The following is a 288,358-nucleotide window of genomic DNA, read 5'->3' as shown; positions in this document are numbered from 1 at the left end:
ATGCTATAGTAATGCGATCCAAACGGCTTCTTCGGAGGATGCACCATTGCCTTAAGCAATAACCCATGACAAATTTCATAAAAATATCTCACCAAAGTAAAAGTGTTCAAGTTCAGTTTGCATGGCAGCTATATGCTATAATGGAAATTATTGATTGCAAGTAAGTTCGCCACCAAGACGACACGGCTATCGGCTATTCATGCTTTTATCGTTCATAAGCACACAATAAGTTGCCCTGGATCGTACCTTCACTTCACTACACATTTATTGTTAAATAAGAAATGTCGCAAGATAGCTCGCTAAGCTAATGACCATAAATTGGGAACAATTGCCAGCACTGATGGAGTATCCACAAATCTCATAACATTTATGGTATGCAATATACGAGAAGTATATGCGCACTGATATGTGGCACTAACAATTCACAACAGAAATTGAAATTCAATCATTTTGCTTTTAATATAGAGTGTTTACAAACAATGCACAGTTTCGCCCACCGGAACTCAACAAACTGGCCCACGGTCAAAGCAACAATGGCAAAACAACACAATAGGCAGAAGCAAACTAAAGGATTAGGCAGACATAAATCGTCATATATATATTGGTATTTGTAGTGGTAGTCGCGCATATATGAGGCGCCTAAAAGTAGGCAGATTTGAAAGTTTGCGTTTTATTGTTGTTGTTATTCACTCGCATATGAAACTTTTTCTGTTGTGTGTATAAAAGGTCAGCTGTATGCTAGTCTACGATAATAAAGAAAAATGGATTGGACATATGGGCCTTTGTTACAACAATAACAGCAGCCAAAGCTGAAGAATTTGTTGGTGAATATTTATTTGCAAAGTTGACGCCCTGGAAACCCGGAACTAATGACATGCAATTTTTTACTAACGAACATCGAAGAGGTCGAACACAACTAACAGCATAACAGCAGTTAATTATTGCGCTATTTAAGAGAGATATTTTAAATGATATGAGGCAGTTAAGTTGTAGTTAAGTTAAGTTATTACAAGAACTGAAGGTTGAAGTTGAAAATATGGCGTATAATCTATCTGCATTTTATGACATGAAATTTCAAGATATGATTAATTCTTCTTAGACCTTATTTATTGATTTTATGGCACGGGCATTTATTTTTTTTTTTTGAAATTATAAGAAAATCTTTTTCGTTAAGAAGATTATTAGATTATATTAGTTTAGTTCAGTTTTAAAATGTAATTATAAGCAATTCAAAGTATATTTTATTGTAACTTTCAAGTAAAGTACAAAAGAGGAGAGAACAACCAGTCGTTATTAAACGGTGAAGTCTTAATTACATAGCAGTAAGAGAATTACTGTATCTTTCAACCCACGTTTTAGTAAAATATTTAGCTCTTGTTATTTAAGCGAAGCACCCACAGTCTCTTAGCAACTAATTTCCATTGCATGTCTACATCTACCAATAAAATCGGCTTCATGAAACAGGCAACATGCAACATACTGATGCTCCAACTCACTCACATATACACGTTTATATACATATTCCATATACGCTCAATACTTAAAGCTTAACAACGTGTGCAATAGATGACGTCACTGAGAATATTCTCGGCGTTCCATCAAATCGTGCAGCAGTTGCAACGGTAACGAAAACATTTTAGTGTGTGCATTCTGGTTGCTTGCATACATAAGTGGCATTTTGTTAGCGTCTGCACGCATGCAAATAAAGCAACAATTTTATGGTCGTCGTTTTGGTTTTATAGCGCAAACTTGCATTCAAATCGACAAGTGCACTGCAATCGACACAGAAGAAAATTTCAAGCGTGTATGTAAGCGTATCTGCGAATAAATGTTTAGTGTGCCGTTTGCGCCCGTGCTCGTATTACAATGTTGCCACAGCCTTTGCCACTTTTAATTATACATTACCACAGCGATTTGCCTGCCCAGAATTCTTTTGTGGTGCGCCGTGTGTGAATAAGCCTTCGCGTAACTTACGTCCGCCTTGTTGGAAAGCTAATTTGCGAGTGCATGCGAGAAGAGGAAGTACTAAACTAAGTGTGTAATGGGAAAAGTATTCATACATAAATTTAACGAATTCATACTTTAGAAAGTTTTTGAAGTTTTAATAAAACTACTAACTTTTTTATAATTTCATTCATGGATTATTAACTCATAATATTATATAATTCTTGTCGTTCAATTTCATTTACATGATCTATTAAGGTATGCATATACACACTATAATATCATATTTTCCTTAAAACCATATTGGGAGAACAATATAGGTGAATTTTTTCGTTCAAATAAGTTTCAATTAAACTTAATAATTCTAAATATCAACACATGTCAACATAATAAAGAAGTACGCCCAATTTCTCAGCGCCTCACGTTAATCGCTTCATATATAATATGCATATACATATATACTCGTGTGTATCAAAATATAAATGGAAAATGACATTATCTGCTCAGCCCACGTCATAAAACTCTTTTAAATTTTTGTCTTATATATTTATTTATATATTTCGGTACGAGTATAGCTCACGGGGCGCAAATTTTTTGTTTCGTGTAATTTAAATATCATTTGATTTCGACATTCGTTCTCGTATTGAGTTTCTGCAAGAATAATTTCTTAGAATTATGCAAATTGCCATCAACAACAACAAATATACCTTATGGCAGCTATTTCTAAAATATTATTGTTGTTGCACGACATGATGCTGAAAACACTCGCGTCACAGCAATTATATAAATATAAATACATATATACAGATTTAAGCCGATACAAATATATACATTGTTGTTTTTTGCTGAAAATCTATTTGTGTTTTGAAAATATTATTTTTTTCTAACAGCCTTAGAAATTCGCAAGCGTAGAATCCAATTAATATCATTTCAGACATATCAAACAACTCGTCAGATAATTATGTGTAGATTTTTTGCGCCCACCATTATACATATGTGGATATATCTACTATATGTAATATGGTATATGTATATATCAGCTTTGTTCGACAACTGAAACTTAGGCAGTATACTGTTAGGCCGCAAATAATTGGTGTGATCTACCCTTTTCCCTAATCAACTCGATTTTCTATATAAAAGCGCTCAATTTATTTGTGACAGAGTAAATGTCATGAAGCTCGACTGCTTTCTGACACTTAGCATCTCTCTTCTAATTTTTGTTCTTTTTCAGGGTGTTGTAGACAGCTTGAACGCCAAATTGATGTTAGCAATCGCTGTGAATTAAATTGGCCATTCTACTGTTAGCGGTGGTCATCAGCTTGCGTGTCGACCGTTAACGAAGTAATTGTCAATTTGCGAAAGGTCAAAATAGATGGTAGTGATCCTGGTGTGCGCATTGTATAATTCAAACAAGAAATGGAAAGCAAACCAATTGCATAAATTGTCGAAAGTCAATTGCTTGCAGAAATCGCATCAATATTTCAGCTTAACTTCGTCTTATTTAGATGTAAGGTACATTGCAGATAATTGACTTTTATTATTTAAACGTTTATGTGTTTCACTAGTTACTTGCATGAGTTTGAAGCTTCGCCTTTATAAATTCCACCTATGTATGTCGACAACGCAAATTATAGTAAAGAGCGTATTAGCTAGACTCCAGTACTAGACCCACGCCTTGTCTTTCTTTAATTTACTTCAGTTAAGTTTTAATTGCATACCTACGCAAAACTCACATCGTCCGCGCCAACACACACATACATATACTTCTTGAGCTGAAATTATGCCTTTCATGAGGAGTCGGTAAAAGTAGCTCAACATTTTTAAGAAAGTGTGGATATGCAATTTGTAGACAAGACCATTAACGTTTTTTACTAAAGAACAATTATGGCAATTTTATTCAGCACTGATACATATACATATTTAATTACACGTGGGCTGCCATCGTCTATGTTTACTCACTCACTTTGCAACGAGCCGAAAAAGCAACAAGTAGAGAATAAAGACGAAATTTAATGAGCTTTGTTTTCAAATTTTTGTACTATCGCAATATTTTATGTTATTTATGCTGCTACGCGGCGATAAGTGTGCTCTTACTGACTCAAAGGTGTCCAAAAATATGCTGAGGAATGATGTTTTTAAATTATGCAGTAATTAGCTCGCGTTAGAGGAATTTTAAATTGTGCTAAGATACCTAAGCTAATGGCAATGCGGCAATTACTAAAAAAAAATTAGCCTAATATAAGTAAGACATTAGGAGCAGCTGCTTACACCATAAAACAACTAGCAACAATTTGTAGCATCAATCTTAAATATATATAGTTATACTTAATTTAACTAAATTTATACATACACATTTATAACACCCTCTGTGGTGAGAAAACGTTGTAAATATTTAATATTAATTATTATCTTGCCACTCTAATTTGCATACCTGTTATAACATTAGTCATTAGTCTAATTCCTCATTTTCCTTTACCCTTCAATATGTTTATAAATACATACATACATGTGAGTACAATTGAGCTTATCCTTGCTTTAGCCTATCATTGAAAATCAAAGCGTTTTTTACCTTCGCTAGCTGCAGACGCATAGTCGCAGCAGTCCACAAACAAACCGCCAGCCACGTAACTTTCCACACGCTGTATTCCATATATATTTTGATAAACTATATTTAAATATTTATAATTGTTTTATTATCGAGCTATTAATGCTGCCAAAAAAGCTTGGTAGCTCAACGCACATATTTGCTCTTAAGTCGGCATTAGCCTCTAGAAAAAGCAAATGTAAATACTTCAAACAAAGAGGCTCCAGACATTTGGTAAAAAGCTAAATAGTTGAGATAAATAATGTCTTAAAAAACTTAAAAGTATATGGTATTATACTATATATATTTAAAATAAAATTACTCAGAAAATAAAAGCGGGTGCCTCTAAACTTAATATAATTTTAATGTTTCGTGAATTAAATTTCGCTCTAAATGTATCTATATATTTATGAATGCTATATATATAATTCACTATATATATTTTTTATGCTGAACTAGCTTTCTACTTAGAGCTTTGTTACTAACTCCTTGGTTACTGAACAGCTACATTCACAAAGCAATTTATTTCGCCAACAAGTCATAAATTTTAAACTTGAATTAAATCCCAATAAATAAAGAAATTAAATTTACTCGCTATAGCCTTACATTGCTTACTCGCACCATCGTCTCTAGTTCGCTCGGCAATATTTTAAGATGCGGTTAGTTAATTACTTATGAATAAGTTTAAACTTTTTTTGCGTTTAGTCACGCATCACGTTTATAAATATATATCTTATAGCCTTAAACGCAAAAAATTTACTTTCCAAGTTAACGGCGAAGTTTTCTTTATTTGGCGTTAAAATGGTATATGTTCATGAACCATTGTTCTTGCAACTTAAATGCAAACTTTACAAGTGTTTGCTACTTCAGTGTGATTAAAAAATAAGTAGAACAAAAGTTTTTCAAATAACATTAACAAAATTTTTAAAAGTATGAGAGCGAAGTGTAAATGGAGTAGAATAAATAAGCCAAAAGGTGTAGCATATTTTGCGTAGCCACAGTTCAAAAGCAATCTTTTTTCTTAAAGGTATGACAGTACTTCTCTGAACAGATTATACCACGAAGTTGTAACATCCAGAAGGAGACGTCGGAGATGCTTTAAAATATATATACAAGTATAAATGATCAGTGTGACGAGCTGAGTCGAATGTCTGTCTGTCAGCGCATCAATTTCTGAACATATTGTTCTGATCGGATAACGATAGCATATAGCCGCCACAAACTAATCAGTCAAATTCAAGTTCTGGTAGGGCTAAATTTTTTATTTGTGAAAGGTATTAGAACTAACGTGTTTTTTCTTGTTGCAGTACGATATTTCACCGAAAGCTGCCGAATAATAGGAGATTTCGCATGTAGATGATGTGCAAGATTTATTTTAAATTATTTAGACTTGCGAATATGTAACAAATTGCTATTTTACACCCCAAACATAATTTTTTGATTTTTTTTTATGCTTAATGCGTACCTTGATATTATATTAAAACTTCTGGTGCATTCTTTTACTGCTTATGTTCTTATAGCACCAGAGTATTGATTAAGTAGACTCAACCTCTGTAACTACCTGAAATTTGGTCGGTAAAGTATATGAGTAAGTATATAAGAGTGCTCGCAGATGCAGCTAGTAGCAGACGTATCATATATGCATGAGTGGCTACCTCTTTGGTAAACCGCAAGTAGTTTATGCAAAGTGCGAGGTTTACCAACGAAGCTTCCCCATTTTCTTTTCGTTCGCCAACAACTGCATATATGCACATACATATCTAACTAATAGTTCTGAGTGCCAATATGACCACAGCTTAAGTTAAGATATTTGCACATAGCTGCTTGCGGTTCGCCAAGAAGTGCACTGATTTCTGCGGCAATTTGTTTTAAGTAACTATAAGGCAGCTTCTGGAATGCGCAGACTAATTTGAAGACACTGCTTTGTACAGGTGTGCAACCCCACTGCATGTAGACGTGTTGCACATGTCAGCTTAAATGGAATTAAATGGTGGATTACGTCTGAGCAGCAGAAGTTGAGTTGTAGTCGTCGCCTTCGTACATTACAAAGAGACTTTGAAAAGTGTATAACCACATTGTTTGCAGAATTTAGAAATTATATTTGCAGCGTGATGCGCTTACAGCACATTATACATTTGTAGTGTGTGATAAACTGAAAAATAAAAATGTTTGTGGGAAAAAATTTATAAAGAACCAAGAAAAGAATGCTTACTGTGATTCTGAAGTACTTTTCAATGACTTGGTGATTTGAAAAGCTTACTTTTATATACGCTCTCACTCACGCACATAATATTCATAAGTCAATAAAGACTAGTGTAATCAAACACAACCTAAAATATTTTATTTTGGAAACATGTATTTTTATAATAAACGCTTCTGTAATCAACAAAACAAAAAAAGCTTTTAAGAGAGTCTAAAAAAATTTTAGTTCAGTTATTACCAATAAATAATATGTATTTAATTTTTATATTAAATACGAGATAATACACAATATAGATACTAAATCATCGGCCGAACAGCCGGCACCATTCAAGAAACTGAACAAAATAAATTTTAAAAATAAAAAAAGAAATTTATGTCTAAATATTTATATATTTTCTTTATCCACTTTAATTTTATTTTGGATCTTAGATAAAGACAACAATAATTTTACTATTCTTCCACGTAGCAACGAAAAAAATATTTATGCATTAGTATGTAAACATTTTATATACCTATGTACTATAAATCTACACAGAACCAAAAACTCTACAATGCAAATTTACAACAGCTTTTTCTTAAAAAGGCTTTTTATCGCAACTAAAATCAATTTGTTTGCCAATTTGATGACAGAAACTTCCATTGATGGAAGTAATTTATGGCGTCAGCATTCCGGAACAAAGCGTAAGCCGGAAGCAAATCCCAAATTTTATGTTTTACTAGTACAAGTATAAATATACATGTGTTATGTGCTTAAAAAGGATTCTCGCTAAAACCGTACGCCTGACTGCCCATCTGAGTTTTATGACCGTACTTAAGCAAAGTTAAGACGAACACAAAGCCGTACAGCGCTCACACGTGCAAGCACATATTTTTATTTATATTTTGTGATCCCTTGACCTTAAATGCAAACTATTGCCTGTTTTGGATATACGAGTGAATAAATTGAAGAGTTTCAATTTGGCGCTAGTAAGACTTTAGACTTTAGGAAGGTAGCTGAGTTAGTATAAAATAAAAAATAAATTAGTTTATTACACCATTGCTTTAACATTAAGTCCAGAAACTGTGTTCATTGTTATGTCATGCTATGTTTCATGGCTACCGACATGGAAATTTTGAGGTGATTTATTTGGAATGACTTTCGTGAGCTTTCATACTTTGATGCTATGTCATGTTCTTGAAGCATAAATATTATTGTTAAAATTTGTTATTGACTTAGCATCAAAATTAGTAATTTTTTCCAGCAACGTGATAATTATAAATTGTATCATAAATTTGATGAAGTGATTACCAATGGTTGTATGAAAAAGAAATACAGCTCAGTTAATATATTTAGACATAGGAGAGATTCCATTATTCATTTCATAAATCAGCTGTGAATGTTATTATAAATTCCCTGGCATTTGAATAGTAATAATCTTACACGGCAGCAATGAGCTGAAAGCCAATTAAACCAAATTATAATTTTCTGCACTTAAGCAGAGTAGTTAGTTCAAGGCCACCTAAACCAATTTAAGGTTTCAGACCAGTCGTTTACTATAATTTTTGTATTTTCAGATAAACCTTAAAAACCATATAAAAACAGTTCACATTTACGTTTATGCGATTGAAAAGAATCATATTACTAAAGTACTGCTATATATTAAATTAAATAACTTTTTGTTAGTATAATATATATATGTATATAATTCGAAATTTATAACACTTATTGAAGCCATAAGACTTATTAAGAGCGCTAATAAATGCGTAAAATTTTACCTTATTTTTAAGTCATAAAATACACAAAAATAATGAATTTAGCTTTCTCAAATATCGCTCATAAATATTGTATTATCAAGTAAATTTCAGAGCTCGGATATGCCGGTATGCGGAACATCAGTGAAACGCGGCAAACGATGTCGTCAATGACCAAATATATTACCATAAAGTTGATGAAGCGTCAACATAAAAAAACCATAACCGAATTACATTAAACTTATGGTAATCGCATTTGCCATGAGCGCAGCGATAACAACAATAAAAAGGCATGACCAGCGCACAAAAAACCCTCAGCTTTATTTAAATGCATAAAAACGCGTTCAAGATAAATATGTCAGTGAAGGAAACGCAAAATGTACAGAATTTTCAAATGGAGTAGCAAACGAAGCCGTGGCATCTACTCATGTGAATTCATGATGTACTTGACAATCTGTGGAATTTGGCATTTCACGATTTCTTCGGTTATCTGCTGAGGAAGACATATAAGTAAGTTGTAGAATATAGATGGAGGATCGCATGTCAAACACAACTCCATAACTGCAAAACAGATGTTGTTTCTTTCTAATTTGACGCCACCTTACTCAAACTGAACTCTAGCAGCAGAAAGGAAACGCATAGGTTTCTCTTATACGCTGAACACGTCCGTTATGTTGTGCTCTGTTACAATCACTCCGAAAACGAACTTGTACTGACTTATACAACCCTTATATTTGACGTCTCAAGATCAAATTTACATACATACCTTGCTTCGTTCATCATATTTCCTAGATGGAAGTCATGTCAACCCTTGACTTTACCCACGGAATCAGCATGTTTATTTACCATCTCAAGTTATTTTCTGCAATGTCAGACAATTTTTGATACTGATATCTTTTGCTCCCACTACCGACATCAAAGAAAACAAAACTAAATACTAAAAAGGCTTCACTTAAACTATCTGCCTCTCAGGCATGAACGAAGTCTCTATACGAGCTTTTTGGTTAAACTCTCTTTTTCAATGGCTGCTAATGTTGCCAGAATGCACGAACGTGAAATGCAAGAATCGCGAATAAATTTATGACGCATTCAATAATCTTTAATAAAGCTTGCTTGTGGAAGGGATAGTAAACAAACGGTAGAAAATGAAAAATGGATGTGTATAAATCTGCAAGTTACAGTGGCACTGTACTTGTTGTGGCATGTTACACATGTTCATGCCTCTTCCGTTCGCGGAATTTTTTAACACAAAGTAGAAGTTGGTTTTTACAAGCTTTTCTCTTCTTCTGCTGGTAGCAAACGCGCATACAACTCCACCAACCAATTTTCATATAAAATATTATATAAAAGTATAAGTTTGTATATTTCAGTCAGAAAATTGTAACGAAGGCACAGAAATGCACAGTTTTTAATTAAACTTCAAAATTTACGACTTTACAACGCTTGCCGCACAAAAAGTGGATTGGCAGCAAACAAAACTTAAATCTCTTCTTATACATATTTACAAACACGGTGTTCGATTTTGTTTGCGTATTGGCCTTAATCTACTCTTTACAATATTAATCCTTTAAGTAACTTTTAGTTTCGTTTTGTAAAATTTAAATTGCTTGCTGTGGCCGCAGGATTGCTTAAAATTAATATATGTCTTTCTGTTGAATAATTTTCACTTAAGCCGTTGTAATACCTTATAAATTTATAGGTAAAACTCGAATTTGCATAAATCTTACATAATCTGACAGAAATTGTATTCTTGAAATGAAAAACAAATATGCTCTTTAATCCTTTTATTGAATTACTAACCTCAAGTGCCCCTAAATCTAAAATCCAATTAGTACAAAATATTTTCTTCAACTACATTCTATTTTTGAAATGGTTAGAGCTTTTTGCACAAAAATCATTTCGCTGCATTTATCATCCAGAAGCAACTATGCAAATTTGTTATCTACTGCTGTGCTCATATAAGGAATTGCTTGTATGCCATCATAGTCTCCTTCTTTAATATTGTTTGAATAATTTGCAGCTACTTCAAGTATAAATTAGCTAAACCAAGACTTTAAGTGAATTTTATAATTTTTGGTTTCCCTTTTAACTACACACATATTATACTTGTATATTCACATGTATAGCACTTACACGTATTCGTATTGCTTGATAAAGCTTTTCTTCTTATTTCACATTTGTATGGTAAAATCAGTGCTTTCCAACACAATTATGAACGCATATATTTTAATCGGACTTTGAAGAGCTAAGTAATTTAATGAAAATGATTTTCATAGTAGAATTATGCCAAAAGTTCTCCCACATCCTTTCGAGTGACTGCAGCCAGCAAGAAATTATATTGGTCGGTCACAGAGTTATTGTTAAAGATTTATTGTATGAAAAATTTATTTTGAAGTAGATATTAATTCTTCCATTTGTTTTCTTTTTACCGTCGGCAAACCTTGAAAAGACGATTTAGTAAATTATTTATTTTAAAGAGAAAATTCTGAACTCAAAATTTCCCAATTGTAAAATAGTCAAGAGTGCGGTAACCTAAAATCTGACGAAGTCTTATCTATTTGTTTTAGGGCAACTATACGAGAATTAATTTTACTAGAAAGCTTTTAACACCCAAAAAAAAGTCGCAGACTCCATAAAGTATATAAAGAAATTAAAGACTGTTCTAGTTTATTTTATTATTGACTACCAAGTCCAGCTCATAATCATAATAGGATTAGGAAGGAAGTATTTTAGAACTAGTTTATGACTGTTTCGGGATATTTACCAAAATCGTCTTTAGTCACTCCTTAGGAACTAGCACACAAACATATATGGAAGCTAAGGAAGTACCATACAAGTTGTTTTACGTTGAGTAATCATCCAAATTACATGTAATCAAATTTTGTCTGCCTTTCATATACAACTAGCATACACATTTAGGAATTTTGGTTCTATTTAGTTCGCGCATTCAAGTTTGTTGCTGAGAATCGTATACGGATACACCGTTTTGAAACTTCCACGTAACTAGAACTAGAGAAAAGGAAGTTTTAGTAACGGTATATTTAGCAGAGGATAGGTAATATGGTGTATTAACGACAAAAATTCAGTAGGTGTGAGCAAATGTTTGCTGTCGTCTAAAGTGATTCCAAAATTGTGTATCATATAGAAAGCTATACGTACTTGTATGTAAGTAATTGGCTCTACGCTGAGTAGGCGTGTGTGCTTATGCTAGTGTGACTAGTGTTGCTGTCAAACTCACGCTTCGGAATTTTAAAGCGTGATTAAATGCGAACACCAAAACAAAGATATTTCCTCGGGTTAACAGTTTAGACACGTACATAATTATGTAAACTGACTTTATTTTTGTTAAGGCTACACTCTTTTTACTTGTATGTATTTAGCATGCACTCACATGCACACATACAACTTTCATCTAGAATCACATGTGGTATGAGCCCAGCAATTATAAGGTGATTGCCGGAAGCATTTTGTTTGCCTTAGTTAGTCTTTGTGCTGGAAAATTAGTTCGTTTTTATAGGAAAGCACGCAGTAGAAGAGACGGTAAAAAGAGTGGACTATTAAAATGTAAAATTGCTTAGGGCAAAACCTGATGCAAGCTAGCGATATATTCTAATTATTTTAAGTTTTAAAATTAAAACAAAAGTACTTTTTACTAAAATCAAAGTTAGGTCATGAAAATAATAAAGTTGCAAATAATATTTACCTTATCATATGCCAGTATATCATGACCCATCACAGCATACCATCTCATGTCTTATCACATCACATGTTAAAAATTCATATGACATCTCAAAATATAACATAACACTCTATCATATCACCTGACTTTAAATCACATCGCGTTATATCACACTATTTTGCATGACTTAACGATGCATCACAACAAATAATGTAAAGTCACATCAAAGTCTCATCATATTATTACACTCATATCATATTGTATTATATCACTTAGTTCAAACACGCCTCATTATCACCTCACACCAATACACATCACAACATATTACACTATATCATCAATAATTATTACATATGATTTACATTCACTTCATATAGTTACACCATATTATATCAAGTGACTTAGAGATACATCACGTCATATCATCTAATGTGACTTAACGGCACATCACATAATGCAAAGTTACATTAAGTTTAATCATATAATCACTTATAACCACATGATGTGATATCATATCTTCCTAAAGTAACATTACGAATATCATATTATATAGCATAATATATATTATATCACATCATTTGACATATCAAACAGTCTCATCACAGGACATAAAGTCTAACTTTTATGTGAGATATTTAGAAAGCTGGAAGTAGTAGTATATAAACCTTTATTTTTGCTCTATTGTTTTTTTTTACCTGTAGAAAATATAGACCGCATTTTATAGAATTGTTTTTATTTATTTGCTAAAATTAAAAATTCAACTTCACATTAAAGAAATTATTATTTTTCATACTAAATATTCATTCCAACTTCCTTCAATGGTGCCTTGACTTTGAAAATATGTATAATGAGTTATGAAAATAAAAATATAATTTGTTCTACAAGTCAGCTGGTTTAACCTTTCAAATCAATTCAAACATACTTTTGAAATACGTTATCGCTTTTAATTTTCCGAAACCCATAAATAATACCCTTAAACTATACGAGCTGCCACCTAACAGGTATAATCAATTAAGTAAGAAGTTGTGTTGGTGTACGACTATCTGCACACAGCGTGCAGACAATCTCACAGCGACTCTAAACGTGTTCGCAATGTTGAGCCTAAAGGAGCTTCCATTTTACTCTAGAGCAAACGAGACAGTAGCAAGAAAATTTATTATTGATTTTTATTGAATTTCAGTGTGCAATTGCTTTGCTTTAATAATGTGTGAATGTGTGTTTGATGCGGAATATGCTTCTTGTATTGAAAATATTCACGCTTATGCCAAATGATATTGGGCGGCCGCTGTATTTCGTTGGCGCTTCGCTGAATAGTAGCAGGCTTATCAGTGTGGAACAAGACAAAGACATGTAATCATGTATTATAGATACATTGTTGTTGCAACACTCCATCCTTTGAAATTGGAAGAGAAATTCACTGTATGTGGAACAAATTGAAATTGCGAACTAATAAATCAAATGAGGAATGGATGTAGGTATAAAGAGAGATAAGTAAACGCAAGTATTAACTAACGTTTTTTATAAGTTATTGGTTACGCATTTTGGTAGAAAAAGTGTTTAAATTAAACAAGTATTAATACAGCTATTTTCAGGTAAGAAAATAAAAAATAATATTTACTTTTGCATTAAGTGTGATATTTTTTTACTCATATCATCGCAAAGCTAGCAGAAGATGATTGCTTCAACAAGCACACATATTATTTGCTTTAAATACAAATTTAGAAAACTTATTACGGCACATTTGCTGCCTTAGCGCCGTGCAATTACTGGGTAAATTGTGTGATTCTTGAAACATGTTCAACATCTTTAGCCGATCCTTTAGAAATTGAGTCGCTAGTGTTGGCGTTTTCTTCCGTTCAGTTGGCGGAAAGAAAAACATTGTTCTGGACTAGTATAACAATCACATTCGCTCCTATTTTCAAATACATATCTACATTCCGCTCATGCAGTATGATAAGCAAATACGAACGACAGCTTTTCGCTTGCAGCAGCACATCCCATCATTTGTAGCCTCGCTTCCTTCGCAAATGTTATCCTTAGCGACAAGAAGCTGAAAATTGTGCGCACACATGGAAAACGCAACGACATCAAGGATATGCAGAAATAAAGAATCTCGTTGCAGCAGCACGACTATCGCGTATATAACGTCTTACACTCAGCAGTTGGAGCATCTTATGAGCCAAAATTGCTTCAAATCCATTTGTTTTGTGAGATATGAAAAGTGATTTCTTATAAGAAAAAATTACCTACTCAGGGTACCAAGGGACATGTGCTCAAATTTAATCAAATGATCTCGCTGGATAAACAAATATTCCTAAACCAATTCAATGAGTCGCTTCATGAGAAAAACTATCTATAAGCTGATGAATTAATCGGTACGTAAACTCTAAGCTTTAGTGACTGGTGAGAGTTATTTTATTAAATTGAAACATGTATTTTATTGGTTGCACTTTTAACTAAATATTCTCTTAAATTTTAAAAATATTTTTTTTTTCCTCTACATCTACATAAATCATAATTTTTATCAGTGTATCGTTAAATTTTCTATTTGCACTTCAAAAATTTCGTCTTGCTTGACAATTTGCAAATAGAAATTCTCAACTTAGTTGAAGCTGAACGCTCGTAAATTTTTATTATCGCTTCTAGCGCTGTATCCCTGTCATTTTGAGAATTTATTTTTCTCAATCTAAAACAATGTTTTTAATAAGGCGACAAATGCAGCGAGAGTTTTGTCGTGATCATAGAGTGAGATGAATTTAAATACACCCATTTATTTTCCTTAAAGTATGTTAAATATACTGTTTCGCTATTTAAAGCTTTAAGTAGAAATATGTGGCAGTCTGACTTTTGTACTGAGAATCTGAAACTCATCCGATAGAAAAAACGCTTAACATCACCAACAACTAAAGAAAATGTTATAATTTGATTTTTATAATTCTTCGATAAAAAATTTGTATGAAAAATTGCACAACATAACCTTCAAACTACCACCATACGACACTCGTCTTGGGTTGTTTATTTTAAGATATAAGACGCAGATAAAATGAGAAAGTTTAGAGATTGAAGTGTCTGTATACCATCTGCTCAAATTTAAACCGGATTGGTCCCTTTAAACTTCGTGCGCAAGCTGTATCGTTGAAATTTGTGTTCCTAAATTTGTCGAAAAATTGTTCCACTTGTTTTAAAATACATGAAAATGTAGTTTTTTTTTTTAGTCCGGGTCAGATTTGATCAGATATTCTAGTATGTTTATAAAGCTGTGAAAGCAAATGAATTTAATTTTCGTTCATTACTTGCGTTCAAATTAAAAACATATATTTTTACTATAATTTTGTCAAATCTCTCTAAGCATTAATATTCGAAATTAATTTAGGACTTTTAAACACAATATTTATTAGATTAATCTATACTACTGGATAAGTTAGAAATTGTTTCATAAAAATAGTAATTTATTATGTGCATTTAATTACTATTTTAATTTAAATTTAATAGCAGCACACGTTGTTTGATTCACATATATTTGCAGTTACTAAAAATAAATATACCGTTTTGTTAATTCACACAAATGAATAACTATGCAATATTGTGAATGGTGCAACCCATGCAGACTTCAGCTCTGAGTAAATATATATTTTGATAGCCCTTTTAAGCCTGCTGTGATTTTTATCTGCTGGGCCATTTACGGGCGCTCTTTAATTGTATTCATTGCAAACACGAGGGCGGCTTTAGTTACATCAAACAAACAACAATTTTCAACATTTACGCTTTTGGTGATTTTCTTTTTTTCCAAATGCTTATGTGTGTGTATATTTGTATGATTGTGTGACAATTTTTTTTCATAAAACTTTATGTCATTAAATTGAGTGCCGGCATTTTAGCCACAAGTTTTACATAAAATATGTATGTATCTCTACAAATGACCAACGGTACTTGGAAAATCTGTTCATCATTTTATTTACTTATGGGTGCGCATGAATGCATACTCTCACATTTTTTCACATATTTACACATTCAAATAAAATATGTGCACTATTATGTAAGCTATCAGTGCCGAAAGGGTTTAACATTTTTGCAATGTATTGTCTGTACTTTTATTTGTTGCAAAGTTGTTTTTGCATTACTCGTTTATTATTCATCAACACATTTTTGTTTTTGCAAATCCTTTTGTTTATATTTCCTACCATGAGTCGTTCTCAACACATTGTTGATTATGACTTTTTTAACACTTAATATAATTTTCACAATTTGCTGGGCTTAAATATAAATATGAGACGCATTTTGTTTATTAATATATTTGCTGTCATATTTGACATCTTTCTCTATCAGCTATCTGAAACCCTCATCCCTATAAATACTGAATTTGTATTTTCAACTAAACCATTCTTCTTCCGATATCACTCACGCACTTAAGAGGCGAAATTTTGCAGAAAATCCTCAAAAGCAACAAGTTGGCAAAAATGATAAAATTTAATGGAATTTTTATGCAAATTTTTATGATCGCTAGAGTCGCATGTGTCTAGCTGTAAGCACATAGATAAGAAAGAACGACCATTTGTAATAATATAAAGACATGCGCGGAGCATAACGCTTACTCTAAGGGAAACGAGCCTTAATTAAATAGTATTATAGCTGACTGAGGGCATTAAACCCACTTTAATGTTACGGTTGGCTGGGTCTTATTTAAACAAATTATGAAAATTTCTTATTTGTGTACAATTGTACGATAAGACAGATTGCAATGGAATCGTATTGTAATGGAATCGTATTGTCACTTTAATTGATACAAGAAACCAGCTACATGTGCTAAAATATTTCGAAAATCCTTCAAGGTATAACTATTCACATATATACATATAAACATGAGTTTACACAATTTTGTGAAAAATAAATATAAAAGCAAATAATTGCCTGCACTTTTTCACTCGCAGCAATTTGGACAAAAAATATTTTAAAATTTACAATTTGTGTACTCAAATTATGCAACATTAAGGAATGTCGTCCGAAGACCAGATGCTGGCTCTTCTACTATTATAATGTGTAAACACACGGTGCAACGTGTACCACATATGTTATACACGTAATTGCTTCATAACTTGCATATACAGAAATATATTTTTGTAAATGGCCTCATTCATCATCCGCCCCGTAGTCCTCACACTCAATGTATGGTAATTCAACGCAGGAGATGGGCTGGATTTTTTTCTCACAGAAAGAAATAAATTTAAAATGAGAGCCATTTAATTTTTTTATTTAAATTAATTTGTCTACACGTAGAAAAATTATATTATGAAATTAAAAATAAACTGAATATATTAGAAATAATATGCACGAACTTACATATATATTAATGATTTTTATTTTCAAAATTTTGAAATTGTTAAGAAAAAGTATTTACCGCAAAATGGTAAAGTTCCTTCTTGGGTAATTTTAGCAGCAGAGTTAATAACTAATTAATCCCCCAACTGCTAGAACAAGTGAAGATACCACGAAGTACTTTTATTATCATTTAAGAACATTATAATTGTAAAATTGAGCTCTTTAAATGTAAATTCGCATATGAAAATTTGTAATGACATAAATATAACTTATAATTTATATTTAAAATAAAATAAACATTCAAAAGGCAGCTCTTCTTCGCAAAATATTATTGCATTTTAGCACGTGCAAAAATATAAGATAATAATGGCTTCACATAAAGGTGCTTTCACGTGCTTCTATGAGTATAAAAAACGCATACACATAAAAATGCTTAAATATATGATAATTGTAATATAGAGAACAATAAAAACTGATACAAAAGATGCAAAGGAATATAACAACATGTTACACAATAAAAAAAACAAGCACAAAGAAATAACAAGCACAATAAAGATAATCGCAATCTAAAACGTTTATGGGTGCCCAGCACGCTAAATCAGACCACTGAATTGAAAGCTCCCTTTACAGCACCACGCTATCTGCCACATTTCTTTCCTAAGCTCCAGCGCCTAAATTCACACATATATGAATGCCTATAGCCCAACCGATAGAGACTTCTGTTTCACACGCTCTCATAATAAACATAAATTCCAAAGAGAACCGTTGGATAAGCAAAACAAAACACTTAGCAAGTCGAAATAAAAGCCACAATGAAATAACTTTTACTTTTTTTCACAAAATAAATACGAAAAGTAGCTCGCAAAATCTACGACTACGCAGGAGTACGTGGTCGCCACGCGTATTTGTATGACAGGATACGTACACGTTGATCAGAGCCAACCAACAATCGGGCCTGCTCAGCTTCCCTGCAGGAAAATGCGAGCCTTTGATGCAGAAGTGATGGGTGACTTCACCTAATTTGTGTCAAGCATACTTAGTCATTATTAATAAAAAAAACATTGAAAAAATTGAGAGTACCCCAGTACGCCCTGTCTCTGGCAACTTTCAAACCATAACCACAAATAATTCATAGCCAAATCTTTAATTTATCGGCAACTGTGCAGTCCTTACAAATTAATTCACTGATTTTCAGTTTCTCTTCTTCAAATGCAGTTGAATTCGGTAGTTTTTTTTTAATGGAAAATGTCGAGTAAACTAATTATAAATGGTGCTCATCTCACTAGAGCTAGACCAAATTTGTATGACTGGGCTTGCCTACAGGGACATATGCACAAACACTCGTAGCTGCCCACAGTTTGCACGAACACGTGTTGGTAGTTGGCATGACCTGTGATTTTTTCTTTTGTCAGCGCATAACAATATATATATTTATATATTTACGATTATTACTTGTATTCATAACTTAATGGACGTGACTAAAATAGGCAGCACAAACAATTTCCAATGGCACTTTTTAACACGAAAAGAGGCTTAGCAAATAACAAGATGAATGCTTGTTAATAAATGGAATTATTATTTTAGAACTCTTGATGTGAAAACTTTGGGCTACAAACCTTAAATTTTGTTAAATATTTAACGCAGAGTTCAACAACAAGGTAACTAGAGAAAGCTTTCAAAGTTTGAATTTCGTTCAGCAGATATTTACACGTTTATTTTGAAGTTTTTTCGTTATCGACATTTCCATTTTTTCACATACTTCTTATCTCCAGAAGGCAATATTATAAAAATTTTTAAGATACGAGTATTGCTACACTAAATTATGGTTTATTTCTAATGCTCGAGATTCACCCACTCATCGAACATTTCCCACTTATCCTTAAAATCTAAGTATGCCTATCATTCATCCGTGTACAATGGCGATGGTTTTTTATATTTTCGGCAACGTTCCAATATCAACCTTTCTTCTCGTGACTCAATGCGTTTTCTCTGAAAATCATTTGTATATGTGCTCATATCACGAGATGACGCCTCGCGCGCACGATCACAGTTCAGCCGTTGTATAATGCCAGTCTTCGTTGGCTGATTGTAATTGCTCAACATTTCTTCAGTTTTTTCGAGCAATTTTTGACCACTGGCAGCCTCGGCGCGCGCCTTAGTCGGTCGTATATTGTACATGACGTCCGATGTGGTTGTCATGTTCTTCAAAAACTCTTCCGAATCTTTCGTTCTGTAGTGAGTGTCCATGCTGTTGAGCCTATTGACGAAGGCTTGTCTTTTATATTCGTGATAATTCCATTTTTCCGGCGCTGGTTGCTGGTAAGTTTCAACATAGAGACTGTGCTCTGCGGGGCAATTGGAGTTTCCATAGATACCCGGTACGATGGCTTTCTTGTCCACCATGCGATCACAACGCTCTTCAAACCAATTTCCGACCAGAACATTCGGATTAAAGTATTTCGGTGTCAGATGATCGAACGCAAATAGCGCCATTATGGTTGTGTGATTAGTCACTTTGAACTAAGCTACATGCATACGTGAAGCTAAGGTCAAGGATCGCAATTTTTACCGTTGCCGAAGTAATTTGCGCTATTAACTACCCCGCTGATCTAAATAATTTTTATTCTAAGTTTTTTGTATACTTTTCTATAAAATTATAAAAATGCTACTGAGAAAGTGAAATTTTTCACTTAAAATATTTTTTATGGAAATAACATAAATCGAAGCATTACTGCGATACAAAATTTTACCAGCTTCCAGCTGAGTTCGAAGTGCATTTGAAAGCAATAGAAAGGTTAGAATTGTGCAATTTGTATTAAGGCTTCACACATTGGCGTTTTTGTATATGAGTTTGCTCTTTTGTGCGCTTGAAAAGAATTTATTTTTTCTTCGAATTCCTTCTCACTGGTGCATGAATGGTGCAATGAATAGCACTTGGCTGCTCATCTCAATTCTTCGCTGCATCACTTGGTTGTTGAATTGCCAATTGAATTTGCCAATATGTTGCGCTCCAATTTCGTCGATTGAATTTAGACACACATATGTACATTTGTTTGTTTATTTACTGATATATTGGTGCATGGCTGCATAAAATTGTGTAACTGATTTGGCGCAAGCTCTCAGAAATGTTAAAGGTTTTTTATTCATTCTCTTTTCTCTATTGCTCTATTCATCTTCATTCTTAATACATGTGCATTTTTATACACATATAAATGTGTATCAACAACATATATTTCTGTTTGAGGAAGAAAGGAAGTAGGTTTTAAGGAATTCCGTTTGTTCGGAGGGGGCTATAGATCTCGAATTTGTCTATTTTCATAGTATAAAGTTGGATTATCATGAAGGTTTTTTTAAGTTGACAGAAATAATTTAAGGTGTTATATCCACTTGTTAATATACAATTTTTTTTACTGCACTTAGCTGTATTGTACAAATTATATATTTGAGAATATTATCAGAAAATTTGAAGTTGATCCGTGTGATAGTTTCGGAGATATGAGGATATTTGCATTAATTCTTCCACTTAGTGTAATCGCACCCAAAATTTTACACGCGCTTTTCTCGAACGCTGTTTTCAGAGTTCTTCTTAGTATACATTTCTTGTAGAAGCCGAGAAATGACCTCAAGTAAACAGAAAAAACAACGATAAATTAAAATATTTTTATTTTATATTCAAAATACTAAAATATTCTACTTTTCCTGCAGACATGATTTTTAGAAAAAGTTACTATATTTCCAGTTATTTAAAAAAATTTTTGAAAATATTTGGTTTTGTGTTTGTAAAAATTACACAATGATAGCAAGCAATAACAATAATGTAAAATAAAAAAATATTTCCCATACTAAATTTGAATTTACATTTTTAATATATTTTTGTAGCTTTCTGGCTCTTATGTTGGGTTGGCATCCCTCCATCCACAACGATGTATTCATCTAACCTTTAATTTGCAACCATATTTCCATTGCGAGGCATTCTCGCAAACAGCACTTAGCATTCTTTGACATTCGGGCTCAATTTCAAATATATTTTTTTTATATTCTAAAACTTTATAGAATTTCCATTCAATCGCAGTGCTTTCAACGCTTTTGAAAATAGAGCATGTCACCAATATTTAATTCCACATTCAACGCGGCAAGCCAAGAGCAATTGAAATTTTTATTCATTTGCATATTGGAAATTCAAAGCGAAATAAAAATATGCAAATAACCACAAATACACATGCATGAAATTTCTGTGTGTACATACATATGTACATAAATAAGAGGTCTTTATCAGGTTTGGCTGCAATTGAATTGAGAAACTTAGTAGGTAAATACACGTTAAAAGGCATTTGCATGGTCGGAATATACGATATTTTTGAACGAAATATATTTAATAAAATATTTTATTTATTTAAGAATATTTTATTTTTGTTTGTAGTAGTGTGCAGCATTCAGTTATTTAACCCAAAGTCCATTGTAGTACATTGATATCGTTAGAATATTTAATAGTTTTAGCAGATGCAAACAATTTTGCCATTATTTTCAGTGAATTTTTAAATATACTTTTCATGGTTTCCTCTTATATTCACTAGTTCATTGAAATATGTTAGCAACTGCCTAGCTTTTTATCCAATATAAAAAAATTCAATTATCTCATAAGCGTATAACCCGGTTTGTAAAAATTATTAAGAACATCGCTTCGTTTTTTTTTTTAACCAGCCATATTGGTTATTATACTCTGGACAGGTTATATTAAGTTTGTCACGAAGTTTTTTAAACCCAAAAATAAACTTTAGCAATTCTATAAAGTATATATATAAACAATTAGTATGGTGAGATGTGACGATTTACCCATGTACGTCTGTATCTACGCGAACTTGTCGTTCTGTTTTTGAGAGATCGATCTAAAATTTGTAGACGTGGTTTTCTCCCCAAGAAGCTGCTTATTTGTCGGAACTGCGGATATTGAATCACTATAGCGTACAGCTACCATATAAACTAACATCTCATCATCATCAAACTCAAGTCCTTCTATGGAAAAGTTTTTAATTATACGAGATACCTTCTGGTAATTTGATATATATTATAACCCAAAGCAGCGCTACAATCTCCAAAGAAATCAGATCACTTTAAGTATAGCAAGCCGACAGATCAAAAACATGTTATTGCATGTATTGTAATTTGTATTTGTGAAAAGTATTAAGTTTCGGTGTAACCGAAAGTAACGTTTTTTATTTATTTTTTTTTTTTTTTTGCTTATTTTATATTATATTTATACCTCAAATAAACTTGAAACTCATTCTCAAACGATTTAAAAATAAATTTTAAAAAATACCAATGGCTTTAGTATTATTATTTTTCAATATAAAATATCAGATTACAAATTAATTGACTCAATTATTCTCAATTTAGTAACGCAAAATCTCAGCTTTGAAATATTCACTAAAACTACTCGCAGTTAAAACAACTCCAACCAATGCTTTTAGTGCTTTAATGTTATGAAACGCCCAGTGAAAGGGTTTAGCAGTGCATTTCAGTTTGAAACTTTTAAACGCTTTGGCAACTAGATGGGCAAGCGAACTCACCATTAGCGGGCAATGGGCCAATGGCGTAAGTGTGATTACCATGCACCGCGGCTATTTTCTGCTAAAAATGCATTACAAATGCGTGAGATTACTGTACGTTAGTGTGCGCGCATGCCGATATATCTGTACATAAGTTGACGCTAATGCTAGTTTGATGCCTTTTAATGTAATTGTTGCCAACACTAATGGAATCGTAACGCTCAATGCGCACGCAGATGTTCAACAACAATAACAATACCACCTACATACTTGTATATCGAAAAATGCACACAGACGTTATGGTACTACCGGAAAATCTGTTTATATGCGATTTTTTTGTATATGATTTTTTCATTTTACTTAAATAATTTTTAACGTTAAGCGAAAATTTGCATAAAATGTTATCAGATAATAATTTAAAGGTATGAAAGACTGAAAAAACTCTAGTACTCTAAAAGGAGTATATAAGTGGCGTTTACTCCGCAAATCGGTCGAAATGCTTGCTATATCATAATAGGCACCACTCGAAAGTTTATAAAACCTTATCATATTTAGTTAAATTACATTTATCTTATAACTGAAAACATTTGTACTCGTTCAATATTTTTCCTGCAGGGTCTGATTATATTTAACTGTATGTGAATGGGTGATTGCCAAGCATGCAAGTAAAACTTGCAATTCGCAAAATGTGTGGCTATTATGCTACTGCAGCAGCTGTCAACTGTGGCGCTAAAGCACATGCCACTTAAGGCCTACATCCATATATGCATTACTGTTACCGTACGCTACCTATAGCCCACCAGCAATGAGTGAATTGCTGATAGTGGTGTTTGTTGTGTTGTACCCCAATTCACTTAATTTTCGCCAAATTCATTTCCAATTTAATTGCTTAATATGGAAATTAGGGCACATACGTGCTGTTATCTACTCTTTTGAGCCACACTCAACATAGAAATATATTAAAGCTGTTCAGTTCAATATGATAATACTGTAAACTAGAGGAGCAGATATCTTTATATTAGTTACATATATGCCCTATTACGGTTATCAACTCAACTGCTTTTTGGTTGCGCAAAATATTTCCTAAAGCTTCTGTTTAAAAAAGCAACACAATTATTTATAATTTTACTAGTATTTTAAAAATATTATTATGAATGAAAAATACGAATTATTGTGTTTTTATTTATGAACAATTAACAACTGACATATAGAACAAATTACATATCTTTTTAAATGTTATACAAAGAATAAATCTAATTCCCACTCAATATTAAAGGGCATACAAAATTGTTGATTTTTGCTTCATAGTTACATGCGTAAACGAACGTTTTGCTCGCTGCGTCAAGGGTGACATGAAGCGAAACTATTAGATTCGATATAGAGAGCTGTCAAAACCCGCAGTTTTTATAACATTTGTCAATCATGCCATTGTAGAAAGAAAATGGATTGGGTATTTTAAAAATAACTTTTGGGCATTTTGCATTTCGATATTATTTTTAGGTGTTCGGTATACGGGTACACCTATTTCACGCATATATGTTCAGCTCTAAATACGTGTATTTATATCAAAAATTTTTAAAAATCATATAACATAATAAAATAATATACATATAAATATAAAAAAAAACTATAACAAAAAATGTTATGATTAACGTTTTTAAATGCAAATATTTCGCATTTAAAACAATAGTAAGAATAGCAAAAAAACTTTAGTTGCACGCTGTTCAAAAGTATTTGTGTCGTTCCTCTAAATTTCGTTTCGCACTGCTTTTGTCAGTTACTTCTTTTACATCTCGCTTTTTTGATATCAGATGTTCAAAATTCCCTAATCTTCATAATCATTAACAGAGAATGAGTGAAAGAATAGGGAAAATGAGATGGTCTCACATCATGTCATCCTTGGTCGCTTGATCCGCAAGTCTGTGTGAAACACACGTTTAATCAAAGCTCGCTCATAGATTGCCCGTGGGCTATGAGCTATTACTGGTTTAATCAATTTTCAAATGACTGATTTCTTGTCACACATATGGCTAATCATATAATACTTACAAGTATTTAGATAAGAAATAAGTCGCACCTTGATTCAATAAGATTATAAGTAGCAAAAGAATATTAGATTATTGTGCAGAATTAAATGTGAACCATGGAATAAGTCGAATGGTAGCCCTGAATCATTATCGTAAACTAACCGAAAGCCTCACGTCGTATGCGCGATTGATTGATTGCTGAAACTTTTACAAGAGATAACATGTAAAATACACATTGTAAACTGACTTGATTGTTAGTGATACAACATATACAAGCATATACATATGTACAATATGATACAAGAGTAAAACAAAGCAATGGAAAGACATTCCAACGACTCTACTAATAAATATGACAGTGAGCAGTATGATAATTCGATCAAAATTTGAAAGCATACTTTTAACAGCAAAACTATGAAAATCAAAAGCAGTTAGGTTCACACATTTATTAAAAATACATATGTAGGTACATAGGGTGCCTCCGGCTTTAAGCAATTGTAGATTTCAAATTACCTAATTAAAACAAAAAACCACAATAATATTATATATCGAAAACTTGTAAATATGGCATTATTTGATTTTATCTAGAATTGATAAATAGCATATGAGTAAAAACACGTCAAGTGGACCCCCCATTTTCCACTTAATCATCGAATTTGAATGTGAGTATTTTTTCATAAAGTAGTCATCATGAGCAAGTAATTCCCCGCTCAGTTTTTTTAAATTTTAATTTAAACAACAATTTTTTTTTAATTGAAAATTTTTACTACTTTTAGTTAAAAAATTAATAATTAGAAAACTATTCGTGATTTTTTAATGAAATTTTCAGGAGTTATAGTTCAAAACTTGTACTTTGAGAAAATAAGTATGAATTTAATTAATTTTTTTTTTCAAATTGTTAATAAACTTTTAAGTTAAGAAATGAAAACTTTAATGACTTCTCCCTCAACAAATTCAATTTTTTTTTTTAGTATTTTGCAATAAACATTAAAGTAACGAAATCCACAAAAAAATTTGACTAATCGCGATTAGATTAAGCAAACCAAAATTTTTATGACGGGCGGTCAGCGCTGCCGGTATAGCGGTTTATATTTGTGCGGTTCGGCAACGCAGTGAATTAGCATGAATGTGGTAGAACAATATGCGTAATACCTACCCGCTTAATAGTTTCAAGGAAATACTTAAGACGGGAATTCCCTAATCCACCAAAACGTATTGAATACCCGCTATTAATATTTCAAGGCCAAATTTTTAACTGGAATTTCCTATTCTTTAAGTATTAAAAATTCATAATTTCTTTAAATTGAATATTTTTGAGTATCTTAGTCATTGACTTATCTTTAGAGTTACTTAATAATTCTAAATAAGGAATAATACTTCATGTTTTAATTAAAAATATGGTTATTTTATTATTAATTTTATTTCAACAAATGAAATATAGTAAATTAAAATTTTTTTTTATAAATAATAAAACAAAGACGTTAAATAATTCTTAAATTAATTCTTATAACTTATACGTATTGCTTTATTTCTTTTTTTTTAACTTTATTCGTAACGATTTTAACATCTTTGTCGAAAACTTTGCAGTCGAGTGATGTATTATTAAGAGCTCTGTAATGATGATATTGGCGTGTATTTTTTATGGTTACACATCGCTCATAACGTAATTTAAGCATCTTCTCATGGGAGTCATGATTTTCTTGAGAGCTTTGGTTAATTTTTTTAAATGCATTCTTACCCCATTGAAATAATGAAGTTGCATTGGCTTATGGCTTTCCCATTTAAGCCTTGCACGAAAAACTTGTCTCTTAAAACTTCCTGCCAAACGATCACATGCTCCTTTCCCATGAGAAGTAGCAAAAAAATTCCATTTCGCGTCCACGTTGAAATCATTTTTATGATTTATTAAATTCACAAAATTATACTTATTTTTGTACTGAGAAGCAGCTCCGTCCGAAAAATAAGAAATATTTTTTATTTTATCCGCTCCAAACTTATTTTTTAGAAATTTTATAAATTTAAAATTAAAAAGGTGAACTGAGCTCGCATCGTGACTAACTTTTTCCGAAATTACAACGTAGTTTATATGATTCATTTCTTCATTTTCTCTATAGTACACAACGTAAGGGTGAATTGAAGCCTGACTGGTATTCCATTGATGAGATTGGATGGCATTTTGAACAGTAAAAGTATAATTTTCAGAAAAATCAAGGCAAACGATAAATTCTATATCCTCAACAGATTCTTTCTTGCCAGTCGCTTGAGATCGTGCAATAAAATCATGTCTCAACAATTCAGGCAATTTTTGTCTTAAATCATTAAGAAAATCTTCTTTTGTTGTTGTTTCTTTAATGATTTCAGTTCAAAAAAATTCAAACTATATTAAATGAATTAAATAATAATAAAAAAATTAATAATCAAAAGAATTAACAATTTAAACATACAAAATCTTATAATTTCATTATTAATATGTAGATTGCGTAACAAAATATAAAAAATATTAATTACTCAGTGGCGTAAGTATAAAAATTATTTAGATATAGAGTTTTTGAAATTTGGATAGTCCAATCTTTTCGTCAGGATAAGCTTCTTTAAATTTTTTGTGTATTTCGTGAACATTATATAATAATAATCGTTTTTGTTTTTGGATTTTTTTCTCATTTTCAATCACCGAAACATAATCTTTCATACCAGGCATTACGCGGCTGACATCATCGGATAGATAGAAAGCTTCAATACGACCGAGGGTTTCAATGTTTAGAGATTTTCCTCTCTTAATCATAGGTTGCGATGCGAATCCTCGTTCTCGTCGTATTTTTTTTTTTTTTTGCAGTTGTCACCATTCGTTTGGAAACATTAAACTCTTTCCTTATCATTTTAATCGACCAATCTGTAGGAAGTGTAGTCAAAACCTGAATTTTATCAGCTCTACTAGTTTTATCATTGAAAGCAGATTTGAAGTTATTAAGTAAAAGCTCTTTTGGATCAATTTCACTATTTACATTGTTAATATTATCCGTAGATTTACTCACAACATTTGTTAAAACGTTTTGACATCCTTTATTACTTGAGACTCTCTTGATTTTGATTGGAAGTTCACCAATTTTCGTTAAAAATTTATTAACCTTATCAATTTTTAATTTGTTATCTACCGGTTTGCAATGAAAAGTAGGATATTTTTCTTCGTCATCTTCGATAACATCATTTGACTTCTCAGGCTTGTTGACTTCAGGACATTTATTCACCGATAATTTACCAAGAATTTCAGGTTTTCGGCCTGAATAAATAGTCCGTTCACATGAATTGCACATATAGTTCCCATAAAAATCTTTAAAATCATGAGCGCGGTTTTTTGTTATAAAAACTAAGTTTTTAATGACTTTTTTATTATCTTTTTTTGTTAAATGGATTGCAGCATTTCTTAACGAGGCTCATGATTAATTATCAACGAAATTACGAATGGCTGGAGATATTCCTTTGTTGTTCACATACTTGTAGATACTAGAACATAAAATATTACGATGCTTTCATATTTATTTCTTTTTACCGCAAAGGGTTTAGTTCGAATATCATTTTATTTAAAACAAGAATTGTAATGTTAATTGAATGTTTTATAATGAATAGAAAAAATATGGGGTAAAAAATTATGGATTTCCAGTTAAAAATTTGGCCTTGAAATATTAATAGCGGGTATTCAATACGTTCTGGTGGATTAGGGAATTCCCGTCTTAAGTATTTCCTTGAAACTATTAAGCGGGTAGGTATTATGCATATTGTTCTACCACATTCATGCTAATTCACTGCGTTGCCGAACCGCACAAACATAAACCGCTATACCGGCAGCGCTGACCGCCCGTCATAAAAAATTTTTGTTTGCTTAATCTAATCGCGATTAGTCAAATTTTTTTGTGGATTTCGTTACTTTAATGTTTATTGCAAAATACTAAAAAAAAAATTTAATTTGTTGAGGGAGAAGTCATTAAAGTTTTCATTTCTTAACCTAAAAGTTTATTAACAATTTGAAAAAAAAAAATTATTTAAATTCATACTTATTTTCTCAAACTACTTTATGAAAACTACTACTAAAAAATTATTTAAATTCATACTTATTTTCTCAAACTACTTTATGAAAAAATACTCACATTCAAATTCGATGATTAAGTGGAAAATGGGGGGTCCACTTGACGTGTTTTTACAACTAATAAAACAGCTGAAAAAAAAACTTGCTTACAAGATTGAATATTTTGTGATAACGAATATGAGAACAGGCGATAATATTGATGCGAATTTGCAAACTACAAAACAGTTATCTATAAATGCAATCTAAATAAGTATAGCGTTTGTGGCATTTCAATTAATAGATTATTGACAATATTGTTAATTAAGTGCACTTCCGGTCCCCACGAAAGGGAAAAGACAATTACGCAAGAGAGACTCTCACGCCGTGCTAAAGCAAAGCGAGTTTAGTTTGCACAAAAAACGGTTGCTTAGATCAGCTGTTGTCATATGTTAACTGAAGTAAAATCACTAGAGCAAGTCGATGATAATGCCGAAATTAAAAAACAGGATTAAGCATATATCGGTACCGATACCGAATTACCATATTATACATATTCACTCACACTAATCACTATGGGACGTCAAATTATTCTGCTGTTGTGAAATATTCAAACGAATCTATAAAATAGACTGACCAGGTGACGCTTGAAAACAATGAGATAAGGCAACGGATAGTGCGAATGCGGCTTGCAGTATCGGCATTAGCCATTGTGGAGCATTGAGCCAACACATTTTCAAATTGAAGCCCTAACCAACAATCGATCAGGAATTATCTATTGAGACGTCACACCGCTGCTGAGAGGGTGGCGGTGTTGGTGACAAGCAAAAGCATCGCATTGGGTCAATTGGACACAACATGTAAATACGAGTGGCAACTGCGATAAAGTTTAAGCGCAAACCAAAATAATAGCAAACGCTTCGGTTAAATTTGGTAGTACAAGTCTGTTGGCCACACGGGTACTGCGTGTGCCGTTTAGTTACAGTTATTGCGCCTCGCTACTTCCATATTGACTAGAAAACGCTACATCACACAACAGCTCACCGATTATTATCAAGTATTGCCTGATAGAACAGCAACCGGGCGAAGTTATGTTAGTATTTCTTCGCTGCTAAATGAGAATCACTCACTCAGAACCACAGCTGGTATCAGCGAGTTCGGACGCGCCGACGAAACACGTTACATCGTAGGCGTGAAGAATTGTGCAGAAACATTTACATTTGATCAATAGTTATTTATCTTAAATATCTACCTCGAAAAGCTTTACTAAGAATTGCTGGAATTTGTGTAAAATGATTCAGTAACGGTGTTGTGAAATAAAACATTTAAAAAGTGTGTATAAAATATGAATATAGATTTGAAATTATTTTAAAATTTATACTAATAAATTTTCCAACGTATGCAAGCTGATAAGTTCGGCTTGTTATACAATACTAACGAACGATACAAAGTACAAAAAGGCTGTTTTCTAAAATCAATATAGGTATATGTACCATGTGCCTAAAAGTGAAACTAGAACAAGACACCACATGATCATAGCGTGAACTTCGCTTAGTTAACTGTGAAGGATTTGACACGACAACAGCAAACCACAAAAAGTCCTAGACTGGTAATAAAAGTGCGCACACTTAGTTCGACATTTGTAAAATTTATGGTATATCTGTATGTATGTCTGTGGCCATATTTATCTGTACGGCCTTGATGTTTTTATCGCATTTAATTGAAATACCCAATAATGTACACTCAAATATACCACACTCTGCAGATCGAGCTATGAATTCCACCATTTCTGTACAAAAAATAATAAAAAACACCCTATAGGAATTCCAATACCTAAATATTTTATAAAAATTTGTTAGTTTTTTGATATGGTGTTGCGATTTTTTAATTAAGACAGCAATGACAAAATCATTTCTTTGCTGGTCTTTAAATCTTTGTACGTAGAACAGAGTTAAAAAAAAAAAAAAACAATTATATGTTGAAGTAACACAGTCATGTTACTGTTTTGCTTTGAATTTTGTTTCTAAAGGTCTACTATATGCAATTTTGTCCAGAATATCTGAAGACATTTATTTTTAAAAGCATTTACCGTAACCGGATTCTGCGAGAAAACACTATATCAAATTTCCAGAAGCTCTGAAAACTTTACATTAAAAACATATTTTGTAGCCTGATTCTTTGAGTAAATTTTTCCTTTTTAATTCCAAATTAATTTTGCCTCTATAGCTGCCCTTAGCATCATAATTTCAATTTTTTATTAAATATTTAAATTTTTTTCAATATCACTCATATTTCATAATTAAATGTAATTAATTTCCCGAGTGCTTTTCGCAATAGTGTCCGTATTTACTTGGGTACTTTTCCGCTACAGGAACTATATTTTTGTAGTGTACATGCATATTTATATATAATATATTTCTAATTACTAAACATTACAATTTATAGATAAATAGTTTACATATATTGTATTCCACTGTAGAGTGACACTTGAAATTGAATTGTTATCAGATGCAACCGGTTTTGATTGCATTTCAAGTGTCAACCTTATGTCTGAAGTGTCAACAGGGTTGTTTACGATTTAAACAATTACAATTTAAAGATATTTTACATGTAACACATATACATATATAACATATATAGGTATATATCGTTCGCAAATTTTTCGGAACACCATCAAAAACTCTTTCCTTACGTTTGACTCTGATTGCGTTCTTAAAGTCAAGTTTTCACTATCTGCAATATTATAGGAATCGGCATTTTCTTCACCTCAAGCACTTGTTTATGTCGCAAATTGTATCAGTGAAATTGATATCATTTTTCAATTTAACATTTATAATTGTTTGTTGATATATGAATTTTATAGGATGTACTTATGTATAATTTTTGTAATTAATAAATTTTTTATTATAAATCTTTTTCATATTTGAAATATTTTTATATATGTGAATTTTGGATTCAAAGAATTTAGTAGTTGAACAGAAACATGATAAAGTCATATTTAAACGTTGTACGTAGGGTCTCGATGCGTTTTCGGAGCGATCAATACAGTTGTTTACGCGAAAGTCGATATTGCGTTCGAAGACTCAAAAAAGTAGTTCTTATTCCACTTCAACTTGAGTGAAGAATTAAGTGAACAAATGTGGCTTCAAATACGCTCTCAGCAAGCTTTAATCAAACGTGTCTAAAATTTTACTCCATTTACAATAGATTCAATTAAATTTTTTTATGCAATTCAAATTTCTACTTTTGCACGTTAAATTGATTCAATTAAGAATAAGCATCTATTACCATCTATTTTTTTAACTTTTTTTTTGTTGCAGCGCACGCTCAAGCCAAGTGTGGAAAGACTATAATAATTACTTATAATTTATTGAAGCCAAAATATTGTTAGTATTAGTAGTATTGTAAGCAGAACACAACTTAGAAAATGAATCCTGAATTATCGAAGATAGATGGCAGTACTCTTGTGCTCTCACCACTCATTACAAAAGCGCTGAAAAAGAAGCCGATAAAACCACTGGGCGAACGCAAGAAAGCGGTGCGACGGCAGGTAATTATCCATCGTCAAATTTGACATGAAACATTGAACTGCTGACCATTACTTTCTATTTCAATTATAGCAACTGATGGTGTTGCTTGGTAATACCTGTGTGGTGGCGGCGGGCATGTCGGTCGCATTGCCTTCCGGTTCATTGAGTCAGCTAACAAGTAAAGATGACATTTATCAACTGACCACCGAGGAAAGTAGTTGGTTTGGTAAGAATATACCAACTTCAAATGAATTAGTGATAAATATACTCGTAGTCACTTTTAATTTTAGTCTGCCCTTACTGTCAGCTTTTTAAAAGAAGGACCTCTCTTAAGCGGTATTTGACAGTCAGGCTAACAAGATAATACAGATATTTTAAGAGAGAGCATTGCATTGCTATTATAATATTTCCCACTTTTTTGAAACAGCAGCTCGTTACAACATTAGTTAAAATAAAATTTATAGAACGTAGCTCTCTAAAATCTTAAGTTCTTTGTAGTTCATATAATATTTTGAGAGAAGAAAAAAGTGCTAGCGTTTAAGGTTTCCACTTCTTCTTGCAGCATCCATCAATAGTATGGCCTGTCCGCTTGGCGGTTTGATTGTTGGTTATCTGATGGATCGGTTTGGGCGCAAGAACACAATGCTGCTTACCAATGTAGTTGGTATAATCGGTTCGGCCTTGTTAGCAACGGCAACCTACCAAACATCCAGAGATGCCCTCTTCGTCCAAATGTTGATTGGTCGTTTTGTGTCAGGTGGACAAAAGTTGCTTAAATACTTATTTACTTACTCAATTTTGCTTCCTATAAACAAGGTCTTATGATGGGCGCAGCGCTGTCGCCCATTGGCTCTTACTCGGCGGAAATCAGTTTGCCGCGCATGCGTGGCCGTCTGATTTTGGGCACGTCCATTGCCATATCTACGGGCATTTTGCTGATGTATGTAATGGGTTTTCTTATACGCGTAAGTGCTTCGATTATCCAACTTGAAGAGTGCTTCTAGGTATTTATAGACGGCGTACGAACTCTATTACAGAACCAATTTCAATTGATCTGCCTCATCTCAGCGATTTATCAATGCATTGCTTTTTGCTGTGTCTTACCAATGCCGGAATCACCCAGCTGGTTGATGCAGAAGGGACTTGCGGAGAAGGCGCGCAAATCGCTAAAGTATTTCCGTGGTCTCTCCGAGAATGGTAAATTGTGAAGTGTAAACTCAAGTAACACGTTTCTGTGAATAACCAATTTCCTCGCGTTACTTAGACAAAACCACCTACGACGAGTTCGAGAAGGAATTGGCAATGATTAAAAAGAATTCCGACCAGAGCCGAGAAGCTACCGAGAGCGAATCACTCGTGCAGGCCATACGTTCGCCTGAAGTATATAAACCACTCATCATGATGATGGGTTTCTTCTTCTTCCAACAATTCTCGGGCATTGACATTGTAATTGTATTCGCCGCACAAATCGCCACCAGCGCCGGTGTCGCCGCAGATCCTATGCTCGTGGCCATCTTCGTCGGTATAGCACGCATCATCACTACCTTCTTCATGGGTACGATTTTCGAGCGTTGGGGTCGTCGACCGGCAGGTGTTTTTTCAGCGACTGGCATGACAGTCTGCATGTTGCTGCTGGCGGCTAACGGCTGGTGGCCTGTCATCGGCGAATACTTGCCACTGCTGCCAATTATTTGTATTGTGCTACATATCATATTCTCCACATTGGGACTGCAGACGCTGCCATTCTTCATGATCTCCGAAGTGTTTCCACAGCGTGTGCGAGGCAGCGCTAACGGTTTCACATTGTTTGTTGGACTCACATTTTCGTTCGCCGTTGTGAAATTGTATCCCAGCGTGGAAGCGCTGATCGGTACACCTAATAGCTTTGCCGGCTTCGGTCTCATCTCACTACTCGGACTTGTGTTCATCATTTTCGTAGTGCCTGAGACGAAGGGCCGTACACTATTGGAAATTGAGAACTATTTTCGCACCGGACGATGTGTAACGAATGCGCAAGTGGCGCGTCGACAGTCGCAGATCGCAATGGAGGTTGCTGAGGTCTGAGTAAACTGCACGAAGACTGTGAAGCAACTGAAGCTGATGACTTAGCTTAAAATATTTTAGATATATTTGTATGTAATGCATTGTAGGTACAAATTTATGATTTTTCGGGTCTAGAGAATAAGTGTACTTAAAGTTAATATTAAATAAATTATTCAACTGTGATGCTTGCTCGAGCTTGCAACTAGACTTTGTATGACAAAAAACACAAGTTTCCTAAGAAGTTAATAAAACAACAATTTAAAAGTATTCCGTTTGTTTCTATATATCATAATAGGTTCAGTTCGTATCACTCATCAAAAGCAATAACTCTAAGCCTGCATACCTCCGAAATTGTAATGAAAATTGGAAGCGATCAACGACTTTCCACCAACTAGAATATTTTTATAATCTTCCAAATATGTTTCTAAAGACAAAAGATATTTTTTCTATATATAATATACTAGCTTTTACCCGCGGCTTCGCTCGCATCGAATCCATCAAATAAATAACTGATATCATTATAGTAGATATGGATCCATATAAAGAATATATTTTATATATATTCCAATTCTTAGTTATGAAATTACGACGACGCGTGGTTCTTACTTCTGCATCATTAATTCTTCTTGCCTGCAATTGTTCTTGCGTTTCCGTTGCTCTTCTAGCTTCCTGCTGCTAAGCTTGGCTTTTCGAACGTACTCGTGCCTGATGAGAAGTTTCAGCTGCTCTCAAAACACGTTGTCGATCTGCTTGCTGTTGCCTTCTCAGCTCTGCTTGAACTTCACATTCTTTATTTCGTGTAACTTTAGCCTTACGCACCGGCGTAGAATTTCTTGACAGCGCCGATTTCCGCTTTCGAGGCATTTTTATATTTAATAAGAGTAACTAATAATATTTGTGTTATTTCTCTGATTTACGTTTTTTATACATTTATGTTTTCTTTCATTTTTAATTTTTTCGACAAACAATCATTTCTGCCAAACTTTTGTTTTTCAATTTCAAAATTTTCAAATTTATTTTCCAAACATATATAATCTTCCAAAATAATTTTTTTAATAATCCGTAAAAAATTTATAAATTTTGTAATAAAAAGTATCCTATGTTCATTCTGACACCTCTAAGAGTATATGTACAAAATTTCATGATGATCTGTTAAGTAGTTTTTGCGTGAAAGCTTAACAAACAAACGGACTTTCGCATTTATAATATTAATATAGATATTTAGACATCTATTGCTAAACATTAGCAATGTGAAGTCTTCATTGGCAATATTGCTAGCAATACAGATTTTTAGTAATCATACCTATATTGTTTATCGAGATACCCCGTTAGAAAAAATATTACTAGAAAATGTAAGCCAGGTGAATTAACCAATTTATATATAATATAATTGTAAACTATTTTAATCAGTTATATTGTAAAAATATGTAGAAAGGTGAAAATTTGTGGAGCTTGTGGAGTAAAATCGCGAAACTGGCCGAGGCAGGGTACAATTTGGAAACATTAAAAATATAATTAAGAAACTGTCTTTCGAATAAAGAATCGAAACTCATATCTATTTTAATAATTATTGACCCTTCCGTGAGTAATAACTGAATTGAATTGTTTTAATTTTTCATTTAAAAAGTTGCAAATGTTTAATTATCTGTCCAAACTTTAGTTTCTAGGTTGGCAAAAACAATGAAACTTTAACTGAAATTAGTTGAAGTTCGCAATACCACAAAAGAGTTTGGTTGAACCGAAGTTGCCTTGCTTTACTTACTTAACTCCAATTCAACTGAGTGGAGTTGTAAGCCACAATAGCAATCAAAAGCAAACAGCATTATGTTAAGTATAAATACTCGCTTACTCCTCCTCTAAACGATGTGTTTGGCTAATTTTAGCAATCTTTAGGATCAACAGACAGAGGATGTTTGTAAGCAAATAACTGCACTGATATTGCGACACTGTTGTTTTTCTGCAGATACTTACTTAGCTGATACTTATACTGCAACAATTTTGCGTCAAATATTGAAATACTATACTGCCACAGTGATTGAGACTCGAATATTTCTAGATTCTCACTTCAACTAAACTGCGTGATTTGAACAGACCTATGGAAGGTCTGCATGGTTACTATCGATTTCAATCAATATCTATTTTCAAACTAATTATAAAACCAATTTATGTGTAAACTTTAAATAGCAATAAACTTTTGAGCCACTGATCAGTATTTCCTTTAATGCTATACATTCATATGGTACATACATACTTGTACATTTGTGTATGTACGCATTCACGCTCATTCACACACTTGTTTCAAACTTCAAACGTTTTATTTTTTGAGAGCGTATGCGTGTGGAGAGCGACTCAACTGTCCCAGTGGTATGTTTTACTTGCCTCCTGCGGTTTTTAATTCATGTGTAATTAGTACCATCACTAGTTTCCTTTAAATCGATTTTGTATGAAAATAGTGTGCAAAATATTTTCTAAAGCTTCTGTTCAAACTAACAACATAATTATTAATAATTTTACTAGTATTGTAAAAAAAAACTATTAATGAAAAATTTAAATGATTGTGTTATTATTTATGAACAATTAATAATAACCCAACGATTACCCTCCTCCCGCCCAACCTTTTTAATTTTGAAAAGTGAGTCAAATAAGTCAAATGTGCTGCAATTAGAATTAAAATCATGACTAATACGACGGAATTAACAGCAAAGGTCTAAACTGTCTCGAAAAGCGAACGGAGATATTAGATTTAATTTCGGACAGAAGAAAAGAACTGCAAGCTGTTACATTCAGGATTTTCACTAAGAATATTATGCCAAGCATTTTCCTACTTACTGACTTACCCTAGAATCCCATCGGAAATGCCCTAAGGCGAAAAGTAAAAATTGTTTTTGAACAGACTCTAACTTGTCAGAATGGATTTGGTAGCTAGGGTTCCATATTTCAACATAGGTCTCACCAAAGTCGTAAAAAGTGTTTTAGTAATGTACGGATTTCTAAATTCTTTAGACCAACGTTTAACAAAACTGAGGACAGCTTTTGCTTTCAAGACCATGGTACCAATATGAAGACTAAAATCAAGCTTAAAGTCCATATTAACTCCCAAATCAACATAGCTAAAAACTTGCTCCAGAATATGTTGTTTTATTACATAAGAAGATTGGTGCACAGATCAACATTTATTAAGATTCAATGCCAAATCATTTCTATCACCCCATGCAACCAAACAGTTAAAGTCCGTTTGCAACAGACACCTTTTATCAGTTAAAGTGTATGATTTAAAAAGTTTTACGTCGTCGGCGTATAATAAAATTTTTGAGAATTCTATTGCAGAAGTGATATCGTTAATGAATAACAATGACATAAAGAGACATCAATTGTGTCTGAAAGATCGTTGTGTTGTATTATAAAGACAAGAAGCTTCCTATTGAAGAGATCTTGGCTGACAGCCCAGAAGATTAAGTTTATGTATGAGAATCGAGATATTAACAAGTGATATATCAAACAAATTACATATATACAATATTTAAATGTTCTACAAAGCAAAAATCGAATTCTTACTCAATACTAAAGGACATACAAAATCCTTGACTTTTCATACATACCTATATGCGTATACCACACATTCCGCGCACGTCTTGCTCGCTGCGTCAAGGATGACGAACGAAACTCTTTGATTCGAGAGAGAGAGAGAAAGCTGTCAAACCCACATATTTTATAACACTTGTTTCGAACTGCTTTTGTCAGATACTTTTCTGGCATTCCGCATTTTTTGATATCAGCTGTTCAAAATAATTGGCTGCATAAACAGAAAGCAACTTGCACTGTCTTAATTTCTATGGTACAAAAATCGCAACTGTGTGAAACACACGTACATATACTCAAAGCTTGCTCATAGAGTGCCCGCGGGCTATATTCCATTATACAAATGACTGATTTCTTGTCACACTTATGGCTAATCATATAATAATACTATATAAGAAAGAAATCGCACATTGATTCAATAAGATTATAAGTATGTAGCTATAGGAATATTCAATTATTGTACAGAATTAAATGTGAATTATGGAATAAGTCGTAGTACTGAACCATTATCGTAAACTAACTGAAAGCCTCACGTCGTATGCGTGATTGATTGGTTGCTGAAACTTGTACAATAGATAACATGTAAAATTTACATTATAAACTAACTTGACTGATAGTGGTACAAACATATACAAGCATATATCTACAAAAAAAGCGATGGAAAGACATTCTATCGACTCTACTAATAAATATGACATAAGCAGTATTATAATTCGATAAAAATTTTAAAGCATACTTTTACCAGTAGAACAATGAAAGTTAATAAATAATTCACAAATATATTAAAAACACATTTGTAGGTGCATAGGGTGCCTTCGGCTCGCAACAGTTGTAGAAATCGAATTATTTAATTAAAAAAAAAACCAAAATAATAAATCGAAAGCTTGTAGATATGACATTATTTGATTTTATCAAAAATTGATTAATATCATATTAATTATGTGTGTATAAGGAGAAAACATGTGGAACCAATAAAACAGCAGAAAAAAAACTTGCTTACAAGATTGGATATTTTGTGATAACGAATATGAAAATAGGCGATAATATTGATGCGAATTTGCAAACCGCAAACCAATTATCTACAAATGCTATCTAAATAAGTATAGCGTTTGTGGAATTTCGATAAATAGATTATTGACAATATTTTGTATTATTACTCTCAAGTGCACTTCCGGCCCGCACGAAAGGGAAAAGACAATTACGCAAGAGAGACTCTCACGCCGTGCTAAAGCAAAGCGAGTTTAGTTTGCACAAAAAACGGTTGCTTAGATCAGCTGTTGTCATATGTTAACTGAAGTAAAATCACTAGAGCAAGTCGATGATAATGCCGAAATTAAAAAACATGATTAAGCACATATCGGTAACGATACCGAATTACCATATTATACATATTTACTCACACTAATCATTATGGGTCGTCAAATTATCAAATAATCTGCTCTTGTGAAATATTCAAGCGAATCTATAAAATAGACTGACCGGGTGACGCTTGCAAACAAATGAGATAAGAGAGCAGGTGATCGTTGTCCGTTCCGAAGGTTATAGGTACATCAATCAGGAATTATCTATTGAGTTACGTCACACCGCAGCTGAGGTAGTGGCGGTGTTGGTGACAAGCCAAAGCATCGCATAGGGTCAGTTGAACACAACATGTAAATACGAGTGTCGGCTGCGATAAAGTTTTAGCGCAAACCAGAAACCAATAGCAAATAGCTTCGGTTAAATTTGGCAGTACAAGTCTGTTGGCCACACGAGTACTGTTACAGTTATTGCGTCTCGCTACTTCAATATTGACTAAAAAACGCTACATCACACAACAGCTCACTGATTAGTATCAAATATCGCCTGATAGAAAAACACGCAGACGAAGCTATGTTAGTATTTCATTGCTGCTAAATGAGAATCACTCACTCAGAACCACAGCTGGTATCAGCGAGTTCGGACGCGCCGACAAAACACTTTCCATCGCAGGCGTGAAGAATTGTGCTGAAACTTTTACACTTGATCAATAGTTATTCATTATAAATATCTACCTTTGCTGAAAACTGCCGGAATTTGTGTAAAATTATTCAGTAACAGTGTTGTGAAAAAAAAATATTTAAAAAGTGTGTATAAAATATAAATATATATTTAAAATAATTTTTAAAATTATACGAATAAATTTCCCAACCTATGCAAGCTGATAAGTATGGCTTGTTATACAATACTAACGAACGATACAAAGTACAAAAAGGCTGTTTTCTAAAATCAATATATGTGTACCATGTGCCTATAAGTGAAACGAGAACAAGACACCAAATGATCATAGCGTGAACTTCGCTTACTTAACTGTGAAGGATTTGACACGACAACAGCAATCCACAAAAATTTATACACTGGCAATAAAAATGCGTACACTTATTTCGACATTTGCAAAATTTATGGTATATCTGTATGTATGTCTGTGGCCATATTTATCTGTACGGCCTTGATGTGTTTATCGCATTTAATTAAAATGCCCAATAATGTACACTCAAATATACCATACTCTGCAGATCGAGCTATGAATTTTACCATTGCTGTCCAAAAACAATATATATACAAGTATAAAACACCCTATAGGCAATATAATGCCTAATTATTTCATAAAAATTTATTAGTTTTTCGATATGGTGCTGTGATTTTTTAATAATTTATTGTTATTTGATTTATAGCTCAAGACAGCGATGACAAACTCATGTGTTTGCTGGGTTGAAAAACAAAAAACAGTTAAAGTTCAAGTAACACAGTTTCATATTACTGTGTTGCTTTGAATTTTGTTTCTAAAGGTCTACTATATATCGCAAGACATATTTTTTTAAAAGCATTTTCCGTAACAGAAGTTCTGAAAACATTACATTTTAAAAGCATTTTCAGTAACAAATAACATATTATTTCTGCTTCTTTATCTGCTATTTAAGTTTTTAATAAATTATTTAAAAATTTGTTTCATAAATAAATGTAAATAATTTCCCGAGTGCTTTTCGCAATAGTGTCCGTATTTACTTGGGTACTTTTCCTCTACAGGAACTAGATTTTAGTAGCGTATATACATATTTATATATATTTATAATTACTAAGCATTACAATTTATAGATAGTTTACAATAACATATATTGTATGCCTCTAAAGAGCCACACTTCAGATTGAATTGTTATCAGATGCAAAAGGCTTTAATTGTATTTCAAGTGTCAACCTTATGCTTGAAGTGCAATTGTTTTCATTGATATAAACAAATACTGCCAACAGGGTTGTTTACGATTTAAACAATTACAATTTGAAAATATTTTACATGTAACATATATACATATATAGGTATATAGGTATATATTGTTCGCAAATTTTTCAGAACACCAGCAAAAACTCTTTCCTTGCGCTTGACACTGATTGGGTTCTTGAAGTCAAGTTTTCACTATCTGCAATATTATCGGAATCGGTATTTTCGTCACCTCAAGCACTTGTGTATGTCACAAAATGTATCAGTAAATTTTATTTAATTTTTCAATTCTACCTTCATAATTGTTTATTTTTAACTCTTCGATTTTTGGCAATGCCGGTTGCTTCGATAACAACTTTATGTCATTTAAATTTTAATTTTGCCATTATCTACCACTTAAAATATGGAATGCAAATTAAAAATTATAAAATTTATTTGCGTCATTCTTTAATCATAATATTGAAGGGAAATTGGCCGTGCGAAATTTATCTGTAATTCTTTAGTTATAATCGACAATCTTGAATTGACAGATAAAAACTATGCGTTTTGTGCAATTGTTTGTTACTGTGCTGAATGGCACCTAAAAGGCAATTTGTTTTTTTTGTTTTTTTATCAGAAGTCTCCTTGGTCACAAGTGCACTCAATACATTTCCAAAGCTACTTAAAAGAAACTGTTTTGAAAAGTGGTCGCTTCGATATTTTATGTAACAAAAATCACACCAAAATCGTTGATTTTAAAACTATACGTCACGCAAAAGAACAATCGAAATCGCGCAGACAAAGATTATGTATTGAAATGAAAAATTATATTGAACTCACATAGCCTGACACTGAAGTCGATTAGAGTTCTCTAAAACGTGTGAAAATAAACACGAACTAAGTGAACTGATAAGAAATTGTTTATGAATTTGATATGATGTACTTATGTATGATTTTTGTAATTATTTTTTAATTTTTTATTATAAAGCTGCTTCATATTTGAAATATTTCTATATTTGTGAATATTTGGATTCAAAGAATTTATTAGTTATACAGAAACATGTCAGAGTCATATTTAAACGCTGTACGTAAGGTCTCGATACGTTTTCGGAGCGATCAATACAGTTATTTACGCGAAAGTCGATATTGAATTCGAAGACTTTATATCAAAGAAGTAGTTCTTATTCCACTTCAACTTTAGTGGAAAATTGAGTGAACAAATGAGTTTTCAAAAACTCTTTCATCAAGCTAAAATTACAATTATTGACAATTATTATTATCATACACATCCTACGCGTATAGTAGCGTATATTTCTATTTGTGTATATGCCTAATAAAATTTTATAAATCACAATTGTCTAAAGTACAACGTTCCACATAATTGCTTATTGAGTCGATTATGTTTTAAATAGCAAAGTCTAACTACGTTTCATGAATATTAATTGAAACAAGTCAAGACAAATGATTGTGCTTGTGTTAATCAAACATGTCTTAAAATATATTTCATTTAGTTTTATTTAAATTTTGTTATACAATTCAAGTTTCTACTTTTGCATGTTAAATTGATTCAATTAACAATAAACATCTAGTACCATCTATTTTTTAACTTTTTTTTTGTTGCAGCGCACGCTCAAGCCAAGTGTGGAAAGACTTTAATAATTACTTATAATTTATTGAAGCCAAAATATTGTTAGTATTAGTAGTATTGTAAGCAGAACACAACTTAGAAAATGAATCCTGAATTATCGAAGATAGATGGCAGTACACTTGTGCTCTCACCACTCATTACAAAAGCGCTGAAAAAGAAGCCGATAAAACCACTGGGCGAACGCAAGAAAGCGGTGCGACGGCAGGTAATTATCCATCGTCAAATTGCACATTGAACTTTTGAACATTACTTTCTATTTCAATTACAGCAACTGATGGTGTTGCTTGGTAATACCTGTGTGGTGGCGTCGGGCATGTCGGTCGCATTGCCCTCCGTTTCATTGAGTCAACTAACAAGTAAAGATGACATTTATCAACTGACCACCGAGGAAAGTAGTTGGTTTGGTAAGAATATATCAACTTCAAATGAATTAGTAGTAAATATACTCGTAGTTACTTCTAATTTTAGTCTGCCCTTACTGTCAGCTTTTTAAAAGAAGGACCTCTCTTAAGCGGTATTTGACAGTCAGGCTAACAAGATAATACAGATATTTTAAGAGAGAGCATTGCATTGCTTTTATAATACTTCCCCCTTTTTTCAAACAGCAGCTCGTTACAACATTAGTTAAAATAAAATTTATAGAACGTAGCTCTCTAAAATTTTAAGAGCTTTGTAGTTCATATAATATTTTGAGAGAAGAAAAAAGTGCTAGCGTTTAAGGTTTCCACTTCTTCTTGCAGCATCCATCAATAGTATGGCCTGTCCGCTTGGCGGTTTGATTGTTGGTTATCTGATGGATCGGTTTGGGCGCAAGAACACAATGCTGCTTACCAATGTAGTTGGTATAATCGGTTCGGCCTTGTTAGCAACGGCAACCTACCAAACATCCAGAGATGCCCTCTTCGTCCAAATGTTGATTGGTCGTTTTGTGTCAGGTGGACAAAAGTTGCTTACATACTTATTTACTTACTCAATTTTGCTTCCTATAAACGAGGTCTTATGATGGGCGCAGCGCTGTCGCCCATTGGCTCTTACTCGGCGGAAATCAGTTTGCCGCGCATGCGTGGCCGTCTTATTTTGGGCTCGTCCATTGCCATAGCTACGGGCATATTGCTGATGTATGTACTGGGTTTTCTTATACGCGTAAGTGCTTCGATTACCCAACTTGGAGAGTGCTTCTAGGTGTTTATAAATGGCTTACAAACTCTATTACAGAACCATTTTCAATTGATTTGCCTCATCTCAGCGATTTATCAATGCATTGCTTTTTGTTGTGTTTTACCAATGCCGGAATCGCCTAGTTGGCTGATGCAGAAGGGACTTGCGGAAAAGGCACGCAAATCGTTAAAGTATTTCCGTGGTCTCTCCGAGAATGGTAAGTTGTGAAGTGTAAACTCAAGTAACACGTTTCTGTGAATAACCAATTTCCTCGCGTTACTTAGACAAAACCACCTATGACGAGTTCGAGAAGGAATTGGCAATGATTAAAAAGAATTCCGACCAGAGCCGAGAAGCTGCCGAGAGCGAATCACTTTTGCAGGCCATACGTTCGCCTGAAGTATATAAACCACTCATCATGATGATGGGTTTCTTCTTCTTCCAACAATTCTCGGGCATTGTCATTGTAATTGTATTCGCAGCACAAATCGCAACCAGCGCCGGTGTCGCCGCAGATCCTATGCTCGTGGCCATCTTCGTCGGTATAGCACGCATCTTCACTACCTTCTTCATGGGCACGATTTTCGAACATTGGGGTCGTCGACCGGCAGGGGTTCTCTCGGCGACTGGCATGACAGTCTGCATGTTACTGCTAGCGGCAAACGGATGGTGGCCTGTCATCGGCGAATACTTGTCACTGCTGCCAATTATTTGTATTGTGCTGCATATCATATTCTCCACATTGGGACTGCTGACGCTGCCATTCTTGATGATCTCCGAAGTGTTTCCACAGCGTGTGCGAGGCAGCGCTAACGGTTTCACGTTGTTTGTTGGACTCACATTCTCATTTGCCGTTGTGAAATTGTATCCCAGCGTGGAAGTGCTGATCGGTACACCTAACAGCTTTGCCGGCTTTGGTCTCATCTCACTGCTCGGACTTGTGTTCATCATTTTCGTAGTGCCTGAGACGAAGGGCCGTACATTATTGGAAATTGAGAACTATTTCCGCACCGGACGACGTGTAACGAATGCGCAAGTGGCACGTCGCCAGTCGCAAATCGCTATGGAGGTTGCTGCGGGGGCCTATAGCTCACAGTATGAGCTGGATGAGGTCATCATGCGTCTGAGTAAACTGCACGAAGACTGTGAATCAAATGAAGCTGATAATTGAGCATAAAATATTTTAGATATATGTAATGTATTGTAGGTACAAATTTATGATTTTTCTGGTCTAGAGAATAGGTGTACTTAATGTTAATATTAAATGAATTATTCAACTGTGATGCTTGCTCGAGCTTGCAATTAGACTTTGTATGACAAAAAACACAAGTTTCCTGAGAAGTTAATAAAACAACAATTTAAAAGTCTACCGTTTGTTCCTATTTATCATAATAGCCGGAGTTGGTATTACTCATCAAAAGCAATAACTCTAAGCCTGGATACCTCCGAAATTGTAATGAAAATAGTAAGCGATGTTCGACTTTCCACCAACGAGAATATTTTTATAATCTAAAATAAATGTTTCTTAAGACAACACATATTTTTTCTATATATATACCGCTGTCTATATACAATAAAATCGGATTGTTAGATATTTTATATTCGTTTGCACAACCAAAGACATACAATTTGAATTCAAATATAATTAATGCTCCCTTATCGCATTGCGACATCTGTGGAAAACCTTTTAAACTGATAGCTTCCAAAACTTTTAATCCGTACAGTCAGATAATGTTAATGAATATGTTGCACAGTACGAAGCAAAACGAATGAATGCATTCCACAAGTGGAATGTGTACCCAAATAGTTTGTGTCTGTGCTAACAAACCCACCACAATTATCGATTGTGGAGAATAAATATGTTGCAATGAGGATATTGTTGATAAGTTTTATGAAAAATATGTTGCTTCGTGCTTTGAATTGTGTTGCTAGGCATATGGGTTGAAATTTCTTGCTAGTGAGAATTTATTAGTATATTATTTTAGTTATTTAATTTATTTTGCAATTTGGCAACAAAATTTAAAAATTTTACGCTCGCGTAGACAAGAATTTTATTATATAATATTTTAGTACTACTACTTGCTGCTACATTTTTGACGACAACTACGCGATATATAAAATCCTGATAAAAAAAATTGTCCGCATTAAGTTTATATACCTAGAACAGGGTGAATGCACTAGGTTTGCCACGAAGTATGCAACACGCACAAGGAAACGTGGGAAACTCTGTATAATATTTATATACATGATCAGCGTGATGGGTTGAGTTGATTCTGTCCGTCAAACTAGTTTGTCGGTTTTTGAGCTATCGATCTTACATTTTGCACACGTCCTTTTCTCTCCAAGAAGCTGATCATTTATCGGAAGCGATAAAGTCCCTGTATATAAATTTTTTTTATTTGACAAAATATCGTCACAAAATTTGGAATAGATTATTACCTTAGGCAACGCTAAAATATCCGAGGAAATTGTACAGATCAGATTACTAAAGCATATGCTGCCATTCAGACTGACCGATCAAAATCAAGATAGAGATATTTTTTATACTCTTTTATGCTTTCAGAAACGCTATAGTGCAAACTTTACAGCTTTTTTTATTTTTTTTCAAATAATTCAAACATGTGTACGGTTGAAATAAAAAAAATTTCTCTCATATCTTAATGTTTTCATAATGATATAAAAGTTACCACACAATGTTAAAATCTCAATGCTCAGAAGCAATAATTTTTACCGGACTGAAAGACCAGTACACAATTATATAATTCAAGTACGTTACACTCTTTAAATAGATCAAATGCTTACCGCCTTCATATACAATTGGTATTTCCTGCTTGGAGAACTTCGGCTCCTCTTTGATTAGGTGGCCTAGAAATAAACGCATCGCCAGTATTAAAATATTTTTTCGATATTGTTCCGAAACGCAAGCCTTGCATAGTAATATTGCGCGACTCCAAGCACGACAGCGTCATCTGCATCTTTAAAAATACAAATATAATACTTTTTAATTATTAAAAAATTCGAAAACAGAAATCGTAACGTTCCTCTGTCATAAGCCTAAAAGCTACATCTCGCGTGAAACCTCACCATATTATATATTATGAAATTTAACGAAAGTGTAAGTGTAGTTATATACTATACTATAACATTTTTATAGTCCATACACATTAGCTTACCACTTTTAAGCACTTACTATATATGTGCCTAGAAAAGCTCCAATAAACCTTCCGAAAGTTTGTTAACATCTGAGCTTTGAAGTTTAGAGCTATTAACTCTTTACGTTAACTTTCTATGTATTTAGGAACGTGAAGCTTTAAACAGTATTGTTGGGGATACGATAAAAGTGGGCAGTGTGTACTATCGATAGCCAAGGATTATAACCTCGGTCGCCAGGAGCTATTCACGTAAAATTTAAAGAAGAACTGCTTGAAAATTGTTGTGTTAGTCTCAGACAAATAGCGGAGTTTCTCAACATTTTTTATAGATCGGCTCAACACATTTTGGTTAATATTTTGGGTATGGAGTGTGTCAATGCTAGACTTATAACAAGAGACCTGAATCTTTTGCAAAAACTACGTCGAGTAGAGATCGCAAAGAAGATGCTTGACAACGTAGCAACCCTACAATCATCAAATAAATTACTACTGGTGACGAGACGTAGTTTTGTGAATATGAACTCGAAACTGTCTAACAATCTAGTGAATGCAAAAAATTAGACGAAACCGAAAAAACCATAATTCTCTGAAAGGACTGAGAGCCATTCCAGTCGAGGCTTATAACAAGTGTAAGAAAAATTGTATAAACTAATAAGCTAAGCTAGTTTTGAAAGCGACAATCAACGTTCTAATTAAAGTACGACAAAATATTTTTTTTTTGTTGCATTCCGGGTAAAATTTGATCAGTTGTTATATGAATTATTCAGTATTCTCCAATTCAAAGTTAGTTCTTTCTAATCCACGTATTTTACAAAATAAATAATTTTTTAGTACGAAGATATTTTGAGACCTTGGGACACCCTAACAACTTAATCATCTCAACGGTTAACAAGGTATAAAAGACTGCATGCCAAATATAATTACTGTACAGTTGTGAAGTGGCTGGCTAAACTGAATGTGCACCCATGCAATCTGGGTGTTCTGGTCATTCGCGAGACCCCTGTGACAAATCTCCAAATGTTACACTCATTCATTGTTTTATGAGCTTCAAAATGTCATCCGAAATGTATTGACTAAATATATTACACAACAAAAACAAACAACAAACACACATATCGATATACGGACAATATGTAAGCATGCTGCAACTTTATTAACACATTTGTGAGTTCATTGGTTTTTTCTCTAATTCTTCCCTTTCCATGAAATATATGTTATGCATTGTTGTTGTTGTTGACGAAGCGGCATAACTTATTCTGTCCAACTTTATTGGCAAACATTTGCGTTTCCTAATATGCTGCGCTTGCGGTTGGTATATTCTGGTTGTTTTTGTTGTTTTTGCTTTAACCATATTCAAGTGGCATAAATATCATACTGTGGCAAAGGCAATCAAACAACAATAATAACAACAGAAAAGTAATATATATGCAGTGGCAACATAATCAAATTGTCATCACACCAAAACTACAACAACAATGACAAGAATAGATTAACGCAATAGCAAAGCAATCAAAACAACCACAAAAAGAGCGAAAAACAATTAACTGACAAAGGATCTGTGTGTTTGCTTGTCGCAAACTCAAGCATTTATGTGGCAATACCAACATTGGTGATTCGATGTGTGTTATGTGTGTGTATGGTTTGTGGAACTGCCTTTCCCTTTGTATTTGCTTGCTGTGTCCTGCATAGGACCTTCGCCCCTCTTGCAGACAGACAGTCACCATTAACACATATGCCACACCGCAAACGCATCATAAATTATCACAGCAACGTCCATGTGCCACAATGTGTGGCATTGTTTGACAATACCTTCGACTCGGCTGCCTACGAGGTTGTTGCACGGTGAAAGGGCAATCGATCGCTCTTCCTTCTTCCTGGTATCGCTTTTTCGTGACTTCTACTCTTCCGATCGTATTGAGCATGCGTGGCATTAAAGCGTTATCTATGCTGTGGTGTGATGCATGAGGCGCAACCGTTGCGTACGCATGAATGATGAGTAAATTTGCGAGTGTGGCACGAATTTAATAGCGATTCAATGAGGTGTAAATTTTTACGCGTTGGTTACTGCTGCAGCGGTTGCAATCGAAACAGGTGTTGCCAATATAAACATGCCACTTTATGTTGCGCAATGATGAAGCAGAAGAGAAATAGAAATGTATGCGAGATATTAACAAATCTGTTGCAAATTTTCATGAAATATGCGTCACCTCGGTCATGTAAGAAGATAAATTGACAATTTGCCACTTCTGATGCAAGCAGTTTGTTCAACCAGCACGCTTTCACGCAGTTACACATTTTTGCCGAAATTTATACAGCCTAATCGCGTAGTGTGCCACGTAGCCACCGGCAGTTGCATGCAACCATAAAGACAAGAGTTGATAAACATATGTACTTGTGAGTAATCATTTTTGTGTACTTTCCGCCGGTAATTACTGCCACACTGCGACGCATTTTAGCGCCTCAACGCATGCAATCACAACAAACACCGCAACAACGCGTGATTTTTACGCGCCGATAAGGACAACGCTCTTGCAGCCATCTCTGCGACCGCTGCGCCACTCGTTCCCTAATAACTGTTATTAATTATATTGGCCAAGTTGAGTCCACCCAAATTGTTGCAGGCTACATACACACACACACACGCATACATATATGGCACATGTTAGTTGCCGTCCACCGTTTGCTTGTGCCTCGCTTTTGGTCGCATGCATTTCTGCGCCCACTGCCCCGCCGCAACCACTCGTACCGGTCATATTAAGCCATAAAATTGATTTCTCATTGCAAGCCATTAAAAATTTCGTTAAAATTCTCTAAGTGATCATTGTCATCACCAATTTAGTATGCCTCCAGAGCAGAGCCACAATGCAGGCACTTGCCGTGTTGCAGGCAAAATTGCAGGCTGCAGCTGCTAAAGAGTCGAAGCCTTCGAGCTGCGTGCCTTTTTATTATCCAAAATCATGGGTTAACAAACAATGAATTTGTGAACATGTTGTGATTAATTTGCTCGTAACCTGCAACCGCTTTGGCATGTAGATAACGGTTTAAATGACCGACAACTAATTATTGGGTGTTTAGTGGCGATGGTGTTGCGAATGGTGCATCATAAAGGTTGGCGTCGTAAACTATAGGGTGTTTGTGGTTCTCATTATAGACTCCATTAAGTAAGGAAAATAAATATTTGCCTAAAGTGCCAGGAAGATTTTGTGATATGTAATAAAACTAAAACAACGTGGGTCTATCTTGGAACAACCGAGCTTTTGAAACACCACTTTCATAGAGCGGACTCAGTAGTGTCTTCAGATATCTAAAGTATCTTGGAAAATGTTCTTCAGCGACCCCAATTTTGTCGATCACTTAAAGGCTCTCCTTAAGATTTAGTCATCTGCTCTAAATAGTTTGCCGGAAGTCTCAAACCTTTAACTAAGCATCTACGATTTGTTAAAAGGAACATCGATGTTAAGCAATGTAAAAACAAGAAAAAACGTTTATTTCGGTTGCACCAAAGCTAGAATACCCTTCACAAATAAAAAAGTTTTCCATACAAAAACTTAAATTTGATTGTCCAGTTTTCATGGCAACTATATGCTGAAGTACTCCAATCTGAACAATTTGTTCGCTTTGAACAATAATCCGTGGCAAATTTCATGAAAATATCTCGTCAAATGAAAAAGTTTTCTATATAAGGATATATTTTTAATCGATCAGTTTGTATGGCAGCTATGGCCTATAGCGATGCGATATCGTAAATAAATTCAGATCGATGTCTCGGAAACTGAGGCAGTGTTCAACAACAATCTTCAGGTGAAGATTCTACGAAATTGTGTATTATCGACCCTAGAGAAATAAGTACTAGATTGATTTTTAAAATACTACACAGTTTATTTATTTTTTTTTTTATAAATATTACTCTTGCTTTTGTATTTATTTGTACACTTATATAATGATTTTGATATATACATTAATGAAGTTGCCAACTCATTTCTACAATATGTCCGTTAGGAAGCTCCCCGCTAAATCAACATGCAACGTAAACATTTCAACCAATTTGTTAATACTTTTAAGTTCCTTGTAATCGCAATTTTTACATCATTAAAGCCAAGATAATTAGAGTTAAGGGGTTACAACAAGTGGACGCGTGCCACGAATGCCAGCGCTTGTAACCCTTTCTGTGAAGGGGAAATCGCTTGATGACTGAAAACCAAAAAACAAAAAACATTTGAGAAAAGTTCGACCAAAACACGCAAAAACACTTGCAACATACCCTCGCATGTTAAGGCAAACATTAACTGATGGCAAAAAATTGATTACACACCTCGGCACCGCCAACACGAACAACAACCACAGCAGCAAAAAACGACTTGCTCAACATATTAACTCAACTTTACATACAATATCCCCCCTGTTACCGCTCCAACTGCGCCACTGAACTTCATCGACATTTTAACGCTTTGCACCAAAGATTGCGATCGCTTAATGTGCAGTTCGCAATGCGTTCGTTGCTGGAAGCAAGTCACTTGTGACTCGCTTGACGAACACAATTTCGGCATTGCGCTACAATGCAAATACTCGCAGACTAATTACAGATCGTCACGTTAATGCATTTGGCAAGTGCGCGCCGTGCATTGGCCGGCGGTGGCGCATTACTCAACGCTATGAGCCGATCGATTGATGCAGCGATCATATGAAGCGTAAATCGTCGAAGGTGTTGGTTGCGTTTTTGGAAAATTAAAGGTTCTGATTGTGTCCGCACACGGCCGAGAAGTGCAACAATCGGCGAAAATAAATTGCACAGTTGCATTTACTGAACGGCAGGTGAGCATAAGTAGCCAACGATTGCCCATACGACAACCCAATCATTATGGTTTCGATTAGCTGTTTCGGCTGCCGTTGCCGGATGGAACAGATTGCTGGTTTGATTGGTGTAAGTGAACTCACACTTTAAGCATACGCGTTCGTGTCATGCCCACTTCATCTGAAACGCGCGCATGTGATAAGAACTCAGTAAATTTGGCAATAAATAAACAAAGAAGCAGCTATTCATTAATTTTGATTTGGCAGTGTTGCTGGAGAAGTGTTCACTGGAAATAAATAAATGGCACCTTTAAGACATAACCGCGTTCCGGAAATTTGGTTTCCAAACTTCTTTGACGCTTACATTTCAACAATATTCCTTTGAATTTGCATTTGAATGAATCCAGCAAACCTCGTCACTTGTTTCCTCATTCTGCAATGCATTCTTTTTTGTACGGGAGATCTTTTATTTCTAGGTGAGAATTTTCGTTAGCTAAATCCGATATCCAAATGCTTTAATTTGATTAGAAAAATTGCAAAAATTTTTACTATTGGCGGCTTAAAATCTTTAATATATATATCTTTATATTAATACTCAACATGCGTTGAGATTTTTAGTCAAGCTCTGCCTTCTATTTATCATACCAATATTGAGCTGACAACAGATTAATATATTAAATCTCTGTACTTTGAAATCCAACAACGCCCGCTAATAACTGCTTACTGAATGATTATATAAAGTAACCTTTACTACCTTGTGACCAGAAAATTTCCGGAAATTGTAAATAAAACGAAAATTTTTTAATCTTTATCAATATTTATTTTGTTGCCTTCAAAATGTGCTCATTCTGGAGCGACCTGTATGCCACCTCTTTTTCTAATCATCGAAACATGCTTTGTAGGCGCTGTCCGTGATCGCGCTCAGTTCCCTCTGCGAATTTACTTTTACGACCTCAATCCAATCGAAACGGGTTCCACGGAGTGGTAACTTAAGTTTTTGAAACAAAAAAAGTCAAATGGGGCCAAATACGGTGGTTGATTGATGGTATTGAACAAGTTGTTGGTCTTAAAATCGTTACATACGATGGTCTTTTTGCAAAAATTTCGCTCTTTTGGAACAAGCCGAGCATTGACGCGTCTCATGTCCAAATTATCAGTCAAAATCGAACGAGCTGCTTCACGGCTGAAGTTTAGCTTACGTGCTAACTCTCTAACACTCGCATAACGATTGCCGAGCAAGGCTTTGTACCAGTCGTACACCTGGGTTTTGATAGTATAGATTCATTATAAGCTTTTTCTAGCATTCAAAACTATTCCGCACACGAAATTTGGTTCGAAACACAAAATTTTATGCAAATTCTTTGTTCAATATTTTTTTCCATTTTTAAAATCGCAAAACACTATTGAGGTCGACTGATCTCAACAGCTGCAATCAAGCAAGTTGACAGATAGCGCTTATTTTTGGCATAGTAACTAAGGACAGTGCTACCAACTTAACAGAATAAAAGTTCTGAAAAATATTCAAATATGAACCTCGTCAATGGATTGATTTCGGACGATTAATAAATATTCTAAGAAGGGATCAACTTCCTTTCGCGTGGTAAATAAAACAAACGCACTATGAGTGACATATGGATCAATATTCACACGAACATAAAAAAGTTGTACCAATCTAGGAGATAAATTGTATCGATTCGGTTTGAGCGCGTAGCTTAAATTTTATGAAAATAGTATGAAACTGCATAACAATAAACAAAATGGTTTGTCTAATCTACTATAGCAACACATGCATACAAGTACATGCATATAACCTGAATTTATTGCGCTTGCAAATCGTTTGAAAAAGGGCTCTGAAAAAACTTTAAGTTTCATTTAAAAATATTCGAGTCAATTTAATGGTTGTCCATCTTCATGCAACTAAAATGGGGCAACAAAAAGGAATAGGCCAATTGAAAGCTGCCATACAACGAGTATATGTATGTAAACACTTCAGCCAAAAAGGGTAGTAGAAGTAACAGCGGTGAAAAAAAAATTTTAAATATTGCATGAGATTCATAGAAATTATTTAAGTTTGTAGTTTTGCGTATAAATTGCCCAAGAGCATGAGCATTGCTTGGAGGCACTTATCTAACAAATAATAATAAAAGTATCTATTAATTTTATTTCATTTATTTTTATATTTAAAAAACTCAAGCAGTCACCGCATAAAATGAAATTTAACAGTTAATATTTTTAGAGGATGCGTGTAGCTTATCTCCTGCATGAAGCTTGCAGCCATTCATGTGCATGCATACGCATACGAATGAATGTAACGAGCTATTAAAATATGCTAAAACCGAGATTTTAACCGTTGACCTGACCGACCATCGCCAACTACACACTAGCGCAAGAGTGATTTTACGAGCTTCGCATTCACCTAAAACAGCCGCCATCACCAGCCGTACGTCAGCAACAAGAAGTGTGAGCGCGCATGCGCATCCGCATTTATGCGTGCATATGACGGCGCAACCTTTTTGGTACTGTAAACATACATACATAACATACGTGCAAGCTTAGAAGGATGTGTAGGATGCAGCAGAGTTGATTGTTTTTGCATAGCTGCCAGCGGAAAAGAATTTATATTCCAAGTTATTTATGGCAAAGTCGGCAGTTAACAAGATTTAATAGACCAGCTAAATACAGTAGCTCTACTAATTGAAAAAAATTGCAATTGGCCGCAGACTACCGATTATTGCGGCTACGTGTTCGTATGTAGTGGAATCACGCCGTCGGCGAAACCAAAGCTTCGAGTGCCCGGTTGCATGCTCAGTTGTGCCTAGACAGTTGAGGTTTCGTCTGCGGTTGAGGTTTTGTTCAATAGCCGAGGTGTCGATGCCGATTGCAGTTGCAGTTGCAGTAGCACATTCCACATTTGTGGCCGTAAATCTTCCGGTTATGCATGTGACGCTCAAATTAGTCAACGGGCCAATTGGGCAATGAATTCGGCTAGTATGTCGAAAGCCGTTGCTGCCGCAATGGCTGGTGCATGCTGGCTAATAACAATTGAACATTTTTAAATTTAACTCGCTTAGGAAGTAATAGAAGGAAAACAAATTTAATTAAAAGCTAGTAAAGTGCCATTGTCTAGAATTAACAGATGCTGGGTTGCCACAATGAGTTACGGAATGCTAAAATATCACATAAAAGATCATATTTTTCGTAACGGTGAATTGATCTGACACGTTCACAAATTTTAATCGAAATCGCATCTACAGAAATTACTGAACAAATATGATGATTGTTGTCTCGAGATCATTAAATGTGTACAGTTACAATGAAAAATCCATCTTCAACTAAGAATTCAATTTTTTTCATTTTTCAGTCAGTTTCAAACAATTTGTAATCAAGAAAAAACTTTAACTTCGGTTGCGCCGAAGTTTTAATACGCTTCAGATATAAAATACAAAATCTTGATATTGTACAATCAGCTTGTATCGCAGCTATATGCTATAGTAGTTCGAACTGAATAATTTGTTCGCTTTGGACAATAATCCGTACCAAATTTCATGAAGATAGCTTGTCGAACAAAAAAGTTTGAGATCGATCAGTTTTTATGATAACTATATGCACATGGGCCGATATCAGCAGTTCCGACAAATGAGCTTTGAATTCTGGTGAGAAAAGGACATTTGCAAAATTTAAGATCGATAGCTTAATAACTGAGGGTCCAGTTCGCGTATATACCGACAGACAGATGGACAGACGGATAGCTGAATCGACTCAACTCGTCACGCTGATCATTTCTACGCATATATTTTTATACGGCTCCGATATATTTATAAGAAATGACGAAGCAAACTTAATATTCAGATTTATGAACAGTTTCTTTAAAAATATTGCAGAAGTGTTGTGGAGATTATACTATGGCCTGAACACAATTATTGGTGTGGCACAAATCATTCCGCCGTGAAGTCGTCGAAAACTTGCCTCATGCGAGGCTTTCATTCAGCTCTGTTAATGACGATAGCATCAATAAACAGTGCTCGTGTTGGCTTCAGAAAGTTAGCAGAGGATCTCAACATCTCTTATGAGTCGACTCAACAGATTTGAGTCAATGTTTTGCGTACGAAGCGTGTGCAATGCTAGATATATACCAAAAAATTTTTGCAAAAACGACCTCGAGTCGAGAAAAGCAAAGGTTGTCGGCATAGCTGGGGACCCTACGTTCACCAAACGCAACATTACAGATGATGAAACATGGGCTTATGAATATCACGTTGAAACTGTCCAACAGTCTAGATAACTGCACTCCAAAAACGAGCTGAAACCGAAAAACCAAAACCAAACAAAAATATATAACAAATGCATGGAAAATTGGATTAAGCATTGACACGCTTTTATTCGCTCAAAAGAAGCGATTTTGAAATTGATAAAGATTCGTATTAAATGTTGTATATTTGTCGGTCCGACTCAAATTTGATCAGATGTAAATTTATTTCAGACTTTCATTTATTGCACAAGTAATCCCTGAGTCTGAAAATTAAAAACATGCTTATCTAATAGCCGTCTTCGATTCACCATTTCTCTGCTCGCAATCTTGTCTAAAAATTTAAATATGAAAGAAAAAGCAAAGTTATCGAGTTGAATTCTTAGAAGATTATGCGAATACCTTATTAAAGTCATATGAATGCTATCTTCAACACTATAAGAAAATTTTCTACATATTTTCAGCTAGTTTTACAATTGTGAATAACTCAAATGTTAAATTACAGTAAAAAAAAATGTATAACCACAAAGTTTTTTCTTCCTTCTCCAGTAACGAATGAATCATAATACAGTAGCGCATGTGTCAGAAGGCAAGAGTTGCATTTTCTGCCCATTTGTTTGCACATCTGGTATATTTTGTTTGATTCGCTACTCTCCAAAGCTTGGCGAATCGAAGACTGCCTATATGTGCAAATACTTGTCATATAAATTTTTTTTATTTTTTGGACACTCAATATGATTTTTCTACTTGACCATTTTCCTAGTGTATATATGGAACCCAAATGGAGCAAGTATTTAAGTATTTACTCAATAACTATGTATAAGTACAATATTTATTGTTCTGTCCTAATACATTTTTTGGCATTTAGTTTTATTACGTCTAGGCTTTATTGATTCACATTTAACAAATTAGGTTTAACTTAAAGATAATTTAACTTTTTCTCATTTACACTGACCCTTGACCTGAAACTCACCTCACTCATCTTCCTAACATTAGGTGTGGTAGATTTAATATTGAACTTGTGAAACGAAAAATATTGCTTTTAAGTTATAGTCTCATTCACCTTTTTTTAGTTTATAGAAGAGCATAAATGAGATGACAACACGCGACTTTCGCATCAGCTTTTTTGAAATCTTTGAATGGAAATTTATTATAGTTTAATAGCGATTGTGTTATTTGACAAACTTTCTTACCATCAGCTAATTCAATACAAATGAACAGATACAAAAATATAATATTTTCGATAGAATCCGGCTTTACGATACATAACGATACAATGCGCAGCTTACTGCCATTCATCGAACACGAGAGTAGCAATTTCAGTCACTAATCCTTAGCAAAGCAGTAGCTTTTTACTTGTACTCCAATTAACGGCAGGTATGTTATTAGGCTGTCAACAGTCCCACCTTCGCCATTTCGTGAAACCCGATAGGAAAACTAACTTAATCGTAATGCTATAAAATTATTTTTGAATGGGTATTATTTAATCTGTTGACATAATCAGTGTTTAAGTGGAAACTTTCTAAGTGAAATATTTTATGTTGGAAAATTTTAAAACCAATTCAAAAACATAATGTCGAGATCAACAAGGAATTTTTATATAACTTCTACCTTTTTCTATAGTGAGCGTATTAAAGTTATCTCACTTATGGAGGAAGCTAGAACTTCTAATGCGCCTCCAAATATGGCTTTTTCTTATTAATTGTACAGCGAAGACAATATTTTCTAAAATTTCGAGTCCATAATGGCTACTCAACTATAATAGACTTCAAAATAAATTCCAAATATGTGAATATATCTTAGTATTTTTCGCAACTTTAACAATACAAATTTCACATTTTAGGATGATTTGTCACACCAAGTCAATACTAGTCAATAAATAATTTTTCCTGCATGGAATGGTGTTATTTTGGTAGGCAATAATTCCAATACAAAGTCGCTTGTGTTTGCTTAAGAAATGAACCCGGATTGTAATGCCTTCTTTGTTTCAAAAAGATAATAGCTCCTCTTTCCAATGCCTGGAGTCACGAAAGTTTAACTCATTCTGAGGCGCTTATACTCTGCAAATAATTGTGTGTATTATGTATGTAACTCATGCACACCACTGTCGTCCTGAAATCCTTACCGCTGTCCTATCATTCACCATCAACTTTTATGTGTTTGTTCAAATAATTTTCGGTTTTATCGCATTCAATAAACGTCTTATTGCTGCTTCTGCCACTGCTGCCGCCACAGTCAATTCAACTTGTCAGGCTCATCCTTTTCGGTTCCTCTTTATAGGCATAGACATACGCACGCACACAAACCTACGGCAGTGTTTATTTCAATTTCCTAATAATTATGTCAGTCATTTAATTTATCGCTTTCGTAAGAAACTCCACGCGCTCGCCGCATTTCGCCGGCTGCCAGAGCCACAGCTCGAATTATTGCTGCGATTCGGTTGCACGCAAACTTTTATTTACCTTTTGGCAGTGTCCTTTTCGAAAATACACAATCAAATATACATATATATAACAATATGTATATATATATATAACAATATGTATATATATATATATATATGTATATGTGTGTTTGTTTTGTCCTATCACCGCACTGCTTGACTTGCGCTAACGCTAGTGCCACGTCGCCAATAGTTCTCGAATTATTGCATTCTGGGTCGACCGTTTTGGCTGTCGTCCTTTCTTCGCTGCCAGATTGTAGTTTTCGATTGTAGCTCACATCGTGCGAATCCTGCGAGTGCAGAGGCCTGCAGGTTTGCCTTCGTGTGTACAATGTGAGAAAATGTTACTACATAATGTAATTGGCCGACATTATCTTGATGAGCATCTTGCCAACTACGCAATGTCCTGTGCTCGGCGCTTCTTTGGTCACGACCCGCTTGCAACGTTGCAGGTGTTTGCGGCGCTGCCACTGGCGTGCGCCAGACGGACAATGCACTCATTACGGGCATTACGGTACCGTTCGGTAATTTAGGCAGTTTGTAAATACATCAAATGTGCGCCCATCACCTGAGTGTCCCTTCGCCTACAAACGCCTTTGCACACATACATACATATATACTTGCTGCCATATATTTTGTTCACTTAATTGCACTTATTAATTGGGTCATATTTAGTGCCTTTTTGTTGCTATTGTTTCGGGTGCGTGAGCTCTCGTTTTGTCCTTTATGTGGCGCAGACACGCGTCAAACGCCAACCACTCGTGACATTCGTAGAAGGTTGGCATTTCCCGAATGGCGTTAAACAATATATGAGGCTGTTAAAACAAGTTGTAAAAAATGTCGTATAAATTATGTATGTAAGTGTCTACTATTATATCAAATTAATAAAAATTTCCTCAACACATAAATTTCTTACAACTCACATTTGTCTCCTTTTAAAAATGCAATAAATAAATCTTATCTTTTTTTTGTATACTCGTATGTATGAAATAGATCTTGATTAAAATGTGTAGTTCAAAGTAGTTTCTGAAGAGATAAACTTTTCGTAAATAGATCGGCTTCGAAGTAAAATATAGTGCGTGGGTTCACGGATTGGTAAAACACCGAAAATTAAAGAAATAATAATAAACTATAATTCAACTATAGTAACAAGAATATTTTTAAGTTTTAGAATTAGAAAATTTTTAAGCAGAAAAAGAAAAATCTTCCTCACCACTAAGTACCTTTTTTCGGAGGTTCTCCTGGAGATCGTCGTGTGAGCAGTTTTTCCACACACGCCTTATAGCCCAGGTCTTGCCTCCTCTTACCAACATTTGCTCCGGTCGATGCAGAAAGCCCGCACTGGAATACGGTTCGATATCAACAATTAGCTTGATTGATGCTTGGCCGACAAGCCGACGCATCTCTTTGCCATGGAATCCACAAATTGTCAAAAAGATGGAAACATTTTATAACTTCTGATGGGCAATACTTTGAACGCAGTTCTTTCACTAGTTATTCCTTTTACTCTTAAATGATTTATCGCCTATCTTCGGCAGTTACCCCGAAGCAGACTTATATAAACATATCTGTCTGTGAAACTGAGAGATATCCCTTTTAAACGTATACTATTTTAAATTTCTTGCTAATTTCTTAAAAAGCTCTGCTAAGTTATATTTTTATTATAATAATAAGCTAATTCGATTCGCCATTCCTCTGCTCGTTTCTGCTCGCTTGGCAAAAAAATTATATGTAAAAGCAAGAACAAAATTATCGAGTTGAACTCGTACAAAAGGGTATGCGGATCCTCAATAAAGTGGTATAGCCGCTACCTTCAATGCTACCCAGCTTTTTTTTTCATAATTTAAATCAATTTTACTATTGCTATTGAGTTCAAATGACAAATGAAAACACACATTTTGTTGCTTATATTTTTAAAACATAATACATAAAGTCAATTATAATAATTTATAGAAACCCAAGCCTTTTAAGGCGAAAAAATAATTTCTCCACTGAGAAAGAATCATAGCACTATTGCGCAGGTGTCTGAAGATATGTTAGCGCATGGTTGCACCACAAGTGCTGCCCGTTTTTTGAATATCTGGCTTGTTCGATTCGCTAGAGAGTAACGCTTGGCGAAACGAAGAGAGCTTTAGCAAAGCATAAATATTCATGCTTATTGACGAACCCATTCAACCTAACCTCAAATGTATTCCTCTATATTTCACTCATGAATAGCGTTCAGAATATGATCTGTACCCACAAAGTGTTCAACACTGCGTTTTATCTACCTCGTAAATACTTCACATGTACACATTTACATTGTTCTACTCAGATGAGCAGATAAAAACTAATAAACACTTACTTAGAGGTCTCTGAGTAAGAAGGCATCTTACATATCTAATATATTGCCAATACTCTCAAAGGACCACTGCATGTCGGGTTTTATTGACTGCATTTACGATTACGCAAATAAGAGATAACAATAGTACAAACTTCATTTCAGTCAGTATTTCAAGTGTGGCGCATTCGGCGAACAGGTGACAAGATGTAACAATGTTTGCAGGTGATTTTTCGGCCAATTTTCTTAATTTTTATTTGTTATTCTCCATAATTTCGCTTTGCCATTGTCTAAGTGCAAACTCCTACTTTTTTCTTCTTTGTGATTCCTCTTCCAACATGCCTGTGTCACCGTCGCTTGCGCACCGCAAAGCAAAATTTTTACAATACCTGCCACAACGTACATTACACAAATTATACCAATGCACTCTTGTTGTTGCGTTCGCGTGGCACGCACTTCAGGCTGCAACATTTTCGGCCATGCACTTGTAGGCATCTTATTTTTGACTGCAATCAAACACGCGTTTCGATGTGTTGGCGTTGCATTCGCATGCGTCTGCGCCTGCACCGCTACAACGCGCGCCAATTTTTGATGTTTTTCAACGCTTCTCAACGGCCGGCTCTGCGACGTCTGCCACTTTGTCAGAGTATCAGTCAATCAAATTGACGTCAATTGCCAAAGACGCAATAAACTGCTTTGATGGCGCAGCGTTGCGCTTGCATCTGCCTAGCGTGCGCGTCGCCGCTGAACCAGTAATTAGCCCGTTCCTTCAATTATGCCCCGCTCGCCTGTGTCGAATGCAAAAAAAAGCAAGAAAAACACCAGCAGTTTTTTTTTTAAACTCGGAGAGTTAGGGAATTTCTAAGTATTACCCCGAAATTCCTGCCGAATTACAGTCTGTGTGCGTCTAATTTTCTAAAATTCAGAACCATAATTTCTCTTGCGTGCTACGCTGATGAGACGGCATGAGCGCACCATAAATATATGCCGCCGACGCATATCACAGGTACGGCACCCTCGCAATCACGGGTGAAGAAACTCAGTATTTGGCAAGACATTCCATAATTGACGCATTCCACCACGCTAGCGAATGTTTAAGCCATGGGCGCGTCTACAGTAGCCGCTCCAATCGATTTTAATGCTATGGTAGCGTGGCTGCGATCCAGTTAAACAGCCTTAGGCCAGCCATAACCAATGCACACACAACACAATCACAAACTTCACTGATCTCTGTTGGCCAAATTTTCTTAATGACCATGAAATTTTGCAGTTTTTAGCCTGCGGTCCGAATTCGCAGACATGTATAGCCAGTAGCGTCAGAATTTGACGTACCGCTCAGGCGCTGATTGGCGCTGCAAACATTACCACGCGACCGTCATCAGCGTCAACGTCTACACGGAGGCACACTTTGTTGTTTGTTGCTTGCTTTTATGCGAATCCTGCGACTGCACCTTCACGGTAATTGCCAAAAATCACGCATGCGCCTTAAGTGCCCATGGCAAAAGCAGACCTCATGGCACTTGACTGTTCACCTTCGATTTCGTGCGTTTTTAATTAGGTTTTGAAATTGAGAGACCATAAAAAAGTTGTAACTCTGCCTATAATTTGCTCATCCTTCTGCAATTTCAATTTTATGCAAATCAGTTGCCCGTCAGTGTTCATGTGTCGTTACTTATCTGCAGCGGTCTGTGCCTGAAATCATCGGTGTTCAATGAGCATGATCAATTAGTGTTTGGTAAGAAAGTGCACATTGGTTAGAAAATACATTTGATGGCAAATAAGCATTAACTATTACCTTATGTTTTCTCCGAGTTTCTTAATATTTCTGAATTTGGCATCACTTTTCATCCCCCAGGCTGATTTTTCAACCAACAAACTGCAAATACAAGTAGAGCAGCCATACGAACTCGGTGGGAAAATAAGTGCGGCAACAGTGACGGGAAATGTAAAGATAATACTAGAGGTATCAGTAAGCTCGTCAGAACAAAAAATCACAAGAAGGACTAACAATTTCCTACTGTGTATAAAATAGTTCAGAAACCTGTTACGAATCAATTTCATGTCATTTCATGTTTTTCATAGACATATCCAAATCGGTCGGTTCATATCCACGCCTTGTCAACAAAAACCTTTTCGTCGTCTCTGGCTTTTTTTGCACGAGTCTATCATTGATATGCTTCATATCCAAAACTTTAACCAATATGTATTCAGTCGATCCTTAAGAGATGTTGAGATGCTGTGCTATGTCTCTGAAGCCAACACGACGATTTTGTTGCTTGCTGTTGCTTTAACTTTTTCGATATTGTCGCCTTTACTGCATGCTGAAATCCGTCATCAAATCAAATTTGTTCAGTTGATATCTCGGTCAATAACTAAGATATGTATATTGAAACCGAAAATTGATGAAAATATATCGGTTCGTAGAGTGTCGTTTTGTAACAAAAAGGAAGAAATCAATCAACACTTTTGCCTACGCCTCACATATCTTATTTTATACCGTGCCTCAAGTAAATTCCATACTAAATTTACCACTTCATATAAAAGATATATTGATAAAATAATCTGAGAATAAAACGCTTAAGTTAATGTGATAGTAGAACAAATCTGTAAATACATTCCTTAAGTCTTCATATATATTAGTAAACTTAAGATTTTTGATAGGTTTCCATCATCTAAAGAATTGAGAGTTAACAATTAAAGTCAAACCTTTTCACAGCTATAACATATATATAACAAAACTGCGATTGTGGCAAGCTTATTTACGCACATTTACGCTCAAGTACTTCCTACACACCCATATTTGAGGTTTAGCTAATCCACTCAAGCAGTAGAACAACAAAACGAGAATGTCGCTAAACGAGATAATCAAAATATGAAATCGAAAAGCAAAATTTTTCAATTGGAAAATTAATTATAATAACAAAAGCGGAGGCAGCGAGGAAGCGACGGTGCTTAAAGTCAAGCAACGACGCGGCGCGTGGCAGCAAATATAATATTAAAGCAAATGAGAAAAATTTTTAGCGCACAAAAAATAAAAAAAAATAAAAAGCGCAACCCTCGCAACGAGATTATTTTTTAAGCCAGCTACAAATGCAACAAAAACAACAAGTTCTATTATATGAGTATGTGCTAACATATTGTAACACTTAACACTTATAAAAAGGCAAACAAATAATACGCAACAACAATAATAAACACGCATACAAAATTAATGCGCTGATTACAACAACGGATTACCAGCCACCAAGCTGTTAAGGCACTTAACTCCACCCTAGTTTGACCACTCAACAGAGCGCAGCACACGCTCGCATATCGAGATCGCTCGTCAAAAGGGCTTCCCACACAGATTTGGGCGGTAATTGCTTGTTAAGCGGATACATCGGGTGTCGATTATCCTATGTGAGTTGCCGCCGCCGCAAGTATGTGAATGAGTGCGTAAAGACCCGTAGATAGCAGTGATTATGGCAAGAGAAGCTTAATGAGGGTTGCAGCAGTTTGGAAATGCAAAACACCACCTCCTTTACGGCGGAGAAGTTGGGAAGTCAAGCAGTAACGCTAAAGTCAAAGTGGCTTAAATATAATGCGTCAACGATACCCACACAAATCTACCTATATACCAGCGCACAGTCGAGCTTCGGTGATTGCTTGCAGTGGGCGCATTGACAAAGTGGGCGGACAGCTGCCGAGTTGAGCTCGGAGGTCACAATAGTTGACAGTGACAGCACTTGATCTTATTATGCTGCGCTTCGCTGAATGGGAAAAGTTCTGGCTGGCATTGAGCGTCTCTGAAGTGTAGGCAAAACATGCAGGCTTGTCAAGTGGGCGGGCACACTTCCATCATTACTGTTTGTATGTGTGTATGTGCCTTGCTGTTTGACGTTCACAGGTCGAGTACTGAAGGCGTAAGTAAATTGGTGTTGTGTTCTGTATGTTATCAGTTCAGCAGCAGATCCTTGCGTTCTTACCTCCCACGAGTGTAGCTCAAAGCAACACATCCAATCACACTTAAATATAGCGAACAGTGTGTTTCACAGTACTCCTTTTGGATATTTAGTTAAACTTTTGTATGCTCCTAGTCACGATGTGTAACACCGTATGAAGTATGTATATACCATATGTATATATAAATGATTGGTGTGACAATCTGAGTGCCTGTCTGTCTGTCTTTATATACCCTCAGTTTTTGAGATATCCATCTGAAACTTTGCACATGTCCTTTCATTCTCAAGAAGCTACTCATTTGTCGAAAACGCTGATATCAGACCACTATAGCATATAGCTGTCATACAAACCAGCCGATCAAAATCAAGTGCTTATACGGAATACCCTTTCATTTGATGAGATATCTTCAAGAAATTTGACACGCATTATTCTCTAAGACAATAAATAGTACAATCTCTGAAGAAATTGTATAGAACGGATTACTATAGCATATAGCTGCCATACAAACTGGCCGATCAAAATCAAGTTTTTGTAAGAAATGTTTTGTATTGTATTTGTAAAGGGTATTATCGCTTTGGTGCAAAGAAATTTAACGTTTTTTCTCGTTTCTGACATATCAGTAACGCTGAATTCGAAAATCTGATTATTTATTCGAACATTCTTAATTGTAGACTTGTAGAAAATTTTAGAAAGAATTTAAAAATTTAGAATCAAACTTTTATAAAGTTCAAAACACAAAAAGCTTATTACCATATTAAAATTTTAGATCAATCATAAATCTAGATATTTTTTTTTAAATTTTTTTCAGACCCGAACTATATATATCAGTAACGCCTGGAACCTGCTACTCCTTACCTAAAAATAAAATAATGAGAATGAACATATTCCTCCTGGTAGGATTCTCCATCGAATTTTATTATATTGTATTTTCTGAATAAAGTCTTACTGTGCCATTTTCCAAATTTTTTATTTTCAAAAAAATCCATGATAAACCTTCTAGAAGTAGGAGTATATTAACCTAAGAGCTCAGGCTATGTACAATATACATACAAACATGCATGTGTACATGTATGGATTTGCATTTCTGAGTGGGCTTATGAATATGCAAAAAAGGGTCGCTCACGTGACTCGGTTGGACTTTCTGTGATATTGAAACTTTTAATGTTTGGCAAATGTTTTTGGTTAGAAGGACATGTAAGGACTATGCTATTTTTTATACCTTTGTACATTCTAATATTTTTTTTTTTGCAAATGAGAATCAAGCATGAAGTGGGTTTTATTTATTTACACGCTGATTTTAGCGAAATGTCAAGACTTCATATTTTGCGTAGCATAGGATATCCTTGCTATGCAATATAGATAAAATACTGTATTCACATGTAAAAAGGCTATTCAAAATAGATGCACATGAAAAGCGTAGATTACTCAAACGCAATGCCAATATTTCTTAAGCCATTAGTTAAAGCCGAATTGGCGGTAAGGATGGGACACGCAATCATGGTGATATTCGGAAGTAATTACATTCTCTTGAAACAGTTTTCTCCTTTTCAACACATTATGAGAAATAGTATGCAATGCATGCTTTGTCGCCCACTAAATTCTATATTTCCCATAAATTTGGTAGCGTTATATAAACGAATAGCAGTAAAGAGCTTTATTTAACTAAAATTATACTTTCAAGTCAACAGTTACTACTGGCACTAATAACTATAAATACTCTATGTATTAATATATGGATCATTTTTTAAAATATAATATAAGATAACCGCCTCTCTGCAACACAAACATTCACAGTTTTAATCGATTTTTGGTGTTCTATATCAAATGTGGAAGAAAAGAAACCCACAGCTTGAAACCTTTCATAGCAACGCACCCGAATCCATTGAGCCTTAGCTTATCTTGATTTAGCAATTTCAACATTCAATTAACACCAAATCTGCCAACCATCAGCCATCCCTACCCCATTCCTGCTCAATCGAACAAAGTATTAGTCCGTGCTCAAACTGCTTTTATCTGGCAACGGCACTCGCTGAAAGCTTTCAAATGGCTTTCGCTATTGAAATGCTACACAAAAGCATAAAGTCTCATTTATTCTTTCACACACACATACACACACACACGACCAAGAAGCGATGAACAATTGTGTCATTTTCAATTAATGTTTTGTGTTGAACCACCGCCACAGTCTGTTCCATGAAGCGTTCGCTAAACGCCCACAGTCACCTCCCACACCCACTTCCACTTATACGAGTCTGTGCTTGTATATGTATGCAATAGGATTCTTACTTTTCTAACAACAACAAAATGGCGCGGTATCACTTATAGCGACGCATAATGTGAAAGGCAGAGCGCAGAGTAGAAAGAGACACGTTTCATGCCACGGCTTGTGGCCTTGGCGTGGCGTGGCATGGCATAGCATTCCATGGCTTCGCCTCTGGCTCTGGCTGTGACTCTGGCTATGGCTATGGCTCTGGCTCGGGTAGAAATTGCAGCAACTGCGACGCATCGTTCTCTTCTGTTCTGGCATCGCCGATTGGCCGTAACGTGGGTGAAACAGTTACGCAAAAGTTATGCTGCAGCAACGGTTAAATGTTCTACCCCAACTACAAACACTTATATTTCGATGCCGCATTATAGTTCTGACCTTTTTGGGATGGTGCAACCGCTCCTGGTTTAACTGCTCATTCCATGTTTGGAGTGTGGGTATTTATTTCCAGTTTTATTGTTTGAATTGGCTTGCTTTTATTTCGTAATTCGGTGGGAAAGCCTACCACTACACAGTAAATTGGTGGTACCACTACCATGCTATTCAATACGGAATATTTGTGTGGCACAGTGGAACAAAAAGCTGAAATGAGTATTAAAATATTGCGGAAAAATAAATAAATATTTCTTTAGTATACACAACTCATATCAGTTTTTTTTTGTGTGTTTTTTTTTTTTTTGTTTTGCATTTTATATTAATATTTTTTTTTTTTTTTTAATTTTTGTAACTTTTTCTTAATTTTATAATATTTTAGTAATATGAGTATAGGAGTTAGTTACGTTTATATATAAAAATTTCTTGCAAAAGGTTAGTCTTGGATTTTAAAATACAGCATTTTCCAAAACAATAAAAAATATTATTAAACATTTTTGAACGATAAAAAATTATTATAAATGTAACATTTCAAAATATGATTATTTCCGGTGTGATAGGTCTTTGGTATACATTTACTTTATTTGACAGTTACGAAAGTGAAAATGTATAAAATTGTAAAATTTTATTTTCCTAAGTTTAGAGTTTTTTTTTCGTTATTTTGTGAATAATTTGCGCTTAAGAGTTGACGAATAATAGAAAAAAATATTTTATCCAAAGTCGACTGCCAATAAATCTAACAATTACTAAAGGGAACACTTAATGTGAAATTTTGAAAAAAAAAATTTTTTTTTGGCATATTTCCATAGCATATACCTTTAGAAATATCATTCTAAAATTTTAAAATATTTTTTAAGTTACAGCCTTCTAAAGTATTACCACTCAGTTCAATCAGCTGCATCAGTTTATCATTAAACGCGTTTTCCTCGAAACAGCATTTTTCGAAACTGCTGCAGTAACTATCAAAATCTTTTGCAAGTTCTGTATATCGTGGTACCTTCAATGACCAGGTTTTTGGTATGATCACAAATCGAATTTGGCAGGCTGAAAATTACTAAAATTTTGGGTAAAACGTAACTAATTTTTTGAAAGCGGCGCCATTTTGTAAATTTTTGATTTTTTTTCGACTCGAATTATTAATTTTTTCATCAAAAACCAGCAAACGCTTTCTCTACTAAGTATTGAACATTATTAAATTGTTTTTAATGTTCGTTATTTATATTTATTTTCTTCATTTAATATCGTTGAGACAAAAATATTTATTAAAATTGTTTAAAATAATAAAATTATGTCTACATTTCACAACTATCCACTCACGCTACTAACATCATTAGTTTTATTAGCCCACTGTGTCCAAGCGTGCAATATTTCACCTTATAATGAACACAACAACACAACCAATTATAATTTTCACACACATTCACACAACACTACATTCTCATCCTATACTCACACTCCGCCCTACCCACTTTCAGAGCACAACAACTGTGTATGCGATTGTGCGCTATACAAACACTAACTAGCGCTCAAGTTGGCACTCCGCACACCACCATAGCGAAGCGTTTCTCTGCTACGCCCATCGCGCCAGCATTGCAGCCAATCAGCGCGCATGTCCGACGATGAAGATGGGGCGCATTCGCCTGAGCATTGCTGGTTGGTCGCAAACCGGTTTCTCAATACGCGCTAGCTGTGAAGCAAACTGGTGGAACCGGTTAGTCGCCGCTGTCCGCACCGCTTTGACTTGCTCAGAGCGTAGCCTTTTCGTTGCGGTTTTGTTACGCCTCCTCCTTGCAACTGTGTTGGCGCGCGTGTGTGAGTGATCGTGCAACTGCTTTTGGTGCCTCTTCTGCTTGGCGTTACGGCATTTTACGTTGCTTGGCATTTGCAACGGTCGGCGGTTACACTAGCGTTAGCACTCACACACATATGCGCTCTCGCGTTTGAATGTACATGTGTGTGGTTGAGTGTTGGCTGTGTGGTGCTGTTGGGTGACAGTGGCTTTGGGCTCCATGGACGGTGGACGGCACTATGAGTTATTTGTATTGGTGCTGGTTGATAACGTTTTTGTTGTTGCTGGCGCTGGCAAAGCGAAACACAGCGCGTGGAAGATGTTTGTTGTTTATTTTGTTTTACGTTTCGCTGTTCGCTGTTGGCTGTTGGTGGTGCGTTTGGTTGGTGGCGCTGTTTGTCTGATTGAGCGATGCCAAGTCATTAGTTGATATTTTGACGGTCGAGTGACAGGGTGCGTTTCGGAACGGCAACAGTTTTTTTCTGCTTCATGCGATTTGAATCGTCAGTGCTGATTTGCTAAATTATATGATTCCTTTTGTGTTGAAATGATTTGTGCTCAGTTTATAAATTGCTTATAAAGGTATTGAGAGAATCTATTGTGAGTGACATGATAAATGAAGTGAATAAAGTGTGGCTTTGACTTACACACCATATTGATAGTGGCAAAATTATTCGCACATTAATTTAAAACTACACTATATTGTGTTTTGGTGGCAACAAATAGAAAAGTTCTACAAACTAAACTCAGTTAGTAGTTTGAAATACTTTAAATATAGCATCAGGATACATACGTTTTCAGCATTAAATGGTAAGAAAAAATGACGCTTCCATCTACTTTTCCATATTTTTGCACATTTGTACATAGATACAATCAATTTTCATATATTTTTGAATATTCGTATCTCAAGTCGGAAAAAATGTCTATTTCAAATTCACTATCAAATGTTATTATAAAAATATTTTGCTCAGGATTATGCGAATAAAAAGCTCTCATTATATTCATAAATTAGCATAGAAAATATATTCAGCCACAAAATCAAACAACCTATATCACAACTATAATTTTTAAATTTCGAATTGTAATGTGTTAGGCTCAAAAATTTTAATGTTTGAAATGTTTTACTTTCCGACGGAATCCAAAATACTGCTCAAGTCAAAGTGTATTTGCAAAATATGAAGCTCAATCACACATACCTACATCAAAGATAATATTATATATAGTAAATCACTGTTATTCAGAATGAAAGCAAAGAGAAGATAAATGGCTATCTCCAGCTATGCCATTTTCATTTTGAATTCCATCAATCGGTTGTAAAAAAGCTTTGGGTTTCCCGTACCAAATTGGTTCTACAAATATTTGATTAACTTGCATCAGCGTACTAAATTTCAGTCAAAACTTTGAGATGATTTGATGGAAACTATTTCTTCTTGTAGTACATTAAACATTTAAAGGAAGCGCATCTGCTTTTTAAACGAAGCTTTTGAGCAACTTGCACTTAACTCGACAAATGAAGACACCTCCAAGTGTCATTCTCTAAATAACTGCAGAATATTTCTAAAAAGTTTTTACAAAATTTAATTAGTAATGAAAATGAAGATGATCTAGCCGAGCGAAAATGTTAAAAGTGGTTGTCATGACTTAAAAATGGTGATTATTTCTTGGAAAACAAAGAACGTCCTGGGCGGCCAAAAAAGTTTGAAAATAAAGAACTGCAGACACTACTCAATGAAGATTGTTGCCAAATAAAAGAAGTGTTCGCAGAATCTTTAAGAGTGACTCAATTTTGCTTTACTAATCGTTTAAAAGCAGGCAGATAAATTTAAAGGCAAGGACAGTGGGTGCCATATGAATTGAAACCAAGGGACTTTGAAAGACGATTTTGCTTGTCGGAAATGCTGCTTGACCGTTACAAATAGAAGTCGTTTGAATAATATTACTGTACAATACATGTTTTTCTTAAGTAAACGTTCACAATTTGAATATAGTTAAAGACATAATATATTAAAACTTTACATTGGTCACGCCGGGCTTTAGAATTTCCAGTTCGGTTTCTAGTTTCTTCGATTTTGCACTATTTAATTTTTTTAAACTGATTATTATAGCAACATTTGGTTGTATTTCCTACCGCAAGTATTTATATATGTATCTTTTTATTATCTAAATTTTGGTCAAAATAAAATAAATTGAAATGAATATGAATAGGTTGCATGCAACCCAATTGAACGAACATTTATTAGAAGGTCAGTAAGATTTTGCTTTTCTTATTATTCAGCACAAAACTGTTCCCACAAGCCAAAATAGCAATAATGGGTCAGTTAAAGGGCATATCTAAAGAATTTATTCATCTAATATACAGTCTAGGTATATATGTCGATACTGAATGAAATGAAGTAATCTCTTAAATTCAACTGAGTATTTAAGTTGACATGAGTTTGCATTTATTTTACACGCAACTAATTTATTATGGTTTGGACTACTTGAGTAATTTCGAGGAATGCGGTGAAAAAGTATTCCGCGCTTGTCAAACCTCATGATTTGCATGGCTTATCGGTTCTTATCCGGATCGCATTCATAAGCAACACAATTGACGCTGCGTGCACTTGTGAAATTACCGAACTCAATAACCTCAATGGATCACCTAACCAGATTACCTTAACTCTTTGACAGATTGACTAAATTGCTAAGCAGTTGATTATTATGAGCGCTATGTAATTGTTGTACCCCAAAACACACACACACACACACACACGTATGCTTATTAACAATTTTCCTCATGCAGGAGTATACAGAATGGCGTGCAACGCTTCCAGTTGCATGCCGGCGAAAAATATTTTTCGACAACTGAGAAATTTTGACGCCAAGCGCCCGTAAATATGCTAATCACAATGGGCCACTTTGATCACTTATCGCACAAAACGACAATAAAAACAAGCCTTGTAAAAGCCGCGCTGCACATTGTTGTTGGAAATATGTATGTGTGGAATGTTGTAAGAGCACTTGCGTACATAGCAGCCACATGCACACATACATACGAGTAATAAGCACAAAAGTTCAATGGTTGCTTGGCCACAGCAGCAATTAAATGCGCTGCCAATCGTTCATTTTAGCTAGGAGCGAAACACAGAGAATCGCTTGACGCTTACCAATATGCTAATGTGTTGAATATGCAACCACACATTATGCTTATATAACGGCAGCACAATTGTGCTCCCCTACATCGGATAAGTCCTTGCACAACTTCCTGCCGCTGAAATGTGTTAACTGTTTCGTTTGGCAGCAAAAGCTTCAAATATAATATATATACACACATGTATGTATGCATGTGTATGTGTGTGTGCGCCAATTGGCCGGTTGACCGCCACTGACCAACGGCGCTAAATCGCCTGTCAGTAGGCATGAAAAAACCCGAACCGTATAAATTAAATCTTAATTCGGAGGTAAGCAATTCATTATCAACAGCAAAGGGGGCCGCGGCTGTTGGCGTCTATAATTAGATTGCTTAAGTATGTTTTTAAATGTTTTTTATAAAACATTTGAAATGAGTATATCTAAGCGCCTTTTGTTCTGCGTTGAAAGTTCCTTCTATATTAGAATTTAGAATACACTGGGAGAAATTAACTAAATTGTAGCTAAAATTTTTTAATGAAAGATTTTCCTTTTAATACATATGTTTCAGTTTTTTTAAGGTTTGTTTCCAGTCAGTCAATCCTACGATCTCCAAAATATCTTATAAAATTTATCTTCATATACATACATACTTAAGTTCAATAAATTTGTTTATTAGTCTTGTAATCTTTACATTCAAAACGAACTTAAACAAATAATACAGCATCTGATCAAATTTGACCCGGACTGGACCGTTTGAATTGCGCGCTCAAACTAAATCCATCATTTTTGATACCCTGAACAGGGTATATTAAGTTTGCCGCGAAGTTTATAACACCAAGAAGAAAACGTCGGAGACCCTATAAAATATGTAAATAAATGATCAACATGTTGAGCTGAGTTGATTTAGCCATGTCCGTCCATCCCTCTGTATATATGAAAACTAGTCCATCAGTTTTAAGGCTATCGATCTGAAAATTTGCGTCTGTCCTTTTCTCACTAAGAAGCTGCTGATATCGGACCACTATAGCACATAGCTGTCATATAAACTGAACAATCGGAATCAAGTGCTTGTATGGAAATCTTTTTCATTTGACGAGGTATCTTCACGAATTTAGATCGGAATCAAGTTATTGTTAGGAGCCTTTGTATCTGTGAAGGGTATGTTAGCTTCGGTGCAAGCGAAGTTAACGTTTTTCATGTTTTTTATTAGCTTAGGACAACCTTGGTTTATATTTGTGTGAATTGTATCCCCATATGTCAACTGATGTGTGTTTGGCAGAAGTTTGCTTACGACGCTGAAAGTTTATATGGAGATTTTAAACAAGGAAAAAAAATTTAACAACGAGTTTGTTTGAAATTTGTCTTTTTGTAGCAAAACACATTTAATCAAGGTCGTAGCAGAAAGCATTCAGTGAAGATCGTGAATTCATCGAAAACTTCCCTCATGCGAATTCTTCATCCACTTCTGTAAATAACCATAATCGAAAAAATTATCTGATGTTAGTATCAGAAGGATAGCAAATTCACACATTCTGCTTAAAGTTTTGGTTATGAAGCGTGCCAATGCTAGATTCTTACAAAAAGACCTGAATCGATCGCAAAAACCACGTCGCGTAGCAGTCACAAAAGAGATGCTTGAAATTGTAGCTGAGGACTATATATTCATCAAACGCATCATTACTGGGGCGAGACCTAGGTTTATAAATATGAGTTCGAAACTGTCTAACAAACTATTACAGACGAGCCTTATAAAAAGTGCATGGAAAAATGGATTAATCGTTGGCACGCTTGTACTAGCCTGTACTGCAGATAATAAAGATTTGTAACAAAATACCAGTCCGGCTTAAATTTGTTCAGATGGATTTATAATTAAAGGCAACCAAGAGTTAATCTTGTTAGACTTGAAATATAGCAACTCAGAGAAAGAAGCAAACATCGCGTTGAATATCATTATATTCACCAGAAAAATATTAAATTTTTTTGAGTGTATGAAAATATATGCAGCAATAAAATAAATTATGCAAGTGTCTAATATACCAAGTATGCAATCTATGAATAAAGAAATTTATTAGCGAGATTTTCGGCTCATAAAAGCAATGAAATTACGAGCACGGAAACATTTTTATAACTTGGCTGCGACAAACTGCAAATTAAGTTGTTCCTCTCCAGCGGCGGCAGTATGAACCGAAAGTCGCAATGAAAATAAATCAATAAACAGAATTGTATATTTAAGGTATTTAAAGCTAAGCGTGAGCGCAAAAGCTTGGTAAGACCAGCTAAGCGGTGCAGCGATTGCCATTAAACGTGAAAGCAGTCTAGTTTAAGCCAATTATTATTTTTTTAGACTTAATTTGGCTCGTGTTAGCATATATAGGTAACATATATGTAGGTTGAAGCAGTGAGAGATGAAACAAAGAAATCGAAACCATTACATATACATGTTAAAAGAATGTATAAAGAATATATTTAGGCAAGATGGTTGAATTTGGCAAAATTTTAGAAAATGTATACTCGAGTATATCTAATGGCGCAAAAAATGAGCCGAAACCGAAAAAACCAAAATTCGCTAAAGGCACTGTGGCCCATCCCAGTCGAAGCTTATAACAAGGGTAAGGAAAATTAAATTAAGCGTTGGCATGCTTGTATTGGCTTAGTAAATATTTGTATTAAAAATACATGAAAATGCGGTTTTTTGTCGATCCGTGTCAAAATTGATCAGAGCCCGCACCAATAGTGACTATCATTATTCATATATTTAAAAATATATATTTATGCCAAAGTGTGTTATTTACTAAAACTAACTTAAACTAGGCGATTTATGAATAGTTCTGACTTTTTACTCATCTCTCATCTCCCTTCTGTTTGCCATTTTAATTTAGTAAGCTACTTGTATTTCATTAAAGTGTTATCGAGCTTTGCAGCATCGCGCACACCCTTTAGCTAAACCACCGGAAATTTCATAAATCTAAATAATTTACATTCGTTCGCCATCGTCGTTATCAATTTAGTTGTTACTACATTATTATTATTGCTGTTCGCCTTTGTTAGCAATACGATTTGTTTGTTTTTTCGAACGACAAATTTAATGAAATGATTTGCAATTCAATGCAACATTTACTGTGATAATGTGAAAGGAAAGAAGAGCGAAAAACCAAGTCGTTATAATGAAATTTTATGAATAGCGAATCACTAATTAATTAACCACTTGCTACAGGCTACAACCAACACAAGCAACAACAATAAAAAATGCTCATTTCCTTTATTTATTTCTTTGCTTTATGTCAACCGATACGATGAATTCGGCCATTGACCAAAATGTTTATAATAATTTCTGAATATCAACTAACTAATCGCTACTCAAAAGAGGCCACGGTAGCAGCGCCCGTTTCAACCTATCGGTTTGCTGGCGTGTGAAAACTTTTCCCACGGCCCGCGCATCATAATCGTTCGACCACCGATCCCAACGTCTGTTGCGCTGCAGCCAGAAAGAAAACCAATATGAGATATCTAATCGCTTGCTTCGCTCATTTTCGTTCCGTTCGACGATCGTTGAATCGCTTAAATGCGACAGCGTTTAATTTATGCAAATAATATCTTTTGACGCATTGCGGCAAGCAACACCATGGCAGCGCTGATATAAAAGTACAATAGTAAGCGGCAGAGCAATATTTTCATAATGGAGAGACCGCAGTGGCCGCTATTTTCTTCTCCACCGATCGTTATGATCATCGGTTGAATATGAATTGAAGATTTCGAAAAATATATTATGTTTGTTGTAGTTTTGTTGTCATCAACAAGTCATTTCAACGTCTTTGCTTTTATTATATTTTTTCTTTAATGCTTTTATGATCGGCATAATATTATAGTTGAATTCTGTTGTGGCGCTTTTGTTACCACCACGTTCCCAAACATCGAAATCTACGTTACGATGGATCGAGTTTCTTTGTTACATTTATTCATTCTCGACTATAAGTTGATTTGATGTAGGCGTTTGTTTGCACCAATGTGATAATATATATGCTTGATTACTTTTTATCTCCTTATATAAATGAAGACATTAGCTGCTTAAGAAGGTGTTAAAATTGCTAATACTGGTGTGAAATATTGAAATTAGGCATAAATTTGCGTTTTAGGTATTATTTATGGAAATTTGAAGCTTTTGATTTGAATTTAATTGGAACATTGTCCGCTTTAGAATGTTGGCGAAATCGGTAGGAAAATATTTTTATTAATCGACTAGATTATATACTCAAACATTCTAAATTAAATGATATAATATATTTGAGGTAAGTTGACATAGCTTCAGAAACTTTTTAATAATATTGTTCAAAGTATTGCCCATCTGAAGCTGTGAAAGTTTCCCAACTTTCTGACAATTTATGGAGTCTATTCCAAAATAACTGCGTCGACTTGACGGCTAAGAATCCATCAAGCCAGTTCTGGGTGCTCTGTTCTGATGTGACCGTATTCCAGTGAGGACATTCTGCATCGACCAAAACAAATGGTAGTCAGAAGGGGCAAAGTCTGTACTATATAGGTGGGTGAGGCAAAAAAACCGGCCTGGCAACATAAGACCGCGTGTTGTCATAATGGAAAATTATTGCTTCGTATTTTGTCATAAATTCCGGGCAACTTTAATCACAACTTTACTCTGCTGGCAATTTATGTGGGGTCTAACAATAATTTTATCTTGTAAGCTGAACAGAAGTAAATAACAGAAATGGCAAAGCTGTTCGCTTACAAGTTGTGTAGAAAAATTCTTCTGAGGCGTTCAAGTAGTCTACACGTAAAGAGAATTTGCAAAAAATTGCACAAAAGTCAAAGCCAAATCATCCTCACTGACATCTACCTAGTGCCAATATTAATTAAAATTTTCATCACCAGCATACATACATACATTTATACATAGCTATATTTTGTTGCAAATACCACATTATATCTTTTGAATGCATTTAAAATTCATGAGTAATTGCAAAAAAAAAACAAAAAAAAAAAATCTCATAACCCAAACAACATCTGTGGAATATGATAGTAATACCCATTGAAAGACCATAATTAATTTTCACCATCACTCAGTGAGTTAATTGTTGGTATGAATAATACATGAAGTTGGACTTGATTTCTACTGAAGCTTTTCGCCATATTCGATTTATTCGGTATTTAAATGCACGCAAAGTAAGAAATTAATTATTGGAATACACAAAAGTTAGGGCTTCAGCAAGCACATTTGGACACACATACATCCATAAGGCTGACAGTTTTTAACCGCTAAAAGCGCTGTGACTGCTAACAAGCCGACAGCGTTCGTCTCTCCACTTGCCACCATTTTCGGCCCTAAACAGCATCACATGTGAACGAAACTATAAAAAAAGCTGAGCATGGAAATATTGTCCGCTACTGAAATAGTTGTTGTTGCTTTGCTACTTACAATGCCAGAGCTGATAAATGACCGCTTCCCAAGTTGTGCGCAGTTAAAAATTACTTTTAATCTAAAATATTGTTATTAAGCGGTTAATTTGTTTGTTGTTATGTCTACATAAGCGCGACTAAAAGTGGGAGCTCACCTGCCTGTTGTGGGGAATCCGCTACACTCGGCAACAGCTTCGTTACGGTAATAAGCGCTGAAGCGTCGGAGCGTTTGAGCGCCGAGCGTGGCGTATGAAACGCACGAAAACAGAGCAGAGCGGAATAATATTATACAAAATTATACGCATTAATATTATTCATTCACAAAAACCCACATTCAAACACAGCTACGAAAACAGCAGCAACAACAAACACAAAAACCAAGTATGAATCTTCAGTTTGGTTGGTGTACCTGCTGCTCGGTAAGTTTTTATTTTGAGTTAAGTTGACCCCAAATTGCTGCTTAGCTGTGGCAACAACTGTGAACCTTCATCAATATGCACGCATACACACAAACATTAGCATATGTGTTTGTAGATACTGTATCTTAATATGCTTCACGATATGACAAATCAATTAACTTTCGTCGGACCGCCACCGAACATTAGAAGCCGCGTCCAAAGTTGTGCGTGTTATTTACTTGACCAGATCACGAGAAATTAGTCAAAGTCCGCAATAATTTAGTTGGAATAACGAGTTGAGCTCTTAATTTAACCATTAGTGTTTTCGAATTTGCTCACTTAATTTTTTCCTAGCTTGTGGTTTAGTTATATTTCTCTTTGTTGGGTAACAGTTTCAAAATTTTAGTGGGTTTTAAATTCCGTCTTTTGATAATATATTTTGTAAGAAACAATGCCTGAAAGTCGCCTGTTGGCATCAGAGAGATGGCAGAGCATTTCAACATCTCTTATGGATCGACTTAACACATATTGGTTATAGCTTTGGATATGCTAAGAACTCTACTTTCATCAAACGCACAATTACTAGTCATGAGATGTAGGCCAAGCTGTGGTTCACCATTAATTCATTCCACAGGGTCAAACGGTCAATAAGGAATACTCCTAGGCCGTTTTAAAGAGTTTTTGTGAAGCAATTCGCCATAAGCGACCGTATTTGTGTGCAGAAAATTGTTCAACACGATACTGCGCCATTATATTCTAGTAACTAGAGTCATAGCCCATTTACTGAAGGCTCTGAAGGCCAACCCAGCCGAGGCTTACAACAAGTCTACGGAAAATTGGATTTAACGTTGGCGTGCTTGTATTGGCTCAAAATGAGCCTATTTTGAAGGCAAGAATTTTAAAAGAAGAGAATTTTAGACCGGGTCAAATGAACTCAAACACTGCAGAAACTATCTACTTAAGTCTGCGTTATTCTCATTTGGAGCTGCAAGAGCTGAGGAGGGGAAATGACGTAATTATTCCAGGTCATTTGTCTTTGAGACTTTTTTGGCTTTTTGTATATAGTATATTTATATAGATAAAGGTAGCAGTATTTTTTTCAAGTTTTGTGACATACACAAATGCTTCGCTAATATCTCAATAATAGTGGTTATCAAGATGTTTAAATTTATCGGAAACACATAATATGTAGCTATCGACTCCGCTTTACCAGATTACTTGCAAATATTAATTATATAAAAACTCTACACTCATGAAAAAATTATGATAAAATAAAATACAAAATTTAGTAATGTCAAGTTTTCAAAATGTAATGCAATGTAGCCAAATTTAGCACGATTTGAATGTGACTATTGCACCCAGTGGCTAGCAAAGCTCAGTGTTTTTTTTATAACAACTTTAATGAGAAAGTAAACTAACAAGCAATAAATGTGCTTGTTCAAGCTACTGAGATGCAGTAAAAATGCATTTGCTGGCGACGAATGGGCGGGTCTAAAATGTTGCTAATGGCACTGCGTACGCATATCCATGACTAATCAGCAGCCACAGAATTTATAAGAACATTTTCCAAAAACCAGAAGTTTAGTATTTCTAAAAGCAAAAACTCTCAAGTCACAGCACTACTTGATACTATTATGTAACAAAAAATATACACATATATGTAATATCAGCCGTGTAATCTAGCAAATGCCTAACTCCAATTACACTAATTTCCAATTACAGCACATTAAATGAGTTCGTGGAACAAGTAAAAAATTTGTTAACTGCAATATTAGAGTGAAGCGAGATTGCGCGCTGGATTCTGGAGACACTTGCTCCGAGACAAAAAGCCAAGCAGTAACCGAACCCAAACAACAGCGAGCAGTAACAACAAGGCCTGCAAATTAACTGATAAACCAACGACTTTTCAGTTGAAGATTAGACGCTCCAGCGCTACGCCATACGCAGCGCGCCGCACTTTTTCATAGCTCAACTGTGGATTCGTGTGTGTATATAAATCTCAACGACGACGCCAAACTGTAATAAACGTTAAGAGTTAACGAAGGGAAAAAAGTGGAAATAAACACCAAAATAGTTAAAAAACAAGAAGAAGAAAATAGTTCAGTTCTAATTTTATTGCGCAAGTGATTAAAGCGTAGCGATAAGCGGCCATTAAAAGTATAACCACTGGCCCGAAATAGAAGTAGTTGGAGAGCGGCGCTGTTGTTGTTGTTTGTGTTGGTGTTGAGTGCGTGAGTGATTATACAAACACTGGATACGCTGCTGTCAATCAGTTGCACCGACGCATTGACGCAAGCCGCTGTGCAAAGACGTGGACGTGGTGGTGGTGGTGGTGGCGCCGCAACTGCTGGTGCTGGTGTTGTGGGCGGAAGGGGTGGCCGAAACATTAGTCGCTGGACTGAGGTACCGCTGGGCATAAATACGCGAAATATGCCACATACAGGTAAATACAGAGCTATAACTTGCATATATTTGATATAAAAAATTATATTGCTTTAAGGTTATAACTTAAACAGAAAGGGGAAAGGAAGGAGAATTAAATTAAAAAACTGTAATATTCAGCATAAAAGTGAATGTTTTCAAAAATATTCTGTACAAAAACTTGATTTGGATCAGTCAGTTTGTATTGCAGCTATAGAATATGGTAGTCCGATCTGAACAATTTGTTCGGATATTGTAGCATTAGTTTGTAAAATATTGCCAAATTTAGTGACTTCATCTTCTCAAATAAAAAAGTTTCCATACAAGAACTTGAGTTGGATTGTTGGAGTTTGTATGACAGCTATATTCCTTAGTGATCCGTTAACGGCTTTTCGCAGCTTCTTAATGACGACGAAAAGGGCGTGTGCAAAATTTTAAATAGTTGGTCATTTATACAAATATATATACTATTTAAGCGCTCTTGCTACGCGCCAAGCTTAATATACATTGTTCACTCTATAATGATGACCTCTTTAATATTATTGATGCTTTTGTTAGCTATTCATTTCCGAAACGCCAAATCCAATTAGCCGAAGCAGCGACCTCAGCAATTCAATTAAATTTCAAACAAATTCATTTAAATTTCAATTAAAAGAAATAAAATAATCCAAAAATTTGATAAACATAATTCACCATGAAAAATCGCTTTATCACAAACAAGTGATTGGCTATACTAGTAGATTTCGATACAACAAGTTTGTGTCTTAACTCTTTCATTTGCCACGCATCGTTGTCGGATATACTTGTAAAGTAGACAACGCGATAATTGCCAGCAACTCATTGACTTTGTTGCTTCATTAATCTATTTAGTATGAGAAGATATATACACACATATATATATATATTACAAAAACACTAAAAAACAAGCATGAAATACAAAACGTGTTGTATTTTATGCCAACAATTGTTGTTGTTGTTCTGTGATTTAAATTTGTAAGGCGAACAAAATTAGTATTGAAATTTGAAACTTGCGCCGTTTTCTGGTTGATTTAGTGATAATTAAAATCGACTAAATTAAAAATTAAGCATGCAAACTCTTTCTCTTTCTTCGTTTTTTGACTTTTAATTTATTTATCTTTCATATTATGTACATACTAGTATATGGGGAGCTACTTTGTCCAACTTTCAACATCGCGTTGAGTTGCCCGAGGCCACCCTCGGAGCTTGGCTATTCAAGTAATTTACACGCTTCCAAATTGTTTGTTATCACTTTCGGGAAGATTTAAGTTACTGGATCTCAAAATAATGACTAGTGTTGGTGCTTCAATTGATTGATCGATTGGGTGTGAGTGACGTAGAAAACACAAGTTTCGGTGGAAAAGATATAAAGACAACTATTACAGCTGTACAGTTTATATTTTATTTTTATACCCTAAACAGGGTATATTAAGTATATAAATGTACAGGTGACGAGTTGAGCCAATTTAGTTATGTCCATCTGTCTATACATATGCGAACTAACACATCAATTTTTGAGATATCGATCTGAAATTTTACACACGTTCTTTTCTCTTCAGTTATAGCTTATAGCTGTCATACAAACTGATACAAACCGCTCAAAATCACGTCCTTGTATGGAAAACTTTTTTATTTGAAGAGATATATTCACCAAATTTGGCGTATATTTTTGTACAGAGCAATGGTATAATCTTCAAGCAAGTTGTTCAAATCAGACCACTATGGCATATAGCTGCCATGCAAATTGAACGATCAAAATTAATATAAAGATTTTTTATACCTTTTATGCTATAAAAAATGCAACTGTGAAGGGTATTATAACTTTGGTGTAGCCGAAGTTAACATTTTCGTTTTTTTGTTTTTTGTTTTTTGTTTGAACTTCGCTTGAAGCTGGAATTAGTTTTCCAAATTTTCATAATATTTCTGCTAATAAAATAAATTTTTACTCTCTTTAAAGTGATAGCAAGTAAACGAAAATTATAAAAAGGTTGAGAATTATAGGTCAATTTTGTTAACTAGCACTATAATTATGTTAAGTTTCAAAGACCTATAGATGTATCTTTGTTAAATGCCAAATTCCTCACAAAAAAAGTTAAATTTACAAATAAATGTTGAAATCAACTTCGGCAACTGGCGCGAAAGAAAAATAGAATACAGTACTGGTTAAGACAGATTCAGTAATTATTGCAAAGTGTCTCCTAAAATACTCAACTCGATCAACCAAACCGACCGCCATCGATTACTTGCAAGCTTTCACACACAGCAGCACCCACATCAGAGCACGGCAAGGTGTTAATTTAATATCGTTTCTTTTACGTTGGCGGAACGCTAAAACACGAATTTGTTGTTGTTTTTTGCTGTTTAAAGATCAAAGCGAAGACGCAAAATGCAAAAACGCAGTGGAGATCACCCTTCAAATTTGCTTTCACGGTTATTAGTTTTATTGATGCGAAGCGCATTCTACGTGTCATTATTGAGCGCTGTGTTGTTGTTTTAATTGGCTTTATGAGTATTGTATCTGTTGTTGTATTGTTTTTATTGACGTGGTTGTTGGCGCAAGCAGCATTTAGTAAGTTACTGTATGACGGCAGCCGTCGTGAGTGAAGAACGATCATACAACGTTTATAGATTGCTCGACGAGTGTAATAAAACACACAAAAAAGCAACAAAAATACTATATGCGTTGAAGACACCACTGCGTATATATACTTATATATTTATACATACATATTTACATACATGTATTTAAAAGTCCAGTGCAGAGTTTGTCTTCGTTTCGTGGAGTACTCGTATAATAAAATAGCAACTCAACTGACAAAAACAACAATAATTATAGAAGTTACGCAGCATTGGTGCTGATGTATTGCCTCATGTTGTTGCTTTTTGCTTTACGATCACAAGCGCGAGTCTCTTTCCATTTGGCGAAGCGTACAGTGCAGAGGGCAGCCTAAAAAAAATAGACCGAGCGAAAAATTTTTACGATACAACAAACTGCTGCTCTAAAAACATAACGCATATTATGGTGAAAACATCGGAGTTAAAAGCTAAGTATGTAGGCATAAAAAATTAAAATTGAAAAGAGCAAAAACTACCGTAAAAGTTTAAATAGCGACAGGAAGCATTTAAGTTACTTCACACCAAGCAGACATTCCCCATTTACCTGCGCTGCACTCGGACTCGGCGACTAATTCACTTTGCTGCCTTTTGTGCATTAAACTCGGAGGTGTTACATATGCTCATACATAAATTGCTTTACACCAGAATCTCATCGGGAGGGTGGAACGATTTTTGCAACGCTTCTGTATCTGCTGGTGGTGAAGGTATATGCTTTTGCATTGCGTTCACCGTAGGGAAGTTGTAAATTTAAGCGAATTCGCCTACGGGGTCAGTTTAGGTCAGTCATCGTAAAAATGTATTGAAAACTCTCGAACACAACGTTCAGTGATGAATTTTGTCTTTGAGTACAGAAGTCGCTTTCCTTCCAAAAACAAAGATAATTATGACTGAAGGTTTCAAGTATTTACAAGTGCTGATTACTTACTACTGTTGGATTACAAATTCTTATATAACCTTAAAACTTTCAAGCAGTGACTAAGATTTTAAAAATTGGTGGATAAAAAGTTTGTTTGTAGCAAAATTTAGTAACACAAGGAAGAAACGATACCCGCCGACGCAAACCATCACATATGCATTTCTTGTACCCTAAAAGGGTATAACAAGATTTTTACATTTATATTAATTGGTCAGTTTGTATGACAGCTATACGCTTCAATGATCCGTGTACAAATTTTTTGTTCGATATCTCAAAAACTGAGAGACCTGAGGTAACTCAGAGAGCTGAGGGAGTTCGCTTAAATACAGACAGACGGACGGATAGACGGACATAGCTAAATAAACTCAGCTCGTCTTGCTTATCATTTATAAATAAATATGTATAATAGCATCTCTGACAATTCCTTCTGGGTATGACCAAATTTGTGGTTAACATATATATATGCATATATTCTGTCCAGGGTATAAAAATAATATAACAGCTTACAGAATGTTTCAATAACATTTCCTACCCACCGTGACTCTTCTTTTAGTGAGAAAAATGTTAATATATTTTAACTGAATATTTAAATATGCACTATCTTTTGGAACTTTAAATCATTAACATACTTTTCGTTGGATTTGCTCCTCAATTTTAAAATAATCAAACCAATCTTACAGTTTCTAACGCTTGCAATAAGCTTTGGGGCGCAAGCCTCTCATAGTCTCATATTCATTACAAATACTGTTCAATATACACTGTAGAGCAGAGAAGTGTTGATAACTAGCTGATAAGCTCGACATGACATATGACACAAGACATGAATCGTCAGCAATTAAGCGCAATTAACGGTCAATCTCAAGCTTCGCTTTTAGCCACAAACTACTCGTATGCTGCGGACCCACAACTGTTGCCTCTAAAACTGCTGCCACCTTAGCAGCCACCACCAACTTCGGTCTACACAGTTGACATGTCAGATCGTTATCGCGACACATTTGAAACTATTAACATAAAACTAATTTGTTTAAATAGCAGACTTTAATAATAAGATAAAAACGATTAGCACCCGAGGCATAACAGCATAACAGTGAGTAGCACCTGCTCTCACAAATATGGAACCGAGACCATAACACACAAAAAAAAAACAAACTCCTGCAACAAAGAAACTTTGTTGTAATTGCGCCAACAACATTAATGATTTTATCAGTTTGGAAATCAGTCGCTATCACTTTAAAAATTAGTTTGCGTTTGGACAATTCTATTCTTTGCTACACTGCAGACTTTCAGTATTTTCGGCGATTCGTTGTCGGTTTAGTAGAAATGTTTGTGTAATTAATTCGCTCCTGCTTTTGTAAATGTATATGTTGTATACTACTATATGTTAGTCGATTTTTGGGTCTGCCGGCTGCTTATCGCGCACAATCTCTTTCTAAATTTGCTATGAAAAAATTGGCTTATCGCTGACGTGCGCTCGCTGCCACAGCGCAGTAACACAGCGCCGCTAATTTTTGAAAAATTACCCATAATCAATTACCGCTTTCAGCACCGTCACAATATGCTTATACAAAAAAAAAAAAAAAAAAAAAAAAAAATACAACAACATAACACAAAATCTACATACACGTGTATATGCAAATTAGCCACTCAGCCAATTCCAATGTTTTCAAAACATACTCTTTTTTGGGAAGACTGATATTTGTGGCCATACCAGGCTAGGTGTTAAAATCGAGGAATTCGATGATGTAAGGAGATAATAAGAGAGGCTAAAATAGAAAAATTTAATTGAATGGAATTCAGCAGATTGAGCAACATTTTATCTAAACTTGTAAATTACACTACTCAACAAATCTGAAGGAAAAATTTGAGACTGATGTGCTAAGAGGTCTAAGTGGTTATTTGAGGTGTCGTGATTACGAATTTGAGTTAAAAAAATTTCCATCACTTACAGCTATTTTTGTCATATTAGTAGATGGTGGTGATTTGAGCCCTGCTACGTGTTACTATCATTTTCGGTTTTAGCAACCCAAAATTAGCAAGAGACAGCTTCTAACATCATAGTCGCAACCGGTGTTATTTGATATTTTAAAATAATATTACAATATTTTTTTTTATTAATTTGATCTAAATATATGAACTATTTTTTATAAGTTACGATTCACTAAACTATTTTCTTTTCTTCTTGTATTTCTTTCTCTACAGGACAAGCTGGTGTTAATCAGCTGGGCGGCGTTTTCGTTAATGGTCGACCACTGCCCGACTATGTGCGCCGTCGCATTGTCGAGTTGGCCCTGTTTGGCGTACGACCGTGCGACATATCACGGCAATTGCTGGTCTCACATGGTGGGTTATGCATAATATTTATGTTATTTATTAAGATGTTTATTAACAAAAAAAAATTTTATATAAGTACATCTTGTGGTAAATTTTTAAGATGAATATGATGACCAAAAGAAATTTAATGTGTTGTTCATATTGAATTTTCTCCATTATTATATGTCGATGTCATCGAAGATAGCTCCAGTTAAAGGGTTTAGGTAAGAAGTAGGTACTAGCATATGAGTTAGTGCTGTGCAAAAATTAGTTACTGAATAAATTGGTGATATTTCCGTTGAAGTTAGGGTGATAGGCAATATTCCAAGAAAATATATTATATATTTTAATACATATACATATATATCATTATTGCATATATATTATATATTATATTAAGGTGGTGCAAAAAAAAAAACATAAAATCATTATAAAAAAAGAAATTTTTTATGCCAAAAACTTTTAATTAGCCAGAAAGCGGACTCGCTACAGCTTTTAGAACACTTATCAAAAGTTTTTTACGAAATACAAATTTTAACTCGAAAATTTACTTTAAACTGTTAAAAAAAAAACTTCACTCCACCCTTATATATATATACCTATATTATTTATATCTTTGTGATTGACATCAAGGTAGAAGAAAAGACCTCAGAACGCTTTGTTTAATATATCTAAATACTGAATGGTGATTTTAATAATTAGCTCTCACTTTCCTCAGAAGGCTTGATGTTTGTTTTATTGTTATCGGCCAGTGCCACATTGTTGAACGTGAATATTGTGGGACCAATTCGACACAATTCAACATTCTAGACACGATATAAGCTAAACTTTATATTTAGCATACATTTTATTGTAACTTTATAAGTTTGACTATATATATTCGAAATTAATTCACAATTATAAATTTTTCATATCTTTCTACCAGGTTGCGTTTCGAAAATTTTGACGCGATTCTATGAAACTGGTTCCATACGACCGGGATCGATTGGCGGCAGCAAAACCAAGGTAAGCCACAAATCAATGAAAATTTAGATAAAAGTCGAATTTCGTTTAGTTCTGCTATCAACTGGCAAGCAAAGAGATCGACGGCTGACGTATTTATACCGACGCACACACACATTTTAAGACAACACAACGTGCACACATGCATCTGTGTTTATGTATTATATGAGTAAAAAGATTCGGCCCACCTGTACTGTTATCCGCCCCCTACAAATATTGATTCGAAATTTTAATGGCCGCCTGTCGAGTTAGTTGATGAATGTTGTTGGCTGTCTGCTACACAGACAACGCTTACAAATCACTCCACGGCCAAGTTAATGCGCAAAGTAGTTTATATTTATTTACATTTGTACGTGCTGACATGACATGCTAACATGCTAACACATAATAGAATATAAAACATTTAGTAACCGCCATAAAGCGCGGAGATCCTACGCGCTGCGCCCTCAAGTGTCAACTGCTCGCGTCACAGCCACAATAATACGAACACATACGCACCAACATCCCGACCAATGGCCTCAACCACCACACCCGTTAGACAGGGCATTCGCTTCATTGTGTTGTTGTTATTTTATGTACTCAATAACTGTTACAAATCAATCTCGTTTATTAAACGCGATAACGCGCCGCAATTAGCAGGCGAATCCTGTTCAACAGCTGCAATTGAGCGTTTCGGTTCACACGCCCGCTTCAAGTGCGCTTACTCGGCGCAAACAATAATAAGCACACATGCACAGACACACACACACTCGCATGGAAGTGTGTAAATTATGACAAGCGTAATCTCCACGAAACTCAACATTTACGATCGTGTCAGTCGCACTTAGCTATTAGCTATTAGCTACTGTTTTGCTACCTGTAATCTGACAACACTGTGATAAGCTAATAATTATATGTACTTGGCAACGCCAAATTCCACCGTAAGCCATCGCAATGAGAACGGAAGCAATCGCCCGCGACTTGTAATGACGACAATGTTTCCCTGCCTATGAATTTGTCCAACATCGATTATTTTCTAACTATGCAGCGCTTTATTAGCAGATTATTTAGTGTGATGAGGTAATTCACGGATTTTTTCGTAAATTTATTTACATACTTATATGTGTGCGGACAAATATCCATATCATAGGCGCACATAAATTATCTGTTATAATTTGTGGTTCTTCTATGTATAACAGTACATACATACATATTAATGAGTATGTATAAAATAATGCAGTTGATATGTATGCCAAAGAATTCTAAAAAAAATTATTCTAACTTAAGTGCTTTATTTCCAAATGCTTAAAGTTAAACAAAACTTTTCAACTTTATACGAATATCTAAAAAAGTGCTAATGGACACATTTGGTACTACACAACAAGATCTGTCTTTGATTCGCCACACATAAGTAACTCATATTTTATTGACCACCTCATCGTCATTGTTTTGTCACAGTAATGGTTTGTGGCACTTGCAGCTATTTAAAAAACTCTCCTTCTAGAAATCGCGCTCGCATTACCTCATGGTGGCGTTCCACATTACTCATTGATAGGTTTACATCTCAACATTTGCGTCAAGGTCCCGCTCTTAATTACGGCGTACATTTTCAAAGTGTGTTATCAGCATCGTCATCCTCTGAGTCCGTTGTACACTTCGGGTTGCCTATCTTTTTATACCCTGAACAGGGTATATTAAGTTTGCCACGAAGTTTGTAGCACCCTGAAGGAAACGTCGAAGACCCTATAGAGTATTACCCTAAAATGATTAGCATGATGAGCTGAGTTGATTTAGCCATGTCCGTCTGTCTGTTTGTTTATATATGAACTAGTCCCTCACTTTTTAAGCCATCGATCTGAAATTTTGCACTTGTCCTTTCCTCCTCTAAGAAGCTGCGCATTTGTTGGAACAGCCGACCCCTACAACATAGCTATTTGACTAAATATCTTCACTAAATTTGGCATGAATCATTATTTGAGGCAATAAGGCAAACTACGAAGAAATTATATAGATCGGATGAATATAGCATATAGTTGCCATATTAACTGAACGATCGGAGTAAAGTGCTTGCATGGTAAACTTTTTTATTAGAAAAGATATCTTCACGAAATTAGATCGGAATGAAGTTATTGTAAGAAACCTTTATATCTGTGAAGGGTACTACAGCTTCGGTGCAACCGAAGTTAACGTTTTTTTTTTTTTTGTTCATATTGAAGAGACACTTCTTAAAATATCCGTGTGTCTATCGTATTTGTGTAACATAATAGTCTACATTCCCCGACTCCCTCGGAACCATTGTGCAGTTAACTTCTGCGTTCATCTATCTCTAGACTCATTTGCCATATATTTAGAATTTCTAACTTAGTGCGATCAGCTCCAACAATTTATCTTTAAACGCGTTTTTGTGACCTACGAGTTTTTTGATTTGACTGAAAATCAGATTTTCGCAGGCCATAAACGATCCAACATTTTGGGTAAAATTAACTTCTTTAAAACACGATATACCTAAAATATGTACTTGAAATTTGAAAACAATAAGTACTTTTTTTAATTCCCAAAAACTGTGTTTTTTTAAGTGTTCCTTTTAGGAGTAACCATCCTAGACCCTTCAGTTCATCTGGAAGACCCTCTTAGCCAGGCCAGTTTGGTGAAAATAATCTACAGTCAGTCTTCGATTCGCCATTTATCTGCTCGCTTCAGCTCTCTTGTCAAAAAATTACATGTAAAAGCAACAACAAAGCTATCGAGTTGAATTCGTACAAGAAATAAGCGTATATTTCATTAAAGTGATATAAAACGACTTATCACTGCCGGCTTTTGTCAGACTAACCCACAATATTCTAGTTTAAGGCCCTTATTTTCAGAACAACACCACAAGTAAATAGGAAATTGTCCAAAAATTTCTCCCAAGTTGTAGACATACTTAGTACAACAAATTCAATGCAATAACTAAACATACCACACATAAATGTGGACAACAGTTTCGATAGTACCATCAATCAAAAAATCCAAGCAACCCTAATTAATAGCGCAACGAAAGTAATTTCCAAACTTCCACGATTACTTCAAAATACCACGTGGGATTCACGCAAAGCAATTACAATTCAATAAAGGAAATGTTTCAGTAAACTTTTATTGTACCCGCGAACATTAACGTATTTGTTTATAATATGGTTTATTAGAGGAATCGGTAGTAAAATCAGCGCCACAGTAGCGCACACATTATTTACTTGCTGATTTCTTATTTGCTCTCCATCCCCCGCGAAACGTCAACAACAATAGTCGGACAAAGTGCGCGTTTAACACCTCAATTCAATGTTGATTGAAGCTTTGTGCATTGTTGTTGCATTATGTTAGGTCATAATACAAGCAGTACCAGGTTAAACACGTGCATAGCAGCGACTATAAAAAGGCAGTAGACTAGCGTGTTCTAGCGCTGATAAGCATCGCCAACGAAGCGGACAGCAACGACTGTATTTTCGGGGGAAGGAAATTATCGCGGTTAGTGCCAAAGGGTGATGGTATTGGTGATAGCTAAACTTGGATAGGGGCGCCAGTAGGCGTAGTGCCCGTGCTGACTGTCGCTTTATGAATATTTAATGAATTGTCCTGTGACACGTAAGGGACAATCCAAGGCGCTTACGGCGGTGGGGAAGCAATGCTTATGAACCCAGTTTTAGGGTATGCAATAGAATGCAACCGCATATGTGAAAGCGCGTTGATTTGCAAATATTTGCGCATTTCCGTTGCTATTCGTCATGAACTCGTTTGAGGCGTGGCCCGGTAGCACTTGACTATTGTTGCGCTGCCGTTGCGGAAATCCTGTACATGCGGCAGACTTGAAAGCGCACTTGAAGCAGTTTGGTATGAGTTTTGCCGCGAATTGCGTGTTGCACCTGAGTTAAGCACTTTGCATGTGTTGCATACACAATTTAATTTCACGGTATTTAATTGAATATTTTGTTGCATGCACTACATACCACATATGCAACTTTGTGCAAGTTTTAAATAATATCATATTCTCTTGTTTCTTTGCAGCAAGTCGCCACGCCCACCGTGGTGAAGAAAATCATCCGCTTGAAGGAGGAGAATAGCGGCATGTTTGCTTGGGAAATTCGCGAGCAATTGCAGCAGCAACGCATTTGTGATCCCTCTTCAGTGCCCTCCATCAGCTCCATCAACAGAATATTGCGAAATAGCGGTCTATGGACCGATGAGATGACATCGAGTCAGCAAAATGCTGCTGCTGCTGCGGCGGCCTCACAACAAATGTCGTCTGTTGCCTATTCAACGCAAGGTCATCTCTATGCGAATAGTGCGGCCGCCGCCGCCGCCGCTGCTGCTGGCAGTAGTAATGCTCCCGGCTGTTCACCCACAGCCGACGGTACCAGAGTTCCCACGGCCACTTTAGTTCATCGCTCAGCTCTACCGCCTTTGGGTTCTGCCCACCATGCACAAGCTTCTTCACACCACGCTGCTATCACCGCGCATCAGCATGTCAGCCCACCACATCCGCTCAGTTTGCCCGCACATTTTCGTTATAGCTCTGCGGCAGCTGCTGCTGCCGCCGCTGCAGCGGTAGCCGCCAATGAGAGTGCTAGAGGAAATGTTACCGTAACGCAAGAAGCACGCCTAATAGCAGCTGCCAGCGTTACGGGCACGATCGGTGATATGCCCATCAAACCAGCGCCTAAGCATCCGAGCAGCGCGCATATGGCCGCATTAAGCGCCGCTGGCAGTAGCAGTTCGGCACTTGCACAACTCTCAGCTACAGTTTCTTCGGCCGTATCGAGTCAACTCAGCGCACAGGATCTCACCTATACAGCATTACATAAACACTGGCTATGGCATCCCTCGCTACTCTACTACTCCACGCAGCATGCGCATACCGCCACTCAATTTTTACCCTACGCACAAGCACAGTGTCCAGCCTATATCCATAGCGGTAGTGGCAGCAGCAGCAGCGGTATTGGCAGCACACTTAGCATCGAGGGCACCATCGATTTGGTGGCACACAGCGCCAGCGATGCGGTTAGCGACTGTGATTCGGGTAAATCGTCGCCAGCGACCTCGCTAAACGCGGCACCAGTAGCAGGCTCCCTAAGCGGCAGAGAATCAGCGCGAGGCAACGTAACCAATTGCCGCAAGCGCAATCCCTACTCCATCGAGGAATTGTTGAAGAAGCCAGAGAAGCGTATGCGCTTGCAAGCTGCTAGTCCACGCAAGGAGGACGAATCAAGTGGCAGCAGCGTCAGCTCGAGCGCTAGTAGCCGCAGCAGCTGTTGTGATGACAGCTCCGATGAGACACGCAGTCAACAGAACGAAACACTGGCCGCTGACGACTGCAATGATAATGTAGAGGTTGTGAACTAACTTGACTAATAGTGAGTGATGGAGTGAGAGAGGAGAGGAATAGGTGTGGCGTTAGAGAGTATATTCGAAGTATTTATTGAAATGTTAATTGTAATTAAATCAAAGACAAATGATAATATGATTAAATTAAATGTGTAAATGAACTCAATTGTGTATCTTAAAGATAGTAATGAAATGAAAGAGCGCTATAAAGTTAAAATGGCTGCATAGTTAAACGCTTAATTTGTGCTTAGTTTTGTGAATGGATTCCCAAATAAACCTAATTTAAACATAAATAAATTTTGTTTAATTAAATATGAATTTTTATACACTAAGCAGGGTATTTTAAGTTTTCCACGAATTCGATTTAGCCACGTCTTTTTGTCTGACTGTTTGCCGGTATATACGCGAATCAGTTTCTCAGTTTTTAAGATTTTAATCTGGAGCTTTGCACACGTTCTTGTCTTACCTAGAAGCTGCTCATTTGTCGAAGCCACCGATATGGTAGTTTTGTAGCATATAAATGCCATACAAACTGAACAACCGAAATCAAGTTCTTATATGGAAACCTTTTAATTTGACAAGATATCTTCACGAAATTTGGCACAAATTATTACCATAGGCAACACTACAAACCCCAAACAAATTGTTCGGATAGGCCGATAGGATATACATATCTTTTTATACACTTTTATGCTATGAGAAAAGCAACTGTGATAAATAAATGGAAGTAATCGAAAGAGTTTTCGTCTTGTTTAAAGAGTATCTGTGAGAAATACCCCTTTTTATTGTACAGTTCAGTGCCTTTAAAGAGTCATTGCGCGTGCACAAGAGCAAATGTTTGAGTTTCGGTAACTAGAAGGGGTCCCCAGAAATCACAACTGACGAATAAAAAGCCACTTATGAAGTTATTTGTTTTTGAACATCGCTGGAGAGCAAAAATTTACTTCACGTTCTCTTTGAACATTATCAGCACTCTTGCTACAAATTGGCGGCATTACAGTTCATTGCAGTTTATTCCCAAAAAATCAACCAAAACGTATTGGTGCCAACCATGAGCCATTCTCGGAGTTTTTGCTAACTCACTGATTTTCACACCGATTCATAAGCATAAGGTGACTCGCATTCCTTTTCCATAAACTCTAAACGATTCATCTCACTCAATAGTACTAGACTCGTGGACTTTGCGATTGCTATCCGTCGCACAAACCGAACCAAAATTTTGGTGCTAAATTTGCACGCTTTACAAATATTTTTCCGAAGAAAGTCTGTTCATTATGAAATGGCAAAACAAACCGAATATAAATCAAGTAACATGCTTCCAAAAATGCCAACTTGGAACAGAATATCGCCTCAAGACTGACAAAAAAACACCCGTTGTTATTTCATAAATAATACAATTTATTAAATATGTACTCATATCAAGTCAGAATAGGAGAACACATGTTTTAAGAGCGCTACACATTTTTGTACAATCGTGAGTCTTTATTCCGTCATAATCGAAATATGGGTCAACAGAACTTTATTTCCAATGGCAATAGTCTTTCGAGAGAAAATATCACGCTTTGCATTATAAATATGTAACAACAAAGCATGCCATACAAAACCTTCAGTAGTTCGGAGGTTGATTCAAGGCTCCCAATGTTTTCTAATTCCAGCCATTTCAGCCGTCAACAATCGACTAAATCTGCAAAAAAATTTATAAATCCCAAACAGCATCTCTCACACAACAACCATTAATTACCGTCGGTCAGCTTTCTTTTAGGGTCATACCAAACTAGATGCGATATCGGAAGAATTTACATAGATTCGAATATAACTAATCTCTATTGTGTACTTCGAAGCATATCGAAGAAACAGATATTGATAACTACTTGTAATATGTATGTATATTCGGTATAGTTTCGTATAGGGTGCTGATATGAACGAACAAGCTCAAATGTATGATTTCTTTTCCCACAGCTATTATTTCTTTAATCCAAACAATGAGCACAACAATATATTTGTAGATGTACATCGGGAACAGTCCAAATAAAAGCAACAATAGAATTCTCCGCTCACCAGTGTTAGACTATTTAGCGGATCTCGATTAGGTAAATCTTAAAATGCATAACTGAATAATTTATATCGTGGAATATTTCAAGGCGCACATACACACATGCTAGCACATGCTTATAATACTTAAATATGACTTTCAATTTCACCTTGAAGCGCTAGTCTGAAGCAGCGTCTTACTGCGGCCACTCCCATAGAAGTCGATATGAATAAGTATTCACTATTATTATGTATATATGTAAGTATATGTGTGTGTGTATTGATTTTCTATGGAAGCGATACGAATCATTAAAATGCCTGAGAATTGTGCAAATCTGGTGTAAACTTTGAGAAAAAATTTAAGCAAATGAAAAAGTGCATTACATTCAACACTTTGCTGCACAACTTATTTCACAGCCAACGAACGAACAAGCCGATAAACGCGAACACATGCGCATATACACACATGAACACATGAACACGTGCGTGCAACATTCAGCCACGACTTTTTGCGTTCACTGTTGTTTACCGCTGCTACAACTGCTACAACTGCTGCAGTGTAGTACAGTATGGAGCTGGTGAAGCTGGCGCACGGCTGGTGGTCTCACACCAGTAGCTGCCACACTGAATAAATCAGCGCGCAAGCAGTCAAGATGCGACGCGCTCCAGCAGTGGCGGGTAGTGCAGTGTTGTAAAACGTTGAACAAATGATGGCGAGCGCACCGTAGCTAGACGAAGGAGGCTGGCGAGTGCGCGCCGCCGCGGCAGTCAGCGTGCGCACGCCATGAAAACGTTCCAATCAGCAGTGCCGTTTAATTAACTCGCGCGCCAATGAAGTGTCAGAGGAAAGTGCCAGCGACGACAACTGCGGTGACTGATGACAATAACAATAACAGCTAATGCAGCAAGTGCAATTGTAACAACAACCATGGTGGAACAGCAAAAAATTACAACAACTACACTGCTGTACGTTCTTACGCCGCAATACAATAACAACCATACAAACTACAACAACGAGGTGTCAACGAAATCGCAGTCATATTAATAAAACTAACTATCTACAACCAACAACAACTAAAAAAAATGTTAAAAAAATACAACACATAATTTACACGCCGTGGCCGCAGCCGTAGCACTAGCAACAACAGTACAACAGGCAAGTGGTACACACAGTAGCATTGACACCCGGGCAGCAGCAGTTGGTAATTGAAGCATTTGTTTTTATTGTTTTTATTGTTGCTGCATGGCCAAGTTTTGCAGACGACCACGAACGCGTGTGTGGAATTCATAATCGATAAAGACACTACACCGCGCAGGCGCGAACGTCTCATAGCATCGACGCTTTCGACTTGCCAAGTCTGTGGTCCTTCCTCGTGCGTGCGACGCATCGCATCTTGTCACCGCGCAAATACTCGCTTATAGCATTGAGTATGTGTGTATGTATGCACATGTGTAGCTGTAGTCGCGCACATACCATACATCGCTCGTCATTTTCTCGTCGCATCGTGCATTTTCATGCGCGCGCTGTCAACGAAGGTGCGAAATACTCGTGAAATGTTGTTGCATTCCTGACGCCTGCAACACAGCCACACCGCACACACTGCTTGCTGCTTGCCTCAGCTTAAGCGAGTGCATACCTAACCACACGTAGCCGCCTGTTTACATATATGCGTGCCTCTTCTGCTTTTGGACTCAATGGCGTTCGGGGCAAAAACTTAATTTTCCCAGGCGGCCAACCATGGCGGGCTAGGTGAATCGTCGAGCAAAATAACGAACGCTCAGTTGACGCTTTTCACATTTGGCTTTGGTTGCTCATTTCGCAGTGTGTAGGCAGTTCATCAGTTTCCGTAGAAGGTTTAGATTTACTGTCCAAGCGCACCATCTTCGTACAAATGGATTTCGCTAAGCAAATACTTATAGCAACAGCAGCTGCAGCAGCAAGTGGCAAGCGCTCTTTGGGTTGGTGAGAAAAAAAAAATTGAAGCGTTGCAGTCAATTTGCACTTTGACAACTCTAACTTTAACTATATTACAATAACTATTATGGAGTGTAAGTGTGTGTGTTGGCATAGAAGTGGCGCGAGAAAAATTGCAAATCGCACTCTAGAGGGTAGATATATCAAAACTATCCTATTAATGGTATGTACACGTATTTGTACCGTTAACACGTTAATGGTGTTTACATAACCGGAACGAACCCAGTTCTATAACCTGATAAGGCCTGTCAATGCGGCAGTATTCGTTAAAATTAAAGAACAAGTAAAAATATAGTACTGTGATCTAAAAGTAAGGAAAGCTGATTTTCGTGCTGTGGTGCACTATGAATTCCTTGCTTCCTTGAGCTATTCGTCGGAAACCGCCGGATTTATGGGCGAGCCACTATTGGTCCCTTCATCCCGATAATGCACCTTGTTATACTGGATTGGTTCTTCGCAACTTGTTTGCCAAAAACTCGACTCATATCATTCCACAACTCCCTGCGACTTCTGGCTATTCAACAAACTCAAAAGGCAAAAATGGGGACGCCGTTTTCACACGATTAAGAAAATGAAAACCGAGTAGAAGAAGGCCTTGAAAATATGAGTTTTATATGGCGTTTGTATGATAAGATAATTCGTACTAAAAAATATTATCCCACAGTTTTGTGATTGCTTGACTCATTATTGTCTGAGCACGTGTGAAAGATGGACACCAGCAAAAGAAATACCCAACAATTTAGGTTTTGTTCATTCTGTTCCGGTAATTTTGATATTGTAAATGCACAACGCTCTGGAAGACCAATTGTCAAAAATATAGAAAAAATTATTGATATCGTTGAATCGGACCGTAATGTACTACAAATACTGTTTCGATTGCCCATAGCACAAGAAAAATTTTGGCACCATTTAAATATGGCTGTATATAAAAAGTCTGTCGGGTGCATTGATGTCACACGAGTTAACTCAAAAAAATCTCATGGGCCGAATTTTCATCTGCGAATCGCAGCTGTTCAAACTATTTCTAAAGGGGCTAGCATTGTGAAAGTATACGATGCCTACTCTCCATGGCACGAACAATGTAGAATGGGACATGGCAATAAGCAGCAGGTGTATGAAATGCTTGAAGCGGAATATTTGACATATATATGCTGACAAAAGTATGACCGAGAAACATTTTTATTGCGAAAGTGAGCACTTTAAAATCTGGATCCCCAATTTTTTCTCTCTTTAAAATTTTAAAAAGCAGTGCTAATCTATTGACTCGACTTATATGCAGACATAATATTTAAAAGAAACTGCCTAAGTCAAATTTAGATAACTTATATACAAACTATGTATTCCGATATCTTCCCATAAAATATTTGCATTTTCAAATAAATTTCTGTGAATGAGACAAAAAGGCTAGCAATATTACACGCCTATAAACCGACAACCCACTATGCAACTTTGCGGCAAGGAATGAAATTTTGCTAACTAAACTCCCACGCTTTTCGGTGGATTATTGCAAATACTTCATTGAGCAAGGGACCACCTACAACCCGTGCAGCGCCAATATAACACACATGTGCTTAGCTTGACGGTGGCCATTTGTGGAGAGTCACTGATAAGGAATGGCGACGTGAGCGCAAACGCAAACGCGTCACCAGGGAGTTATAGCGATAATTGGCGTTTGCAAAGCGCGCATTCATACATTTATGTCTATATGCATACATACAAGTATATCTACAAATACATATGTACAAGCGTATTGGCAATGGCAACGTTGGCAAGCTGTGGCGATTTAATTGCAATCAGTCAAGTGTAAACATGAATAAATATTTGTTAGCCAAAAACGTACAATCGCAGAAAAGCAGAAAATCAAAACAGCTAACGGCGGTCGTTCAATGATTGATCAATGATTGCCGCCAAGCATTACGACCACTCGCCGAACCGAACAACAACTGATTCTCGCACTAAGCGCGACTTATTGAATCGCACTCAATTTGGTTGGTTTTTGTGCGCCGAATATTTGTTTGCAGCCAACCAAACCAAAACGCAGTTGAAATAAATGAAAAGCCAATGCTGTTCGACTCCAAACCGAAAATTAGCGCAATGACTGCTATGTGTGCTTGGCCTTTTCGCGGCTCTGTGCATATTTTCGTGTTTATTTTTTTTTTTTTAATTTTTTGTGTGAAAAATCACTTACTGCCACTTGAGCTTTTCGAGATTCTACGCGTTCGTGTTAAATATTCGAAACTCGTATATTTCGCAGCTCCACATCTTCGGAAGCAGAGCGTTGCACGGATGTTGCATTTTTATGTTGTCTGTGACAAGCAAAAACATTCAACGCGCTGGCTGGCAGCTCCTTTTTAAATAATTCAAAATTAGCAAAAACTTGCTATAATTGTATCACGTGCAAGACAACGGTAAGCAGAGAGCAAAAAAATTACATTTTTACACATACATAAAAATATATTGTATTTATATACATATGTATATATATAAAATAAAACCCAGTAAATAATTTAGAGACTATGATGGGTGTAATGCAGTTGAGGAGACCAGAAACTTGTTTTGGTTATCTTTATTACTCAGTTTGTACTTACTTAATGGAAAGAGACTACAGTTAATTTTTTACTTAGAAATATGATTTTGTAAATAATTTTTTTTTTTTTCTTTCTATAGTACGTCTATTATAATTCACCGAAAGAGAGTCACCTTATACTGAATTATCAATAAAATGGGATTGATCGAAGCTAAAAGGGAGTCTTCTGCGCTCTCCCTCAACTCTAGCTTCAGGCTACCAGACCACTATCTTGTACTTTTTTCAGAGAGGTGTACAATAACCTCGATAGGAGAGCGGCTACACCTCGCTGACTGTGCGCTCGAAGTAAGTCAAATAGTGCATGACCTCATTAGAAAAAATCAAGCTTCTTCCGTATTAGACTTGTTTCGGTGCCTGGTCACAGCGGAATCGCCGAAAACTGGAAAGCCGATGAGCGTTCGAGGCAAGGTACCCTTGGCCCAATTTCGTCCGAATGAAAGAGAGTCAGTACTCCATTATTGACATATGAAGCTACCGTAAGCTTGGAAAAATCTGGTTAACAACCAGATCTTGTATGGCTGCGAGAACTTTTAGGACCAGATTGAACCGTAAGAGATCTTATGAACTACTTGCTCTTCGCAAAATCTGTTAAAACTAATGATCAATTTTTAGAAATTTTTGGCCATCAAATCGCGACCCTTCGCGCGAAGCTGAATTCTACGACCTAACATAACCTCGTCCTAACGGAGGCGTAGCTAGCTCTGAAATTCTGAACGGGATCTGCTCTCAAGGAATAAGTTTCGACATAACTGTTTACTTGGTCACACTCTTCGAGCCCTTTATGATGCCTGTGAGGCCGTGTATATATGTAACTGCGTTGCGTGCGCATCCTGTGCGCAGTTCATAAACTTCGACAGCATCTCAATTCCACCGTCTCGATTATTTATAACAGCTCATGTGTGCGCATGTGTGTGAGTTAGTTTTTGACGCGCTGGTGGAAGCTGACTGACAGCGCCCGCAACTGCCAAACCCAAAACAACCGCATCAAAGTTCGCCATCATCAATGTCGAGACATGAGCAGATCTCACAAACTGACCGGCGATCGAGTGTCTTTGAATGATCCAACAACGTAGAGAATGCAACGCATCCGTTGCAATTCGCAATCCAATGCGTTGTGATGCGTTGCGAAAACAAAATTCCATGACTGACAGGGAGCGATCGCAACGACAAACGTGCGTACATGCAGCGATGTGAATGACGATATGCGAAGCGAGCTCATCGCTGATCTCTGAAGCCGATGCTGATGCTGATGGTGATGTTGAGTGATGCGATCGCGCAACTCTGTGTCGCGGAGATTTTACGCGCAGGCGCGCAAAAACTCTTGGCATTTGATCCTTTGGTGACACTCTTGCTGCCTGCCACGGCAGTGTGAATCTTCACAATCCGCGATTGCATTGATCGCGCAGCCACGCCAGCGCTGCCAGACGACACTTTTGCAGCAACACGCTCATCTGTCGCTGACCAGACACATACACGTACGCACACACTGAATTCATGCGAAACATTATAGAAGTCGAATATTTTTTATCGCATTGCTACTACGCGATTTGCCGCGGCCACAAGCGTTGCAGTGTGGGTCTGTGTGCAACCGTGCCGTATCACGCTGTGCTTCTGTGCCAAAGCGCGTTTTGCCGCCGTCGCAGTCGCCCTGCAAACACATATCGGCAACAGAATATTTTTATACGGTCGCGATCGAAATATCAATGAGCATTGCAGCAACATGCTTTTTATACGTTTAACAGTGGCAACAACATGTCAGTGCTGGCGGCAGAAAAACTCTCTTCTCTACGTGCATATGCGGCAAGGAACACCGCTTCATTTGCTGCACATTAGATTTGCAACTTGACTTGCGATCGACAAGTTTTTCTGCTCTGCTTTTAACAGGCTGGTCTCTCAAAAGACGATCGACCGATCGAAGTTGCGTGTGCGGATAAGAAATGTAGCGGCTCTGGTTTGGGTTGAGGTTTTTCGGTGGTTCGCTCGGAGAGCTCTTCTTTTCATCTGCAGACAACTTTACTTCGCCACTTTTTTGATTTCGTCGAACATTGTTTCGTCCCGCTGTAGATGTTTGATCATGCTTTTTACTATGTTACCCTTTCCAGTATGTTCTTTGGTATGCGTGTGTAGCAGACCAATTTTTATGTTTATAGTATCTTACTTGTATAAATATGCTTTTACGAGCTTGTGTTTGTATGCGGAATAAATCAAATCAATATGCACTGCTTTTATTAATTTTTTCTTAATTGTTTATCAAAGATGCGGTTACATCGAGAAAAATCAGTGCGCCATTCTACAAATTTTAATATGCGGTTTCGAACAAACGATCGCTAATACATGAAATTTTTTCTAAGGACTAAGACTATCACAAATGGTTTATTGAGCAATATAAGCACTATCCGCATTCATTTGAAGATTCTGCAGGCCACCTGCCAATATATTCTTCTATGCTCTTGTGTTCTGTTATAACTCCTATAATGTTATTTAGTTTGCTCTTGCCTTAAAGCAGCATATTTTTAGTCTGCCCAGCATCAATACTACCCCAAAATATCTTTGTGGTCTGATGTGAGACCAGAGGTGTTCCTTGAGACTCCATTGCTTCAAGCAACTCTTGCAGGAGCGGAATGGTCTAGGAGAGCTCAAAGGAATGGAGTTCCTCAAGTCAACCTCAAGCGGTCCAATTCGTCTGCCTTTTCGGTTCCTATATGACCAGAGACACTCGGTAAAAATCATCTGGATATTTTTACCGTGTGTCCGAAGCATAGAACAATTCTATAGCCCAACTGCTCACCGTTACTTGCTTCTCATAAATATTTCTAGTATTTTTGTAATACATAGGCAAATATGAATTTTTTTTGAGAAAGATTTTTGACTGATAAAGTGACTCCCTTCTGTAATGTCAGTAACCTGTTTTGAAACTTGAAATTTTCTTAATTTCGCTTTAAAACCAATGCTTGTTCAGCAACACAGATCGTTTACTGTTGCCACTTCTAAAAGGATTGTAACTGTACTCTTTTCCGTTCAGTGTATTCTTCGTGGTTTGGTTGCTCACTTTCGCTTGACGTGTTTACCTTTTTGCTCACGTACAGATGTCCATTCTTGGCGGTGGACAGATATCATGGCAGAAAATTTATTTTATGGCGGTAATGGTGTTATGTTTTACGCGATTAGCAGGACGAATGTTTTGACATTGCATACGAATGTCACGCGGCAAAGGAGGAAAGCGAAAAAAAGTAACAAAAGCGAAATGTAAAAAGTAGAAAAGGGAAATACCGGTGTGAGTATAAGCGCAAATGACAGACAGTGAGCTGATGAACACGATAATGAAATAAATCGGTGATTTTATGAAGCCAGCACTGTCGGGCTGGCGTATTTTTACTATGTGTATGTGTATAGAATGCCATTTGGCGCAAATTCGAGTACTGACTAGTACTTTTGCCTTTCGTGAACTCTAAATGTGCTTCTTTTGGTAAACTTCAACATTTTGAAAGAACGTGCAATAGGACTGGCATCAACAATAAGCCAAACATTTTTGCGTATTTCAACAGGTCCAAAAGTCATTAAAACGGTTAAAACTGTTATCATGATCTCCAGCACATATGAACTGTGCTTATATTAGAGGGTTTAGGGAAATTTCGAATGTCAAAAATTTTTGAAATTTTCTAATTTTCACCACGTTGGCGTTGCGCAGAAGTCATGATCGTCGCTGCAATTGCGACCTTACACCCCGGAAGGTGCTCTATGTTGAACAACTCAATCCGTTCTACCTGTTTCTGTCGCTGCTTGAAGCCGTTTTAGTATTTTTTTTGTTTTTATTTCATTCCATTTCTTATCTGTTTGTTTGTTTTTAATGTTATTGCCTTTGATTGTTTTTGTTAGTGCACTAGCGGCATATCTCTTTCATATCGGTGTGGTTGCTTTGTTCAAGTTGGTAAATTAAGCAATTTTTTATGGTCAATTTAGACACAACGGATCGCCTTAAACAGCCAAAGCGTGTGCGCCGTCGCTGATGTTGATTTCCAGCGCGACCACGAGGGGGCAGCGTGGCAGCAAGCATAGCTGTGGCAGCATAAGAAATGCCCCGTCTCAGTCACTTGTGCTTGTTGGCGTGTGTGTGTGCCTCCTTTAAAACTAGGTGTGTGCGTGTGTTTGTGCCGCTCGTCCGTCAACGCTTCACCTCATATGACTCAATGTGGCTTCAGTTCAACAGTCGTTTAGTCGCCAAGATTGATTTCTCAATGCAATTAAAACGGCAAACTGAACCTCCAACGACGCGAAGGCAATTGAGGCACTTGCAGCAGCGTGTGAGTGGAGCATTACTAACCCTTTTGCTATTACAATATTACACTTGTTGTTGTTGCTGGCATGTCACTCTAGCGGCGGTTGCTTGGTATAGCACTACAGCGAGGTTAATTGGAAGGCAGTTATGTTCTAATTTAAATCACTTTTCAGTTTGCTTGTCGCCAGCATCTAAGCCAGATCTCATGCAGCTAAACATGTGGCTGACTAATAAAACTGTCTTCGGCCATCACATTTGTGCCATCACCTTCCAATAAAACACAGCTACACTTCTATGCGCCTGCGCGCGCTGCACCTGCGCTCGTACTCCTCATTCTATGTCATTTTGCGTTTGCGCGCGTATTTTATTTTAGGTCATTAAATGTGATTTTTGTCTCCATTTAGGTGACTTTACCGCTATAGAAGCTGTGCTATTTGCCACCGCTATTGCGCTATAATTTCTCGGCTGCTGCTGATGATCTTGTTCACATATCGCATCAAATGAAGATAATGAAAATACAGCCGCTACAAAAGTTGATTGCTCCGCTCAAACTATCAAGCGATCAAAGCACCAATTCTCTCGTCACAATCGTCCGCTTGCGTACAGTAGCCATATTGACACGGCGGGTACTTGCGTTGGCTTTCAGTGATAGATATTTACATAATTAAATTTTATTATTGATTTTTAGAGGAAACGCTAAAATGTTAAATCGCTTCCACTTAGATATTCTGATCCCACGAAATCGAAAAATATACTACCAGCATCTGAGCGCCTGTTTGTGTGTGTGCGTGTGGTTTACTTCATTTAAAGGTAGCTGTCACATAATTAAAATCAAACGTGGCGGCGACATTAACGATTGTCACAAAACAATATAAAAAATATTATCAAAAGATAACAAACAATTCACACATATCATACATACATAGCCTAAGCCATCGAAAGAGTGTTTGCTTTGGGTTTCCACGACATATTTGTTGGCCGAGTGAAGCTTTTGTGAACGCTTTTCCTCATAGCGGAAGAATGAACGGAAGCGCTTCTGCGAAATTTTTAAATCGACTATTCTCATATACTTTCATTGCTATAAATGTATACATATTTTAACTGTATATTTTATCAGTTCCTAATCAAACGGAATTAACGTAGTGTAAAAATCAGCTAAGATTAATTTTCGAGAGATAGCACTTGCTACAGAGATAAATTGTGAGCAGAACTGTAGAAACAATAAGTTATTAGTAGAAATTTACAGTACATGATTACGCTGAAAATCCGCCAACTTCGACTTCATAAAGGTTTGGGCTTGAATTAAAAAAGGATAACAATTTTTGCACCTAGCGATATTTTTTTTTTGTTACAAAATTAGTACTAAACCTTAAGGTGTGCACCTAATGCGACAGCCTAAAAGGTCCACCACTGCCGCAATGGTTTCGGCTCTCTTCGCAGATGAAACCCAAAAAAAATTCTCTATAGAAGATATTGTTCGTTCAATGACTTATGGTCGAATAGTAATCAAAAATTGACAAAATGGCGGCGTTTGAAAAAAGCTGAGTTTTACTCGAAATTTTGGTAGCTTTTGGTCTGCCAAAATTCGATTTTTGATCAGATCTAACAAATGGCTCATTATAAAGAGAACTATACCCGTATACAAAATATATGGCAAAAATTTGATAGTGATCGAATCATTTGTCTCCAAATAATCACTTAAGCAAATTTTAAAAAACTAATTTTGAGACACACGGGTTTAAAGATTACCTGATCAAGCAGATTTAACTAAGCAGCTACAATTTAAAAGATTTGATCATGTCTGTATTCCTACTCAAACATGATTGGAGGGAAAATTGAACGGAAATATTTCATAGTGCTCCTCATTTGACCCTCCTTTCCTGACTATAACAGCATATTATCGTTAAGTAAATCGATGATACAGTTGCATATACATAATGCCCTTCTGAGCCGGTGAACTTGTGAGTCTTTGGCGTATCAAACAATTCCAATGCAAACCGACATTTGATTTAAACTGCTGCATTCAATGTTTTTTGGAATTTATGTGCAATTTTCTTTTTATATCCACACATACGTAGTTATATATGTACGAGTATACAGAAAAAATTGTCTACAATTAAATTTTGTCATCAGAATTTGAGGCCAAAATCTACCTAGTAGTGGTAAAGTTCTCAAGTCGACCACTGTTGTAAGGGAATCACCAACATATTGGCTTTGTTTGACGATATATTATCAACCTGTGCAAGTTTCCCTGTTAAAGAATTTATTTAATTTTTTCTTTGATTTTTGGGAAATTGTTAATTATGAAATATCAAAATACAAGACATTTTATAAAATTTCAATTTTTTGCGTGACTCCATCTATCTACTAAATTTTATAAATTTTATTCACATATTATTTCAATAGTTGTTGGCTCAAATTATATATACACTAGTGACAGCTAAATCTTTTTCTAAGAAATTGACTTGAAATACTTATGTATAAGAACAAAATATATATATAGGTATATATCTATGTGTATGTGCATATATCAAAAAAAAAGTAATAAAATTGAAAACGTGCTACTAAAGCTTCAACTTTCTACTTCGATCAGTAGCTATAAAGAAATGAATCAGTGAAATCGTTTGCTCTAAAATACATTTGTGTGCATTTAAACTACTTTAGGTCTAGGTGCACTTTTAGAAATTTATTTCAAACGTTCTTGGTCACATAACATTATTTGTTCTAAGCCATCGTTATCTGATTAAAATACAACTCTTTTAACAATAAAAATTGCTTTTCCTGCTAATTTTTCCGCTTTGCCCATCGAATGCCCATCATTAATGAAACTATCACAGTTCGTTTATCAAATGAGTTCGTCGCTTAAGTCTTTCGTTATACCCGCGACAGCGATGTTTTATGCGCTACTCAATACATTAATTAAATTAAGTGGAAATCACTTCAATGCACTCGCTTTAATACTTGAAATCAGAATGAGGATAATGTACGTTGGCACTTATGTAATAGCGTTGAAATGCTTCTGGCTTCCGTGATGCAGCGGCGAAGTAGTATGCCGCTCGAACGCAGGAGCGGACGCATATCAGGAGGCGCTTTTAATCACCAAAAAGGCGACTCTAAAACAATAAAAACGCCATTTAATGTGGTGCGCTCGGGGAAATGTTCTGCTTTAAGAGTCATCAGCATGAGCATTTAGTACCAACACATTTGTGGCAATAAACTTTGAATGTAAATACATAAAATAAAATATATTTATACATTCGCTTGTGTGTGTTTATGCGTAATTGCAAACATATAATACTAATGCTGAATATATGTAGTTGAAGTGCTGCTTATTTTCACTTGTGCACAGCACGACAGTATGTTCATTCTCGGGCGCGTTCCTTCACCTTGACGCCAGCTACCAAAAACAGCTATTCGATCAAATTGTGGCCAGATCATCAAGCCACCGCGCACTACGTCAAACGAAAGAAGCTGTAAAAGTTACGGCAGCAACAGTGCCGGCTCGTGATTTTGATGGATTTCTGCTATGTCGTCGAGATTTGTGGAACGCGGCAGGAAGCTTGTTAGGCGCCATTACCGTTGAATCTTAACTGCAACACCAACTGCAGTGGAACATCGTCAGCTTGTGTTTTGACCGTTTGGCATCATGCAAATTTACGCTACGCTGAATGAGGTGCAACGGCCATCGCATACCCACTGAGCCATTGAACGGCTGCTATTGCACGCACCACTCGCCGGTCAGCCTACATGCGACCGTATGGCTTCTACACGCAACCAAATTGATTTCTCATAGTTAATTGCGCTTTTGTGTTATGACATACTCATCTTATTGCGCAATAAAATGCCGCAACGGACAACAAACAGTCGCCCGAAATTGCTAGCAAAATAAATGCAGCAAAGTACGGTGTGTACGAATCATAATTATAATAGTAATAATATGTTGAGAAATTTTTTTTTATTTATTTGTGAATTGTTTTGAATTTTAACATAATACTCAAAACGGTTCAGTAGCTTGGGAGTTCACCTCGGACAAACAATCTATTATATATATATATTGTATATATAGATAAATATATAAAATCAATAGCAATCACAAGAGATCTTTAAACATGTAAACCAATTAAATTCAGCAGTTAGAAATTATTCGAAAGCAAACCGTGTATGATCTTAATTTCGGCGTTTGCAAGTTTTATAACAAATCACTAAAGACATTTTAATGAGTGACTAGCACAGATGGCAGACCATTTGTCCGCGAGCACAATTTGACAACAGCCAATTCATAAAGACTTCATATTATTCACTTAGAAGTTGAAGAAGTCATCCTGACTCCACAGTTTGGACTTAAGAAAAGCTTTAAAGGATTCTGTTTGAGAATAATATTTTGATCAACACCCCCATTCTGTGCACTAAACAAATTCAACATCTTTCTAATTTGACAGCTTATTGACAATTTATCAAGATTTTTCTATTCAGTACCATAACTAAAAGGATATTTTCTTGATTAATTGTCAAGATGTCAAATGCTCTTGACAGTGGTTTACACAAATAAAATAACTGTGTTACTTTTTGTGAGTAGTTGTGAAGTTTATGAGAAGTTAGTGATTCATTCACGTGAAATAATAATTATGCGTTATCTGATTAATTAATTAGGCCCATAGGATGAGTTCTGTCAGCTTTAATTTGTTTGTGCACAGCGCATATCAAAAAGGTACAAGCAACAACAGACAAGTGCAAATCAATAGGTTCGGTTTACATTATTTTGTTCACCACACGTGTGGAAAAGGTGCTGCGTTCTGAATATTAATATTTTGTCAAGATTGTCACAAATTAACAATGAGTTTTTTACTTGATAAATATCTTGATAAAGGATCACTATTTTGTTAATTGGTCAAGCGCATACAGCAGAGGTGAGCAGAGGTGTAAATATGTCTAGTGATTTTTCGAGAAAACTTATTCCTTTAAAGAAGAAGAAAACGTGTGAATGTAATCACTGAGAAGCTAATTCACTCTCCGGAGTATATACAATTTGAAATTTTTAAGTTTAAGTAACATTAGACTGCTTTGAAACTGCTTTCATACGGTCAAGGGGCAGAAATGGCACGGAGATGTTATGATAAGGGTCCATTTGATTCAGTCTTTTAAGAAAATTATCTTAATATTTGAAGTCTTGCAAGTGTAGAATGAGGCGAGGCATATGCAGGAATAAATTATGGAAATATATGATCTTTAAAAAAACCCAAGCTAACCGGAGATGGCCTATTCTATATTTCTAGATAACAGCATACAGTTATACACTATGTGCCAAATAATATAATTTATAATCTTAATCATAGTTCATCAGCTTTTATAATCTCTACAACCAACCAAAAATTTATAGAAACCAATACAAAAATGTTGTAGGGAGAGTAATATTAGAATAATTAAAAATAAAAAAAATAAAATGATTCATATTGCATATATAGTTTTCCTGTTATTAATATTTTTATTTCATACCAGCTGTCTTATTTTGGATACAGTGAACACAATTTTTTTTCTAAACTAAACCCACTGTAATGAGCCGCATCAATTTCAGCATAATGCATCGCTGCGGTGACCACTTGGTAGCTATAAACCAGAGTGGCTGTCAATATCACACCCCTCCGCTGCCACATCTACACCAAGAGCACACTTTGCACAGAAGATAACTAAAACGGTCTTCTTTAGTTTTATTTAAATTGCGATTAAAATCAAAATTTCAGCACAGCCGGCCTTAACGGTCCATCATTACGAGAAACACGCACTCAAATGTGCACAAGAAGATATCTAACTTCGTGGACTACTATACCCACATGTATAATTACCGCATCCGAGCCATACGCATTCATTTCCTCGACGCATCTTAGTTTTAGGCTGATTTTAAGTTAAGTTTAGTGTCGTGTTTAGGTATTGGAAAGCAAATACTGCCAACTTGAAACCTATAGGGAGATAAACCGAATCCTAGAAAGAGTATCGTAGGTCTATCAATATGAAAAACATCGCAAAACTTATCTGAGACCTTGTTTTCTTTGATGGCATTGTGTTTAGGGTTTCGTTTTCACATCTAGTTCAATGCTAAAGATTGTCAAGAATACGTATGATAAACTCAGGACTGAGTAGAGATCGAATCGGAGAGATTCCCAAATATGTTTATCAATATTTCTGTAACTCCTTTGCAGAGATCGTCTTTTTCGAGTGTTTTGACAGCTGAATACTCAGCCTGATTCCACCTATGGCTATTATAAGAAATGTTGCGGAAAATCTTTCATCGAATATAACTCCTTTATAAATATCTTTTAAAAACCACAGAAGCAACCGCAGCACTGATGTAATGACAATTTGTATACTACTATTTATAGGCACACACATACTTTCAAATAAAAATTACAAAAAATATTCTTCCGCTTCGGCGTTTACACTTCGAGGTTCATCAATTTAATGATTTCATCAAATGCAACAGTGTCATTAAGAGCTGACACGAGAGCAACAACAAAAGGAGAAAGAATGAGGCAGCAACTACAGTTGGCCGAGAGAAATACGCATACTTCCGCATTAGCGGAATACAAATAAATGTAGCCGTAACGCACCTGCAGCGCACACCCGGCAACCGTTGCATATTAGCGAAATCGACGCGCATTATCCTTAGAGCCTTAGAGTGTAGCGGCGCGCACGAAGATGCGCGTGCCCACTCACATTTATCCATTTCCATTTCCCGCCACCGCGTACACACTGCCATTCGCTGCGTCAACACAACGCAAAGACAAGTGCCAATCACTCAAGCGCTGCGCGGCCAGGTACACGAGTGTGTGTGTGTGGCAGTGCTTCGTCTTTGGCTGTGCGGTAATTGCCAGCGTTTTTGTGTCTTTGATGTAATTTCCGCTAAGACGAATTTCGCCGTTTCCTTAAGCCAGTGAATTTCTTTTGCTTTCTGCTTGCCTCTGTGGCACGTGCAATTCCGAGTTGTAATTTGGTAGAGTGCGCGTATCCTGATTCTAGGCAGCAGGATGCGCAATACTCTCGTAAATTTGGTAGGGGACAGCGCGCAGCAGTTTTGGCGCGTTGCACCTTTCAAATCGCATTTATTTTCCTCAGCTCCGCGCCTGTCAACACCGCTACTCTGCTCGCATTGCGCACTCACCTGTGCGTTGCAACAAACACACATTGGCGCATAATGGAATTATAATTATAGTGTGCATGACATGTTGCAGCAACAAGCAAACAGCAATGCGCCTTCGCTGCTAATAAATTGACGAATGTGTGGACAGCGTGCAGGCGGACGGACAGCAGGCGGCTGGTCGGCTAATGCGCGCCGCTTCTGACATTAAATTGTCAAATTATTTGCGCACGTCGTCGCGCCCCCAATGATAAGCCGAAATTGAAAGCAGGACGACAATGTAGGTTTGCTGTTGCATCAAAGGCAAAAAATTTGCTGCAAGCGCATAAACACAGTTTGCGCATGCGCAACACACCGCTCAGTAAGTGAAGCATTGGCATTCTCTAATTTGTGTTTGCTGGTGTCCTGTCGCATTGTTGTTGCATGTCCTTCCAGTAATTTATTTGTTAGTCGTGCTTTGTGTTGTAACATGTCGTGGCAACGTTATCGCCGTTGGTTATTTAATTAAAATCATAAAAGTTGATTGCCGTTAATTGTTGGGCACACGCGCTATCTCGCCGACTTGTTGTCCCCCAGCGATGAAAGGCTTTCACTTTTCGCACACCCGACAGGATCGGGCATGCAGTGAGTCTGCTCGCTTTTAACACCTCATAATTTTGCTGAATTTACTCGTAATGATAATTTCGTGCTGCTGCCGACAGCTGTGTGCACAGGAGACTTGCGAACAGCTTACAATTTTGGGCATCTTTATATTGACCAAGAGGCAATTGGCAATCGGTGCTGCTGCTGCTGCTGCTGCACCTGTTGGTTTTGCCGCGTTCTTGATTTGAGTTTTGACTTTAATAAGGAAAACTTAATTTGCTGGGTAACGCGATATGTGTATATTAATGAAATTAGTACTTAAGATCATTAATGAAGCAAGGTGTTTATTGTGATCAAAGAGTTAGTATGTGCTAATAATAAAGTAATAGATTTCAGATAAACATTTGTACATATTTAAACGATATAAGAGAACCTTATAGCGTTCTGCCGTTGGCGCGTAAATTCGAGTTTAATAACTTAAACATCATTTACGCATTTTGAACATATATATAAACACTTGTAAATTATAAAAACTGCCGACATTGCTATGCAATTTTTCAGTTTTGTAGCTACATTTTTTTTGTAAAAAAGCATAAACCCCGAAAAAAGTGGCGTTTACGGCGATTTAGAGGTTTTTATTTTATATCTAAAACACAGATTAGGGAGCATTGTCTAATTTTACACACTAAACCAGCTCATAAATTCGATTTTGTAGAGCAATAGTTCTTCGCTTGTATATTCTTTCTACGCATCTTAAAAATGAAGACTCTCAGTGGCCATGATTTTCCATATAATGAATGCACCCTGAGCGTCGTGAATTATAAAAAACAGTTTCCATAATTTTAGATTAGTTATATGTATTGTATTTGGCAGGTAATGATCGAAAGCATAGCATTTTTGATAAGAATTTCTATTTTCGAAGCCGCTACTTAAAAAAAAATCACAAAAAATCGCGTTTTGTTCTGATTTACCAGTGGATATAACGCCTAAGATAATTTTACTACTTTTTTCTGGTTTAGAAGCCCGAATTTTAGGCTCTTTTTCGGATCCGATAAAAATAGGATCCGATAAGTTATGGCACTACGAGAGGATTTCTTAAAGGCTTATACTACAAAAATATGAAAAAAAAATAGATTTTTTTAAATTTTTAAACCAGAAAACCCCCTTAAAGATATGTATGTATTTGGGTTTAAGTTAATACCGCATAATACATGAAAATATTGTAATAAATGTAAACATAAGTAATTTAAATACAAAAACGAATTAATTAACATTTAGGCTTAATTATTACAGCTTAAAGCCTTTTATATGATAAAAAAAAGGGCAACGTCGCTAAGTCGTTTCGGTGCATTTATAATATTAGGTATAGGTACTAAAAATGTAATGCGAAGCAAAATTTTGAAAAAATTTAGAATCTTTAATAATATATTTCGACTCATTGTTATTTACGGAAACATTTATTTTTGTGGTATCATTCCGTAGATGTTCGTATGACATATTTTGTTGCACTATTATGCTATTTTCGAATTATAAATTATACAAAAGCATATAATCGCAATATGAACATTAAATATAAGCATAAACGTCATATAATACATAATTCTATGTAATCGTATCGTCAATCGTATGAAGAAAGTTGCCACATGTATTTTTCGCTTAAACCAAAAAATTTCTCTAAAGTAATAATAATTTACCAGGAAAGCGAGAGCCTAAATGCATGCAACTAATTTGTGTAGATACCAGAGACAAACCAAATTAAAGAACGTAATATATACGATATAAGTTATAATTTAGCCAGAACACAAACCAAGCAGGGGTAAACAAATTTACGTTCTGCAAAAAAAACGTATGAAGGATCTATTACAATTGCGTTAATCAGAGAACGTAAATTGTAAATTGAACATTTATCAGATTTGTTTGTTTGAAATTTGTTGAATTGAAATATTGAAATTTCTTTAAAAAAAAACGTTTTTGTAGTGAAATTTGAGCACATAAAGAGGAGTTGTACGAGCATATATGTACATATATATAATGTGTGATTTCGGTGATATGAAGTATGTTAACTCCAAAAAAGGGTAAGTAGTGTGACTAGAAGACTTCAGAGTTTTGTTAGATTTAAACAATGCCCTCTTAAATTTAATAACAAGACACATGCAAGTAGAAAAATACTCCTCAAATATACAGATAACACAGCATATAATAATTTTTAGACTAAGCTATATAATGTTACATCAACTAGGTGGTAGATTCCGATTGAAAATGATTCAGATTTAAATTCGGAAAATTTAGGCATAGAACATATCATAGCGATCCATAGATGCTTATGCGATAATATCGTAGGTAGAATAAAGTTCTAATAATAAATCTAATCGTGGCTAATACCAACTAATCAAATTTGAACCGGACTAATATAAAAAAATACATTTTCACGTATTTTAATACAAATATTTGTCATCGCTGCGTTTGAAGAATTTGGAATCCTCAGCTACATTGTCAAGGATATATTTTACGAGCTCTGCTCGACGTTGTTTTGCCAAAAGATTCAGGTCGAAATGCTTCATACCCAAAACATTAACCAAAATGTGTTGAGTCGATCTATAAGAGATGCTGAAATCCTCTGCTATCTCTCTGATGCCAACACGACGATTTTCAAGCATTGTTTCCTTAACTTTTTTGTTATTGTTGTCATTAACTGAGGTGGCTGAACGACTCGCATAATACAAATGATCTCTCTTGGACAGCTTAGAATGCCAGTCATATGCTTAGCTATTAACAAAATCGTATTTAATAAAACGAGTATCTTGCTTGTCATTTGGCTGGTAAAAATAACACACTTTCATATTTTGTTTTTTAAATATATTTATTTTAATTTTTTACTTAATATGAAAAACTAAAAGTATTCAGCTAAGTAGTACTTACAACTTATTCATAATTTTTTTCATATATTGTACAATAAATACATACAAATTATTTAACACAAGCGCGATTATAATTACCGTTAATAATTAAGTTTTATGCAATTTTTAATTATTAACTTTTGTGGGTTTACAAAAACAATTAACTATTCTTCTTATAGCGTGTATTTCATACGTAATAAACTACAAATATTACATTATTACAATATATTCATACAAATAGTCGATAAATATAAAGCAGCGTATATGTATGTATGTATTTAGTACAATTAGTGGTTTGTTTGTTGCCTTAGTTGATGGGTTTCCAGCTAATCATAAATTAAATAAACAGTATTACTAAGTAGCTAAACTGGTTTTCATTCTAAAAGTCGCGTAATAACACATAAATAATCATATTCGTATGTATGTATGTCAGTGCGTTAGTGTATATACATAAATGTTGTAAATATATTTGAAATTGGTATTTTCGTCGCACAAGTGTAGCATTCTTGGCTTAACTTGCATTTGCATTCAAGCAGCAGTGTGCTCTACAAACTAAAGACGTCTCCAAATATTATTAAGAAATATCAGCAGAGTCTCATGCTTGCAAGTAAAGCACACACACACACACGTATTTGATACAAATGCAAGCAAGCTTGCAGAATTTTGAATCAAAGTTTCGAAATTTACATTAGAATTTATTTAATTATATTTTTTTATGTTTGTATGTATGTATGTGTGTCTAAGTGTGTTTAAGTGCAATTCAGCTGAGACGTAGACATGTCTTGGCTTTCTCTATTCGACAATGTGAGTGAATGGCACTTTTTAAGTTCTTTACATTACCTTTAATAATGCAGTATTAATAAGTTTGTATGTGTGTGTTATAATATACATATACATATGTATGCATAATTGCTATTTGGTGTGCTTTGAGCATTGAATAAGAGAGGAGAGCTAGACAATATTTGCAAAAAGAGTGGGTGTAAAAAATTAGCTGACAGAATTGAAAAATTAAATTGATTGAATTGAACTTTCAAATTTTAATTATATATTTTATTTTTATTTATTGAAAATATAAGCACGAGTTTCGAAATATTTTTAATATAGTGTATAAATATTTTTATGTTTAAGTTTTGTATGCTTAGAATTTTGTTCTTTTCAGATTGAAAAACGTTTTTAAAATAAGTTAAATTCCAAAATTGTAGCTTTGAACAATTTCTAAATTTTGCAGTGAAAATTTTACTATTTTTGAAATTTTATAAGTTTTTTTAATTTTAAATTTAAATCAAATCTCAACTTATTTAATTTAACGATTTTTTCGGGTAAACAGAATACGAAACTGCAACAAACAATTTCTTAATTTTGCAGTTTCAATTTTAATTATTTTAAATTTAAAAAGTTTTTTAATTTCAAATAATTAATAATAGTGTACATAAAGTAACTGAAGTTGCAGCATATAAGTGTTTTTTTATCAGTTCACTATTGCTTTTAGTATTAAATTTAAATATAAACCCTCATCTCACTCAAAGTCAACACCAAAGGCTTAGCAGGTGTATAGTTAGTATAGAAATTTAAACAAAAAAAAAATTGTTACAATAATATATATGCTTAATGGTCTTTGTTTAACAAATCCGTTACGTAATCATTTGCCGTACACAATCTCAAAATGATAATTAACAATAAAAAATGATTACAATTTACAATTTATTTCTTGACGCGTGTCAAAAGGCCGCGGTAAAATACCTCTAAACTACCGTTATACCAAAATTTGCGGTGAATGCCAATAAATTTTTTTTTATTATTTAAAAAAAATATAATTGCGTTATTTTAAGCGTTACTCGTAGGTTGCATAATTATTGAAATAATTTTGTAAAAATTTCGTTAATAAAATATATAATAATAATTGTTGTTGTTGTTGCCATTTGGTTAAATTTTTGTTCATTTTGTTCATTATTTTACGTTTTTGTTGTTTTTATTTATTTATTTATTATTTTTTTTTTTTTTTGATTTTTTCGTATTCGTACTTAATTTACGTTATCACAGGTGGTTATGAATAAAACCGAAATTTACTTAAAAATAAAACATTTTAAAAATATCGAAACCTAAATTATTTTAGAAGCCTAACTTATACGCTACAAACTAATTTGCTTGAAGATCAGCGGCGGTCAGAGGATTTATACAATTTTTACACACACAAAGCGGTTGGCGGCCAGCCACTGCCGCGCCAATCTTCGTTCAAGTCAAATGCACTGTTGGTTGAAGATTTACAATTGTTCACGCTTTAAACGGTAAGTACTACAGTATACAACAACAATTTAGGTACTACATATCTACTACGGATTATACATGGTTGTGTGTATGTATGTACAGTTAAAAGCTAATTGCCTAATGCTAAAAGTGGATTTGCTTGGGCTATGTCCATACGCAAGCCTGCGCTAGCCTAGGCCGTTACGTATGTGACTTTAAGTGGATTATGTATGTATGAATTTGTGGGTGTGCTATAATTAGTTTGTCTGTTTGTTTTGCTTCGTTTCGTGTGTTCCGCTTTTGCTGCGTTCGAAATTCGCTCGATTTCGCTGCATTCGCTTTGTGTTTGCTTAAATATGTATTTACAGTTACGTTACGTAGTGGCACACATACATATGTTGTATGTATGTATGTAAATGAGGCACGTTGCAAGTTCTTGTGGCAAGTTAAGTTCACGTAGGCAGTGTTGCAGTCTTTTTCTGCTTCCCTCTACCTTCACCATCGACCATCCCACCCTTCGCTTTGTACGCGTGCCGCATTCGCTTTGGCTACATCTGATCGCGCACCCCAACCAACGAGTTACCGACGACCAACGGTCGTGCTGACGGTTAGACGCGCGTCTCGCTGCGATGCAGTGGCTGCAATTCACGCTGCGTGTCGTTGTAGTACTCATGGTCCGAGCTGGTTGGCTCCGAGCCGCCATTGCCCGCTACCATAGCTGCCACATTCATGTCGTGCATCGCGGTTAGAGCGGCTATTGTGTTCGCCGCCGCCGCTGCTGCTGCCGCTGACGCGGGCGTATGGTGTGTGTGATGGTGGCCGCTTAAAACGTTGCCATTGCCACCGGTCAGCACGGTGTTGCCGCCGTTGCGGTTTATCATCACTGGTATGCCGATCGTCTGCGTCGGTATGGGCGCATCGTCGACGCTCAGCGCTTGCGGGTTGAGCAGGTATTCGGGGTTATCAACGCTTGCGGGCACACCGATTAGATCCATGTAACCGCCACCGCCAATACCCATACCACCGTTGGGATGGCCATTTGCTTTGATGGTGTTGTTATTGCTGCCGGTTGTACCATTGGGCGTGGTGGACTGACAGGTGGGCATAAGGTAGTCATCCTCGTCGACAGGTAGATCGAGTCGCAAGTTGCCGACACCAACCTCACGCGCGTTAGAGTCGGTCTCGTCGTCACCACCTGACGATGAGTTCTTATTCATCGGATCTTTGCAGTAGCGATTGAGTTTAGGCACCTCATCCGTGTCTTCCGTACCACTGGGTCCAGGCGCCGCCTTTGGTTGCAGATAGTCCTCTGCCTCAACCATAGCTTCTGGGCCTTCAGTTGTGGGCGCCAATTTTCTGATTAGATCTTTCTCATCTTGACTTGTATAGGCGGGTAGACGTGTAAATTTGTCACCTGGTATGACCAAATAACGACCGGGATCGCGTGCAAACTCGGAGAATACATTCACCAGTTGTTTGAATGATGGACGCATTTCGGCGTCCAAATGCCAGCAGGATAGCAATGTGCAATATATATCAAGTGAACAAATGGCGGGCTGCTCTAACTTCAGACCAACTTCGATGAGATCGGGTATATCTTTGGCAGGTATATTCTCATGTGGACGCTGGCCGAAAGTCAATAGCTCCCAAATGGTTACGCCAAAAGCCCAAACATCTGATTTGCTGGTGAAGACACGATGTCTGATGCACTCCAGTGCCAGCCACTTGATGGGCATCTTTCCGCCAGCCGCTTTGTACTCATTCGAGTCACTGCTAAGCAGTTTCGCCAAACCAAAATCGGTGATCTTAACAATAGAAGGTGTTTGTACCAGCACATTACGCGCAGCAAGATCGCGATGCACCAGTCGCTTCTCTTCCAAGTACGACATACCCTTGGCAATTTGTGTGGACCAGTTTAGTAGCGCCTTAGAACCAATCTTATCGCGATTGTTGCGCACATAATCGAGCAGACAGCCAAGCGGCATAAGCTGTGTGATCAACATCATTTGTGAGGTCATGCAAACAGCCAGTAACTTTAGAAGATTCGGATGTTCAACCGATGCCATGATATATGCCTCGCGCAGAAATTCTTCACTGGATTCGGCGCCGGAAGCCTTTAGAAGCTCTTTAATGGCCACCGGTATTTTGACATTCTCGCCCTCAGGTACCCAAACACCCTTGAAGACACGACCAAATGCGCCCATACCAAGCACACCTCCTTTTCGCAGCTCTGCATCCTTGACGATTCTCAATTTCGATAGATTTGGTGAGATATTCGATGGGCGCAACGGTTCAGCATCTTCACAACCACTAAGCACACGTGTCATTTTCACCGCCTCCTTTTCGGCTTTAGTGCGCTGACGACAGACATAACAGACGATACACATGCAGAACATAACCACAAAAACAATGAACGCTACAATGATAAAGATATAACTGTCGACACCGGCGGTGAGTTTGGTGCCTTTACCAGGCACTTCCGAGCAGTATGTGCCAATGTCAGTTGACTGGTAAATCACATACGGATAATCGGCCGGACATTTCGACGTGCAGTTAAAAATCGTTGTATTATCAGTGGGATCCCCAAAGCCAAAGACTTTGAAGCTGCGGCAAGCACTACAATCTTCCGCGCTGGGTCCGGTGCAACCTTTACACTCGGGATGACATTCGAAGCACTCACGACGGGTTTCGTCAGCATAGTGATCAGGAGGGCATTCGTCTTCACATTGCTCGCCACGTTTGTAACCGGCACACTTCGAGCACACCTGCTCATGAAAACCGTAGCCATTGCAGAGCTCACAACGTGGGTGACATTTACGGCAGATGGCTTTACCGGCCAATGGTTTCAGATTGCCTTGCTCTTGAGGATTCACATATTCCCAATAATAACCATCCGGACATTTATCATTCTTTAGCAAACAACGTTCCACTGTAGTATCACTGTTAATGATGGCGAGATTACATGTTTTGCAACCGCCCGGTCCGATGGTGTCCTTAGGTCCCGTGCAACCCTCACAAGTTTCATGGCAAGTACGACATATGCCATAGTCGGAGTATTTGTTATCCGGACAAACTGTGACGCAACGTTTCTCATCGCGTACATGCACACACTCTTCACAATGGTCGGCGCCTGGACCCGAACAAGTGCGACACTCGGGGTGACACTCTTTGCATGTCTTGTTGTCGAATTGATAGGCGCTATTCGGAAATAATAAGCATAATATAAGTAAATGTTGACTAATCGGGCATTGCAATTTATGGACTTACTTCGTTATATTATGGCAATCGGCGATGCAGGTGCCATTGAAGGCAAAGTTCTTACATTCCAGACACTGGTCGGGACCTTTACCCCAACAGCCAGACTTGTTGCACTGATCCGAACATACAAGACCCTCTGATTCTATAGAAAAGAAATAAAAGCAATATAGATTGCATACAAATATATAAAAAGCAAACAGCCATAGTGTTGGATGAGTGCATCAACTTACTGCATTCGGTTTCGTTGCGATTCCGCGCGATCACTACACCATGGTCCACTGACTTTTGCACTTTTTGCCAATCGATGTCGCTAACAAAGCAGATGTTGTCATTCTGCTGGATAACCACGGCGCCAGAGTTGATGCGCTTTAGACTGCGCAGCTCCAGACTTTCCAATGAAGATCGCACAATCGATAAGGAAGCAAAGTAGCTCTCCATTAGCTGACGTCCATGTATAACTTCCAAATTGCGGAAGTATGAAAGGTTCTTGAAAGCCGGATGTGCACCTTCAATGTCCAAATAGCCAGTAATTTCTTTCACCGTGGAGAATACCTCCAAACGATCGGGATGCATGGCAATGAAGCGTGGACCAAAAGAGTTATTTGAGTAAATGTGTTGATAGCCGAAGAAGGTCTGATCCAAAACACGTACGGAGCCTTCGATCACTGTGCAACCTTTATATGTGTCAATATTGCCCGAATGTAGTGCCGGCGTGCCGGGACACGTCTTGGGACACGGACCATTACACGGCACACACTCACCATCCTTAGCCATCTTCTCGGCAGGACAACTACGCACACATGCGCCATTATCCTTCAGCAAATGCTCAGGACATTCCTTAACACAGGTCGCACCATAAGCATATTTGCCTTCCGGATTCATCTCCCACAAATAATTGGTGGGATTATATTTCTGCATAGGCGGACATTCTTCTTTGCAAACACCATCGTCGTAGAAATTCTTACAAGCAATACATTCGCGCTGTGTAGGGCCGGTACAACCGCCGGCACAGAAAAGATGACAGCATTCGCGTGGACGTGAGCCAAAGCAACGACCCTGCGCACATTGTGGCGAACAATTGATCTTACTGAACTTCTGACAATTGTTTGGACCTTCACCCCAGCAACCGCGCTCACAAGACTCGTGACACTTGGGGCACTGACGTTCCGGTGGTGTGAAATTATACACATAAGTATAGCGATCATCGGGACCTAATTTGGATGAAATCATATATAATTTAGCATAGTTTATTAGGAGGGCCAGTGCTCAGTTACTTACCAGAGATGATCTCCTTCCAGTCGATGGTCTTAATGTGACACAAATTGAAGTTATTGAAGAAACCCACAGAACCTTGTAATATATCTCTGAGTGCAGGCATTTCAAGCGTGAACATTTTCGAGTAGGCAGTGAACAGGGCAAACTGTTGATCTTGTACATTGAGATTGAACAAAGTGCGGCCACGGATGATTTGTAGTCTGGAATAAGTGCAATGAGAGTTATAGGCGTGTGATGAGAGAGCTTTAGTTTTTTTTTTTTTTTAATTTATTATTTATTGCAAGCTAAGGAAAACAAAGCGCGAAAACCTTAGCTTATCGGTGCTGATTGATCTATAAATTTTGTTATGTAATTATATGTTTAGCTACTTGTAGATATACACACGCCTTAAATTACATAATCGATGACTGTGTGAATTACCTTGGAAATACGACATTTTGTATGTCCACATGACTGATGAGTATGTAGCCGGTCACTTCGCGTATATTCTCCAAAAAGCTAAGATCCATATCGGGTTCCTGCAACCAGGTCAACTCCAAATTACCATCGACATAAGTGCAATTGTTGTAGCGATCACGTAAATTTCGGTAATGATGTTCACGATTCGAAGGCACTGACAAACGGGACTTTGTACCAATGCAAACTGCAAAAAAAACGAAGAAAAATAAATAAATAAATAATTTAATATATTTTTTTTTGGAAACTAAAAAGGAAGAATTTGGAAAAAACAATTGTCTTAATAATATTTAAAAATATACTTTATTTTTGATATTCGCCAAAACAGCTGACTTAGGAAACTATTTTGGTAAACGTTAAAAAGGAAAAGCGTGTAAAAAACAAACGCTGGAAAATGCCTTATTTGGCGCGAGTGTTTCCTCAGACGCTGCGATTTTACACACATCAGCACAATTTTTAATACACAAATGCACATGTATTCACATATAATTGCAAACAAAGTTGTCCAAGTCGAAGATCAACTATTGTTAGACAAGCGAATGCCCATATTAGGCGCTGCAGGGTAAATAAAATAGACAACAAAACTACTGTTGGTCCCAACTAGAGCCACATTTGTATGTGTAGATGATAATTTTCCAAATAAATAAAATTAATATGCTTATAGATAAATATAGAATCGCACTAGTTTAAAGCAAAGCACAATCCTACGTCATAGTTGAGTTGTATAAGTAGAGTTATACGCGTATGCATGAGACAAGCGTTGGCAGGCGCCAACGTGTTGTTGTACAATGACTATATAATATAATAATATAATATTTAGTATTTATTACATTAGTAGTAAATGTTGTTAAGTCTAACACACACGCACACAAGAGCTTCTGCTCATGGTATGCTATATGTCAGACTGAAATGGAAAAACAGAGAACAGCGTGCGCGAACTGGTTAGCCAAGTTTGAACAGACGATTACTTGGAACGCGGCGAGCATTGAGCGCTGCATACAAATGGCAGCTCACAGTTCGCCGCATGTTCCCCGGCACTTAGAGCTGAGCAGCTAGCGCGTCAAGTCAATGCGTCATAAGCACCGTATTCACGCTCCGTTTAGCGACGACGACAACAACGATGGCAGCGACTACGTCATCACCACTACAAGCAGCGTCATCTGCACGCCAAGTGAACGCCTGAGCTGTGCGACGCTATTTAGTGCTTCAGTTGTTATTGTTCTGCTTGTAGTGCTGTTCTTAGTAAATGGCGAGCTTTATGCTACAACTTTTGCAGGTGGCAGCGAGCCATGCATATGCCATGTTGAGATTCATGGCACCTAACATAAGTGCAAGCACTTCTAACGGTAAATGGTAAATCTAAGTTTGGAGTTTAAGCAGTAATGTGCAGAGGAATTTGGTTATGACGCTGAATAATAATATTTTCATGTTGCACTAAGTGCGAATATCTCGACGTTTTCATGTTGATTTCTCTAGTCGTGAGATTATTTGGTTTAGTTCCTTCAAATGCGAAAGATATATTTGTCTTCCAAGGTTTAGGTATATATCACATTGGTTAATAACAATTATTACATAGTTTTCCGATAACTTATTAACAAAATTTTATTTTTCTTGAACTTCTCTCCAAGCAAAGGTGTGTGTCTCTGATGAAATCTAAGTTTCATACCAACTACTTCAGCCAGCGCATTAATTTTGTCAAAGTGCAAATTTAATATAAGTCTATTCATTTTATTTGTGTACTAAATTAAGATGTTGTCTAAAAAGCTTAAAATATGGATTTTATGAGAAACTGGTTTTAAGTTTAAGGCAATATATTACTTTACTATATTCCTAAGCCTATTATGACTACTTAATTTTTCAATAAATTTTCAAATCTAAATAGTCGACGGAACATCTATGAAAAAATATACCACAAACATATAGAGCAATAAGGAATCCGGAAATAACCAAAGTATACAGACTTGTAAAACCTTTTTAGCAACTATAAAACTAACAACTAGATCTACTAAAATGTTTATTGTCGACAAAAACAAAAAATCGCAACTACATTTAAGCATTACAAAAACAAAATAAAGAAACATAAAAAGGTTTAAGAAAACGGCGAATTCCAAAAACCAGCAGCAAAATAGTTAACAGCCAACAAACGATATTGCGACGATTCCACGAAAGGCAACAAACAACCACAATAACAACAGATTGGAGTCATGCTGCCAGAATGAATGTTTAAAAAGCACAAATGAACGAGGTAGTTAAGTGCAAACAAGCCAAAAGGAAGAGAAGCACGAACAGAACGCAACAACAACGAACAAAACAAATGGCAACAACAACATTTTTGCACTAACTCATAGCCAGCTGTTGAGCCGAGAACTGAGCGTTGTGCGGCTAAGCTGACTGTATAAACCGGCTTCTTACAACGCGGACGCAAAGAGGTTATCGCTTTCGAGACAACATTCACAACAACTGAAACATAAAACACCAAAGTTATGTACAACAACAATGGCTGCGCAAATTATTGTTGGCATGCTGTAATTTAAGTAACTGGTTGTTGTTGTTAGTATTGCTACTGCTGGTAACAGAATAAGCTGATTGGGTATGATGTGAAGGAAGAAAACTTGACATACAAATTTGAGTGGGGTGTTGGGCAGATGCGCGGCTTTGTTAGTATGGATGGTGCGGTGTTGCAATAAACTATTGAGAATAATTGCTTTGCAGCCGTGAGTGTTGATGTGGTGGCATATGCAGTGGAAAATTATTTTATATAACCTAACTGCGGCAGAGATACTTAAATGTCAGCTTCTCATTGGCTGTGCTGATTGATGAAAAAATAATTTAGATAGAGATTTGCTGCTTAATTATGAAATGGAATTGAAAAATACATGGCATAAGATTATGGAATTATTGTCGTGAAAAACGCGAAAAAAGCAAGTGTTGTTTTAAATACGTATTTAAAAACTTGTTTGAAATAAAGAAGTAAGTAAAAAGTTTGCTACAGAAAGAAATCTTAAAGCATATTCAAATTATTGCATATTTTTGTTTTATGTAAACAAAGCTCTTTAAATTCTGCGATGCTTTGGTGAAAGCATGAATCCACTTCCTCTTTAAGACAAACCAAACCGAAGTTTTTAAAATCTTATACATTGAGTTTTACATGTGTATATCCATACACGGATTTCCACAGTCTCTACATGAATTTGCCAACTCATCGCTTGTTTTTGTATAAGTACATTTGTATGTGTGTATGTGAGTGAAGTGACTTGCAAATGCTTTAGAAAGTTTCTGATGAATTCCACAGATACCATGCAATGTCATTGTTGTTGTTGTGCGGTTATATCCGTTTGGAGTGATTTGCGTGTTATCAGCTTTGGAATGCCATAGCTGTCGAAATCTGTGCCTTTCCTCCGTGGCAACAGCGCTAATTGCGTATATGCCTCCGCTGGCTGCGGCTTGACGTTGTGGCGCTAACGCTGCATAGTTGTTTGCATGCTGAAGTTAAGTAAAACTACATTCGCCTATAATTGTGTGCAGTATAATACATATGTAATTGAATAGTTGTTAGACCGCTGGCAAAGATTTCCACTACAAGCCGTACAATGTGCCACAAATGTGTCGACTGGCACATGTGGTTTGTAAAAGCTTGGCTGAGTACTTGCGAGTGTGTATGCGTGTGAATATTTGCATGCGCTTAGCGGTCGCTGTTATTTAAATAGTTGTGATTTCTTTTTGAAAAGCATTAATTTGCGCGTCAAAAGCAAACAAACGCTCGAAGAGGCGTTGGACGGCGGTGAGCAGGCAGTGACCGCAGGCGAGGCAAGCAAATAAAACCGCACACACACACACACAACAGTACACAAACTAGTAGAGACACAGAGCCATGCTTGTTCAATTATCTACAGACAAAAGCGTTTATAATGTTTTTGTGTTAAAAATAAAAAATCAAAATCAAAAAAATCGAAAAATTATAGAAGGAAAAGCGAGAAAAACGAGTCAAAGCGAAACGAAGTGAACTAACATTCGAATCTTGTCGGTCATCAATCAGCACGATCGAGTGCCTGTCGCCTGAGTGACTTGCTGCTTGGCCGACAGACGGCTCGATTGCTTGGCTGAAGTGTTTGACGTCGCAAGGAAATAACAAACAACAAAAGCGCAACAAGCAAACAAAACGCTATGTAACTGTGTATTTATGTGTGTTAGTGTGTGTGTGTGTACATATTGACCACTAGCGCATGGCTGCGCCAGCATAGCTTGGATTCTTAGCTCGCTTTTGTGGTACAAAATGAACGCGCGTTTGTCGCTTAAGTCTTTTGTTTCTAACAAAATGTCCGAACAAGCGAGGAAAAGAAAAGCGCGAACGCGCATGTACCAACCGCGGGCATTTTTATATTTAATTATAACCATTATTTCTGTTTTTCTCGTGCTGTCTGTCAAAAATTAAATACTTGTTTTTCCCCTTTTCGTTTTTGAGCAAATAATTTCGAGAACCAGCTCACCAGCTTACCAGCTCACCAGCAAGATCTTTGTTTTTAACACTTTATAATAGATATGCATAATATTCTGACGTGCTGTCCGCGTAGCCGGTAGTTATTTGCTTAGCGCGCGAAAGCGAGTGAGGCTTATGACTGACCCTTTTAAAGGTCACAGCTTCGCTGATGCATAAAGATTAGCTATGATGTGGCGTGGAGAAGACAATCTTCAAATTTTTGTTCTTGCTCGGCGCAAAAGGCGTGGCACGCATTAATTCACGGCGTTAGAATGACCAATGGCTTGTGTATGTATGAAATTGTTGTAAATCAAATTTTTATATTTTTAATGGCGGCAAACAATAAAAAATCACATAAACCTTATGAGTGCATATAAAGAAGGCAGAATATTTGGATGAAGCATAAGATGAAAAGAGGATTGCTACAACGAGATGATCTGCGCGCCTGCGTTTATTTATATTCAGTGCTGTGCTGTGCTGGAACAAAAGGAACGCACTCGAGATAAATTGACAGCGATAAGGCTGGAAGCCACAGCTGTGATGCTGAGCGCAGAGCAAAGTTCGTGTGCGTGGCGAATAATAGCGGAGCTGGCTGCAGCCTGTGGCAAAGTACTAACGCAGCGTAAATTAAAATTTATATAGCATCGTTCTTTTCTTCTACTGTTCTTTGCCTTTTGTAAAGAAGTTGTCTCAGAAATGGCCTTACAACTGACGCATTTATGTGCTTCATTAGCTGTTAAGTGCATCATAAATGGGCACACAAAAATCAGAAACCAGTATGCAGATGCACCAAACCAAACAGACGTGGTTATAGATATGCGTATGTGTGTGTTTGCATATATATGCATTAAAGTGAGTGTTGTGTAGTGATATAAAAAGTCGACTAGTAACATAAGACTTAAGTAGCAACACAATATTCTTTAGGTAATTTTTAAAAGTAAAGGTTATATATATAGTACATTAGGGTGAGCCAAACTGTTTTTTATTTTATAGAATTCATTTCGAACGATATTTTCTCGGTAGCTAAGCAAAGAAAATTAGAAGATTTTGCTTATATAACATTAGGGTGGATCTAAATTTTCACAAATTTTATTTAATTAATTTGAGACGATATTTTAACTGTAGCTAAGGACGGCAAATAAAACTTGTTTTTTGTACACCCTATTGTGTATATATGTTTAAATATGAAATAGCATAATTACAACACTTTTCTGTTTTATTACTTTTGGTTTTTTTTCACACCAACGATTTTTTTCCAGCATTACATTAACGGACGCACATATATGCTTTTACATATATCGACATTCGCACTCTTACAAGCGCATATATGCATGTAATTCAGCAAAAAATTATCGCTCAATTAGTGCCTTTTGTGTGCCACTTCTGTCTCGCATACCGATGATGTCAATTCGTCGTCGTTTCGTTCAATGCGGCACGTTCACAACTAACGCCAATGAGGCGCGGCGGCATATTACGTTTGCCACAAAGTGTTGCAAGCGTGATTCGCACACACACACATATATACATGCAGTTAACTCACAATTGCAGTTTTGCAAAATTTTTCGTTATTTCTAGTCGCAATAAATCGTCGCTTAGCTTGATTGACGCAAAAGGTGCAAAAAGTGTATTTGTGTGCGATTTTTCGATATTTACTGCGAAATGTGTGGAAATCGCTATTTTTATGGCGTTCATTTTTTCGCAGAAAATATGAAGGTGTTAAAAAAGAAAATATAGATTTCTGCGAATATTTGCTAATATGTATATTATTTTTAATTCCAGGCGGTTTTATATAGCTTCATAATGCAAAAAAAAATAATAATTTTCTGCGCTGAATATGTACTTACGCAAAATTATTGACAGTATTTAAAAACTGAATACTTGCAGTCAATTATCCGTAAATGGGTTACGAACCATTTGTGCTTGTAAGTGCCGAAAACAAATTACGGAAATAAAAAGAAATATTAAAAGCTGCGCTACTGCAAATAATTGTTGTATAACACAACAACCTCTCCCTACCAGAGTATAAGTACACATATGAATATACATATGTACTCGTATATGTCCTTTAAATTTCCATCAACGTGAGAAACTGCCGTCTGCATGCCAAATGCCCACGGCACTCACATAACTACCGCAATAATGCAAAAACAAAAAGAACAAATAACAATAATAAAAAACAGTTAGCATCCAACAGCAGTCAAAGAGCCAGCGCAAACAGCAGTGAAGCCTTTCAATATGCAGACGCTTTGCGCTCCTTCGGCAACAACGCGACAGCAGTAAGAGCAGTGACAGCAGTTGAAGCTGTAAAACCAACTTGGAGCATAATGCGAAGAAGGGCCAGATCGTGCATAGCGTTTGTGCTTTTGTCAGTGTTGGTTTATGTGCAGAAATTCCAACAAAATGACAGAATTCTTCACATTTATTGCTTGAATATTTCGAAGACCTCATCCAACACGAAGCCGAGGCGACAGTGGTACGTCAGCGTTTTTGTGTCTTATAAAATGTTTGTACTTTCGCAATTTATCGATTTGATTGCACGTTTTATTGTGTAGGTATGCGTGCGCATGCGTGTGTTTGCGTGTGTTTGCGTGTGAATGTGTTGTGTTATTTATGGCAGTCAGCGACACGGCTGGTTTGGCAGTTATGTCCAAATTGCTGTTTGCTTAAAATTATTTGTTTTCAATTTATTTGCCTTTATTGTTGAAGCATGTTGTTGCTGCTTTTATTATTATTATTGATACAGCTTCTCAGCATTTCGCTTTTGTGCTTTTATGATCTTGCTTGCGACTTTTTCCCTGTCTCGTCGCCCTGTTTTTGGGTTACTACTTTTTTTGCACAACATTTTTGCTTTGTATTTTTGCAACCCAAAAATATTTGTCGCATGCTTTCAAGCTCTGTTTGCCTTTATTACGTCGAAGTCATATTTATTATAATAATTGCAAAAAATTTCTGGAAAGTTTTGCCACAAAATACCTTTTAAAATATTTGCTAAAAAGACATTTGAAATATTTTACTTCAAACAGCAGAAAATTTAAACTAAATAAAAAAATAAAATGCAATTTAAAGTTAAATTTCAATTTCTAAGAATTAAGCGGTTCTCATCCAGCGCTACTGAAATTCACATACAAAAAATTGAAGTCCAAAAAATTTTTCTTCAAGCAAATACATATAATATAATAGCGTATATTCATAATTTATCAATGTCAATACGTTCCGCTTTTCCAATAAAAATTGCTTTGTATTTATATGCAAATATATACGCGCTTAGCTACCTTTCGGCTAGATAGCACGTGCGTGCGCGCTAAGTGATAATGCGGCCCACATCTGCCTGCATACATGTCCGCATATATACATATCTATATTCCTGATGATTTGCTTTGGTATCGACACTTCAAAGTGGTTTTTGTTATTCATGCAGCATCACAACAAAATTGACAGAGAAAAATCATTAATTCAACTGAAAAAATGTCGGCAATATCAGAAAATACAATAACAACATGCACGCAATAAAGTCGAATACATCTGGACAGACATACCCACACAGAAATGCACGCATAAATAATTGTGTAGCTGCATATGCCGTCATTATAGGCGAGCCCATGAAATATTTACATGTGTATGTATGTGTGGCAAACCAAGCCATCACAGTCGCAATCACAGCATTGGCATCAATTCATCTCAATTCATTTCCTAACAATTAATGGTTCACCGAAATGCCGCAAGCTACGAACGTGCGCTACTCTGCCAAATGGTGTGGGGGTCAGAGTGTATGATCTGCATGCAGCCCACACGCATGCGCGCGAAGCAACAGCAACGGCCTCGTATGTGTGTGTGTTGCGCTTTTGTTTACATGCTAATTTGCGGAGCGGACGTCAGCTAGCTGAACCAAAAACCCAACAATAACAGCTACGTAATAGTAAGCCTAATATTCAAACACTCGCTCGCTAACCCGTTTTCCGTTTCCGTTCTGCCATGGCAAATGAAATGACTAACGAATTTCAAATGGATTTGATTTGTTTGAAAAGCGTAACACAACAACAACAACAACGCACACACAAAAAGCTGATGCACTGGGGCGAAATTCCGAAGAACTCATTTATGAAATGCTAAACAGCTCGTGTAAAATTTTAATATTAATGACTAGAGCAGGTTGACTGTTGACTGCCGGCTGCTGACTAATGATAACAGCGCCAGCCAACGCCTCCGCTCTGCGCAGCAGTTAAAAGCAACCTTCGAAGGTGGGACGAGGCGACAAGGCGCGCGCTAAGCGGCAAATTACTAGTCGCACATTCAAGCGCTTGCTCATATTTATTAGTAGCATTCAATAGTGGATACACGGAGATAGTCCGCAAAATGCGTGGGCTACTAATTATTAAATACACCAACTGAATTTTTCGCTTCAAACGCATACATACATGTGTTAAAGTTGTTTCTTTGTTATTTTTCAAGCTGGCGCCCACTTGTTCGCTCATTTGTTTGTCCGCGCCTCAGCCCGTGTCCGCTTCCACAATTCGATCTTTATTGTTCGTATGCTTTAGTTGTTTATTTCTTCTTTTCTTCTCTGGCTTGTGGCATTTCTTCGTTATCGGCTGTCGTTCAGCCCATTTTCAAGCTTGATTTATGCTAAGCGCAATGAGTGCAACTCAAACAAAAGCTATGTGTGTCTGTGTTCACAGAGTCCAAAGCGTGAAATGGCAAAGAATTACGAAACAAGTAAAATCACTTTAAGAAAGCATGACATTTCTCTCACGGCAATATTTTAAGTGATACTTATTTCTATGGTGGAATATATTTCTTAAAGCCAGTTGCATAGAATTTTGTGAGAAATATAGAAGACTTCAGCAACGAACTTGATTGCCATTTTACTATACAAGAAAGCTGGATTCAACGTTTGCAACATTTTAATAACTCTAAATAAAATTTTATGATTTTTCTTGTGATATTTTATTTTTTGTATTTTTTGTTATTTTTTCACAGCATATGCATTACACTTTGTTCATGTTCGCGATTGCATGTTGGAACAAGCAGACTCTCCTGTTTGACTGGGATAAGCTAACTTGAACGTAAGCAGACACTATACTATTGGCTCTGCTGATTGGCTGTGTAAGTATGCATAGTTGGCTAGCCTCTTTGTGGGCACAAAGTCCAAGTTTTTGCAAGTGGTATGTGTAAAAGCAAGCCGCAAACATTTTTAGATGCTGGCGAACACAGATAAATACGAAGAACGCTGGTTAGTTTGATATATAGCTTTGATTTTTTTTAATAATTGATGATTACTAAAGTGTAAAGTTTAAAATTCTAAAAGCAACGCAATTTTTTCTGAAATATTGTTTAAACAAATTTTTGGAAACATATAAAGAAAAACTATATATACTTTTTGATATCTGTTTAGTAAGTTTTGATCTATATAGTACTTATACATATATTATGCAGTCTTAACAATTTTTTTTTACATGAAGCCCTTATCTTCTTATTATAATATTTTTCATGAGCATCTCTAAGTGCCACTTAAACTTGCTAAGAATGACAAAAAATATTTTAAAATTTATTTTCTCTTCTCGCTCATTTCCTGTGATTTCCAAAATGCATATATTCCAAAATTTATATTAACTAACACCCACTCGCTCTTAAGTGAGACCAACGCCGACGCAAAATCTTCTTGCTCTCTCTGTGGTTCCACTGAAGCCTCGAAAATTAATTTAATTATCGAAAGAAAATAGCAACAAATAACTTATTTTAAATTTATGCAGCAAAGCTGAAGTTAGTAGCTGCGTTGGTTTTCATTGCTCACGCGGTGTCGCTTAGGCAGTTGGTATTATATTTGACCGCAACAGCAGCCAAAGCAGAAGCAGCGACAACAGCACCCACCTACAAGGCGATCAAACGGTTTTGTGGCAATAAAATTAATTGCATTTCATTTAACACACTTCTGCCGCATACACAGAGTGCTCAGTGAGTGCTCATCGCTTCACCGCTCGTGAGTATTTGATGCTCACTAAATTACTGCAGATGCAGCAGTTTTGGGAAGTGACAATGTGAAGTGAAAAAAGTGTTGTGTTTCAACTTTAAATTTATTTTTAATTTCTTTCGGGCGCTTCCTCGAAATAACGCCATAAAGCGTAAAGTAATAATCATAAAAAATTTATATTAATTTCAGTTCCACAAAAATGCATTTTCGGTTACTTAATGCACTCCACCCACAAAAAAAAAACAGAAACAACAACAAATACTGCGTATAGTTTTAGTGCGATTGTTGTTGTGCTGCAGTGAGCTCCAGCTGGCAGTTTGAAGCGCTGCAAAGTGGGTGTAGGATGCGCCTTGTGGCCAGTTGTTTGGCAAGCACTTTCTTTATACACAAAAGACAAATCATCAATAATTTTTCATTGCCGAACGCAGTGTTCGTGGGAGGCGCAACATGTTTCTGGAGGCTAATAAAGATAAAGTGTAGTTGTGTAGGTGGAAGCAGTGAGGTTTGAAAAACTAGGACGTAGTCAGAAACATGCTTCTCACAAGGTTGTTACAAATTCTTGTATTGGATGGCACTACAACGACTTTCTTTTATATCTTAGCTTATTGCTGTATGCTCCGTAAGTTGAGTCTCCTCTTCAAGAATGTGTTGCAATGAAGTGAGGTTATTTAATTAATATTTGCACTATCAAAACTCTAACTTCTGTGTAAACTTCTACATATGACAATCATAATACTGGTTGCAATGTATACTTTACAATATCTTTGACAAAGCAACAACAAAACTTTTAATTTTAACATGCGTAAATTTGCAACAAAAAATTCTACGCAAATTGACTTCTAGACAACTTTAAATTACTGCTATAATAACAGCAACAGCAACAGCAACAAAATCAATAGCAACAGCAATAAAAACATAGCACGTGCAACAACTATGCATACAACTCACCAATATATACCATTTATTCGCATGTACGCACAAGACATGTTTTGCAGCGCCGCTGTCGCTGCTTGGACTCTATTATAAATATGCAAAATACTTAACTGCCGCATTATGTGGCACCCGACAATGTACGCGCCACAAACCAGCACAAGTGCACATACGCATAAGTGCGTGGCGAAATGGAAAATGGATTGGCAGCTGCGACAGCCCAGTAAGCCAGCTTGGCAGTCAGCGCACATTAGACTTAAGCAGCGAACTCGATTTGCATTGTGCCTTTATGCGCTTGTGCGTTGCACTTCTGTGCACGAAATACTTCAGTTTTATATGTTTTTCACCAATTTAATTATTTGCATTGCTGTTACAACGGCATATAAAGGTGCAGCATAGCATTACTTTCAGTATTTTAAGTTTTTGCGTTTTTGCAGCGATTTACCTTCACATAAGCTACGCAATTTGTCAAGTTTTCGCTGTCGCTGTTATAGTTGTTGCTATTATTAGCACATTCTTAATTGCTTTGCTGTTGCTACATGCTAAGGTGTTGTATGTTACTTTTTCATAGTAATTTTGTCAACGCTTGTCAGCTGGCGTGACTAACGTATTAGACTGCTGATAGATTTACTTGGAGTGACTGGCGACAAATGCTGATTTTTTTAGAGATTGTTAAATGGATATTTATTTATGGCAACAAAACCATAAAAAATAAAATTAAAAATTAAACGAAAACTTAACCGAAAAAAAAACAAAAAACAAGAAAAATTAAGGGCTGCAATGATTTTTACTTTTATGGCAAAATTCCATTTTATCATTTGGTTTTTATAATTAAAATAATTTTATTATGCAGCAATTTTTTTAGAAATGAAATACAGCGTATTAACTGTCTTTTATAACATACATAAAAAATATGCTTAAATCTGCTATGCAACACGCGCATACCACAACTTAAACAATGTTGCTCACCGCTATACGCCACACAAATATGCGCTTAAAATGGCACTCATACATATGCATTATGCAAACGCGCAGCATTCGGGGCATTCTTTAGCGCGTGCGCTTGTCACCAGCTAGCGATCAAATGGGGAAATAGTTAGATATTAACACAATTGCACACACTTTTGTATGCATGTGTTTGCATTGGCTTTTGCTACCAAAGCAATTGACAACAATTGTGGTTTGCTGCTACAATTCTCGCACGTTGCGGTGAAAGTAACACAGCAGCTTCGCTAATGCCATCAAATAGAAATCTAGTGTAGTTTATTATAAACGCTCGTTTGTATTTATACACTAGTGTGTGTATAACTGTAACGGCATTAGCCAATTGTCCGTCGTCGACCGGTTCGACGCACGCTCGTTCGCTCGCCTGTCGCTGCGCCAGCGCGATCTCTAGCAGCCACTTGAGCTTTGCCCGCCGTGCAATAAATAATTCATAATACTTTGTTTATTTTTGTTGTAGCTGCATTCATTTACTTGTATTTGTAGTTAACGGTCACTGATCCTTCTATTAATATTACGGTTGCTTTTGCCATATTATCTCAGTTGAGTTGTTGCTTTTGCGACGATTTTAGTTAGACGATTACTTAATGGCGCACACGCGCTACAATTCTATTATGGGTATTAAATACATTGTTGCTGTTGTTGTGATTATAAATGTTATTTATTGTTGTGGCGCCACGGTGCAGAAATAGTGCACAAAGCAGCAAATAAAAGCAATCGAAGAAGTTGAAATATAAATGGGCCACGAAATGATTGCTTTAGCAGACCAAAGCTTTCGGCCAGATTGATATAGAGGCAGATATTTTCAAGTCGATCCAAAGAAATATATAACATACAAGTATCATTTATATTTCATAGTCATCTGCTGACCAAGATTATATAACAACTGCAGCTAAGGAGACTAAAGGGGAGGTAAAACAATAATTGGCAGCCAAGAAGGTATGAGCTTTTGCGCTTCATTATCATAGATTTGGGCGCAAATTGTTGCAATGAAATAATATATGTCGTTATAATAATTCTGTATATACTACAGAAATATTTTTTAATTATTTCTGAAATAATGTGGCAACCATAACCATAGCGCAATGTTGTTATTCATTTTCACGCTGATTTCTACTCCCATATTTCTCCGATTGCCTTCGATTTTGTAGCATAATGATGGATAAATATTATATAAATAATAAACTAATATTTTCATCGCTTATTTACATAGTTATAGAGACTAGACATGTGTAGTTCTAAATCTGCTTTATGATCTTTTGCTTAAAGAAAGTGTGGTAGACATTGATGACGCGCCAATGAGACAGCACGTGCGTCGCTTGTTGTCACTATGAACCAAACTTATTTGCAGAGCCGCCACTCAGTAGCGCCTTTGTTGTTGCTAGTTTTTGTATTGTTGTACACTCAACGCCGCAGGCCATTTACGTGCTTGGCATTTATATGGCGCTACAAAGCTGCTGCGCTGCTTGATTTCATATCAAGCACTGTTTCTAAACGCTCGCCATGCTTGCGAAATGAATATGGCGCCAAGCGGCACTATGCGTCTAAGTCAGTCAAGAGCCAATAAACATGTAGGCCAACAACAAGTGGACTAGCTATAATTGAAGGAACTTGTTTATACTAAATATTAAGTAGAACTTCACAGCTGAAAATTTCCAAACTTCAAAAAATATTAGGTTTATGTGTAGAACTAGTACTGTTTAAAAAGCAACTATACGTAACCTAAAATCTGTTTCAAACCAAACATCTTGATAAATCTTCTATTATGTCTGAAACAAGCCAAAAATTTAATCAAAAAAGGTAATAGCTCAACTTTCAGCTTACGCTCAAAAGCAGCGCCTCTCCTCCGCCAATTTCTTTCTCTTCTTTGTGGCCTTTATTTAAGCCATCAACTACGCTTTGTCTATTCGATTTTAAATGAACGCCGTTGCCTGCGCAGCTGAAGATGCGCTCAGCTACAGCGCTTGTCATGCTATTGATGCTAGCGCGCAAGGCGACTTTGTGGCGCCACCATACAAATCTGACCAGTATGTTTTTCAGTGGACACTTACGCCTCTTCCCCCATGCTAAATTTTTCAACTTCAAGTCATGTGTAGCTGAAGTTATTGTAGTGGATAAATTGAAGGCGGCATACGGCATTTACTTGCGCATGCAACACTTTGTTGCTGCGTTTCTTCATTTATGGTGCAGGGTTTAGCTGCGGGCGGCAGTAAATTTGTAGCAACGGCAACACATTTCGCCAACTCTACAACGCGCTGCAACAGAGGGACGGCAATTGATGTTGTCGATAATAATGTGGCGCGGCACGTTGCGGGTAATCACGACAACCACTCAGGCAGACAGGCAGTGTTGGCAGAAGCAACTGCAGCAACAGAGGACGTTGGAGAAAGACTAAAGACTGCTCACTCGCTGTATGTTTGTAAGTGTGTCTACTCTTCAGGGCTGCCGGTAATAATGATGGTGATTGTAATGACGTTGCACATTACGACGCTTGCGTCGTGCCTTACGGTTGCGCAATTATCAAAGTGCTTACACACATTCACTCGCATATGAGAAGCTGAGCGCTTTAGCGCTGGTAGGAAAGTACAACGACTGGCGCTGCTCAAAATCTCTTTTTGCCACAACAAATGCTTGCGTCTTGTGGCACGTTTAACAAAAACAATAGCAACAGCTAGCCTCATCATTTTGTTGCACAAAAATACACGAAAATTGTTATAAAATTTTTGCAGCGCTTTGCGTAGAAAGTACTCGTATAAGAGCGCTATGCCCCTTTATCACACAAAGTAGATTAGACTCTTCCACTCTTCATCGAGAATGCCTTGGGGCAGCAAGCAATCATTCGACGCCAAACTCGCTGCTTCTCTGTGTAAAGAAACGCCATTTGATGGGATGAAGGTTACTTGAAGGTGGTAGTATAAAAACAACAAAAACAATGCCAAGGAATGAATTCATAAAATGAAATTTCCGGATCACGATTTCCGCATTATAACATAGCCGTAAAAATAATTGGTGTATACTGAAGCCCAAGCCGAGGCGGTTCCACTGGTGGCGGATCAAAGCGCATAGACAGCATGACTTCATAAAAAATATTGCTAAAAATAGTTGTAAATTCAAGGCGAATGGAAAAACTGGAATAGAAATGCGTGTATTCGGCGTTATTGCAAAAATAAGTTGAAATTCATTTTCACAATTATTTAAATTTTAGGTATTATTTTTGATGAATTTGAAAACCCGCTTTAAATGTTGCAAATTAGCAATAATTATCTGCATTTAATTTATTAATGTCGTGAGAACCTTGTGCTTGCTTTAACGAATTGAATGCAATTTCAGGCACGCCAGCTTGAACGCATAGCCGGTAGCCAGCGGAAGTTGTCAGCATTTGAACTTGCATTTTGAATATTCGATTTTCAAGTACGAATCAACACGAGAGAAAAACCAAAATGAAACCCATAATGTTGTGCTGTCTGCTAATGGTTGCCCCCTTTAAGTTCCGCCAACGCTCGCAACCGGCGCAGCAGCAGCCAATGTCGTCCAAGCCGCCAGTGAGGTTGGGAGCGTTAATTGCAAGTGGGCAGCCCAGTCGACGATGGCAACTTATCGAGTACAGATTATGTGATTTTGAAATTATATAAATAAATAAATTCATATGCGCATATGGGTGTGTTTTTATGATCTTTTATTGCTATATGATTCGTATACATGCAGCTATGCGCATGTGCATGTATTGATATGAAAGCGATTGTGTGGCAGCAGCCCACCAGGTTCGCTGCTTGTGTCTTTTGTTTAGCATATATTTATTCAATGTTTTGTGTTTGCTTTGCGCTATTCTTCACATTGTCTCCTTCTTCTACACACTTTTTCATTGTGTATTTTCTGCATTTACTTGTGTCCTCATTGTTGACAGCAAAGCACATAAACAGTGAAATAAGAAATATATAAAATTAGCTCAATAACCAAGGAGAGCCCGGCAATGGAGGATGACAAAAAATATTAGGTGGGTCGCTGATGTTGCAACGTCAACACAACACCGTAAAGCGTTGGCTGTTGGCCGATGCTTACTCTTAATGTCTGTTGATTACTGTTGTTGTTGCTTTTTGTTAGCTTTTTGTTATGATTGTTGTTTTTATTTTGCAAAATGTGTGGTAGCCAAAGCAATTGCGGTTGAGTAGTGATTTTGAGACAATCTACGCCCACTCAACAGTTGTTGTGTTTTTCTTTGAAATTCACGCTTTTCTGCTGATTTTGTATTTATTAACGTTTTGTTTTCATTTGTGGTTTCGTGCACTTTTATTACTTTTCTGCGCACTGCGTAAAATGCGTTTGTTTATTTATATATTTTGTTGTTTGAAACTCTTTTAGTGTTGTTTTTTGAAAACTTTGTTATGTCAACTTTCTAAACAGATATCAGAAATCTCTAGCTTCGCAGAGTAGAATAAAGTTCTATACATACGCATCTATAAATAGTTTAAGAAATTTATGTCAAATCCCATTGTACAATTTTTTTTTTATAAAAATTTTACATTTTGTTTTCACATATTCAGATATGTTATATCTGAAAAACAATTTTTTTTTTAAATCCCCAAAAATTGGCTTTTTTAATCTGCACAATAGGTGTGCCATAGTGACAGACCTACGTGGGGGGGTTTTGGGTGTCAGACCATTGAGTCTCTCTTGACCTATTGTATTCCGCAAGTAGGTTTTGATTCTTTTCAAACATGAAAAACTTCATTCAAGTGTTGATGAATCAGTTAAAATATCGTCATAAAGTCCATTACTATCATAAAGAGCGCGGAAAATAATTTTAATACAAATTCATAAGAATTAACGAAATAAAATAAATACTCAAAATATGTTGCAAGGAAAATTTTTACTGTGGAGCGCCTCCCAAAAAAAAATCTAGTATCCGCCATTGGTGCGCCACTTAAATCGCCAAAGGATAAAAAATATTTATTCTCAGGTAATCTCAAAACCATAAACGTTACACAGAAACTCTTTATTAAAAAAAATAGATATCATTTTTGTTGTTAGCTTGTTTTTGGAAAGGCATTTTTCACAAAAAAAACAAATTTTTATAGGAGCAATTAATAATAAAAATTAATATAACCAATATAAATTCCAACTGCAAACAGCATTATCATCTTCTTGTAATATAAAAAACTTGCAAACTATTCTAATATCTTCTCCCTTCCCACCAGTGACCTCTTGAACTCTCGCAAATGCAAGTAGACAGCAGCAAACAAAATTTGCGAAAAAATTAGCAAAAATAAAATATACACAAAAAAGTTAACTAACACACACAAGCATGAATTAGAAATGTCAAATACTAACACATTCAAGCATAAGTGCTGGCTGGGAGAGTGCTAGCGCACAAAAATACATATATGACATCAAACGAAATTTTCGCGGCGAAAAACTCTTCGCGTTGCACTCAGCGTACTCGCAACACCGCTCAAATAAATTTAATGCAAACGATGATTTGTCAATGTGTGTGTGCTTATCTATGTGCATTTTCAACTTGCATGCGGTTGTCTGTGTGTGTGTGTTAGTGCTTGCTATGGCCAAGGAAAACCTGTTGTATGCTGCTTTTTCTGTTATATACGCTGATTTTGTTGCAACTATGATGCTCACACCTCACTTTCTGCGCTACATGCAACAAATAGCAGCTACTTCTTAGTTGTCCACATGTTGTTATTACGAATTTCAACTGCAAACAATGCCAACACTATCAGCTGAAATGCGCTCTCGCTGGCTTGAGAAACGCTCTCTTTGAGTTAGGCTTTGTACTGCTGGTGTTGTGCTTACGTTGCAGACAAACAAGAAATAGTTGTTGTTATTAAATCACAGCTAATAGTTAGAATGCATTCAGCTGAGTGCCAAATCGTCTAAACTCTCCCTACAAACACAGCCATCTACAAACTTGACTATTCACGTATTTATATGAGCGCGTGTGTATGTGTGTTTGTGAGCTGCTGCTGTGCATCAGGTAACGCTCAGCAACAATTTGTTACAGCTCTCTGCTCAAGTGTTACTGAAAACAATTTATCTTCTTACCCGCGCTACTCTAGGCCCACTCTTTCTCTCCAGCTATTTGCTAGTGTTTCCTAGTGTTTCTAACCTTCTTTTTATGCGCTTTTCGACGTTCCGCATTGTATTTTCCTCAAGCATTAAATGTAACATTTTCTTTTTACCTTTTTGTTTTCTTCTAAATTTCCCCCAACTCGTCACTGCTTCTTGGCACTGCTTGACTGTGTGTTGCAATTTGCTTTGTTTTGGTTTTGTTTTTGTATTCCAATTTTCGTTTTTTGTTTAGAAAGTCAAGTAGTAAAGACTGAGTTCTACACCTTTTGTTACAAACGCTACCCAAAGGCCACTATATGTTTGTATTTGTAAAGTGTATATATGTATAAGTATATGCAATAAAATATGTGTTGGCACACACACATACACGTTGCCTCACCACTCCTTCACTATACTCTGTTCGTTCTTTATGATTTTTCTTGCCATTTGCTGCTTGCTTCGGAATTCCATGGAATTACGTTATGTTGCAGCATCGCCAAGCAGCAAGCGGCCAAACACCTATGTCTGCCAATGCCGTTGCAGCTGTGTGAGTTACCTGTTTGCGGCTGTTGAAGCAACACTAAAACATACACACACACACACAAACACACTTTGGAGAAGTAGAAGAAACCTGAAAGCAACACAAGCACAACAACGCTGACTTCTGCACCCAAAATAGTTGGCTAACAGCTCATAGCGGCCAAAAGTCAAACTGTTAGTTGGAAAATGGCTGAGAAAAAAACAAATAGAAAACAAATTAAACGCTGAAGTAGAAAAGGTTGAACAGAGGAAAATCGCTGGAATGGAATGTGGACGCTGTGCTGCGCCGACACCGACGCCGACGCTAGCTAGTGACTCGAGAAGTGGTCAATAAAAATAGCGAAAGCATGCAAGCTTAAGTTTGTGTTGTGGCTGTTGTAGCAGTCAGCGACTTCTAGTGGCGTAAAAGCTGAGCAGTGGGTTTGTGTGTGTGTGTGGAGATTTTCGTACACATTCGTAACTGTTAGATACTAGATGCTGGGGCTGTTGGCCGATAACTACTGGCTGTTGCTATATTGGGCTTACACATACACACATACGCTTTCGTTTAGCGTAGGCTTAGCTTAAAATTCTAAGATGAATCAAGAAAACAAGTTACTTAATTCGAAAAGCACGAACAAACCAAGCGAATTAATTATGAAAGTAGCTAAAAGAATTTCGTATATGCTAACGAACTCTTTTACGAGAATGTACACCTGGCAGCATGAATATTTAAAAAGAAAAAATTAAAAAAGCGTAAATTTTATTTATTAAACCAACTTTATATATACATGTATATATTATATATACATATATGTATATATATTGTTTTCTATGCTTTTGACCATTTTTGTAATGTCTCATTATAGCCGTCGCCGAGATCGTTGAGCATAGATAATGACTCGATTTTATTTCGTAAAATTTCTAAATTTTGGTTTATTGCTTTGATTTATTTTGACTCTACGCTTCGCTTGGCTTTCGTGATTACTTTTGTGGCGATTGTTGTTAGAAGGTATTTCTCGGAATTTACTGCTTTAATTATAAAGTTTTTTTCCTTTTTTGATTTTTTATAGATCTGCTGTAGCAGCCGAGAGATGCTGCGATAATGCTACTCGTGAATATCGATTTCGGTTTGTTGTTTATAGAGCAACTATCGAAGTTTTTAAGGGAATGTTAGATAAGGTGGAAGCGAGTTTTCAAAAGGGAAAATTCTAAGTAGAAATTATGTAAGAGATCTTTGAAAAATATTGGTATTTGGTGTCTAAAACTGCTTAACGCTTAAGAAATTTTCTTCTTATGATAATTAAATAACAAGAAAAATGCAGTTAAATGCTTAAAAAAATTCAATTATTCATTAAAATATTTTTGCCGTCAAAGCCAAATATTTGTATAAAATATTTTTTTTCGAGATTTGCGAATAAGGTAGAAGCAAATTAAAAAAAAATATTATTTATGAAAATTGAAAACTAAAACCAGTTACGTGCCGCTGCCTAAATCCCCCAAAACGACTGACTAATTCGTCGCCGTCGTTTCAACGCGGCTTATTACTTTTTATGTCTTCTCACTTCGTATATACTACTTTTGCATTTTTCGTATTCTACACTTCATTTTCATATTATTTTATGGCTATTTGTTTTCGCTGTGATTTGTTTGTCTCGCTACTACAGCGCGTCGCATTATATATTACCCATTAAAGCGATTAATAATAATTTTTTCTCAACTTGCTTATTAAATATGCATGTTTTTCACTAAACGTCGGTGCGGCTATGTGTGTGTGTGCACCGAAAGATCTCGCCGTTGGCTTGTATGCATTGTTCGCTACTTTCATTATCTGGCCCTGAATCAAGCATGTCGCATATTGATGAGCCGCTCATTTGGTGGTCAGTGGGTTGTTCGGTTGTTAGACCATCATCACCTGGTCTTTGCCAGCAACACAGATTCTTTGGCTATCATATTAACGTTGAAGCGATGAAACGCTTGCGGCACTCTGCCTGTTGATTTTGATCAGAATAAATATTGAACAGTTACAGCGAGATACATGTCGTTTGAGTAATGCTCATTTGGATAACTATATAATTAATTATTGTAAGGTTTAATGAGCAACCAGCAGAATTTACCACCAGATTTTAACTGAAACATTTTTTTGTTTTAATTGCATTTACATTTATTTATATATAAGTTCGTTATTTTCATTAATCAATCCAAGCTTTACTAAACTCATAAAATACAAAAATATATTCGAAGCTGTTTTTGAATGTTGAAAATATTTAAATAATTTTTTTCTATACTAATATACTATAGGGTAGCATGTTCTATTTATAAATATTTTATTTCATTTTATTTTTTTTTGTTGAAGTAGCTTCATTTCTGCTAAGATTGATGAGCTAAAGCATTGCTTTTATTCTAAATTTTTAAAATTGGTAAGCGTTTTTCTAAGTATTGGGGCTTCAAATAATACAGGATAATACAATCTGCCCCAACTACATTAATTAATTTCATTTTTGTATTTAGTTTCAATTAAGCAAAAATATAAAAAAGTAGAAAATTAATAAAAAAAATTCAAAAAAATATTTGAAAAAGAAAGGTAGAAAATAAACAAAAAATTTACAAAATTTTCGATTTAAAATCTACAATAGAGCGCTATTTTGCGCCCTTCAGCATATTGCGTACACAATTTTAGACAAATGTATAAAGTATATTCATAAATAAGCTGAATCTTGAGTAATACCTACAAACATACATACATACGACTACATATATATATTTAAAAATGCGTCTTCTTCTACCCTTAAGAAGACACACATCCGGTTGAGATAAAACGCCATCGCAGAATATTTTCTCAATACATATGTATATACAAGTTACAAAGTATGCAAATCGAAAAAATTATTTCAGATTATGAAGAAAATATGCATAGTAGATTGTTTGCATACGCATGTTTGCACAGCTTATTAAAAGGGGCATATCGAATTTCAAGCAAACAAATGGTTAAAGCCCAGGCAAATGGATACATGGTGTGCCACAATAATAAAATTCTTATCAAGGTGAGCGCCGACTATGCCATGCAAAGCAAAATTTTCTGTACTTGCATATGTATGAGACTTTTTCTTGAAGCTTTGAGAGCTTTCAAGGTATTTTAGAAAACCGAAATAGCAATATAATAAAATTAATAAAATTTCCTGTAAATTAGCAAAGCTTAATAGCCATGCAAATACAAGTTCAAAGAAGTATAAAGGTTTCGAATCTACGCAAACGCAAAAGAAAAATTTAAACAACAAAGCAAAAGACGACACCACAAGCAGCCAAGAGCTTAGACTCTTGAAAAAAAAAGAAAACGGTAAAAAAATAGCCTAAATAATAACTAATAGTGCCAAAACTAATTGAAAAAAATCGTTATAACAATTTTAACAAATATTTTTATTGATTGCGCATTTGCCTAAACGCTCTCCATGTGCGCTTTCGTAGTTATGCACACACAAATGCATATGTATGTATAATATTTGTGGCTGTGTTTGAATATATTAATATTGATATTGACATTTTTAATATTTGAGCGCGCAAAATCGTCTACACACACGGACATATTACGGTTAGAACGCGTATACCGTTGGGAGTACGAGTATATTAGCAAATTCAGCAACTTTTCAAACAGTCTGCGAGTTGCCCTTAAATAAACAAAACAATAAAAAATATTTTAAATTGGTTTAGAAAATATGCACAGAAGTGCTCATACATATCTATATACCATATATACCACATTTAATATCTATATACCTATATTATACCTTGGTGGCAGCTGTCTGCCAAAACTGAGCTCCTGTTGCTCGATGGTAATAAAGTCTCCGATAAGCGAAGCGGGAAATCGGAGTGATATTTGCAGAATATTGCAGATATCGCTGATAACAATATATTATAAATGTGCATGGGTATGTGCGTGATATTATGCTAAAGGACGCCCGCTATCTTACAGTTGTAGGTAGTTCCTTTCTTGCAATCACCCCAAAGCGCGTACAATTTTTTACTTTTATTTTTCAAGATACTTTCAACGAACGTTATATTTACTTTTCTCAGTGGTTTTTAAATAGGAGCAAATATATTATGTACATATGTAGCTAGATATATACGAATGTATGCATACATGAGAATCGCTTCAATTGTGCTATTGCGCAGCTGAATTTGCTCAATAAAGATACCCTTTAATCGCGTAGATAACGAATTTATTGAGAATTCTCGGTTTAAACTATTTAATTTTAGCAGTAAATGTGCATTTTAAGAATAATTGAAGAAATTCCTATTTTTCGCAAAGAATTTAATAGAGTTATACAACAATTTGACTCATTAGCTAGTAACTGGGTCTTCTAGAAAGCACTTCTTACAGCATTTACTTCATGGTTTTTAAAAGTCTGGTTTAAAAAAAGGATGTTGAAGTCAAATATCTTTTGCGTGTATGAATTAAGTATAAAGTCAGTATACACTTGTGAACAATAATACTAAAATCCATGCCATAAACAAAACATAACCACAATTCAGTTTTTAAGCTATTGCTCTGAAATTTAGTCTACGAAAGGATATAGCGGTTATATAAAGTGAACGATCAAAATTAAGTTTTTGTATGGAAAACTTTTCTATTTGACAAGATATTTTCACGCAATTTGGCATAGAGCATTGTCCAAGACAACACTAGAATCTCTGAACAAATTATTTAATATGAGACTACTATAGCATATAGCCGTCATACAAACTGATCAATCAAAATAATTTCCTTGTTTAGAAAACTTTTTGATTTGATAAGTTAACTTCATGTAATTTGGCATGAATTATTGTCGAAAAAAATGCTATTAATCTTCGACCATATTGTTCAGTTTGATGTAGCTGTCATACAAACTCAACGTTCAAAATCAAGTTTTTATAGGAAACACTTTTTTATTTGATAAGATATCTTCACGGTGGCACAGACAATGCTACAGTTTCTGAAGATATTGTTTAGATCGGATCACTATAACGTATAGCTACCATTTAAAGTGATGCATATAGCTGCTATAATGTATGCACCTTTAAAAGTATTATATCTGTGATGCAACCGAAGTTAACGTTTTTCCATGTTTATTCTACGCTTTCGCAATTTGCTTTTATATCACCGAGATCTGATTAAGCTTTAATGTCTATTTAACTGACCTAGTTCTAAATGTGACCATTTTAACAGTGATATATTAATTTTTATTGAACATTTTATTTGAAATAATTTCCGATAAATTGTTGAAAGAGACACGATGCGATAAACTTTAAACTGATAACATAAACTAAGTTGGGGTGCACAACAATGAAGTCGCTTATACAAGTATGTTCAATCTCAATACGCAGGCATCGAAGGCATAATTCCGCATTGAAAATAAAGCACCCTTTCGGTGCAACACCTAAGAAAAACGGTGCAGGCAAGTGCTGTACTAAAGTAAAAAAGTTAAAATTACTATAAAATATAATGACAAGTTTGACAGCAATGCACCATATGCCAGCAAGTTCATTTAAGTCGCGTTATGCCAAAACAAAATATGGTCTGCAAGCATTTAAAAATATTACTCCAAAACTCTAATAAGTAAGTAAGTGTAAACAATGCGATGTAATCAGAAAAATTTTACGCTTTATCAGCAGAACGCGTCCATGTGCGCCACCCGCGTACCCGTCACTTGCACACACACATACATGCATATAAATATAAATCTCAACACCGGAGCATGCCGCTGTTATTACAGCAAAACAGAAATATCAGAAATGCACTTCTGGTGTGTGTGTCCACAGGCATGACTTCACTGCATTCTACCAAAAGTCATGTGTGTGTATGTGTGTTTGTGTGCACCGTGTGTGTTTTGGAGTTAAGCATGCATTTTTCGACAACTTGCTTGATATGCACTCATAAAGCACATAAGCAAGCAATGTGATATGAAAAGCGCACACATCCATCCATCCATACACACACACACACGCATGCATCAGCCATGCACAGGCGCATGCAGTTATAAATATTTCAAGCGTTGAATCTGATGCTTATCCAGTTTACAAGCAGCGGCCAGGTAAAATATATACTTTCGTATATTTTTATTATTTTTGTTTTTTTCATATTTATTGTATTTGTTTTTGCTTTATATTTATTTAACTTTCTTCGGTTAACACTTGAGTCAATATTAACATGCATACATAAATACATATTTCTTTATTTATGTATATGTACCCAGTTATGTATGATATGTAGAGCCCCGATTTGTGAGTTGTGTTTGTCGAATTGAATGTTCCACTTTTGACATCATAGCCAACAGAGCAGACGCACGCTCAATATAAAACACAGAGCAAATTTATTAAAAAATTATATGGAATAAAACTACATACAAATACATAATTAAATGTATGCATGTATGTGTTTATAAATAATTGCAAGCTCTGCAGTGAAACATTGGACTAGTCGAAAAAAAATACCAGTTAACTACCTGAATTTTATTACAAAACTCGAACTGGTTAAAAAATCAACAGCTTTATATTAATTTTTAGAAAGTTTATTCAGAAAGAGAACACTGTTACACTGATGAATCGGATTTTTTTTTTTCAGTAAAACCAAACGAACCCTGCACAAAACTCGAATCAAAATTTATTATAAAGAAATAGATTGCTCTAAAAAGCAATATGTCTTTATCGAACTAGTATGAGACTGGTATATTTTTGAACGAGTTCATGCAATTGACATTTATTGTATGGAAAAGAGACCAATTAACTGACAGTTGGGCTGGTTCTTGATTTCACTGCTGAGACTATTTGTAGATATCCTTTGTATATCATATATGTATGTACATACATGTACTTATGTATTTGTTTAAAACTCCTCTTAAATTAACGTAGTAAATTAGTATGCCATAAATACATCTCCAAGGCAAAGTATTTATAACCCAACTACGTAAAAAATTATTTTTAGAAAATAAAAAAATGGTGTTATACAAAAGTTTCCATACATTCTTAAGCCAAATATATTTGAGTATAGACCAAACAAGTTGTAGATGTTTTCAATAACACTTTATTCGGTTTCGCTATTAAAAATTACGACATATTGTAAACATTACATTAAGAACAAAATATAGGAGTAGACCAATTGATTGGTCGAATTTATTCATCCATTTCTGCTGTGCGACAGTTTGTAAGCACATATGTGTGAAAGTCAACGATAGAGAATATAATTTTCAGAGCCGCTTCAGTTTTAATGCGTTCAATTTTGAGTGCTTAGAGTATCAATTAGAGCTTAGGATTGTGAGGATAGATTTGAAAGTCTTCAGAATATCTGTGAAGTGCGCTTTAATACAATTTGCATATATGTACATAAGTAAATAATATTTATTTGAGACATTAAAGTTTAACCTAAAAATTTTACATCGTCATTTTAATAAAATCGTCAAATTATTGTTGCTTTCATGACACTACTCTAAGGTGTGGGATAAAACATGGGAATTTTTATGTGATTTTTTTTTTAATATTTACCAAAAACAAATGTCTTCTGCACGCATTCTTTTGAGTAGCCTTGAAACTACAAATTGATAAATCTAATTTTCAATTTCATACATTGCAATATAATGCTCTAGCATATCGACTACTTTATTTAAAACTAAATAGAGTAAACAAAAAAATTTAATTAATTACTTGCGCTAAATTTTACATAAATATCAATATTTATACAGTTACATGCAAGTTTAAAGCAAAATAAATAAAGCATTACAGCATAAAATCATAAATAAATAATAAACAATAAATAAAAATATAATAAATGTGTACACTGCCGCTACAGGTGGTGAAGTGCAATCAAAGTGTCACGCACACATACACATATATGTATATACCTACAGCGAGTAAGTTGCGGGAAATTGTTAGTAAAGGGTATTAACTGCTTGCACTTATCGCGCTAGTAAGTATTGTGCACACAGCGTGGACTATTTTTGTTTGTATATCCGCGTTTACACACACACACATATGTAGATGTACCGAAGCATGCGTAAGCATATAAAATTTATGATAGCCGAAAATGTCCGACAGCGGTCGAATCTGCCCCACAAACTGAACCCTAACCAATGCGAGCAAATAAGATACTACAATAAAATGTAAACGAAATGCACACCGTTAAACAATACAAATACAACAAATTTTAAATAAGAACAAATAAAATATTAAGCAACGATGGCGGTTAGCCATACAATTGGTAGCGACAGCGAGTGACAGTCAGCGAGTCGCTAGCTGCTGAACTGCTGCGTGATGCTGATAAGATAAAGAAATGCACGGGAAGAATTCTTATACCCTGCATAGGAAATATTATATTTGCCACGAAGTTCCGCATACCCAGAAGAAAACATCGCAGGCTCTATAAAATACAAGTAATTATATATAGATGATTAGTGTGACGAGCTGAGTCGAGGCAGCCATGTCCGTCTGTCTGTATCGCTTTGAAATTTTGCAAACATTCTTTTCTCTCCAAGAAGCTGCTCACTTGTTGGAATCACCGATATCGCATCACTATAGCATATAGCTGCCATACAAACTGAACGATCAATATCAAGTTTTGTATGGAAAACTTTTTTATAAAACAAGATATCTTCACGAAATTTATCATGAATTATTATTCAAGACAACGCTGTTATCTCCGAACAAATTGTGCAGATCGGAACACTATAGCATATAGCTGCCATACACACTGAACGATCAATATCAAGTTCTTGTATGGACACTCTTTAATTAGTGAAGGGTATTATAGCTTCGGTGCAACGGTTTTTCATATTTTATATACACATAAAAAAAATATATACTAAAGATATATTATTTACTATATATGAACCTATATACAAACATACAAGTACGTAAGCGTTTAAGCTTCTTCTAAAGACAGTATTAACACCTTCCAACACCTACAGAGCCGAGTAAGACATATGAGTTGCCTTCGTGCTTGAATTTCTACAAAAGTTACTTGTCACAAAAGCGGCGAAATTCCCCATATGCATATGAGCTGCTTTGCTATTGTTGTAGCTCTAAATTGCGCTATTTCTGAACTGCCGTTCTGGTAGCTACGCACATTTAGAACAGGCAAGATTGATTGCATTTGTTGGCGCGAAAATTCCCAATGAGCGCCAAACAGTGCCGCATACCGCAGCAGAAAAGAGTAACAAAAACACAAAAGCCAGCTAACCAAAAAATAAAAATTAAAAAGCAATAAAAAGAAGGCACATAAAAATAGTAAACCCCATTTATGGTTCGGTTCACATATTAAAACGAAATGTTTGAGCCGCAACACCCATTTGGTGACGTCAGTATGCGTTGCACGTACGAAACGGAGTGAACTATGGACACCAGCGCTTGCATACCAATTAATCGCCACGCAAGCGCACACATATGTGAGTATGTATGTGTGTAAATATGAGCATATATTGATGGTTGCATTGATTTTGCATTTGTTTATAGCGAATTATCCGAAAGTTGTGTGTAAATATGAAAGCATGTAGTTTGGGTAAGGTATTGCGACTAACGTGAGTGACTTCTTGTGGGCATGCCAGAAGTCAGACAGCCAGTAGACAGTTCATGTGAAGCGCTCAGTTGTGTGTGCGTTTAATGACAGAAGCCACCGGAGCGCAAGATAGGCGAAAAAAAAAATTGCAGAATAATATTGATTTGCGCTTGACATCGCATAAATTGGCTTTACTTATTTATGACTTGACAAGTGAAATCTTTTCCACAAACTGAAACGAGGTGTCAACGAGAAACGCATAAAAACAATAAATAATGAAATATGTAAAATTGTGCATTTTTAATCGCCGCTTCTCTACTATTCTCTTTGAAATCGCATGTATTTTGTGGTTCTTAAGAAAACTTACTTTTTCCCTTCACAAATTCCGTATGATTGTTCTCATGGTTTTGCGCAAGCGCCGCTGCGCCGTTAACGCCACCCACACCATTGCCACCCATGCTGTTGTGACGCTTGCGCGCCGCTTGCTGTGAACCGCGATAGCGTTCCGCCCGGCCATTTTTACTGCCACCGCCACCACCCTGTCGGGGGTTGCGCGCCGCTAGCGCCGTGTCGACGACACAGCCGGAGAAGTGCAGCAACAGCAGCAGCAGTGGCGTCAATCTCTCCAGCGTAAAAACTTGCATTTTATGCTCAACAACAACAACGACTACGACAGCAGGCGCGCTGACACTTCAACGGCATTCTACAGAAACGCGTAATCCAGCGCGAAGTGTTGACGACGTTGAAGTGATATGAATATTTTGGCTTGTCGTTTAATTTCCAGCTTTTTGTTATCAAAAAAAAAATATTTGTTTTCACGAAATTTAAATTAATATTGCACTTTGTAATTTGGCGAGCACTTATTTATGCGAACACACACACACACATATTTGCAAACAGAAAAGCGAATATTTGTTCATTTGTTTTGCGCGTGCGCAACTACACTATACTGCAAAAACTTCGTGTGCACATTTGTCGCAGATTTCGTTTGGCTGCAAGTAACTGCGACAGCAAAGCGCGGCGCGAAGGTTTTGCCTTTCGTTCGTTCGTTGTCAGTGTCGAACTGGCGCGGCGTTGCTGGCTTTTTGCAAACTTTTGCGCTCTAAACGAGTTTCACGAGCAGCCAAGTGACTCCTCGCGGAGTTGCTGTGTAGTCGTTTGGCTAGGCAGTGGTTGGCGCATTCACTATGTACACACACGCACACCCTTTACCGCAGGCGCTTCTTCTTTTTCAATTCGGTTTATTTGAGTTGTTTGTGTGTAGAACTGTGCCGCCGACGAACGCGTATCTTTTGTTTGTTTTGCAAATTAATTTTTGCTACAAATAATGCGCGTTCCAATTAGTTAAAATTTTTTTTATTTCTTTTTTAGAATTTTACAAGATATCTCATTGCGCGCAATAATTTCAGTTTAGAAAGATATTAAAAACTCGCCACATATCACACTTTTGCTATTATAAGAAAGAAATTACAAAATTTAACTAGATTCGAAGCATTAGAACACACACCCGCCAGCACACGTATTCACATTTGTGCCAACAACATGAACAATCGGCCAAAAAAATGCGCTTCACAAGATTTTCTTGTCATTTAAAAACTCTTCTCAATAGCTTGATTTTTTCAACAGAAAAAGTATCAAAACAACGTCCGCGTGCGTTTCGGCCTCTGCGCGACAAAACGTTTTACTCTCAACTGAAGTTGGAAATCATTCCAAAAGTTTGGTTCGTTAGCCAACAATACCAGAAATGAGGCGAATTCAGACGAAATCACACAGATACTCACAAACACACTCAAGCACACGAATTAAAAATGCAGGTAACTCAAATATGAAGGCGCAACCGACCAAAGCAGGTAGGAAGGCAACAAAAAACACAAACGCCGCAGCAGCTGTAGTATTCGCCGCGATCGACAACAACACCGGCTTCGCTACGGCAATAAACTAAGGAAGACACCACCGTTCTGGAAATGCACAGCAAAGAAGTGCAACAAAGTGCAAATAGTTATGGAAAACAACCTTAGCATTAGAGAGTGGGCTCAATTCGTAGATCACATCACAAAATAAAAACAAATACGATCTTGCCGGCGAAACGGCGAAATGGCGAAATTTGTGAGACAGAGCGCGCTCAGGTGTTGCGTGTTTGAGCGTCGCTCACCTGAGCGCCAGTTGAGCATACATGACATGCTTGAGTTCACGGTTGCTCGTGTTGTGCAAGAATATCGAATACATGCAAACATACGTGTACGTGTGCGCGTCTGTGTTGCAGACAATCCTAAAGACATTTGCTCGATCTTGAAGTTCTCGCCTTATAAGTTGCGGTGTTTTGCAGTCTGTGCGCTCGATGGGCGCGTGGGTTTTCGATTTTCATCAGTTTTATTTATATTTTACTGATTTAAGCATTTTACACTTCGGTTTACTAAGCCAATTAGTTTGCTTGTTATTATTTTTTTCCATATATTATAGCTCATATTCAGTTGAAACACAAAGTGGCTCAGAAGTTATTGATACTACTTGAGCACTAAACCAATATAAGACTTATATATGTACCGCTTGTAGCGCCACCCCTGTACAACTTATCATAAAGCCCGAATATTATTTTTGGCTGCCTAGAAATTTGTTCGCACTTGAATGCTTTCCCTGTGAAAAAATCATAGGTCTCAAATCTGAATCGTTCTAAGCCTTTTTCTTGCTTTGCTCTCGGCATAGTTTATCAGCTTTGATTCCAGCATTGTCAATAGGTAAGATACAGTGGGCAAATAACTATAATGTAATGTTATATAATTTTGATTTCGAAATAGATATCACTATTTGACTGAAATTGTATGTGAGCTCACCGTTTTTCTTCCTACCTTCTGGCAGAGGTAAGGCCTAGCTTAGCAAATTTATAAATATATCCATACTCACTTACCATACTTTATTTAAACCTAATAATATTTCGGTATCCATTATTTATTTAAAACATATGACTACACCAAAACATATCTTAAATAAATACTTGTTTGTATAGCATTTCGAGGCCGATCAAACTGACGTCAGTCTAACTTTAAACAAACAAACACCGGTAATTGTTCATATGTCACACCAAGCGAAAAGGACAACTCACTTGTGGTGATAAAGATCCTGCAGAAATTCACACATTTCTACTTACTCATATATGAAGGTAACTGCGTGCCAACGATTACCACGAAAAGATATTCAATACCACAGAACTCACATCAGCAATTTGCATCTCTTACCTGAAATGACAGAGAGACGAAACGAAATGAATAAAACCTTTACAACAGATAATAAATAACTAATAAATAATGAATAATTATGAACATTCCAAAGGTGGATAGCCGCGACGCAGCCCGCAGCAGTTTAATGAGTGTGCCGATGTGAGCTTAACAGCGACTGTCGCCGAAAGCAGCGGCAGGTATGTGCATATACAAGCATAAGTACTTAACTCCATCTTTCCACGAGCCGATCTTAAAGGCTACAAATTAAATTAAAAATCTACAAGCGCGACATTCGCTCAGATGCTGCGCGGAAAAGATATGTGCGGGAATCAAATTTCATCGGCACTTCTGCTTACAATAGCAACAGCAATGCAGTGCGATAATAAAAGCCACGAAACGAAAGATGACAACCTTCACCTGTCCGCTGTCGAACATGGGTTGCCACAAATCGATGCACACGCAGCGCTGCCAGCAACAGGCGGTGAAGCGACCAAATGTGGAATGACAGAACAGCAGACAGAGCTGCGTAGCATCGGTCAGGTAGATAGGCGCACCGACTTACCACCCGCTGAAAGGCCGGTACCACTCCACTACCCCGTCGCACCGACAGTCAGTCATAAACCTTAAATTAATAACGTGCAATTCGAATTCTGTGAAAATCCTCTACGATTCCCAAAACAACTGCTGGATAAAGGCAAGGGAATATTTTCGTTTTTGAAAAACAAAAAATGTATTTGGAAATACTGTCACTGTTTTTGTTGTTCTTGCGCAGCTAACAAAAGTCAAAATGCTCTTTCCTTGATTTTACGCTTGTTATCATACACATTGGCAACGCCTTCACCGTGTTGCAGAGCGCGCGGCAGGTGTCTCCGCGCGGTGTGAAGCTGTACAATGTTATGTTGTATGCAACATATATATCTACATGCATGCTGCGCCATGCCGCAGAGGCGTTGCATTGTCATATTGCCTCTAATTCTCAGCCTATTGTTTGGGCTGTGACTTTTTCTAATGTCTTTTGACCATATTTAGTTGTACAAAATACTATCGAATTGACAACTTCTAATAGGCGAGTAAGCGCAGTGAGTGCGATTGTTAAGTAAGTGGTTGAGCATTGTACTTGAAGTGGACTTGCATTGTGTGGCACTTGACCGAACAAAGACACTCGTACATACAACTTGAACGGCTGGGCGCCAGGCTTGCTAGTTGACAAGGAACTGTTTGCACTTAAATGGGTGTGCAAAAAAACGAATTGCGAAATTAAAAAAGTAGTATTAACAAAGGGAATTTAGAATAATAATACATAAACATAAGCTTAAACATTAGTAAACTGTCGCTGGAGCCCCTTACAGACAAGCGGATAACTACCAAAGTATAACTGCACTGCCTGGTAAAGAACAATGTTGAAACACAGGCTGATTAAGCATTCGCTATCTACTATTTTAACAATCTTTTTTGGTATCCACAAATGCTAGCTTTAATTGCAAGCCATGTGTACTACAATCGATGATGAACGGGTTTCGTAGTGCATCAAGAAAATTAATTTGAAAATTCTTGTAGTAATAGCCGTAAAAATATTCGAATATAATAATTTTTCTTGAGTTCTCATTAACATTTTTGAATGCGAACCAAAATTTAGGCAAAACAGCTGCCACTCGACTAGCGCACAACTTTTCTTTTACAACTACAAAAGCACTGTTACCACCTCGACCACCACAACACATAGTGGGCACACACGAACTAACTGTCACTCAATAGAGGCATAAATGTTGCAACTACATACTGAAACTAAAAAATCCATACTCACCTATATATGCATATGTACATATGTATGTATTAAATCTCGAATTTTTTTTTTTGTTTTTTCAAAACATTTAAATCCAACGCGTCTAACAATCTACACAATCAGCCATGCAAGTAATCGAACCAAACCAAATAACACTTCTACAAGCAGCAAGCGAATAACCAAAAACAAAAGTAATAACAAAAAAGCAACAACAAGTTGAAACATAAAAATGTGTCTGGGAGAAATAAAAAAAATTAAATGTTGACCCAAATCAATGCGCGCATTCCAGCAATCAATTGTTACAAGTGTTAGCAACACCGATTCCGCTACGACGCGCACACCTTCCCCCATTCTCTCTTGCAATCGCTCGCTGTGCTCCTCATAGCGCCGACGCTACGTTGTACACGAAGATACTTGTAGAGTCAGCGCCAGATCCCCTCCAAACAGATAACCACTTAACTTTACTCCATTCGAAACGCGCATTTGCCGACACACAACCAACAACAGCCATGTAATACTACAACAACTAACAAATCGCGATATGCTGTGAGCAGTACAATACAATAAAGCAACAATACACACACACACACACACACACATTTATGCCTACATAATTTTGACTAACGATCTTTCACATCAACGCCAGCGACGAAATCGACGAAGGCTTCCCTTTCAGCTTTGCTGCATAATCGATTGCTTGGCTCTGTGGCGGGCTTCAGCGTACTCGTCTATAAGACACGATCAGCGCGCACGATCGGCAATCGAAAGTACATATATCTGTTTGTTTGTAGATATGTATGTCGCGCTTCATTTACGCCGCCACAGTCCCTCAGACGTTGTCTTGCGGACTGCGCTGCGCTGGACCAACTTCAAAGTGCGATCAATGCGATCGCTGCGATTACAGTCGCCATCAAATCGTGGTCTCGTCTCGTGACTGTGCAGTTCATGGCTGTTGTTGTGGTAATAAATTGAACCTTTAAGGCAATGATTTTGATTTGCGAGCACAAAGCGACCGTAGATACATAGGCGTAACAACAATTTCGAGTCGAATTTCTTTTTGTTCAGCTAAATTTTGATGGATGCCACCAACAGCAGCGGGCAGGCAAATCGATAGAGAAACCCCCACTTAAAACTTACAAACACAAAAAATTAAAAAAAAAGAACAAGCTACCAACAGCCGCCTCAATGCTAGGCATGAAAAATAGATTGTAGGATAGGCGGTGGGGGTTAAGACAGGCAGCTCATTATGCGCCCGTGAAGCGCAATCCGATATCACAAACAGCGCTCTAAAGTAGAAAACGCTTCAATCAAGGTTGTAGAACTTTGAAAGCGTAAAGCATTTTGTAGCGCTGATCACCGATGATCGTTGATTCTTGATCAGCATGCTGATCAACATCACTGATCACCAGACAAGCAGCAGTCGATAGACAATAACAACAATAGCCGAAACTAACAATCAAATCAAGCTGGAACGAATTTTTCCCTTAGGTACTCAATTGTGCACCTACATATACATGCCTGTATGTATGTGTGTAGGTTATGGCAGTAGGACCGCGAGCAACAACAATTATGTAGAGAAACATTCAATCTACAGCTGCTTTGGATTTGTTTTCCATGAAGCGCAATAGCATACAAATTACATTTTTTACTTCGATTTCGACTTTTATTTCATCATCTACAAGAAATCTGCGGACGAAACTAAGACCCAAAGTAGTCACGCCGAAAATGAGTAGAAAGCAATAATTTATAGAGTCCCTCAAAGATCCTTAAAGGTGGCGCGGCGAACAATGGAGCAGGTTGCCGAAAATGGAACAACAACAGCAGATACAATAGCGGCGCACTAAACAAAAGATCATCCCGCTGTTTGGTCCTCAGCTGCACTGCAGTTGTTGCACCATATGCACTTGCGCATAGCCTTGGCTCATTGGACTCATAGACTCGATGTACTTCAAGTCTGCTAATATGAACGATGAAAATTTGAAGGTTGAGTATATAAAACAGCAAAATCTAGTGCAAAAAAAAATAATAATAATGAGTCGAATGAAGTAACAGCGAAAACAAAACGTTCAGTGAAAAGATGCACTTCAATGGCGGCGTTTGCCAAAACAATGGTCCACACAAGTGCAACTGCCAAAAGAACAAACTGTTTTATATAATCAGTATAGAGGTTGCAAACCACTCGAAGCTGCCTTAGTTGGCAAATATGCACTTCAGCTTAAGCGCCCTAGCGGCAGGGATGCTGTAATCAGCTTGAAGCAAGTGTAATCCACACTCAAAGGCTGGGCCACTGTGGACTGAATTATTTCCAGTATTCTTTCAATGTTACGCATTTGGAAGAGTTCTTTTGTCTTTTTCAAGAGATTTGGCTAATGTTGCCCAACTTGTAGTTGCTTCTTGAAGCATTAAAGCCGCAGCAGTTGTTGGTTGAGATTACGAATATGTATCGTGTGTAATTGATATGCCGATATTTCTTAGGTTGAGTATGAAGGAAATATAAAAAGTCTTTAGGCGTGAACTAGCTACAATCCTTGTGAGAATCTTTTCACGAGATGTAGGTCGTGATTCATAAATATTATATACAGATTTGACAACACTATGGGAATGTATAATTATAGCGGAAGTTATTAAATCATGAAATTTGAAGGTGCCACAGCATAGATGCTATATTCTTGTCAGTTATTGAAAGTATTTTTTAAAACACTTTGTATTAAAAAAAATTTCCGTGATGTGAAAATACAAAGGCTACTTTAATAAACCTCACGCGAATTGGATTATTATATTGTTTTTCAAGAAAGTGTTTTTGTTGAGATCCCTTTTTCCGGTATCAAACTGTGCTCATGTTAAAAGCTAGGGTGCGGCATGAAAGCTAGAAATTTGCACTATGTGACAGACCAAAATTTAATGAACACACCAATTTAATTGATTTGATGTTTGTGAAATAAGCGAAAATAAATTCACATAAAATTAATCCGGCGATACTACTGTCAATATAATATGCATGTGGTATGGAGGACTTGCCAGAGCCAAATTGACTATTAATTCTATAACTATATCTATAGACGAATTTTTATAGCAGAAAACAAGTAAATTTGACTTTCGAAGTTTCTCTGGTTATTCATGCCTTTCGCATCTTGAGCAGGAAAACGTTATCGTATTTTTGAAAAACTTGGGATTCGCAGCAAACTTCACTTCACCTGTGTAATCATAAAATCAAATTACGGTGTTTGCATATCATTTGAGCTTCAGAAAGTTCTTTAAGATGAAAGCCATATTTTGTAAAAATCATATGAAAGGTCAAAAAGTTCTGGTATGTAAATTGAAAAATAATATATTTATTTCGACCTAAGCTTAGTTTTCTTTTACTTTTAAAAATCATAAATATCTTTTAATGTTACTCAATTTCTGAAAATAGTTTCTTGTTTACATATAGGTGAATTCTAAAGCAAAGTAAAATAAGCAAGCGCTTACAGAATTCTACAAATGAAGAATCATCTAACAACAAAACTAACGCACGTGCTACGACCTCTAATTAAGGGCTCAGCGCTAAGCTTTATAATTGGCTTAAACATTACTGTCACATGCCTAAGACGCCACAACAAAAACAAAAGCCCTTCACCACAAAAACACAGCATCAAGCTCAAATACAGAACTGCGCCTTCGCTTACTCACACCTCGCTCACTTCAGTCAATAAAAAGAATATATAAAATAAACGACGTCGCACATATCAACGCGTAATCATTACAACTCATCTAACATTTGTGTGTTTGTAAAATCGGCCAGTTTTCAGTAAAGTGGTCCAACAGCTCAAGCTTAAAATCAGTCTCAGCGCTGAAATGTCGCTCCACCACTGGTGTCTGTCATCGGTGTTGGTGTTGGCTCAATTAGTTGCCCTCGCTGCCAATCTGTCGGCAATTGGGCCGGTAAGCAAACGGTAACGACAAATCGCTCGGTAAATCGGCTTAAAGTGCCTAAATTTAATTGTTACAAGAATTTCCGCTCATCTCTTGTCTGTTTATATTCCTTTAACCATAGTGACAACAACAAAATTTCGACAAAGGGTAAAGCTTAAAATAAAACATTCAATTGACCAAAGAAAAAATACGAGAACAAGCAAAAGCAAATTAATAAAACGCACAAAGGGAAATGTTGACCACTCGCCAAAGCGCCAAGTCACGCTAGCGACTTTGCTAAGCAACAGCGCGTTATTTGTCTTATTTATGGCGTTTTGAATGTTTGTGCAAAGTGCGAAGACATGAAGCGCACGACAGGCCGTATGTCACGAGTATGCCTGGCAAATCGGTCAGTTTGTACAATTGCTAATATGTATAATTTTTAGTTGGTCTAATTGCTCGACAATTAATTGAACTTAAAATGCGAACTTCGCGGAGGTCTTGGAGAAAGCATATTAAAGGGTGCAAAATACATTTGATAGCGGCAACAAAAGATGTTTGGATATAAAATTAATATATTGTAACAAAGTGAAGTGAATGACTTTAGGACAACAGCTCAACGGACCACATGTTTGGCCACAACAAAATCCGATAATAATATTTTTAAATGATCTCAACACTCCCAAAATCCTCAAAAATCATCCTGTCAAGATCAAATGTCATTATGCAGAACCGTAAAGCCGAAATGATAAAATATATGCTTGCTTACTTTGCGATTTTTCCTAGAGAGAATTTTCAAAGCTTGCTGGTTGCAATTATCATATGTTTGATCTGATGTCTCTCGACCATGTAGAAATTATTTAACGTAAGACCTATAGAAAAGATACGGGTTCTTAAAGTATTATATATGAAATAAAAACTTGAAACCTTTTCGCGTTTCAAAACACCATCTACAAAACCAAACAACACACTAACACGAAGCTTTCAAACATCCGGAACGCGCGAGGGTTGTAACAGTCTTACTTACGCCAACCTAAGCGTTATTGAGCAAATATTAAATGAAAGCAAATAGTTATTTTTATTAGAACCCTCCTCGACTTAAGTAAACATTCGTGCGCATGCGCAGCTGTTGCTAAAAATAACAAGCTAATCAGTAAGTCACTTTTCTGCGTGGTGTTAAATGAAAAAGAAAAAGCATACAAGTATGAGAAGGAAAGCGCGCATAAAGTCAGTTGGCCTGTCTCAAGATCACGCGGCAACTTGAAGCTATATGTTGTTTATATTGCTAATTGACGATCCACGGTGGAGAGATTTCATATATGGGGGGGAATCTTATCGCACATTTAAACATTTCGCGGTTTTATACATAAACACTCATAAAAAGATATAATTTGTAGCCGCTCATTCAATTATGAGCTTGCTTTCCTTCTTTTTCTTTTTTTTTTCATTTTGATCGCCGAAAAATTGCGCGAAATTATTTGTTGATTTTCAATAAAGTTCGAATGATGACTGTATAGATTAGTTTGAAAGGTTTGGCTGACATTTTTTGCAGTTTATTTCACAATGATTAAGCTTCAATAATCAAATATACGAATAAATCCACGTTTTCTTCTTCTCAGTCAGTTTGAGCTTGATTGCGCGAGATATTGAAAAGACCAACGTCAACTTTGTCATGAGCGTTTTCGCTGTAGAAGCTCTAATGGCAGTTACTTGGGGTTGCAGTCAGTGACCGTGGCAAACCAACTCAATTAAGTTTACTGGTGGTGTCTACATAGCTGCCACCCAAAATGCTGAAACGATCAGCGTTCAGCGATCAACCGCTTATTTTGCTACTTCTGCTGCTGATGATCGCTGTCAAGCTCAGCACTTAGCCAGACGATTACTGCTCAACTTAACTTTCTGCTTTGTGTTGCACAATTGTATTATTGTTCTTCGCCTAAACATTGCACTGAAGATCGCTTTTCTGTTTTCTTCGAATTGCACACGACATCCCAATTGCAGTCGCTAATTTGTTTCTTGCGCATGCGTCGCTAAAAAGCAACCAGCAACTGTCCAGCCAAGCGATCGGCGATCACCGTTGATGTTGATCGCCTTGTTGCCAGCGCTGCTGCCGCTGCCACTTCTGCCGCTTAGACGTCGTCACGAAGGCGCAAAATGCATCCAGGACCACAACAAATTCGCGGAAAATTAATATTTTATTTTTGCTTTTTGGCATACTGCTCAGGGAACGAGCTAATTGGGACTGCACACAGTCCAGCAACGTCAATGCCGTATAGTACCATGGGACAATGGCAAAAAAAAAACCTCCCGGGTAGGGTGCTAAACAGTGACTGAGTTATGAGGAAATTAGCTTTCGTTGTTTCTTATTTGCATGTAAATATATATATATATATATTTATGTATATATATATATATATGTGATGTATATGAATATGGCTCGTATGCGCTTTGGTGTGGCACTTCAACTGTGTTTGCTCGTTGTTTGCTGTTGTTTACCACTTTTGTTGTTTTGCTCTTTATACGATATTTCTTTCATCGTCTAGCACGTCTGCAGCTGTGCGACTCTGTCCGAGATCCTGAATATGCTGAGTTGGCAAATTTTCCGCTTCAAGCGTAAAATTTCTGATGCAATGAACTTCACAGCTGTGTTGTGGCAAAGTTTAATTTATAAGTTGAAGAATGCTTGCTCTGGAAATTGCTATCCTTTCAAGCATATACCTCTAAGTTCTACATCAGACCTTTATCTTTAGAATACACGTTGTAAGTCTACGGACTTGTGCAATATGAAATATTTTAGTGGAAAATCAAATAAACCAAACCTTGCAACATGTTGCTACGGAGTATAATAGTTTTGTTCACCTAACTATTGATACCTTTGGTATGTAATATTATCTTTATATTCCTATGTTTCAGTGTGAAATTGTGCAAAATCAGACTACAGCCACTCCTACTTTCCATATAACAGAATTTCGAATTCCATCTGATTCTTTGACATTCCAGTATGCAAATCAAGCACCAATGAGTGTATCTGAATAAAACTTTGCACAAATAGTGCGTTTGAGGTGCGCCACCTTATTATCAAAAATTGTCCAAATCGAACTAAAGCTATTCGAAAATATTGATCAATCTGTAAGATATATTATATTATAGAAATTCGTAGAAAATCTTTTTCTGATAATAATATGTAAGTAGTTCAAAAGTGGGTTGTAATGGGTCAATAATTCCTTTAGCTAATAGAATAGAGTAGCTAATAGAATGATTTTCATACTACTGGCTGACTTTATATCGCATATTTCAGCAAATAAGTAAGATACCTTAGAAAAATTTACTGGAGGTATAACATTGGATATACTTTAGTTTAAAGCCGAAAATATGTGAAGTTGGTTCACAAATTACCCAAACTATCATATACTACATATATTGATTTTCGTTGGTTGCAAGAGTATGAAATATTTAGTTACACTTCAATTTAACTTTTCCTTACTTGTTTTTTATAATATTGAAGTGAACTGTTAACTTTCAATCAGTTATTAATTACAATATTTTTATCATTTCAATTGCGAATTAATAGCCCGAAACAGATGCTCACAAAACATTTTATTAAATCCAATTTTATTTCGCGTTTTCCAATATTTTTTATTGTTTTACATTTTTTACACTCATTTTTTTGACAGAATTTCATTCTTAACATTCCAGTTATTCCAATTTCTAAACGTCAAACCTAACCGATCCAGTCAACTGTCAATGCGGGTGGGTAATTTACACTCTCAATTTCAAGTGAAGGAAAGCTGAGCATCTCTTTATATCTCTAGTAGGGGTACTATGACATCATACTAGTAATAAATGACAATTATGCTCCGATTACAGAAATATCGCAGCTTGCTAAAATCTCACTACCTTTCGAACGACTTTAAAACAAGTAAGTGATATAACACTTGATTCTTAGAATAAAAACAAAATCGAATTTCTATTTTTAAAAGTCATTGTATACTTCGATTAATTTCTTGCTTCTATTAGAAAGCTTTACTAGTACTACGAAAAAATTAACATGGAACTCCGAGGATCTGAGTCGTTAAAGGTTAACGAGGTCTTGCTAAAACCTAATAAATTAGTAATACTCATACGGTTACGGGGATAATACAGTCAGTTTTAATTATTCAAAATCAGACTAAATTCATACTTATGGAATTTGTCTACTTATATAACCATTAACACAGAAAAGTATTGAATTTGCAAATATTGGAGAAGCTGAGACCTTTTAGCTGGATCTTAATGCCTTAACTCTGCGAATTTTGCATTTGAATTCTTTGTAGAAACAGCTGAATTCATCGAATACAAGATATTCTGCAGGCATTTCTCAAAAATTAATTTAGTTGAAAAAGAAGCAAAATGTTTTTCTACAATTATTTAGAAGCGAATAAAATAAGATAAAATTCCAATTCACCTAAATATAATATGACACGACACGAAGTTAAAGATGGCTATCATTGTAAGCTCATTTCATGCTGAATTCTTTTGCATTATCCACCTCCCGACTACCCAAGCAACTCCCTTCGCTGCACTTCTCTCCAATTTAGCCGCTTGACAATCACTGTTGCGCCGCTGCTGCCTGTTGACTGCCTCGTCATTTGGCGCATCGATTTACGATTTAACTTGGTCATGTACAAAATGGCAAACAGGCAACAAAACTAATAACTTTCAGTGCATACAATATAAGCATTGTTGTAAATACGTGTTGCAGTGCGCTTATTGCAACATCGTTGTCGTCATCAACAGCATTGTTGTTGGCATCGTTATGCGCGTCGTGGTTTTAGCTTAAGCTAGCGCTGAGCAACAGGGCTGACATATAATATGTACACGTGTATCTGTGTGTCTTTGCATACACCCAAAGTAGATACCCTTATGAATTTAACACGGCAGCAAGAGAATTGGTGGCAACTACAACAACTATGAAGAGATAAACGCCGTAAGTAACACAGATGAGCAGCAATCGCCAACCACAAGGCATAAACTTATATGCACGAGTGTGTTGGTTAAAAGATAATCGGCTAAAGTATACACCAAGCATTACAAAATCTCAAGGATGCTCGAAAAAGAAAACGAAAATGGGTAAGTGTTGTGACACTAGGAGAATTTAAACTTCAACGGAGGGGAGGAAGCAACGTGAAGTTACAGCCACTGTGCTTTTACGTTATGGACAAGTTGAGGCCATTGCAATTTAGGACAACAACAACAACAACTGTAGACTATGGATGCACCAGCGAGACCCTTTGAAGGTTGGTAGTCAGCAGTCATTTGCCACAAAGCAAGCAGCAACAAATACACACACAAGCGCGACTTACGACATAGCACATCCCGCATGGAATGCCTGCAGCAGCGAAGAGCGATTGCGCACCATAAATTGCAGCTTAGCCAGCATTATCTATGGTATGGCATGGCACAACGGCGACAACAACAACAACCACAACAAAGCTGTGTTTTCCACTTCGATTTGCCACTTTGACTTTAACAATTGATAGCGCACCACATGGACAACGCTACGGAAACCCAAGACGACCACAACGTGCAATAGCAACAGCAACATCATCACCAGCATTTCAGCATTGCAACATAACAGCATTGACAAAGTTAGCAAGTAGTGGCCCCAAGAAAATGCAGCCGCAACATTCCATTGTGTCGATGCCGCCGACGTTAGTAAGGATTCTCTACGTTGAGCCAAAACACGCTGGGACCTTGTGATGTGGAACTTTGAACCACACACTGGTGTGCTAGCTGGTCAACGCACAGTGGTCTATTGGTGCGCTTATGGTGGAAATATTTACAAAAAAAAAAACTGTAAAGCAATATTCTACAAATATAGTAAAAATCTATAATAACTGCGGTCTTACATCCAGTTTACCTCAAATTCATCTAGAAATAGTATAGCTTACACAGCCGCGAATTTAACCTCTGGAATAAGAGCGACACTTTCAGACTACAAAAAAAAACATATTTTATACTGAAATATGAATCTTCCATATAAACTACAATTTTTTAGATCCTTCGTTTCTGCTGAAGACGTTCCTTCAATCGACGTTTTTGTATAACTATGAGAGTTTGGTTATGAGCATTTATCGAAGTTTAGCGAGATCTTCTGGACGGTTTGGTATGAATAAAAGGAGATTAAGTTATCAACAGAGAGAAATCAGCGCCACCAACTTCTCGTCTTCCGCACGCTATAGCAATAGCATATTTTATTTTATCAAATTCGATTTCCAGAAGAGCACACTGTACATTTCACACAAGCTTAACACCCGAGTTGTGCCGCGAGAACAAGCTAACTCGAAAAGTAAAAATTCGCAAAACACCAAAATACAAGCGACAGCGACATCGACAATCATCACAATAACAACAAAGTAAGCAATGTGTACCAGCATGAAGTTCGACATGACAATAACGACGATTGTGATGCCGGCCGCTGATAAGGCGGGGAGGCAAAGCAGCAACAACGCGACTGCGATGCCACATTCCAAAGCATCCAATGCCGCACGAAGTAAAGAGAATGAGAAATCGTGCAAATGCGCCGCCGCAGCGTAGCACCACAAGCGAAACAATTGCAAAAATAACTAAAACAATAAACACTAAACGGCCATACCGCACCACATGCCACTCACGACACCACTTACCAACTCCCGGGCACCTCCGTACGCTTATCGCTTTCGTACGTCGTACGTTTCGTCGTGGCATATTGTACATTTGCAAATCGCCGTGTCCTCGGCCAGTGAGCGGAGCCGGTAAAAGGGATAAGCTTGACGCTTTTTTTTCAACTGAAGTACCGACCCGGTGGCCATTGGCATGGGCTGCTTGCAAATGACAGTGACAAACTGGAAATTGGTTGCCTAATGAGACCCACTAGCAACTGGACGCAACCACTTTTGCTCAAGCAATCACCAACGCTGTTCAGCGTACGAATGTCGGTGTGTCCGAGTGTCCATCCAACTTTTACGTGCACAAATCATAATTAATCATTTGTGCCGCTCTTCGAATCAACAATTCTGCGCTGCAGTGGCAAATCGTTATGTTGTGGCAACACAAAAAGTGACAGTGAGCACAGTGTTGCAACAAATTGCGCCTTTTGGCAAATACTCGTCCGATTGACGCTTGGCAGTGATTTCTGTGGAATTTCAGTCGAAAAAAGTTCGTTAACACAACCAGTTGGGCACTGTGGAGTAAAACAAGTCTCAATATAGGTGTGACTAACTGCAGGGCTGTTTGTGCGCACGAAGTCATCAACAAAAGATGCACCAATTTCCTCGGGTGCCAAGTGTCGATCATTAAAGGATTCCAAATAAAAGACAAATGCATCGAGTGAAGCGATGGAGTCAAAAAGGGTGTACATATGGACTTACTTCGGACATTGAATAATTATAGAAATGAGGAGATATAACTAATTTAGAAATAGAAACAGAGTAAAGCTTAGTAATGCTAAATTACTGGAGTCTGTCGAACAAGTTTGTGGACCCCCCCAAATATTGATGCTACAAGTACATAAATTCCACCTCCCTTTGTAACCAATTTTAAAAACGCAAAATCCAGAGTTCAACATTTATATTAAAAAAAATCGATTTTGGTCAAAACTATTAAAATAAGTAGTTCAATAGTTTTTTTTATAATAAAAAATTGTAGTATAGAATTATAGCACGTTTTTATCCAAATTTAATCGCAGTTCGAAACTTTTCGAAAGGTCTGGTTTATAACTAAATGGAATATAGATTACCGAACAAGTTTCTTAATTTAGCTCAGTTTATTTGGATTAACTTAAATTAGGCGACGTGGTTATATCCGCTTGTGAATTTAAAAAAATCGAACATTTTCTCGTTCAGTTGTTTTGAAAGCTTTTTTCCCAAAAAGCTGTTTTCGCAGACGTCGCGTAAACTAAAGAATAAGAGTTTTACAATAATTTCGATTTTTTTAGTCATTGTGAAGTGTAAGTTCTTTCGCAAAATCCGACTTTTTGGGAAAACCGTCATTTTGGCAAAAATCAAAACCCCGATCAATACCTGTATGTAATTTTTTTTTTTAGTTTTTAGATTTGAAACAATTTTAAGCGAAACAATCTTAACCACCGCCAGACCACTTTTTTCGGAGATGCTCCTGAAGATCAGTTTCGGAATCAAGGGACTTCAAAACTTTAATTTTATTAAATATTTAATAATGTTACGATAATACTTGTATATTATGATTTTTAAAGAATTTAGGATTTACTTTTAATAAAGGTTGCAAAAAATTGGGATTTACTGAACAAAATTTTGTTTATGAATTTTAATTTTATTTTGGTTTATTAATTTATATTATATGTATATACATACATATATGTATACATACATACATGCATACTTATATTCCCCGAAGTACACAAAACTTGTACGAAATGTGGCACAATCGCTTTATACGCTAATTACAACGTGTTTTACAATTTAATCCTACACACATGCAGCACTCATACATATGTACATACATATATACTTATCCTTATGCTGGCTTCATTGTTTTCTGTTGCGCGATTCGATTTCTGATGGCTTTTATTTTTCGCAATTGTTTGTTATTTGTTTTTAAAGTTCCCTTCATCTCGTTTTGCTATAATTTTCGTGTTTTTTATTTCCTTACATTACCTGCTCCGTACATACATATGTACATATGTAAGTAACTTGAGACGCTCATATGTTTTGCCATGTTGCACACGCCGCGTAGCTGCAGCAAGTCCAGCATTGTCGCGCTTTTTGGCAGCCACTATAAATTGTATGTGTATGTGTGTGTGTGTGCGTGCGTAAGCCATGTTTTTGTCCTATAACCCATTTTCTTATGCACTCTGCTTCGTATTTGTTGTAGTCGCGCTTTATTTGATGTTTTACTGCCTCTGATTGTGGTTCTTGCTGTTGTTGCAGTTGTTTAAGTGTTGTTGAAGTTGCTTTCAATTGTACACGAGATTTGCAACGCGATAAGCTTACGACATAGCCCAGCAGCAAGCCAACAACAATCCAAGCCGTACCTTTGGCAGCGACGCCGCTCAGCGTCAGCATCTCACAGCGCGTTTGTATGTGTGTGAATTGCATGTAAGTTTGTATGTATTGCACCTTTCATTTCGAATTGCACTCACTATAAATTTAATCCGTTCCAGCAGCGCATGGCGGTACACAGCCAAAGCTCAAGCAATACGGCGCTGCAAAAAGCATGATGGTTTATGCCACAAATTGGCTTGACCATACCACACCAACCTCCCTTACGGCCGACACTGCCACAATACGGTACGTCATACTTATCGCTTCATTTGTTTTCATCTCGTTTCTGTTTTCGCTGTTTCTTTTCAATTTCTTTTCGCTTGAATTGGTTCAGCTTTATAGTCTCTTCAAGCACTTCACTCCTGCTTACTTCTCTTCCGCGCTTTAGTTGTTTATTTGCAGCGCTGTCCAAAACGATCTTTAATGCTTGATCAAAGCACTGCTCTGCTTGTTATGCTTTTCTGTGGCCCGCCAGTCTTCGCCAACATCCACTCCCAACAATGAACCTCATACCCCTCGAGCGCTATGCGCGTGCGACTCCTCCTTCGCGCGTTTCCAACGAAAACGCTGGCGGAGTTCACGTGAAATATTTGCATAATTTCGGTTGTCTGCGGGCATTGTCATCAATTTGGATTTGTTGCGATTAAGCCCGTGCGATTGTTTGCTGTTGGGAAAAAAGCGAAAAAAGGTCTGCGTCGGTGGTCCGCGGGGCGCTTATTAGTCTGCTTAGTTTGAGGTTGCGCGCTTAGCTTAGACTCCAGCGAGCTTGAGTTGCAGTTTGGTTGCTTAAATTTTTGAACCATTTACAAAATCCTTCGCCGGAGAGTATGACCCCCGCAGCGCATAAAATAATGCATTATACTTAATAAATATAAATCAGAATTAGGCGAAGCAGGTAGAGTATATGAGATGAAAAATATACATTTAAACGCTTTGCTTAGTATCTACATAGATATGTTATGCTCAACATGCGATAAAGGAAATAGCGCTTATAAAAATATACTTCTGTGATGAAACTTCTGATGCAAGAGGAATACGTAGACCGAGACTTTGAAAAATTTGCAAATTTTCGTCATCTACATAGCAGAATTAGCGAATTTCGTAAGGTTTAGAATATTAAGAATGAGAATATATCTATAGCATAATCCTGGATGGTCGCTGGATAAATTGTGGCGATTCATAATTATGGCGCTATAAGCTCAGTATACTATACTAAGTCTTTTGATTATGATTACTAAGTCTTTTGTCTTTAACTCTTAAGTACTGCAAAGCATTTTGTTAAGCTTTTTTAGGTCGATGATCATTCGCAAGTTTATACCACCCAAAGGGATGGTGCTCACATCGAAGTGGCAACGAGTTGGATCTTCGTTGCCATCTTGCGTTCCAGCACTGAACGTATAGACCTCACGTGCGCATAGTAAGCATTGGTCGACGCTCAGTTACTGTGCGATTGTGAGATCCTTTTGGTCTAGAATAGAACACAGATCTACTGAACTCTTGCTCTTAGCAAAGTTTATCTTGCTGCAATCGTAGAGCTCTTACCGGACATTGTCCAACCGGCATTCATGCGGTAAGGCTAAAAATCTTATCGGGCGCAAGTTGTCAAGGCAATATAAAGGAAGGTGAGGTGGGAACATTCAGACACTTTCTCATCCATTGTCTAATTTTTGCAAGACTAAGGTTGAAATACCTCGGCAGTTATACTTTCGGTGAACCAGAAGCCATAGCCGAAACTGACATCAGCCGTCTTAACAAATTTGCGATAGGCTCAAAGCGCTTTGTCGATTTATGAGTGTCTTATCATCACTTATATACATAGAAGCATTTTAGGTACCAGAACGGACCGGCGTTTTAAGCTGTCTAAGTGAGACCCCTGCTAGGACCGCCCTCTTAACCTATTCTAACCTTACCTAAGGCGCTTCTTCAGATGAGTGCTTTGCCATATACATATATTGGTTGCTGCATGCTTCTATATATCTATATAATCAAAGCCAGATGTGCCACATCTACAAAGTCATGTAAGCTAGCTCTGTGGAGCAGTTGTTGGGTCCATGCAAATCGGCTTATAATTACGTGCGCAACAACCCCGCATACAAATGTAAACGTTTCCTACACACACACACATACAAGTATGTATGTTTATCGCTTTCTGTGTGCTTCTGCGGCATGTGCCAACCGCTTTAGAGTCGACAGCACTAATGGTGCTACACATAAAGATCTTTTAACTTACAAATGTGTAGAAACATATTCACATATATGTATATATTCATTTATACAACAACCACACACATATGCATGCGCATTGAAATCATCTCATCATAGGCAATCAACGGACTATGATCTGCGGCCGCCGAGTACGAGGATCGATTGAGTGTTACACTGTAGTATTGTGGTGGCAACAACAAAGCACTAGACGGCCTTCACAAGTACGCAGAGCAACACAACACTACAGTTGTGTGATTGTGTGCATTAGTTGTGCTTGTGTGTGTTAGTATGTGCATTTATGACTACTTTCGAGTTTTGATTACCAGCGCTGTGCTACTGTTGCACAATACACTGTTGGCAATTAAGCCGAGTTGGAAATTCAAGGCGCTTATACACAAACACACACAAACAAAATAGTAGGGAAAGCTTCTGAGTGCGCAGACACTTTGCGAAAACTAAAGTAAGCGATGATTACTAGCATTGATGCAGAATAGTTTGATCCACGGTACATATATGTATTTTTCATACGACTTGGTATAAAATTTATTTGGTCAACAAATGAATGCAACACTCTTTGAATGTAAGATCTGGAAAACTGATTTGTCTGCAAAATTTTTAGAAAGTACATCCTGGCGTTGAGAAGTAAAATATGCGAGGAAAATATCAAACAATTTAACATTTGTATGTAGCTGCCGGAGGACAATAATAATACTGATTAGAATATGATCGTAAACTGTTGCTATATTTAATTTAACTGCAATTTTAGTCTGTGCTGTGCCATAAAGTTATTATTATGTAAAACTGATAATTTTAGGTTTTTTATGTTTTTCAAAATGAGCACATAATCCTGGTGCAAATATTCCATTTATTACCTACAAACATTTATTTATATAAACAAACAGCTTACGTATATTATTTTTGTTCTTTTTACTTAATTTGTTGAAAGATATATGAAGATCCTCGCTTATATACCTACACCTTTATTTGTCTTCCTTCGTGTTTGTTTTTCTTCCACCCAAAGTGCTGTCTACACAATCATTACACGTTTAAGTACATACAAATAAAAATATGCGATGCGTATGCGACAATAGCAACAAACATTTCAGCACGAGCACAGTGGTCAAAAGAAACCATTTTTGGAACGCAACTATTTTAGCTGAATGGTGTCTTGAGCATATATCACCAAGAGAAAACTTGTAAATATATTTAAATTTTTTATATAAAAAGGTGTTTTCTTAAAGTATAAAAACCATATTGCAGATACGTATTCATTGATTCCTAAGCAGTTTATAAATAAAAAACAAGAAAAAACGTTAATTTCGGCTGCACCGTATCACATTTGCATTTTTCATAGCATTAAAGGGTATAAAAATAGCTATGTCTTGATTTTGATCGGTCAGTGTATATGATAGCTATACGCTACAGTTGCCTGATCTGAAGAATATGTTCGAACATTTTAGCATTGCCTTGGAAAATAATCTATGCCATATTTTCTGAAGCTATCTTGTCAAATAAAGAAATTTTCCATACAGAAGCTTGCTCTGAAACGACCAGAACACAACAATTTCTTCGCAAAACGCAGCGTTTCCTTACAAAATAATCTATGTCAAATTTCATGAATATATCTTAACAAATCAAAATGTTTTCCACACAAGGACTTGGTATTGATCGGTTAATTTGTACGGCAGCTATATGCTATAGTGGTGAGTTATCGGCGGTTCCAGCAAGTGAGCTCCTCCTTGGGCAGAAAAAGATATGTGCAAAATTTCATATCGATATCTCAAAAACTTCACGCATATACAGACAGACAGACAGTCAAGCGAACATTGCTAAATCTACTCAGCTTGTCATGTTAAGAAGGCTTCTTCTTCTTCAAATCATAAAAAAAAAGTATTTTCAAATCAAAAAATATTGCCAATAATTTCTCAATTTTTGTTCACTGTACAACTCGAGTTCACGCTCGCAAAACAAACAGTTCGGTTCAAGCGGCACGATCTTTTTGTTCTACCTACTTACCTACCCATCTTCAGACGTTACTTAGTTGCGCTGGACACTTTTGAGCCTTTGTCGCCGGCAACAACATTACTGCTATTTTTTATTAATGTTGCTGCAGTTATAAGCACAGATACTTCTCTACCATATCAGGGCTTTTATGCTCCATACAAACACCTTAAAGACGAGAAACAAAAAACCTTAAATATTGCAACAATTTATACGACATTATTGCGCGATTGCTGCTGGCGCTCGATTGTTGTTTTCACGGCGAAAACATACTGCTGATGCCATCAACACACCCAAATGGAGCACGCATATACATACATATATACCATGGATACTTGCTTGTATCCTTGTCCGTTCTCTTGGTCTGCCCTGCCGCCGGGCAAACCGTGGAGATCGCTAATATTTATAACTGCGATTTTTTGGTAGACGTATAATTATTGTGCCTGTATATGTGTATGGGTAAGTATTCCTACATTTGTGTTGTTGTACGGTTTATTATTGTTATTGCTGATGCTGCCATATCGTGCAGTCACTGCCCGTCTGCCTCCTTCAAACCCAAACCGAGCCACACCACGCACGCTCATCGCAAATAACGCTCTCAAACGGTCGGTCCGTACAACAACACAAAACCCGCTTTATATCTCTGAGATATGCTGAATAATCTTAATTTCTAGCCAACTAGTTGTTGGTGTTATTATTGTTGTTGACTTTTGCTCAGTACTTTTCTGTAGAACTGATTATTAGTATTTTTAACTGAAATCGAAACCGGTTTTCGTTCGTTTGAAAAGTCAAAACAACTTGGCGTGGCTGCTGTATGTGTGTGTATACGAATTTACTTAAAAATGTGTGGGGAGCATATGTGTGCCTTTGTATTTTAAAATGTGTATGTGTATGCGTGCATTTATCTAACACTTATACTACGGCATCGACTGTGAGGCGTTGGAAGTGAACAGATATCCATAACTTTCCAGTGGAATTTACTCTCACTGGCCGAGCGTCAGCCGCTCTCCGTCCCATTGTTGCTCATTTTGGTCAAGATGCTTGACTGCACTCCGAAAATGGTAACAGCAAGCAACTCACACATACACATGTATGCCGCTAATTTGTTTTATTTTTCTTTTTCTTTCTACGTCGTTCCTTCTTTTTCGTAATTCTCTATATCTACTTCATCTTAAGTGTTTGTTAGCCGCTTCTGCGCGTTCACCGTCGCAGCATCCACACACAGATTTCATCGTTAATGCTGCGCTGAGCCGCGTTTATACTTATAAGTCGTAGATGAGGCCGAAGCCGGAGCCGAATTCCAGGTGCACACGACACGCTCACTGTCGTTGTTGTGAAGTGAAGGGAGTCGCTGTTGCTGCAGACCTGGCGGCGAGAGCAGTGGTATGATTTTAAAGAACATTTACAGTTCGTGACTGCATGTGGCTTTTCGTTAAGCCACGAAGCGAATTCTGTAAATGATTGGTTAACCCATTAGAAAATTATGGTGTGACATTTGGTTATCTTAGTCTCAATTTCTCTTACGTGTATAAGTCCATACGCCCAAATAGGTCGAATTATTTCGTTGGGCGAGTTCTGGTAGACAGCGCAATATACAATATGAATACTGAAATAAAGGAGTCCTTAAAACTGAAATAAAAATGCAATCTTAAAGGTATGCTATGAAATAGAACCAGCACTAAGCTAAATTCGATTGATATGTACCACGAAAAATAAGAGATTGCGCCTAGAAATACGCAATAACATTTAACAGTTCTCAGCAAGAATTACTGCTAAACGTAAAAAACCAAATATTTCCTACGCGCCCAAAATTATGTTAAGCCTTCAAATATATTTTGCCAAAGTGAACCGAGTAAGATTTCTTGTCAGTCTGAAACCACTTCGAATTTATCACTGGGTATTGCTTGTACTCACTGAACTTATGAAAGTCGCAACTATGAGCTGTACATACCTTACCGCTGGCTGCCACAACTGATAAGGAGCTGACTGTAAATTATCTGTATATACGTACATATGTACATTTGTATGTATGTATGTCTATACGAATGTATGCACGGCTTTAGCAGCAACTTCAGTGCTAAGCCAACACTTACTCGCTCACTTCGTGAGCTCCAAGCCAATGCACTTTATCAACAACCATTGTGATTTCAGTAAAAATGCATGGGGGTGCATGTGTTTGTGTGAAACGGTTTCTCTTGTTTTTTGTTGTGGCTAGCTAACACTTGTATTTTGTAGATACAAATCTGTTGAAACGCTTCAATATTGCCTCGTTGATGCAGAGGAATAAATGTGCTGCAAAGGGCATGTGGGATAAAACCAAATAAGTTTTTTTTTTTTTTTTGCCTTCACCATGCAGCGATTTGGAGGATCATACAGTCGATTTATGCCACAGAGTAAAAATAATGGTCGCTAGATTAACAGCGAAATATCAAGTTTCAGAGGAATGTAGTTGTGCAGTTTAGAGTGAGTGAGTTACTGCCACTTTGTTTAAATTTTGAAGTCTTACGCATTTGAGGACACATAAGAAAAAACATATTTTCCAATAAACTGGGTCTAGAATCGATAAAATCAAGTCACGATGTTATTAGTTACTGATATCGGGTACCAACTGTAAAAATTATAGCGTATTCATCTATCATGCTTTCCAGTTATAGCAGCAACACTAGTTTTGTTCGAAGTTATCTAGCATTGACAACTTTCAAACTGTTTGAGGCTTGTGTGGAATAACCTCACTAACAACACTTTGAAAACACATGGTGAAAATGCCTGTATTTTGATCGCAGGAAATTAAGAAAAATTATTGGTAGCCATAAATACTCCGAAAAGCGGTGTAGACAGAGAACGTCAATGAATTCATAAACATTCTCTGGTGTAGAGATATGATAACTCAGCCAGTCTACATGTTTCGGAACGATCGCTGTTATGTTTGAAAGGCACTGTTATAGTGTGTGTCTTAGCTAATTTAATAATTCTGTGCATTGAATAGTTTTCAAATAGCTCTCAAACTGTTCCTTTCAAATTGTTGCTGATCTGCTGAATAGTGTTAAATCAGAGAACGTAAATGTTCTTCTAAGTTCTCTGGTTGAATATCATCTGGATAACAAATATCTTTCAAATCTATGCTGAAAGGTGATTAAATGTATTTAAAAGATGGAATATATTGTAATTGACTGGTGTGATGTTTGAAGCTAGTTAGCTCAATAATATCATATAATAAAGTATTAGGTATTCTTATGTATTGAATGTTAACAAAGTTGAGTATTGCTAACTGTCAGAGGACTTACAAAATCTACATATTTCCAGATTTTGAACGGAGTCTATTAGAACCCTGTACAGTTTTTGATCAAAACATCACGAAAAATATTGAATTCGATTTACATAAAATTACCAAATAAACAAAAATTTAAAAATGAATTCAGAATAGTATAGACTATTTTGAAAATAACGCATTTCGGAGAATAACAAAAAAAATATAACCTCTTATGAGTTCCATATTTTTGAAATGCGGCTATTAAATTCTTATCAGAGATGCCTTGCACTCATAAATAGAGCACATAAAAAGTCAAAACGATTTACGCAAGCAGGAAAAAATTTCAATATCAACTTGTTTACATGAGTTAAATGTTTAAATTAAAATGATAATAAATGAATAAAAAAATATAAACGGAATTTATATTGAAACGCGGTTTAAATATAAACAAATATTTTTGTGTTCACTATTTTAATAGTTTTTCTTTTTAATTTTATTTATCGATAAGCTAAATAGTGCATAAATATTTTATGATTATGAGTTTTCTAATTTATGATTTTTTAATGATTTCTCTTAAAATTGCTTGCATATTCGTTATTTGATAATAGAGTTAAAGGTTTTATGAAACTTTCTTTTAAAAACACAAATAAAAAAAACGTCAAACATATCGATAATGAAGTTTTTAGTTCAAAAGAGCATTAAATATGTATATGTGTGTATGCGTGTGCCTCATACACATAAATACATATGTAGGTTCGTGCAGCCAATTAAAATAATCAGCAACTTTTTATACTTTACATAATATATGAGCATCATCATTTCTGTATATTAAAAAATCATCAAATACAAATGTATGCATATGAACGTTTAATGCCGCACGAATAAAAAATTTAAAACAACATAATTACATACATACTAGTGCACATGCAGACTAAAAAACCGATTGGCCAGTCGCTGATATTATATTATTACGTGGGTTCAGCGCTGCGTATCAGCTGATGGAGCGTTTAAAAATTCGTTATGTGTACATAAATATACGGCTATACTGACCCCTCTGTCTAGAACTAGTGATATAGGTGCAGATGAGGCGATTGTCAAATGTATTAACTGTATACTGACTACAGTTATTTATCAGTTTCTAAATAGTTGAACTTATGTGCTTAAGTTTATTATTTTCATAACTGTTTAATTTTAGTTTTTCTGTTTTATTCAAAAATTCCAACAGCGAAGTCGGCTTATCAACACATTCATAATTCATTTTCTGGCTTAATCGTCGACAGCGATTACCTTTGGCCTGCGTCGGAGCATTGAGCACATATTTTATAATTTATGATTTTTTGGTTTTCAGTTCATTTTATTTCAAATAAGTTCTAAGCATTATTTTTTGTATGCGTTTCTGCGAGAAAGGTTCGAAAGCTGACAATGGCAGTTAAAGAACAGTAAAAACACAATGAAATTTAGAACAACAGGTGAATGGTGGTAAAGAGTTTTATGAGCTGACATAATACCTTAAAAGGTTTATAAATTTATACAGAATTCTTTTTCTTTAAAATACCAGTAACACACGAATACAAGCACATAGATATGTATATTTACAAGGGTGACTACTTATTTTCAAAGTCTAAACAACTTATTGCTTCTATTATGGAGAAAAGCGCTTCAGCTTAAACAATATTTCCATTTAGTATACCCTGAACAGGGTAAATAAAGTTTGTAACACCCTGAGGGAATCGTCAAAGAGTATGTACATATGTATATATAATATAAGTGATCACGGTGGCGAGCAATTTAGCTATAACCGCTTGTCTGTCCTCTCTATACGTGAATTAAACGCTTCTTGTATGGAACACTTTTTTGTTTGACGAGACATCTTCGCGAAATTTGGCGTGGGTTATTGTCAAAGACAATGTTGCAATCTCCGAAGAAGTTTTTCGAATCGAATATGGGTGACATACAAATTGACCGATCAAAATCCAGTTTTTGTATGAAAACTTTTTTATTTGTGATAAGTTTTATAGCGTCGGTGCAACATTTGGTGTTAACATGTTTTACTTGTTTTTTATTTAAAATAAAATTCAATTTTTATCATTTTCTTTCTTTAAAATAACTCCCAATACTAATTATAGATTTCCTATACATATAATATCGCTTGATTGTGACTTTTCATTGTATATACTTATTAAGAAACCATCCTAAAATATTTTAAAAAAATTTTATAAAATCATCCCAAGAATCATATTTACTTATGAGAACATCTTTTTGCTTAACATTAATATCGTAAAACGCACAGTCACCCTCGTACCAAAGATTCTTAGTTATTTCTGTGGAAAAGCGCGTGGAAAACAGGAATACCAGCTAATAAAAAGCCATAGTATTGACGTGTGTGTATGTGTATATATTGACTAACTAAATGGAAGAGTCATAAACACACATACACATGTGCATAGCACACAAGCAGCCGCGCAGGCGCACACGACAGGTTAGTACTTTTGAAGTATGTAATAATAAAATCGCTGTATTAAATAACTTCCGGTCATTACAGCGGTCAGCGGGCACTGACAGCCGCAGCATCTATGGTATGCAACTTAAGCAACCAGTACCAGTTTCTGAACCACACCAACAACAATAAACTATTTATTATGGCCAACACTATTTTTACCTATGTTACCAACGTAGAATAATGCCGCATCGCTTAGACAATGATGCCACCAAGTAGCAGCACATCAGCATCAATATCCTTCAGCGACGACCGTTAAATATCACAAATGCGCTGCGCTCGTTTGATAGTCGCCAACCGCTACGCTTAATAGCTTCGGCAGCTACGAGCGCGATCAGCAAGCAGGGCGGCTAAGACAGCGCTCAATCAGCCATCGACTTGGCTAGGAAGCTGTCGTCGCGCAGCGTAATGCAAAGGCTCATCGCTGAATGAATGGTTTTGCTGTGAGCGCATGACTTGAGACTTGGAAAGTTTCCTGTTCATTCATCAGGCTGGTAACGATTAGACACACACACATGTATATGTAAGTATGTGTGTGTGTAAGTGCTTGGCTTGCTTTGAGTGTTAGCGTTTCGGCGTATTTGATTGATCGCATTTTGGCCCGGAGCGTCAACATTTCTTTAATATCATGCATTTTAACCATCACTACGCTGTGCCTCAACTACTTTTATTTTTCCTTCGTTTGATTTTGTTCGCATTAGCTTTGATTTCCATGGCTTGTTTTCTTTAAGTTTCTTGTTTTCGATTTTATTAACACTAAACCTACCAGCATTGCATGTATAACTATTCCTACCATGAGCGGTCAAATGACGGATTTTGAAATTACTTATATCTCTTAATATAAAATGAAGAAAATAATTATTTCATAATTAAAAATATAGTTTCTTTTATTTAAAAATAAATCATCTACATTTTATTCCTTATAAACAACACTTTTTACAAATTATAGGCTTCTCAATCGCACATTTGCCGCATACGTACTTTTTACATTTTAGACAGAATTTGTTTGTCTTATTTTTTTTGCAATATCTTATCTGACATGTTTTCCGATCACTTGTTTGTGCACTAATGTTTCTGTCTGCTTTTGCTGGCTCTTCTTCCTTGCCTGGCTGTTGCTCTTTTTGATATTCGCTTATAAGTTCTTCTCCCAATTGAAATAAAAAGTTTTGCCTTGATATTAGACTTCCCGTTGTTTCTTTATATAATATCCATGCATTTATCCCGGCTAAGTCTAGGATATTGAAAAATACTTGTAGTGGCCATCTCCGAGATTTAGATTTTACAGAGTATTTTCTGGCCATTTGGTCTGTAACATCTACACCGAATTTGGTGTTATTATATAGTCTTATTGTCTCGGGTATACAGGCATCATTTTTTTCAATTTTCACCGAATTATGCATTGAGCTAAGAATCAATACCTTTTTATTTTGTTTAGCCTTATAAACTGTCAGAGTACAATTATTTGTTGAATTTGTTCCAAACTTTAGAAATCAAAGCGAATTTATCGGTTTGTAAGCGATGACTTCTTTGATTTCTTTGATCAAACCGAATAAACCTCATAATTTCCGTAAATGCATTTCTGCTCATAGTATTTGAGAAAAATGCTGGTCCCCATTTTTTGTTCCATAGGAGTGAAATATCTAAATTTCTTGCCTCATATGCACCTCGTGCATACAATAATCCGATAAATGCATATAATTTTGCAGTAGATAGATTCCATTTAGTTCCCAACACTCGAAATGCCTCGGCTTCCGTGCAGTTTCTTATATGTTCGATTGTATTATGATCAACAATAAGAGAAAATGCTGTAAAAAATTTATCTTTCATAATAGTTCGTTTAGAATGCCCGGTTGGGCCTGATGTTTCTCTAAAAATATTATGCATCTCTGTTCTTCCAGGATTAGACCCTTCTTTTATTTCTTGCCATTCAGTTCCGTCTATAGCAGTTTCGGTTAGCTCTTCTTCATTCTCACTTTCGGAACTAATTACAAATATCCTTCTCTTTTGTCTTCTACGTATGTTCAAAATGTTTTCTTGGTCACTATCGGTGTCAGAGTCGTTGCCAAATAAATCAAAATCATTTTCCTCTTTGTCATCTTCATTATCAGAAAATTCCCGTTCATCTTCCGAACACTCTTCGTCAATATTATTTATATTCTCTAATAATTTGATATTTATCGAATGCCTTGACATTTTTAGGCTGATATAGATGCACACAAATAATGAAATAAAAACTAAAAAATGTGGTTCGTTGAAAGAGTAATTTATAACATCACTATTTCCACTATTTCTTTGGTACGCTCCAAGTACCATCCAAATCCTTTTACAAACAACTGAACTCAATCTTATGCTAACTTATGCTTATATAGAAAATTAGTATGTAAGAGAACTGACGAAAATAACAAAGTTGTTATTGCATACGGCAAAATGGCCTGACTAAACAACAGTAGAATGGTATGATATGCCAAAGCCAAACGCATCACCTGATAATGGTGATTCCTGTTGTTCTTGTGTGCTTCACAATGGTCTGACCCAAACAACGGTAAAAATGCCGAAGCTAAAGTGCGTCAGCTGATAATGATGATGCCAGATTGCACCTAGAGAATGTATCGTTCAGTCGGTCAAATGACCGCACGTGGTAGTTAAAACGGTCTACATAGTTATCTCAAAAATCAAAGAATCGAAAAAGTAGTAAATATTAAAAAAACAATTGTATGCATATTTTAGGAAAAGTCATGAAGTTTAATGGCGGTATAATAACGTGGTGCTTAGAAAATTTTAAAGAAAATTTGAAAACGGTCATTTGACCGCTCGTGGTAGGTTTAGTGTTAATTTCTTTATTGAAGTATTTGCGTTTTTTTACCCTTTTTCTTTGTCGCCAATCATTCTTCATTATTACCACTTTTATTGTATTTTATTTGTATTTTTGTTTTATATTCCATTGCTTTACTGCCTTTGTGGGCGTTTCTTTGGCCTTGTGCGCTCATGATCGCGTGCAAATTCAAATTTACAATACGGCCACTCCCTCAGAAAACGTTCTATTCATATGGGTACGGCTAATATATAGGTGTAAAGCGTAAGTATATAATCTCTATGGCACCTATGAAGCAACGAAAAAAAATAATATATTTGCATTTGATTGACAACGGTGCACAATGATCACTCAAAACAACATTTATCTGTCAACACACATATATACATATACTGACAAAGGACAAAAATACAAGTATCCCAGAAAAAATTTCAGATTACGACTGTCAACTGCATTATTCACAAGGAGGCTAAAGTAAGATTTAATAGTTGAAAATTATTACGAATACAAACTTTATACAAATATTGTTGCACGAAGCCAACTCTCCTTCCCAGCAGAGAAAAACGAAATTGAGAAATCTAATTTCGCCGCAAATAGTCTTTCTCACAGCGAGTATCTTCAATTTGTTTTGTAACACTCAGAAGGAAATGTCGGAAAAGCCTATCAAATATATGGCATATATAAATGACCCGCGTGACGAGCTGAGTCAATTTAGCCAATTTCCTCTGGCTACCCGTCTGCTCGTTTGTATATAAGTATATGCGAACTAATCCCTTAGTTTTTGAGATATCGTTCTGAAATTTTGCGCACTTCATTTTTCCTTCAAGAAACTGATTATCTAAATAGCGTTTATCGGACCATTATAGCAGATAGCTGCCATACAAACTGATCGCTCCAAATCCAATTCTTGTATGGAAAACTTTTTTTACGAGATATCTTCACGAAATTTGGCACAAATTAATGTCCAGGACAATGCTCTAATCTAGGAAAATATTTTTCAAGTCGGACAACTACAGCTGCCATACAAATTGATCGTTCAATTCAAGACACATAAAAAAGATGATATTGCAGAACTGTGTGAATAAATATTGTTCCAAAGCCCATATACTAATATGATAATTATGTCTATATGTTATATTTGAACAAATAAATAAATAAACACACACTTATTGACAGCAAATAAGCTGAAGCAAAACGAATGTGTTCAATATGCATACGAGAGAAAAGCGACAAACGAAAGCGTGTGTCGTAAGGTCATCGAGCTGAAGATGGAGGAGGAATTAAAAAACAAAAATTATTGGTTGTCAACTTTCAACCGAAAATCTGTTGAAAAGTAAATGCCTTTGTATTGCATACATACATATGCAAATAGCACAGTATATGGCACTGTATTTAAGCATGAATTCCTACATGTTTACTGAGCTGCAGAGGTGTCAATAGATTGTTATTGTCGCCAAGCTTTGTTGTGGTTTCCGAAGGAAGATGGAGAAAAGTACAAACCGAAACATCTAAATACAATAGTTTTTCAAATATTTATCAACTTTTATATTTGTAATTACTGAAGTGAGAAAATCATTTTAATATTGTTTATAATGAAATTCGTGGCGCGTTATATTTGGAAAGTGCAAATATTATATGCAGGTTTTGAGTTTGAAAGATCTTTTGAGTTTTGCGCCTGCGCACGTGTTGGCAATACAAAGCGAACAATCAAGCAGAGCTGTATATCTAGGCGCGAGACTGCGGAAATACATTAAATATTGAAAATGTGACAAATAAAGTTGTTTACATAAAAAAATTTAACAAAAGCAAACAACCTTTATATTGAACTTTTTCTTCAAACACTATTCGCAAAGCAAAGATTCGAGCACTACTCGTTTGCTCTTAAACCTGCACTGAACCGATAAAATATTAAGCTTAAGAAATTTTTCAATTTTCATAAAATTACTATTAAAACTCTTGTTCAATAACCACTCCAAAAATAACTAGTTGCAATATGGTCCAAAATAAAACAGTTTCAAATTACTAAGTCAAAAAAATTGTATTTTATTAGATTTTTCGGTCTTGCCAAATCTTGTAATTTTTCCTCAAAGCAAACCATTTATCCAACGGATGGTGCCTCTTCTGCAGGTTCATACTGATAGTATGTATGTTTCCCTGAGATGCTTTCTCGCTGAGTTTGCTGAACTAAACCAACAATTGTTTCCTTCTTCTTAATTTCATGTATTTAACCACTTGTGTGTCTATGACTATTTGTTGAAAGTTCTGCTCTTGTGCAACGAAACGTAAAACTCATCAGCGAAATAGATACTTTTGTATATAAATGTGTATGTGTTCTGTTGTATATCCACAGGTGTATGTAGTGCTTTAACATTTTTTTATCCCTTGTTTATGTATCCATTACGGCTTGTAGATTTTCCGTGGAATATCCAACAATTAAATTAAAGTACTGACTTGGTGAATAGAGAAAGTATTGTTAGCTAAAGGAGGTGAAATGGGGCGCAAACCAATGTGAACCCAGTTTACTAAATAAATTGAAATATTAAGTATTCTTAACTCAATTCTAACTCAATTAATGTTCGGAGTTGAACTTTTCAATGAAGTAAATTTATGCGTGTTCAAACAAACATCCGATCAAATTTGACTCGGACTGGTTCATTGTTTTTTATACAAACATTTCTAAGGTTGTTTGTTTACGACGTGAAAAATTTTACTGGCGAATTTTACCATGGAAAAAATAGAGTTTGCGAAATTTGGTGTTCCAATTAAGTCACGGCTACGGAATCGTAGAAAATGTAACAGACGTTGTATTTTGGCGAGTCTACTTTATCACTAACATAGATATTTGAGTGGCACAAAGCATTCAGTGAAGGTCTTGAAACCAACGAAAACTTTTCTATTGCGAGTCATCCACCCACCTCTGATAATAACAATATCATCAAAAAAGTTTAAGAAACCGTGCCTTAAAATCGTCAATGCCAATGCGAGATAGAGAGCATAGGATCGCTAATTCTCTTATGGACATTTTGGTTAATGTTTTGAGTATGAAGCGTGTTAATGCTAGGCTCGTACCAAAACCTGAATCTTTTGCAATAACGACATCGAGTAGAGGTCGCAAAAGAGATATTTGACAACGTTACCGAGGATACCTAGTATACTCAGTAAAAGCATCATTAGTGGTGACATGACGTAGTTTTATGACAGTTTCGACTGTCCAACAAACTAGCAAATGGCGAACCGAAAATTAGTCAAAACCGAAAAAACCAAAATTTGCTGAAGATACTGAAGACGCTGACATGGACTGGAATTATAGAATCTGGGTTATAAGAAGTGTATGGAAAATTGGATAAATCATTGACATATTAGTTCAAAAAGAGCCTCTTTTGGAGGCGATATTAAAGATTTGTATAATATTAAAATATGTGAAATTGTTGCAAATGCAGTATTTAGCGGGTCTAACTAGTTATAAATGGACTAGTTACTGCAACCTAACCTAATCAGAGTATCCAGAAAATGTAATGCATAAATCATTTTCTTAAAAATAGATATATATGCATGTGTATGTATAAAAATCCGGGCTTTTAATGCTCTTCCCCTACCAAATTCCCATATGCAACCTGGCTAACATCCGTGGCAACCGATTGTGCTCTTCAAATCATTTGCCACAACCGTCACTAAATCATTTTTTAATGCTTTCTAAGTGTTGGAGCTTAATATTAATTGCTTTTTGTTGTTATTGCATATACACTTAGTGTATGTGTGTGTATATGGAGTTCGGGACGCCGGCAACAACAAGCACATTCATGAAATTGCTGTTGCGCAGCTCATTTTAATTGTTGCTGCCGCTGTCATTACAGCAGTCCGCGTATTAGTTGTTGATGTTGTTGTAGCTTTGCTTTATTTGTTGCCGCATCAAAAGTCGAGCCGCATTCGCGCACGTGGCCATAATTGTGCGAAGAGCAGGCGACCATAATAAAGTGAAAAAATGGTAGCATACACGCCAGCCAGCGCTAGCAGATGCCATGCATGTTCACAATACATTTGCACACACAAACACACATATGAGTAACTATAAGCCAGCGCTTGCCTAAAACACATATGAACTCATATGGACATTGCTTGGGAGGCAACAATGTCGATTACAGCGAAATGTGGTTCATTGGCCGGCACAACACATTCACACAGGTACTATACATATATGTAACTATGTATTTATGTATGACAACAATAATGAGCACTAGCTATGTGCGGAACTATGCAAACTATAGTGAAAATTGCAAATAACAATTTTTGTAAAATGATGCCGAATCAGACGAAATGAGTATGGCAGCAAAGCGAGAATCGCCGAATAAATCACAGTCAGCAGTGAAATTCTGTGGAAATCGCTAAAGCGCGCTGCCGTGTAAGTAGGTAAGGCCAAAGGTTTATTTACTGCATTATACAAATTTATGCAGGTTTTTTTCACGTTTTTTTAAGGAAATGTATGTATATATGTTTGTAATTGCGCGCTGCGCTATTTTACTTACATTTGTATATAGTTGTGTTTAGATGACTATATTATCTTCACAAAACTCCAGCTAATTGTAATTATGCACAGAGTGGTACGTACATACATACATATGAGTTCATACAGATGAGAAGATTTCGAGAAGACTTACCTGAAAGAAAGAAGAAGATACAAAATGTTCATTAATAATTTGATTTAGAATGCAAATATAAACTATACATAGGCATATGTGAATGTAATAAAAAAAGTATTAAAAATATATTTTTAAATTTATGATAAAAACAAGAAAATACACCGAAGCTATATAAAATCCTTCACAGGTGCGTTTCTTATAGCATGTTGATGTTGATCGATCAGTTTGTATGACAGCTGCATGTTATAGTAGTCCGTAGTGTTTTCGCAGATTGTATCCTTAACTTTAAAAATGATTCATGCTTAATTTTGCATAGGTATCTTGTCAAATAAAAAATTTTTCCATATAAGAAGTTGATTTTGATCGGTTAGCTTGTATAGTATGTTCAAGGTATACAAATTAAAATCGTATTAAAGTATGCAGCCAAACCTGAGTAATAGAGAATTGGGTTAGCGAAAAACTTTATAAGTGAGAATAATTCTCACGTCCCGAAATTTTGATCTCTCAAAACCCTCTATGAGTGAGAAACAAAAACCTCCATAAGTGACAGTGGTTTTTCCACTTTGACCTCTATAACTGAGAGCCTCTTCTGTATTTACATCTATAAGCAACAATTTTCCTTTGTATGACTCATTCTTTTTTTTTGCAGGAATCGGGAACTATTTGGTTTTCTTGTAAGTCAAAGAAATAATATTTAACTGAATTAACTTATTTGTCATGCTCAGTGCAGTTCATAAATAACATTTGCAACCAACAGTACAGCACTTACAACAAATGTCTGAACGAAAAATCAACGTGTTGTCGTTTTAGTGAAAAACTTCTATAAGCGAGAAAAAAATCACGGTTCCTTAAACTTTCTCTTAACCAGCTTGACTGTATTTTTAAATTTATTATAAAAATTAAATTGATCATTTTGAGAACATAAAATATGAAAATATCGTTTTTGTATTAATTCTTTATTTTATAGTGGAACACCACACTCACCAAACAAAATTTTTAAATTTTTGTTTATAATTTCCAATATAATTGCATTAAAATTATTAAATATTTTTAGAAAGCCTGCAAATACTCCAAAATCACACTCTCTTCTAAGCGATTGAGTGTGTTTCTGTCGCTTTGATTAAGAATATTACATGCTAATGACATATTTATTAGCATATGTATATGTATATATATATACTTAATTAAGTAAATATGTGTGTATATGTATGTAGCTTAACATTTTCAACACAACCACAAAATTAGCCAACAATGAAAACAAACAACAGCTGGTACCCATTCTACCCCAAGCAACACACGCTCAGCAGCAAAAATGCAAATTCTTATATACATATGTATCTGTATACAAACATATATACAAACATATGTGACACTTTTACATATATGGATTACAGTACACACACATGAGCGTTGCTGGGAATCACAAAAACATTGCGACAGTGCGCGAATTCACACGCTCGCGAAAAAAAAACACACACAGCGCAGCCAATTTCACACGACAATGGTGGTGGAGCCGAAAGCTAGCGACAACAACAATCATAACAGCATCCACATACAACAACGAGAAGCAACAAGTGCGAAATAGGCAATTATGTCGCATATGTTAATTTTCGCACTGCTTTTTGGGGCCACCACGGCGTGGCAAGAGCAATGTTGCAGCAACAAGGCAACAACGTAACAGCGCCGACGAAGTAAACAGAAGCTGCAAAAAAGATAGATTCGTGCAAAGTGAACGAAATTAAAACATCAATGAGGAAAACGAAAAGCCGAAAAGTGGCAACAGCTGTTGTTGTGGCTAGATATGATACATATGACGCGTTAGTGCGCGTTGACACACGGACTTTTTTGTTGCCCAGACCGGTTTTTTGCAGGCGAGGGGACGACGAAGAAAGACGAAGAAACTATGTCGCTCGTGCTTGGGTGGCACTCCTTGTGTTCCTGTTCGAATTAACAGATTAACATGTTCGGTCTGAATACTCCTAATAAAAATATTTTAGAAAAGTGTAAATAAGGATACAAATTGGCTAATCGAAAATATTTTTGTACGCGGTGCACAATGAAGCAACACCAAAAGAAAATTTCCTGCTAATGAGCAACAAAAGGTTCTGTATGTAAACTCAGACTTAGCGAGAGTAAGAAAATATACTAAAGAAAAATAATGATAATCATGAAAATTAAAATGCCAGCAAGAGTTAGCAACGCAATGTTCTTTCAAAAAATGTGAACAACAACAACATTACAGCAACACAATTACGCAACTTATGCTGTTGCGATTTCGATAGAGGTTAACTTACGTATATGCGTGTGTGCGTGCGTGGATTAATTGCTATTATTGATTTATATTGCTATATATGTACGTATATATACAAATATTGTTCGTTAAGCCTTTTTACATAAATATACAAATACATATGTTTGGATTAAAATATAATATATGTATGTGTGACTGTATATTACTACTGCAGCCACAGAAAAAATTTGCCGCTAAAACATTTATTTTTTACTCTGAAATATTATTGTACTATTGTATTGTATATTATGAATTATATTGTAGATATTTTTATTAAACACAAAAAACTAATAATTAAATTTTTTTTTAAAATAAAGGGTGACATTTTTCAAAAGATCGACTTATTTTAGTGCCTTTTCAGTGCAATAAATTTGCTGCTTTCACAAAATGATATTGATAACAACGCGATGTGATGAGTTCGGAAATTTTAACCGCCATTTATTATCATTAAAAATTATGAAAAAGTGAAAAAACAGCAGACTGCAAACGATTTAATTTATTTGTGTCTAGCGTTGTGTTTAAGTGTGTGTATGTGTGGCCATATGTTTTAATTGCAAAAAATATTATCAATATGAAATTATCGCACAAACATTTAACAGTGAACAACATTGGCTTTTGAGGTCATCAGAGGTGTGAAAAATTGCCAATTTATTTTGCAAACATAATTAAATTGAATACTCAGCAAAATTTTATTCGAAACTAAATGCAAAATTTTGAAATAATAAATAATATGACTCAATTGGCCTGAATTATTTTTTTATATTTTTTTAAGCTTTAATCATTGATAAGAAGAGTCAAATGTACTTTACAATGGACAGCAGGTACTTGGTAATAATTTCTAGAAATAATTTGCAAGCGCCTTATAAAATTACGGTTATGACTTTATGCAGATTTTTTTTAAATTAAATATCAGAATAACAACAAAAAAAAGTTTATCACAAGTGATGAATACAGGTAATGATTGAAGACTAGTCAAAATTTTGATTTATGATACAATGGCAATTTCCAAAAAAAAAAAAAATATTTTGTGAAAAAATGTCCACTTCAGAATAGTTTAAAAAAATATAATTTTTTATCAAAACTCTTTTTAATTCGACCATTGCCTATCAAATATATCTAATAAGAGCGTGAAAAATTCAAGCGTCGTTCAAGTCGTTCTGAGAAATTTTTCTCAACGACTCAAAAACAGCGTTTGGTGAAAAACGCGATTAAAGTTTTAGAAATTTTCTGGGAGTTTTCGATAACACTAGGTAAAAATATTCAAATTTTTGGAGAGTATTCTCATATATATTCGATATATATAAATAAACAAGCGGATATGTTTAAACCCCTTAAAAAATAAAATTTGCTTCTTTTTCAGTTGCAAAAGTAGAAATATTTCCTGCAAAAATTAAGCATACTGGTGAATGATCGTCATTAAGCAGCTATATGTTGAAAAATATCCTTGTTCAATACTACCATTTACTACGATCATTTCAAGTGATGTCGTTTTTCTACTACTAATCTCATATATTCCTTCAAAATCGAATTGTAATTACAACTTCTCTTTCCAATATGTTTGATTAGGCTTCAACGCTAAATCCATTGTGAAATGAGTTTTCGAAATCGATGTACATCACATGATCTCGATTTTCAAAACAATCTAGTTTGCTTATTATTCACTACAGGGGTTGATGAAAAACAGTGTATTATATCATATTACTTTTTTTATTTCGAACTGATTTTGATTGCTAAGTTTTTATTTATGCAGTTTTATATAATATATACAACTTCAGTAATATTATTAGAATTTATAATTCGTCGCCAGTTGCGTTTGCCCCATTCTTCTTAAACTTCTGTACAGAAGCAATTGTTTGACGGCCATCAATTTTCATTCATTGGTTTCCAGAAACTAATTGAAGTTTTTTATTTTTATAATTTTCTTTTGGAAGGGTTGTGAAACATATTGCGCCATTTCTTTCGCTATAAATTTCCAGCAATATACCATATAATACATATTAAACATATCTACATAAAAAGTAGTATTTTGTACGCTCTCATAACCGTTTAAATATGAGTATGATATAGGTGACAGGAATCATTTTGATATCGACTTCTACACTTATAAGCGAAAAAAAATCATAGCACTAGTATGTATGAGTATGTGTGGATAATAAGCCTAGTCGCCGTACCAAATGTATGCGGCTTAAGTGTGGCTGCTACACTCAGGCGCACGCTCATGGTGGCAATAACTTTTGTTTACACTTTCAGGCGCTGTGCAACAACAAAGCTTTTACCACAAATATCTACAGGCGAGAGCTTCGCACAAAGCGTTGATCAGCTAATTTGCGGCATGTTGCACGCGTTGCGCACTGCTACACACTCAAAGAATGAAACTACAGCTAAATATATATGTATATATAAGTATGTATATATGTTTATTTTTTTAAATAACATCAATTTGATGGCCGCGTGAAGCCAACACTTTGACTGTCATTTCGCAAGCAGTGTTGGGTGGCGTGGCGCGGCGTGTGCATGCAGACCGTCTGCCTCCAAATGACTTTTAATTGTGTTAAATACTGAAATTGTTATTAAAAATCATTTATTGTTTGTGCTATTCACCATTGTTGTTTTTGTTGCCCGCATTGTGAGGAGTGCGCGCGCACTTTGAGCAAATAAACAGTGAAAGAAGGGTGTCGGCGTTGGCCCAAACGGTCGCGCGGCCCTCTTTCTGTACAATGCTCAAGATGATCTGCGCTTGACTCGGATTTTGGGTTGGGCCAAGTCGGCTTAAGCAGGGCGGTGGTGGCCGTTGATGTTTTTTTTTTGTGCATACACACATGTATGCCATACTTAAGAGCGGCTTAATAACAGCCACACGAACAACAATAACAATTGAAAGAATTACACAATTTATAGCATTATAAAAAGTTAACGAAAGAGCAGAAAAGCAATAACAATAACATAATTCAATAGTTTGCCAAGCGCTCGTCGAGTAGGGTGTTACGGTATGCGAAAGCGGATAAAGGGGTGGTTGGGAGTGGTGCTAACATATTTATCTGAAAGCGATCAATTACACACTGGCCATGCAGAAGGCAGCGTGTTGAATGTATGTGTACATGCCGACAATTTGTTGCCATACGAGCACCGAAAGCTGCAAAGTTTCAAAGAATTTGTTGATCTTTTCATTTTTTCGTTGTTGTTGTTGGAATTTATTAATTAAATATTTCGTGCACTTCGAAAAAATGACGCACCCCAACTGAAAGTGTACAAAGTGCCAGCGCGGCACAAAGAAAATTCTCAAAAAATATGAACCGTAATAATTCTAGATGAATTTGTCTTCGATATGCAACCCACCGCAACAGAAATGCAGCATGCAACAATATGGTGCATAACAAAATGCAACGATTACCCACATGCATAAGTGTGCATGCATTTGTAGACATTGTAGGCATGCAACACGCAGACTAATAACATATGCCACAAAAAACCGCTACAGATAAAAGACGCTATAAAAAATGCAGCCAAAAGTACCTACAAAAATCACAACAAAGACAACGGAACTGAGGAACTGAGGAAGCTACCACGCCGTTGCATCAATGAAAATGCCTTACAGCAAGGCGATATGTTGCACCGAAATTGCGTGGCCCGATAGCAGAGCGTGAGAATTTCCCAAAGTGGTACAGCCAGCAGCGATTGCCTGACGACGGCTGCTTGCAACACCAGCGTCAACTTTTTTTCCACATGCATATTTTCTTGCAAGCGAAGGCACGATGCATAGTGCCGTTTCAGACAGGGACGCAAAAGAGTCTCAAACCAGTTTATTGTGGGCGAGGGGACGACGAGGAAAGACGAAGGGACCGTGCCACTCGTGTTCGGGTGGCACGCTTTGTGTTCTTGTTCGTAACAGCTCGCTGCTACCCTTTTCAGCATTCCTTTTCACTTTCAAATCCTTTGAATGGTTGCAAGAGCGCTCGGTTTCAAATGAATTCGATCGCAAATTTGAGTTCTGTTATCTATTTTTGTATGTAATATGCAAATACGTATTCATAGAATAATAGAAATATTATGACAAATTGTAAATAAGGAGAAAATTAAGATATAGATTATGGAGTAAAGAAATTATGAATTTTTAATACGGAGTAAAGAAATTATGAGTTTTTAATACTTAAAGATTAGGAAATTGCTATTATAAATTTGGCCTTGAAAATATTAGTTGCGGATATTCAATACATTCTTGTGGATTAGGGAATTCCCGTCTTTAGTATTTTTTTGAAACTATTTAGCGGGTAGGTACTTGTACTATGCATATTGTTCTACCATATTCATGGTAATTCATTGCAAGCAAAATGTGTGACCATCATCTCAACATACAAATGAAATACGCAGCACGCAGTGTTGCGCGGTGTTGCGCAGTCGAACCGCACAAATATTTACGAACATTTTGTGAAAAGGAATGCAGAAAAACTAGACTCGAGTTGCTGGACTCTTTTTGACCGTGTGAATGCCCAGAGCGACACCAAAAGAAAATTTGAAAAACATCCGACTCTTTTGCATCCCTGTCTGAAACGGCACATACACGATTCTTGCGCATGCATATATAAGTACACACATATCGATGTGCAAACACATGGTAAACATATCCAAAAAGAAAGCAATTGATAAGATTTGTACAGGCGAGGAGCAAACTGCCTCAATGCTGCCTACTGTGTTCGAATTTCCTTTCGAAAGTACACAAACAACTACAACTGCAGCGAATGCAATCATAAGCGCACATATGCACATGGAACGCCATACATATATATGCGCCACTTAAGTGCCTACACACTTTGAAGTGTTCTCCGTGTGGCGCATAAGTACAATAGAAACAACATAATACTCGCTTGCAAACATATGTATGTATGTGTAAATGTTGCATGCATGATCGTCTTGGTTATCCTGACGCGTACTTCAATGCCTCTCGTTTGACTTCTTCATGTAAATCGGCACTCAAATATGTAGATTTGTCAGAGCATGTCTTTATTTGCTATGTTCCTTGCCATTATATTTAGTTAGATGCTTTCTATTTCTGCCTTTTGTGTGACAAATATTTGATCATCTGGAGTCAAACTTTCCCACGCATCTCTCTTTACGCAGATTTTCCGTTTAGAGTGTAAGGACTACGATTAATTGTAACTGTATATTATTATTTTTTAGACTTAAATATATTTTTCCTTTTTATCTGTGTATGGGTAATGACCATATACTAAACTGTTGTACTTAGTAATAACTAAGACCCAGCCGCATAATATCTGTTGTTGTACTGATATTGTGGGTTTCGTCGGCTAAAAAACGGCCTATTTTCAATAATTTTTTTTTATATAAAAAATTATTTATTTCTTTCAAAATTCTTTCTGTCTTAAAGATACACATTTAGAGAATAATTTCAGAGATTTTCAAAAAAAAAAATTAAAACTCCGCCATTGTAACGTCATTTCCGGTGACCCCTCGAAAAAAAGGTGCGTCCGCGTTGTCAGCATAACTCCTGACAGGATCATTTAAAATGAAAAAATATATATATGTGTTTTAGTTCAGACCATAAATTCCTACTTGAACGAAGGGAAAAAAACAAGTTCAAATTAAAATTTCGGTCAAATTTGCTCGACATTTTTTTTTTTTTTAAATAATTGTGATTGAAAAAAAATCCTTCGTCCAAGTACGAGTAAATTGTATCTCAAACACCTGTATAAAATTTCATCAAGATCGATTGAGTAGTTCGCGAGAAATCTTGACAACCGACTTTGAAAACACAGTTTCGAGAAAAACGTGTTTAAAGTTTTAAGTGACACTATTGATGACCTCGAGCGCGCAACTTTTCAAAGCTGTATCTCCAAAACTATTACTGATACCAACTTGAAAAATTTGTGACAATGTTCTAGAGATGTTACAGAATTAAATAAGACAGTAAAAAAAAATTTTTTTTTGTGAAGCCGCGAAACCCGTCTAACCCCTTAAGCAATATCTCGAGATCATTTATTTCAAAAGAATTTCATATGAGAGTTGATTTTATTAGAGTCGAATCAGAGATTTCTACTATAGATTAACTAGAAATAAGGAATGCTTTCGGGAGGCCGAAAAGAATTGAAACTAAAGAATTGAAAAACATGGCTAGTCCGCTTAATATCGACTAAAAAATCATCAATAGATAGACCTTTAGGGTGTAATATAGGAAGATTTTGTTTGTTTTGAGAACAACTTAAGTTCTCTAACATCACAAAAATTTCAAAACGTTTGAGTCTTAACTTTCTAGTAGAACTGCTTTCATACTCACAATACACAATAATAACACAAAAAACATCACTAAAAAGCATGCTTTTCAAAAAGATTCACCATGCGATTGATGTCTAAAGACATGTATTTATGCGTGCTGTCTTTCTACAAAGTTCAAACACTCACTATAGCTGGCCATCCAGAAGAATTGAGCTTATTGTCTTTTACGAATTATCAATTACATTTCTATGTTTTTTTGTTAGCAGTAGAACTATGGATTCATGTTTCCACAAAGCGCTTAGATTAAAATGTCAACTCATGGTGATTAAATGGTTGCACATTAAGCCAGCAGGATCGCACTAAGAGGCATCTTTGTCTATGATCGTGAAAACAGCAACTTCCATTGAAGAATTCCATGCAGAAAAAGTAGTAATTAAACTGCAAGAAATTATGCGCATAGATATTGTTAACTCATGTTGCACAAGAACACACACGCAACTTGTGCGCGCAGCTAATGTGCATCATTGCAACACCCCGAAGAGCTTAGTTATAGTTGATTGAACTCGCCCGAGCAACTAACTCGATAGCAAAGATTTTTTCAATTATACGCCTATGGACTACAACGAGGCAAACACTTGTGGCACATGCACATTGCGTGAATGCTGATCGGCAGACAAAAGCGTTCTTTCATTGCGGCCTCAAGAGAGCGCCACAATGCTAATGAATTGCTTGGTCATTAATGTCATTTCAAATGCACAATCGCTTCAACGTCCCTTGATCACACCACTGCTTCCTGGCCGCCAGCAGGGTACTGGGCAATGCGCCGCGATTGGCGATCGGTGATCGTGTAATTGGGAAAATACGAGTTCCATTGCCAATCGTGGCTGATAGCGAATCGCTGCTGTTTGATTGATTCTCAACTTGGACTCTGGAGCTTGCACCCTGTTCGCGCTTTGTTTTTGCTTTTAAATTGTTAATGCACCAAGTCATTCAGTTGCATGATTACCGCGGCTCCAAAAGGACGCAATGTCTTCCATTTAATCAATAAAAATTGCTGTTCGTCTTCGTTAAGTATTATATCTTTTGTTTTTATGGCTGAACGCTTACTTTTTCGTATTTCTTCAGAGCATGCGTAAGAGTATGAGTGGTTTTGTAGTTTGGCTAATATTTTTGTATTAACTACAAAACTATGTACTACTCATATATCTGCGGAATTCGATATTATATATGATTTTTGACAAATGACAAGTCACGGATCGTTAGCTGTTGAGCAGTCTTGCTCGTTTCCTAGCTGTCAAAGCGGCGAAGTCAAAACAAAGCTTTACAATCATAGCAAGTGCAAGTGATTGATTCCAACGGTGGTGTAAAGTTTTGACGTGTTAGTAAATATTTATATGTACATATATTATATGTATAGGCTTAATGGGTATGTCCCCGCCTTTTTAAGTATAGCAATTACTACAGCTAGCTCTGTAGTTGTTTATATATTTCATCAATATTGTTGCTTAACTGCCTTGAGCAATTTTTTGCCGCGTCATTGGGTTAAGTAACTTTAATATACGCTTTACAATAACAAAACACGCTTATTTTCGTCAACTTTAGCATAAAATAACATTGCTCCTTAATTTTCCAATAATCAGTCAGCGTTTATTTAAAAATATAAAAACCTAAAAATTAATCAAATTGAATATTCTGTGCATGCACAGCATTCCTGGCATTGCTGGCGCTGCTGATAACCTCTGACAGATCCAGTACGTACAAACAAGCTCATCAAAATCGCAGCGGCGATAAAGTACAGCGATCGTGCGCCTGTGATGCGTGCATATTTTGTGTTTAACATTCAAGTAAACACGCCTGTATGGCATGCGCTCCAGTTTAATCTGTTAATTTACTTGAAAATTTTGAAAAACATAAATAATTTTTTATTCAAAAAACAAATATATATATATATATTAACAATATATTTATGTTATTAAGTTTATGCAAGTTTTAGTGCATAGATATTTTTTCAACATTATTATATAGATTACTAACTTTTCAATGGACTGATTTTTATATATTCGTTGATAATAATTTATTATATTATTAAAAATGCTTGATCAGAGCTCCGATCGCCAGTTAACTAAGCAAACTTTTGGTTGCCAAATATTCACTATTCGAATCAATTCCTCTCATATATATCATATCTAAAAAAAATTTCCTTTGCTTATGAAAGCTGGCACCTATTCTTTACTTCATACTAAATATTTAGAAGGAGTTTGAGAAAGTGAAACCAACTTCGTTTAGAGTGATAAAAAGAACAATGACCTGCGAGTTGATAATTCAAAAAATTTCGAGCACAAAAATTAATTCAACAACATGCAAGAGAATTTTTTTGGATGTTGTGAAATAGTTTTTCCATATTTTTTCTAATTCAACGATTAATTCTTGTATTTTTTGGCTATCATCAGTCAAATTTTTACTTGTTTCATTTCTGTTGTCGAGTTTAGCTCATTTCGTGACCTGATATGCAGCGTTCAATGCGAGATAACGTCCAACATAATTTACGATTTTTTCAGTAATTCAAAAAATACATAAATTACCAAATCTCTGGGACAGCTCATATCACTTACGTTACTAAGTTTAAATTATATATTTTTTTGTTTTTTTTTTCTTCATACGTGTTTATGCAAATAAATAAAAAAACACATGCTGATTTACACAGAAATATCATTTTGCGACATTAATATGCATCGGCGCGTGTATTTTTGTAAGTCCCTACAGTTTAATATATTTTGCACAAGTTCTGAGAAGCAGCAATCATTTGATGAAAATTGATAGCAAACCTAATACTTTTTAAGAAGAAATTCACACTTGTTTATTTATTTAGAAATATTTATTAGAAATTTAAAAAGAAAATTAAAAAGAATTTGCGCAAATGTAAATTATAAAACAGGTTATTTAGTACAACAAATAATTTGTTGTTATAAATTCGTTGCATGAAAGCGATCGATCAAGATTTCAGAGAAAAACTGATTGAACGATTTCTAGGAAAGAAAGTCAGGTTATCGCTGCTCGCTAGAGGTTTTGAGCAACATGAATCGATAAGTTTAACCTATGAACACGCTCTAGACTACGATTATAGGGTAAGAAGAAGATTATGCTTTAAACGATATTTATAGGGTAGCAAGAAAATAGTTCTAGCAGAATTTTCAAAAAACAGGCAATTTCCAATTTTGTTAAGTTTGGTTCATATTCTTATTCCTTACGCCACCACATAGAAACATTCATTTCTACAACTCAAGCTGTCTGTGGTCGTTCTCACAGCACACATTTGCCGCTTGTTTCTTATTTTACAGCTCCAAGTAATCAAGAGACCTTTGTGTGCACCCCTCTGCCTGTGACCGTTATCGACTACTTGCCTCGTTTCGCACAATCTCGCATTTCAATTGACGTCAACTAAGCACCGGCCGCCACCCGCGCGTAAATGCACTCCATACCACCACACATCTCATATATTTGCGAGTCCCCGCTATCCGCGCTGTGGCTTTCTTCATTAAAAGGCGTTGCAAATCAACGCAACTGCTCTTCATCGTTGCAAATCTTCATTGTCGTTTGCCACTTGCTTCGACGCTTTTCTCCACCACATTGTAGCTTTTTTTTTCATTTGTAATTTATTGTACTTAATTAAAAACGCAACATTTCAAACCACTTTCTAAATGTGGCAATACAAAACGGCCACAAGCGTCTTATATGGTTTCATTTGCTGTGCTTTGATAGCGGTGATGGCTATTAAAACTTCAGCGCTTGTGGTCGCAGCCGCAGCTAGTGTATTGTTTTTGTTGCAAGCACTCAGCGACAATTCGTTGAAAACTTTCCAGGCACATTAGAAGTAGTAGCAAACCAGACAAACTATCAGCGAGTATGGCACTGAAGTCGTACTGGGAAAATAGCAAGCAGGCGTCGCATGCATCGTTCGGTGTTCATACTTTTATATATATACATATATGTGTTCAGCTGACCGCTCATCAATGACTGGCAACGCTGACAACGCCATTTCCCAAGATGTCAGCGTCTGCCACAGCCGCAATTGCCGAACGCCAAACACACTCAGCTGCTGCTATCGCCCGTTCATTGAGATCGCCATTGACGTGCCTCTATTGCAAGCGATTGCGATCGATGTTGTTGCTTGTGTGCATTACCAAATTCGTTCACTCATATTTCTTGGCCCGCATGCGCGCACCAAAAAAGTGAAAAGTGGCCCACAACAGCGATCGTAGCGAGTATCCGCACCATGCGCCCGGTAAGGTAATAGCTACCGCAATAGCAACATGCCACATAAATAAATGGCAGCGTAGTGACAGCAGGACATGACAACAGTTGCTGCTGCAACAGCAACACCAACGGGAGCCGCCGCTCAGACTGAGTGACTATATGCGGCATGATGACAAGCTGCCAGACCATATACGTGGGAATGTGCACAGGTAACAGGTAACAGCAACGGCAGTAACAGCTTCAGCTGCAACAAAGTGGACACATCCGTAATTGGTTTGGAACGAGTTGGTTGTTGGTTTTCATAGCAATGCGAAACAAAACAGCACAAGCTACTCGCCGTGTGTTAAGGAGGTCTAATTTAAATGAAGCTTTTTGCTGGCAATTGAAGAAAATTTTAATGAGTCTGTTGCATGTGCCCCACAAGCTGGAAGTGAGTAATTTGTCATGTTTTTTGGGTGAAAGTAGGGAAAAACTTCACACTGTGGTAAAACATTTAAAATTTGACGGTAAACAATGTTAATGTGTTGCCAGCTATGTGGCGAAAACTCTACATAAGTCAGCTAGTTCAGAAAAAACTAAGCTGTTTTTATGATACTGAAGGAATTCTTAATCAAACTCAAAACTTGCAGTAAGTCCGAATCAAACAATCCCACTATTGCGAGTGCATAACTTTCGGACGAAAGCTCAGTAGTTTCAAACATTCAGTATACATAAGCGAGAAGAATTCGTCTATTAAGGGGGTATTCTAGTGTAGAATTTCAAAAAAAAATCGATTTTTTCGATCGACAGGATTTTTGAGAATTTAAATTATTTTCGGAGATATAAACATTTTACAGATCCGGCCTCCAAGCTGGTTCGGCTAGGTCGAATCGAACAACATACTTTAAATGCGCTTTTCTCAGACCAGACTTTTTCAATACCCACGAATTTGCGAGTTCCGATTGACTTGAAATTTTCAAAGAATTTATCTTTATGAACCTCTCTTGAGTAAGAACTAGCCTCATCCCAAAATTTAAATTTTTACTATTATATTTTTAAAACTTACGATAAAATTAAAAAAATGGTCAAATAAATCGTTTTTTCTTAAACAGTCGCCATTTCGTCAACATTTATTTTTTTGTACTTATCGCAAGTTCATACCATTGCGACAGCATTGGAGATTGATAATATTTTCCTTATTTTATTTCAGATGACTATAAGGGTTGAAATCATGGGTTTGCTCATGTGCCAATTGTTTGAGACCCCCCACTTCATCAGCTGCCGGTTTTTTTAATTTTACAACATTTTGTTTTTTACTTTTCTCTGTACTCTTGTAACATTAAAAAATGACTGTAAAAAAAAATCGATAGTAAAAATATTGTTTGCCTTTTCTTTACGATATTTTAAAAATTACCTAAAATTCATATCTCTAGACAAGAATACCTCCTTAAGGGACACACCGGTCTAAATTAAACTTGAAAAGAGTATGCTCTCTTGATTCAGATGCTCTTCTAAAGGCTGGAGAGACCATTTCAGAAGCAAGCTTATCAGATCCACATTTTAAAATAGTTACTAGAGGCCTTTAGAACCTTTTTAAATATTTGATGTAGAAATGTATGGGATAAACAATAGTCTGCTTGACTTTTTCAAATGCTCAAGTTTGGTATTTCTATTTCATATCCAAGATATAAAACCACAAAGCACTCATAGCTCTCTTTTTGCGACAATAAATATAATTATATTCAATATACTTGTATTATACCAGTAATTATACAAGAGACGAAAATATACGCGGTTTTAGAACTTTATCGGCAAAAATCATAAAAAATTAAGAACACACTGAAAAACAAAGCCCAAGAGTTTCAATGAGTTAATGCAGTTTGTTATGTTATTAGTTATCTCTTAAACACTGTTTACTTCCTCTAATACAGTGGACTTTAAATAATTCACTAATTTTCCACATCATCAGTCATTCTAGGCATCATTAGTGAGGCAAAGGTGTAACAATCCATAACTAAATTAGCGAACGCCACAAAAGAATATTGAACTTGGCTACAGTTATATAATGCTTACATACTTTCAAAGAGCAACAAAAAAAAAATAATCGCAAATTTTTTCTTACTTTTAATCCTACTTTGCAAACATGGAGTAAAAGTATGAGGAAAACAACAAGCTATTGATAGCAGCTAATTTAATAAAGGTAGGTTGATGCTTTCACAATTAAGTGAGTTGCTGTTTTTTGCTTTCAACACATAAATCATTTCGAAAATTATTTAAATATGCCATGCTGAAGACAACACTGGATTTCTTAATGACTCTTTCTCAATTGGACCCAGCAAACATCAACACATGTATTTACACGCGCACACACACACATATTTACATATAATTATTGCGTATTTATTTTGCTGTTCTTATTCTTCTGCGTCGGTGTGGACCAGGTCTTGTAATAAGTATTCAAGAGACGCTTGAACATATTAACAGAAGTATCGTACACACCTCATAATATAACTGCTGTGGTGCTCATTTTATGAGTACACACACGTGCATATGTATTTCATACCGATTACACACACGTACATACGAATTTCACGGTATCAGCTTGTCTCCGCGTTTTTTGTGTGATTCAATTAAATTCCAAACTCTAATTACATAGAAATGTATGCAACATGCGTCAGCGCAGCCAAAACAAAGCTAACACTATAACAACAAACACACATAAATTATCAAAAAGAATAAAATAACAACAACAACAAAACTTAATAAAAATAACAAAATTTTGCTCAGGCGGCAGAATTTTAAATCAAAACTGTGTCTCGACAACCGATAAGTGTGTAAATGGATCCCAGCCTAAGGCTCAAACACATGCTTATATATTACTTATATACATAGATATGTACATACGTCTGCATATGTTTGTACGTGGAATATGAAATAGAAGAAAAAACGTAAATAAATAAATGAGTGTCCAAACTCAACTGAGAATTGCAATAAAGTCGCGTAATTTAGTTGAAGCGTAATGAACATGTATGGCACAAGGTAGCATTATTCAAGTACAGTGACGGTATTCTAAATAAGGTCACCACTATTTTTGTGAATTCTTATACTAGATAATACTGTCAACAAAAAAAAAACGGTTAACTTCGTCTGCACCTTCAAAGCTGCATTTCTCACAGCATAAATAGATATTAAATATCTTTATCTTGACTTTGATCGTTCAGTTTGTATGGCAGCTACATATGTATGTAAGTGGTCTGCTCTGAACAATTTGTTTGGAATCTGTGAGTTGCTTTAAGTTATAATCTATGCTAAATTTCGTGAAGATATCTTGTCAATTAAAAAAGTTTTCCATACAAGTACAGGATTTTGAACGATCAGTTTGTATGTCAGTTATATGCTATAATATTCCGATATCGGCGATTCTGAACTACAAACTACTTCTTGGGGAAAAAAGTATGTGAGCAAAGTTTCAGAACAATATCTCAAAAACTTGGGGACTAGTCCGTATATATAGAAGGCGAACATAGCTTAATCCACTCAGCTCGTTATGCTGTACATTTACATACATATACTTGTATGTTTTATATATTTTATAAAAACTTTGACGTTTCGTTCTGGGTATTACAAACTTGGTGGCAAACTTTTCAGCTTAAACAAATAAAGTTTTGTAATCTGTTGTCAGAAGCGACCAAAAAGTCTAAAAGTCAAAATGTAATTTTATTTGACAAAACATGTACTTTTTGCAAGCATGTAAGCTTACATATTTTCAAATTTTTTTAATTTTTTTTTTTTTGTATCAAAGTATTCTTGTTTAGTTGCCCATAACCGTATTTATGGGTATGGTACCTATTTAAATGAATGATCATACAATACATAAAAATACATATATAGCCATCAACATCGACTTGTGTTGCACGTTACAGTTAACCATATTTGTAAGCAGAAAATGCAAATCAGCAAAAAACACCACACAACAGTGAGTTGGTGTAGGAAAATCATGAAAGTGTGTGTAAATTGGTAAGGAGGGGCAAACATATTTTTCGTTCATATAAAATATTGCATTTGATAACAAAAACCACTCAAAAAATTATATAATGCAAATCTATATTGTCATACTTGTATACCTGCAACCTTCAATATATGGAAACGTCGCTTTTACTGCTCACACATAAGGTAGTTCACTCGATAAAAAGAAAAATACATCCAAACAGCCGCTGCGCATGCGCAACTCACATGCCGCGCAATCAGTCCAAAATCTTTGGCTTTCAGTATTTTATGAATGTAGCGAAGAATTACAAATCAAAAAAGTGCACTTTGTACAACATGAAAAAATTACAAAAACAAGAAAAGCAATCAGAACAGCAATAACCGTCAGGCAGCAATCATTCAACCGACGACTGTGTCCCAGGTGAGTTTTACATGAATTTTTGTTTGTTGTTATTGCTGCTGATACGATTTGTTCATTGCGCTGCCACCGCCGCCACTAGTGATAGCTGCCGAACAGCGCGCTCCTCGACGTGATCGACATGACAAATTCCAAAGTGCCTCCCGATTGTGGCGCACCAGCCAGCGAGTTTTATTCACTCGAAGCGACGTGCGCTAGTGGCCAATGGCGGACTGCTGCACTCCTACTACTCTGTGTGTATGTATATGTGTGCATGTGACATGTATGCAATAGAGTTGCCAACTGTCAGCAAATGTTGAATTCTTGATTTATGCAGTTGCATTTGAAATTTATATGCCTCAACGTGAACTCAAAAGTTGTGCTAGATTCGAGCGCACACAGGCTTTAATGTGACAGCATATATGTATGTATGTACAAGTATGTAAGTAATTGCACATTTTCATAGCCATTTACTATCTTTAGTCTACTCTAACTTTATCTGCATACATTTGGTGTTATCTATATATTTCTTAACAAGTATTTCACATGTTTATTTAATGCCCACTTGACATGCGCAGCTTTTTATCTCAAATTCTAATCAACACGAAAATGTTTGTTAACCTAATCGTCCGCTTTTATTGTTTTATTTTTTGTTGTTGGCCAAGAGCCACCTGGGAGTGCGCGTAGCTGTGCACGGTGAACGCACAAACGTCTGCGCAGTTCATTGGCCAAATTAACGGACGTATCCAACGCTTGTTGTTGCTGCCGAGCGCCGCGCGCCATTACGTTGCATATGAATTTGGCTTTTATCTGAGTGCAAATGCGGTTAATGCGGTTATGATTATCATTATATGCGAGTACACGGATATACGTACATTGTTGTTGTTATTTTCTCTATGTTGTTCTTTTAATTGTTGCCACATTGCAGCTGTCAAATGCTTAAATGCGCTAAATTCTATGCAACCACTTTGCGGTTTCTAAGTAATTTAAGCGAATTTCGCTACTCTTGTTGTTGTTATTGGTGGCAAACGACAAATGTGTATTATTAAAACATTCCTGAACAAATGACTGCACTTTATAGTTTGCTTATTAAGTGTGTTTGTAATTAATACTTATTAACCGAATTCATCAAATACAGTAATGTGCAGCTAATTGGAAATAAGTCATTTGACACTGGGGATAAGTTGACAAGAGAATGATTTTAAAAATATAACATTGCAAGATGGAGATTGGGGCAAGTTTCTGTTAAAGTTTGCGATGAAAATTCTTAAAATAAATAAAAATAAGTTATATCTCAATAATGATTGTAGCTTTCGAGACAGATACAAAAGAGTTGAGAATAAATTTTGGAAGAAATGTCATCTTAGCACTCTTCGGTTAAAACTTTGCTTTTCTCTAACAATAATCAGATTCTTCTTTTCTGGTTTTGTTTTAATATTCGCCAACAACCAACTATCATCAAGTGTATAAACTGTTTTTGAGAAATGCGTGATTATTTTGATCCTATTTGTTAAACGCTGCTTTGAAAGGATACTTAATGTCTAGTGGTCAAAGCGAAAAATCAACGATCACTTATGGAAAATAACAGGCCAATGTATTAAAAAGCGCATTAAAAGGCGCAAATAATAAAAAATGAATATTTAAAAGAAAAAAAGTCGAGTGGTTGCCGCAGTGCAATAGAAATTGTGGGAGACTTCAAACAACTCATAGAAGAACAATCCTCACAGAAATCGGCAAATCATTTAATGAACTGAGGTCGCTGACACGCAACAGACAGAATTAGAAAATTGCTGTGAAAAATCTATGTTTCTAATTTACGTGTTTAAAGAACCTGTCTTAATAAAAATAATAATGATTCTTAATTTCTCATTCAACATCGATGTGTATAAGAGATCGCTCTATTTTTGTTACATTCTATAAGACGGCAAGCTGTTTAGTAAAAACTTTAAAGCTTCTATAATTGTCGCTCTCAGTTTAGGGAGGTTGAAGTTTACAATTGTGGAAAACTTTTTCTTTCCCTCTGTCGAAACCTGCCGTATTCGGTATGTGGCCTTAGTCGATATGTAGGAATTCAAAGCTAAAAACTAAATTTTGATTTTTAATCCCAAATTTTTTAATTAAAAAATTCCCAACCCTGGTCTTGAGTAAATGCACAGAAAGGATTTAATGAAAGCTTGCTAACTGTCTTTATAACAGTAACTATTTATATATGTACTTGTACAGCATACAGTAGATAACAAAAGTATGAAACTTTGGCTGGCTTACGATCAAATAAACAAAAAACGTATTAACATTTTTATTAACTGAGAATTGTTGTAATTTTCAGTTAATGTTGATTGCTTGCCGCTGTATAGGAATATTTTTGTTACAACAACAAACATATGTACGCGCATGCTTTTATTACATGGCGGTTTTAATTCGCGGCGAATGAGAAGAAAAAGCGTTTTGCAGCTGATGAAAAACGTGCGTGTGGTTCGTTTCTCATTACACACACACACACATATAAACACATACTTGAGTAAAATGGAAATATAATTTCGTGTAGATATTTGTTTGTGTGCATTTGTGTCGGTTATTCATCAAGTTACGATGTGCGGAGTTGAAAGGTTAGTGACGGATGGCAATGAATGCGGGTCCGTGCCGTGTCGTGCCTTGTTGCTGGTGGTTTTCTTCCGGCCGCCGCAAATGCCCTGCTGACCACAACAACTTGACCAGGCGGCACTAACTCTGCACGGATGAATGGTGGATGCGGTAAAGCCAAACGCACACACACACACACATACACGTGCAAGCATTCCCGCGCTTGTCGAATGTAAAGCGTGAACGAAATGAAAGGAAAGCGCATAACTAAAGGCGAAAAGTCAAGTTAGCGAAGTCAAAAGCCAGAGAAGCCAAAAAGTTAAAAGAAATATTGTGATTAACGAAATAAGGGGGAACGGGTGCATTCGTAGTTGGCAAGAGGTAGCAACATACTGGTATACATACACACATGCATATGTGAGAAATCGCAAAAGCGGCAAAAAATATATATTATACATACGTACATACATTAGTGGATGTGTGAACGTGTAGGCAAGCTAGCTCTGCGAATAAAGCCAAGTTTTGGTTGACGGTGTCTGTATGCTTTTGAGTTTGCTTATATAACTGTGCTGTGCCGCGGCGTTGATTGTGCAAAGCGACACGGAAATTGCCCAAATCGTCGTCACAAATGGAAAATTAAACAAAGTTAGTTGCAAAAACAAATCGCAAAAACATAAATAAAACAAAAACAAATTTTAAAGCTGCACTTTCTGAAATTTCAAACTATTAAATCGCAATCAAATGCATTTGTTTAAGCATTTTTTATCGTTATCGTTATATACCAACAAATTAACAAATAAATAATATGTATGACTGAAACCCTTTTCTGTAGAAAACATAACAGCTTCAAGAACAATAAATTTTATATATACCTACATATATTTATATTTATACATATTATATATATATACATATATATTTATATTTACATATTCTTTTAAATTATTTCTTTTAGAAAAAAACTCAAATTTTTCAATTATTTCACACAACCCAACTCAATAAAATTTTTTTGTGAACATTACTCTACATAATTTAAAAGTTAACATTAATAAATATTAATAATAGATTTTATAACAAAAACACATATTAAACACATTTAAAATTTAAATATTGAAATTGAATTTATTAAGTTGCAATATGTGATTGAAACAAGAAAAAATGTTAACTTCGGTTGCATCCACACTACATACATATGTATAAATAATACTTTTCATGAATACAAAATGATTCCTTTTACTACCAACTTCAGTTTGTATGCCAGCTATATGCTATACTGGTCCAATCTGAACAATTTATTCGGAGATTGTACCGCTGCCTTTAACACTTTCAGCCAAATTTCGCGAAGATATTTTGTCAATTAAAAAAGTTTGCCATATAACGACATGATTTTGAGGGTTCAATTTGTATAGCAGCTATATGTTAAAGTGGTCCAATATCGGCGATTTCGTTAAATGAGCAGCTTTTTGGAAAAAATAGGACGTGTGCAAAATTTTATATCGAGATCTCAAAAACTGAGAGACTAGTTCGCGTATAAAGAGAAGGCCAAACAAACAAACATGGCTAAATCGACTCAGCTCATAATGCCGATCCACTATAATGCATAGGCACTCCGAGGTTTACTTCTGGGTGTTACAAACTGCCTGACAAACTAAATATAATATATACCCAACTCAAGGTATACAAAATTATAAAGCATTGATAATCTCCAACTGTGCAACCACATTAAATTTGTGAAAATTGCAATTCGCAACAAAAAACAAACACAAATTTAGAATTAACTGTCACAACAGTAAAAAGTGTCAACGTTTCGAATTTTCCAGTATTGCGCGCAATTATAAAAAATAACTAACATATCAACAAAAACAATAATAACAGCAACAAAAGCAAAAACAAAACGAATACAAATTCCGTAATTATTGTAATTCGCAACGAAGCGTTTGGTGTTGCTGGCACTTCTACAATTACATTTATTTGTTGCTTTTGTTGTTGTCAACCTAAATGCCATGTGACATACATGACTTTGTTGAAAACCAAATGAAGAATTGTTGTTGCTAATGCAACTTTTGAAGTTTTTTGCTGCTTACGGATTGTTTAATCAATTCTGCAGCTGCAAATAATTTGTTAAAAATACGAAGCTACCAAGAAAACCCGAAATTGCGCGATCGAAAATCAAACAAAGCAATTTTTTCTATTAACAATGCCAGCAATTATTCTCAAATTCTAATTGGTCAACAGTAATGATTTATAAAATCTAGACAATTGCTGAGGTTTAAAAAAAGGTTTTTTTTCATAACAAGCCGCTGATTATAGAAAAGTTTGCAGTTACATTAAATATAGTTATTATATAGTATATTAAATAATCAATTCTATTTATTATAACTTGAGCAGTGTGTATTCAGTTTTGCAACAAAGTTTGTAATACCCAGCAGAAAACTTCGGAGACCCTACTAAATAGTATATATAGAAATGCTCTGCGTGGCGAACTGAGTTGCTTTAGAAATGTCCGTCTGTTTACATACATATACACGAACTAGGACCTAAGTTTTTGAGATAACGATCTGAAACTTTGTTCACATCGTTTTCTCCCAAAGAAGCTGTTTGTTTGTCACAATCGCCGATATCGGAACACTATAGCACATATAGCTGTTATACAAACTTAGCAATCAAAATCAAGTTCTTAAAAGAAAAAATGTTTATTTGTGTACGTTAACGTTTTTTTGGGTTTTAAGTTTACTTCAGCAACTCTTCAGGAGGACGCATTGTAGAATAACAGCAAAAATTGTATTTCGCCGCATTAGCCAGAAGCTAATTAGATTTACACTTATTCTGAAGAAAATAATCATCGTGATTTTAGCGGGGAAACCAGTTTAGATGATTCAAAAAAATCGATTTTTTTGATTGCATAAATTGTTAGTACAACTATTCAAGAATATGTTGCTTAAGTTTCAAAACGAAATTCCAATTAGTTCCGATGATATGAGCACTAAGGTAAACACTGGTCGATTCAGTGCCGAAGCGCACTTTTTTTCAAGTGCGTTTTTCTCGAAACGACTTTTTTTCAACATGCGGGAATCATCGCTCGAAAAACTATTGACGAATCGATCTGAAAATTTGTGTGAATATCCTTTATTCAAGGCCGAAAAATATGAACCAAACTCTGGAATGACCGTATTAAGTAAAATATATGTATATTGTATATTTTTTTATGTAAGAAATGTGAAAAACATGATATAAAAACATAACATTTTGTTCAAACACCAAACACAAAAAACACTCGAATTTCGGCCACTAAACAGGTGTCCCCCCTTTAGCGACCTTCCACTTTTTGGTGAACATTATTTCTAAAAAATTCAGCAATTAAAATTAAGACGCATGATCATTGATAAAAGTCTATTAATTTTTACCGAAATATTTTTGATAATTTTGTATTAGGTTGTATAGGGCTTTTATTTCACTGTAAATAGGTATATCTATTTATAACAAGCAGGCAGCTAAAATATTTTTAGAGTTAAATTTAATTTTTTCATACGTACTCAAATTTTTCAGAAATGTTTAGTGCTATTTTGCAAAACTCACCTGTAAAAAAAAATTTATTAAATTAGTTATATTTAAAAATTGTATGTTACTTCTAAAACTTCTAGTGTAAATATAATTTTAGTTTCTCTATATATTCAATAAATAAATTAATATTAATATAATTACTACTAATGTGAATGATTATTCCAATTTTCTCTAAAGAAAAAACTTAATAAACTATTTCCACCAAGAGACACACCCACAAAATATATTTAAATTAGAAACGGAAGAGTTCCTGTCATACTCTTCTAAAATTGCTGTTTATTTTCCTAAAGCAGCCAGCCAGCCAATGGACAAGTATGCAGCACCAGCTCACCTAACAGCAAGTGCCGTTTCAGACAGGGATGCAAAAGAGTCTGATGTTTTTCAAATTTTCTTTTGGTGTCGCTCTGGGCATTCACACGGTCAAAAAGAGTCCAGCAACTCGAGTCTAGTTTTTCTGCATTCCTTTTCACAAAATGTTCGTAAATATTTGTGCGGTTCGACTGCGCACACCGCGCAACACTGCATGCTGCGTATTTCATTTGTATGTTGAGATGATGGTCACACATTTTGCTTGCAATGAATTACCATGAATATGGTAGAACAATATGCATAATACAAGTACCTACCCGCTAAATAGTTTCAAAAAAATACTAAATACGGGAATTCCCTAATCCACAAGAATGTATTGAATATCCGCAACTAATATTTTCAAGGCCAAATTTATAATAGCAATTTCCTAATCTTTAAGTATTAAAAACTCATAATTTCTTTACTGCGTATTAAAAATTCATAATTTCTTTACTCCATAATCTATATCTTAATTTTCTCCTTATTTACAATTTGTCATAATATTTCTATTATTCTATGCATACATATTTGCATATTACATACAAAAATAGATAACAGAACTCAAATTTGCGATCGAATTCATTTGAAACCGAGCGCTCTTGCAACCATTCAAAGGATTTGAAAGTGAAAAGGAATGCTGAAAAGGGTAGCAGCGAGCTGTTACGAACAAGAACACAAAGCGTGCCACCCGAACACGAGTGGCACGGTCCCTTCGTCTTTCCTCGTCGTCCCCTCGCCCACAATAAACTGGTATGAGACTCTTTTGCGTCCCTGTCTGAAACGGCACCAACTAGCCAGCTAACAGCGGTGTATTTGTATGTGTGCGTGTGTATTAATAAGCATAAGTAAATGTGCGTGTGCACATCCGCGCCAACCTCAAATTACATCCGCCACAAAAATCTGGGTTTGTTGAAAAACAACAGCGCCAATAACAACAACTACACAGTGAAAGGGTTATAAATTGCGCATGCGCATTCACACTAGAAACCACAAAATAATCATTAGCAGCAATAAAACAATATATTTGAAGGCATGCACTCTGCACACACACGTAACCACATGCATATAAAAATATGTGCTGGTATTTGTATCGATCATCATCCTCGCGTAGCTAACATCAGCAGCCTAGCAACACAAATCGCTTTGCTGGCCACTCGCACACTTGGCGCAACAATTACATAACCGGGTTTGACGACAGCAGAAGGAAGCAACGACGCACTCATTCAGCCCACCAGACAGCCAGTCCACCAGCCGGTTCGCAAAACCAAAGTTTGAATGCAAAGTTAGAGGAATGAGTGCATAGAAACACGAGTTTAGGCCGGTTCATTAATACACACATGCATACCGACAACGCTGCCACATTTATTTGTCAATTTGATTTTCCATAGAAACGTGTTTCGAACACCCAAGCCACGAGTTGCCCAGCATTTTCTGGTGCTTTAGCATTTTGAGTGCGCCAACGGTGAGCGGCGTTGACAGAAGCCGCGACCAAAAGGCCGGTTGGTGGGTCATCAACGTGTTGGCCGGATGCTGGCCACTCACAGGCGCAGTTAACTTATTGTTGAGGAGCTGATGACAAACAAAAAAAAAACGGGAAAATCTAATAGCGGTGTATGTGAAAAAAACATGTAAAGGAAAAATAATTTGTAGTAAAACGTGTTGCACGTACCACGCAACGCCATTAAACTATTTGTGTTTGTGTATGAACGCAACAATTCTTGTTGGTGGTTATCTTTGGTATGTGTGCGTGTATGTGTCTGTGTCTGTGTCATATTCATTCATAACGCTTCCGGTTGCACCGTTGTGGCATACAACATAATTAGGTGAGTTGCTGTTAGAGATCGTTGCAGAAAGCCAACAACTGATTTAGTCCACCACTTTTGTTGCTGTTATTGTTATGTAATTTATGCATGCCATTAAAATGCCAATTGGTGACAAATTGTTTGGTATTTTAAGTGGGCGCTAGCAGCAAATGCTTCTCTAGCTTGCAACAGTGGGGCGTTCGTAACTAAGAGGTGCGAATGGCGACTGCTGAAGATTATTAAAGGTTTTCTGGTTGAAAAATTGTTAATTTAATTAAATGTCTAAGTTCTAGAACGTGTGAAAGCTATTAGGGTATTTTTGTTAACCAAGTGTAATGAGTTGAGGCTTCAAGGCCCTCAAGTCAAGATAAAAACGAAGTAAAAAAGTAAAAAAAAAATTATTTGACATGAAAAATATCTTTATAAAACTTCTCTAATATATATTGTGTTTATATGTTTGTTCATTTGGAATTTGAGAGCATCAAATAAATGATTTATCTACTTTACTTTACTATCTTTAAAAATGGGTGGATGAGAGTAAGAAAATCAACTGAGACATTTTTGACGAAACTTTAATATACAGTTTATGTTTTTTTTTTTAAAGAAAATAAGTCTAATAGTGGAAGCAATAACGAATATTGGTAGCCATTTATTATTATATGTTATATCTGCATCGTCTTGTAAAGGTTTTGATAGAAACTCAAAAACACTTAAAAGCAAATCTGAACTAAATATACTAAAAGGCTTAACAAATCCAAGCTTCTAATGAATAAATATATGAACTATATATTTCTATAACTAACATTATTTGCAACGCATATATTTTATGCGGATATTTCCAAAAAAAAAAACAAACTCTCAATACATAGATTTATTTCACATACATATGCACATAATATTTATGATATTCAACCTTTACCTTTCGTTTGCATAGCGAAAAAATTGAATCCGAAGCATGAAAAGGTAAGCAAACCTGCCACGGTGCGATCCTCGAAGCGCTTTGTGATCGTCATCAACAGGAAATCGAACCGGCTGCAAAAAGGTACGCATACAACAAACAATGCAACACAATGCCAAAACGAAAAATATATATAAAATAAGGTGAGCAAAGCAACACAGAAAAACAGTCAATGAAAGTAAAACGACGACTGAAATAAACCAAAAGAAAAGGTAGAAAGCAGAGCTAAGCAAAAACAACAAACGACCACGAAAGAACGAACGAAAGAAACAAAAAGAGAGCAGTAAACCGGACGGTCCACCGGTAACAACAAGCTACATATTGCTTTTAATTATAAGTAAGTATATATGTAGTTATAAAGTTTACGGAGAACCCCGCCTCAGAAGTTGTTAAAGCAGGAAAGGGTATCTGCAGCAACGAAACAAAACAAAAAATACGAAAATTCGAGAACACGACTGCGTAAAGGGTTTAAGCCGCAGACGACTAGGTCAAAGTGCGGCTGCAAATCATTTTCTTCAATAAAAATATATTATAGCTAAAGTTGATGAGCTGATGAGAGGGCGGTTGTGCTCATAATTTATTAAAATGAAAAGTAACAGTTAACTTAACGGAAAGAGGAGGCAAAAAATCAACTGCGCCTGCAACAGACGTAACAACGAAGGCTGCAGCCAAAGGATACAACTTCACGGCCGTTATCAGTTTTTAAGATTTCACGAACAATAACTTCGAAGCACTAAAACAAATATGAAATAATAATTACAACAAATGTTCCGCGTAAATAATGTTGCATGTCGAATTCGTGCCACACTATTTGCAGTCAACTAAGCACGCCGCCAAACAAGCACCCATCCAACCAAATCCGCCAGTCCGCTAGTACGTCAGTCAGTCAGTTACGGTTAATCCCAATTAACCGCAATTAAAACCATATTTGTAACGGCGTGAATGGCGCAACTAACCGAATGCATTCGGCTGAGCGGCAACCCATTCGGCTTAGCCATTCATGGATTTCGCCCAACGCGTCGGCATCAATTGAAAATTGTTATGTTCGCCGCCGCTGTCAACAATTTCATACGCCACTCGCATAGCTTCGTACTTTTCGTTGTTTTTGTTGTTTCGCAGAAATTCGTTGTTGCCGCTTCGTTTTGTTGTATGCGCGTAAAGATGAACACTTTCAAAATAACTGACGCGCATGCGTATTGCATGCTTATGAAAAAAAAAAAAAGATTATAAAAAAGTGCGCCAAGTCGCGCTTTTTCGTTTGTGGCATGCAACAAATAACGTCACACGCATGCATTTGCGTTTGTCGCTTGTAGCGGCGCTGCGCTCACACAACTGTAAATGACACCCACTTTTATTAACCATTTTCTTTTTGTCGCATGGTCCGCAACAAACACCAGCAGCACCACATTTAACTGGGCCACGCCAGCTGCAAGCCACTTTTGAGCATTTATAGTTATTATATTATATGTTTCAGTTAATTTGGTGTTTGCAGCTTTTTATTCACTATTTGTTGTATGTGTGTTTGTTGTTGAATGTTTGTTACGCTATCAACGGCAGAAGCCCCATGACACGCCTGCCCTGCCACTTAATTGCTTTTAATTAATACAGCACTCATACCCGGCGTATTTGTTTTTGCTTTTTCACTTTTGTATTTGTATGTGTGTGTCACGCTTGTCTCGATCGCCTCGATCACTAAGCATCAGTGTGAGTTGGGTGCGTGTTTTCAAGCAAATAATTTTATTGACTTTGCTCAAAATTCCGTTTAAAATTTCTATCCTCATCGTGGGGTGACGCGCATAACGGTTTGTGGCAAGTTCATTTTTTATCATTAAACTAGTAATTATTTCGCAGAAAAAGTGATAAAAAACGTTTGAACTAAAACTAAGTGTTAGTCTGTCACTTATTTTCTTCTCTATAATCAGAGAAGAATTACGTCTTTTTATACCCTGAACAGGGTATATTTAGTTTGCCACGAAGTTTATAACACCCAGAAGGAAACGTCGGAGATCTTATTATATATATGCGTCTGTCTGTCTGTACATATACAAACTAGTCCCTCAGTTTTTAAGCTCTCGCTCTGAAATTTTGCGCCTATCCTTTCCTCACTAAGAAGCTGCGCATTTGCTGGAACGACCGATATTCGACCACTATGACATATAGCTGCCATACAAACTGAACAATCGGAACCAAGTGCTTGTATGCGAAACTCTTTCATTTGACGAAATATATTATTTAAGGCAGAAATGAAAACACCAAAGAAATTTTTGAGATCAGGTTACTATAGAATATAGCTGCCATATGGAAAGATCGAAAATTTGGTCTATGAAATGGTCTCATAAAGGATCGTTTGTCTGTCTTCTCCTTATGCAAACAAATAAAACTTCTAAGATACAAGGCAAGGAGAAATATATATAAAGTATAGCGCATGCTACTATAAAACTTGTCTTTTTAGGGTATATAGGACAAACTTACCATTTAACTAAAGGAACACTGAATATACACAATGTAGAGAATAGTTCAATATTTAGCCAAAAAAGTTAAACATATCAGTCTAAAAATATATATGTCTGCAAAAACTCACAGCCATCAATCCCTTTTTTTATGATATTCCGTTTTATTTAGAATCTGTCTTGTTATTAAAATGACCTAAACTAAATTTGCTGACAAAAACAATAACGAGTGTTTTATGAGTCATACCAATCATAATTTTTTTTTTCAAACAAGCATCAGGCTTAATATTTTGCCTGAGAACATAAAAAATCTATAATCTCAGCGCTGAAAATTGTACTATGAGAATGTGATAATAGACTGATATGTGCTATATTCGTCTTCCAAAAAATATCAGTCTAACGCCAAGCATTTAAATTACACATATTTATAATGAATTAAAAGATGTGTGCGGAACAAAAAGACGGACTAGCAAAAGCAAAAACATATTGACTGGCTGTTGACAAACATCTCAGCGACGAGATGACATGAAAAGAGGCACTAAGATGTCAATAGAAACGTCAGCGAAGCAAGAACCGCCAAACACCACATGAAAATCCCATATGCGACAAACTTGATCCCGCGACCAAGCGGAAAGGCGCAAAAAAGCAGCGCCGCCGCCTTGCACCGCGCCTCAACCAGCCGAACCGAACCCAACCGAGCCGGACGTACGCGCAGCGCTGATGATTTTTTAAGCCTGTAACGCACACATTTGCGTAAATAATAATTCCTAACACTGTGGCAATGACAAGAACTGGTTACTGCTAGATGGTAGCTCTGGCGGCTGGCTCTTCCACTTCCTCAGTGGCGCGGTATCCGCTATAGCTGTTCACACTTTTTTGCTTACCATTTACCGGAAGGTGTTTGCAGGCTTTACAAAAAAAATATTACTCAGCGCATCTTCACTTGGGGGGGAGCAGAGCTGTTGCTAATATGCTGCGTAGACAATAGGTAAGGTAAATTTCTTGAATGCGGAAGGTCAATGCTCAGCTTCTTCTTGCTGCCACTGTACAGGCGCATGTATGCCCAAGCAGCGCGCGGCTTAGCAGCAGACAACAGTAACGATTCAAAGGCTATTAGGCAGACAGGCAGCCAGATCGCTGCGACAACAGAGAGTTGACAGATCGTGGCAATGATCTTGCATAATTACAATAACAGTGACAAAAACAGCGCGCCAAAGATATCAAGAGTGAAGACTATTAAAAATGTAAAATAGGCGCACGCACACACGCCAGCGCGCATGTAAACACTGTAAGCTCGGTGAAAATTAGAATAATAAAAAGTTTTCACATTTTCAACGATGCGTAAATGAGCGCAAATAGCAGCGTTGACAGATCACAAGCGCTTTAAGAAAACAATAGTGCGCCGCTGACATGTCGCGAGTGTCGCATGCTTACAACGGTGGGGCGCAGGAGCAACACAAATAACTCGCATCACCAACACACACACTTGCATTCTATTAGACATTTCATAAAATTCAGGCATTTAACCCCTCGTCAATGGGGTCACTTACATGCATGACGCGTCGCACGAGCATCAACAACAGCAATAGCATCACTCATCATCACATTTGATCTACATTCATCTTGCTGTTAGTAGAATTATATTATATGCATGAGTCTGATGAAACGCCAGATATGATTCATCGATCAGGAGGCTGACCTAGGTAGCCCCGCACTACATAGACAATAAAACAATAAGCGCACAGTAACAAATTATTCTAATATGTGACGGATAAACTTGGTAGAAACTGACTGGGCTGCAGCATAAAGTTACTTACGTAGTTTTTTATTTGAGTGTTGCAAGCTTGTGTGCATATTTGTTTCGTAAGTTAGATAAAAATTTTATCATACTTTAGATTTTGAAGTTACTGAGATAAAAACCTAAAATCCTCCGAGTGGCAAAACTACTTCAACGCTCTAATTGTGTGTGCATCAGCAAAGAAAAACATCCACGTGAAGGATGTTAACTCTGGAGTCAAGCAGCAATCAAAGCTGTAACTTCGCATATCGGCCAGAAATGTCTTGGAAAGCAGGGCAGCAATGGAAAGTGTTGCCAGAACCAAGCGACTTTACTTCTACTCGGTGCCAGGTCACAAAGACATCGAGGGCAATCAGATAGTAGACGAGATTGCCAAAAGGTGTACGGCTGTCACCTGAGAACGTAATCAACAGTGGGAGACCCATACATTGTCTATACGGCGGTCTAGACGGGATCATGGCAAGAAAACCAAAATGAGATGGAACGAACATGGGTGCAAAACTTCAGAAGTCATATGTAAAACGGTAGATCGGAAATATATTCCCCTGCGGGTTTGGGGAAAGAATATGCCCGCGGCAAGGCATGCCTGTCGTAAAAGGCGACTAAAAGCCAATATGCACTATGACTGTTATTATATTCTTTGCCCAGTAATATCAGCATAGTATATGCAGTGATAGTGCTATAATACTCAGCTTGAACTGATATTAGAAACACTTTAAATGAAAAAAGCTAATAAAAAGACATTTGAAGTTCAAGCGACAAATGTCACCAGTCATTTGAGTAATGGGTTGCTCAACTGGCAGTAGTTTAGGCTACGCAGTCTGACCGGAGACTTTCCGGTACCACGGGGAGCAGAAAGCCATTGGACTTCTGTTCAATCTGCTCATTGGGTTCGGCCCTTTGGGGAGTATCGTGGTGGCTGTGGTTGAAACCTAAATGCTGAAAGACCTGAATTTTCAGTTCGAAAAAAGAAGTTACACAAGTAACTGGGTGCCGTACCCGAAAACGGAAGAGGTTTTAGGTCGGCCTCGAATCATACCAAGATGGTAGTGTGGACCCAGACACACTGCCTTTGGTATCCAAATAATACTTGCCATTCATTCTTGTATTATTTGGGGCGTTTATCAGACGCGTGTATTGATACGCCGTGCTCTTGAGCACCGTGAGGTAAGGCCGTCGCCGGCAGGTACTCACGTAAATCTACAACGAAAGATCGGAAATATACAAAGTTCTTACTAGCACTCGATAGAAGTGACTGTAGAAACATATTTGAAATACTCACTGGTCACAGTCTGATGGCGGCACACAACTGTAGAAAGGGCTGACAGATCGAGAAGACCACAGGAAATGTTAAGAGCAGGGCACTAGGAAAACAATGGGGCGTCTCTTGTGCACTTATTTCACATTGGCAAGGCTACGATTTAAACATTTGGTGGACCCACAACCGTAAGCATCCTAAAGAATGACTACTACTCATGGACTTCGTAACGAAACGACATGCCGCCCGCTCTATGCGTGGCTCATTAGCCTACCAGACTAACCTAAACTAAACTCTACAGTTCTTTACTCTACTTAATCGAGATTCTAGAGTAGACAAAGCAAGTTACACAGCTGCTTTGAGCTTAGACAATCGAGTACTTAGTACAAATTGCTTATAGAGTTTTCAGTTATCAATAACTTGTCGATTAAAGATGCCTCTCTCCGTCTCTGCTCCCATTTGTGGTAGGCGCCTCCACGTTAGCCGACAAATCGAAAAACCTGAACGAAAAGACATTCTTATAACAGGCTTATCCATTAACGGATGAGGGACGTCTGTTACTAGAAAACCCCTTTCAATTTTGATCGGAACTGGAAACTAACGCAGTCTCTCTAAAATTGATCGCGTGCTATTAAGCTTTTTTTTATTTTTTGTAGTCAGTATTATTGTAAGTAATATTGTTCAGACTGTCTTGAGAAGGGTACCTCGTTCGCTTTATTAATATGACAATTCTGTTATCGCATTTCTTTCGATTATTGCAGCCATTTTGTGTGCCTCATAACTGCCGCTTAACAAGCAGAACTTGCAGCATATCGCCACTGCATAAATGTATAAGTCCATAAGAGAGCATAAAGGCTTTGCAACATAGCAGTTGAGGCCAATAAGTAACTGTATGCACACAACTGTGATCGTTGTGCAACAAAAGCAGCTCACATGAAACTCGATCGCACCGCAGACTACAATACCAAGCGCTGGCGAGTACTTATAACTCATATACGATCTGAGTGTATTTAATTGTGTGCGTATGCGTATGTGTATGACTGTTATGGCAGCTCCAATCCCAACTACGATCTCGGTTATACAAGCGAAAATAACCAGAGCACTAGTTGTGCAGCTATGGCAAGTGTTGTTGTTGTTTACAGTGTAGTTCAAGTGCTGGCACCAAAAATGGTAAAAACATGACATATGGGCGACAGTTTTGACATACGAGAAATCTTCTTCGCTGATCGGTTAACAATAACAACCAGCGAGTAAGTAAGCTGCCACTCAGCGAACTCGATTAATCGAATGTTGGCAATTTAGAAGCAAGAAAAAAACGCATAAAATAAAACAACTAACTTAATATGCTCATGCCCTCTTATGTGTGTGTATGTGTTTTTGTGTTCGGTGGTTGTGCGATCACCCGCACTGGCATTGAACCCATGACTGCGAAAATGTATCTCACAGATACTGCTTTCCGCTTGGCAATCTGCCGGCAGCCAACACTTTATGGTCAATGATTTTCATTGTTGTTATTATGGTTATTGTTGTTGTTGTTGCTGCTGCTGCTGTCACTGATGCTTTCATGTTGATAGCATTATTTCCTACACATACGCACATATTTATGCTTTTTTACTGTTGTTTGTTGTTGCATGCAACAGCTGCGTGCAGCCGCCACTGTGTGTTATTGCCACAAATGTTTGTTTGTTGCTGTTGCTGCTGAAAAGCTACATAAATGTTGTGAAGTAGAAAAGGGTGCATCGCTCGCCGGGAAGGTTCAATTACGGTAATACCACAAAAGAACACACACAACGTATGCAGGTTTAAGCTCTGCAAGAAATGTGTGCCCATATGTTGTATTAAAATTACTACTAGATTAGCGACAACAAAATTTATACTAGTTGTCTTCGATTCGCCATTTCACTCAAAAGTAAAAATAATTTTTTTTTTATAGATTATCAAAAATTAAGACTTGGTTTGAGTTATAGTTCTTTATAGAAAATTTAAGGTTCGAAACTACGAGGTTACCAAAGTATATTTTTACCGCAGAAAGAAGATTTTCTTTATCAAAGAAAAAAGTGCAACAGAATTGCGCATGCCTGACCGAACATGTTAGTGCGAGGTGAGTGAGTAGTTTGTTGGATTCACTACTCTCCAATGGTAAATCAAAAGGTACTAATTGAAACTTGGGTAATTTTTTTGAGCTTTGAATTGTATCCTCAAAGTGTTATAAGAATTTTCTATTAAATTTTCAATTGATTTATGACAGTTGTTTGTTCGTTTCGCCACTGTCAAAGTTTTTAACACACATCCCATCGAGTGATGACCGCAAACTCAGCTCCTCACCATATTGCCAATGGTACAAGTTTCGTAAATAACGGGACTCCCGATGTCCTGCTGGGCTTACGCTCACACATGAGCACGGCATGTAAGTGCTCATTTACAACAAAGCTGATACTCAAGTACACATTTGATATCATTTTCTTTTGCTGCAACAGGCTTTATTAATAAAAGCGCAACAACAGCACAGAGCTAGCTGCGATCACAGCTTGTCAACGATCAGCAAATAACGAGCGTGTGGCATGAACGCATATTATCATTGTTGTTGGTTGCATGTTAAAAGCAGCTATGGTTATATGGTTGGCGTTGAGGGTTTTATGGCAACGGCTCGAGCACAATAATGACAAGAATAGACAGACGCGCGATCTATACCCCATTAGACATTTAACAAAAACAACGAAAACAACAACAGCAGCAACACCAATACATTTACAACTTTCAAAGCAAGTAATATGTATGTTTGCGTTGTTGTTATTGCCGATATTCGAATGCATGTCGTTGACAGTTTTTTTCACAATCACACAACTAAGCAGCAAACTGTGTTGAACGCAACAACAACAAACATGTACAATTTCAACAAAACAGTCACAACGAACCGTCTCATATTTATTCTCACCATTCAAGGCGTTTTTGAAAACCAACAACAACAAGCAACAAAAATGCCAAGCAAAAGCAATAAACATTTAAATACAGCAAAGAGAAACTGCTTAACAAAACTGATTAGCATATTCAGTAGCAGTGCCAACAGCAACTACAACAACAAACATATAGTAGTAGCTTTGTAGAAACGTGCCTACATAAAAAGACAGCGCTCACAATACGAATAATGGCAGCGGCGTAGCGTTGAAAGGCCAACCCGCTGACTGTCAGCGCGCTAGCTCGCCAGCCATCCAATCAAGCCAACCTCCCTAGTAATACAGCCGCCAACTGCGTACAATTTGGTAACAATATAATCAACCAGTTAGCGTTGATGCTGACCAACAACACCAAGGCGAGAAGCTGAACGTACTTAAAAGTGTATACGTAAATATATTCAGCGGAGTTGCGCTGTTCAACGTGCCACAAGCGTACAAGTGCAAGTTTGATTTTTGACATTGTTTTAGCATCGCAGCAATTGCCGATTGTTATTATCGCCTTTCCCTTGCTGCTGCATAAAACTTTTATTGTTGTCACAAGTGAATTATGGCTGGGAATATTTTTAGTTAAACGATCGCTGGTTTTAGCCAACGCCAACAATTGGAACGTAAGTGCGACCTTTTGGTAGTGTTGAATTTGAGCGATTTTCATTTAACTTTTTTTTTTACGTGAAAAATATTTTAGATAGAAACATTAAAAGTTTAAACTAGAAATTTAGAACTTAAGACCCTTAAGTGTGTTGGTTTTCTAGTAGAAACAGCTTTACACCCCTTGGGAGTGTGTTGTACTACAGAATTCCGGTTGTTCGTATAAGAAATTATCGATAAAATAATGGCAATCATCGAGGCCGACAGCCAGGTAAGCACTGTTCCGAAAAGTCAACAACGTCATGTGAAAACGGGCTTGGTAGAATTGAGGTGAGCCGGTGCAAACTGTAGCTAAGCCAAAATTGACTGTCAGTAAGGTTTTTCTGTGTGTTTGATGGGATTGTCAGAGAATCATCTACTATGAGCTACTCCCCTACGACCAAGCTCTTAATTCGGGCCTGTAATGCCAACAGTTGGACCGTCTTAAGTAAAAAATTGCTCAGAAATGACGAATTGGAGCGGAAAAGGTCTTACATCAGAATAACACATTTTTACACGTTATAGTCGGGACCTTGAACCAAGTGATTACAATCTGCTGCTATCTATGGCGAATGATTTGGCTGATGCAAAATTTGCCTCGCGAGCAGCTTGTAAAAATCGTCTGTCTTAGACATGCGTCCCTCGACGTGTATAAACAAACCTTCACGTAGATTTTTGACATAGTAAAGTTTGTAAAGCCATTTCAGTAAACTATAAACTAACCAAAATATAAAAATACAAATATTGCTATGAAAGATATATGACAATAAGACTTAACAACAAGGGGTGTTCACTTGGGTAGTAAAACCCGACTCAAAACTCAGTGAAGCATTGAACAACAAGCGCAACAGTTTTGTTCCGTGGCGTATACCGTGCCAACAATGATCATACCACGCACGTAATATTTCAAGCGCGTAAAGAAGGTGCGACCCTATCGGAAGTATTTTTGATTCTGCTAGATCATATACTCGTATGCATATAAGTAGCTCACTACAATTCAACACAGTTCTATTAAAACTTGAAATAAATGACAACGTTAGCACGTGTGCCCGTGAAATTTTCATGTTTTTTGTGCAACACGTGTGGTGATCCTCCGCACCGTGCATTGCAGGCATTTCTGTGACTTTGTCAATGGGTATGTATGTGCGGGTGTATGTGCTCTAGATGATCGTATGGGTGGGTAGTTTTAATGAATTTGTTCTCTATATTTTAGTATGACGTTTTACTTAAAATAATTGCATGTCATATCAAATTTATTATGAGGAGTAAGCGCATATAAAAATTAATGGAACACACTTCCTGCGAATGCAACTAAATGAAAATAAATTTGACAATAAAAACTAAACACAAGTTAATATATATATATGTTGCAGAGAAACAATTAATAAAAAGGTAATTAGAGAATAAAAATTAAATATACATATGTATATGTGCATAGCTTCTCATTTGGAGTGGAATACGCTTCTGGAATAAAAATGTTTTCCATAAAAGAACTTAATTTTGAGCGGTCAGTTTGTTTGGCAGCTATATGTTATAGTGGTCCGGATCCGACAAATAAGGCGATTCTTGGAGAGGAAAGGACCTGTGCAAAATTTCAGTTGTATTTCACAAAAACTGAGAGACTAGTTCACCTATATACAGGTAGACGGATAGCCAAATCGACTTAGTAGGTCAGGCTGTTTATTTATGTATATACATACATACTTGTATATACTTTAAAGGATCTCCAACGTTTGCTTTTGAATGCTACAAATTTCGTGGTAAAAGTAATTACCATATTCCTGGTGTAAAGAGGAGTAGGCTGTAAGCAAAAATAGGCTATAAATGCTAGAATAAATAAAGAATAAATCCCGCGAAACGCATCTCACAGTGACAACTCAAGCCTATTTGTTAAAAAGCTTGCTCTACAGCCAACCAATTAGCCCACCGGTAGGAAGTCGTTTGCTTAGCTAAATATCTGAGTCTACATCTATATATTTATACATACGTCCATAGTAACTAGCACTCAACCGGCTAACTAGCTAACTTATAAGCCTAGCTAACACAGCCAACTCACAAGAAAAACGAAACTGTCAGCGACAGCCTTATTATCAACATCAAAGAAATATAATCACAAACACATGATGCTGATAATGATGAGGATGATGATGACGGTGACTGTGAATCATGAGAAATCATGAGAAACGAAACCGGTTGAAAGTATCTAAGAAATGTTTAAAACCAAAAACAAGAAAAAACATTCAAACAAGCTAACAAGCTGACGAGTGCGCAAAAAACTGAAATACGAGTAGACATATACATACATATGTATATGCATATATATTACAACGCTATATAAACCTATATCGGAGTTCCTGCGTCGTTCAGAAGCGAGTTCACATCAAATTAATAACAATTAAAAATTTATTATTGAACTCGATTTCGTTGCAATGAATTGCAATAACATATCTCTCTCGTTTCTTGCGTCTTTTTCGGCGTTTTCTCAGAGTGTTTGATAATACTCGCGCACTTGGAAACGTAATTCGGTGTGCTTGTTGTTGGTGTTGCGTTATAGCGCGCTTCACATTTGTCTGTTGCATCAGCGCCAATGGAATTCGACACACATTTCGTCGATTCGTCGATATCGATACGCTTTATTTGATTATTATCGGTAAGTTATGTATGCTTTAATATTTGTTTTATTTTTATTTTGCTTTTGTTTTCTTCTTTCCAACGAAAACAATGGAGTAAATGCCTATCAAAGAGGGATACATAAATTATAGACAATTTTAAGATACTAGCAAATAGAACTAATTAAAGATTAATCGCGGTGTGTTAGTATTCTTCGTTAGTGTAATAAAAAGCTGAACTTAAGATTCACTGTCTTTCTTAGTTTTTAACTTTAGATGTTTATGTAAATATTTTTGGCTGCTAATTATTTACCTATGAGTCCCTAGAGGAAGTCGATTTGATTTTGAAAAAGAAGTTCTACCACTTTAATATATATTTTTCATCAACAGCGATGGAAATTGGAAGATTGAAAACGATAAATTATCGATATACCTAAAGAAAATGGTTGAATAAACGCTGTGGAAAACTTTCTATAATAATTATGTTCGCAAGTGCATAGGTGAGAAGTTATATAGGTTCACAGAATTTCGAAATTTTTCTTTACATAAAAAAGGAATAAAGGTCTTCCACACGAAGTATTTCTGAAAATTGATTGCTGACTCAAACCTTTCAATATCGGTAGTGAAATAATCAAGTTCTTCCCTTACAAAAGCATATACAAGCACGTGTGTATATATCACTTAATATTTTGCTGATTCAGTTAATTATCAGCACAAAGCAAAGCTTGTTTTATAACAAAAATCAGAGAAGTGACAAATAACCAAAGGTCATAAGAAAAAAGCACAAATTGTGCTAAATTAAAAAGTAACAAAGTATAAAAATATACCAACGGAATGGTAAAATATGGTATATATGTACATATACCATACATATACGCTCATAAGAGTACATAGCGACTTATGTAATCGAATAAATTGAATGTAAATAGTACCTTTTTTGTAGATATGTAAAGCATATAATTTGCTGAAAATATTTCTAGCTATTAATAAGGGGACATTAAAATACTTGAGTAAGCAAAAAAAAATTTTTTAATATTTTTTTTTCGTTTATTAATTCGCCGAGCTCGCGCTAAACATACATATGTACATACATAGTTAATATATGCGAACATACCACACATGCGAGCTTAGCAATATTAAGTAATAAAATATCATTACCATTTTTATGCATTCCACTATAAAAATTATTTGCATACCAGCTTTGCAACAACAACAATTGCATATGTACACACATACACAACTATGTTCGAAGATATTTGTATAAATATTTTAATTTATTTCAATTGATAAAATTCGCGAATTCAGACAGACATGTGCTCAGAACACATCACAGCTGTGCTATAGAGTATGCGCACGCTCACATAAATACACACATCCATACAACTGTACGCGATTCGTGTGTGTGTGTGAGTGCATGTTTGCTAACTTTGGTTGGCTACCAGAGATCGTGCACTCAATTGAAGCCGAACACTGGCGTTCTCAAGTGGCTCACAAATCAGCTGCTGGCAGCGTCTGCATGTGTATGTATGTTCCAACGCCAACACATGCTCTGTCAGCGCCACATTTTTTAGAAGAACTCTTCGCATTCACATGCATAGCTCTACATAGTTATATGTATGTATGTATGTGTGAATTAGTTAGATAATGTGCATATCTAATGTTAATGATTGTGTTCGGCAATGCTGCAGCGCACTTGCATTGATGCCCAGACCGCAGACGATCCACTGCGATTGGTCAATAGGTTCGTAAGCATATGTGTTCGGCATGAACAATTTATGGCTCTTGATTTTGTATGTATATAGGGTGGCGGCGGAGTGGGGGGCGTTCACACGGTCACTCAGCCACAGAATCGAAAGAAGCATCATATTGGTAGGAGAAACTTGTGGAAGTGTGCGTGTGTGCATATTGCCGCCAGTGCCTTACTACAACACATTCGAGTACATATTTGAATGTGCTGCCCAGTAAACCATAAATCGGGTTCTGGAAAATCTGATTTTTGAATAAATATGGCGATCACTATTTCAAAAATGTATACCATATAAGTAGACAAAAAGCCAAATTGATAATGTATATTCTAAAGAACCTGATGTTCCTAGTAATCTGACGCCAAATTATTATATTAATTTTTTTTATCATAGGAAACAGATTTTTTTAACTTGTGTTTGCCGCGTCTAGAACATTGCTCCAATGGAAATGTAGATCTCATTAGAGCTATCAGTCGAAATTTATCATGAAATTTGGTTTTTGCTAAACTTAAAGATTCTCTTTGCAGCAAATATGCTTTTCCGAAGGACTTAAGATTCATATCCATTAGTTGGTCGAGAGATAATTAATTCACATATTATTTAAGGGAAAAGATCCTTTTATATTGAATATAATAGTTCGAGTTACCCACTTATCGAAACAATTTCTATTTTGTTGCGACTACAAGTATTCCGGAAGCTATTTGCTAATACTATGTTGTTTTTGAAAATTAAAAAAAACTCTATTAATTGTTTAAAAATGTATGGGTATATTTTTATATATTAAAAAGGACCTTTCGGCCTCCTTCCGTGGCAGAAACCTAAAACAAATGATCGGTTCATTTGTCTCCGAGTAAACACTCAACGAAATTCGAAAAATATGGTTTTGAAAAAAAGGGTTTAATGATAAACGTATGAAGCTGACTGAATGATTGAACTAAAAACTGTAATTCTTAAAGGCACATTTCACACCCTTAAGATTTGTTTGTTGCTTTCTACGAATTTTCAAAAATCGTCTATTTTTTGTATATTTTTTGAGAACCATTTCGCTTTACTGGGCTACTTGTGCTTAATTCGTTTAGCCAAAGCGCCAGCTGCAAACGATCTCCGATTGGCGTTGGTGTACTCAAAGATGAAGTGCGGTTGATGGTAGCGCTGAAGATGTTTCGAAAATAAAAGTCCTCACATACATACATACATACTTATATTCATGTGTTCTCACGTATCTTTCATTTGTGTTACTTGTTGTGTCTTGTCATTGTTGTTGTAGTGTTTTTAATTATTATTATTTCTTATTTCTCTCTTTGCTCTATTGTTTAATTTGTGCGAATGCGATTTCAGTTTCTTTGTTGATCGCCAACAAATTGTTTGTTTTTGTAAAAGTGCTATTACTGATAGATCAGCATTTGTATGAACGCAGGGGAGGGTGTTTAGCGTAAAAAACGTGTTGAAAGCAATTGGGGTAAAATGGGAAGACAAATGGTACCAATCTGCAAATGGAGCGTAAAAATTATTTTTTTTCGAGAAAATCTCAACGTTTACATATTTGTTTATATGTGGCGGCAGATTTTTTGTTTTGAAATGAGTTTCGCAGATTTCTGGTGGTGCGCGCTTGGCACTGCGTGATGGGTGAATTTTTAATTATTTATCATAATTCGATTAAACGGGGAGACAGCCAACGAAGGCCAGAAACAACAATAAATAAACCAAGCATGCGGTGATGTGCATACGTTTATGGATATTTTCTATAGAATTGCTGCAACATGCTCAAGCACTTCGTTTTCCTCCCTCTGTTCTCAAACATTTTCGTTATTTTTTCTGTTTCCTCTTGCTGCAAACACTTCAAGCGCACTTCAACGCAGGAAACATGATTTTTAAGTGGCGCAAGGATAATTTGAAAGGACACGCATTCCGGCATACTAAGCACGACAAGACGATATTTACCGGTCTGCGCTGCATTCCAGCGCACTGACTAACTGCTTATAGCATGCCTAAATGTGGCAGACATATTTTTGAAGGCGAAAGAAAAACAAACGCTTGCATTGGAAGAAAACAGGACGATGACGATGTCTCGTTGTTGACAAGACATCCGCCTGCAAAAAGAACACACAGCGCAGGGAAGTGACAGGCATACCGATATATGTATGTAAATCACTGACAGCCAGCGTAACAAAGAAGCATACTTATTTAGGCTCAGGCTTGCTGACCTGAGACTCACTTACTCTACGCTTCTCACCCGAAAATATGAATTGAAATTCGATATCTTTCATAATTCTCATACACCTTAGCATTTTGTTGCTAAGTGCTAACAGCAATTTTACCATTTCGCCGACGACACTTCTCCAAAAAGACAGCAGCTGGAGTAAAAATTCGAAAAAAGACAACACTGCATGGCAATGAAGTGGAAAAACGAGCAATCAGAGTATGTGTACCTGCTGGCCAACAAAGTCAATTTCTTCTAGTATTCTCGCATTAGTCCAAAATTACTTGGAATGAGCGCAAGTGCACACCGCAAGGCATTTGAAGTGGCCACTTGGATGAAGTCGGCCATCGGCTGTAGACACTTCGAGTGCTTATTACGAAAATTGTTTCAGTTTCTTTCTTCTTTTTTTACAGTACACGACTTGCGATCAGATTGCATTAATTGCAAGTAGTCGAAAACATTAGAGTATGGGCAAAGACGGACGTGCCAAATGAAATATATTTATTGCTGTCTCTAAAGAACACAAAAAGATATCTATGATAATTTCTTTGTTGCTAGAACTGCTCATTTTGCAACTGATACATCTCTACATAGAAATTCTTTAGATTTCCATTGCATTTTTGTGTTAATATGATGACTCGCCAGGCTAGAGTAAAGTAGCTTGTGCGCACAAGCCATAGATAAAGTCTAGCACCAGTGCTTCATGCGGTAATTTGATATATTTAAGAGCGCTGAAAGGTAAAAGTTCTCGAAATTCCAAAAGTTTTGTGATTGCTTGACCAGTATTATTTGAACACGCATCAAAATGAACACCAGCAAAGAGAAAATATGCCATATTTTACAGTTTTTCCCCGCTAAAGGCGAAAACACAAGCCAAGAGCCTAAAAATGTGCATAGTATTTATGATTCTAATACTGTAGGAGTCAATCATGCGCAATTTTGGATACACCACGCTCTGAACTAATGTCGAAAATATCAATAAAATAATGAAAATCGTCGAGTCCGCCCGTCAGGTAAGCACTGTTTCGATTGCCCAATAGCTAAACGTTGAACAACAGCCAGTTTAGAACGATTTAAAGAAGGTGGGATACAAAAAGACCCTCGTTGTTTGGATGCCACACTAGTTAAAGACTGTATTTCCAGAATCGCAACGGTGGCCAAGCCAGGATTGACTGTCAGGAAGAGTTTGCTGTGTATTGGGTGGGGTTGGCAGGGAACCATCTACTATGTGTTCCCCCAGAAGTGGTGAATAGGACATAAATAGTGTTCCATCAGGCAAGCCAGGGCACACACATCGATAATGACACGCCAGAAGCTCAGGCTTGGCTGTGACGTCTATACATCCACTTTATAGTTCGTACCTGGAACCCAGTAATTGTAATCATGCTTGCTTATAGCGAATTATTTTGCTGGTGAAAAATTTGGCTAAAAAGAAGCTTATGCAAACCAGCAGTTCCAGTTTTAAGCCCATAAGGACGAGGCATACTATCAAAAAGACCAACATGCTATCGCTGAACGACTATTTTTCGAAGAATTATGATAACGATTGATTAAAGTTATTGACCAGTATATAGTATATATATATAACTAATTGTTGGTCACGCCTTATCGTCTATTAAATGTCGCGTATTGCTACTGTTACGAAACGCTGGAAATAAACGACGATTTACGAAAAGCCGCAAAAAAGCATAAACATGTATTTTGTATTTGTTTGTAAGAACGGGTTTCGTTGCATGGCTGGCATTAACAACAGCACAATCAGTGGTAACAATGCCCTAACGGATAGTGCTAACAACAGTGCCGAGGCACTCTTAAGTAAAAATTCAGCTGAGAGAGGCATTCAAGCGATCGAACGATCGTGCGTCCATCCAACTATGCAAAGTTTGGGCAAAAAGCGAGAGGAGTAGTGCAAAGACCATGCAGTGCAACAGAAAAGGTGGTCGGTGCCACGGCTGAAGGGTGGCTAAGCAGCAACTACTCATATGACATTACACGAATGTAGCATGCCACAGGTGGCGCAATGCAACTGCAACATGCGGCATAGTGTAGCTTAAATGCGTTTGCAGCTTGGCCAAAGCAGTCTTGCAAAAGTGTAAATGCGCACACATGCAAAGGCACGCATACGAGGCAGACGTGTACGTGAGTGTTTCGCAAAGCGATCATGTTGCATGCTGCTGTGGCAGCGGCGCGGCAGGTGAACCGTGCGATGCGAACACAGTGACAACAGATTGAAACTCAGTAACAACAACAACAAAAGTGTAGGGCAGGTGCTGTCATTACTTGCATTCGGTTGTTTTTTGTTTTACGCTTCTGCTTTGCTTTTGCAAAATTTATGAAGAGTACAAACGGTCGCCCAGCAGCTGAACTGATTCTGCAACTGCTGTGGCGTCACGTTAGCGCTGACGACCCTAATGAGCGACATAAGTAGCTTACTTTGTAAATACGAGCGCGCTGCTGTCAAGGCAAGTAGGTGGCTTTCTCCGATGTATATTTTTATGTTTTCGACTTCGACACTGCTCGAGATCATATGGTGGGCCACCAGACGTTGCAAGTGAAATCTATGCCGGCAGCACTAAGACACCTCGCAGATATTTATGTATGTTTTGTGCTAAAATATATATATATATATAGGGTCGTCATATATATATATATAGACGAAGCATTGTTGTCAGTTTGTTTGTTCTCCCCTTTCTTGCTAGCTGTTTGCTTACTGCTTTTATTTTCTTTCTTGCTAGTTAGCGCTGACTCACAGCGCGAACTCTTAACGAGGCCAATAAAACAGTTGAGTGAGCAACAACAAAAGTGTTAACTTAAGTATCATATAAAAAGTAAACAATGTTATCATGCATTTACTTAATACGAAGACGAATGATAAGCTCGAGGTGCACATGCATGCTACATACATATATAAAATGTACCTAAATACTGGACTTTAGTACTATGTATTTATGTTACTGTCTCCAGACTGTATTAACTTGGTCGTGTTAACTAAACAGGGAGTCATTGATAGGTGACCTATAAGATTATATATATATACATATCTGTATGCTACTCAAAACAAATCAGTTCTGATTATTATTGTGACTAATTTCATTTATAACGAATAGTTGTTGGTGGGAATTGGTTTCATATCAGCGAAAGGAATCTTGATAGTCTTGATTTTTTATCGAAGCAAAAATTGAAATTAGAAAAGTTTATTCAATATTATATAAAAAAACAAGAAAAAACGTTAACTTCGGTTGCACCGAAGCTACAATACCCTTCACAGATACAAAGGTTTCTTACAATAACTTGATTCCGATCTAATTGCGTGAAGATACCTCGTCAAATAAAAAAGTTTGCAAGCACTTTACTCCGATCGTTCAGTTAATATGGCAGCTATATGTTATAGTCATCCGATCTATATAATTTCTTCGGAGATTGCATTGTTGACTTAGGAAATAACTTATGCTAAATTTTGGGAAGATATCTTGTCAAATAAAAAAGTTTCCCATACAAGAACTTGATTTTGATCGATGTGCTTGTATGGCTGGTACATATTGACGATTTCGACAAATGAGAAGCTTTTTGAGGAGAAAAGATCGTGTGTAAAATTTCAGATCTCAAAAACTGTGGAAGGTCCCTATATACAGACAGACAGTTACGAACATAATATCCTGATTATATATTAAAGAAATATAAAATTTAGTACAATACTGATTTTCCCTCTGCTAGCTGTACCTACAAATGTTTTCCTTTTTTTTAGATAATATGTTTTGCCAATTTCTACTCCTATTATTATTTCCCTGAAATTAACATTATTTAAACACCAAAGCGAAACTCCAAGGTCCAACACGAAGAGTGACCGAAATAGAGAGCAGAATACTAAATAAACAAGTTGACTACAAGTGGCGATCTATGAATGAATAAATATCCAGTTGGCAGCAGACTTCAAACGACATAATGGATTACCTTACACTTTTCTTTTAACAGATGCGTGCGTGTGTGTGTATGTACAAAAACATTCAAAGAATTGGTCATAGTAAATAACTAGTTTGTACTATACAAATGCCGATATAACTCAAAACCCAAGTCAAGGCAGTCATGAATGAGCCCACACATTTACAAAGACAGAAAAAATGTAAAATCAACGAGCCGGCGAATGGCCGCAAAGTAAAATGCAAATACACATAAATGAGTCAGAATATAAAGAAGTAAAAAGTAAATGTGAAAATGCCGATTATCCTGTTCGTCGTGAGCAAAGAACACAACAACAACAACGCGGTCAACAATTACCTGTACGCTGCAGGTTGCACAGAAAATCCAGAATATTTACAGCGCACAGGTAAATCATACCTGCGCACGAAGGGGGAATCAGCGAACCCTTGCGCACATTCAAACAAAACACACATACAAATATAAATCATATAAATGTAAAGGCATTGAAGGTGGTTGCTATTTATATGGTTTTTGGTTTGGTTTTTGAAAGCAGTTGTGATCCTACTCCTTCTATTCCTTTCGTGTGTATTTCGCTGCTGCTGCTATAGATGAGCCACAACATGGGAATAAAAGGAGCGCAACAAAGCAAGGTAAGCGGAGCAGATTGTTGGTGGAACAGATGCCTTACCCTAACCATTGATATATTTCGCAATTCTCGAGATCGATATTTTTCTTCAGATTCCTTTATGTTGCCCAAAGGAGATTGCTCACATCGTGATTTTGTTTCTATAGTGAGATTTTCCTTTTACAGCTTTAGTTTTTATCCGTTGATCTTAATGATAAATTTTCGTAACTTAATAGAAGAAAACCTGCAAGCATGCAGCCGTCTGTCGCTCATCTTCAACGGCTGTCGGGTGAAACGATCAATCGATTACATACATACATACACATGTATGTATAGTTATCCAATAAAAATGGTGATTTAGTTAAAGATACACAAATCCATAAATTGGGTAGTTCGGGTTTTCTCCAATTTGTCCAAAAGTTGTTGATGATGCTTAGAGATACGGAAGTGTTTAGAGAAATCACGCAATCGCAAGGGAATTTGAGGCATGCAACAATGTAGGTAGGCATACAATTTTTAGAAATATTACATTTTTCGCTTCATGCATGCTGCCGACGATTTGGGTGTGTTGCAAGGATTGAACACACACAACTCATGTATAGTTAATAAGTTTTACAATTAGTAAGAAATTTCATTTGAACGGAAACAATTTTGATTGAAATATGCTCGCAAGAGATTTGTAATAACTGGGTTTGTATTCAAGTGTGTAATGTGTAATGAAAATATGAGTTATGTAATTTTGCTGCTTCTGTAATTGAAAAACATTAAGAAAACATATCACCAAGATTACTAGTAAAAGTAAATATCGATAGAAAGTTCAAACATAGCCCGCAAGCTCGGCATTGTCTTTATTAAAAACAGTTTTTCTAAAACATAAAAATATACTTGTTGTTCCCCACTGCAGCCTTAATACCCTTCACAGGTGCATTTCTTATAGCAAAAAAAGGTGTGAAAAGATCTTTGTCTTGATTTCCATTGGTCAGTTAGTATGGCAGCTCTATGCTATAGTGGTCCGCTATCGGCGATTTCGACGTATGAGCAGCTTCTAGACGAGAACATGACGTACAAAATTGCAGACGTACAAAAAGAAATACACTTCGTAGGGTATACGATGGTTCTTCTGAGCATAAACCTAACAACTCATTGGGCACCTCATTGCTCATTAAGATTTACTTATACTTGTTTCTAAGCTACTTATGCGTTAGTTGACTCTCTTGAGAACTCTCCCAGACTTAACGTTTCTCTTTCAAATATACATATATTTCTTCTTATAATCTTTTATAAATATTTATCTAAATCGACAGGCAATACTCTACGTATCATATTTTGGTTATTTTGTTCTATCGGATACAAATATATTCAGCTACACCCGCACTCACCTTTCATATCTCCATGATCTACATAACCAGCAGTGATGGATCCCTCGCTAGTTGGAATAGCAGCCAAAAGGAAAAATCCCAGTGACAGCCACATGATCACATGACTGTGAGAGCGATACGCTGTGTTTATCTGCATTTCGGACGTAGAAGGTGGTATTGCTCAATCTTTATATTAAAAGAAAATATTTTTAAGACTTTGCACTGTATTCTTTACACAAACACACACACAATTTTTAAATGCTTGAGCCTCTTATTAATATTTTATCGCATCAAATATAATTGATTCAAATATTTTATAAGCACAATTTAACATAAACTTCGCGAACTATTTCTTATTCGTTGTATTCACGTTCAAATTCACCGCATTTTATTATTATTACAAATACATATATTTATGTTGTATTTTTATTTACGTTTTGCTGCCAACAAAGAACTGGGCTCAATTTCTTGCCTTGCGTGGCTCGATCAAGCGTAGCGCCGCAACGACAACGATAACGGCGGTGCTCGTATGGAACACACGCTGCCTATGTACGACTAATTGCAGTGTTTGTTGTTAATTTACGTTGCTTTTTTTGTTGTTGTTGTTGCTAAATTTTGCTGATTCTGAACGATGCAGCGGAACGTCTGATTCGCAAGCACAGACTAGGCGCGGAAGACCGGGACGCGTACGCGATTCTTGTCATTTGACGACTCGAACGAAATCAAAACCTGCGCGCACGGCGACAACGACGACGACGGGGAGGGAGATGAGAGCGACGCTAAACTGACGGCGATAAAGCCAAGATCAGCATATTGCCACATGTTGCATTAATGTACACGCATACATTTGACAATTTGTTGTTCTAATTTATTCAAATGTTTATTTATAGTTATATTTTACACTTTATTTTGTTTTAGCTGAGTTATTCGTATTATTTATTTTCACTGGCAATATCCTGGCTGCGAATCATTTCAACTTGGCAGCTACTGTACATACAGACATCTGCAAGGGCTCTCTCCGCTGGTGGCGTTGTAACAACAGTCAAGGTGTGACAGCTTACCAATTAGCATTTATCGGGCGATCGTACGTTCGTTTGTTGATCACACAGTGTTGTTGTTGAAATAGTTTTGTTGTGTTTTGCAGGTTTTCAATGAATAAAACTGTTTAGAGCAGTTCTCTGTATAGTTCAATGGAGTAAACCAGTATGACGCCTGCTAAAACAAGTCGGTGGCGTGTATCAGCCGCAAAAATTTAAATGCATTAATATTTTTTAATGTGAATTTATAAATATTAAATACCTACATAAATGCGTACGTAGTTCGTAAAATCACTCGACTCCATTTATTTTCGTGAATCGTTCAAAAATTCTCTTGCACACCAGCACTTTGGAAGGAACTCAAATTTCCGTTTCCGTTTTATTGCGCGATCTCTTCGTATTTGTATATACTACACACACACACATACACATTTGTACATATGTGTACGCATTTGAGAATATGCGCAAACAATGCAAAGTCGTTTATTTAGCCGCTTTTAGGCCAAGTGTATTGAGGGTGCGCATTTGCTCGTTACACTTGTTGAGCACACTTAATTTCTTTACTGTTTCCAACTATTTATTTATTTTTTTTTTTATAATATAGTAATGTTATTGTTTTTTTGTTGCCATTGGCGACAGCAATCAGGCCGTCGAGCGTTATGGTTTCGCACTGCCAACGCTCGACTGCAAAAGCTCCTCCACCACTCACACTGTACCTAATGCCGTGTACTTTTTTATCTGTTTATTAGCGCGTATGTTTTTCAGCAGTTGATAATTAATATTTATAACACTGCGTATGACTGGGAAATTATTAATAAACACTGAGTATTACTTTTCGATTTGTTTTGCAATTTGTTTTGCACTCGTTCTGCATTTCCCACCTTTTTATTTATTTATGCGAAACAATGCAGTTCGTCTGTTTTCTTTCTGGCAAATATTTAATTACTTCAAACAACAAAGTACAATATTTCAAAAACTCACAAATCTTGCCGAATGACAGGACTGCGCCGAAAGACGGCGATAGCTGATAATGAGCGAGTACGTCCGCTGGCACAGGTGAATGCGATCAGTTAATGCTATAAATTACTATGATTTTCGTTTTTGTATTCACCACTTTCATTCACTTTTATTGCAATTATTTGTTTTTGTATACCGAAATTTAAATATTTATTTATATTTTGTTCTTGTTTTCCAATTTATTTTGAACTATTTCGCTTTGCACATTGTAATTATAATAGCACTAACGGAATTTGGCTAAAAGGAGTCGCTGAAACCAAATTGTTGAAAACGCGTAGCGACAACAAACGGCGCATTCAACACAAACTTCCAACATCGATGAGAGACAAACAACAAATGAGAGGCGAACGCGCACGATGACCAAAGAGCGGCTCTGCTGCGCGAGCAGAAAATGGCATACAGAAATATGAGAACAGTGTTGCTGCTTTTTGTTGTGGAATGTTTTGGTAGTGAATTTTCAATTAAGGGGAAAAAATTGTACTTACCAAGTGCGTAAATGGATTTGCCTGGCTCATGCATTTCAGTAATTTCCCTTTACTTTTTTCTTCTATTAATTTATTAAAGAAATTATTGTGGCAGGTATGCAATGAAGTATTACACGGGGCTAAAAAATGAATTATCGAGATATCGGTAGAATCGATTATTTCAACTATCCGTCTTTCGATTTACTTTTTGCAACTATTGATTATTTTAACTATGTACCTATACAAATAGTTTAAGGTGAGAGAATTCGAGAAACTACTTTTTTTTAATTTTTCTCATACTTTTAAGATAATCAACGAAGAGAAAATGATATGTAGCCCATCAAAGCTTTATACTTGTACTGTTTCCGGCATGTTTTGTTTCGTTATATCCTACATAACGGCTATTTTAAAACATGAAAATGTTAAGAGGAAGTTTTTTGATGATTTCTAAGTATTTTAAATACTGTTTGTTTGTATCGTAAATAAAAACGAAAAAAGTATGATCGATAATTATAATTTTTCGGAACTTAGAGCTGACGATTCTATAAACTATTATTGAATTTATCGATCATATATACATAAGTAAGATTAAATTATCAAAGGCTAGTTCTCTTCTGTATCACAGAATGATTTATCAAAGCTACCTGACAGCTATTAAAATGCAAAAATAACTAGATATAACGCAACTTTACAAAGGCAAAATCCTTTCTTTCTCATATATCTTTAAATTATTTATAATCGAAATATGTGTCTGCACTTTCAAAAGAGACACACTGTATACAAATGGTTCATGACTCTGGTAAGTTTAAGCAAAGCGCCATCTGCAGTAAAGTTTTTGAAGTTTTATATATTTAAGCAGACAGGTTTGTATCGGCTCAGCATCTTATTTTGATGGCGATAATAAAGATTTGTATTAAAATACGTGAAAAATTAGCCTTCACCTTCCGAAAAATTCTAAATCGTGGTCATGGCGATTGATTGGGCTTTCTTGTTGTCTCCGTTGATTACAAATACTGTAGTAGGTTCTAAATAAAGATATTCGGTAATGAACATATTAGGGTGGGTAAAAAAAAATTGAATATTTTTTTCACTTGGCACTCTGAAAAATAGGTTCTTAGACAACTCTAAGATAATCTCTTCAAGTATGAGTTCTTAATTGTAACGGGAAGGTCCTCCTAACAGTTTTCTTTTTTTTCTCATTGTCAGATAGAAAAATGCATAGATTTTGTAGAAAATTGCTCTACAAAATTGTCTCTTACGATTTTTTCGTAAGCATAACCGTTTAAAAGATATTACAATTAAAGTTTTATTATCTTTAGGCAAATTTTTCTTATTCTTATGAATTTTTTAATATAATAATTTATGATGGAATGAAACCATTTTAAGTTGCAAACCCCATTGTTTTGTAGGAAATTTTCTACAAAAAATTGGGAAAACTACTATTTTTAAGATTTTCGGAAGAGAGAAAAGACAGCGCCCCCCAAAATAGGCTCAGGACGTTAAGGTCCGGTCTTATTATTTTTATTATCTTTTTTAATTTTTTTCATTGATGTTTGTCGATGGATATCTTGTAAATGCTTAACTTCAACGAAAAATTATATAGATATATTTTCAAGTAGTTGGAAGCGAGGTATAAATTTTTCTATTTGATAATAAGAAAACAAGAAAAAACGTTAACATTGGCTGAACCGAAGCTATAATAAAAGCAAAAAAATATCTTTATCTTGATTTTTATCGGTGCGTTTATAAGGCAGCTATATATTATAGTAATCCTATCTGAACAATTTTTTCGGATATTGACTTATTATTGACCTAGGCAATAATCCATGCCATAGTTCGCATATATACAGTCGGACAGACGTACATGAATAAAATATACTTTGTAGGCTATCCGACGTTTTCTTTTGTGTGTCACAAACTTCGTGGCAAACTTATTGTGCACCCAGCTCAGGGTATAAAAATACAAAAATGTAAGGCGGAGGAGGAGATGCCTAAAAAAAAGGTAAGACCTCAAAGTTTGATTTTAAAAATACTTTTTTCATTTAATATATAAAAAGTCCGCTTACAAAACTTTCCATAAACCAAAACCTAAGGAAACCAAACTCCAACTGATATAATGCAATGAATGAAGATAGTTTCCGTACCCCTTACACTATTCAAATCCATCTCTCCTCCAATAATTAAGCATAAATAAAACACGTAAAAATATTAAAGTGTTCTAGCAGTGAGATCTGAGTAGTCATTATCACACAGGATGCAGCCCTTGATAGCAATGATAAAACTATTCAAGGGTATAACTAATGAAGTCTTTAGTTTGACAATAACAAGGAAGTGCAATAATTACGACATATATAAAAACGAAGTATCACAAATGTACGAAAGTACTCACAGAAATTTATTTATATATTATAAAAATATTTGAGCACTTCATACCACTTAAGGCTATGAGTCAGCATTCAAATCTTTTGAAAACAAAACATACTGCGCCAATAAATTACATATGCAAGTAACACCCCCGAAAGACAACCACATTTACGAGAGCTAATAGAGAGCAGATATAACATCGCATATACTATAGATTGCATAATATCGAATATCAAAACAACTTCAGATGACAGCGGAGGGCTTTTCCCACCAAGCACGCCGATAAAAGATACTCGACTTTCAATTAACTAAACTTTCCAAGTGTACCACTTAATTGAATTTTACATTGATAAATGCATTTTTTAGTTAGAAATGTATTACTGTTCTGGTTGAGTATAAATAACTCTGCCCAAAGAATAGTCAATCAGTCAAGTTCTTTTAATTGTACCAAACTAACAAAATGAAAGCCACTTTCACCGTTGCCGCTGTGCTTTGCGCCTACTTATTGGTCCAATCGGCCGTAGCATTGCCCTTGTCTTCTTCTTCCTTTTCTGAATCAGGAGAAGCTGTTATTCAACAGGCACAGGACCACAAGAGGAAGCTGCCCCCAATTGTTATTGATACTTATATGAAGGCCGATTCCCACATTAAAGTACCTGAGGAAGTTGCCGAAGCTCTAGCCACATTGTTCTTCAAGTTGCAACAAGAACAGAAGAATAAGCAACAGAAAAAACCAGTTGCTCAGCCTGAGGAGCCGTCAAAGGATGAACAGCCACAGAGCGATGAGCCATCAAAGGTAGACCAACCCGAACAAGGTGAGGAACCGTCAAAGGATGAGCAGCCTGCATCAGCTGAACAGCCAGCTTCAGCTGAACAGCCAGCATCTGCTGAAGAGCCAGCATCAGCCGAAGAGCCAGCATCAGCTGAAGAGCCAGCGCAAAGCCAGGAACCAGCAGCAGCCGAAGAGCCAGCACAAAGCCAGGAACCAGCAGCAGCCGAAGAGCCAGCAGAAAGCCAGGAACCAGCAGCAGCTGAAGAGCCAGCTCAAAGCCAGGAACCAGCAACAGCCGAAGAGCCAGCGCAAAGCCAGGAACCAGCAGCAGCCGAAGAGCCAGCACAAAGCCAGGAACCAGCAGCAGCCGAAGAGCCAGCACAAAGCCAGGAACCAGCAGCAGCTGAAGAGCCAGCTCAAAGCCAGGAACCAGCAGCAGCCGAAGAGCCAGCTCAGAGCGAACAGTAAATTAAACTAAATTAATAGTTATGTAGTCCGGGCGAAGCCGAAACAGCTGCACGATCGAGGAGTCTTATGTGGAAGCCTCTAAGGGAAGCCAAATAAGATGTTTCATGAATTTGTGTAGAGATTTTGAAATAAAAAATTCATATTGCAACAATTTTTTTAATCTTTTAAAATCAGTTGTTAAGTACAAAAAAAAATTAGACAGAACTAGATGCGAAAAATTAAATTCTTCTCTCCTTCGTTATGGCAAGTGGGTTCGGATGGAACCAAATTCTTAAGCTCCGAAAAATCCACGAAGAAAGACTGTAAAATATTTTGATAATAATATTTTGGGCAGAAAATGTCATCGATTTTTGCTTTGAATATGACACTACATAACCTTAGTACGGAGAAAATGTTATCTCACAATTTGAATTTCCTTTTGAAAGTATATACTTGTATAATTTATAATTGACGATTACGTCGCTGATAGAAGTCTCTTTTGCGACCACCTTGATTACATTCGAAAAATTCAGAGATCTACTAGTTTTTAGGCGAATCTAAACGGTCAGAAGGGTCCGAGAGATACCCGTTATTGGAAAAACTTCTATATTTTGTGGTTGTCGGAAGAGGGCAAAGTTGGAGCTCTTCAATTTGGCGGCGACGACGGTAAGTATATATATAATGATTATCAGTGTTTGGCCTAAAGCCCATTTAACATTATGAGCGCTATCAGTTGAGAAGTCGGATATAAATACTATAAAAAGCGGTACTTTTAATTCAAAATCATAGCAACATATGATTTCTGATACTTGAGAACAGGCAGGCAATCGCTTCGCCGTATATTCACATAACCTACCTTCATTTATCAGTCTCTTCCAAGCATTGCTGCTCACCTGTTTGGAAATAAAAATTCCACTTGTTTCTTTATAAAAGCAATTTTTATTACATTTCCGCTATTAATTATTATTGTTTGGTTATTTGTATATTTGTGTATGTTTGTATAAGTGTTCGTATGTATGTATGTGAACTGGTGTAAATATGTTGAATGTTGTTGGTGCAGCGTATTAATACTAATTTGCTGCTGCACAATGTATTTTGCAAATGCACAATTTGTTGTATTTGTATTTTATAATAATTTCTCTATTATATAATTCTTTTACTGAATACTTTGAGGTTTTTTTTTAATTTGCAGGCAAGCTTTGTTTTATCTTTAGTAATATTATATATATTTATACTCTTGCAACATGTTGCTACAGAGTATATTAGTTTTGTTCACTTAACAGTTATTTGTATCACCTAAAAATAATCGAGTTGGATATAGGGTTATATATATATATATATATATATAAATGATCAGGATGGCGAGACGAGTTGAAAACCGAGTGACTGTCTGTTCGTCTGTCCGTTCGTTGGCCTGTCTATGCAACCTGTAACTTGAGTAAAATTGAGACATCCTTATGCAACTGGGTACACGTGTTTCTTGGCAAAAAAGCGAGAACGAGCTCGTAGATGGACGTAATCGGACCACTGCCACGCCCACAAAATGCCATTGATGACATAACTAAGCGCTAGCTTAGGAGGCAATCACAGTAGCAAGGGGCACCTGTGGGCCTGAGTGATACAGGAGAGTTTTATAAGAACTGCTTTCAAATTAGAAAATGGGCGTGGCACCGACCATATTTAGATGAATACCTATACCTCGACCTGCTCAACCGATTTCAACCAAGCTCAGTAAGTTGCATTACTATGACATGCGTATAGTGCGAAAATGAACGAAAGCGGACTACAACCACGCCCACTTCCCATATAACACAATTTTAAATTCCATCTGATTCTTTCACTTTCCGGTACACAAATCAAGCACTAATCAATATATTCGGTTAAAACTTTGCGCCAATAGTGCCTTTAAGGTATACCATCTCAGGTCTAAAAATGGTAAAAATTAGAACATAACTGTTCAAGCCCTTACATACCAAATATGTGGAGTCCAGTGTGTATGGCTGAGTTATATTGGAAAATATCGGTCAATCTATGAAATATGTCTGGAATCTTATGTCAAAAATGAGTTGAATCGGGTCAATATATCTCTTAGCTCCCATACACCTATTGTATTGTTATTGCATTTTCCAGTTAACTTTATACCCCATATATCGGCCAATGTGGTAGTTATTTTAAATAATTTGATTTCATTCTCCGTCCACAACATAATATATAATGATTTTCAACTCTCCACCCGACTTCTGGCAAGTTGCAAGAGCATAAAATGTTCGGTTACACCCGAACTTTTTTTTCAATTTTTTTTTTTTTGTTTGATTACGTTTAGATAAGTGCAATCACTCAATATTTATTATAAATTTCATTTATTTTTGTTTTGTGTTTTGTTTTTGTTTTACATTTTTTATGGTATTAACATCAAGCGTGCTCCATTTGATTGCTTTGCTTTTAGGATGAATCAATTCTTTAAACTTCTTTTTTACATATTTTATTCGTAAGTTTATTTTTCTTTCATAGTTTGAAGTTATGTTTTTATATTCTTGGTTAGTTTAGCTTAGTCCTTTTTGCTTACATTTCCTATTGTTTGCTGCATTTATGTGTTATCGATAACATTTTTGAGTTTTCACGTTACGAGCAGATGTAAGGATGCAGGCGTAAACAGTACCAACATTCAAGGGAGAACAACATTTTTTATTTAATTTATTTTCTAACATTTTCCCGCAATATTTTAGGCAAAATTTTAGATAAACACAATAAGAAATTTTGCTTTTTCTGATTTTACCAATTATCGCTATATCGATATATGGAGTTCATTTTGTTAGTAGCTGTACACATATTTGCGATATCGGAAGTAAGGCGAAGAACATGCTAAAAGCTAATATCCACTTTGGAACTAGGAAATTATCACTTTACTCTGTATTTTAAGTATAAAAATGTGCCTAAAATTATTTCATAGGCCAAAAAGACCTTTTATTACATTTGTAGAACATTCTGGAGACTTCGGTATAACCTCTAATTACACACTTCAAATCATCTTTCTATATTGATTCGTGGTCTTCAGTTCCTTTAGTGTGACGATTTGCCTATGATTTGATCTATAAAAACAGAACTTTTCATAGTTTTCCCTTCAAACACAGAAGCAGATTAACTCATTTTCGACCCTTTCACTCTTCTTTTACTTACATCTAACAATACTGCTTTATTCTATCATTTTTTATTTTCAGAAGTAGCCCTTTGCTCTACCTCCCATATCAAACACATACATGTGCACACAAACTGAAAAGTTTGAGTTTTCTTATGTTTTTCTCTCTGTGTATTGAGTGTTAGTTAATTTCATTTCATTTAATATAATAATATTTTTATTTATTTTTTGTTGATATGTTCTCTAAAACAAAGTAGTCTGCTAATAATATGAACATTAGAACAGTTCACAAATAATACACCACATTTCAAGGACTTTATTCAATTCGTTTTACTAGCACATAAAGTAATTACAGTTATCTTTTAAAGTATGTCGATATTTTGTGTTTGAATCTTTTGTTTATTTTTTTATTTATTTATTTATTTTTGGTAATATTATTTTTTATTAATATTATTTTGTTTTCGTTTTTTGAACAATTTTGTTTTTGCTACACATTTCGATAACAGCGTTGTATTTAATTAAATAAATTTTATTTACTCATATCTACAATCGCTTGTCGCCTACTGCACTTTATAAAGCTTCAAAGCTTCATTTGCTTAAGCTTTCGTTGATTTTCAAATATTTGTGTAATTGCATTGATTTCGTAATGAAATACTTACTAAACTATCTGTTTCATATTCATCATCTGTTCTATTTGTGTGAATGCGTGTGTGTGTGTATGTGTGTGTGTGAGTTCTTAAACTGTTTAAATTTGCTTTGTTTGTGTAGCTTAAAATAATCGTTTGCTTAGCTAAATTCAACAATAAGCAAAAATCGCTTGCAACAAGAAAGCTCGTTAATATATTTTATATTCTCCTGTCAATCACCTTTCTCATAACTATAACCGTTATTATTGATTTTCATCAATCCCTGCACTTTGTTCAACTCTCCTGGTTTTTCTCTTTTATTTTTTATTTGGTTTGCAAATACAAGTTAACTTATTTAACGGTGTTTTTCTTCATTACAATATAAGTAATCATAAAATATTTCAGGCACAAAGTGAAATGAAACAAATTAAACAGATATATAGAAGTACATTGTGGGTTTATTCTGTTTGATTTTCGTTATTAAGTTCCTCTTGATGCCAGCGACACAGCAGCGTAATTGCAAAGTGGACTTTGTGATGGAAATTTAAATACATATTTAGTCGATTTGATGATGGCTTTCGTTCTCAAATTATTCCTCTACAGATTATAAACAAAATTGTATTTGGTAAGGTAATTTTAGTAAAATGATAGATATGAGTACTTAAAATACGTAGAACTAAGCTGAACCTTAAGAAACAAATGCTATTTCCAATATCTTACGAATGTATGTTGCCTTGGAATACTTTTGGATTTTGGATTGGATTTTTGAACTAAAATTTAACTTAAAAGGTTTAACATTTTTGAGATTTTCTCTCATTGACTAAACATATATTATTCTTATTGTTATAACTTTCCTTTGCTGTGATTTTTTATGTTTTTTTTTTGTATATTAAAATCCACTTTGCAACTGCGCCTGCTCGAGTGCCAATTGCTTGTGTTGCGTATACGCCATGTCGGTAACGGAATGAAGAGTTGCTGCTAAGTAAATTAGTTTTTTCTAAAGAAGAGAAATATTTTGAATAAATTTCTCTACGTTTCACTAAACTAATCTCTTCAGCCGTAATTTAATTTTTTTTTTAACAATTTGGGTTTATTTGATTACTTTTACATAAATTTGTTGTTGATATTTGCAATGCTAGCTAACATACTCTCGTTTTCCAATCAATTTGTAAGAATAATTTAAAAATTTACTACTCCAATGTTAGTTAATTGAATGTTGTGATTAGAAATACTTTTAATAAAAAAAAAATGCCAAAATATATTTTTTGCAGTGTAATTATTATGGCATCCCTATGCGAAAACTAAAATTCGTAAAATACTTTTAATTTTTTCTCATTCTATACTCAGCAGTTTTGACTAAAGAAAGCTAATTTTATGGATACTTTTCAAAATAGTTGAAAAATGAACCGTTATTGCTAGAAAAATATGTATGTGCTTCATGCTCCACCAATCAAAAATAGTAGGACGACATTTAAGCAACTTTTTAACTACATTACTAACATTTTATTTACTCGTTTTTGAGTATAATTATAACAAAATAAAGTGATTCATAATAACAAATATTATTTTTGATTTCTATATATGTATTTATGGGCGGTTTCGGCTGCAGCAGTGACATTTCGCTCTTTATTGATTTTATTGCATTTACGTATGTATGCGGCTCATAGCTCAGCTTCAGCAGCTGCTTGTTGGTGTTAAATGCGCGCGTGCACTATTGCAGCTTTCGAAAATTGTGTATTTACTATTTAAGTTTTCATATTCTATTTCAATTTAAGTTTACTACAGTAGGTTTCTGAGCGCAATGATAAACGTCTTCAATTGTGGCTTGAAGAAACTCAGCAATTCTTAAATGATATACTTTTACTTCGCCCAACTCGGAGCTCCGCATACTTTTCCTCACCTTTACACTTCCACAGCATTTCACCTACTTTTCGGTTAACTTTCGTTGCCTCTCTCGCTCTACTTCTAACTCTCGCTCACTATGTTCTTCAGGTGTTTAACTTACTTTTTCTTCCGCTTAACAGCTTACAGCTTCCGGCAGTGGATTCTCCGTGATGCGCATCTTCTGCGCGCTCGTATATGCTGTGCCATTGACGCTCACCTCCGGCTCCGCCTCAAAGTCCAAATCATTCAAATCCTTCTGCATTTCGCAGGCGGGCAAGTGGCGTTCGCGTTCAATCGACTGATTGCCGTTGCCGTCGGACTCGCCACCGGAGGCGTCACCGCTACTCGAGGCGTAGCCGGTATTCGTGGTGTTGTTGTTGTTAATGGCAGTTTCGCGACAGAGACGCACATTGCTGCGCAGCTTCTTTTGTTGTTTCTGCTGCTGGAGCTGTTGCTGCTGTTGTTGTTGTTGTTGTTGTTGTTGTTGCTCAGCTTGCTGTTCACGTCGCTCCTTCTCCAGCTGCTCCTTGAAGTTGGCGAAGAAGATGGACGAGTATGTCTGATACTTGGTGCCACATGGCGAGGTGGCTGGCGTGGAGAGTGGCGTGGCTGTAGTCGTGTTGTTGATGATTGAGTTCAGGTGTATTTCCGTATCACAGAGTGGATAGCAACAGGGGCGCAGCACATTAAAGAAGTGGGGACACAGAGGGAGTGGGAATTTTGCTTATGTTATTTAGCGAATTTATTTTATTTCTTTATTTTTGTTTTTATTTAATTTAATTTCAACGAATTAAAAGTCGATAGATTGAAAGAGGAGGTTGAGAGAATCGTTTGGTTTCTTTTTGTCTGTAGAATGTTTGAGAATTCTTGCTTAGCGCTTTGTGTGCGTGTGTGTTTGTGCATGTGTGTTGAGGGTGGCAAATGCTTGTATGGCTGAGCACGCGCTTCACATGTGACTGAGTCGGTGTGGTGCAGCGGCTGTGCGGCTGAATTTAATGAGCGAAATTCGCAAATATTTTAAGCACAAAGTGTGTGTGTCATTATGTACACTTTATGTAAATTAAAACTCGGCTTGAATGTATTGTTGTTGTTGTTGTTGTTTTGGAATGATGTGTAACTGATTTATGTAATGCACGGCATGACAATGAGGCATGACACATTCGTCCAAATGCGAAGCAGCTTGGCTAGTGCTGAAACACACACACGCAAACCAATTGCCTCACACATACACATACATATTCTTTGTTTCGGATGAGAACTTTTCTTAAGCGTATTTAATAATATCTTAATTTATAAGTATGTTCAGGCTTTGGGTTGCTCAACTTCAAAACGTTTATTTTGAAATATTTTCTCTTATGAAGAAACAACATTTAATTTGTGTCTGCAATTAGTTTCATCATCTGTATTATATATTTTCTTACATCGACCTCATATTTTAATGCCTAATAATTGTTTAAAAATATTTCAGATTTTTAATTCCGCGTATAATTTACCGTTTATAAAATTTATGGTATGTATCGTATATGCTTAAACTTAATGTTACGCCACAAACTCGTGTTTATTGGTCATACTGGTGTTAAATGTTAAACACTACTCAAAAACACGTGGTTCAACATACAAAACAAATTTCCTTCAACAAACAAAAGTTTGACAGGCACCAATGTCAATCGGTCAGTTTTTTATGGCAGTAACTTCAAACTAGAGTTTGTGGTGTAACGGTAACGTACTATGTATATGTGAGCATTTAAGGGTTTTATAATAGTACACGCATGTTTTAGTGGAACGTGAATTTTTCACTTAAAATTTTGTGTTTGGTGAAATATTTGCTTACAAATTTGATAATAATATTCAAAATTTTATTTGATTTTTATTGATATACATGTGTGCATTTTAACATTTAATTTATTCATAACAAGTATTTGATAGACTATATATATATAAGTATATATAGATAGATCTATAATATATATATAGTTAAGTTCTTTTTTTCATACTCCAACCTGCTGTGGCATATGTTCACATTATCGAAACGTAAAAAAAAAAATCCAAAAATTTTATTGAATTTAGGGTCGGTCGATACTCGTAATGTTTTTCCGAGTTGCATCCAAATATTTTCACGATGAATTTTAACGCATATATTCTACTAATTCTGCTTATTGTAGATCTGCAGCAAGACGGCATCTCCAAAATACGCTCTCCGAACATTCCAGACCTCATTAAGCAATTATAATTGTAGAGATAAATACATAAGTCCCCGGAACAAAGTGTGTGAGGGAATATGTTGCACTCTCTCTCTCTCTCTCGCCCTGTATGACCTCAGAGTTAAGCGATTTTCTACACGAAAACCTTTATCTCAAATTTGAAAAAATCATCTTGCTTTAGTTTAGAAAAAAACCAAATTTGTTTTTTTTTTGCTTTCACGAATTTTCTATATATTTCAAAAATTTTGTAAATATTAGGCTATAAAATAATTTTGTTTTTCTTTGCGAATTGATGTGAAAAAAGACAACATCTAGCACATAAATACATTGATAATAATCATAATAATAATAACAGCAAAAACAGCAACTTCGTAATCATAATAATAATAATTATACAATAGTCACAATAAAAATAACTACAGCACTAAACGCAGAGTCATCATAATTCTCATAAAAACAACGGTTTTGCATTAAACGAAAACAGCAACTCTTATGTGTAGGTGTGTTATTGCAATCGGGAATATAACTGTTATAAGCCGAATAGCCAAATATACAAATTACAAAAATGCAAGAGAAAGCAAGTGCAGTGATGCTCAAACACAATCCAGTTCAGCGAGTTCACATAAGCGCGCTTTCTAAATATATTCCAGCCGCCTTGTACTTCCTCATGTTAAATCGTGGATACAGTTATTCAGATATTGATAATTTCGACCGAAGAAGTCAAAGTTGTTGCTGTTGATGATGAATTGTTGTCGTATTGGTGGGGTTGTATGAAGTCGATGGTTGTGATTGTTTGATGATATTGGTGATGCGTTTGCGGTGCTGCTGCGCTTATTGCACACTAAGCTGAATTTGGTTCGAACTGCTCTGACTGGCTGTGGAGAATTTGCGTGCCAACTTTTGTAGTTTACCAACAGCTTTAAAATGGTTTTGTGTTTTTCCAAAAATGAAACAAAAATACAATAAAATAAATCATATGAAAAAAAGATCAAATAATAATAATAATAGCAATAGCAAAATTAAATAACACAAAGCAAAACTTAAATGTTTAAAAGCGGCAAGCAACACAACTTATTTACTCAAGTCTATTGGTGCAGATATTTTGAAAAATATATACTTAAGCGACTACCTAAAACTACATATATATCATACGCATATATATATATATATATATATGTAAAATATAATAATAAGACAGCTAAATACAGAAAAGCAAGAACACAAATATGTGCGGAATGAAATTTTAAAAGAAAAAAGTCCTTTTTATAACTTTCAACTATTTAAAGTAAATTTTTTCAGCTATCGATGGTAAGCCTGTTAACCCGAAAATAATTACTTTGGCTCATAAAGGCCCAGTAGATATATTTTATTTAGTTTATTGGCATGCTTAAGGAAATTCAATAAAGGTTTAAGTTAGGGAGGACATTTATATAATTTCACAAGCAACACAGAGATCGTGTCTATAAGACTCTGATTAAAGTGATTATGGACATCTAAAAACGTAAATATTTATATTAGAGATATGAAAAACTTTAAAATATCTAAAAACATTCTACAAAAACATATATATTCCTAATGCCATAGCTTAAAATTTGTAAGACCATATATAGGGTGAGACAAAAGTACGTAGCATTTGTATCGTTAACAGTGCTGTATGCTGTAGAAATTTAATTTCAATTGATTTTATCAACAATAATTTTTGACATTTTTCCTAAAGATTTTTTGCGGGTACTTTAAACGAGTGGCAACCAAACAATTTAAATCCGAAGAAGCACAATAACAATTCTCTTATATGTTTTTCTACTGAACTAAGAATAAATAATTTATAAATAATAAAATTTTTTCTCATTTTTAAATGAGAAGAGACAATATAGAAAAACTGTCAATGGCCTCATACTAAATTTATTACGTCACCTTTTGTATTTTGTTCCACATCACATCTGTCACAGCCTAAATCGAAAAAAGTAACAGTAAAAACTTGACACAATCTCTAACTTTATCTTTCCAGGCTATGCTCATTTTACTTATTGTTCTTAAAAAATACTGTGTTTGTTGTAGATGATGTTGTTGAAGCCTATCAAAGCCGCTTGCTGTTGTTGGAAGTCAAACGGAACCAAGTGAGCTATAGCGTAAGCATTGCTGCTTTAAACATTATCTAAGTTGAGGAATAAAGTAACGCATTCGCGTGAAATACAGAAAATTCGACGGCAGTCGTAAAGTAAGTCGTAAGTATAATTTAAAGGTTTTGTAATTATTAGATACCCACTTCCCTTTCTGAGTACATAAAATAAATATGCTTTTTATATACTATATATTAATTAGTGTTTAACATTGTTCGTATCGGACGTAGTGTTGTTTTTTCTATATGGTAAGTTTCTGTTACTCACTAGAGGAAATATCGAATTAATATGCTTAATATACTTCAAAGTTTAAACTCATATATTTAATATAAAAAAAATTTTTTTTTATTATTCAGATATAGCAAAACTTGGGAGGACTTAAGCGAAAAAGCAAAGAAAGACTTAACCAATAATTGTTTCATTTTTTGTAAGCGAGTGGCAAAAGAGTACTCAGCTCAGAAAAAATCCCCTCAACATGTTTCATAGCACTGGTAACAGCTGTCAAATAAGTAGTTCATTTCAATTTCCACAACAGCCGATTCTAAGTTCCCGAAATTGTGTGATTTAACCGTGTTTGGCTCGTTTAGTAATGAACAACATTTCGCGTGTTGTTAGTGTTTGGAACGCTACTTGCTGCGATTGTTGGAGAAGTTTATCGTTTTGATTGCACTTTTTCACCAGTATTCCAAACAACCCCGCAAAAAATGGCCGAGGTGCGTTATTCCGGTTATTTTAGCGAGTATTCTTTCGCCACCCGCTTACAGCACAAAAATTATAAAATAAGTGAAATATGCGACTGTTACGAGCAATAAAAACATACTTTTTTGGAAAAGTTCGTGCGCTTCGTAAAATACATTCTTATATATGTATGTACGTACTTTGACAACCGGTGTGCAGGGTTGCAAGAGTTAAATAATAATACACACAAAATTGACAAAAATGTATGATTACAATGTGATTGGCTACAGTTATAATATTATGTGTAGAAGTACACAATTTACAAAAATTCACAAATATAGATCCGGAAATGAGTTTTTGTAATAAAAGGCCACTTGCTAGTATTGTCTTCCTCATTAGTGAATGCTTATTTATTTCTCATAATGTATAGATACGTACATATGTATGAATATTCATAACAATTATGTAAGACATAAAACAATTATATTGTGTGGTTATATAATGCATACTAACACGAAAATTTCTTTTTTTTTTTATTTCGTTTTTTTTTTTTTTGTATTTTGTATTAAATATTTAGAAGAAGTGGGGTTAGATTTGCGATGACAGTGCGATATGCATTGAGGAAACTACAAGTATGCTAAGCTATTGAAAAGGATTGACGCAGCTATTAGTGAGCCCACTCTAACGGTAATTGGTTTTAAAAAGGTGGAACAATCAATCTCATGAAATTAAATTTTTTTTGTTGAGATTTTTAATAATTTTTTTTTGTTTGTTTAATTTTTTGTTATTAATTTTGATTACCAGGTATTTTGTAAATATTGTCTCCTCGTTTTGAACTCTAAAATAGCTGCGTCACAATCGCTTTAACTACACCAATCATTTAATACAAATGCGAATTCGAGAATTCGACGTTCAAAGTAAAGTTTGACTGCATTTTTCTTTTGTTTTTTTCTTTTTGTTGGCAGCGTTTCAGTGTGTCCCTGTGGCAACGCCTCCCACCGTACACAAGGCGTGCGGTTGTCACATACACATATGCACATATTAATACTAGATTACAACAAGCAGTGATACTAGAGTTAAAATTTCTGTTTCTGACAAAAGGTTTTCAAATCTATCGCTTTATTGCGATTTTTCTGCTGTTGCGCGAGGGTTGAAGCGAAGCAACAAAAATGCGGTAGTAATTGCGGGGTTTGGTGGATAATTTTTTTTTGGAAATTAATTGATTAAGAGTTTTTGTTGTTATATAAAGTTTAGTTTTGCGACAAAAAGCAAAGTTACATCAAAATATACATACATACCACAAATGTATATAAAGTTGTTTTAAGTATATATTTTTAGTTTTTGTATTTGCAATTTAGATATTTTGTAGAGCAAATAGCGCGTTTAAGAATGCACACCACACGATTTTTGAAAGTAAAAAGTACAACATTTTTTTTTTTAAATATTTTTAAAGAATTTTTATGAAAAATATTACACATATATTTATTCATAATTTGGTTAAAAACACAATGTTTACACCCAAAACATTCAAAAAAGGCGCATATTTGCATGTGTGTGTGTGTTTTGAATATTTGATGTTGATGGCGTTTTGTTGGAATGCGAATTAATTTCAACGCAAGTTTATGTTTTGTGTGTTTTGAAGCGTGAATTCGTTAGTTTTTGTATGATTCGGTGTGTGGGTTTTCATTAAGTTTTGTATTATAAACATTTGAAAAGGAGATATAAAAGAGAGAAAAAAGAAAAGAAAACATTTGTATGTCCAAATTAAATTTCAATTTCTTCACAGCGTTGGTATTTTGTATTTATCAATGATAGAGCAGTGTATAAGAAACATTTGCTTGTAGTTTATTCAAAAAAAAAAAAAAACAAATAAGTAAATGTATACATTTCAGGCTTATGTGGAGGCATGTTGGGAGCAATGTGGTGAGGCGAGTTATAGAATGATGATTTCGCAGCATGACTGTTAAACTTTTGAAGAGCTGCATCTCATATTTAAAATTTTAAGTGTATACTTGACTTTTGTGCCGATTAAAAATGATAATTTTATATGTGGAATCGCATCGTAGTTAACTCTTAAATCAATATACTTGCTGCAATTTATACTATCCCAATTCAGCTTATTCAACTCCACTCAAAATTTTATTTTAAGCTCCTATCTTTAACCCTAACATAATTCCAAAGTAATTAGTGTGCGCCCACCGCTTTTTTGGTGTGTATGCATTATACTTGTAGTATGACTAATAAGCTAGACAGCAGTAAGTCAAATAATTTCATTTATGCTTTTTTCTCATTTTGTTTTCAAACAACATTTTTATTTTATTTCTGAATAAATCCAATTAAATTCACATCTTTCCAATACTCATCAAATGTAATAATTTTAACAAATTTTTAATTGCTATATCAGTACAAATTAAGTAATATATATGCTTGCTTGTATGCTCATTTTTAAAGTCATCGCCAATTTCAATTTTTTTTTGTGCTTACATACATATGTACATGCATTAGTATAATAATTTGAATATATGACGAATGCAATTTTGTACGATTATGCATACAAACAATTTGATTTTAATATATGTAGTTATGTATGAGTAAATGATGTTGTAATAAATAGTAGCGATAAATAGCTTCTGTGTATGCATGAATCCGTTATAATTACGTTTGTACGTATTTGATTAATGTATGTAAATGAATGGCATAGATTTTGGTTAGAATACGGCGTAGCTTTTGTTTAAATGTATATTCTAAGAAATGCTTGTGTGTAAAGGTGTTTAAGAAAGGCTTGTAAAAATAGTTCGCGTATATGACTATTTTTAATGTTGTTATGCCATTTTAAATTTAAAAAATGTTTTTTTACAGTTTTTAATATATATATATTTTTTTTTGTGTCTTTTGAATATCTAACCAGCCAACCACAATTATTATGCAATTCACTTTACAAATATGCTAAAATTTTTCTAAATTCTCTAACATTATACGTAAGTCGTTTGAATTCAAGCTCGCGTTGCTATGCGAAAATAATGACAATTCTGCTATTTTTCTTATCGTCTTGTCGTTTCACATTTTGTTAATAATTTCACTAAAGCTTTAAAGCCAAATATAACTTGCTTTGCTTTCAGGTTATCATTTAATTCAAGCGTTATGCGTTTTTAATTGTTTAATTTGTATTCGAACTCGCTAAAATTCATTAGTTTATTCAAATACAAAATTATTTTAATTTTCCTACTACTAAATATTGCTTAGAAGCGCAATAATAGGTTAAAACGAAGGGAATATAGTAAAAACAAATTATGTCCATATTGGAAGAAGGCTCATAAAGGAAGTTTCTAAAACAATTCGAATTAAATGCTGTCCCTATATAAAGAAGCTGCTGTTCGAAATCGTAAACTAATTCAAAGTCCTCTCCAAAACATTCCAAAACGAGGTGCATCGCTCGTTCATCTATAACGTACAAGATTCCTCTAAAAATAACTCAAATGTGAACAAATCGAGCGATACACGCATGGTAGAAGCAGAAAGCATGTCGCTTTGGGAATAAAACTGTATGGAAAAGCTTTCTGCTTTGGCACGAATTTAAGGGTTATATCCACTTGTGAATTAAAAAAGTGTTGTTTGCATATACATATATATATATACAATGTGATATATTTGAGAATATTCTACGAAAATTTGAAGTTGAACCAGCAACAAGTTGCTCATATGAGCATATTTACAAAAAATTTGAACCAAAATTTTTAACTTAGTGTAATAGGCTTCCAAAACTTTAAACACGTTTTCCTCGAAACGTTGTTTTTAGAGTCGATGAGAAAAATTTCGGCTTGACCGATCAGCTTGAAATTTTTAGAATAACTTCTTAGATATAGTTGTCAGGTAATGATCAAAGGAATACGATTTTTTATAATAATTTCGATTTTTTAAGTCACTATAAAGTGTAAATATTTTTTACAAAAGTCTACTTTTTTTCTGATGCCGCCATTTTGCCAAGTCTTTCGATGATTACCAGTATTCACTATTTGGTTTTTGAATTTAAGACAATTAAGTTAAGAGTGATAATTAAGCCGAAAAATCTTCCTCACCGGCATACACCTGTTTTCGTAGGTCCTCCGGTAGATCGCCTATGGAATCCAAAATTTTTCTAAATAAATTGCCGTTTATTCAAGTACATTAAAAACTGTTAATGTAACTTTTTTTTTTATTTCTTAAATAAAATACTTCTACAAAAAAATTTTGCAAAAAAAAACGTGTTTTTTCTGACTTGCAAAAGTGGATATAAAACCTTAAGTGTGGGCCGCAACAATAGTTAGAGTGCGAGAGAATAATGCAAAATTCGCCTGCTTTCAAATTGAGATTTAACTATCAGTTCGGAAAATTTTACGATTTATGAATTTCGATTTATAAGAAGATTGGAACTTATTTATCATGTCATAACCTAAATTTCTAAAGTCAATACACTGAAAATATTTTGATTTATGCAACAATGTGTATTTAAAATATAAATTAGTTGAGCTTAACATTTCTTCACCTGAAAGCGATTTTCTATAATAAATGCGGTTTCCAATAACTTCTAATAATAAATAATGTGTGTGTTTCCTAATATTAATATTAATGTATTTTACCAAAAAATTTATGCGCGACTGAATAGTTTCTGCATGTACTGTATAACACTATTTCGTAAGCACTTTCGCTTTTGAATCTGATTTGCTGTTTCAAAGTTTGCGCCTGATGAATTGCGTTAATTTTTACACGATGTCTTATAAAGTTCGAATATACTTGTACTCGTGTGTAAACTACTAATGGCAATGGGAACTATGTAGTATATTATATAAGTAATTGGTGGTTGTTGTGGTTTGTGGTGGAGGTGATGGTTCTTTGTAATGCTAATTTAAGTTCCGCAGTGATTTAACACTTACCATAGCCCTCGCCCTGCAGGAAAAGCCTGAAGGCCTCGGCCAACTTCGCCGGCTGTTCCTCCATCACCATGGCGCAATCGGAAATCTGCAAAGCAAAGAAATATATATATATATATATATATATGACAAGTTGTTTAGCAAACCTTCATCCAAGATGAGTTTGTTGGATCCAAGCGCCCATTGAAGGTAACGGTATCATCGACATGTGGCGACAAGGCGCCGGTTATATTAATAACCGGCATTTTCAGTGTGCACGACGATGGCTGAGTGCCGGGAGTGCCTGGTGGTGTACGTGTAATATTCAAATCGTTGCGATGTATATACGAATTGATGAACATGGCCAAATTAGTGGGATTGACGCCGCGTTCAAAGTGTTGCTTAAACATTTGCACCATATCGTAGTTGCGCTCTTCTGGATTGCGGCCTAAATGGTGCCACATCAGATAATCGATGACGCTCTGAGTCATACCCTTGGTACGCAAGAAGCGTGTATTGAAACTCTGATAGCCCCACTCGATCCAGCCGGATTGCGTCGAAACGCAATTGATGAGCACCAAAGCGCCGACCTTATCCGGATGATTGTGGGCAAAACGGGCCAGTATATTGGCGCCAGCGCCAACACCGAAGCCGATCACTGATTTGAGACCAAAATGCGACATCACGAAAACCAGCTGAGCGGCCAATTCATCCATGGTTGGATAGACATAACTGCGGCAGTGAAGTAGAGTTAAAGTGGATTACATTTTGATTTAAAGCCATTTATGTATTTAAATATCACTAATGCGTACGTACAAAAATTGTGGACTGATAAGAATACCTTTAAACCAATGAACGAAAAAAAGGGTTAATTTTGTAAAAATTTCGAAATGAACTCGAAAAAACGAATTTACTAAATACATCTTTTGAATACATTTTGACAGATTGCCTATCGACGTAATACTGGAAACTACAAAATCAAAGCTTTCACGTTTTTGATTGACATTTATGTGTCTAATGATACGAAAAACAAAACATTCATAATTTGAAAAAAGTATCGAATCGTTAGAAAATTAAAAAAACTAAAATTAAAATTTTCAGACTAAAATTCGTCGATATATCGTCGAGTAAAATAGCATTTCTCAACTCAAGCCGAATTCGACAAGTATATTCTCTAATCAACCCACAATATTTCATATATATTTACTCTTCTGGCAATATAGGTGCTCCTTCTTCTTGCCCAGGAGCTGTAACGTGATAGACGCAGAAATTCTCAAGCAAACTGCGTAGTGGCGGAAAGTTGAAAAATCCAGCAAAGCTAGTAGCATCTGAAAGTAAATAAAAAAAGTATTTAAAAAGTGCATTCATCTATTCCATAATATATTTTATTGTATAAAATTTTATTTTAAACTGACGAGTTCTCAAATTCATATTCGAAGAATGTTAGGTGTCGAATGAAGCAAATATTTGACAGCTGGCGTGTTAGCAGTGCCATTAAATACACTCAGGTCAATTTTATCCGTTGCACTCATTCGAAAAAATAGCTCTATTATATACTAACGGAAAATCTTTTGAAGGATGAGTGCCTAGATATGTATATGAATCCATACATAACATATTTTGTTAGAAAAATCTTTGGACAAGATTTAATCCGTTTATTAAGTATTAGTCTTCAAATATTTTTTTATTTCTAATCACATCTTCTAAAAAATGCTTTAGTATTGTATCCGAAGTTTTTCCGATTTTTAAGTTTACATTTGAAAATATGAATATTTAAGAACTTTAACGCTCGGCTAGACCTCAGTTACTCTACTAAAAATTCAATTTTTTTTAGATTCTCTTTCTCTCTCGTCACTTTCTCCGAGCTTAATAAAAAATCATTTCATACTTACAATTTAATCCCAGATCGTGATACGTCAAAATTGCTGGCTTTGTAGTGTCGCCCTGCACGGCTACGTGTATATCGCCCTTATCAGTGGGCACAAGACGTTGCTCGCATGCCTGCAATGTGGAGCCGCGTGTATATGGAAATTGCAGCCACACAGAGCGCAATTCAATATCGTCCATAGGATCGACGGGCATGGTGCTATCGAAGTGAAAATTGCGTATTAGTATAAATTTTGAACTATTTCAAATAACATTTTTTAACATAACCTAACTTTAACATAATTATTCAACCAACTGCTTGGCATTATATGTGTATATACTTAATTGTAATTGCTAAGTGGCGTCCGTATGGCATTGATTGCTATGTGAGAGCGGTACATATCTACTATATAATATTCGAATAGGAGTACTGGAGCATTTGGTGTGTAGAAATATGTTTGAGCTTGTGTAGTGGTATTGAATTTTTTTGTTTGGTCTTTATTGGGTTTCACAAACTAGCAGCAGATCCTTGGATTTGCATATATTTAATTTTCATTCGGATTTGGTTAGGTCTTAGCTTAAGTGTTTGCATTTCTTGCTTACTAACTATTAGTGTACATTCATTCATCTATCACAGGCAAGTGTTTGCTAGGTACATTCAACTGTATGCTATGCTGAGTTTTATATTTTTAGGTTTTAATCCAAATCATTTGGTGGCACGATTCTATTACTATATTTTACAATAAAATGAATCAAGTAATTGGTTGCAGATCCTGCTTGCCTATATTTACTTGGGATGCTCTTTAATGCGTCAAATGCAGCAAGTTTCTCAAACCAGATGCTAAGCTACGTGTAAGGCTAATGCTAAGCTAAGTTTAAGTAAAAAACTATAAATACTAAGCTATAAAATATAATAAAATTAGTACAGTAAAAAGTATAAAATAAAAAGTCATACCAACTCAACAATTATTTAAATATATTTTCGGAATCTAAAAGCTTAAGGAAAATACATACAATATATTAAAATATGTATTCGTACATAATATAATATATAGCTAATGGTATTGAAAATATTTAAGAAATCATATAAAATACACGTTTAGGTCGGGATTTGCATGTTATGAATTGTTTCTTAGCAGGATTTTCGGATCTTCACCGTTATGTGAAAAGTCGTTTATTTTCATATAATTTTTATATAGTACTTTTTTTTGTTGTTTTATTGATATGAAAATCTATTTAATGCAGATTGTAGTTGCTAGTTGTAATTGTAGTTTATTATTTTAGGCGTTATAATCAGCGCGCTTACCCCAACAGACGTGCCTCCTCGGCCGTGTGTGTCGGCGCAGATGGCATCTTCGTGTTCAGTGGCTTACCGATTTTGTCCCGGTCTCTGAAATAAACACTATAGACATGCAAGCGCAAAGAAAACACGTTGTCGAACAAAAAAACTAAAAACTAAGTGTCAGCCACAAGCGATATTCATAGATTTAGACGAGCTTTCGGAGTGTTTGGTGTACATTTCTAAAAAGTGCTTTCAAAAAGTTAAAAAGCGAAAGCGATTATTTCATTATAGCTTTTGTTGAAACCTTTCATGTATTATATTTAAGGTAAGTAATTTTGATGTTATTAGAATATAAAATAAGTATAAATTTTAGACTCTAAAAAGACAGAGCTAACGACAAGAAAATTAAATTGAAATTATATTTTCGAATTAACAAAGCTGAGAATAAAATTAAATTGTAAGCTACAATTTTGTCCAATCTAATTGTCGTTTTGTTTTAAAATAATACAAAATAAAATTTACAGGAAAAAATTTTTTTATTTTAAATTTCATTTTAGGAAAAATAATATTCTTTTAGCTTCATCGCTGTTCTTTAACACTTTATAAAAATAATTGATATGAAATGCAAAATAATTTTTAAAGAATAAAACATTTTACATATTAAAATTTTTTTTTTTTATTTTTAAGAAGAACGCTAGATTCTTATTCAGCTAACTCGAAGATCAACAATTTAAACTTATAATCGTATGGAGTTAAAATAAGTTTCAATATTTCACTTATGTATTAGCTATCTATGTAAGCTTGCGTATTAGCTAATTGGACAACACTAAAAGCTCAAATAAATATCGCTTGTTATTATGCCTTTGGATTAATATAAAATAATTTGTTTCAATAAAAAGGAAGAGAATCCATCACAGTAACAGATTTAAATGTAATTCATACATTAAATGAGCGTGTATGTGTGAAAGTGTTATGAGTGAAAAGAGATAAAAAGTGAAAGCTTAGAATTTGATAGTAATACACCTTAGGGGTGTCCCTAAATTCGATAATATGGTTAATATATGCAATAATTGGTTTATTTAGTCGAGAAAGAACGCTGCCGTTAGAAAATGAAAATAAAAAAGATTTTATTAAAAAGCTCTCAACATTTAAAATTTTATATTTACAAATATTTTTTTTTTAATTTCTAACGAAAATCGTATACAAATTAGTCATTATGCATATTGTGCCTTTTTTCAAGCAATTTCCTCTCAAGGACACTCCAAAGTGAATTAATATGTATGAGTTTCCGTACTCTCAGTATTCGAAAAGGTTGACTGAGTTTTAGTTTAATGCTTTTTATTGGCTTTTCCACCAGTTTGTCCTTTTTAATAAAATGGCTTGTGAAAGTGATGAATCCCTAACTAAATAAACGAAATGCCGTTGCCTCTCGTGGAAACTAGCAAATTGTATTTAGCAACAACAACAAATGGTAGTGAATATTAAAACGAGCAATCAAAATTGCAAAACAATGCAATAAATATAACACAAAAAGCAATAATTTTCAACATGCATGACTGGCAATGAAAACCCGAAAGTGAAAAACTACAAGCGCACTACGCCATGTAACAACCGTAAATACGAACATAAATTCATGCGTACCAAACCAAAGCATAAAAGCAGGCGCATGCTGGGGCAAGTAGCGGAAAAAAATGAAAAGCATGTGCAAAAAGGATATGCTCATGTACACATTATGAATGGAAATATTAAATAGTTGCGCTTAAAGCAGAGTATACCCTTTACAAACTTATATTAGGACATACACTTGTAAAATACATATACATATGTATGAGACTTGGCTGAATGTGCATTTGATGAATGGGTGTGTAGTAAAAAATGTGTGTAACATATACAAAAAATGAGTCAGCGGCCTTAAAGTAAGTGGTATGAGCATGAATAGGAAAACTGAAAAAAAACAACAACTAATGCAGAACAAACTTAATCAAAATATTAAAATTTATACCATTAACCATAACCATTCATATGTACAATATATAGTAACCTGCGTCACATAACGTTGTAGTACATATGTACACTTGTAAATGATGCCTTCAGCCAAGTATGCGAAATATACGCTCGTAAAATTCGAAATTAGGCGCCATCAAAGCGACGCATGTTGCCCACAAAAGTGCCATTGACTGCTATTTCGGTAAGCGATTAGCGAAAGGAGTGTAAGCGGAGAGATATGCCATAGCTTTAAAATTAATAAAACCCCACCCAAGGCAAATAGCGTTCAACGGATGTCTTACTTAACGCACGAGCCGCTACAATCGAAGCCGGCATAGTCTGAAACAGTTCGAACTAACACAATCTCTTTCACCCAAACGAATACTTGTATATGACAGTTTGTATACTGGAAAGTATATACGGGTCGATTACCAATACAATAACACACTGGAAAAAGGAGTGGAACAGTTTGAGAAGAGGGTATAACATATTTACAGTTAGTCTCCAAAATGTCTAAAAATAGAAGATTGCAATAAAGAAATGCTAATGACCACGATAGCTGTCAGCAATTGAGTTATGATATTGATCATAATTATGAGTAATGTGCGGTAGCCAACCTCATTTCTCTTTAAAAGGGATCTTGATTGAAATTACATATTAGTTTATTAAACCCTAAAATTTACTTTCGAAAACTCATACCTAACGAAGCACTTAGATATTTTGATGATACCCACAATAAGTATTTTAGCTATCCACCAGTGCAAAAGTTTTGAAAGGCGCTGTATTCACAACAGCACATACATATGTATGTTGGTATACAAATTTCAAATTTAGTAAAGTAGTAAAGAATCAAAGCTCTGAAATCCATTAGCAAAACAAGTGTTTGCTAAAATGTTCAGTAGCTAGAGGCGGAAATCGAAATGTTGATTCCCACTTAGCTGGACACCCACACAACTCACCGAAACCGAGTGCCATAGTCATACGTACTCAATGCAAAATGGCGAAGACTTAGCGACGCGAAAACTAGTCGGTGGGTATTCAAAGAAAGCCCAAAAGCATAGAGAGCCCTCGCACCCAATACTCAAACGCGCACTTGCACATAGGTATATGGTATTTATGGTCGAGGAATTTTTGTGGCCTTTCTTTTGAAATAATTCAACGGCGCCATTTGTGTGACGGGTAAATAAACTTCAATAGCCGTCAACACACGCTCAAGCATAGATACTTTTGTATAGAGGTATAAAGGTACCTGTCAAACGAAATTATACTCGTAGTCCGAAGTAAAAGAAAATAAGGTGCTTGTGTTTGCAATAAAAGGTTGTTTGTCTGTGCCCGTGAGAGAGGACACAAGAAAAAATAAAATTTAACCAAATATTAACAAAATTTCATGAAACTGGGGATAGCTTATGACTAACAGGACGATGGACCTTCATTTGCATTGGTGTTGTGTATTTGTTTAATTTGTTGTCGTATATAATTGCTTTTAATTAGCTGGCCACAATTAGAGTTGATTACAAGGAATAAAAAAGGGGAGCACAATAACGGACAAAGTTGTAAAAAGTTTGCAGCACAAAGAAAAACAAGAAAACTCGCACACACATATACATACATAGATACATTGAAATGTATGAATTGGTTCATAATCAAAGCTTTCTTTCGTGATGTAAGCAAATTATTCAGAAGTATTCAGAAATACAGAGAAAGTAGCAGTAAATTTTACTAAGAAATTAAAATTTAGCAACTAGTTTGGATATATTGCAGATTAAAGCGCTAAAAAGCTTTTATTATTTTTATATCAGAATTCACGAGTGCTTAAAACTTCAGTAAATTTCCTCCCGGCTTCAGCATAAAGGCATTGACATTTACTAAAGATAATGCATCAGGCTCGAATATGTAGGTTACAAACCGGATTGAAACTGCCGTTAACAGGTTTCAGCTGGGATCTCGTATCTTCAAGAGCTGCCTTTGAGTTCACTGATCTTTTATTGGTTAGTATTTTTCTCAAATGTCTGAGCATTTTTTAAGTTGTATTTCCTTTTAATACTTTACGATGATAAGATGAATTGGGCAAAATTTTTTCAGTTCCGGACCAATCCAAGCAACTATAGGTACTTGTAGGATATCAAAGTGGACTTTGAACGGCTAATCGATGTTATGAGATGCTTTTTTAGTTCTCAAGCGTTTATCTTTCCTCAACGAAGAGCGCCTGTTAGCAAACAAATAAAAATGGTTTTTATGTCAGTCAGAACTTATTTCTGTAAGGGGCTCTCCATCAAGCTTAGTTTTCGACTACCGGATGCCTGTAGATATTTTCACGCATAAGTGGCTGCTTAAGGTAGCAGTAGATGTATTGCTTTGAAGTGCAGCGGCAGTACTAACTGTGAGCTCGCTCGCTGTGCACTCAAAATTAGTTAAGTAGTGTCTGAACTCAATATCGATAGCAACAAGGTACTTTATTCCCAGACTCATTCGAATGCCTGATCACAACGGAATCACTGGAAACTTCAAAGTCGATAAGGTTACAAGAGAAGACACACTTTTTTCGATGGAATCGGATTCGGAAGGTGTTGGATCACCGTTGTCCTATTACATTCTAGCGATGGACCCATAGACTTCGCGAGAACTTAGCAGGTGCTGTACAACAACTAGCTCCTGAGCGACTGCGAGATACTTCTGGCCTATCGCGGAACGGAAGAGATCTACTGAACTATTCACTTTCAAAAGGGTTTATTTTGCCACAATTGTAGGATATATTACCAGACATTACCCAATAGGCGTGCATGCGGTAAAGTTGCAAATTTTTTCGGACGCTAACTGTCTAAATTGTATAGTTGAAGTTGAAACATCCAAGCACTTTCTCCTCCATTGTTCAGCTTTTGCAAGACTGCGATTGAAACATCCCGGCAGTCTTATCTTTGGCTAACCTGACGATATAACCGGATATCAGCCGTCTCAACAAATTAGTGGTAGACTCAAAGTGCTTTGTTGATTTTTGAGAATCTTTTTGATCATTATTTAAGAGTATTTAGATATCACAATGAACCGGCGTTCTCAGTTGTCTAAGTGGGAAACGTTTTTAGATCGACCCTCTAACCTAACCTAACCTGCCAAAACAGGAATCTTGCCCAAATATATGAAGCTACCAAAAAATTATGGCTCAATATTATTGTTACTATAACCTAACTGTTCATTTCAGAACTCATTACCATTTTTCCTAAAAGCTCACGTTTACAACATTGTACTTTGTTGCGTTGAATACAGTCTTTTATACTTTTCCCTACATGGTCATTGTTATTTGTTTACATTTTCAGCTACAATATAGTAAATTTAATAAATATGTATATACAAGCGGCTCAGTTTGATATAAAAAAGTCTCATTTAACATGACACACTCGAATGCACCGGATTTGAACTGGTGCGAACCGGTGACGGTGAGTGCAAGTACTTAAGAATGCAAATAAATCCAAAGCCCGCCGCCAAAGTATGAATGAAGGCGTGAACACGACTGAAGCAATAACAATGACAGTGCCAACGTCAGCGTTCGATCGCAGAGTCGACGCCGATGACAATATGCAGCCGGCAAATTTAAAGAAACTTGCGAGTTTACAATAAATAATGCTGATTCTAAATTCGATCAATAAGCACGAGAGTCACGATCGTTAGCATGGTCACTAAGGTACTGATTGGAGCGTTAAAGGTGAAGCAATGGCACACTCCCACCTTTTGAATAATCATAAAACGTTGTTGTTTTTGTTGTTAGCTCACGTTTATTTTGTTTAATAACAAACCACAACTGCAACTGTAAACAAACGCGGAATAATTTGTATGTTAAGTAGATCTACATACATCAGTGTGCAGGGAGAAAATGTGGCTAAAATGCAGCTGTGAATTTATAATTGATATTTTAAATATAATTAATTAAAATGCAGTAGAGCACCGTTGGATCGAAGTAACTTTTATATATATAGAAATATTTTTTGAAAATAAACCTTTGTATACCCTGAACAGGGTGTATATTAAGTCTATCATGGAGTAAACGTCGGAACCCCTATAAACATATATAAATGATCAACGTGACGAGCTGAATTGATTTGGCCATGTCCATCTGTCTGTCTGTATATACGCGAACTAGTAACTAAGTTTTTGAAATATCGCTTTGAAATTTTACACATGTTCTTCTCTCTTTAAGTAGCTGCTCATTTGTCGGCATCGACGATATCAGATCACTATGTTATATAGCTGTCATACCAACTAACCGATTAAAATCTAGTTCTTGTATAGAAAATTTTTTTATTTAACAATATATCTTCTCGAAATTAGGCATAACAGACAACTGTAGCATACTTGTATAACTGACCAATCAAGATAAAACCCTTTTTATACCCTTTTATGCTATAAAAATGCTACCTGTAAAGGGTATTCTAGCTTCGCTACAAATGTAGCTAACGTTTCCTTATAAGACAGTATTGCGGCGCAGTTTCAGTTATATAACGCATATTTATATTACTCATATATAGAATACTTGCTCCGTAACTCAGGAAATCGGTCGTGCAGCATGTGAAACGGGCCGTTGATAAATTAAATCTATTTTATCCAACCTCTTCTTCCCTTTAAAAACAAGCAAACCAGAAACAACAAAGATTTACTTTCATTTTCAATGCAGTTGCATGAAAAATTCATAGGAAAACAGAAACTCACACACACTGACACATGTGGCAAAAATATATGTATTTAGCAGTGAGGCTGCTACTTCACTGCGGCGTGGCATGTTTGTGGGCGTCCAAAAAAGTAACACACAAGCCCAGCGAGCTCATGGGTCATATGAAATATGCATGGCAACATGCAACATCGGCAGCGGCAAATGCAAAAAAGTGAATTCCACGAAATTACAAGAAAATCGACAAAATTAAAGATTGCGCAAACTGTAAAAAAAAATGGGTAAACACAAACAAGAATAATGCAATGCTGTATCGAAATATCTAAAACACATTGACGCTGGGAGCGCAATTATTTGTCGCTATTATCGATGGAGGTTACAAGCTGTGGTGGCGGCAGTGCACCAATTACGCTTGAACATGCACAAAGCTTGTAGCCGCTAGTTTGCATGTACTCATATTTATATATAATACATATGTAGCTGTGTGGAAGTGATTGCACTCGCATATGTAATTAATGTGGGTGCAGGGTCGGTCCTCAAACTTATATACTTGACTTGGCCGATTTGTCGTTCACTTGTGGTCGCCATTACATCAAAATTGACACAAATCGCCCCCACAAAATGCGAATGTTTGTTTGTATACTTATACCTATATTATATATTGAGTACGATAACAGTACATACAAATAATAAGAGTTGACTTTGAGGTAAGGAATTCTCAAAAAATCAATAAGTGTCACATTTAGTATTTTAAAGAACATCTGGAAAATTTTACAAATCTAGACTATTTTTAAACAAAGTAATATGCCTAAGGAAATCATCGTTCTCTCCGAGAGTTTTATACTGAGAACAGTTATTTAAATGACTTAAAAGAGACAAGCAAATGAGGTGACGAAGTTGGCATATAAGGTGACTGCAACGATTTAGATGTTCTATATTTTTCGAATTCGTCTGCTCCGCAAATAGAGAGTAACTCAGAACAAAACCTAAGAAAAATTAAACTAGAAAAAACGTCAAACGATATGTAAAGAAGAATAAAAAATGCCAATAATTGTCAACTCGATGGTCTAATTTATTATTTTCTAACAAAATTCGGTGTGTCAGCTAGTTATAAATAGTTATGGAAGTTATGGAGTCTGCGAATTCGAATTGCCTTTGTAACAGTACAATACTTGTAGGCATAGTGATCCAGAGGTATTCTAACTTGATTTGTTGTTGTTACACGAGTATGTATTCCTGTTATAATATGCAAAATTTTCCACTTGTTCAATCCTTATAAATCTATTACGTTATTTCAAATCTCCTACAGCATTTAAATACAAGCATTTTTTTAGTACTTCCATCAGCACGAAATAATTTTTAAAAAATTTTTTTAATTGCTAATCAAAAGCGCGTAATTATTTCTAAGCGCAGCTCAAAGTGAATTAAGCACAAAGGGAGTTCCTCGCGACCGCATTCGTGTTAAAAATAATTTCATATTTCACATTTTCGTGCACGTGGAACTTGAGGATACAAGTGAAGAGGCGAGCATTGCAATGGGCAATTGAAGAGCTAAATTCAGCTAATTTGCGTGATTTTCAAGTTATCAGCTGCGGTGGAGCGGTGTATGCTAATTGATGCAAAAACAATAACAAACAAAAACAGTACATCGACCAGCTGCATTCAGTTGCAGGCAAGAGCTGGTGTTTATTCACCGTTCACGGTCATCCCGGTCAAACGGCTGAGTCCATAAAAGCGGTCGACTAAAATGCGATACTTATGATTACACAACTACTCAGAGCATATACCTATATTATATATATGTATTGTAAATAGGTATGAATAAGTTTTGTGTATGAACGAGTCTGAATTTATTTGAATTATTTGAGCGATTTCTAAGAAATAACTCGGCGTGGGCAGCCGTTACTAACAGGCTGGCAGGAAGTGTTAATTGAAGTAAATATGCGATTTATTTGTCAACACACACATAGTTGAGGGGAGAGGAATGAGATGCAACTCGGATGAAAATCTTAGTAATTAACACAAACATATTCATATATTCATAGGTATATATGCATAAATATATATGTTTCAAAGAATTAGTTAGAATTTCTGACTTGCAAAGCAGCTCACAATTATTGCTAATTCTAAACGTAATGCGCTATCATAATATTCTTTAAAAATAATGCAAAAATAATTTCAAAACAGGTACTAGTTCAGTGATGTATGGAAATTCTTTACTTTTTTTAAAAAACATTTTTCTAATTAAAGGGTGTTTTCATTAGAACTAACAAATTGTGCAAATTTGCAATTTTGGAACTCAAATTCCTTTCTATTTGATTTCAGTAATCAGTTAACCCTGAATTTTTATCAAGTTCTCTTTCTTATTCGTTTATATGAGAAAATGACCAAATTTAAATGAAACGGTATAAAATGTCTACTGACTTCGCGTATCCATTCTGTATTAGATGCTCCAGCAAAATGCTTATGAAAACATGTAATACTTGTATATGCATGTCAGAAACGGTAAATGAGTCAATGTGAAATGCGATCGAACAGCGATTGGCCGCATGAATGTAATTAAATATAACAGCTAAGAGAAATTGCAAAAAGACCGGCGGAAAAAGCACTGGAGCTCGCCACTCAGTTTCAATGAAAATGTGGTAAACATTTATGAAATTACAGTGAATAATTTACGCAGCCATTTGTGGGTGCATCTGTGTGTGTGTTTTTTTGTACATGTACCTGACACATTCGAAGGCACAATTGCTTGTTGTGTGTGGCTGATGGCTCTTGCTGATAACTGATGACTAACTTTGTTAATGATCATAATGACGCGGTTGTTGCTGGTGTTGGTAATGGTGAAAAAGTGGTAACTAAAGTGTAATATATAAAGTATTTTGTAATATTTACGCAACAATAATTGACTTTGTTGCAGTAGCCATCAACTTTTTGCAGCGCACCACAGGGGGTGCTTCTCTCGCCAGATGCCCAGTTAAATGGGCGAATTGACCTAATAGCACAGGGACCCACGCTGTGGGTATAAAGTGCAATATCGCTGAAAATTCGTACGAAAGCAGAGGTCAAAAAGTCAAAAGCATACGCACACACACACTCACACACCAGCAGGTTTACACTTGTATGGTTTGTGTGAGTGTGTATGTGCGCAAAGCAAATGACTGTAAGTATTAAATAAGTACATAATTCCATTTATTCATGACAGTGGTTCCAATTTCAGTTGCTTGTGGCAACATTGACATGCATATATTATATATTACATTTACATATGTAAATTCGCCAGCAGCAGCAGCAGCAGCGGGAGCCTCGGCAGCAATATGGTCAATGGACAGGAGTGAGCGAGCGAGGGACGAAGCGTGTTGCGACAACACCAGTTGCCAACAGTTGTGCGCTGCTTGGCGTTCAAGTGTCGTTAGCTTGTTGGAAATTGGAATATGGAATTGACCAACTGCGCCAGATTTGCGCAATGCCAAGCAAGAAATTGTGCAATATTTAAACGTGCATGCAACAACAAAAAGCGCAATCATTTGAAAAGCAGCTGACACAGGGGAGGGCTGAGGCTGGCAGAACTAGCACAAATAAGCGCAAGAACCGTGTGCTCGGTGTGAAAAAGCACACCTAAAAAACAAGAAAAAAATCACACACAATCGAAACGGAATCAAGTGCAGGCAGCATGTGGCAAGTGGCAAACGGCATGTTCGTGCATTTACAAAACTACGTATGCAGTGATATAGCCACTTTGGGCTGTCAACTCGGCCAACCAATCAAACGACGGGCGAGTCAGTCAGCCGGGTCATTACTATCCAGCGACTACAATGGCCAAGCCACTTAACACAGTCACTCGAAATTTTCGTGCGATTTATTTGCTGCCACATGCTTGCCACCAGCAATTGAACTTATTGCGCCCAGCCGTTTGGAAATGTGCAAAAAATTTTAAAAAAAAGTACAGAAAATGTAATACGCTGCGAGCAGATTGCCAATGAAAGTGGTCCCAACAGTGCAAAAGGGTAAAAAGATGCGAAATGACAATGAGTGTAAGCTGAAACAATAAAAAAGGCATCTCAAATAAACTGAGCTGCAAGAAATTATTGACAAAACAATGCGCATATGCGAAGTCGTATTTTGTGGCATGTGGCATGTGGCACCAACAATTGCCTTGACGTCGCTGCTGCCGTAATGTTGATTTACTAGCTCGATAGCGTCGATTTTATTGGACGCCACGTTTGTTTGACTGATTGTTGTCTCTGTGCACAATTGGGTGCCTTGCAAGCGTTTCACCAAATTCACAAACACGCTGTTGCCTTGAACTTTTCCATTGATTGGCCAACTTTTGTATATTGTGCCGTAGTTTCAGACACGACAAGTCACAGAAATCTGAATATTATTCGCACAAATCAAATCAATATTACAGCGCAATCACAGCCGGCATCAGAAATCATATTTCATACGTTTTACGTTTGGTTAATTTATTTGAGTAAAACGGTTGCCTGTGCATTTAACTTAAGTGCTATTTAAATTTGTAATGGATTTATAAATGAGAAATGGTTCATAAAACAATTGAGGTCGAATTTTTTAATCACGACTGCTTAGTGTGTTACCGTGTTTGAATTTCACACCTAAAAGCCTTAACGCAACTTTACTTCTTGCCGGGACAGTTGTAGCGAATCGCAAGTCTTCGTTGGAAAACTCTACATTAGCAATTTTACAAACGAATAGAAATAATCCCAAGTTCAAAATAACACAGGCAGAAAATAATGAAATTTCGAATACGATTTTTAATGGCTTTGGCTTGGAGCATATGCTCCACATATTGAATAATGAATAGAGATCCACTTCATTTCTGTATACAAGCGATAGTAAAGATGCGCCATTCAATTCCCACAACAGCCGGTTCTACGATACCGGAATTGACCCGGATTTTATCCGGCCAAGGGCTGTTATTTCGACGAAAAACAAAAAAAAAAAAAAAAAACGATGCGCCATTCATGATGTTTTTGGAAGAAAAGAGATATAAAGAAATTCTGGATCTATTCGTGTGCTTTTCCAATAGATGGTGTAACTTTACTTATATTCCATTACTTCAATATTCCAAACTGATTAGTTCATTAAAAAATGTCGAACTTTCGGCCTGAAAAAGTATTTTTGCGTTCTTTGCGTTTTTTGAGTTCTTCTTCATTACATTAATATGGAGGAAACCTCTACTGAAAGTCATCATACTTTGATGTTGGTTGTAAGACGAAGAACTGCGGCCAAAAAGGTTTAAAGATAAGGATTCGGCAGCATTACCTAGTGAAGATTGTTGCCAAACACAATAACGGCTCGCAAAATCTTTGGAACTCACCCAAGCAGTCATTTCAAAACATTTCAAATCAATCGAATACATTCAAAAGCAAGGAAACTGGGTGTCCTATGAATTGCAGCCAAGTGACTTTGAAAGACGATTGTCAGAAATACTGCTTGAACAAAAAGAAGTCGTTTTTCAATCGGTTTGTGACTGGTGATGAAAAAATGGATCCATTGCGATGACCCTAACCGCAAAAAATCATGTGTGAATGGCCAGCCAATCAGCCAGCGCATCAAAACTTGGTTTGATTCATTCTTGGCCGCCAAACCGACGCAGTTCTTTTGGGAGGGAATCCGCAAAAATTCTGAAAGATGGGAAAATCTTATAACTTCAGATAGACAATATTTTGAAAAATCCTATAAGTATTGTATATGCTTTTTTAAACTTTCAACAAAGCTAGACACAGAATACTCGACTTCTCGCATTTAAGCTTTTAAATATGAAAGTTCTTTATATTTAATAACATGTTTTATATGTGATAAGTGGTAAGTGAAATTAAGTTTAGGCATTTTTATTACATTTACAATATACAAATTTAGTAAAGCAAACGAACAAAAGCAACAGAAACAAGCAACAAATTAACTGCATTCCTTTATATTATCGTTAATTTGCTAGTTAATAAAACTTTTCAGACATTTTTTCGCTTACCTTGATCCAACAATTGTGGCCTGACGCCCATTGGTTGTCGTTAGCAAATCGTCGGTATCCTGGGAGCTACCATTTGTTGTGCCCACCACCTGACCAATGGCGCGTTTCATCGATTCAAAAACCGAGTGTGGACCGGTCGGCTCTGTGGTGGATTGATAGATGGCGCCACCACTGCCATCGTGACCATTGGTGCCGGCGCTATCGAGCGCCGTATAGCCGCCTTCGGACTGCGGCATCTTTAAAGCAACTCAACACTTACACCAAACAATCGAATTTTGTTTCTTGCAACTGCTGCTGCTGCTTCTTTGAAACGTTGCTTGAATTCGAGTTGTGATTTGTTGTAGTTATTATTTTTCTTGTATTTCTTGTTGCACAGGTGCTTGGTGGATGTATAATGAGTGGCACTTGTGGTAGTTGGTATGTTTGTGTGTAGGTGTATGTGTGTCTGTGGATGAGGCCAAACTGAGCTGATGTGTCAATCCTGGCGTTGTAATGGCGTTTGGGCTTGAGCTTGCTTATTTTCTTTATTTTACTTTTATTATATAGTTTAGTTAATGTTTAAATATTATTTTACAAAATGCAGTTAGACAGCAAGCAGGCAAACAGGCAAACAGGCAGACAATCCAATAGGCAGGCAGTTGTGCATTTTTTTATTATTTTATAATTTTTTATGTATTGCATTTTATTTTTTATTTTTATTTTGTTTAAGCATATAGTTTTTTTACATTGCATTTAAGTATACACATACATACATATGTACATATATGTAAGTGTGTGTATATATCGGTTATTTATGTATATTAAATTGGGTTGTTAGGCGATATTGCGTTTGTTGTATAGCGCGTGTTGTGAGTGCATTGGTTATTTCGTTTATTTAGGAACGTCAGCGAGCGCAAATGACAGTTTTCAGTACGACAAACATTCGAGTTCGTACCAAACAAATCGAAAAATAAACGGAAAGTAAAAAAGGAAAATTATTATAAAACCAAATTAAGAATAAATCGAAATAAAAATGTAAAACAAATAAGACTCCTTACATAATACTAAAAGGCACAAACGAAATCAGGCGCATATTTCCTATGTGTTTGGAAGTACAATAATTAAAGAAAATATAAATTTGCAAAACAAGCAGACATTTAGGTGCATGAGTACCGGCAACAGCGAATCGTGAATGTGCGTTAGTTTGTGTGCATGTGTAAGTGCTGCTAAGCCATACAAACAACTTATAAAATACAATGCCACTATACGATATATAAGTACGAGTACATATATGTAAATACGGGATTACTAAAGTAAATTCATATTGCAAAATAGAGACAATAAGTATGCCGAATTGGTGAATGGCGAGCAAATAAATGAACGAGATATTGCGAAATGTAATGATAATGTGAAAAAAAATGTTGATAAAAGTGTAAAAAAAATTGCATAAAAATAGTGTACGATGACAGAAATTAACAAAAATATTAAAGATCGGCTTGAGTTGAGTGATGAAAAGAGAACACTTGCCGCGGGGGTGAAGTTAAGTAATCTCTAAATATTGAGCTTTTATAATAGCTGCAAAAGCCTGACTACAATCTTTTTGCCATGAACAAGATTTTTAGAGATTTAAAGTTTGCGGTTTTAGAGAAAATTGAGTCGTACTTATGTAATATGAAATAACACGTGAGACAGCATTAAAAAAAATATCCATTTTTGCGGGTTCAAAAAAAAGTTGATCAATCGTTTTCAAATTTTAAGGGTATATTTATAGATATTTCAATAATACTTAGTATATTTTTTGCAGAAAAAATTAAACATTTTACTAGTTATATGCAAATTTATGATGGCGCTAAAAAAATATCCTCCACTGCTGAAGTCATTTCGCCCTTTTTCGTTGATAGAATCTAAAAAAAAATTGTTTTTTTAAAAATATTGTCTGTACAATAACCTACAATCGGAAAAAAATGAGGAATTGACAAAAAATTTAATTTGACTTAAAATTTTGGTAATTTTTGACTTGCCAAATTCGATTTTAATCGAATTATTTGTTTTCGAGTAATCACTGCAGTAATTTCGAAAAATGCTATTTCGAGAAAAACGCATTTAAAGATAAACTGACAGCTACACTTAAAAAAATATAACACAAAAACTATTTTAGATATCGATTTAAAAATTTTAACTGTTATTTTTAAAGATATAATTTATCGAAATATGCAAAAAATAATATATATATTTTTTTCCAAAATTTCACTTAAGTGTGTCTCTTTAGGGAAAATTGGCCTAAACAGAACATTTTTGAATATGTTGCAGGAGCATTTTACTCTCTAAAGCATTAAAAAAATCATTAAAAATTTTTTCCAAAATCACTTTAAACAAAATTTCACTATTAATTTCTATTTAAACATTAGTTATTTATGGTAAGACAGTTTCATATAAATATTTAAGACAATTCTATATTATCGCAGTGCTCATTAAATGTGCTATATTTCAAAAGCAACTTACAAATGTGTATAATATGTATGTATGTATCTACTCTATTCGATTAATTAATTTCTAGGTCATCTTTCTAGCAAACTTTCCGCTTGCTATCCATATACTTCGGGTTATACATAAAAATTTACAATTACTACCATTACCTAAGGCGCAGGGATGACCACACCTACTTATATACATACACACGGTATAAGTATAAACTTGCCACTTTTTAATTCCCTTGAAATTTGTGTCCTCGAAACCATTATTAATTTCCCTGCGCAATAAATAACTCACAATACTTGCAACAGTTGATTATGACCTTTTCGAAGTAAACTTGCTGTGTGCCATAGTTTTTGTAGCAACATTAAATGTTGGATAGATCAAAGTCGGCTGCTTGACAACCGCCAACGTTTACGTTAGATTGATAAAGGAACATTAAAATAATTAAAATTACTCACACAAATACAAATAACTCCAAGTGAAGGGGAGAGTAGTTGTAATAAGCTTTTTGATTCTAATGCAATTTCGAGAAAGTTTTGAGTTAAAAGTAGGTCAAGTGTGTAAGAAAGCAAGTAGTTAGTTTAGCAAGTTTTATTTTTTTTGTTAAAATTTGATTTTTTTTCAACCCACAAAAAATTCTTACAACCTAGTCTAATCAGGTACAAACACCCTTAGTAGCTTCATATCAATTAAATTCGGGTCTATGTTACGTAAGCCTACGCTGATTCCACATGTATTCACGGGCACATGGCTGGTTATGGGATGAAAAAGGCAGAGTTCAAGAAGAAACAGACAACCATACTACCTTCGTACAAGAACATTTTTCAGATTTATATTTTTGAAAATTCAAAAAGAGATTTTAGTGATACAGTCTCTTTCGAATACTATCTTTAATTTTATTAAACAGCTAGTTATCACGAACGCAAGTATTCGAGTGGCAAAAATTTCAAATTATTCAATGAAGGTCTAAAATCATCGAAAACTTGCCTCATGCGAGTCATCCATACACCTCTGTTAATGACTATAACATTGAAAAACTTATAGAAAAAGTGTTTTAAAATCGTCGTGTGGATCGATTCAACACTTTTTGCTTAATGTTTTGGTTATGAGGTGTGTCAATGCTAGGCCTGAATCTTTTGCCGAAACGACGCTGAATAGAGGTCTCAGAAGAGATACTTGACAAAGTAGCTGAAAACTCTACATTCATTAAACGGGTGATTAAAGGTGGGTTTATGAATAGTACGTCCGAAATTCTCCAATTCTATAATTATTCTATATAATTATATATGTTCGATTTAAATATATAATAACTTAAACAACTCCCTGCACGAATGACTAATGAAAAGTTGTAGAACTACAACAACTGAGCTACCATGTACATAATTATAACTGTAAATGGGCTTGTGAAAAAAAATTATTAACAGACAAAAGTGCTAATTCTAAGCCAGATACGGTGAAACTATAAATATCTCATAAAAAATTACAGAAATTACAGAACAATGTGATTTAAATCTATATTCCACAACAAATTCTGTTACCAGAAATTTAATGACTGCGAACAATGACGCATTTGGTAATAAACCAAAAACAAAAACTAGTTTTTACGGCTACAAGACACATGTTACTCTAAAAACAAACATACAACCATAGGTACATATATGTATGTATATGCACATACATATACATCGAAAATATTAGAAAACAATTTATCAATAAACTAAAAAATATTTTTTTTTCAATTGTACTTGTACAATCAAATTCTGGATATTACTAAATAATTTGAAGCGCCATTTGCAACCGCAATCAAATAAAAAATGCCACCGCCAAGTGGTTTAGTTCGGCATCACAAATCTAAAACAGACATTTTCAATAACAAAGCGCATCAGATTTTGTTGTTGTAAGATTAAATGTGTTTTCGTTTACTTTTGTTGTTGCTCGCTTTGATATAGAAACTTTTTGAACTCTGCTTTGATAGCTTCTGTTGACATAAGCACAGACGGTAGAGAGTTTTAAATTAAATAAACTCACAACAAAGCAATAGCTTTATCTTATCATGGCATAAACGCGTAAATTCATACAAATAATTTGATAAAGTGACACATTTCAAATTACAATCAAATATAAATATAATGGAAATACATTTAGAAGTAATCGGAAAATTAAGGCGATCCCTCATAAGCGAGGAGTAAATAAAAATGGAAGTGTACAAATTCTACTTTGAGGTTAGCAAATCATTGAAATGTATCTGTCACAGTGTATCAAACTAAGTGCAACAACAACAATGATTACAGCTGACGTTAATGTAGACAACGTGATCTCAGTCAGAAGCTTCAATTGCACAGACAATAGGCGCTCACTTTTTTTTTTTGCTTCACATATACATATTTACTCACATGGCCGTAATCATAGATAAACAACTAGAAAAACAACGCAATTTACTTTTACATATACTTCTTGCGTAAACAAATCAGAACAGCTGTTCAACGTTTGCCTTCTGTTCGAAAACGAAACTTTTCAGAAACGTGTGCAATGAGGTCTCACCGTGTCATGTTACCTGATTTTAAAAGATAAGTGATTTATAAAAAAAACTCGATCTGGGTCTTTGTTCTCTTATTCTCGTTTTTTTTAAAACTCAACAATTTAATCACTCTCTTGTGGTACTCATAGATTGCATTATTTACATATAAATAATTATAAACATGTGTCTCTGAAACCTTACGAAAATCATGCGCCTTTATGACGTCAGCCAATCAGCGAATAAGCAAACTTCGGTTTAAGTCGATGCACAATAAAAAGTTCGTTGCTGTCTTCACTATATGTTAACAGCAACAGACTTCGACGACCCACTATTTATTAAAATTAATTACTAATGTCTAAGTAGCAATTAGTATAAACTAGTCTTAATAGGTTCATTAAAATAAAAGCTAAGGTTCTCAAACGCGAATTGTAGAGATGCAAATACGAGTAATGACAGATAGGTGCTCAACTCAGAGAGTGACAAGAATGTGAAAGTTGGAATGCAGAGTAATTTGTATATTGTACTTAGGTACATACTTATGCATCGTTTTAATTAAAGCACAAAATTATATTTAGCACGTAATGGAGAAATGTGAAAATAAAAAGGAATTACAAGAAGTGTGCCAGAGAAATGCGAAATGTCATCTTCGCGGAGACAATTTTTCCACCTACATTATCATAATACCTAAAAGGACATTTCTTACGACTGTTCACTTATGGCAGTTCACCTTCAAATCTGGCAAAAAGTTTACGGCACAAGTGCCTTGCGTGACTTCAAGACGGCGTATATTTAAGACTCCAGAGACTCATCGCCACACAGACTCAACCTCAGCAGGCGTAGTATCTTTTACATTTACATATTTACTCTTTAAACATCAAGTACGATATTAATGAAAAGTAAAAACAAAATTTTTCATAATGTTATAACACTTGGGATGTTCTTATTTCACCGTAAAATGAGAGCTTGGCAATGCGTAAAATGTTAACCGGTAAGCTAACAATTAAGCTGGCAACTGCGCAGTATGTTCAACGTTTTTACTGATGACTGCACAAAAAGTTTTCAAGTGGTGCCAAATCACACACATACTGGTATATAACATACACACCCAAATGATTTACTTATTTATAATCAGATAGGTGTATTTGGAGTATAGGCCAGGTATTAGCTATCCAAGTGAAGGATAGTTCTTCATAATAGTCGCAGATAATAATTAGTGTAATTTCCGTGAGGCAGAGATAAATTTTCGGTATAACCAATCCTGATACCAGATTTCACTTCGAAAAATAGTCGACATTTTTCAGCTCAATATCTCAAAAACTGAGGGACTAGTTTGCGTAAATACAAATAGACATACGGACATGGTTGAATCGAGTCTGATCGTCACATTGAACATTTAAATATAATATATATTTTATAGGCTCCTCGACAGTGTTGGCGTTACAAACTTCGTGACAAACCTAACATACCATGTTCAGAGTAGTAATAAATGTAAGTATATCAGCTTTCAAAGCATTTTCTTGGACAAAATTCTGCAGAGATTATGTGAAAACTCGATATTTCGTCTAGCTTCAACTTATATTTAGACACATAACCTATGAAAACTAAAAGGGCATTAAATATTTTCAAATATTTTTTTCAAAAATATGAACTTTAATTTTTAGTCAATTTTAATACCGACCTATAAAAAGCTCTTCTGATACTTTTGACACAACAGCGCAGCAGCATGAACCTTCGATTGACTCAAAACCCAAACGAACAATTTTTCCACTAATTGTGTTCAACATGTTTTGAACTGAATATAATTTCACTTCAAATTAAATATTCAAGATTTTTACCTAATTCCTCAATTCTTATTGGCTTCAAAACAAAGCACCAACTTTGAAAAGTTAAGCCCACAATACATAAGAATTAAAAAAAAAAACTCTATTTATTATTTCACAGGAGGCTCTAATTGCTTTGTGCCAAATTGGCGTTGGAAAGGCAAAAATGTTGAAAAATCTCAAGTGGCTTTTGGAAGTTTGAAGTGCCATCGCAAATCAATTGGCGAACGCCTGTATGAATTTCCACAACCGTTCGCAGTCCGAGTCCGCAAGGCACACAGGTGAAATACTATATTCTCTATTAATTAGTACCTAGATTACAGTGAAATAAAACAAATACAACAATTGTTTTGCGCAGGCTGGAACCTCGTGTAATATTCGGAAACGGACAGCAAAAAGCGAGCATGGCAACAACTATAAAAACTCAAGCAATATTATAATTCAGCACAACTAAAAATTCCCTGCTCACCACCGTACATACTCTCATTCGGACAAACATGCCACCACACACACCACAACCATATCGACCCACTAATATGGAGCAGATAGTCATGCATTATGCACAAGGACCATTATTTTGAAAAGCGCAAAACTAAAAAATCAATATCAACTACATTTTATTCGTGTTACGGTAGTTCATCAGTGCAAAGCTTTAGAAGTAAGCTATATAATGGCGTGCGGCAGCGCTTATCCAGCTACACTATACAATTGGGTTAGTGCAGGTCAGCGGCGCGGCGTCCTACTTTTAGTCGCTTGATTGTTTGCGTTTGTATGATCCTTTTAAACTGAGCTGTGGTCCACAATAAAAAGCACACTTTTATTTTTATTTTTTGTTTCACACACTTGTAAATTGTTACAGTTTCTTGTTTGACTTGGGAAAATAATTTCATTTCTGAAGCACTTCAAACTTTTCAGCACTTACGTTGGTAATTTTGCGTTAGTGTGCTGCGTGTTGTGAGCAAAATGGTTTCACGCAATAAAAATATTGCAAACTACAATAAATATTTTTATTGCATTTCTTAGGCGTTAAAAAGTTCAAATAGGCTTCAATTAACAGTCATACTCAGCTTCTGCTTGGAATAAAACTTATGCGCCTGTAAATAGGTTTTTATACCTACTCGAAGGTATAACTTTGATGAAAACTTAAGGCAATTAAAGGTATCAAATTTGAAATCTTAAGAAACTAATTTTTGTAATATCGGCGTAACAAGATTAAAGCAAGGTGTGGAAATCCCGAACACCGACTTTCTTGCCAAAGCATATTGTTCAAATTGTTTTAGTACAAATTCTTCTTATCCTAATCGCTTTCTAATGTTATGGAAAAATGTTTCGAGAGCTAATTTTTCATATCTATTACAGCCAAGGAATTCTTACCTTTATTCAAACTTTGATACCAACGAAATCGAAGGAATGACCTTAAAAAAGGATTGGCTGGCATTAAACAATAAAGTAAACCTCTTATCTGCTTACTCGAGAAATGTTGAGAACATTGACGAGAACGATTTAGGCAGAAACAAATTTTTCTGAATAATTGAAGTACAGACTTTTAACAATAAAAAATAAATGAGAAAATGTTTAATAACAGCAAATGCCATGTTAAGAAATCAATATTATTTCTGCTTCCTTTTATGTAATAACATTTTTATGAAAAAAAACCACCTCCTTGAAAAGTCTATTACAATAAAAAATACATAAAATTCAATAAATCCTTTGTAAAAATCATTTATGTATGAGTGTTTTCGCATTTATATTTGGAATCGTTACCGCGTGTGCCTTCTTTCCCTCATACATACACCTTTTCATAGCAAAAGCTCTATTGAACCACCAGTCACATGCAAACTGCACACACAGCCACAGGACACTATGTAGTCTAAACGCTTCAGCGAAGTGCAAATGTGTAACCACGGGTAACACATTCGTACGAGTCCATATCAAATGCTCAGCTCACCCACATAACCAAATGACAAATGTATTCAAAAATTAGAAAATCAAGCCCCCCACAAGAGGCGCCAAGCAGTCAAGGTAATATTCCGCAGGAAGTATACAAAGCCACAAATGCCTACAACGTCACGTCAACGTATGTTCGCCTACTAATAACTTCAACCGCTGACACATGTGACTTCGGTTTACGTAATAGTCGGAGCGTTCAGTGAGTGCAAGACGTATCGCTTTACTCCTACATAAACATATGTGTGTGTGTTTGCAGAGCATATATTTGGCGACGCCAGCCAAACACACGAAGCATTAAAAGCCCAAAATTTTAGTTATGAGGTCGCGCTTCACCTGCCACTTCATCTACGTAATTTGGATAATTTGCACTCATAGAAGAAACCATTAACCCCCTTCACAACTACCACATTGGTTTGAAGAAGCGACCTTGTTGACTAATCACACACATATGTATGTATATTATAAGGAATTACGAGAAAGAAGCAGCCGAGTGCAAAAACTATTCGTGGTTCGGAACGAAAAACTGGCAGAAGACGCGTCGGAAAACGAGACAAAGGTGCGACCCTTTGTTGGTGGAGGCAAACGAACGAAGAAAATGAAAACAGTAACTAACCAGCAACAACAACTTACCACATCAACACAGAGGCAATTGTATAAATAATGGAGTTCGAAGCTGCAAACTATGAGCCAGCCCTTGCGAACTGACTGCCAAATAGGTAAATTGTATTTGAGTGTTGGCGGAAATTTCTAGCGGTAGAAGGAAAAGTGGGAGGCATGCTTGAGGTAACGTGTGACGTTTTGAATCGATGCCAGGTTACATAAAAACAGCAGCAGCCCAACTCAGTGCCGAGTTAGCGGTTAGAGTTAATCGAAACAGTTGGAAATTCGTGCATGTGAAAGTGAGAGTAGGTCAATGTTGTCGCCTGGAAAATCACTGTTTCCTGTTTATGCACATAGGGGAAATTTGCACAGTAGAAATAAATAAATATACACGTACACTAAAGTCAACACGTAAATACTATTGAGGAGCAACAGTGTGGAAAATGCCAAATGTGATCCCTAAAGCTAATTAGCAGCCAAGAATCCGTGAAAATTGCGGTCAGTGGCAATTGAAAAAGGGTTAAAAGCTTAGAAAGGAAGTTCCTTAAACATAATGCCAAATGCATGTTTTTTTTTTTTAAAGAATTCTCGTGACTTACAACGGACTATAAAAGTTGATTGTAGTTGTAATGGCGGTCGTATTTGAAATCGTAGACTCGGAGAGTTTTGGGATCGACTCGCAAGGCATAGTTTAAAAACATGAGTTTGTTTTTGTTTTTGTGAATTGAAGGAATGTAGTAAGTTTTCTATATTATTATGTAATTTAAATTTGTAGAGGGTTCTACAGCTTGGTTAGCAAGTACAAGAAGACGTTCTCTAACTATATATTCTTTAAATATATATTTATAAATAGACGAGAGTGATGGTCAACTTTCTTTAAAGCCAATTTTTTACCTAGACATTTATATATATGAGAAAAAGCGCATATGTGTGAAGACGTAAGATAAGAAAAATGAAATTATTAAAAAAACAGAAAAAAATGTTAACTTCGACTACACCGAAGATATAATATTCTTCACAGGTGCATTTCTTATAGCATAAAAGGTTATAAAAAGATCTTTATCTTGATTTTGATTGGCCGAACTATATATTCGGAGTTTGTAACCTTGCCTTGGACAATAAGCTATGCCAAATTTCGTGAAGATAATTTGTCAATTAAAATAGTTTTGCATACAAAAACTAGTATTTGATCGATTAGTTTGTATAACAGCTGTAAACTCTTGTCGTTCGATATCGGCAATTCCGACAAATAAGGAGCTTTTTGGGGAGAAAATAACGTGTGCCAATTTTCAGAATAATAACTCAAAAACTGAGAGGCTAGTTCGCTTATATGAAGGCTAAATCGACTCAGCTCGTCACGCTGATCATTTATAACTGTATATACTACAAGTATATGTCTCCCTTATAAGGACTTAACCTTTTTTTTTAAACATGTTAAAAAGCATTCACCGCAAGCATAAATCTATCCAGCTGAACAACTGTAAACAAACTGTCATGGAATTAAACTGCACACTTTCTGCTCTCTGTGTGTACGTGCAGTGAGGCGAAAAGGGCGAGTATTAATGCGTCTTATCAAACCAATGCAGATGCGTCAGTGTTACCAGTATTGCAAAGTGATATGAATTAAGCTATGCATGAAGCAGTGGCAATTGTGAGTGAAAAAGTGTGAAATTATACCCGAAGCATGCTGGGAGCAGAAGATAGTGTGCAAAAAAGCACAGAATAAAATCCACCATCGAGCTGGGCAAAAGACTTGCCTTCGGAACCAGCAAACTGACAAACAACATACTCGTAAGTACAAATATATCAAGCGCACACATTTTGGGAGCAGAAAGCGGAGCTGCGAAGTTCCTGCTGACAAAGGTATACAATGCAAGAGTCTTAGATATGCCCAACAACACTATACCGAGCTGTAGGTATGTTGTTGCAACATACTACATAACTGACCAAGTAGAGCATTCCGCACGTTTGGCGTTGCTGCGCTGTCGGCTAGTGGACGTGGCGATTTTTGTATAGCCAGGATTATGTGGGTAAACGTCTATCAAAGCGCTGTGCAAGGTTACCACGAAGCATTGAGTGACTCTGCTTGACGGGATTCATGCAGCAAACGTGTGTGAATGCCACCAGATACCAACACATACACACTTACATATAAGTACTTATTGTTTGCTCTCTTGCTCTTGCATTGTTTAAGCGAAAATACTCCGCTTGTCATTTATATTGAATGCTCCAGGTTGCAATTTTAAAAAGGAAGGGTTTCATAAACTGCTTTGCAGCACAGCGCAGCACTGCAACAAGATAATATCTTTCGTTGCGTCAATTTATATTTCTTTAAGCTATTAAGCGGATATTGTGAAGTATATGTGCATATCTGGACCACATGAATGATAAATTGACCGCTCGCTTGAGGTTATGTAAGCAAGTCATAGAAGCAAGATTTTAGCCATACCGCAATCTAAGAATATAGATTTTCTGAAAACAATAAGTTCAACTCCTTATACATTTCTTAATACATATGTATATATAGAGCACCACATTGCAAAACCAATGTAAAGCTTATCTAAGTCTTAACTAATAGACATATACTATAACATAAATGTAAAATGTAAAATATTAAATAAAATACGAAAAAACCTAAACGTCGCAGGAATTGTAGTGAATGCAGCGAAGGGAATAGCCAGGTCGTAAACATAAATATATGAAACAAAAAAAACGTTAACTTCGGTTGCTTTCTACGCTTTTTACAAATAAAAAATGTTTCCATAAAACAACCGGATTTGGATCGGTCAGTTTGTATGGCAACTATTACGAGTATATATTATAGTAGTTCGATGTCGGCAGTTCCGACAAATGGGCTGTTTCTTGGGAAGAAAAGGACATGTGCAAAATTTCAGATCGATATCTCGTAAACTGAAAAACAAGTTCGCATATAAGCGGACGGGTATAACTAAATCGACTCAGCTCGTCCCGCTGATCATTTATATATATTTTATGGGGTCTCCGAAGTTTCCTTTTGAGTGTTACAAACTTCGTGACAAACTTAATATATTCTGTTCATATAAAATTATTACAAAAAAGTTGCATTACTTATATTGAGAGACGTAGCCTCAATGTCTTAAGAGCCATAGATGTTTATATTTCCGCATTATTATGTACATTAGGGTGCAGCGGAACATTTTTTTTTGCTTAGCCTGGATGTAAAATCTGTAGATTATAAAAAAAAAAAAAAATGTTGGAAAAAAAAAATTTACCATCTAGAGATCTTAACATACTCAGTTTTAAAGTATCATAAAAATATAAAAATAAATCATAAATAAAAATGTCTCAAACAAATGCGTTACAAACACATTTTGTGGGTAGAATCAGGTGCAAACAAACCGAAAATAATAATTTTCTCATAAACTTAATTTCGATGTACAAAGGTCAGCTAAGCGACAGTTGAAAAAACGAGCACCGAACTTTGCCAAGCAACGTCTTCAGACGACCTGCCTGCTAGCAATGAACTGCTCAGATGACCTGTTAAGAAACTAAGAAAGAATTATATAAAGCGGAAAATCAGTGCACACATATATAGTATAGGTAGTTATACATGGACATAGGCACACAATTAAATATAAAAGTTTTACTGCCAAATTCGTAGCTTAAATGGCAAACAACATTCTACTTTTATTTGGATTTTCTTTTTCAAAAAATGCGACCAATCATAGAGAGTAATGAATCGAGTTAGAGAGTAAGAAAGGACAATTAATTGTGGAGCCCAAACAGCTCGCCGAAATCTTAATAATATTGTTTAGTACATTTTATGCCAGCCAGTCTACTTATTACACCTATATGGATACGTGTATAGTATTTTTCGGCTGGACAAAAGTTACTAACCCACAACTTCAACTACAGTGACACCAAAACAACTGCCATTTCAACACCAACACAATCGCTATCAGAAATCGAAATTCTCACAGCGCTACGCTAGTGGAAACACTCAGCGTATTACGTCATTACAGCGCTTTGGAAACGAGTACAAAGCGATTGTCAGACGATTTCAATCGGCAGAACGACATGTTGTAGGGGTTGTATATTGTTGGTGTTTTGTGTAACAACATGTTTAACCCTTCGCGAGCACCTGCTCTAAAGTTTTTTCCTTGTTGTTTTTAACTAATTTATTTTTCTTGCTTACTCTTCAAACCCTATGAGCATCATGCGAGCGACTGGCACGCGAAACACAAACGCGGCCGCCTGACTGGAGACACTGCCACCAACCGCCAAGCGCTGGGCAGCAGGCACCAGGCACCAAAAGCAATAATGACCCAGCGGTCGGATGAGGATTGGCTAGAGGTCGAAAAAAGAACTCGACAGTAATATATATAAGCGTTTAAACTGTTACATATCTTATTTCAATTTTTATTTAGTAAAAAATATGAAACTTATTTTTTGAGAATAGTTTTATTTGTAGTGACTCTAAAAACTATCAAAAGCTTGTTTATAGTATTGTAGTCATAACAAAAAATTAATAAAATATCCAGTGTAATTTTAATTGTATACATTACAGCAATATGATTTTTATTTGTATAATTTTTTACACATAATCTCTAATTACTTTGAAAATGTGAATTTTGAGTGTTTAACTACACTGTTATTCGTGTGATACGTACTTGAAGGCATAATTAAAGTTATTAGTGTTTGCAATCAGTGGAACATACAGGTATTGTGTATGCATATATATTTATACTGACATACAAACACTTTTTATTTGTATATATGAATTTTTTTAGTTTTTATGAATACAGAGATTAGCTAAAATTTTTTACTCAAGAAAGAAAACAATCTATAACAAAGAATTGAAAAGTAAAGTCCTTCGAAAATAGGTGTCTGGCGGTAAGGATGATTTTTCTGCTTAAAATTATCTCAAATACAAAAACCAAAAAAAAAATTATTATTAGAGATGAATGCAGGTAATGATCAAAGTACTCGTTAAATTTCTAACAAAACGGGTTTCTCCCGAAACCAATGTCGATTTTTCAAATCGATTGATCCAGCCATTTAGTAGAAACTTTCCTGACTGACTCTGAAAACAGCGTTTTGAGAAAAAGTGGTGAATCAACTTCAAATTTTTTGATAATATTCTCAAATATATATATATGTATATACAAAACATTTTTTTTTGTAATTCACAAGTGGATATAACCGCTTAAGAGATATTGTGGGATGTTTTCAATAAAAGGTAAATATTATAAGCCTAGACCTAACGCAAGTTTATTTGTGTTCTAAAATGGATATTTAATATTAACGTCTAGAGAAAATATAATTTAAAAATACAAATTTAATTATAAATATTTTTTCAAGAGCAAGAGCATTTTTAGTTTTTGTTTATCGAAATCTTAAATATTTAATACACCAAATAAACAAAACAACTTCACAAAGGAACCACGAGGAGAGAGAGAATAAAAACCTTATAAAAGGATTTTCATAATAAATATGAACCGCAATGGAATCCTATTTAGAGAATTAGATTCAAAGAGATATATAAAAGAATATGAACAACAAAAACGATGCGGTGTAATGTACAAAATGAGGTAATTTTTTGTGACCAGGTAAGATTATGGCATTGAGTGATATAAAAAAAGCAGAAACAACTTAGATACGCAAATTAGTTAAGAAGAAAACACCTACTGGTAAGGGCGGAAAACAGCATGTTGATGTATGTGCGTAGGGCAAAAACGGTTCAAAGTTGAAGGTAAATGCAATGATGACGGTTAAGATGTATTACTGCATACTTAATTAATATAATAGTTGTGGCAGCAAAAGAAGAGCAGAAGCGACAGTAAAACTAAAAGCGACAAGCTATCTCAGTTGTAAATGCCTGTCGGTGGCAACATAGACATGTGTAGATGAATGATACGAATATACATAGAATACTACCTACATACTTGTACTACATAGGGATACTAGATAGGGCTAAGTAATGCAAATCTTGGCGGTGAATGAATAAAAAGTTGATTTATATATGTAAATGTGTTAGACGATGTGCAACAAAGTGATGATAATATAAGGTGATGGTATGTTATGTGTTGATAATGCCACAGAAGCAAAGAGAGAAACGCTAATATAAAAATTATACGCACACACATACATACATTTGTACTTGCATACAAATATTCAAGCACAATTTGTGGGCACGTACTATGTATGTATGTTTTATTATTCAAGGAGAGGCACAAACGCTGCAGCCCTAGCCACGCAGGCGGAGCAAGCGTAACTGCACAACAACAACAACAACCGTCAATTCAGCAGTTACGAATGTCCTTTGCGGCACAGAGCATGCGGGCAAAGAGGAGGCTGCAACCAAGTTGCACCAAAGTAACTAAGTGACTCGCTCGTGCATAGCGCCTCCACGTACACAATAGAACTCACCTGTATTGGTGTTTTTGTTATTGGTTTATCAGTTCCTTCTTCGCCTTTGCTGCTGTTGCAACTCCCTTCTAACGGCAGTCGGGTGCGTATGTGAGTGTGTGAGCGTTACGCGTGACCTGAATGTAAATGCACTTCCGCTGCAAAAATCGCCGCTTAGCTCTTAAATTTCTCGCACACTTGTAATTTTGTATGTTCAGCGGCTGTTTGGGAGCCTCTTTACATATATTTTTACTACTTCACTGCTGCTGCGAGACAACAATAAGAACAAACACAGTTTTATTTTTTGTTGTTGTGAATTAGCAAATTTTGTGTTATTTTTCAATATTTTTGTTAAAACAAAATTTTGTAATGTGTTTTTTTCGCTCTTTTTAACACTGTCGTCTTTCACCTCAGCTGACACTCTTAAGTTCTCTTTATTCTGCTGTTTCGTCACGGAAAATCAATAATTTGCTTGTTCATCTTCTCGCTAATGATTTTTCTTCAGCGATTTTTTTTCCTCACTTGATTTCGTTTGCTTTTATTCTTTGTATGGTTATTAAGAGCGTATAATACCGCCTTGGCTGTGAGCACGAATTCGTTGTTTCCGTTTATTATTCGAAGATTTCTTTAATTAATTCACTTTAAGCGCTATTTTATTCAATTGGAAAATGTGTTCTCTGACTCAGTACAACAAATTGGCCACTTAGCTGTGCTTTAACCCCTCTACAACTCGACGGAAACAAGACACAACCGTTCGCTGCGACGTCAAAATTGCCATTGGAGCATTGGCAGTTCGGCCAGCGCGAGCAGAATATTGGAGCTGTCAATACGAATGATAGAAGAAATGGAGTGGATGGTGAATATGAGAATACAGCGATGACTGCGATGAAAGTGTCAAATAAGAATTTCTTAACAAAATAATGTGGGGCGACATCTAGCGACGAGTAGTGAAATGGTAAGAAAATAATACCAGAGCATGTTAATGAATTCATTTACGTTCTCTGATAATACATTTTTAAGGGCGCATTTTCTGAGAGCTAAAAAGCGATAATTCCTTTTACGTCAAAACGGAAGCAAATAGTGTAAGAACGGAAGTACTATATTTCAATAGATATAGGACTTAAACTTGACTTAAATGATTTCGTATATAAAAGTTGTGTGTAATCAAATATAAATTACTTTATGTATTATGTTCTGAAGTTGCTGTTGTTAATTTATTTAATTGATTGTCCACAAGGAACACACTTCAAAAGCTCAAACACATTTATCTATCATTGCAGCTTGTTGTGCAGCTCCAATGCGCTTAAATTTAAACTTAAGGATTCTAAAGGACTTAAACTTAGACTTAAAACTTTTAAAAGCTTGACTTACAAACTTTCAAAACTTACGTAAAAAATTATGTGCCACAGTAAATGTGAAAAGCTTCAAAAGCTAGCGTTTCTATTCAATTATAGCGACCTTCAAGAAAATGTTGCTAAACATGTTGCTACTTACCATTTTGTTGTGCAATCATTTAATATGGCACCAATGCCACTGCTGATTCCATTGTTATTGTTGTTGTTCGGAAGTACTATATTGTTGTTGCACCCTGGATGCCTATTGGCTGACGACATACAACCATCCCAAGCATATCCTGGTTCTGGCTCATAAGCGGGGTTTGTTATT

The 288,358-nt window shown here is 35.8% G+C and overlaps 7 protein-coding genes and 1 long non-coding RNA gene across 19 annotated transcripts; 4 read left to right on the top strand and 4 right to left on the bottom strand.

The window, feature by feature from the left end:
• Positions 1–19,355: 19,355 nt before the first annotated feature.
• On the bottom strand, positions 19,356–19,949 carry LOC106614090 (uncharacterized). Its single transcript, XM_014230038.2, has one exon. It carries the CDS (start codon positions 19,947–19,949, stop codon positions 19,356–19,358), a length of 594 nt encoding a protein of 197 aa, XP_014085513.2.
• Positions 19,950–30,062: 10,113 nt separating this feature from the next.
• Positions 30,063–34,926, top strand: LOC106619103 (facilitated trehalose transporter Tret1-2 homolog). The gene is made up of 8 exons (XM_070108386.1): positions 30,063–30,418; positions 30,493–30,695; positions 32,407–32,636; positions 32,707–32,842; positions 33,179–33,373; positions 33,433–33,581; positions 33,654–33,813; positions 33,881–34,926. The coding sequence occupies exons 3-8, from the start codon at positions 32,514–32,516 to the stop codon at positions 34,678–34,680; spliced, it is 1,563 nt and encodes a 520-aa protein (XP_069964487.1). The 5' UTR covers positions 30,063–30,418; positions 30,493–30,695; positions 32,407–32,513; the 3' UTR covers positions 34,681–34,926.
• Positions 34,927–39,852: 4,926 nt separating this feature from the next.
• LOC106617027 (facilitated trehalose transporter Tret1-2 homolog) lies at positions 39,853–45,625 on the top strand. 3 transcript variants are annotated; one of them, XM_070108385.1, is made up of 7 exons: positions 39,853–40,112; positions 43,076–43,305; positions 43,369–43,504; positions 43,841–44,035; positions 44,095–44,243; positions 44,316–44,475; positions 44,543–45,625. In XM_070108385.1, the coding sequence occupies exons 2-7, from the start codon at positions 43,183–43,185 to the stop codon at positions 45,427–45,429; spliced, it is 1,650 nt and encodes a 549-aa protein (XP_069964486.1). In that variant the 5' UTR covers positions 39,853–40,112; positions 43,076–43,182; the 3' UTR covers positions 45,430–45,625. The 3 variants fall into 3 exon arrangements, with proteins under 3 accessions (XP_069964486.1, XP_014089585.2, XP_014089505.2); XM_014234110.3 differs by having other exon boundaries at positions 39,853–40,343; XM_014234030.3 differs by having other exon boundaries at positions 39,853–40,625.
• Positions 45,626–69,944: 24,319 nt separating this feature from the next.
• Poxn (Pox neuro) lies at positions 69,945–93,381 on the top strand. The gene is made up of 5 exons (XM_014247520.3): positions 69,945–70,389; positions 80,220–80,940; positions 86,668–86,808; positions 87,704–87,783; positions 91,798–93,381. Exons 2-5 carry the CDS (start codon positions 80,928–80,930, stop codon positions 93,130–93,132), a joined length of 1,569 nt encoding a protein of 522 aa, XP_014102995.2. The 5' UTR covers positions 69,945–70,389; positions 80,220–80,927; the 3' UTR covers positions 93,133–93,381.
• A 23,194-nt stretch (positions 93,382–116,575) lies between these two features.
• Egfr (epidermal growth factor receptor) lies at positions 116,576–235,941 on the bottom strand. Of its 3 annotated transcripts, XM_036367336.2 has the most exons (7): positions 234,856–235,941; positions 233,574–234,764; positions 121,789–122,011; positions 121,372–121,568; positions 120,324–121,304; positions 120,103–120,235; positions 116,576–120,033 (listed from the first exon to the last, which is right to left on the bottom strand). In XM_036367336.2, exons 2-7 carry the CDS (start codon positions 233,707–233,709, stop codon positions 117,444–117,446), a joined length of 4,260 nt encoding a protein of 1,419 aa, XP_036223229.2. In that variant the 5' UTR covers positions 233,710–234,764; positions 234,856–235,941; the 3' UTR covers positions 116,576–117,443. The 3 variants fall into 3 exon arrangements, with proteins under 3 accessions (XP_036223229.2, XP_069964481.1, XP_014102428.2); XM_070108380.1 differs by having other exon boundaries at positions 233,574–235,941; XM_014246953.3 differs by lacking the exons at positions 233,574–234,764; positions 234,856–235,941 and adding an exon at positions 150,665–151,993.
• Positions 235,942–238,849: 2,908 nt separating this feature from the next.
• Positions 238,850–239,825, top strand: LOC106620075 (serine-aspartate repeat-containing protein I). The gene has a single exon (XM_070108379.1). The coding sequence runs from the start codon at positions 238,895–238,897 to the stop codon at positions 239,672–239,674; it is 780 nt and encodes a 259-aa protein (XP_069964480.1). The 5' UTR covers positions 238,850–238,894; the 3' UTR covers positions 239,675–239,825.
• Positions 239,826–244,690: 4,865 nt separating this feature from the next.
• MESK2 (misexpression suppressor of KSR 2) lies at positions 244,691–287,490 on the bottom strand. Of its 8 annotated transcripts, none has more exons than XM_036367329.2 (8): positions 286,715–287,490; positions 270,965–271,496; positions 258,357–258,452; positions 257,077–257,270; positions 256,392–256,512; positions 255,352–255,916; positions 255,209–255,293; positions 244,697–245,908 (listed from the first exon to the last, which is right to left on the bottom strand). In XM_036367329.2, exons 2-8 carry the CDS (start codon positions 271,198–271,200, stop codon positions 245,433–245,435), a joined length of 1,773 nt encoding a protein of 590 aa, XP_036223222.2. In that variant the 5' UTR covers positions 271,201–271,496; positions 286,715–287,490; the 3' UTR covers positions 244,697–245,432. The 8 variants fall into 8 exon arrangements, with proteins under 8 accessions (XP_069964476.1, XP_069964478.1, XP_069964479.1 ...); XM_070108374.1 differs by having other exon boundaries at positions 244,705–245,908; positions 258,357–258,440; positions 286,715–287,489; XM_036367330.2 differs by lacking the exon at positions 244,697–245,908 and adding an exon at positions 247,699–248,417 and having other exon boundaries at positions 286,715–287,485.
• On the bottom strand, positions 253,217–255,202 carry LOC138857023 (uncharacterized). Its single transcript, XR_011396017.1, has 2 exons — positions 254,222–255,202; positions 253,217–253,668 (listed from the first exon to the last, which is right to left on the bottom strand). It is a non-coding gene; the product is annotated as an uncharacterized lncRNA (long non-coding RNA).
• Positions 287,491–288,358: the final 868 nt, after the last annotated feature.

The sequence above is a fragment of the Bactrocera oleae genome, chromosome 4, assembly GCF_042242935.1.
Source record: "Bactrocera oleae isolate idBacOlea1 chromosome 4, idBacOlea1, whole genome shotgun sequence".
NCBI classification, from domain to species: domain Eukaryota; kingdom Metazoa; phylum Arthropoda; class Insecta; order Diptera; family Tephritidae; genus Bactrocera; species Bactrocera oleae.
This window is presented reverse-complemented; position numbering and strand designations above follow the sequence as displayed.

Coding starts and splice junctions, on each gene's coding strand:
- Egfr (XM_014246953.3), bottom strand. CDS start 150,941: ATGCAAGTTTTTACGCTGGAGAGATTGACGCCACTGCTGCTGCTGTTG. Junction 122,012..150,664: donor GGAATTTGTGAAGGGAAAAA/GTAAGTTTTCTT, acceptor TTTTTTTTGCAG/TTTGCATTGGTACAAAGTCC. Junction 120,236..120,323: donor TCGCAACGAAACCGAATGCA/GTAAGTTGATGC, acceptor TCTTTTCTATAG/AATCAGAGGGTCTTGTATGT.
- LOC106619103 (XM_070108386.1), top strand. CDS start 32,514: ATGAATCCTGAATTATCGAAGATAGATGGCAGTACTCTTGTGCTCTCA. Junction 32,843..33,178: donor CGAGGAAAGTAGTTGGTTTG/GTAAGAATATAC, acceptor TTCTTCTTGCAG/CATCCATCAATAGTATGGCC. Junction 33,374..33,432: donor GATTGGTCGTTTTGTGTCAG/GTGGACAAAAGT, acceptor CCTATAAACAAG/GTCTTATGATGGGCGCAGCG.
- MESK2 (XM_036367329.2), bottom strand. CDS start 271,200: ATGCCGCAGTCCGAAGGCGGCTATACGGCGCTCGATAGCGCCGGCACC. Junction 258,453..270,964: donor GCCACAATTGTTGGATCAAG/GTAAGCGAAAAA, acceptor GCATGTCTATAG/TGTTTATTTCAGAGACCGGG. Junction 245,909..255,208: donor CCTGCAGGGCGAGGGCTATG/GTAAGTGTTAAA, acceptor ACACGACTACAG/CCACGCCACTCTCCACGCCA.
- Poxn (XM_014247520.3), top strand. Junction 86,809..87,703: donor GCAATTGCTGGTCTCACATG/GTGGGTTATGCA, acceptor TCTTTCTACCAG/GTTGCGTTTCGAAAATTTTG. Junction 87,784..91,797: donor TTGGCGGCAGCAAAACCAAG/GTAAGCCACAAA, acceptor GTTTCTTTGCAG/CAAGTCGCCACGCCCACCGT.
- LOC106614090 (XM_014230038.2), bottom strand. CDS start 19,949: ATGGCGCTATTTGCGTTCGATCATCTGACACCGAAATACTTTAATCCG.
- LOC106617027 (XM_070108385.1), top strand. CDS start 43,183: ATGAATCCTGAATTATCGAAGATAGATGGCAGTACACTTGTGCTCTCA. Junction 43,306..43,368: donor AGAAAGCGGTGCGACGGCAG/GTAATTATCCAT, acceptor TTTCAATTACAG/CAACTGATGGTGTTGCTTGG. Junction 44,036..44,094: donor GATTGGTCGTTTTGTGTCAG/GTGGACAAAAGT, acceptor CCTATAAACGAG/GTCTTATGATGGGCGCAGCG.
- LOC106620075 (XM_070108379.1), top strand. CDS start 238,895: ATGAAAGCCACTTTCACCGTTGCCGCTGTGCTTTGCGCCTACTTATTG.